Genomic DNA, 288,358 nt, shown 5'->3' on the forward strand with positions numbered 1-288,358 from the left:
ACTCTTTACTATTTCCCTTATATTGAATTAATTGAGTATTTTTATGATTTTATCTCTACTATTGCCTTAAGTGTTATACCTTTAAAAAATTTTTTTTTTAATTTTTTTAAAAAATATATTTTATTTATTTTTTACAGAGAGGAAGGGAGAGAGATAGAGAATTAGAAACATTGGTGAGAGAGAAACATCGATCAGCTGCCTCCTGCACATCTCCTACTGGGGATGTGCCCGCAACCAAGGTACATGCCCTTGACTGGAATCGAACCTGGGACCTTTCAGTCCGCAGGCCGACGCTCTATCCACTGAGCCAAACCGGTTTTGGCCCTTTTAAAATTTTTAATGGTTGCCATAGGGCTTAAAAATGCAACTTTAGCTCCTTAAAGTTTATCTATAAGCAACAGTATACCACTTCACATAGAGTGTGTAAATTTACAACAGCATCGATTTCCTCCTTTCCATCCTTACTTCCACATGTTATAAACTCCAAAATATGTTGTTACCATTTTTGCTGCAGATAGGCTATCTTCTCATTTATGTTTTTGAGGTCTTTATTGAGATGTAGTTCAATGTAAAGTGCACAGTTCTATGGATCAGGGGTTCTCAAACTGTGTCAGAATTGCTGGGAGGGCTTAGGAAAAGGCAGTTGGCCAGCCCCCTCCCCGCCCTCTCCCCCCACCAGCGCCTCAGATTCAACAGGCCTGGGGCAGGGCCTGAGAGTATGCGTTTCTAACAAGTTCCTGGGTGGTGCTGAGCTCCAGGGACCCACTATGAGAATCACTGCTATAAACAGAATTACAAACACAGAGTGTCAACCTAGCCCAGATGATGCTATACCACATCAGGAGGATGGGGAGAGGGGGCTGGGGGCTGAAGGGAAAGTCCTGGTGGCCAATTGAGTGTCTGAGCCGGCGGGTCTGTGGGAAAACAGGAAACCTGCCAGAGAGAAAGGGCATCTTCCAGTGGAGGGTGGTCAGCACATGTGGCCAAGGCCCGGCTGCAGTTGTGACCCAATGATTCTACTGTCCCCTTCCTCTAGGCAGCATGTCTCCCGGAAAGCACACCTACATTCAGAAACACCCAATCTACACAAATACGTTAGGGAATAAATATTCTTTTATAAAATATTACTACTTTTTTTTTTCTTTTCTGACATAGCAAGTTCTAGCAGGCTCCTGGGTAACTGAAAATGGGCAGGATGCTGACAAGAGTTCTCGTGCTCTCCCTTTGGTTGGCAAATGACCGTGTCCTCTTGAGGGCAAGAAGCAGGTGATGACCCTTCTCCACATCGGCACCCTCAGGTCCCCACTGGGCACTGTCCCTTTTACCCCAGGACAGCAGAGGGCTCTACTAGTACATCCGCTCTACTAGTAGCCTCCCTCCCTTGCCCTCCCCTCAATTCTCACAGCCCTTTCACCACATTGAGGAGCCAGTTCTCCTCTCCCATCTCCAGTTCAGAGGGAGGTGGGCGGGGGGGGGGGGGGGCGGGGGGGGCTCTGTGGTTTGTCCAATGAAATAGGATAAAAAAGTCACAAAACTTTTACAAGAGCAAATTAACCGTCAAATTCGCCTGTTGAGAGAGCCAAATCTGGCCCCGGTGAGGTTGAGACAGCCCCGATGAGGTTGAGACGGCCCTGATGAGCTTGCAATGACCCCGGTGAGCTTGTAATGGCCCCAGTGAGGTTGAAACAGCCCCTGTGCGGTTGAGGCGGCCCCTGTGAGGCTGAGATGGCCCTTGTGAGGCTGGGACGGCCCCTGTGAGGCTGAGATGGCCCCTGGGAAGCTGAGAAAAATACCACATGAACTCACTCATTTATGGATAATAAGGACCATTACAGACTGATGAACAAAAATGGATACAGAGGCAGAGCAGCATTGAGCAGACTGTCAAACTACAGTGGGGACCCTGGGGAGGGTTGGGGGGGTAGGAGATCAACCGAAGGACTTGTATGCATGCATATGAGAATGACCAATGTACACAAGACACTGGGGGGTAGGGAAAGCCAGGGGAATATCAAGGGGGGGGGGAGGAGACATATGTAATACTCTTTGTAATACTTTAAGAAATTTAAAAAAATGAAAAAAAATCGCCTGTTGCCTAGGTTACAGCCAGAGGAGCTTTCAGAATCTCTGGATCATAGGAGCCAATGCCACCTCCGTGAGGGCTGTGCCAGGTGGTGGTTTCACTGTGGAAGAAATTTGATGAGCGAGCCTCACTTCGCTCCATGAAAAGACTGGCAAAGCTGTGACCGTGACTGCCCACGGCAGGAGGAGCACCAAGTGGGGTGTCATGGCAAGTCCCAGGGCTGTGTTTGGGAGACAGAGTGCCAGGACCGGGAACTGACACACTTCCCTCCTTCAGAGGCGCTGCAGAAATGTTGCTTCCAATAGAACGAGCATTCTGATTTTGATGAACTCACATGGCAAGAAAAACCAGTTCCCTTGCCAGAGGGGAGCGAGGACTGGGGAGAGGAAGAGGAGGGACAGAGGAAATTCCACAAGTTACAAAAAGTTGGACCCTCCATCCCTCAATAAATAGTGTTTTAATTTGTTGTGACTAATTCAACATTTCATTTCAGTTATGGAAGTTGGGCACAGGGTATGTGTAGTTTGGCAAGCAAGTTCAACTTAGCCCCCTAATCTGCTTCTATTTTCTCATTCTCTCCCCTGCAACCCCCCTCTTTATCCACATGAGTGAAGGAATAAATTAGTTGGGAAATGTTTCTGCTCCAATAAAACATTATCACCTGTCAATCACAGGATGCGGACATGGAAGCCCTCTCCTTTGCTTCAAGATTTCTGTGACCTCGGAGAGGCTCGCACGGTTCTGAAACGGGCGCTTCTCTGCCACATGCCATGTACGAAGGAGCTGCGCCCTGTCCTGCCCAAGCTCTCATGGCTGGGCACGAGAACCGTCTGTTTACCATGTACGGTTTACATACGTGTTTCATGTAACATCTGCTTGGATTTCATGGTCTCTTTTTTTCAAAGTCGCTTTTACCCAAACTTACTACAAAAGCAGATGAGTAAGAAAGATGATGAGATGGTCGTTTGTGAGTTTTGATAGATGATCGGACTGTCAGGTCCCAGAACTACCTACCACAGGCAGCTCAGAAACTTGCCAAGGGACAAAGACAGTGATAACAACAGAAAACTTCCCCACCTTAACGCTTCCCTCAGTTATTGTTTCAAGTTCCAAGTTCAAGATATTTGGAGCAGGACCTGCTCTGTTATTTCATAGGGGACAGGGTGGTGTGGGAAGCTGTCCGTGCTGGCTCAGGGCACCACCACCCCTACTGTCCCATGTTCTGTTGGAGAGGATGCCGGCAGTGTCTGGAGGATACTGGATGATCCTGGCCAACCTCCTTGGCGTTGCAGAACCAATCTCCTTTTCCTAGGCCTTTGAACTCTGACCGAAAGGACACAGGCTCCCCGGCCAGCTCCCCATTGGGCCCTGGCTAATCATCATGTTCTCTTCACTGCATCTCTGGGTCCTCCAGGGAGGACCGCCCAGTGTCAGTTCTCACTGCAGTCTCTGAAGACAAAAGCACCCCAAGGGTGAGGCCCTTTGTGATGATGGACATGAGGCTGAAATTCATGAGTGTTTGTGCAGTCTGGTACTAATAACACAGGATCATAGCAAGTTTAAGCATTTTAAAAGATGCAATTGGTGCAGGATGCCAGACGTCTCCAGTCCCCCAGACGCAGGCCCACCCCCTCTCCAGCAGTCCATTCACAGCCTGGGTAGCAGGAAGTGGGTGCGGCTTTAAAAAGCCAGAAAGGCATGTGTTCAAATCCGAGCTCCAGCACTTTCCTCGCTGCCTGGTCTTGGAGAACTCTCCTGACCTCTTTGAAATGAATCCCCTTGTGTTCAGAGAACATACTTTGTATGGCTTTAATCTTCTTAATTTATTGGGACCTACTTTATGGTCAAGAATATAGTCCACCTGGGTGAATGTTCATGTTCTCTCTACCCTTATTGGGTGGAATGTTCTGCAAATGCCAATTACGTAAAGTTAATTGACAACATTTCCAAGTCTTCCATATGGTCACTGATTTTCGTCTACTTGTTCTATGTTGGGAGATGGTTGTGATGGCTTCTGATGTATATGCTTCTCCATCCAAACACTAGACTAGGTGCTGCTGTGAAGGGATTTGGCAGATGTGATGAAAGTCCCTAATCAGTTGACTTTCAGTGAGGGGGATGATGTGGAGTGGGCTGAGGCTTCCCCAGGGAAAGAAGGACTCGCTCCTCTGAACAACAATTGGCGTTGCCTACACTCACATTGGCCTGCCGTCAGACTTGCGTGGCCAGCCCACAATTACATGAGCCAATAATTTATTGTATTTCTTGATACAGACAAAGCTCCCACTGGTTCTGCTCCTCTGGTTGAACCCTGACTGATACAGGAATATTGTTGCCTCCAGCTATGATTGTTATTTATTTACCCTTTCAGTTCTGTCAGTTTTTGCTTTATATATCTGGAAGCTGTTATTAGAAATATATCCATTTAGCATTTGTATCTTCTTGCGGAATTGACTTCCTTATCCCTGGAAACCTTCCTTTGGTATGAAACCTACTTTGTCTGGTTAATACAGTCACTACAGCTTTCTATTGATTCATATTATCATGGTAAATCTTTTTTCCCATCCTCTTATATTGATCCTACTTTGTGCTTTTCTATTTAAATTGCACTTCTTTAGGCAGTATTTCCTTGGGTCTTGCTTCTTTATCCTATCTCTTGGTTTCTGCCTTAATTTTGAATGTTAGACAATTTACATTTGTTGTAATTATTTGTAATTGTAATAAACAAGGTTGGATTTAAATCTATTTCTATGGTATTGCCATGCCTTTTTTCAGATTAATTGAAAATTTTATTTTAATGATACTCTTTTATCTCCACTTACAGGCTTATTTGCTATACCTTAAAAGTTATTTTTACTGAATGTTCCAGAAGTTATAATATACATCTATAACATCACAGTCTACCTTCAAATAATATTATTCCACATCACATACAATGTACGAATCACTCAAAAATATACTCCTATGTCCCCTTCCCATCCTTTGTGCAATTATTGTCATATATTTTACTTCCATGTATACCAAAAACCCCCAAAATACATGGTTAATTGTTTTTGCTTTAAACAGAGAATTGTCATTTCAAGAGATCTAGAATTGAGAAAATATCATTTATATTTACCTATATAATTACTATTTCTGGTACTCTTCACTGCTTTGTGTTGATCTAAATCTCTATCTGAAATTATTTTCTTCTCCTGGAAGAACCTCCTTTAACATATCTTGTACAACAGGACTGCTGACAATGTAACAAATAATGAATTCTATCACTTTTTATTTGTCTGAAATAGTCTTCATTTTATCTCCAATTTTGAAGCATATCTTTTACTGGGTAATATAATCATTGTTGACGGGTTCCCCATTTGAGCACTCTAAACATGCTTACCCATTATTTTCCGGCTTGCATGGTTTCTGGCCAGAGGTCTACTGTCCCTCTGTCCATGGCGTGTCATTTTATCCTTCTATTTCTAAGATTTCTCTTTAGCACTGGTTTTTAGCAATTTGTTTATAATGTGCCTCAATATGGCTTTCTTCATGTTTATTTTACATGGGGTTTATTCAGCATCTTGTATCTGTGGGTTTATAGTTTCTGTCGAATTCAGAAAAATTTGGCTATTATTTCTTCAAACTCTATTGTCCCTGCCTCTCTTCTCTCTAGAGCTCCATTTATACAGAGGCTACACAACTGGGGATCACCCCACAGGTGAGGGTATTGTCATGTTATATTTTTAGTCTTTTTAATCTCTGTTCTGATTTGAATATCAGTACCTTCAAACTCATTGATCTTTTCTTCTACAGCATTTACTAGTAGTCTGCTGTGAATCCCAGCCAGTGTTTTTCATTTCAGATATTATTAAAATTTCATCTCTTGAAGTTCCATTTGTGACTTTTTATATCTCTTATCTCACTCCTTATCTTGATTATGATGTATTCCTCTTCCTTCTTGAACACATGGAACATATTTTAATAGCTATTTTAACATCCTTATCTGTGAATTCCATCATTTCTGCCACTTGTGGGTAGCTTCCTATTGATTTCTTTTTCCTCCTGATTATTGGTCTTAATTTTCTGCCTTTTTCATGCATAATCTTTTAAATTGAATGTCTGCTATTAGGATGGGTGCAGTACAGACTTAGGCTAATTTACCACCATTACTCAGAAAAGACTCTTCTGCGGCTCCACCAGCTCGCAGTGTGTGGTGAGGTCAGTCTGCCCTGACGGGTGTGAATACAACCATCCCAGCCCAGGGGTGGTTCTGCCTGCTCCTTTGGGCAATGCCTTCCCCGGCCTTCTGCAGCTCAACACCCACACGCACAGCAGCTCTCAGCCACGATCTGCAGGCCTCTCAGCAGGTCCCTGGAGCTCTTGCCTGGCAACATCTTCCTCTTCAGCACCCTGTCCTCGGATTCCTGTTAATTTGGCCTCCCTGAACTCCAACCTCTGTCTCTCCCACTCAGTGAGACCACCCCCTCTATTTCATCCCCTCGCTGCAGTGAGCAGTCATGGGGCCTTGTTTGTTTCCCCGTTGTACTGTCTTTTGTGCAATGTGGTGAAAACAGTGCTTTGAACATTTCACCCAGTTTTCTGGTTTTTCACAGCGAAGGGTAGATCCCTGTTTCTCCATATTGGCCAGAGTCAGATGTCAAAAACTCAGTAAAATTTCCAGAAGAGTTTTTTGGTCTAATGTAGGGATGGTCATTTTTTATTTCCACATTTTAAATAACAACCCTAGCCTGACTGGCATGGCTAAGTGGGTGAGCATCAACCTGTGAACCAGGAGGTCACGGTTCCATCCCCAGTCAGGGAACGTGCTCAGGTTGCAGGCTCATTCTCCAGTTGGGGGCATAAAAGAGGCAGCCGATCATGATTGATGTTTCTCTCTGAAATCAATAAAAAAATATATTTTTAAAAACCCTGCCGAAACTGGTTTGGCTCAGTGGATAGAGCATCAGCCTATGGACTGAAGGGTCCCGGGTTCGATTCCGGTCAAGGGCATGTGCCTTGGTTGTGGGCACATCCCCAGTGGGAGATGTGCAGGAGGCAGCTGATCGATGTTTCTCTCTCATCCATGTTTCTAACTCTCTATCACTCTCCCCTCCTCTCTGTAGAAAATCAATAAAATATATTTTAAAAAAACCCTAAAAGTCATTACCCTCTAATATCATTTTATCAAATAACTAGTGGCCTGGTGCACGAAATTTGTGCACAGGGGGGTGGGAGGTGTTCCTCAGCCCGGCCTGCACCCTCTCCAATCTGGAACCCCTCGAGGGATGTCTGACTGCCAGTGTAGGCCAGATTGGGCCTACACTGGCAGTCAGACATCCCTCTCACAATCCGGGACTACTGGCTCCTAACCTCTCGCCTGTCTGCCTGCCTGATTGCCCCTTACTGCTTCTGCCTGCCAGCCTGATTGCCCACTAACTGCTCCCCTGCCAGCCTGATTGATGCCTAACTGTTCCCCTGCCGGCCCAATAACCCCCAACTGCCCTCCCCTGCCGCGACCCGCCTCCTCTGCCGGGACCCACTTCCTCCGCGCCGCATGGAGCCATGGGACCCCAGGCCTCAGTGTGAGGAGCAGCCGCCAGGCCCCACCTCTGCTGTATATGTGGTCAAGTTGTGGTGGCCATCTTTTGTGATGGCCATCTTGTGGCAGCCATCTTGTGATGACATCGCGTGCAAGGGTCACCTAGGCTTTTATTAGTATAGATAAGAAGTACATAATATCAGGACAAATGGCATTTCTCCTAAGGTAGGACAGCTCTGGATCTTACATCAATTTATAAACTCTCTGCAAGTTCCTTATTTAAACACAAACTATAAAAATTTTTCATAGGTTGACATTCAAGGACAATATTGATTAGAGATGATGGAGATACAATGCCTGGCAATAAGAGGTTTAAAACATTGTTGTTATTGTTAGATGTGTGTATTTGAAGCTGACGTGAGCCTGACCCTCCCATGTGTGGCCCTGGCAGAATTAAAGGCAGGTCTTCTGCTTCAGGAGCAGTTGGATGTACGGAGGGAGGGGGTGGCACTGTCAGAGACAGACACTCAATCTCCGAGGCAGCAGGCAGCGACCTCCACACACCTCTGGATGTGCCTAGGCAAGCACTTTATATCATTACCACATCAAAGTCTCAAAAAGACCCTGTAACCGGTAGGAGGCCCCCACCTTGAGAAGGGAGTTATCTTGTTAACATAACTGCCTCCAGACATTGCCAGATGTCTCCTGGGGCAGGGCTGGCAGCTTTAGCAAACAAAACTATAGGAGGAGGCTCCGTTAAATTTGAATTTCAGATAAACAGCAAATAAATTTAGTATAAGTGTGTCCCAAGCAATATGTGGGATACACTTATGCCTCCCCAACCTTTGTATATGTTATCTGATAGCCCTAAAAATTGCCCCCGTTAAGAAACCCTGCTCTCGAACAAGTCTCTCAGCCTTGCTAATTGCACATCTCCAACTGTAAACAATTGTGGCTCCTTTATAAATGATACACACATGCTAGTCCGTGGTGACACTGTAGGCCAGTATGTGTATGTGGTTAAAAGAATGATATTCAAAGTCCATAGAAGTTTTCATCTTTTCTTCGCACATCCTAGTGGGGCATCTGTTCACCCCATGGGACACCTCCGTTCAGTAACAACCCCAGCACCTGGACGATGCAACCTCCAGGGGCACCTTCTGACTCCTTGGTGGTTTCAGAAAAGAATTGTTCTCCTGACACTGATTTCCCCCTGGAACCACTGCAGCTCTTGGCTGTTACCAATTCTGGGTTGACTCAAGTCATTCTTGTGTCTGTTCTTTCGGCAAGTATTCCTGGGCCCCACGTGTGCCAAGGCTGGGTCCTGGGATCGAGCGGTGAACAGAAGACCCCTGCAGCCCAGGCCTGATATCCCAGAGGCAGGACAGACCCTAAATACTAAATAGGTAAATGAAGTGCTGGCTGGGGTTGCGTGCCCCAAGGAAAACAGCCAGGTAAGCGGTAGCGGGGGACAGAAGACATGAGGCGGGGGGGCCGGGGGGGGCCTGTGAGCAGAGCCTGAATGGAGTCCAGGAGCGAGCGGACAATGATGGGTTTGGGCAGAAGGTCCCCACCCAGAGTGCTAGGATGCCCACCTGGGCAGAAGGGAAGGGCAGGCAGGCAGGAGGGGTGGGGACCTCTCTGGCCACAATTTGGAGAACTGACTGCGGGGCCAGGGGGATTGGGAGACCTGTCAGCAAGCCAGGGCAATGATCCAGGTGAGAGGAGGGGCTTGGACCGGGGTACAAATGAGGGAAGCAATGACCAGATTTTGCATCTATCTTTAAAATGCTGCCAGAGGCCCTACTGAAGGACTGGATGTGGGCACGAAAGAGAGGGGGATGGAGTCCAGTCTGATCCCAAGGCTCTTGGCTCAAGAGAGTGGGAGCATGGGATTGCTCAGGAGGGGAGCTCGTGGGAGGAGCGGGAGTGGGCAGGCGGTTGGAGGCGGGATTGGGGATGAAGAGGGCAAACAGTTTCCGGGGAGAACGGGTTCCTCTGTATCAGCGTTCCTCCCCTTCCTCAGAAATAGAATAGGCGGGCATGTGAGAGGGAGCTGCTGACTTAAAGTACTGCACTAGGTTACCCACGGCGTCTTGATTATTGATCCCATCATGATTACTGTGCAGAGCTGAGGAAGGAAGCAAAGCAGGAGGAGATGGCACGACAAGGAAGTATAGCAATGACCACGGAATGAGCAGGAAACTGTAGCGCTTTCCCGTCTCTTACCTTGGCCTCCAGCCTCACAACAGCTCCGTTACCACCCCCACGACAGTTACAGGAAATGAGGCGGAGAGAGGGGACTTGCCCTGCATCACACGGCAGGTTAGCAGCTGAACTAAAACCAGGACTCAGACCTCTCTCTCCCGCTGGGGCTCCATACCCCACACCCAACACAATTCCTTTTAAAGGCAACAATGGAAGCCCAAGGAAAGATGCTCAATATAACAGTCATGAGGGAAACACGAATACAAAATTACTTCTCTGCATCCCATTCTTTGGCAAAAGTCCCAGGGAGGAGCCCCTGCACGGGATGGCCAAGAACAGAGACACTGAAGAGACTGGGCTCTCGAGGCTGTGCACGTCACCAGTGGACATGCCACACGGTGCAACCTCTTTCAAAAATGGCTCAGCAGTTTCTTATGACATTAACTATACTCTTACTGTACAACCCAAAGCCGCCTGCAAATATGAATGGAGCATTGGCAAGGAGTGGGAGAGAGGAGCAGTAACATCGGTCTGAGCACAAAGCTCAGAGCAGCTCTAGTCACGGCTGCCAAGAACTGGAACCTGCCCAGGCAGCCTTCAGCAGGTGGCTGGATAAACCAATGTTCGTGCGTCTGAATCGCGGACTACCACTCAGCGATCAAAGGAGCAAACCACTGATGCCTGCAACAGCCTGGCCGTCGGATGCATTGTGACAAGTGAAGGAAGACAGACTCAAAGGGTTGCATTCCGGATCATTCCATTTTGATGACGTTCTGGAAAAGGCGAAACTAATCTCTGTGACAGAAATCAGATGGGGGCTGCTAGGGGCTGGCGGATGGAAAGCGGTTGACTACAAAGGCCGCGAGGGAGTTAGCGGTGGGGGTGATGCAACCTTTCTGGATCCTGATTGTGATGCTGGATACACAACTGCATGCATTTGTCGAAACTCCGAACAGCATGGCAAAAGGGTGCGTTTTACTGATGTAGATTATATCTCAACACACCTGACTTAAACAACAACAAAAAGGGGACCAAATCCCTCTGCAGACGTGTCAATATCTTCTCATTACTCTTTGGGTAAAATGCAAACTCCTTTCTGTTGCCTGTGAGCCGAGCATGACCTGGCCTGCCTCCTCCTTTTTGTCAGTTTCCTGGTCCTTGAACATACCCAGTCCTTCAGAGACTCGGGGATCGTGCATACTTTGTTCCCCACCCAGAATGCTCTTCCTTCCTCCCCTCCCCACACCTTCCTTCTCAAGCTTCAGACTTCAGTCTTCCCACCACCTGCCAGAGGAGCCTCCTGTCTTATCAGACTTCGGTCTTTCCCTTCATCACAAGTTGCCATCACAGTTTCATTTAGCTGTTTCCCTGTTAGTCACCTGTCTCTCCCACGCGTGTGTCAGCTCTAGGGGGACACACAAAACGCCTTAAGCTCATCATTGATACCCGGCCCTTATCATGGTGCTTGTCACATGATAGGTGTTCAATAAAATTAATGAATAAGTGAATGAAGAATGAATGAAATGAATGAAGTTCTAGAGCAGGGTCCTCGAACTACGGCCCGCGGGCCACATGCAAATACAAATATTGTATTTGTTCCCGTTTTGTTTTTTTACTTCAAAATAAGATATGTGCAGTGTGCATAAGAATCTGTTCATAGTTTTTTTTTAAACTATAGTCCAGCCCTCCAACGGTCTGAGGGACAGTGAACTGGCCCCCTGTTTAAAAAGTTTGAGGACCCCTGTTCTAGAGAAAAGTAACAGACAAAATTGCTGCTCTAGATCCCATTCTTTGGCAGAAGAAACAAGGCTATAAAAAAAGAAGTTACCTAGATTTCTCAAGACCCCATGCAAGGCAACGTAGCCACACACTGGGCCATCCCGGCCAACAGAGGAGTGAGTGACACTGAATCCTACCTGTCACAGCAGTGGGCCCTGGATTTCTGCTCAAAGCCTGTTGTCAGCCTGAAAAATACAAAGGGGAAAAAAACCAGTTAATAACTGCCTAGAGTCTAGGCTTTCCCAACCGCCTCGCCTGGCTTTGCTCAGCCTAAAATCACTCGAAATGTGCGGCCAAGTTCAGTGCCCGCTCAAACACCAGAGCTGCCGAGTTTCTGCCCAAACGTCAGTCTTTTGAAGTCGAGGTTCTGTTAACATTTGGCTCAAAACAACAGGCTCAGTAAGAGGCTTATAAAAAAGATTTAAAATGCTACCCAGGCACCAGTGAGTTCTCACAAAAGTCTATATTTTGATGAGCAACGTGTCAATGAATTAGCTACACATGGCTTCCATTCCCTGGAAACACTTAAAGGGTGGCTGGGAGAGGTGGGGCCCAGGGAGAGGGATCTTTGGGGCCGAACGTCAGTGCAGGTTTTGCCAGAACCCCAGTGCTGGGAGGGGGAAAATAGTTGAAGACATCTGGCTGACATAAAAACGTGGCTGCGTTCATCCTTCCTCCAAGCAAATATTATTCTCATTAAAACATAATCAGACCATCTATTGGGAGGAGCAAGTCATCCTGGAGAGCCGCGCAAAGAATCCCTTTTGTTACACAACAGCTGCGCTCTCCTTGGGCTGAGGAAGGAAGCGCAGACCCCACCACCACCACCACCTCCACGTGGCCTGGCTCTGGCCCAGCACGGCTCCCTCCAATGACTGCTGAGACTCCCATCCAGGGCCATGGCTCTTCCCTTCCAGTTAGGTCTTGGGGTGGACCTTCCTCCTGCTGGGAACCACCTTCCCACATTCTCAGCCAGAGCCGGGCCGGAGGTTTCAACGCAGGAGGAGCATTACACCGTGTGAGTGCTAATTCATGCGCCAACTTGGCGAGGCTCTGGTGCCCAGTTTGGTCGAACACCAGTCTTGATGTCGCTGCGAAGGTATTCAGTGGATGTAGTCAGCATCCACTCCGCTGGCTCTGAGGAAGGGAGGTTATAGGTGGGTGGGCCTCATTTAACCAGTTGAAGTTCTTGAGAGAAAAAAAACAAGATTTTCCAAAGAAGAAGTTCTGTCTCAGGACTCTGAATCCTGCCAGTTGTCAGCTGTTGGCCTGCCCTGCAGATTTCAGACGTGCTAGCCCCACAATCCTTCAAATGAAAATATCTCTCAGATGATAGAAAGATAGATAGATAGAAAGATGATAGATGTTAGATGGGAGATGAGATGAGATGAGATGAGCTAGATGATAGATATCCTATTGGTTCTGTTTCTCTGGAGAACCCTGGCTGATACACAGAGAAAGCAAAATTCTACCAGCCCCACAAAGCTAGCCCTTGAAACACCCCTCAATCAAGTGGTAGTATACACTAGTGATTAGAAATGCAGACTCTGATTTACATGAGGTTCTGGAACAGGCAAAACTAACCTATGATGAAAGAAACCAGGACAGTGGTTGTCTCAGTGGGGGCGGCGAAGCAGGGGTTGACTGTAAATGAGGGACTTTCCTGGGTGACGGGAAAGTTCCAGGTCACACACGGAAGGCGTTTCACGGATGTTTGCTTCTGTCAAAATTCGGAGAATAGTACACCCAAAGTTTGTGCATTTCATTGCATGGGAATTTTATTTAAAACCATAAACAAATATTGAACTGTAGTTGATGAAATGTTGGCTCAAGTGTTTAGGGGTGAAGGCAATTGTTTTTTTGAAATGCATACAAAAATAAGATGGATTTGCTGATGAATAGAAAGATGGAAAGATGGCTAGACATGATAAAGTGATTGCAGTTCTATGTTAATGATGGAATCCGGTGGTGGGTAAGTAAGTGGCTATTTGCTGTAAATTTATTTTAACTTTCCTGTGTGTTTGAAGTTTTTCATAATAAAATTCAGGAAGAAAGAACAAATGCAGGCTATGAGGCCAGCCCATCTGTTATGATCCTGCCTGTGCCCCTACACCAGCTGTGGGACCTTGGTCAGCTTCCTCACCTCTCTGTGCCTCAGTTCCCCCAACTAAAAATGGTGAGTGCTGGCAGCGCCCCCTCTGGGCTCTGTGTGGGTTACAGAGCTAATGTGCACAGAGCACTGGGCCTAGTGCCGGCACAGCAAGCGCTCAATCATCAGCGTTCTGACAGTCCTTTCCTCCTAAAACTCTAGGGACTGAGAAGTTGGGATTTGACTTGGTTACACAGCTCAAAAGCCTGGATTTCCAAAGCTTCTGAATGTGGGACTCCTGAGTGAGCGCCTCACTGAAATGGTAAATAGGAGAAAAAGTCAATCTTGCAGCAACACCCTCATTCAATTACCTTCGCTAAGCACCAGGGGACACCAAGCTCATAGGGACCTGGATGAATACTAGTAAGACCAGTCATGGTCACCTGGGGCAGCGTGAGCCAAGGGCTGGGGGAACCCATGGCAGCCGGAGGTGTATTCTATATGCACAGGCGATGGGCGGCCTCCTGGGGGAGGTATTCAGTTGATGGGCATGGGTCCTAGATTGGAAAAAAGGTCTGTGTGAGGCAAGGTTCTTGTCCACAGGTGTGGTGGGTCTCAGCTGCCTTCAACCTGCTCAGTCAATCTGGAAGCTGCATTTGGTATAGAACATGATCCTGTCTCACTGAAAGGGTCCCTGGCCAGCCCTGGCTTCCACGGGTAAAGTGCCCTGTCCATTCACAAAGGATCCCACAGACCACCATTCAGAACCCCAACGTCCATCTGTTTCCTAGCAAGGGTTTGGGAGGTTTATATTGACACACTCTTGGTTTCTCATCCACTTTCTCTGATGAACAGGAGCTCACAGAGCCACAAAACAGTGTGGAATGAGCTAGCCAACCATGAGATTGTATTGTAATGAGCCAGGAGAACATGCTTCAGACTTAGAAAAGGAGAAAACTAGCCTTTAAAGCATCAGTGATGCCCTCATTAATCACTACATTTAATCCACTCTCATCCATCCACCGTGCACTCACCCGTTGATGCACGCACCCAGGATCAGCCATCCATCCATTCGCCCATCCATCCACCCATCCTTCCATGCACCCCTCCATCCATCCAACTTTAAAGAACCTTACATTGCTAAGACCTTGCTACTTGCTGGGTTTACAGAGTTACAATATCTGGCATAGAGTAGGCACTAAGTATTTGTTGGATATTTGGATGAGGTAAATAATGAACAAACATGAGTAAGATATCTGTGTATCCTTAAGAAGCAAGGAAAACAAAGGGAACAAAAGAATAATGCCACAGATGGGATGTTATGCAACCAGAGGGACAATATAACTTATCAAGCAAACCAAGACACGAGGGAGAATAAAAGGCAGCACTTAAAATAAGTTTAAGCCCTGCCGGTGTGGCTCAGTGGTTGAGTGTTGACCCATGAACTGTTGATTCTCTGTCAGGGCATATGCCCAGGTTGCAGGCTCAATCCCCAGTAGAGGGTATGCAGGAGGCAGTTGATCAATAATTCTCTCTCATCGTTGAAGTTTCTATCTCTCTCTCCCTCTCCTTTCCTCTCACTGAAATCACTAAAAAAATATTTTTAAAAATAAAAATAAGTTTTAATATATACACTTTTGGAAATATCTATTTATTGTCTGACATTTTTTTTTAATATATATTTTATTGATTTTTTACAGAGAGGAAGGGAGAGAGAGAGTTAGAAACATCGATGAGAGAGAAACATCGACCAGCTGCCTCCCGCACATCTCCCACTGGAGATGTGCCCGCAACCCAGGTACATGCCCTTGACCGGAATCGAACCCGGGACCCTTCAGTCCCCAGGCCGACGCTCTATCCACTGAGCCAAACCGGTTTTGGCAATTGTCTGACATTTTTATTTTCTTTATTGGTGGACCTATAAAATAGGTCTATTTAAACCATTATCAAAAATAAATTATGCAAGCATATCTGCCTCTAACACTATGTCACTGGTATTTTTTAAAGAATTTGTTTTCATTAATTATCAGTTTTCTTTTTCTTAAATTGTTCTCAGTCTTCTTCAGTGTTGAACTTTGTCATTGATAAATTGAAAAATGTTGAAACCTTTGACTGATTGTGTAAAGTGTAATATTTTATTGAGAAAATACTCTTTTTTTAAGTTCTGGACACGTATAAGTAGTCTTGTATACTTTCCTTTTTATTAATTTTTTAAAGAATAGTTTATTGATTCTTAGAGAGAAAGGAAGGGAGAGGAAGAGAGAGAGAAACATCAATGTGAAAATGAAACACCAACCCATCGCAGCCTTCCCCATGGCCCTTACCACCCACAACCCAGGCATGGACCCCGGGCGGGAATCGAACTGGCCACCCGGCCAGCATGAGAAACTGCTCTTCTTATCAGCGGTGTGCAGTACGATAAGACCTGGTAAGCTCAGAGGATATTTGACTAAAGTGGAGGGTTTTCTCCATTCTGATTTCCCATGTGGACTCCTGTGGCTATTGCAGCCTGGATATCTGAGCAGGTGCTGTCTGTCTCCATTCAGAGAACGTCTCATCAACAAATATTCCATAAGCCAAAACTCATCAACTTGGGATTCTTTTGAAATGTTTCGAAATCTTGGGCTGTCTCAACTACATTCTATTTGAGTAGAGAATATACTAGTAAATGTACCCAATTAAAAAATGTGAACTTCATCAGAAGATTCTTTAAGCCCAGGACATTCCAGAGCAAGACTGTGGCACTGCCCGGGAAGCCGACCCCAGGTGCCAGCCTCTGCCCCTCCCCGGCTCTGGTAGGGCAGCGTTTCAGCATCTTCCCATGAAGCACTTCATCAAAAGGTTCAGGGACTGAATTTTTCTAGTACAACATTCACTGAAAAACTTGAAGTTTCCAGTAAATTTTGAACAAAATGCAAACAAAATGCAAGGACCCGTTCGCAAAGCAATTCAAAGCCATTGTGGGCCACAGGCTCTGACCATTCTGCACCCACAGAGGGCAGACAGCCCAGGAGAGAGCAGGGGCTGCCGGCTTAGGCTGCTTCTGCTCCTTACCGCCATGTGGGCTTCATCACACAGATTTGTGGTCTCGTTTCTCTACTTAATAGTTCTACGTTTGGACAACCTCGGCTTCTATTGTGATTGGGAGAATATTCTGATGCAATTATTGCTTGTGGGCAGCATTGATTCCAAGCATATTTCTGCCTCATAGATGTCCCAACTCAGCAAAAATACTGTTTTTACTATGCCACCAAAATTTGAATTTATGTTAACTCTGCAAAAACAAATCATTGTACCTTCAGCATTGAACTTTTAACTGAATCAAAAAAAGTTTTTATATTTCCTAGGCTCCCTACTGCCCCTGTCAGCCGGGGGTTCCCTGTGTCCCGCAGGCCACTGGTGGGGATGGCACAGGGCCCAGGACCCGGAGGCTGGCAAGGCAGCGGGCTCCACACCCTAAGAAAATTTCATTTTTAAATCCTTAAATTCTAGTTGGATCCTCTTGTCCACCATAGTCTCTGGGCCTGAGATTTGCTGCTTCTTTGCTTAAAAGGGAGATCAGTGAGTGTTAGAGGCAACTAGCTAACGCCTGGCCGTTCTCCCCTGGTCACAACCACGGTACTAGAAAGACTAGGAAGCCGGTTCCTTTCTGTGGTTTCCAAGGCACGTGGATGCTGCGCACGTAAAGTCAGCACGTGGAGGGGATGTGGGCAACCCCAGGAGTGGGCACTTGAAGAAAATGACCTGCCAGGGGGAAAGCAGGGCCCTGGCTGGTGTGGCTCAGCTGGTTGGAGTGTCGTCCTGTGCACCAAAGGGTTGTGGGTTCAGTCCCCAGTTGGGGTGCATACAAGAGGCAGCTGTCTCACATGGATGTTTCTCTCTCTCTAATAAAATTTTTTGAAAATTTTTTTTTTTTTAAAAAGGCAAAGCAGCTTACCCCAGGCCACCTGGCCATGGTAGAACCAGAACCTACTTGTCCTCCCGCCACAGGCTGCCCGGGGCGACCAGAGGCGGCCTCGCCTCTGCCATCCAGTCGTGAGCCTTGGAGCTCCTGCGTGCAAAGGGGACACCCCAGCTTTGGGAGATGACAGCTTTGCCCCCCACTGCTCATGACAAGGTATGGAGACTGCTGGCTGCTCGGTAGAGATAAAAAGCGATTGCCCAACAGGAAACATGAAACATCCCTTAGAATACAGCAAATAATTTTAAATTATAGGAAGAATGTTAAAATAAATATTTAGAGGTTTTGATGAAATGCAGCTCTGTTTTGAAGGAAAATGAGAAGCTGAAAAAAACAGGCTCAACTGCTATTTTTGCTTCATGAAGCCGAGTTGGATGCAAGAACATGTGGGGAGAAGCCATCCTTTCTGCCCCACCTACCCCCCAAACCACGATTCCATATTCATTGATTCAGTCCTTTCTTTGCCTGTAGCTCCCACAGTGAGCACACCTGTCCCCCCGCAACTCTGGGGACAGTGGGCAGACAGCCATGCCCCTCACAGGTGCCAGGACGACATGATGGCCAGCCCCCATGGGCTCTCCTAAAAGGCCAGGCACTGCTGGGCACAAACAGGCATCCGCTCTCCCTCCTGTCCACAGTATCCACTGTATACAGCGCCCATGCCCACACCCTGAGGAAACAGGCCAGTGGGGGTGAGAGCCCAGCCCAGCGTCAGCCCTTGCTGCCTCTGCACAGCCCCCTCCCCTCAGGTACAGCCCAAGCCACCAGGGCCGTCCAGGGACCAAGGCCCAGGCTGTTTGCTCCGGAGCCTCCTCCTGACAGGGCAGGGCAGGGCAGGGCAGCGGGCAGGTACGGCTCCCGCAGAGGAGCGGGGACAGGCCAAGTGGACGGGTGGCAGGACCAGCTCCCTGGGATGGAGTCAGGCCAGTGGGAGGCAACGGAGGGCTTGCATATTATACTGGAGGAAAGGAGTCAGGTGAGGAAGGTGCTACAAAAGTCCCTCACTAGCAGACGGAGGGAGGGACAGAGTGCACAGGAAGAGCCAGGCCCCAGGGGCCACACCTGACACTGACTAGTGGCCATTCAGCAAGGCCCCAGGGTCCTCACCAGCTGCCAGCACTCAGCAGTGACCAGGACAGCCAGTCCCCGCCCTCACAGGGATGTACGAGCCCGAAATGACAACAGAGAGCCAAGAGGCACTGACATAGGGACTGCAGGGCTGGGGCTGCCTGACCCAGAGTGGCAGGGGCTGCAGGGGACTGTATCTTGGAAGAAGATGTGACAGGCCAGACTGACACACCGTCCTGGTCAGCTGACACACCTCGCCGGCTTTGTGGGGACCCTGGTCAAGGAGGGCTGCCCAGGGGGAGGACCTGGACTCTTCCTCATCAGCCCCGCGTTGGACTAACTCAGGCTTTCCCAGCAGTGCACACACTGTGCTATCTGGTCCCTGAGAGGGTCTGCATGTGTGGTCACGAAGAGAGCCGGAATTGAGGGCCTCGGATGGGGAGCAGATGGGGAGCCTCTGAGAGAAGGACACTGCCCATCCTCGAGGGACGAGAACCTGCACCTGATGGGGCAGCAGAGGCTGTAGCAGCAGCTCAGGTGGAAGGATAATTCACCAGGACGCTATCTAATTAATTTTGCGTGTGACTTTACACAGGAAGTAGAATTCGGTGCAAGCAGGGTTCCCAGAGTATGAGAAGCAGCTTAGAATTCAGGTCTTCCCTGCGGCCAGAGGCATGGTGTCACCATGTGAAAAGCAGTGGCACCCACTCTGCCCCAGGAGGTGGGACAGGGAGGACATGGGTTCCCATTCACGGAGGCTCCATCGAGTCCAGCTGCACAGGGCGTTCTGGTAGAGAGAATGTGGGAAGGCCAGGCCTCTGGAAATTGCTGAGAAAGCCCTCGGGGGAGGGTGGGGGTTTCAGCCTCAGCCCCAGCCCACAGCAGAGCAACACAAGTGCGGTCCTGAGCCGGCACTGGCAGGTGGACGCCACCCATAGGCGCTGGCTGCCTGGGTGCCCTCACACACTTCACCAAGGATTCCAGAAGCCTGAGGACGAGCCAGGCTCTGGAGGGAAGAAATGCCTCCTGCAGCTGCTCCGCAGGCCACAGGGCCCAGTGAGAAGATCTGGGCAAAGGGGCCTCCCTGGAAACCACGGTTTGGGGCCATGTTTTCTCCAAGCCTTTGTTACCAAGGACATTTTGTTCCAAGCCCCTACCCCTCACCTGAGATCATCGTCCATCTTCGTGAAAAGACGAGTCATTCTTTCCATGCCTGCTGGCCAGGTTGGGTGTGATGGGCCAGGTCCTGCTGGCATGGCAAGGGCTGGGAGGAGTGAAGCCCCCCACTCCCACCCCCACCACAGCCCCTGCCTCCAGCCTGTGGCTCCGTAGCACTGCACTCCTTCCAGGAGAGAACAGCCCGCCCTCTGCACCCACACTGTCTTCCTCATCACCACATCCTTGCACAATGCCTGCGTGCCTTCTAGGTGCCAGGCCATGTATAGGAAGCTCTTCACGTGAGTTATTCCACTTAACCCTCGGAATAGCAATAGGACGCTCGCATTAATTTTTATCCTGAGTTCAAAGATAAAAGTCTGATGCTCTGAATCCTCATATGTATGGTCCATTGATTTTCAACAAGATTCCAAGACAATGCAGTGGGGAAAGGACAGTCTTTTCAACAACTGGTGCTGACAGCTGGACACCCACATGCAAATGAATAAGGTTTGAGCCCTACAAAGCAGCACATACAAATATTAACTCGAAGAGACCTTAATGTAAGAGCTAAAACCATAACTCTTAGCAGAAAGCAAATCTTCATGACTTTGGACTGGGCAGTGGTTTCTCTTTTTATGGCAATGGTTTCTTAGATACGACACCAAAAGCCCAACAAGAAAATAAAAAATGGATGTACTACACTTAGTCAACATTTAAATTTTTTATGCAAATGACATCATTAACAGTAAAAAGACAGAGGGCAGTGACTCGGCAATCCAGAAACACATTTCTTGTGGGGCAGTGCACCAACCAAAAGGAACAACTTTTCATGGACAAGCTAAATTGGCATCCAAGAGCAAGGCTCCTGGCTTCGAGCTCAAGATGGCAGAGTTAAGAAGTTCCTGAGAAGATGGCGGCGATATAGGCAGACGCGTCCCAGGTCTTGTCCCGGAGCAAACGGAGTAAGCAGCTGAAACTAATAACACCCACCCCGAATTGGCAAATTTACTCAGCTGGTGAGACGGCTTGCAGCCTGGAAGGGCAGACCTCCCCTGGAAAGGTTAAAAACCAGGGATCTGGGCAGGAAAGTTTGCCAGACCTGAGCCCAGAGGGTCGGAGGGAGACCGCATGGCAGACAGCCGCGTCTCTTGGGACAGACACAGACCCTGACCAGGGTAAGGAGTTCCGCGGGTTTGCTGGCGCCAGGAGATTTGAGATTTGGATTTTGTGATTGCGGAGAACTGAGACTAAAGGGGGCATCCTGAGGAACTGATCAGACCATGCAGTGCCCATAAGAGAGGAGCGTTTCCCAGACCATGCAGTGCTGGTAAGAGGAGCGTTTCCCAGACCGGTAAGAGGAGCATTTCCGCGGCCGGCCGGCGTTTGTCTGTTTCTTTGTTTTCACTGAACCCTGCTCATAGGACAGTTCGGATACAGACACTCACCTGTGCTGAAGAGAGGGTGAAGGTGCAGACGAGGGGAATCTGGGGAGAGGCTGAGGAAAGAGGGGGAGCCGGAGGAGGTGGCAGCGAATTGAGTGCTGAGACCCCCCTGGGCCCAGGACTGGGGCAGCCATTCCTCCAGAGGGTGGAATTCCTCCCCCCAGCCCCCCAGGCAAGGAGCACAGCCACACCCAGATTCCACCCTGTATGAGATAAAGGACTAAAACAAGCTGATTAGTCCCTGGGAGTTACCAGGGTCTGGCCTATAGAGGGATTTTCAGTCCCACCAACAACACAGAGCAGGGTAAGGATTAAAAAAGGATAGAGAAGCTGTATAGCCTCAGAGGCCAACCCAAAAACACTGCCACCCAGAGGTTGAGCCACAAACTGACTCTTAGGGTAATACAAATTAAGGCAGACTGGATCACAAATACGGCCTGCTTTAAAATCAGGACTGTGATTTACAACACGGAGGAACAGTGTAATGCAGGCAAATTCAACACTCTCCTAAATACCTGGCAGGACTAAGGCGAACCAGGCTGAAGAGTAGAAGAACCGAAAGACCATCACTACTGCAAATTTTTTCTTTTTCTTTTTCTTTTTAATTTTTTCACCTTTTTACTAAGAAACCAATTTTTTTTTCTCTCTTTTTCTTCTTTTTCCATCACCTGATTTTACCCTTTCAATTACCACATTTTTATTTTTAACCAGTATTATTACTCCTACCATTTTACCTTTTTTTAAAGTGCCATTTTATTTTCTCTTTATTTTCTTTTGGGATTAGTGTTCTCCATTCTATTTTCATCGTTCCTTTAGCATTAATTTTCCCTATCTCAATTCCACCTCTTTGCTAAAACCCTCTTCCTTACTTTTCCCCTTTTGGTGTCCTGTTTCTCTTACCCTATTCCTGCTCCAGACTTTCCCAATTCCCTCTTTTTACCCCCTGTCTAATTCCACCCTACTTATATATCCTATTTCCAATCTACTGCTCTAAATCCTTATACACCTATTCTTTATCCTTCTTCACTTTCCAACCATTTTTTTTCTCTCTTATCTTTCTATTGTTTTCTTGATTGTTGAATATATTGGGCTTTTTTTTTTTTTTTTTTTTTTTTTAATTTGTTTGTTTGTTTTGTTTTGTGTTTTTTCTTCTTTTTTAGGACTGGTTGTGAGGTTGTTTTTCTTTTTCTTTTTCTTTTTCTTTTTTTTTTCTGCTGGTTTTTCCCTTCCCTCCCCCACCCCACCCCAGTTATTTTTGTGCTTCTGTTTTCCCTTACCCCTCTGGATATTATTGGTGGTTTGTAGTTTGCATTCATCTCCAGGGATCTGTTGCTGGAATTTGTTGAGATTAGTGGCAGTTCTATTGGAGTTTGCTCCTCATACGGGGAGTCTCTTCCCCACTTCTACTTCATTCTCTTTTTTCGCTCTCTTTTTTTCCCCCCTCTTTTTTCCCAATTCTATTTTTGCACTCCTTTTTTGTTTGTTTTTTTCTTATTTTTCTTTTCTGTTCTCTCTTTTATCTTCTTCTCTTCTTTCTCCCTTATCCCCTAATTCTCTTAATTCGGGTGGTCACCTTTATTTGGAGTTATTAATATTGTGAATATACTTGTGTTCAGTGCCTGGTACGTTGTGCCTTGCTATGTTGTATTTTGTGCCTTTAAATCAACGCAGCAGATCCAAGCAACAGCAGCCCCCTGATCACCGCAGCCTCCTGATCACCACAGCCTCCTGATCACCACACCCTCTGTCTGTGGAACAGCAACTGTACGTGAAGCCTCCCCCCACCAGCCAGAAGAGCCAACACAGCTGTGAACAACACCCACCAGAGGAGCTGCTGCCAACTGGAAAGCAGCTGCTACCGCAACCGTCTGAGCAGCAACCACAACCCAAGGAGCCCCTGCCACCCAGGGAGCAGCCACTGAACACCTCAACATCTACATATGTCAGCGAGATCAAACATGGGTAGGCAAAGAAACCCCCAAAGGAAAGAAAAGGAGGACTCGCCAGAAAAGCAGCTAAGTGAGACAGAGATATGCAACATGACGGAAAAAGAATTCAGAATAAGGTTCCTAGAGTACATGCACCACATGTTCAAGAAGCAAGAAGAAACAGATGAAAAACTCAACTACTTATGCAAGAAGCTAGAAGAAACAGATGAAAAAATCAACAACTTAAGTAAGTCCCAAGAAGAAATGAAGAGTGACATAGCTTCAATAAAAAACTCCATTGAAAGTATCAACAGTAGACTGGGAGAAGCAGAGGACCGAATTAGTGAATTAGAAGACAAGGAAGCAAAACACACTCAAACTGTACGGCAAATGGAGAAAAAAATTAAAAGACAGGACGAGAGCCTAAGGGAGCTTTGGGACAACATGAAACGAAACAACATACGAATAATAGGGGTGCCAGAACAACAGAAAGATGAACATGGATTAGAAAACCTATTCGAAGAAATAATATCAGAAAACTTCCCTGAGGTGGGGAAGAAAAAAGTCACACAAGCCCAGAGAGTCCCAAACAAGGTGAACCCGAAAAGACCCACACCAAGACACATCATAATTACCATGGCAAATGTTCAGGATAAAGAGAGAATCTTACAGGCTGCAAGAGAGAGACGGAAAGTAACATACAAGGGATCTCCCATTAGATTATCAAATGATTTCTCAACAGAAACACATCAGGCCAGAAAAGAATGGACGGAAATCTACAAAGTGATGCAAAGCAAAGGACTGAATCCAAGAATACTCTATCCAGCAAGGCTATCATTCAAAATTGAAGGGGAAATAAGAAGCTTCACAGACAAAAAAAGTCTAAGGGAGTTTATCACCACCAAGCCAGCCATGCAAGAAATGCTAAAGGGACTGGTGTAAAAAGAAGAAATATCAAGCTCAGAAAGAAAACAGCCACACACACACACACACAAAAAGAAATGGCTACAAACAAATACCTTTCAATAATAACTTTAAATGTAAATGGACTAAATGCTCCAACCAAAAGACATCGAGTGGCTGAATGGATAAAAAAACATGACCCATACATCTGCTGTCTACAAGAGACCCACCTCATTAGAAGGGACTCACACAGACTGAAAGTGAAGGGATGGAAAAATATCTTTCACGCAAATGGAAAGGAAAAGAAAGCTGGGGTAGCAATACTTATATCTGACAAAGTACATCTCAAAGTGAAGGCCATAACCAGAGATAAGGAAGGCCACTTCATAATACTAAAGGGATCAATACAACAAGAAGATATAACCCTGGTAAACATATATGCACCCAATGCAGGAGCACCCACATACATAAGAAAACTTCTGGAAGATATCAGGGGAGAGATCGACAACAATACAATCATAGTAGGGGACTTTAATACACCACTGACATCACTGGATAAATCCGCTAGACAAAAACTCAGCAAAGAAACAGCAATCCTAAATGACTCACTAGATCAGATGGACTTAATTGACATCTTCAGAACACTTCACCCCACAGCTGCGGAATATACATTCCTCTCAGGTGCTCATGGGACATATTCAAAAATAGACCACATATTGGGTCACAAGCAAAGTCTCCACAAATTCAAGAAGATTGAAATCATAAAAAGCTTCTTCACAGACCACGATGGCATAATGTTAGAAATAAACTACAATAAAAACAACCCAAAATACTCAAACACTTGGAAGCTGAATAGCATGTTATTAAATATTGATTGGGTTACCGATGACATCAAAGAAGAAATTAAAAACATCCTGGACACTAATGACAATGAAAACACAACAATCCAAAACCTCTGGGACACAATGAAAGCAGTCCTGAGAGGGAAGTTTATAGCTCTACAGGCCTATCTCAAAAAACAAGAAAAAATGGTAGTCAATCATCTAACTCTACAACTCAAAGAATTAGAAAGAGAGCAACAAGAAAACCCCAGAGTGAGCAGAAGGAAGGAGATAATAAAGATTAGAGCAGAAATCAATGAAATAGAGACCAAAAAAACAATACAGAAAATCAATGAAACCAAGAGCTGGTTCTTTGAAAGGATAAACAAGATTGACAAACCCCTAGCCAGGCTCACCAAGAAGCAAAGAGAGAGGTCCCAAATAAACCAAATCAGAAATGATAGAGGCGAAATAACAACAGACCCCACAGAAATACAAATGATTGTTAAACAATACTACGAGCAACTCTACTCCAACAAACTGGACAACCTGGAGGAAATGGACAAATTCCTAGAAAAATACAACATTCCAAAACTCAATCAGGAAGAATCTAAAAACCTCAATAGGCCAATAACTATGGAAGAAATTGAAGCAGTCATCAGAAAGCTTCCAGCAAACAAAAGCCCAGGGCCAGACGGCTTCACAGGGGAGTTCTACCAAACATTCAAGGAAGAACTAAAACCTACCCTCCTCAGACTACTACAAAAAATTCAAGAGGAAGGAACGCTTCCAAGCTCATTCTATGAAGCCAGCATCACCCTAATACCAAAACCAGGTAAAGACATCACAATGAAAGAGAATTACAGGCCAATATCCCTCATGAACATAGATGCCAAAATCCTCAACAAAATCTTAGCAAATCGGATCCAGCAGTACATCAGAAGGATCATACACCATGACCAAGTAGGATTCATCCCAGAGATGCAAGGATGGTACAACATCCGTAAATCAATAAATGTGATACATCACATAAACAAATTGAAAGAAAAAAACCACATGGTCATATCAATTGATGCAGAAAAAGCATTCGACAAAATCCAACACCCATTTTTGATAAAAACTCTCAGAAAGGTGGGAATAGAAGGATCATACCTCAACATAATAAAAGCCATATATGACAGGCCCACAGCCAACATCATACTCAATGGACAAAAACTAACACCATTTCCCCTAAGAACAGGAACAAGACAGGGATGCCCACTCTCACCACTCCTGTTCAACATAGTACTGGAAGTATTAGCCATTGCAATTAGGCAAGAAGAAGGAATAAAAGGCATCCAAATTGGAAAAGAGGAAGTAAAACTGTCCTTATTTGCAGATGACATGATATTATACATACAAAACCCTAGAGACTCCATCAAAAAACTACTAGACTTAATACATGAATTTGGCAATGTAGCAGGATACAAAATTAACCCCAAGAAATCTGAGGCATTTCTATACACCAACAGTGAACTTTCAGAAAGGGAGATCAGAAAAACAATCCCATTTACCATCGCACCAAAAAAATTAAGATACCTAGGAATAAACTTAACTAAAGAGGTTAAAGACCTCTACTCAGAAAACTACAGGACGTTGAAAAAAGAGATAGAGGAAGACATAAACAGATGGAAGAACATACCATGTTCTTGGATTGGTAGAATCAACATCATTAAAATGTCCATACTACCCAAAGCAATCTATACATTCAACGCACTTCCCATTAAAATACCAATGGCCTTCTTCAAAGATCTAGAACGAACTCTCCAAAAATTCATCTGGAATAAAAAAAGACCCCGAATAGCTGCAACGATCCTGAGAAAGAACAAAGTAGGTGGGATCTCAATGCCAGATATCAAGCTGTATTACAAAGCCACTGTTCTCAAAACTGCCTGGTACTGGCACAAGAACAGACATATAGATCAGTGGAATAGAATAGAGAGTCCAGAAATTAGCCCGAACCAATATGCTCAATTAATTTTTGACAAAGGAGGCATGAACATACAATGGAGCCAAGATAGTCTCTTCAATAAATGGTGTTGGGAAAATTGGACAGACATATGCAAGAAAATGAAACTAGAGCACCAACTTACACCATACACAAGAATAAACTCAAAATGGATAAAGGACTTAAATGTACGACAGGAAACCATAAAAATTCTAGAAGAATACAAAGGCAACAAAATCTCAGACATATGCCAAAACAATTTCTTCACTGATACAGCTCCTAGGGCAGTTGAAACTAAAGAGAAACTGAACAAATGGGACTACATCAAAATAAAAAGCTTCTGCACAGCAAAAGAAACCATCAACAAAACAACAAGAAAACCCACCTCGTGGGAAAACATATTTGCCAACGTCATATCTGATAAGGGCTTAATCTCCAAAATTTATAGGGAACTCATACAACTTAACAAAAAGAAGATAAACAATCCAATCAAAAAATGGGCAAAGGATCTAAATAGACACCTTTCAAAAGAGGACATTCAGAAAGCCAAGAGACATATGAAAACATGCTCAAAGTCACTAATCATCCGAGAGATGCAAATCAAAACAACAATGAGGTACCATCTCACACCTGTCAGAATGGCCATCATCAACAAATCAACAAACGACAAGTGCTGGAGAGGATGTGGAGAAAAAGGAACACTTGTGCACTGCTGGTGGGAATGCAGACTGGTGCAGCCACTATGGAAGGCAGTATGGAGGTTCCTCAAAAAATTGGAAATGGAACTCCCATTTGACCCTGTGATCCCACTACTAGGAATATATCCCAAGAAACCAGAAACACCTATCAGAAAGGATATATGCACCCAGATGTTCATAGCAGCACAATTCACCATAGCTAAGATCTGGAAACAGCCTAAGTGCCCATCAGTAGATGAATGGATTAGAAAACTGTGGTACATCTACACGATGGAATACTATGCTGCTGTAAAAAAGAAGGAACTCTTACCATTTGCTACAGCATGGATGGAACTGGAGAGCATTATGCTAAGTGAAACAAGCCAGTCAATGAAGGAAAAATACCACATGATCTCACTCATTCATGGATAATAAAGACCATTACAAACTTTTGAACAATAATAGATACAGAGGCAGAGCTGCCTCAAACTGATTGTCAAACTGCAGTGGGAAGGCCAGAGAGAGTCGGGGGGCAGGAGGGAGGGGAGTAAGAGATCAACCGAAGGACTTGTATGCATGCATATAAGCATAACTAATGGACATAAGACACTGGGGGGTAAGGGAGGGTAGTGGTTTGTCAAGGGCGGGGGGGAGGGGGAAAGGATACTTATGTAATACCCTTTGTAATACTTTAAGAGGAAAATAAAAAAAAAAAAATAAATAAAAAAATAAAAAATAAAAAAAAAATAATAATAAAAAAAAAAAAAAAAAAAAAAAAAAAAGAAGTTCCTGAGCTCACCCCCCTCATTGACACCAAAACTACTTCATACAGAGCAGCTGTCTCTGAGAATGACCTGAAGACTCACTGGACAGATTTTCCACAACTACGGATATGAAGAAAAAGCCACCCTGCGATGGGTAGAGACTAAGCCCAGTCAGGATCCACCCTGTCCCCACTCCCAGGAGGTGACTCACAAGTGGGAGGGATATCACAACTGCAGAGGTTGTCCCCGAAGAGGGAGGGGTCCAAGCCCAGCCTGGGGCACCACCACTAGGAAGAGGAGCCCCCATAATATCTGGCTTTGAAAACCAGTGGGACTTACACTAGGGACAGCCAAAGAGCTGTAAGAAACCCAGGCTGCAGTCTTTCTCAATCTCAGCACAGAGACAGCAGTTTGAAAAGCACCTGGGTCAGCCCTGGCCAGGTAGCTCAGTTGGTTAGAGTGCCTTTCCAGTACGCCAAGGTTGAAGGTTTGACACCCAGTCAGGCCACATATAAGAATCAACCAATGAGCCGGAACTGGTTTGGCTCAGTGGATAGAGCGTCGGCCTGCGGACTGAAAGGTCCCGGGTTCGATTCCGGTCAAGGGCATGTACCTGGGTTGCGGGCACATCCCCAGTGGGGGATGTGCAGGAGGCAGCTGATCGATGTTTCTCTCTCATCGATGTTTCTAACTCTCTATCTCTCTCCCTTCCTCTCTGTAAAAAATCAATAAAATATATTTAAAAAAAAAAAAAGAATCAACCAATGAATGCATAGGTAAGTGGAACAACAATAGATTATTCTCATCCCCCCCTTTCTCTCCCTCCCTATCCTCCCTCCCTCTTCCTTCCCCTCTCCCGCTCTCTCAAATCAATATAAAAATAAAGAAAATCACCTGGGTCATTGGTGAAGGTGATGCACTGACTAATTTTAGGGTGTGTGCTAGAGGAACAAGGATCCATTGAAACTTTCTGCTCAGTCAAAAGTGCTGTTGGGCACCCTTATTTCCCCCATCTTGACTTTCCTCCACCTAGTTGGTCTGACCCAGGCAGGCACCTTAACCTTGCTGACACTGTTCACCCCATCCTGGCATTTCCTTGAGGACCCACCCAGGCTGTCACCACTCCAAGCAGCTCCTGCCCTGACACATCCGGTGGACATCTCAGTTGGCACCAACACTCAGCAGTGTGTCTGCAATAGTGTGTCTAGGCTCACAGCCAGCTATACCACAGGCCTGCCCTGTGCACCGATGAGCCCACAGCAGTTATGGCCAGGCCTCACAGCCATTGGGCCAGGGACCATCCTTGCCTGCCAGTGTGTCCACAATAGGAGGCCACACAAGTCCAGGGAACACCTGGCTCTGGTGACAAAGGGGATTCCACAACTGGGCCACACAGGACACCTTCTAAATAAGGCCACTGTTTCAAGACCAGGAGATGTAGTTGACCCACCTAATACCTAGAAACAAAGAGGCAAAATTAAGAGACAAAAGACTATGTTCAAACAAAGAAACAAGACAAAATCCCAGAAAAAGAACTAAATGAAATGGAGGTAAGCTGTCTTCTAGATAAAGAGTTCAAAGTCATAGTTATAAAGATGCTTATCAAACTCTGCAGACAAGTGGATAAACTCAATGAGGACTTCAACAAAGAGACTGAAATTACAAAAAGGACTGGTCAGAACTGAAGAATATAACTTAAGTGAAAAATATACTGGAGGGAATCAACAGCAGGTCAGATAATGCAGAAGAATGGACCAGCAACCAGGAACAGACGATAGTGGAAATCACCCAATTGAAGATCAAAAAGAAGAAAAAATTTTAAAAATGAGGATAGCGTAAGGGACCTCTGGGACAATATCAAGCATACTAACATTCGTATCACAGGGGTCCCAGCAGGAGAAGAGAGAAAGGGACAGAAAACCTATTTGAATAAATAATGGTGAAAACTTCCCTACCCTGGCGAGGGAGAAAAATGCCTAAAGTCAAAAGAAGCTAAAAAGCTCCCCCAGTGGGCTGGGAGTTGACCAAGCCAATGCTGGATGAATTAGATCAAAAGATGACAGAAGCTGAAACACAACCTCATGAGCAGAAGAAAGTGAATCTCTGGGGCCCATCTTCAGGATCCACCACTTGAAAACCTGGTGATTTTTTGCCTGTTCTACAAGCAGAAAGCCATAAGCAGAGAACCATATGAATACAGGGTGGGCAAAAGTAGATTTACAGTTGTGAGTATGTGAAACAGAGTTTACCCTTATATCATTATTTATTAATTATTGTATTATTTTTCCATACGAACAACTACAAACCTACTTGTGCCCTACCCTGTATTGTATTAAAGAAGGCTAGGCAGACAAAAATCTGGTCTCAAAATGGAAAAGGCAGGGGAATGAGAACTTACGCTGCTTGCATGCACTCAGACATGGGACACCAACGTGGGGACAAGCTGCATTTGCCAGTCCCCCAAAAGCAAGCTGGAAGTGGGCCGGATGATTAAATGCACACAGTGCAGCTGCTGGGCTGCTCTGGCTGAGGCCCCCGGGCCCTGACCCCTCTCCACCCAGTACTTTGCACTTTGCAGGTTTCTACCTGTCCTGCCACCCCCATCCCTGAAAGCAGCTCTCCTCACAGACTGGTGCCCCACGCCTGAGTTGGAGCATGGTCTTCGAGTGTGAAGGTGCTGGTGTTCATCAGCTGTGATTTGTAGAAATAAAACCTTGGTAAAGAAAAGGAATGAGCCTTGAAAACATTGTGCTAAGGGAAATAAGCCTGTCACAGAAGGCCACATGTTGTGTGATTTCTTTTATATGAAATGTCCAAAAAGGGCAAATCCTTAGAGACAAAAAGTGGATTCATGGTTGCAGGGTCTGGAGGGAGGGAGATATGGGGAATGACTGTTAATGGGTTTCCTTTCCAAGTAATGAAAAGTTCTAAAATTAATTGTGGTGATGGTTGCACAACTCTGCGAATATACTAAAAACTATTGCATTGTATACTTTAAATAGGTGAATGATATAGTATGTAAATGATATTTAAATAAGGCTGTTTAAACACAACTGTGGCTCAGGGCAGTAATCAATGGGCCACATTCCACACAAAGGGCAGAGGCAGGACTTGGACTCAAGCTCTCAGGTCAAAGCTCTTTATCACCTCTTCTCGACTTACATCTCCCATGTGAGATGCCTAACCCCTGGGTTTCCTCATCACTGATGACCTAGCCTCATGATATTCACAGCATGGTCCACGAGTCAGCAGCATGGAAAGCCCCTGCCAGCTGGTTGGTAGTGCAGAACCTCAGGCCCCATCCAGACCAGCTTATCAGAATCTGCATCTTAACTGGAGCCACAGGGAATTTATGTCCACATTAAGGGGCTAATTACATCCCTCACTTCCTCATAAAAGTGCCTCAGAAGGAGTCGCCAACTATTCCTTGTTTGTGGTATGGGTCACCATGGTAGTGAGAAACACACCGATATGGAATGAAAAGAGCTGGTTTCAAGTTCCAGCTGTGCCACTTCATTAACTAAATAACTAATTCATTCATTCATTCATTCAACAAGCATTGATTATGACACAGCAGACGAACATAGACATGGACAAACAGACAAAGTACCTGCCAGCCCTTACGTAGCTTACACAGTAAATGAAGCTAACTAGCTCTTGCAAACTGAGAAAAGTCAGCAAGTTGGCTCCTCTCTCTGAACCTGTCTCCAGGCCAGTGGAATGGGGATGATGATAATACTGGCTTTGGACAGCTCTGAGGACTACGTGAGAAAATACAGAAAATACAATTACATATCAGATTTTCCCCAAATATTTTTTAACAGAAGCAAAAAGGAAGTTTATGGCTAAAATATCTGAATTATTGCTTTGGTTCTAGCTGCTGGGTTTTCATTGCTTTCTCAGGGTGCTGAGGGCAGCTACTTCATGCCATCATGTGAGTGGGAAACACCTGTTTGAGGAGAGCCAATGAGGCAGAGGGAAGCAGTCCATCAGTGAGGCCCAGGAGCCCTATAGGTGAGCCATAGGAGATTACAGCTACGATTAGACTCACTGGGAGGCATGGCGTTGGAATTGTGGAGGCATTGTGTTCCATAGTCACTGAGCCACCTGCCTACTTTCTATGAGCGATGCCCCCTAGTATTTCCGATGGGGTCATCTAGCCTCCCACAAGACAAGCTCTCTGCCTCACCTATCACCTTGTTGCATTGTTAAGCAGGACCAAGCGTTTTTGAAGAAAGGGGGCAAATACCCATTAGAATCTGATTTTTCCACATTTAAGCTCCTGAGGAATCACTGTAGCTCACAGGCACTATCTGCCTTCTAAGTCGGTAGCTCTCCTGGGTCAGCATGCTGTCCTAGAGACTTCTGGTCTTGGTGGAGTAGATCATTTGGACTGGCCCACCTACTAGAAAACTTGGACAAAGTGCAAAAAATTTTTTTAAAAGTTTGATGGCAAGTTAACAGCAGTGAAGAATTGTAGGGTCCAGATTCAGGTGAGAAAGGACGTCCAAGGAGGGAAGGTTGACTTGCAGTCTCCTCTCCACTTAATTCATCTGCTACCTGCCATGCTGAAGAGGCAGAGACACTTGAACAGGTAATTCAACGGACTCAAAGTGTAAGCCACAGACGAGGAGAAGGATCTAAAAATCTCCAAGGGCTTAGATTGAGACTCTGAAGGACTGCACTTTAAGGGCAAAGGAAGACTGAAAATTGACCATCTCTTGCAGATACTGAAGCCTCGCTTCAAAATAATGAATCCCTGATTAGCCTGCGGTGATAATGGCATTCCTTATCCCCCAGAAATTCACATAAATCCTCTTGTGGAGGAAGATAACATTGTCCTAAGATTCAAATTCCCTACTTTTATTTTTCATGCAAAATATCCAGCACAGAATAAAAAATAGCACGGAATATAAGGAGATGGGGCAACATAACCCCCAAAACAAAAGAAACAGACACTAGAAACAGAGCCATGGAAGGTGGTAGTGAAGTTATCAGAATTCAACAATTTCTTAAAATATTCAATAATTTCTTAAAATACTCAAGGAAATAAAAGACAAGATTGAGAAGTTTGTCACAGTGGAAACTATAATAAGGAGTCATAGAGCCCTAGCCAGTTGCTCAGTGGTTAGAGTGTTGGCCTGTGGACTGAAGGGTTATGGGTTTGATTCCTGCCAAGGGCGTGTATCTCAGTTGCAGGCTGGATCCTGGCCCTGATCGGGGCACATTCAGGAAACAGCCAATTGATGTGGCTCTTTCACATCGACGTTTCTTTCTCTCTGCCTCTTCCCCTCCCTTCCACTCTCTCTAAAAAAAAAAATCAATGGAAAAAATATCCCCCGGGTGAGGATTAACAAACAACAACAATAACAAAAAGTGAGTCATAGAGAAGTTCTAGAACTCAGAAATACAATAACTGGAATTTAGAACTTAGTAAATTAGACCTGACCAAAGAGAGAATTAGTAAACTGGAAGATAAATCAAATGAAATTTTCCAGATTGAAATGATAGTTATTCTGGTGAGTGTATATCGCTATTTATTGTGGTTACATTTGCATTTCCCTAATGACTGGTGACTCTGAACTCTTTTTCATATGTTTATTGGCCATCTGGAGATTTTCCATGAAGTGCCTATTCAAACCTTTTTCCCATTCAAAACATTGGGTTGTATGTCTTTTTTAGAAATACTAGTTTTTATTGAAGTTTAACAAGTCATGGATACATGTTTTAATTTCTATGGCAATCTAAAAAACAACACAGTTATTTATAACTATGAAGCTAATAAAGGGAGGTTTGAAATAATAAAAACAACCATTTATAAAGTCAAGAAAGAAGAGAAAAGGCAACATGCCATGGGTAAGATGAATAGAAAGCACACAGTAACTAGATAGATGGGAATGTTAGATGAAATCACTAATATGTCAGTCATCACGTTAAATATAAACTAGCTCTCCGGGTGAAGATGGCAGAGCGCAGTTACTGCTTTTCAGCCCATCTGGTAAACTTGTTCAGATTGGATATGCTTTGGCTGCTGTAGCTGGAGGAGCCCCTTCAGTGGGAATTAAAGCTGCAAATGGTGTGGTATTAGCAACAGAGAAGAAACAGAAATCCATTCTGTATGATGAGCGAAGTGTACACAAAGTGGAGCCAATTGCCAAACATACAGGCTTGGTATATAGTGGCATGGGCCCAGGTTACAGAGTGCTTGTGCACAGAGGTCGAAAACTAGCTCAGCAATATTACCTTGTTTACCAAGAACCCATTCCCACAGCTCAGCTGGTACAGAGAGTAGCTTCTGTGATGCAAGCATATACCCAATCAGGCGGTGTTCGTCCATTTGGAGTTTCTTTACTAATTTGTGGTTGGAATGAGGGGCGACCATATTTATTTCAGTCAGATCCATCGGGAGCTTACTTTGCCTGGAAAGCCACAGCGATGGGAAAGAACTATGTGAATGGAAAAACTTTTCTTGAGAAAAGATATAATGAAGATCTAGAACTTGAAGATGCCATTCATACAGCCATATTAACCCTGAAGGAAAGCTTTGAAGGGCAGATGACAGTAGATAACATAGAAGTTGGAATCTGCAGTGAAGCTGGACTTAGGAGGCTTACTCCAACTGAAGTTAAGGATTACTTGGCTGCCATCGCATAATGAAGTGACTGAAAATCTGGAATTGCAGATAATCTCTATACTTAAACATGTTTAAAGTATGTTTGTTTTGCAAACTTTTTGCATACTTATTTCTACATGATTTAATGGATCAGTGTTTTTAAAATGATACTTATAACTCATAATAAACTGTTAAATCCAAATATATATATACTAACTAAATGCTTGAGTCAAAAGACAACGATGGTATCTGTTTTGGAGATGGGAAAATGTGACTTTTTACTCAAATAAATTACTTTCTTGGCAGCATCCCCTATTTTTGTCTTTGTCCATCCCCCATTGTCCTTCCTATTGCTGATAGACTGCTATGGTTTGTTACTGAAAGCTAGTTCATCTGCTAGACACATGCCCTTTCTGAAAGAAAGGTTATCAGTCCTATGTATCAAGAGCCTTTTAAAAAATGTGTGTTTTTAAAATCAGAGTTACCATTATTGCAGTTCTCTTTAAATTCTCACAACTTAGTGCATCCTTGCTTCTAGAAATTGGTTAACACCACAAGCTCTGGAGTTGCTTACATATCAATCCTGACACTTACTAGTTGTGCTTCAATATTTGCTTCACCTCCCTGGACCTCAGTTTCCTCATGTATATCCTATATAATAAAAGGCTAATATACAAATTGTCCCCTCGGGAGTTTGACCAACTGGGAGTTTGACTACTCGCTATGACCTACACTGACCAACAGGGGGTGGTGTGGAATGAAGGGGGCAGCCAGAATGAAGGAAGGCCTCCTCCAGCAGCCGGCAGCAGGGGAAGGAAGGCCCCAGCCCACAGCCCTGATCTCCGGACAGGCCTAGGGACCCAACCCATGTACAAATTTCATGCACCGGGCCTCTAGTAATAGTATAATGGGCTTTACCTCAAAGCTTTGTTTGTGGATTAAATAAGTAAATGTATAAATTGGTGCATAATGAATACACAGTAAACAATAGCTGTTTTTATTACTATAACATTAGAACCATTTTATTAGTACAACTCTCCCATCCCCTTTTTGTTCTGGTCCATTCCTCCTGATCCCTATCAAGACTAAATTCAAAAGCTACTCTATTCTGTGACTCCAGTCCTGACCATTCCTACCATGCCTCAGCTACACACACCAATGTGCAACTCTAGCCCCCAGAGCCATGTGCTGTAGGCAGAGGTTTATATGAATTTAGCTTACCACATATTGGAAACAAATGACCCACAAGGATAGGAAAAGAATGATTTCTTTCCTTCCTCTTTTGACTCAATTCCATGGAGTCACATCTTACATGTGAGATTCTAAAGTCAGCAAGTTAAGTCACAGTTATGCAGTCAAAGTGTCCCCTGACAACCCTTTCTATTTTCCTTGCAGAGCACAGTGGTTTGGTGTATACATCCTTGATTCTAGGTCTAGCACGCTGAAGGCGGAGACCCACAGGGCCAGGCAAAGAACGGGCCCAGAGGAAAGTCTACAAGCTGAGGTCGGGGCATTTGAGCCGTTCTTGGCAGAGGACTGGCCAAACCTAAGAAGAAATGACAGGAGTGATGGGAATGGAGATGCAGGGATGAGAGTCCCAGCATCCTGCTCACCAGGAAGACTCACTCCTGTCCCTGTCACGGTTCACATCCTATAACACAGGAGCAGGCTTAGCATTCATCCAGAGGGTGAAACTAAATGGAGCAGTGTCCTATGATGCAGGTAAATTCTCAACCCAGGGAGTTAACTGAATGTGTGCCTGATGGAGGCTCCAGTGCAAATGGCTTTGAAGTCCTACTCTGTATCGGTCATTGAACAATCATTTAAAAAGTGCGGAAATGAATACGACAGTCTGCTTCTTCAAGCAGATTCTACTCTCTTTTGTGAAAAGCAGTGGGGCGTGAGCAGGCACATAGGTGGCTGTTTCAGTAGAGACTCGCCTCCATTCCTAATACAGAGTAGGGCTCGGTCAATGTTGTGACTCAAATGAATGAATAAGAAAAGTGGAAGAACGATACCGCCATCAGGGAAGTCCAAAGTGCACATGTTAACAGCTTCTGATTGAAGAGGCACATGGGGACAACAAGGAGCTGTTTCCTCCATATTTTGTGTCCGAACTCCACTTCGGGAACATCAGGATCAGAAATTATGGCTCCCGGTGGCCTCTCCCATTTCCAGGCAGGCAGCACAGCGCTCTGCACCATCCGCACGCTGTGAGCCTCCATAAATCTCCGCGCTCCTGTTCACACTCCAGAGGCTGCGGCCCGATGCCCTGCTTTCCTCACTTTGAAGGAGGAGCCACATCTCTACTGGGCCTCGTGGTGCTCTCTGCAGCTCCACTCTTTTTTAAAAATATGTTTTTATTGATTTCAGAGAGAGATAGAAACAACAATGATGAGAGAGAATCATTGATCGGCTGCCTCCTCCACGCCCCCTACCGGGGAATGAGCCTGGAACCCGGGCATGTGCCCTTGACCGTAATTGAACCCAGGATCCTTCAGTCTGTAGGCTGACACTCTATCCACTTGGCCAAACCGGCTAGGGCTGCATCCCCACTCTGATTCTGTGACAGGTCTGGGAAGGAACTCCCCACTGAAAATGCACACACGGTTTACATGTCCTTCTGGGAGTAGACACTGTGAGCAACCCCTCCACACATGCGCACGCGTGCACGCACATACACACACACACACACACAGACACACACACACACACACATACACACCAGTGCAGAGCCTCTGCTGACGGCCGGACACAATGGCACAAATGATGCCCCTGGAGGTCCTCTTTCAAGCCCCCAATTCTTCCGGAATGGGCCAGCCCACTGCTCCAACAGGGGACAAACTCACCTTCCTGGAGATAAACCAAGCCCAGTGTGTGTGTGCGTGGGTGTGTGCGTGCGTGTGTGTGTGTGTGTGAGTGTGACTGCAGCCACACAGACACCTGCACCGTGAAAGACACACTCCCCCTAGGCTGGAACAGATGGCCTTCACGTTGTCCTCCTGGCATCAGAACTGCCATTAGACCAACCCAAACCAGGAGAGGCCACATGTGCCCGTCAGACTAACAAAGATCAGAAGGAACGTTAGAGCACAGCTTCGGCCGAAGTGAGACAACCTTGCCATTGAGTATCTAAACTCATGCACCAACATCTAAAAGGCACGTGGGCACAGCAATCGCATTCCTAGGTTTGTGTGGTACAGAGATGTGGGCGCAGCAAGGACCTGGTGAAATCAGCATGGGTCACCTTCACGGTGGAACACGACGCAGCCGTGCTAAGGTGTGAAGTCAGTCGTGCTAATGAGAGCGGATGGCTGGGGATAAGCTAAGGGAAAGCAGCAGGTGTGGCAAGGGGTGTGAGCACAGAGGAAACCTACGTGCCCATGGGTTTTTACGGGTATGCATGATCTCTGAACGAAGGAAACGGGAGAGAAGTGAGGGGTTTTTAAGGAGACAGACTCCCTCCCTCTGAATTTCTATCTGGTGACAGATGACTTATTCAAAACAACAAATATTGTCAACTGCACTTCACTATAACATTAGAATAGAGAAACCAGCAACCCTTCCAATACCTCTTCTCACCCTGGGCTCAGTGTCTGTCAGTAAGGCCCCTGGGGCCTTCAAGATGCCAGACTTGTGGGTTAGAGAATTTAGCTCTTGCCCAGATCTGCCTCTCCTGAGACCAACGGGAAAGACACCCGATTTCAGTTTGCCCACGCATGCTGGCTTGGGGGCCTGTGCTGAGATGGTGGCATGTTGTAAAGATACTTAGAAACGTAGAGAGCTCTGTGCTGTTGTGGCCACAGACTGAAAATAGAAATTCCCGCGTGCTAGGGACTGAATTGTGTCCCCTGTCATCTGTACGTTGAAGCCCCGACTCCCAACATGACTGCATTTGGAGATACAGCCTTAGGGGAGTGTTCAAAGTTAAATGAGGTCATAAAGATGGGCCCTGGTTGGCCAGGACTAGTGTCCCTATACGAAGAGGAAAAGACACCAGAGCGTTCATACTTGGAGAGGAAAGGCCATGTGAAGCCACACAGAGAAGGCAGAGAGAGGCCTCTGGAAAAACCAGCCCTGCCAATACATTGATGTTGGACTTCCAGTCTCCACAACTGTGAGAAGTCTATGTCTTTGGTTTAAGTCCCCGTAGGTGGCATTCTGTGGTGGCAGCCACCGCTGAGCCGATGTGTCCCTAAATCTTTGATCTGGGACCTTGCTGATGGTGGTAATCACCTTCCAGGCCCCCACAGCTCACTCCTCCCAAAATACAAACACGAAGATCGACCTCGCCTGCAATGGGAGGGCACATCTGTCTGCCCAACAAGAGAAAACTCTTCAGGGCAACCAGCAAATACTTCTTCTTTCCCCACTTGTCTTTCTCCTTCCCAGACACCAGGTAGCCTCGCCCACTCCAAGGTGCTAGCATTGAGAGAGACAGAGGAGGACCCCCTAAACCAGCCTTGGCCAGGGGCAGTGTGGAGCCCGGGACCCTGCCAGGACAGTGAGAGAGACCCCACTGTTGGCACGCCTGCTCTGTTCTCTCACCCTGGGCTCAAGGGTAGTGTCACAGGAACTTGACTGTGTGGAAACGGGTCACCTCCTCCATGCTCACTGTCTGGCGGGGCAGCAGACACCAGCCAGGGCCAGCGGTGCTGGGGGCACCCACAGTGCAGGGACGCCTCCGCAGCAGGCGAATGGAGGGAACAGCATTTGGAGCAGATCCCCTTGACAGAAACTTGCCCCAGGTCCAAAAGCATCACTGAAAACCCAAATGGTTTAAGTCTGGCAACTCATCAGACGGCCGTTTGTGTAAGAAACGTGTGATGAGTGGTCACAGCAAAGGCAGCCATCCCAACGCTGCGTGCGGGGCTTCAGGATCAGAGTTCCCCGAGTGACGGCGTCTCTGGAACTGAAGTTGTTTTGAATGGAGTGAAGGGATTTACCATTTGCTAAGTGATTCACATGAACAAAAAAACACACTAAAACCCCCCAATTCACCCAGAGACCCAGGAAGATGTTAATGTTTTTTTCCAATCAGCACAGACTCTGGATGAAGTGTTTCAGAGGGTGGCCCTCTCCCGGTGACTCGGTGGCAAGCATCAGTCACAGGCCCGGAGAAGGCCCGGCGCGTGGTGTTCAGCGGGCCAGGCAGACACCAGCCGCACGGATCCTGGGCCTCTGGGGCAGCCAAAATCCACAGCTGCTGCGGCCGGGCTCCGGCCAGCACCTCGGCGTGCGGAGTGCTATGCGCCCCAACCCCACAGAAGTAAATACCCTACAGGAATGTGGGAAACCCTACCGAGACCAACCGGCCTGTGGTCTGCTCACCGCCGAAGCCCCTCCGAAGGTTCTAATCAGCTTTAGAGCAAAGCAGTGCCTGGTGCAGAATTGTAGCCAAATGGTAATTTTTTTCCAACATATTTAAAGATGAAATCTTCCTTTTGATGCAGTTCTTAGAATTGTTTTTCCATCAACAGTCTAAGACGCCTGCCCCCTCCTCCCACTGCCTCACCCCTTCAGCCAGCTTTCTCTCAAGTTAGCTCTCAGCGGGGCTCACCCACTCCCGGCCCCCAAGAGCCAGGGGAGCAGGAATTTTAATTTTTAAAATGCTCACTGTCTGAGGGAACTTAGAAAATCTACGGCTGCTCTAGGACAGTTCTCTCCTCTGCAGAAACACATCCTTTGTAAACGTGTTGGCCAATCAAGAAAGAGTTTTCTGAGTTTCCAGGGTCCCACAACTTTGTCACTCGTAGCAACGTCTGTGCTTTAGTCACACTGAACTCCGAGCACCCATACTGAGGCGTTTTAAAAATTATCTGCTGCCTCCTTCCCAAGTCCGAGCTCCTTTTCCTGTGAACGGAGGTTTCCAGTTCGAGGGTGGCGGGACGAGGGTTTTCTTGCACCGCAGGTCAGCTTGCTGAGAACCGGCACCAGAACGCAATGGGTGCAGAGGGCATTGGTAGCTGTTTGTTTGTTTTACTTTCCGCGTGTGCGCCCACGCTTGTGTGTGTGTGTGTGTGTGTGTGTGTGTGTGTGTGTGTTTAATTGTTCCTCTCCACAGAAATCTTTGGTAAAAGGTGGAAGATTTATGTGATCTGAAGAGAAACCAGAGTATGTTAGCTGTTTTTAATGAATGAGCACAAGGTGTAGAGTCAGCACCCGTGGCCCACGTGGAAGATACTAGGCGAGGTGGTGTGATCACCGTGACGATGACAATGACTTGAGCAGAAGCAAGTTTAACACGTCACCTGGAGCGGGCCTTCTCCAGAGGGCGGGGTCTCCGCCCACATTTCAGCGACCCTTCCATGTGCCGCGCCCCCTGTATGGTTGTGGGGGGGGGGGTGGTCTGTGGCCAGTCTGCTGCATGATTCCCCCAGGGACACACACTCTCTGACTCCCAGTGTACTCTAGTTGCCGTGTTTTAAGTTGTTGCTAAGTAACTGAATAACCCGGGCTGAGTGACCAAGACTCTATGCCAATTCTCAGAACTACTAACCTAGAGGGGTGGGCGCGTTCTTGGTGTCAAATAACTGGTTGAAGTTACTTGGGGCAAAATAGATCTCTTTCCTTCTTTGTTTTGTTGTTGGATAACAAGAAACGTCCAGGCTAATATCCATCACTTGAATAAACATCATGACAATTAGTTGACTTTCTTACTCCATGAGTCTCCTTTGTTATATTTAACAAAAGAAAAAGCTGGCAGTGGGGCCTGGGCGATGTCCTCGCTCAGCTGAGCAGTCAGTGTCAGCCAGGGGATCCGGGGCGTTCGGGTCACCAGGGCGCCGCGTCCAGGGAAGACGGCGTTCCTTGCAGGGTCTGCCCTCAGCCTGGGCCGGCTGAGCAGCGCTCCGGTTCCGGAGGCTTCGTCCCACAGGGTTGCACTCTGAAGGACTCCGGTTCCAGGTCCAAACAGCATGTCTGTGCCTTTAAATTAGTGCGTCCCAAGCACTTTGGAACGCATTTTCCTCCTGGACATTTCAAGAGTATAGTTCTTAACCGATGGCCATAGTCGCCTCCAGGGGCCTAAGGCATCCAGACCCTCTGCCTGTGCCCTCTGTTCCCCACTACGTCAGCTCAGACCCTGGAGAGATGACTCCATGGAGCAGAATTCTAGTGCTTTAGTGCTCATCCAGGAAGCCCATGGCACTTCTAGGGCTGGGCCAGTTCCCGTTCTTGCTGAAATGTTGCTTCCTCACAATTAACACCCTCCCCCCCACACCTCTGCCCCAACAACAGCCCCTGTCCTCTCTTCATCCTCACTCTGCACCGTGACAGCCTGTAGCTGCAGGCCCTAAACACCTTCTGCTGAGACTCGAGGGGACTATGCCTCTGACAGGTGACAGGGGAGGTTTTCCCCAATGTCGCAGAGTATGCCAAGTGTGAAATAAACCATGAATCCAGCTCCCGAAAAAAAATCCTATATAATAAAGGGCTAATATGCAAATCGACTGAACGGCAGAATGACCAGTCACTATGATGTGCACTGACCACCAGGGGGCAGACGCTCAACGTAGGAGCTGCCTCCTGGTGGTCAGTGTGCTCCCACAGGGGGAGCGCTGCTCAGCCAGAAGCTGGGCTCATGGCTGGCGAGTGCAGTGGCAGTGGCTCCCACCTCTGCAGCAGCGCTAAGGATGTCCAACTGACATCAGTCGGACATCCCTCAAGGGCTCCCAGACTGCAAGAGGGCGCAGGCGGGGCTGAGGGACCCCCCAAGTGCATGAATTTCATGCATCAGGCCTCTAGTTAAAGTAGAATTTAACATACAATCCAGCAATTCTATTTCTGGGTAAATATCGAAAAGAATTGAAAGCAGGGTCTCAAAGAGAAATTCGTACATCTGTGTTCATAGCAGCATTATTCGCAATACCAAGACGGATGAATGAGAAAACACAATGTGGCATATTATTCAGCCTTAAAAAGCAAGGAAATCCTGACAGCCTACAGCATGGGTGAACCTTGAGGACATTATGCTGAGACAAGCCAGTCACAAAACAGCAAATAGTGCCTGATTCCGCTCATATGAGGCCCCTAGAGGCGTCAGAGTCATAGGGACAGGAAGTACAATGGGGGTCTCCAGGGGCTGGGAGGGGTAGGGAGTTAGTGTTAAATGGGGACAGGGCTTCGGGTTGGGCAGACGAGTAAGTCCTGGAGATGGACGGTGGTGATGTTTGCACAACAGCATGAATGTGCTGAACTGTCCACTTAAACATGCCTAACATGCTACATTTATGTTGTGTGTATTTCACCACAATACAAATGCATAAATAGATAAACTAAAGAGTCCAGATGAAGTCCTTCCCCCTAAGCCTGGATTTATGCAGCGTCTCTCAGGAACCGTGGGTTCCCAGCTTGGAAGCCCAAGGCTCCCTCCCGCCTGGCACCCCATTGGCAATGATCCTGCTCACGTGGCCCCTTTAAGGTCTGAGCAGAGATCCTGGCTGTGTGGTCAGAGACCACCTACCGCAGAGTCCTCTGGGGCCGGTTTACAATGCAGGTTCCTGGGCACCAGGAACAGATCTTGGAGTGGAGGGGCTCAATCGCTTGCATTTTAGCAAGCCCCTCGCATAGCTCTTACGCCCACACAAACAGAGGGCAGGTCCTTTGCCCAGACTGCCCTTCAAAATATTGACTCACAAACCCAAACCCAGCTCTGGTCCAATCCAGGCAGGAAGGCCACTCGAAAGTGCTTTTCACAGGCACACTTTGTAATATTTTCAGTCCCCAGGTCTCCATACTGTCATAACCTTTTTCAAAGGGTGTTAATCTAGAGGTGACCCTTAAACGGTTACTGATCGTGAAAATTTATAGAATCACTGAATGTCTCAGGCGAGGCCAATAAAACCCAGCCCTCTCACCTGCCGTGAGGCCACCGGGCCAACCAGTGCAAAGCTGGAGCCCGACAGAGTCCTGCTCACATGGCACTTCGGCTACCAGGGCCACCTGCTGTTCTCGGGTCTCCACGGAGGCCCGAAGTCACAGCTCCTCTGCGGCAGGGGGCCGGGGGGCCGGGGGGCTGCTGCACTGCGAAGTGTGAACTTCCCCTTTGATTCAGGGGGTCAGTCTTACCTGGTATCCTGCCTACAGGGGGTGGGGTGGGGGGGAGTAGTGGTCTGGCAGTTGAGAGGGTGCCAGCCACACCCCGTCAACCTCTCAGGGATGCTGGCCAAGCAAGCAGCCCCCCAAGGACATCCTCCTCCTCTCCCTTGAGGAGTGACCCTCACCCGGAAACCCAGTTCCAGTTAGCAGCAAGCAAGCCCTCTCGGTCCAACCCGCAGGCTGGTGGGCGAGGAGGTCAGACGAAGACCAGACAGAAGCATCCGGAGGAAGCTAAGTGTACGAGGGCACGTCTGGACCTACGGAAAGCAGGCCAGTGGGAAAGAGCCCCTCCGGGTGGGCCGGGGACATGCTGCTGCAGCCACACAGCGCCGGCTCCTCCCAGAAAGCCGTCTTTGCAGGTGCTATTTTGCACATAAAGGAAAGAACGAGAGCTCGATAAAAACGGGCCCCTTCAACGAGGACCACGGAGAAGACCACCCGCCTTGAGGTAGTTTGTTCTCTCTGCTTTTGTTCAGTCATTAAATGATTTTTGAACCTGCAGGTGTGCGGAGGGGCTATCTACCTGCCTGCCCATGGGAAGCAACAGACACAAAGGTAATGACACACGGCAGATTCTATGTTGGGGCACAACAAACACCCGGAGGACAGCAAACCTACCTGGAGAGAAGGGGCATGTGAGCTGGGCTTTGAAGGATATGTAGGAGTTTGCTGGGTATGAGGCTTTGAAGGCCAGCTCTGACTCCTGTTTTACCAGTAGGAATCTGGGACCTACAGAGAGAAAAGAATCTTCCCACCATGTATTAGCGCTGGGACTGGGACTGGGCGCTGAGGCCAACACCCAGCATTACCTGGGTCCTGGGGAGCTGTGGGGAGGAGGGGCAGCTCTTCAAGGAGAGACCACCTGACCAGTCCTCTTGCTTCTTGGTGAAAGATGTTCTCTTAGCTTGAGTCTCACACCCGCCAGCTTTTACCAAACTCCTCTGCACCTGGGCCCAGCCCTGCCAAGGCAGCCCTCAGCTGATGGAGAGCAAGGTGAGTGGTTCTCTCGTCTCTGCTCAGATGCTGCAGTTACAGGGCCGGGGAGGGCAGGGACTGGGCAACTGGTATCGGCCAGGCATGGACATACCAGCTTAACAGGTAAGAGGGACGCTTAGACAGCTGCGGCCTTTTCTGTGAGACGACCCAGTGAAAGCTCCGCATGCCCCATCAGACGCCGGGCAGAAGGACTGGACGAGGAAGAGACTGGAGAGCCCATGGGCAGGTGCCCTGTGTGGCCTTCGCACATCTCTGTCCAGGAGCAGCTCAGAGGAACGGCCCGGGTGCCGCCTTGCCAGGGGGATGTCTGGCTCTCACCCCCTGGCAGCAAGGGGCAGTGGGCAGTGTGACCTTGGAGAACACTCCCCTTTACATTGGGCTCAGTTTTCTCCTCCCAAAAAATGACAACAGAATCAGCTCCAGCCTCTCCTGACCCCCAGGGAAGGCAGAGAACTTGAGTTAATAAATTGAGCAAGTTCATGGGAATCCAGAAGGGGTGTGACTCACTCTGAAGCGACAGGCCTGCCAGTGAGTGTCCCTTTCTCACCCGCCACAGCCAGAGCCATCTCGAGCACCTAGCATGCTGCCCACGCAATCCTCCCACACAGGCACGCTCACAGGGCACACGTCCACTGCTAACCTGTCGGCCGCTGGGCCCCATGGGTGCCAGTCCCACCTCAGCCTCCCCGGCTTCTCCCAGCCTAGCCGTCACCTGGCTCTGGAGGTGCTCTGGGACGCAGAGGCCCAGCTCAGGCCTGGCCCTGGGGATGTGGGGTGGAGCTCCCTTCAGACTTCTGGAAGATGAGACTGGGCAGCAGGTGCCTCTGTGAGGACAGCAGCAAACCCTCGAGGACAGCTGGTCGCCAGCACAGAGTGGCCATTCGAGGCGGAGGGAAGGCGGCAAAGCTGGTACCACACAGAGAAGCCAGGGTGTCCGTGTGCTATTTGGGAAGGGTGTCTGGGATTTCCCCCCCACGTAGCCCAGCGGGAGGGGAGGTGGGGGGAGCAGGGAGCGTGGGATGATCACCCTGTGTCTGAGTGATGGGTGCACATGTATTCATTGTGTGTACACATGTTTGAAATTTCCCAAATAATTGTCTCCTTAATCCTGACCGATTCAACTACAGAGCCACACTGTCCCCTACAGTGTGATCCATCCCTCCTCCCTGGGACTTCAGCCCACTTAAAGTTTAAAAAAATTTTTTTAATCTTTAAAAAGGCAGCAATGGCATTTAACTGATGCCTGAGGTGAGGGAATCTCATCCAAAATCTAGGGACACATGCAGAAATTAACATGAAAACTGTTCCAAAGTCCAATAGGTTGGACTTCTCTTTTCATTATTTTAGGTTGAAAAAACAAGGACATACTTCTGCCTTCTCGTCAGAACGAATGGATTTTGCTAGGCCACAGAGGTGAGCTCAGAAAACGTGTATCTTAAACAGCCTTTGGGATCAAAGGCAAAAATTAGCCTAAAACATTTCAAATGCAGCACGTGTTGCATCTCTTATCTCATCTGCCCTTGAAAACTGAGATAGAAAAATGAGCCTCGAATAGCAAGAAAGAACTTAAACGTAACGCATGGACGGTGGAGGTTGTTGGAGGGACAAGACAGATCTCAGCCCCTCGAGAGAGCAGCGGCAGCCGGCATCCATCACGTGTGCTCCTTTATCTCCTTGCTGCCTCCCAACAGGACTTCACAGAGCGAGGCTGACGCCAAGCAAATATTTAGTAATATTTTATTCTATTTACAGCATCTCATGGCAACACTGTGCATGGTTATTGAAGTTAGACACAACCCAATCAACAAACAGACACAGCTGCAGCTGGTAACACAGTTCAGCTCCCAGGGGGAGACCCTGTCCTGGACCACCCCAGAGAGCGCCTGGCTGTACACTCAGCTGTCCGGCCTCCCCTGCCCAAAAGGTACCTGGGCCTAGATGCACAACCTCAGCCTCAGGGCCCAAACCATCCTGGTACCTTAGGACCATTGATCATCTCTTCCTCTCTTCCTTCCCAACACCACCCCCTCCGGACCCAGGTTGTTGAAATGCTTTGGGAGCACAGAGCTTTCGTTCCACAATCAGAACCAAATGGGACATGAAAATCAGCCTACGGAAAGCAACATCCTGGCTTAAATTCATACTAAAGTGTAAATGGCTGACAGCAGCCTCCTCTGAGCCCAACAAACAGAGTCTGGGCTTCTTCCCAGTAAAGCCTTCAAGGGCCTGCACAGTTTGGGCCCTGCTGCCCCCTCTAACCTGCCCCCTCTATTCTTTGCTTGACACTTTGTGCTGAACTCTCCCACCTCCTGTCCTCCCCACGCTGCCTTTGCTCCCACTGACCGCCCCCCCCCCCCCACACCCTCTCTGCTGCTCCTCACTCCCACAGGCCAGACCTGGCGCTCCCCTGCTCCCATATCTTCCGTTACTGTCCGGGCGCATCTCTACTATCTCGCCCCTCCTGGGTGTGACCGCTCCTCTGTCTCCCCAGATAGACTGGTTCTGCTTCTGAGCCTTTGCTGGTTTCTAGCACCTGGCACAGGGCCGGCTCCTGGTAAATATTTGGGGTGGAAAGAACAAAGGCAGGGAGGATGGGCAGCCCAGGGCCAGATGCTATCGGGGGCCTTGGGGAGAGTGAGGCAGCTAACACACACACAGAAATAGCAGCAGGTCCTGGCTCTGGCTAAGGCAGTGATGGCGAACCTTTTGAGCTCGGCGTGTCAGCATTTTGAAAAACCCTAACTTAACTCTGGTGCCGTGTCACATATAGAAATTTTTTGATATTTGCAACCATAGTAAAACAAAGACTTATATTTTTGATATTTATTTTTTATATTTAAATGCCATTTAACAAAGAAAAATCAACCAAAAAAATGAGTTCGTGTGTCACTGGGCTAAGGACCCAGACGGTGCCAGTGACCCTCCCCTGTGCATAAGGAGGGCCCGGGATCATGAGCTAGTGCAGCTCAGGGACGAGGCCTGGGCCGTCGGTGTGAGCAGTGCCGGTGGACCTGGGCTGCGGGTGAGAGGCCTCGTTCCCAGGCCAGCTCAGCATCCCCTTCCCCTCCCACTCTTGGCAGCTCGGCAGCAGGCGTATCCGCTGGGTTTATTTGCATCCAGTTTGGAACTAATGGATTTCTTCCATATTTATATCATAGAATAAACAGAGATTTTCCTGATCAAAGGCCGCCCCGAGGCCTGGAGACAATTACCGGAGTATTTCCCCAACTGAGGTCACGCTGCCCATTCACGAGACGGGCCCTGGCTGTGCCCAGCACATGTTATAGGACCAAAACTTCACACTCTCCGAGTGGCTCCCTGCTTGAAGAATTCATCAAGAGCCCAGCTGGTGGGAGTGTGACCGCCACTGCCACGCAGGCTACACATTTCCTCGGCAGGCAGGTCAACCCTCCACACAGCCCTCTGAGCTGGGGGGCGGGGTGGAGGCCTGTTCTGACCACATGTGCCCGAGGTCACACGGCATCAAGTGGAGGGGCCCAGACTGGAACCCACGCCAGAGGCTGCAGATCCTGCTCCAGGCACAGGGCGCCCTAGTGAGGCTGGTTTCCGGAGAAACGGTCCAGGGACGCATTTCCACCGTAAGGAGGGAGCGTGCCGAGGACAGCCGGCTAACTGGCTCTTTAATCCACACGGAATTTATTTTGTGTGTGAGGTACGGCTCTAACTTTATGTTTTTCCAAAAGGTGGATTAATTGTACCAACAATATTTCTGAATCATCCTTCCTCTACTTGAAATGTGACCAGGTTCCTACATGAAATCCTGGACTCTAGGCATTTTTAAAAATCCACGTACCTGTTTCTGCGCCCGCTTCTGGACTTGCATGCCTTAGCATGGCGTGACGACTCGGAGAGCCAGGCACCCGCCTCCCCCGGCGTCTCCCAACGTTGCCTCTCTCAGGCTCTATCTCTCCTGGGCTCCGGCCGCCGTCACGGACTCTCCACTCTGTCCTCCTCTTTCTAAAAGTCTGTCCTCTTTCCCGTGTGTCTGTTTCTCTCTTCTGTATTGTAATATCCGCGGATCTAACTTCCAAGTCGGCTGCTTTTCTCGTCAGCTTTGTTAATTTTAATGACTACATTTTTCACTTAAATAAATTCTGCCGGATCAATTCCAAAACCATGTCTCCTGTTCTGGTCTTTCATTCTGACTCCTTTTATGTGTCATAATTTTAAATAAACACATCTACTTCATACGGTGCTGCTATTTCTGTGTTGACAGAGAATCGGCCCTGTGTTGGTTAGTTATTCCTCATGAGAGTTTATTCCTTAATGTGGTTTTCTCCTGTGCTTCTCTCTGGAAGAAGCTCTTCTCTGGGCGTGTCCCGGGGACGTAGAATGGAGGGAATGTATATGTGTTTACCGGCTCCCTGGTTCTGGCCTCGGTTTTATGTGAATTCCTGTCTTCGTGATTCCGTGCCACGCAGACAGTATAAATGCAGTCCCCAGACCCACACACAGTACAGGTTTGAGTTTATTTTTCATGGCAAACTGCCTGCTTCTGTTCAATCCCTGGATGACAACAGCTTTCCTCATCACTTCCCCGGGCCGAGGGGCAAAGGTTTGCAGCCCACTTTTTACAGTATCTATCCTGGTCCCTACAATACCCAGAGTTGTGGGCACTTGTAGTTATAGGCATTCAGAGTTGTAGGTACCCATAGTTGCAGGCACCGTAGTTGTAGGGCCATAGTTGTAGGTGCCATAGTTGTAGGCACCTGAAATTGTCGGCATGTGTGGTGGTAGGCACTGGTAATTATATACACACAAGTCTGTCCATGGATGCTGAGGTCTTAGAGCTCAGAAGGCAGATTTCATCTATACGTCCTCCTCTCCAGTGGCCAGGCTCAGGATAAAGCTTACGCACAGTCATCACTCAAGATGCACTTATCTTAATTCAACACCAAAAGTCTGAGCACTCATCAATGTCACGCTCTGCACCGGCCTTTTTATACATTAATACCATTTAATCCTCTCAAGAAGGGAAACAGATCAGATTAAGGGGTGGGCTGGCTGGCGGCTGCCCAGGGGACCCACTTATCGTGGGCAGGAAAAGACGGCTGGATTAACGGTGTCAGGGCGGTCACTCAGGTCTCCACCCCCCTCAGTCATTAGCAGATGTAAATTGGTCTTCAGCGGAAGTGCCCACACTGCATCTGCCCGGCTTATTTTTATTGACTCTTGCAGTGGGGTGCTGCTTGCCAGGAACACAGAATTTATCTGTATTTTCAACCCTTTAATAAGAAACTCAAGAAGCTGTGTGGCTGAGAAAATTGCAAAATAAGCCCTAGCCAGTTTGGCTCAGCGGATAGAGCGTTGGCCTGCGGACCGAAGAGTCCCGGGTTCGATTCTGGTCAAGGGCACACACCTTGGTTGCAGGCTCCTCCCCAGACCGGGCCCTGGGAGGGGTGCATGCAGGAGGCAACCAGTCAACGTGTTTCTCTCACATTGATATTTCTCTCTGTCTTTCCCTCTCTCTTCTACTCTCTCTGGAAATCAATGGGAAAAAAATCCTTGGGTGAGGATTTTTTAAAAAATTGCAAAATAAGACTGCCAAGAAACTAAGGATTAGTACTTCTGATTTTTTTTTCCAGAATAATCAATTCAGCCAGAGGAAGTACATGAGAAAGTGGTCTATTTCTGTGTGGGTAGGAAACCGGTCTCTCCAGCGCTACTCAAGGGCCACTGGGTAGACCCTCCGAAGCTGCACCAAACAGCGAGCCCTCTGCATTCAGCCGGGGCCCAGGCATCGCGGTGAAGAATGTGAGGCCAGTAGAGAACAGTCACTGGCCCAAGAGGCCACATAGCTGATGGAGGCCCTCAGGAGTCTTTGAGGGACCATAATCCAGGACCTCCACGCTCCCTGGACCTCCACGCTCCCTGAGAGCAACCTGTCTGCTGAGGCTGCGGGGACGCAGGCCCACCTGAGGGGTCCAAAAGCATTCTTCTCGTTCTCCATCCGCAGGTACACGTCTGGTTACCTGCTTTTCTGCAAACCAAGCCTCCTATCAGCCTGCCACCAACTGGCTTCCACTCAAATTCCAGAAGTGTTTTGGTATTGCACACCGCACCCAGACATGCGGCTCTCTTCCAAACTGGGAACAACTGAGGCCCTCCTGGAACCCCGAGAGATGGCAGGAGGGGAGGAAGTGACACAGCCCCGCAGAGATACAGCCCCAAGCCATGGGCTTCCAACCCACCTTCTGCCCAGACCAGAAGCCCAGAACGAACCCCACATGGACCCAGCCTCGTGGCCAAGCTGGAGCAGACTCTGCCCCCGTCATTGGAGGCCCCAGGCAGGTGTGCACCTGGGAATGCCCTGGCTCTATTGCAGCGATTTGTGTTTGAAGTAACAGAAATTAGAGCGGCGAGAGGGAGGGTGCCCATGTCTGTAGAAAGAAGCCGGAGGAGAGGTGGAGAGGCAAGGCCAGACTGGGAAGGTGACCAGATGCGACTGCTCATGGGCCTCCCCTGAGCGACCGGGAAGCCTGTTTCATACAGGGACTTGCATCTCATCACAGACGGGCGCTGCTGCCAGTCGCACTGTCTGCGATCCTGGCCATCGTGTGGGGCCATTCGTCGCTGACCACGTGTAATAAAACGACACATCATTGCCCCTTTGACCTGTGCCCTTTTGGTCAAGGGGTCCCAGCGCTCACCCAGCGTTTGCTGAGCAACCAAATCATCAGGAATAAGCAGCACCGATTGTCGGGAATACGTGGGCCTGCCGTGGGTGTTCCTCACCCGGCCCGGCTCCCGGGATTGCGGGCGCCCTGCAGGAAGCGCGGTGGAGTGCTCCTTCCACCATCAGGCCCCTTCCACCTCCACGCACCTGAGGGAACTCGCTCAGTGGTGTCACTGACAAAAGTCAACGAGCCTCAAATTCTTCCCAACAGATGACACCTGAGTGAGCTGAAACCCAAACTTGGCGCAATAGAACAAAGTGGCTGACCAGCGGCTTGGGCCAGAGACAACTCCAGCAGATATGATTCAGGACAAGGAGCCTTTAGGAGAGGAAGGAGGGAGAGACGAGGGCACTTCTGAGAGGTTCTTCCAGAGCCCGGTGCCAAGGAATGCTCACCAGCCTGGCCATCAGCCTTCCCTCCGGGCGCCGGGGGAGCGCCCCTCCTCCCGTGGTCATGCCAGGAAGCACAGAGGAAACGCAGCAGTCACCGCTCCTGACTAACCGTGGACGACATGATATGAGACATGTCCTGAGGGAGACAGCAGAGTCACGCGGTGCCGATGCCCTGTGACAGGGTGGGGACACACCAGGTTGGCAAGATGGAAGCTGGTGCAGGCTTTCTAGGAGTTACTTGGATATGAGTCCAAATTGTAAATGGGCTCACTCCTGGTTCTGTAACCCCGCTGCTGGGAGCTTATCCTAAGGCAGCGATGGGACATTTAAACAAGACGGATAAGTAACGATGCTCATGGCAGCAGGGTGTGCAGCGGGAAAAACGGGATTACCCAAACCCACCGATTGGGGTTCATTAAGTAAATGTGCACCCGTGCAGGTCTGATCTCTCTTCTTCATTTCTGTATCCTCAGGCCCAGAAAGTGCCTGGCACATTTTAGGATGTTTGCTGAAAGCATGGATACCAGAGGTTACCAGGTGACCACTGAAAAGATCGCCGAGACACAGTTCTGTCCTGTCGGGAAGGATGGCCCCGGTGCCCAGCAACTGCGAGGTGCATGGGCAGTGGGCATAGTAACCCATTGGCACAAATAGATGTACAGAAAGGATGCATTCAAAACTCAACCACTGGGACCAGTGTGCTGCTTCCATTTTTTATCAGTAGTATTCTATCAGAAGGCCAGATAGACATTTCCAATATGGGGCACCCATTATTGTATCACCTTAATATCCCAGAAGCACAGGGCGTTTACTTCCGACTTGGATCCCGAGGCCGGCCTGCATTTCCCACCAGCAAGTGACTCCTGGGCCACAGGTCCCTGGACTCTGACCCCACGGAGCTCGGGGGTGGCTGGTAGGGAGGGGTGAGAAGGAAAAGCAAAGACTGTGTGAAAGTGCTCCCAAGGGGAGGAGCTGCTGAAATGTGGGGCTACTGGCAACATGATTTGACGGCAGATACATTGGAAAGAATTCTTCATTCTGAGGCATCGAAATAATGACAAGGAAGAGAGCCCGTGCGTCTCCTACGTGGCTGTGGAGAGGCCACATGGCTTGGCCAGCCATGCCTGGGAGAGGGGGAGTGACACTTCATTGTGGAGCTGCATTTATTAATGGAACTGCACACACCTTGAAGGTGAACTGGACTGCAGGGCCTGCCACGTCTCCCCCGGGCACCCACCGCACCCGCTGCCATAGGAAACCTCAACCTGCTCCAGGTGCTCCGCCGGGATCCGCTGTGTGTGAGCACCTGCTGACCTGATGGCGAGTCTCGATGCACGTGACCCCCTTCAGGGCCACCAGGTGGCGGCCAGAGGAACGGGCTTACGGACTGCACCGTCCTTGACAAGGGCCCTCAGTGAGTTTCCACTCCAGACATTTCCATGTTGTCCTGAAATTTGAATCCACCCTTGTGAGATCAAAGTTTGTCACAGACCGTCAAACCTCAGAGGGAAGGCGGGGTGAGGGGGGGGGGGAGGGTAAGAGATCAACCAAAGGACTTGTATGCATGCATATAAGCATAACCAATGGACACAGACACTAGAGGGGTGAGGGCATGTGCTGGGGGGTGGGGGTGGCCGGGGAGAGGTCAATGGGGGAAAAGGAGACATATGTCAATAAGGAATTAAAAAGAAAAAAGTTTGTCACCATTGAGAACATCCAAAAGAATGAAATATGGATGCTTTAAACGATTCCAAAATACCCTGGTAAGTGGCGGTAGAGCTGGGGCGAGCGGGCGACATCGGAGCTGCCCTGCGAGTCCTGGCCGGTCTGACACTAGACAGGCACACCAGGCACTGAAGCACCACACAGCCCAACAGCCTACAAAACTTCAGTCGGCCAGAGCAAAGCTGAGGGCAGTAGGTTTTAGCCGATGCTATCTGATCGGAGAACAGAGCTGTGACAGAGTCAGCATTCCACAGTCCTGCTCCCGGGCTTGTATTTACAGTCAAGGAAAGGAGAGAGAACAGAGGAGGGAGGTGGCTCAGTGTCCTGTGCCTATTGGAACAAATGACCACAGCGTGGCTTGAAGCAACACAGTGGATTCTCCCTCAGTCTGGAGGGCAGAAGTCCGACAGGGTCTCCCTGGGCTGAAGCCCGACAGTGTCGAAGGGCTGGTTCCTCTGGAGGCTCCGGGGAGAATTCATTTCCTTGCCTTTTCCAGCTTCCAGAGGTGCTGCATTCTTGGCTCCTGGCCCCTTGCTCCATCTTCACAGTCAGAAGTGTCGTAGCGTCTCTTGTCTCTTTAACCCTCAACTCTTCTGCTCTGATCATATCTCCTCTCCTCTCTGACCCCCCTGCCTCCCTTTTATAGGATCAGGATCACCTCCGCATCTCCAGACCCTTAACCACACCTGCAAGGTCCCTTTCCATGTGAAATCACATGTCCACAAGCTCTGGGGTCAGGGTGCAGATGCCCTCGGGGCCATTATTCTGCCAGCCACAGGCAGCCCCGCCGGGCGGGGCTCTGAGAGAGGCCAGTGCACACACCGGCTCTGCCAGGCAGGCGCCGCCCACCACCCACAGGTGAGGAGCCTGAAATCAGGGCATCACAGTGCTTAGGGCACACACACATCCAGGAAGCCCGGGGCCAGGCTCTTCATCAGGCCGCTGTCCCAGTGGAGCACCTGGCAGTGGGGCCCAGCCGTCTGGCCAGACGCTAACAGTCATCAGCGTGGCTTTTGAGGATTTTCAGGCCCAGCCAGGAAGACAAGACACACACATGGAGACACCAACTGCAATGCTAACGTTTGCAAAGGACCCGAGCATTTGTGGCTTTGAATCCAGCTCTCACGCGAGAAACCCTGGGCCGGGAAGGGCCGAGTCATGACTCCGTCACCGGGATGGAGGGATGGAAGCGGTAAGCCAGCCTGTCCATGACACCGTGTGGAGTGCGCCTCTTGGCTGAGTCCAGTGAATGGATGACCGAGGACGTGGGAGCAGCGCACTCTCTTCGGGAGTTGGTTGTGGGCAGGGGAGCCAGAGGTCAGGGCGGTGGGAGGAGAGACTGGGGCCTGAGCACCCTCCCAGTTCTAAGCTAGAACGGGTGGCAGGCGGTGGGTCCTGTGCCATTGCCACGCGGGAGCGCGGCCAGCTGAAGTCATCACAGGGCCAGCCCAGGGAGGGTAATTTCCAAAACATGTGGCCGAGAGGGATGATGAAGCATCAGCACTCCAGGCCGCAATGCAAAGCAGATGGAGAGGCTGGGAGTGTCCTCCAACAGCTGATAGGCCTCTGAGGGGCCAAGAGTGAGCACCACTGTCCTCAGCTCCCCTGAAGGTGGGCGGACAGACGGGCAGCAGCAGGGTCCTGCCCAGGCAGGTCATGTCCGGGCAGCCGGCAGCTCCAAGCCACCCACCCGGAGGGCACAGAGGTGGATCCTGACCACAGGCGTGTCTGAGGGAATGCATGTGCTCCTGCCCATCAGCAGTGGACAAGGCTGACCCCTGTCTGTGTCCCTCCTGGAGGAGTGCCCCCCAAGAGGCCCCATGGACACCACTTTGCCTCTCTCATCTGCTTTCCCACACCCCACCAAACACGCCCCATCTGCACGAACCTCACTGAGCCCGCCTCGCTCATCAGCGTGAATTCCCCACAAGTCTGCAGAACCCTCAGAGGAGGGGCACTTGGTGTGCTTTTCAGAACTGAGGAAACGCGACACCACACTGCCTTCCTGGCCCAGGAGTCAGCTGACCTGGGGAGGGAAGGAGCGGTTAGGGAACACCCCTCCCCCCAGGAGGGGACAGAGGAGAGGCACCGACTGGCCTCTGGCTGCATGCGGCCGGGTCACAGACTGCGACCACGCTCCAAGTCTGTGTTTTATTTGCCTTCTTTTGTTTTGCTTTTCACTTTTTCAACAGTCTCTGGCTGAGAAAAGTGGCCATTCTTAAATCTACTCAACAGGGCGTGATTGGGTAGGTTAACTTTTCACTCTACAAAGAGACTGCACAGGACAGCAGGCCCCAGCACAGCGGCCCTGCTGCAACGCTTGTGAAAACGAGAATTTGCTCCAACACGATTGCTCTGTTCGGGAGCAGTTCAAACATAGCACAGATGGCACGTTCCCTTATGCACGATTTCACCTGCCAGAAACACCGCGCACACAGACAGCGGCGCCCGCGGAACTGAGCCTTGGACAAGACCACGACACCCACTCACCTCAAAGCCCATGGTGACCCCAGGGCTCCCGAGTGGAAGGGCCATACCCTCCGCTTCGGGACCACTGGGCATCTGACCTCACAGTGGGACCCTCCCAGGCCCGCGCGACCCAGCAAACTCTGCTGGCGCCCTGTTTATTGTACTGGTTATGTAGTTAATCATCTAACGCGTGAAGCTGGCTGCCATTTTTATTAGGTTCCCATGTTTACATGTCACTGATGAAGTTTTGAGGGCTGTGCCCCCAAGCCCATTTTTCCCACAAACCCTGTGGCTTTTAATTTAAACCCTGAGGTTTTGCACAGCTGGGTGATTTTTAGGAACGCGTTCATCACGTTATAGCAGGACCATCCACGTTACGTGTGATGTGTGGTTTGTCCGAGAACACCCTTGTGTTCATCCTCCCTAAGGACCCAGAGAGCTCCCTGGCGCCTGCCTTGGTGGGGGGGCGGGGGAAAACTGCTCCCTTTCCCCGATTCACCGCTGAGGACGCAGGTTGCGGTCTGGCATTTATATTACGTATAACAGTAGGTAAAGGCCTGCTCACCTACACTGTATAGTAGTTCATTTAATCAGACAAGCCAGCCTTTTTCACTAAAAACTACAAAACTTTCTTTCTGCCACAGGACAGGGTTTTGATTAAAAGTAAGAAGAACTCGGCCCCAAGTTGGCAACTTCAAAGACCAAAGAAACGTAAGGATTAACTCGGAGAAGCTTCAACAGCTGGTCAAGTAATTACCGCGGTTGAACAAGCATTTATTTATCGCCTATTGAATCCTAAGCACTGGCCATCAAGCCAGATCCAGAGTCTAGACAGAGAAACAGGAGCTCGCATAAATTAATATAACACAACCTAGCACTTGCAGCAATAAATAATAGGTGTGCAAAGTTGAGCAGCAGAGAGCGGTGAGTCTGCCTCCACTGAATCACCAGCTCCTGCCGCTGCCAGCCACCGCCCACACCACCCCTCGAGCCACTGACGTTCTGTGACAGCCCTGAGGTGACTCCAGCACAAGGTGAGGGATCGGGGCTCAGGGAGGCTCAGTGACTTGCACGCATTTACACAGAGCGAGCGGCAGAGCTCTCGGCAAATCAGTGCGTCAGGCCCACTCCGTTGGGGGATTTTATACTGTGTCACTGTATTACAGTTGTTTTTAGTAACTCGTTTTGCTTACTCTTAACCACTTATACTATATTTATAAGCAAAAATGTGTGCCTTGCATGTTCACCTTTGGTTGGAGTCTTCCCTAAGTGAAGGGTTCTCTCCTTGACCTCATCGCCTTGAACGATGCACGTGCGTTCAGAGGGAAGCGAAGCTGCCTAAAGCAGAGCCCCCTCACTCTGCCCCTCAGAGGTGCCCTGCAGCCCCCGGTAGCGAGCGCCCAGCCCGCCTCCGCACAGGAAGGGGCACAGATCCTGGGAAAGGCTGCCAGGGTCCCATCTCCCCTCGCAGGGCAGCCTTGGGGACACATGGCCTAGAGGAATTTGCACAACCTTCTCAGGTGGCGAGAGAGTGCCAAAGCAAATGTTTGCACTCACAGGCAGAGGGAGACTGGGCGGGCGGCAGAAGTCCCTGAGTCCCCCTGGAAGGGGTCTCCTGTCTGGGCTGAGGTATCACACCACAGAGGGTGCCCAGTCCTTGGCTTAGAAGCTCAGGGTCCTATGGGTGTAGAGAACTTCCAGAATGTTCCAAGCCAGCATGGTGACATGGGACAAATGCATCATGAACAACAGTGATGCATCTTCCCAGAGCATCAATTGTATTGGAGGGTCGGAGAGTAAGAACATTGTGAACACTATTTTTGTATGTTAAAAAATCATTGCTGTCTGGTGGGATTAAATGTAAAACTTCAGAGAAATGCCATCCTTGCAGAGGGCCGCACCAGCCAGTGCCCCCAAATCGCCATCAGGGTCATTGCACAGATGCTGACCTCTGTCCTTCCTGGGCCTGGGTGGTAACAACCTCACTCCCATGTGTGGGAGGGGGTGCCGGCCCCTCCTTCCCAGGACACGCATGTCTCACACGAACTGCAGCCTTTACACAGATGAGCTTCATGCTTGTATGTGTTGGGGAGGCGTGTGGGAACCAGCTTCGACGTGCAGTGCTAGGACAGCCCCTTTAAGACCCTTTATTCTGAGATGAGGAGATAGATCCCCTGGTAATCCGGGGGAAGCATTGCTTCAAGTGACAAAGTGTTCCTCCTAAACACAGTTCTGGTTGTCACCAAATCTAAACTTCTTCATCTCAAATATAGAATCCAATCAGAAGGAGGCCCTCTCCCACCAACAGCCGGGCCTGGCTGGTGCTTCAACCTGGGAGGCGGGGTATCCCTAAGTCCCCCCTTACCCCCCACAAGGCCCAGCGTGCTCAGTGTTTTCACCCTTCATTTTTCCATCTCTATGCACAACTTGTATCACATCTGAACATCCCATACTATTGTTCACTTACCTTACGTTAAACAGATGTATGTGTAAGCCCAAAACTGTTTACACGCTTTAACAGCTGATGGCTCAATTTTTAAAATGAAATGTTTTTATATAAACATTGCCTTTATAATTATTCAAAGAGTGTGCTTACATTTTTGGAACATCCTATGTGTACAGAAACCAACCACGACATTGCCACTGCAAATGAAACATCAGAATCAGTGACTAAACAGTAAGTACCCATAAAGGGAAAAACAGGGTGATGCTATTAAATTCTATCCAGATCCTGAGATCCAGTGCTTTCATCACTGAAGTCTACCAGACATTTGAGGAAAAAAATAACCAGACTTATACAAACTTATTCAGAAAATAAAGAAAGGATGTTTTCTTATTCATGTTATGTGGCCTATTACTCTGATACCAAAACCAGATGAAGATATTACATGAAATTAATAGACCAAAACCCCTTATGACCATAGGCATAGAATGCCCTCAACTATGAGCAAATCTGTTGCAGAAACTTTTAAAAATGACAGCACATTATTACCAGATGGGGCTTGTCCCAGGAATGCAAGGTCAGTTTAATATCTGAAAATCAATCAGCCTAGTTCACTATACAAATGGGGGGAAAGGAGAAGAACAATAAGATCCTTTTAAAAAATGCAGTAAAAACTTTTGATAAAACTCAGCATGCAGTTATGATAAAACTCCAAGCAAATTAGGGATAGAAGAGAACTTTCTCAATCAGATAAAGGACTTATATATAAAATCTGATGCTCGGATCACCCTTAATGGTAAAATATTGGGCTTCCCCCCTCAGAAGCGGACGAGGCAGGGATGTCCCCTCTCCTAACTTCTGTTTAACGTTATGTGGAGGTCCTGGACAGCCAGAAGGACAGAGAGGGACAAGAAAAGGCATGCAGGTTGGAAAGAAGGAAGTTAAACTTTATTCACAGGCAGTGTGAACACCTACCTAGGTAACCCCAAGGAATTAAAAAGAAAGATGCTACTAGAACCAGAACTAGAACTAAGTAGGGTCTCAGGATAAAAGTCAATATCAGATATCAGCACAAGCAATTAGAAATTGAAAAACATTGGATATTGAGTCATAAAATGCTTAGGGATAAATTTAACAAAATATGTGTAGTTTTCGATGACGAAAACTACAAAACATTGCTGAGAGAAACTGTAGACGACCTAAATAAAAGAAGAACCTGAGTAAAGGAGAGGCCAACGATATTCAATGATGATGGAAGAGTCAATATAGTAAGTTGACAACTCTTTGCAAATGGGGATTCGAGTCAATCCCAGTCAAGGACAAGCAGGCTGTTTTTGTAGAAGTGCACAGGCCAATTCTGAAGTTTCTATGGAGATAAAAAGGATGTGTAATAGCCAAAGAATTTTGAAAAAAGAACAAATATAGAAGACATACTATTTAACATGTGCTATAAACTACAATAATAAAGACTGTGATATTAGTGTAAAGACAGGTATATAGGAAGAGAATCAGAAATAGACCCACAAGTAAATGATCAATATTCTCAACCAGTTACAAAAGTAATTCTATGCGGGAAAGAATGGTTTTTTCTTTTTTTTCTTTTTTCTTTTTTGTTAATCCTCACCCAAGGATATTTTTCCATTGATTTTTTTAGAGAGAGTGGAAAGGAGGGGGAGAAATATCGACCAGTTGCCTCCCGCACGCCCCCTGACCCCCTGGCCAAGGAAGGAGTGAGCCTGCAACCCAGGTACATGCTCTTGACTGGAATCAAACCCAGGACCTTTCAGTCCATGGGCCAACACTCTATCCACTGAGCCAAACTGGCCAGGGCAAGAATGGTCTTTTCTTTTTTTAAAAAATATATTTTATTGATTTTTTTACAGAGAAGAAGGGAGAGGGATAGAGAGTTAGAAACATCGATGAGAGAGATCGATCAGCTGCCTCCTGCACGCCCCCCCCCCCCCCCCCCCCACTGGGGATGTGCCTGCAACCAAGGTACATGGCCTTGACCGGAATTGAACCCAGGACCCCTCAGTCCGCAGGCCGATGCTCTATCCACTGAGCCAAACCAGTTCGAAAGAATGGTCTTTTCAACAAACAGTTTTGACACAATTGCATATCAATGTGGGAGAAAACCATGAATCTCAACTCTTACTTCACCATACACAAAATTATCTTGAAATGAATCATAGAAATGGAAAAGCTAAATTTATAAAACTCCTGGAAGAAAACATAAGAAAAATTATTAATGACCTTGGGAAAGGCAAATCATTCTTGGAGAGGACACAAAAAGCATAAGTCATTTAAAAAAGTGATAAATTGAACATCATAAATTTCTGTTCTTCAAAAGATATTATTAAGAAAATTAAAAAAGCAAGCCACAGATGGGGAGAAAATATTCACAAAACACATATTTCATGAAAGACCAGTGTTCAGACTACATTTAAATGCTCTTGAAATTTAGTAATAAGGATACAAATACCCCAATTAAAATGAGTAAAAGATTTAAGTAGTCATTTCATCAAAAATTGCAAATGGGCACATGAAAAGATGCTCAAAATCATTAGTCACTAGGAAAATGAAAATTAAAACCATCACATGATACCACTGCACACCTATTACAATGGCTAAAACATTTTAAAACAACTGGTAATACCTCGTGCTGGCAAGAATGTGGGTCACCTGGCAGCACCAGGACTGGGGTGGGGCAAGGAGGCATCTCGGGTGAACATTTAAAGAGGCATGCCCTCTCAGGCCGACGTGGGGGACCCTGAGCCTGCACCCTCCTTCAATGCTGCCTCAAGGTGCCGCCTAGTTTCACCCTAGCCTGAGCCCTGATGTGGGTGCACTGTTGTTGGAACACACAATGGAGCAGCCACTTTGGAAAAGCTTGGCAGTTGCTTATAATTAAGCACACACTTATCATAAGACCCAGCAGTTCCATTCCTAGAGTGGAGAAACGAAAACACATGTCCACAATAAGACTTGTCCATGAATGCTCATAGTAACTATTCCTAACAGCCCCAAACTGGAACTAGCCCAATGTCCATCAGCAGGTGAACACATAAGTTGTCAAACATCCAAACAATGGAATCCTACTGACAATAAAAAGGAACAAACCTCTGATAGACAATACTACAAGATTAATCTCAATGTTATGCAGTAAAAGAAGCCAGACACACAAAAAGTGCCTACTGTCTGATTCCATTGATATGACATTCTAGAAAAGATATTAATCTATGTGAGAGAATGCAGGTATGTGGCCATAGGCTGGGATGATGAAAATAATTTATCTCAATTGTGGTGTTGGCTACATGCATGTATAAATTTGTCCAAATGCATCCTATATAATAAAAGCCTAATATGCTAAGTGTCCGGTCAGCCATTCCACCAATCAAAGCATAATATGCTAATGATATGCTAAGGCTGCTCAACCGCTTTCTATGACATGCACTGACCACCAGAAGACATACAGTTGACCAGTAGGTGAGCTTGCTGCTGGGGTTGGGCTGATCAGGACTGAGCAAGACTGGCCAGACATACCCTGGAACCCTCCCGCGGTCTATCCTCCACTGGCCAACCACCCGCATCCCTGACCTGGCCCCAATCATTCACCGGTGGGGTCCCTTGGCCTGGCCTGTGCCCTCTTACAATCTGGGACCCCTCGAGGGATGTCGGAATGTCGTTTCAGGCCAGGCTGAGGGACCCCACTGGTGCACGAACTTGTGCACCGGGCCTCTAGTCAATATGTATAATTCAAATGATTAAAAGTATTTCAGATAAAAAATAAGAAAATCAGGATTTAAAAGGACCCAGTAGCATCTTGAAGGGTTTCCCACTGGCCAGCAATGGAGCCACTTGAGTATCAAAGGTGTAATGATGGCAATAGATGAAAGCAGACACATGTATACAAACCCTCATGTCATAATCATACTAAAATGTGCTTGGCCTTTTGGAGGTTCATCAGGATAAATGCCTGGTTACCCCCTCCCAACTTTGCCAATTGCTAGAACCAAGCATGATCCTGTGTGAACTGGGCAGCCTCATGGTCAGTGGAGGAAAGTCCTTCTCTTTAAAGAACCATAGCTGAGAGTCATGGAAGGAATGATAGTCAGACCGCCACCGTCATGCAGCCCTGCGCACAGCCATGGGTCCAGGCACGCTCACCTGCTGCTGAATATCCAGAAGGGCTGGAGGGGATGTTGTAATGGACAGAGCAGGCCAACATCCCAACTGGGATTTGCTGTAAATACTCAGGTAGAGGAGTGGGGTGTGCGTGGGAGGGAGGGGTGGAATTGGTGAAACGAATTTCCGACCTGTTGATCATTGCTGCAGCTGGTGATGGAGTTACTCATTTATATTCTTTGTTTTACTTCTATGTAGGTTTGAAAAAAGGGAGAGAAATAGCTTTGATGGGGAGGGTATTGGTAATGGTGGGGTAAGAAAGAAAAGACATATTTTGACAAAATAAAGCCAGAATTATAAAGGGTGAATTTGACCAGAGCAGGGACCTAGCTTGTTAATATTTACGTAGTTACATCAGAACTATGTAATTTGGTCTGGCAACTGCTTTGCCAATTAGGGATTAGGAAGGCAAGACTTAAAGGTTACTGAACAACAGGCAAAATGATTTATTATTCTTAGGTCATTGGAATAAAACATAGATATGCTTAACTATTTATGGAATTTCACCTACTCTCACTCAGGCCCAGGGCCAGATTTAAATATACGAGCCAGCATCATGCTCTTACAGCCAGACTACAAGGGCCGTGCAGCCAAAGTAGAATTCTTTTCAAGGACGGTTTTGTTTCTCTGCTGATAATGTCATTCTGATTGTTGAGCCCATTAGTCCACCCCATGGCCATCACCAATAGTTTTGAAATTTACAGCCCATGATACGCATTGCTTAGTTTCTATTTTCTGACTTTGAACAAATCTCTTAAACTCTGAGCCTGTGTTTTAAAAAAAATGTATACTAGAGTTAACCTCTTAGAGGTTTGATTGTTGTTTTTCTGTTGGTGGTGGGGGTTTTTTAATGTGCCTCAGGCATGAAACAGCTCTGGCCACCGACACAGGCATCAAGCTAGGATGAACTAAGGACTGTACATCTGCTTTGCCCCAGACTGATATAAAAGCAACACCACCAATTGGGTGTCTCCTGGCCCACTGCCAGGGGTTCTAAGAGGGTTTTTTAATTCTCACCCGAGGCCATGTTTGTTGATTTCAGAGAGAGAGGAATGGAGAGAGAGAGAGAGAGAGAGAGAGAGAGAGAGAGAGAGAAAGAGAGAAAGACACCGATGTGAGAGAAAACATCTACAGGTTGCCTCCGGCACGCGCCCTGGCCAGGGCTCTAGTAGGGTGCTGACAAGGCTCGGGCCAGAGGAAGGAAGACCTCGGCGCTGGCTCTGCCTGGTACTCGGTGGAGAAGAGACAGACATCGCACACCTTATAATGAGGCTCTTCCAGAACCTCAAAGACAAACTCCCTGGCAGAGATCCAAGAAAGACCATACCAATTCCCGCCGAGGCCCAGGGCAAGCGGCTGCAGGGGGAGTGACTTGGCGGCGAGGCCTGGCTTTCTGACTGCCTCACAGCCCGTCTCCTCCAGAACCAATACCAGACCCTAGTGACAGCGACCGTCCTCCAAATCGCTTTCTTCAGCACTTTCCAGCCAGCAATCAGTGCCTTCCGCAGCCAGGGGCCAACCCGAGGGAGCACGGGGGGTGGGAGCATGGGAACTGTGTGTCCTCACCTGGGAGGAGGTGACTCTGGCTTTCTGGGGGGTGAGGACTGAGCACCGTAAGCCCAGCTGAGCGGCCAGGCCGAGGGTGGCGCCTTCCCCGGGGTTGACATGCACCTCCACTCGGCCACCAACTTCAGGGTCAGGTCACGGTTGCAGCAGCCAGCAGCCTGGGGACACCCAGCCTCCAGCCCCTGCTGCCTGCCATTAATGCGTTTTCAGGTGACCATAATATCCGGCCACTTCCACAGCTGCCCGTGGTCTGGGGAGAGTCACCTCAGCCTCCTTTCCAGCTCTGTAGCTAAAAGTACCTCCCAAAAGGGCCCGATGACATCATCGCATGGAATGAAAACAAAGCTTCCAGGCACAAATTGCTTCGAGGCACAAATTGCTTTATCGTCTGCCACTGCTGTGATGTGCACACAGAAAGAGGCTGCGGCCTCGTTCGCGAGCCCCGGGGAGAGTAAGCGTTCAGAGGCACCGCCAAGGAAGGGACACACTCCCTGGCCGGCTCTGGCTTCCTTTGAAGATTGTTCCCGTCCTCAGAAACCAATCTGGCCATCCGCATTCTCTGGAAACGCAGGGCTGGAGAAAGGGTTGGGACAAGCGCTTCCCCACCTTCCACGGGCCACGTCCACCACCGTGGAACCCGCTGACATTAGCTTCGTTCTCCAGACCCCCATGTGGGGGGCATCTGGGTTCTGTTAGTGACAGACCCAGGAGAAAGCCTGGCCCGTTCTTCCCAGAAGAGGAGCTTTCCACACGGGGGGCAGCTTGGGCAGGACACCGGCGCCCAGGCTCTCCAAGCCGACTCCCACTGTGGCAAGTCCTGGTCTGAGCGAACCCTCAAGTCTCTGCACAGTGGTGGTCAGAGCAGGATCCATGGATCCATATTTTTTCACTCCATCTTCCCAATTAACAAAGAACAGGGTTCAGGGAGTGGAGCCAAAACTCCTTTTGGAACTACTCCCCACTTCCCAGACAAGCGGAGAGGCCAGGAGAGGAGACCAGTAGGGACAGAACATCCTCAGGACCTCCAGACAGGCTGGCGGTCGCATCTCCCCCACGGTGGACAGCCACCTCTCACGGGATAGCTTCCGGCACCTGTATCTCCAGTGCCTCAGCCTCACCCTCCGTGGAAATCACATCCCAGGTGCTGGCCCCTGAGCCAGGTAGCAGGGTTGCTCATCTCTGCACCTGGAGTGAGGGACTGCTGAAAGTCTGGTCTTGGTCACTTAGAGCAATTCGCAGTGGTTCTCAACCTTCCTAATGCCGCGACCCTTTAATACGCTGGATACTCATATGTGGGCGTATCTGCATGTGGGCAGACCCGCCTGGAGACGGATAGAGGAGCGGTGTCTTGGTTCCTAAGACCATCGAAAATAGGTGTTTTCCGATGGTCTTAGGTGACCCCTGTGAAAGGGTCGTTCGACCCCCAAAGGGGTCGCGACCCACAGGTTGAGAACCGCTGCTAAAGGAAGGGTGTGAGAGGAGAGGAGGGGAGGGAGAAACACTGGAGAGGGAGTGAGGAGTCTTAGCCTAGAGCTGACCCTGGGCCCAGAGCCTGAACTGCATTCACCACCACCGCAGCCTGTAGGAAGCTTACACAAAGGCGCCCTGCAAAGCCCGTCCTCCCTGGGTGCCTTTCCTTCATCTCACAATTTCAGGATTGGAGAAACGCTAGTACTAGTCAGCAGTTACAAGTGTTGGGACACCTTTTAAAAGACTTAAGAATGGGCTAACAGGGATGATTGAGTGTCCTGTCTTGTCTCTGCCTTTGATGGGCTCAGAGTTATTTGACAAGACTAAATGGTGGAAAAGTGGTGATAATGCAAGTGATTCTTGTCCATAGAAATGCAAACGAATTGTGTGGGTGGCACGTGGATCCTGGCCCTGGGTGGGCCAGCTTTTCACACCAGCACTCCTCCCTGCCTCCTTTGAAAAGCTAGCAACATCTTACTGGACTCCTCGATAGCTCATGAGTTAAATAAAATCTCTCACTTGTGTGCGTTTCGTATTGGTTTGAGTCAGAATTTTATCTTCTTTTAAAAATGATCCTTTCCCACCAGGTCCCACTGCTAGTAAACGCAGAGCGGGATCTGAGCCAGCGCAGCCCACTCTGTCCCGAGGAAAGAGGAGAGGAGCCTGTCTGGCATGTCGATGATGTGCCTGCCACCTGTGCTTTCCTCAGTCCTCGCTCTGCAGATGAGGTCATAGAAGTGAAGCAGAGAATCCACCGAAGCAGCAGATTCTGCTCCTAAATCCATGATCAGCCCCCAAAGCCAGCTCTTCCACGTGGAATGGACGGGACACTCCTGTCCTTGCTGTTGTCTGTCTCTGAGTGGCTGACCCGAGGCCGCCGCCCACAGCCTTCACTCCTCAGGGACGTGTGTGACCAAAGTCAAAGTACCGCCAGACTTCCAGAGAAGCCGCACTTGGAGGGAACCCAGCACCTCTGGGAGCTCAGGGGCAACTTTTCAATCCAGCCACAGGGAGATTGCGAAAGAGAAAGGGAGAGAGAGTAATACAACTGACAGCTTCCTGGGTTCCTCATCAGTTACTAAGGCTCAGGGAGGGTCACGACCTTCCAGGGAAAGTCCCACCTCTCCCCATCGCTGTCTGGGAAAAGCCTGACTCCCAGCAGCCCAGCCTCCCAGAGGCCTCTGGTGATTCAGACACTAATTATTTAAAGATCTCAGTCAGTTCTCCAAGTTTAAAAAGATTAAAGGGACAAAAGAATTTGTGGTGCGTTTTCTTTGGTCCCCTCCCCCCCCCTTTTTTACTTTCAATTTTGAAATAATTCACAGGAGATTGAAAAGAAATGTACAGCAGGTCCCACACACCCTTTCCCTACTCCTGTCTCCCCGTGTTACCATCTGACACAAATGCAATATCACTGCAGCAGCACAACCAGGAGGTTGGTGCAGCCCCCAGAGGGGCTCAGATTCTACCAGTCCTGTGTGCATGCATGTGTGTGCATGCATGTTGTACGTGCATATATGTGTGTGTGTGCATGTGCGTGTGCGCATGTTTCACTCTCTACTGAGAGTTTGTTCCTCTTTATTGTCCAGTAGGATTCCATGGTGATCAAAGACTTCCGAGTTGTTTCCAGGTTTTGACTGTTAGGAATACAGCTGCTACGAAGATTCATGTACAGTTCTTGTGTGACAATAGGTCTTCATTTCTCTGTAATAAATGCCCAAGAGTGTAATTGCTGGGTGGCCTGTTCAGTTTTAGAAGGAACCGCCTGTCTTTTAGAGTGGGGTACATTCTGCACTCCCAGAATGCATCCTGGCAGCATTTGGTGTTAACTGTTCTCACTGCAGCCATTCTGACTGGTATGTGCTGGGATCCACTGTGGCTTTAGTTTGCGTGTCCCTGACAGCCAGAGACACGGAGCACCTTTTCATGGCCTTATTTGCCATTCATATCTCCTCTTTGGATGTTCGTGTCTTTTGCCCATTTTTTAAGTGGTTTGTTTTTTCACCATTTGTTTAGAGTGTTCTCTATATATTGGAGACCGGGCCCTCTGTTGGACATGTGGTTTGCAAATATTTTCTCCACTAGTTAGCTTGTCTTCTGATCCTCTTAACAGAGTTTGTCAATAAGCAAAGTTTTTCCTTTTGATCAAGTCCAGTTTATGGACTTCAGCACATGCTTTGAGCATCTAAGAACTCCTAGCTTGCCCCTAGATTCTAAAGCTTTTCTCCTGTTTCTTTTTTCTGAAGTTTTATAATTCACCATTTTCCACTTTGCATTGGTCTTGGGAGAAGACGCAGGTTACCTGGCAGCTCGTTCTCTGCCCCGGACGTGGCTGCTCCAGCACCAGCTGTGGAAAGGCTGTCCCCCGTGGAGGAGCCTCTGACCTTTACAGAGAATCATCTGGGCACGTCTGTGTGGGTCTATTTCTGGGCCTTCCAGTCTGTCCCATCCATCTGTGTGTCTGTCCCTCTACCAACACCACATAGCCTCGAAGGCGGTCCCTCTTAGGTGCTGGCATATCAGGTACAGTGATCCTTCCCTCTTGAGTCTTTTCCAAAATCCTGTTAGTTCTTCTAGGTCCTTCGCCTTTCTGTATAAATTTGTTTGTGTTGACAGGATTCTTGCTGGGCCTTACTTTCTCCTTTTAAAATAAGCATTTGAAACGATCTGCATTCTCTCGGGCATTTCTGCGAACCCCTGTCCGGTGGTGCCTCAAAGGTTCCCAGAGCTCTGGGTGGATATAAACTGGACTTCCTTGGACACCAATGTTTCACATTAGTACATGACCTTCTGGGTGGCCCTCCCTGCTGGCTTCCTCAAGTTGTCCCCTCCCCCAGCACATTCACAAAACCATCCCAGAAAGTCTCTCCCAGCTGCTTCCTCCGCTTCTTCTACTCCTTCGGGCTGCGCCTACGGGGCGTGGCGTGGGAGGAAGCTTTCCTTAGAAGCGTGGCTTGAACTCCTGCACTGATAGGCACCCGAGGGGCCACAAAACGCAGATGCCAGCCTCACCCAGAGCTTCTGATTCAGGTGGCCCGGGGCCTGAGCATCTGCATTTTGAACAAGTTCCCCGGTGCTGCTGCTGGCTAGAGACACCCCTTGAGGACCCCTCCATTGTATGAGAGACTACTGTTGCATTTTTAGGTAAAAATTGTTTTCCCAATACTATTTAAAGGAAGGTGGAGAAGTGAGGAAAAGGCTTCTTTTCAGAGTAAGTCTAATTTAAATGGTTTGCTGGTGGTTCATAGAACCTTTACTGAAGGAAAATACAGATAGCATGGTGCAGGAAACATAACGGGAAAACGGGCTGCTGCGTGTCGCACTCTCTGCTCCAGACCCCGTGCAGAGGGCTTTTCAGGGTCATCTTGTTCATTCTCCCGCCATTCTTGCCCGAGCTGACCGGGTGGTGCCGGGGACAGCCAGGCCCGCAGATCTCCAGAGCACCAGGCAGGCTCTTCTTAGAGAAACAACTCACAGGACATTAACAGCCCCAGAGATATCAGGTCCTCATCCCTGGAGCCTGTGAATGTGATCTTATAAGGAAGAAGGGACTTTGCAGGTATGACTGAGTTAAGGGGAGACTACCTGGATTATCCTGGGGAACCCTAACTGCAATCACAAGTGTCCTTATAAGAGGAGGAAGAGGGAAATTTGGCTTAGATAGAAGAGGAGAGGAACATGGAGAAGGAGGCAGAGACCCGAGTGATGTGGCCACAAGCCAAGGAATGCCTGGAGCCCCCAGGAGCTGGGAAAGCAGGAAGGACCCTCCCCTAGGACAATGGTTGAGGGGCAGCACAAGCGTGTCTTTCTTAGCTCCCCTGGGCCCCTCGTGAATAATGCATTCAGGGCGAGCTCACCAGGGTGGTCAACCACACAGCCTCCTTTCCAGGCTGCGAGGCAGCAGACGGCCCCCTCTTCAATATCCAGCTGCTCTGATTCCCACCTCGGGTGGAAAAGCTGTTTCTTCTGGAGAAGTTTCCTTGACGTGAGTGTGCTTTATGATTCTTAGCTGAGAGCTGCAGCTCACAAGCTAGGAGAACTTTTCCATGCTGGGTCACACTGCGGCAAAGGGATGTGGCATGAAAACCACCAGGTCCCAGTAGCAGCGGGCCGGGTTCCGGGGCTGCGCGACCTCAAGCAGGTCACTCTCCGGCCTGCGAAACTGTTCATTTGTGACCTGGCCCACAGGTCTTAAATGCGGACCCCACATCATAATCAGCTGGGTACACCCAGTGACACTCCTAGCGCCGGCCCTGGCCCTGAACCGGGGGGTGAGAATCCCAGAGGGGTAGCAGCTGAACCAGGAGCTAGAGGGGGGTCTTGAAGTGGGGCCCCGGCCAGCAGCAGCACCACCACCAGGTACGTGTTGAAATGCAGATTCCCAGGTCCGCCCGAGACCTGCCCAGTGGAAACCCCTCCGCTCCTGATTATAACTGTGTAACTGCCACCGTTTACCTCAGTCTCCAGGGAACTCTGAGGCTCTGGCTGAGAGGCACTGGGCAGGTGGTTTCAGAAGGGCTGGTCGGACTTGCACCTAAAGCCGATGTTAATCATTTCATCTGGTTTCTTCTTTGTAGTGTTCGTATAGATGATTAATGAGGGCAAAAGATGGATTATTAACGGTGAAATTCCAGGCATGTGGGTGGGGTTCAGGAACACTGTTTTCTCAAACCGCCCTGTGGACGGCCACCTCTGTGCCACCTGTTCACTCTACTCAGCAAACATGTGTTAGAATCCACCGTGTGTCTGGGGGTAAAGTGTGATGAGCTGACGAAGCCCCTGTCCTTGGGGAGGGAGGAAAGACAAGGAACATGACACAAAAGCCCAATCTGATCACTGCGAGCGACATCAGAGGGGCCAGGAGCAGCCGCCGGGTCCAGGTCCCAGGCGGGTCCCAGGACATGAACAGGGGCAGGGATGAGGCTGGAAACGTTCCACAGAGGGTGCTCATAGGAGCCACGTGCACAGCGAGTGAAGGAGGCCGGCCTGGGCAGAGCACAGGCGGGCTGGCTTGTGGTTGGGCCCGAGGCCTCAGCTGAGGGCTCTGAAGCTGGGACACAGCACAGAGGCAAGAAGGCCGGGCACTTACCTTGTCATGCACCAGCCGCTTCTCCAGGCTGCCCCGGGGAAGGCGTAATTGTGGGAACACAGCAGTTTCCAAAGGGGGCTCAGCTGTAGCCATCAGCCCCTCCCTCCACCTGGGTGTACCGGCAGATTAGTTCTCTGTTGCTGTGTAACTGCGTCTGAAAACGACAATGGTCATTAACTCTCTCAGCCTCGGTGGGTCGGGAATTTGGGTGTGGCTTGACTGGCTGGCTCTGGCACGGGGTCTCTCACGCTGGGGTCATCAGAAGGCTGGACTGGGGCTGCAGGCCCCACTTCGGAGGCGGCCCCCTCACGGGGCTGTTGGCTGGGCCTCAGTGCCTCTCCCTGTGGGACATCACACAGGAGCGCGGCCACGGGAGGCAAGGCTCACCGAGAGCAGTTTGGGGCCACCTCCCTGAGAGGAGGCCTCTCCCAGCCCTGGGGGCGTCTGCATACCACAGGGCAGCACCACATCATCCACTCTCCAGAAAGCCTTCCGCGGATGAGACCCTTGAACGGAGGTTGTCCAGGCTGGCGGAGGACGGGAGGAGCCCAGGATGTCTCCACATCAGTAACTTGGCCCTGAAGCTTCCTCGTCCTAAGCACTCCCTTGCCCGCAGTCTTGTACGACAGTCTTCACAGTAAAAGAGCGCCGGCTCCTCGTCACACAGGAGGATTTGGCATGACCAGGAAGCTCACTCCCCAGCACTGCCTCCCTCGCCCCCCTTCTCTACTCCCCCCACCCGAGGTTCCACACTGATAGCAGAGCCAGCCGGACGGTGTGAACTCTAACCTGGAAGCGTCCTTGCCTTGTCGCTGCTCGTCTCCCATCCTGCCGTTGGCGGCCGTTTCCATAAGCACACGTGGAATGATAAACAGTCGGTGCCACTGCGGACCCCAGCCCCGGGGCTGCACTGTACCTCCCAACTGCGGCAGCCCAGCCTTTCCAGGCAGAGCGCCCTCCTCGGGGCCGGGCCAGGAAGGGCGAGCCAGATGTGCTGACAGTTGGACATGTTGGTGAGCCCTCCATCCCGGGGGGTAGTATTATTCTAATGACAAAGGTGCTGAATTTGGAAACTATGCACTATCACTGCCCTTGTTTTACGGATGAGAAGAGTGAGTCTCGGGGCCTAAGACGCTCGTCCACAGCCTTGCAGCACTAGGCCGGGCCCTGGGTCCATCTGTGTTCACAGAACCCCCCTTCCCCTTGAGCCACTTCAGGTTGGAACTCGCAACACACAAGCTCAGTTCCAAGGGGAAATGCAGACCACAGGCCAGAATAAGCTGAGTACTGACTTGGTTCTAAATCTAGACAGTCAGCTTTCCGGATGCCCAGAGCGGAGAAAAGAGCGTCTGGGAGCCTGGGGGACCTTCAGGATGCGCTGTCCCCCAAACAGGCTGTACAACAGGCCCACTTGGATGGGAGCCACCGTGACTGATCCGGTCTCTCACTCCACTTTCTGCCTGTGAGCCAGGTAAACGGCTCTGCTACCGCTCCTCGCTCCCAGCCCCGTCCTATCCTGTCCTGTCCTGTCCTGACTACTGGGGAGGCCTCCTCACCAGGCCGTGCGCCCTGCAGTCTGTTCCCTGTGCCTCACGCTTCACTCTGCTTGGGGACTGGAGGAGCTGAATTAAAACCCCCAAAGATGCACACATGTCCCAGCCCCCAGAGCCTGCGACTCTGGCCTTCTTTAGGAAAAGGGTCTTTGCAGGTGTGATTAGTTAAGGATCACAAGACGAGATCATTCTGGATTTAGGATGGGCCCCAAATGTAATGACTGGTGTCCTTGTAAGAGAAGGACAGAGGGAGGACAAAGACACAGGGAGAGGCCATGTGAGGACAGGGGCAGGGACTGGAGGGATGCAGCAGCAAACCAAGAACACCTGGGGCCCCAGGAGCTGGAGGCAGGAGGCAGGATCCTCCCCGGAGCCTTCGGAGGGAGCGGGACCCTGCCCACACCTTGATTTCAGACATCTGGCCTCCAGAACCGGGAGGGACTACTTTTCTGTTGCCAGCCCCTGGATTGTGGTAACTTGTGGCAGCCCCGGGAGCTTAGACAGCGTCCAGCCTCCTTGGGCAGGAGGGGTCAGCTGAAATGCCTGCTGGGCATTCTGGGTTCAGCCTCTTAAAGAGCAGCAAGCAGGAGACGCCGGGGAAGGGGCATCAGACGTTGTGGGGCCCCGTCAGCGCTTGGCAGGATTTGGCTGAAACAGGCACATCCTGGTAATGTTGATTTCTTGGCACATTTTCGTGGATAAACAATGATTTGAGCCAATAAGACTGGAGCTTGGTATGGTGGGAGGTGCTCACCAGTGCCCTCTCCCTCCTCAGCTCATCATCCACACAGACCCTGCACACACACACACACACACACACACACACACACACACACACTGCTCTTTATTTCTAGGAACCCGTGCAGTGACATCTTGTGCAGGTCGTGTTCTAAAAAGGAAGAAATGGAATCATTTTCCTATCTTAACAGCAAAACTCACTGAAGCTGTTCACACAGTAACTGGGCCCTGCTAACTTTCCAGACCTTCTCTGTCCTTGTCCTCTCATTTTAGCCTTATCATGGCCTCCCAACCCAAATGGTGCAGGAGGCACCCTACCCATCTCTACGGCAGCATGGATGCTGGGGAAGGGAGGGCTGGCCTAAGGCCACAGTTCCTCCATAACAGGGCCTGCTCTGCCCAAACCGCGCTGGCACTCACCAGTGGGACAGGCAGCCGGACAGGAGAGCCCAGTGCTGGGTCTCTCTGTCCCCTTCACACCGGCCCAGCTGACTCGGAGTGGCTGGGTCTCCCCATCAGAAATGACTTCATAAGCTGAGGGACTCAGGCCTCATTTCTTCTTACAGAAAGGGGAGCAAAAATGCCAGGAAAAGAAGTCCTCTCTCCTCCACTCTCATTCGTCTCCAAATGATACCAAAAGGTGGTGCGGAGGAACCCTGGGGTCAGTGAGCCTGCACTAGGGTCCTGGCTCTTAGCTGATGACCTCCTGAGTCACTGCATGGGTTTCCTATGGCTGCTGTAACAAATTTATTTTCTCACAGTGGGCCCTGTGAGGCTAAAATCAAGGAGGCAGCAGGGTTGTGCTCCCGCCAAAGTCTCCAGGGGACTCTGCTCCTGCCCATGTGGCTTCTGGTGGCTGCCCTGACCCGTGGCTTGTGTGTGGCTACACTGCTCTAGCCTCTGCCTCTGACGCCGTGTGGCCTCCTTCTCTTCTGTCTGTGCCAAATCTCCCTCCACCTCCCTTTTATGATGACCCTGTGATTACTTTGGGCCCACCTGGACAGTCCAGAAAGATCTCCCCATCTCAAGTCCCTTAACTGAATTGTACCTGCAAAGTCCATTTGCCATGTAAGGTCACATATCCCCAGGTTCTCAGGATTAGGATGTGGACAACTTTGGGGGCCATTTTCCAGCTTACCACAGTCACTTACCTTAAACGGGAGTGATAAACCTGGCCTCGTGGGCCTGAGAGGGCAGAGACCCTACAGCCATGTGCCCCCTGAGGGCCTGGTAAAGGTCAACAAGGGCAGTGGGAGTGGTGACTGACCTGAGCCCAAGCACTGCCACATCAAGAGCTGGTGGCCATCAAGTGTCCACTCTCAGGGCTGGTAGAGCCACCCCACCCCCTGGCCTGCTCAGGTTAAATACCCACCTCTCGGGACCAGGAGAAGCCTTGGGCCAGTTCAGCCCGCCTGCCCACAGAGCAATGAGATGGTGGATGACATTCCAACTCAACACTCATGAAGAGGAACTTCTGGTCAACCCAGATATGGAGAGACTGACCATACTTTCTTCTCTCTGGTCATGTTTGCTCTCAAAAAATGGATCTTTCGCAAGAAACGAGTTAAATAGGAGGTTGCAAACAAAGGAGATAAGTAAGGTTGCCGGGGTCCAACCCCAGCATGTCCAGGGGTCCCCAAAGGTGTGGACGGAGTCGGTGAAGAAGGAATGACATGGAAACAGCCTTCAGTTGATCAGCAGCCTAGCCAGGATCTCTAGCCAAGTTCTGTGTCCATGTTCTCTCGCTAGGTTCTGTAGTCAGGTTCTGTTGCAAGGTTCTCTAGCCAGGTTCTCCAGCCAGGTTCGGTCACCAGGTTCTTTAGCCAGGTTCTATCCAGGTTCTTTTGCCATGTTCTGTCTAGGTTCTCCAGTGAAGTTCTGTAGCCAGGTTCTGTCCAGGATCTTTTGCCATGTTCTCTGGCTAGGTTCTGGTTAGGATCTGATGTTTATTGTCTTGTTACATCCGTATTTATACCAGCCGATTTTAATCCTGTCAATTTCTATTACAAAGGTTAGGGCGTTTCTCATCTCCATTCCAGGGAGTAAAGATTATGTAGCTTAACTACCCGCCTGGCACTTAGTTAAGGGGTTGTATCCCCTCCCTAACCTCAGGGAAAGATCCCCACCTGGGGAAACAACCTTTCTCGGAGAGGTGACCTTGGTTAAAACACATGGCGCTAAAGGGAGCAAACATATTAAGAACAGTATGCTATATATGCCAGGTCCATTGAAACATATGCTGTGCAGATGTTTCTTCTCTGCAGCGACTGTGTCAAGCAGCAAGGATGGACCGGCTCCCGACATAAGGTGACAATGAAGAAAGTTCTAGAATTTTGGCAGCAGAGTCCAGACACCCTACTCCCTTGGGAAAGTACACAGGGTTCTTCCCATTAGGCAACCAATCTCATTGTGAGAGTTTATTGTATTCAACTCATTCTCTGTTGGAAGAAAATTCCTCCGGGAGCCCCTATCAGCCAAGGACTGTTTGTTAATTATGAGCAGGGGAGGTGCAGGGGGCAGGGCAGTGCAGGGGAGGAGGATGGGCTTGCAATTCCTGTGAATGCACTGACTTCAGAGGTGTGGGCCATGTGGTGGGAGGCTGGAGCCCAGCCCTCAGTGCTGGCACCCATCCATACTGACTCCCACTGCGAGACCCACTGGCCAAGAAGGAAATGCATTGTGCTGGCCCAAATATTGCCAGATGTGACGAGGCAGTGGATTCTGGTTTTTAAATCCTCGATTACACAGAGGTGGCTGACCTGGGGCATGACTTCTTCCTAGACTTCCTGAAACCAGCTTGCTGGGCCTCTGCACAGACCCCACCTCACTGAAATGTGGCCTGGTACTGCACAGCTGGGTCTAAAGATGTGTCCTTCAGTCCACACACACACACACACACACACACACACACAGGAGTTGGTGTAAGTACTTGTCCTCTCAGTGTGCCTCAGTCCTGACTTCTGGGCTCCAGTAACTTTTTCCTTCTTAGCAAATTTGCACCAGACACCACCACATAGCTCACTTCCTATTACCCCATTCCCCAGTCCATGGCAGACATCACTAATCAATCACCCAAATCCCAAACTCTTGTGGAGAGTGTCCAGCCAGGAGCCCCTTCATGAGAGGGTCTCAAGGGAAGCGCTCCACAGAAGAACAGCACCCACCCAGTGAGCGGTGACTGCCTCCTTCTAGAGCAGCAGTTCTCAACCTGTGGGTCGGGACCCCTTTGGCAGTCGAATGGCCCTTTCACAGGGGTCGCCTAAGACCATCCTGCATATCAGATATTTACATTACGATTCATAACAGTAGCAACATTACAGTTATGAAGTAGCAACGAAAATAATTTTATGGTTGGGTCACAACATGAGGAACTGTATTTAAAGGGCCAGAAGGTTGAGAACCACTGTTCTAGAGTCATGTAAGGGAAGGTGGGAGTGGGGAAAATGAGGCTCCCCTGGAAACTGCCAACCCCAGGCTGCCTGAGGGCACTCTGAGCACCCGAAGGCCTCTCCATGCTCAGGACTCTAGAGTTGGAGGCAAGCCACACCTTCTTCTGCAGAGCCTTTGGACACTCGCAAATCTGGAGACCATTTCAAGAAAAAACAAAACCATGAATAGGTGCCTTTGCCCCAAGCCAGGCAGCTTCCCTCCTTCTGGAGTCACAGCCACAAGGCACAGGCCCTGGGACACAAAACCCAGGGGACAGGATCCCAGCAACAAATGTGGGAACAAATACACGGTCCCGGCAGCTCCTCGTTTCTGTCTTTTTAGCCAAAACCAAGCTCCAGGTCTGGAAGGACTGTCCTCCGTGTCCAATGGGAATGACAGACAGCATTTTCCAATCTGGAAGCCTGACCATAGCGGGGACAGACGGGACCAACGCCATAGGGCGGTCAGGGAGCCTGGGTTCTTAGCGGTCCACACTGGAGCGGGTAATCCTGCCAATGTTTTCAACAACCAAAAAGCCACTTCCGCCCTCTCTCCCATTACAGCTCAGGCCGCGGAAGGCATGAGGAATCGCCAACACATGGCAATAACTCACCACAATTTCGCATCAAGCCAGATTTTTACACAAAGCATAATGACACTGGGGAGAACTGGAACTTCTGAATCGGCCCTGGCGAACCCCATCCATTTCCCTTGCTGTCCCGTCTTTCAAGTCCCCTCCAAGCATCCCTGTTAACAATGCGGCCACCATCCTTCCCAGCTATGAAGCTCAAGGCCCAGGGCTGACGGCCAATCCTCCGCCCCCACCGGGTGAGAGCTTTGGGTTGAGCTAGCATGTTATGGAAGAACCTTCCCAGAGAGTTTCAGGAAGTTTATGTGCGGAAACCCCGATTGTCACTTTCGTTCATTGCCCAACTGTATAATGGAAAACAGACATGTCAATAAGCACCAGGAAGAGACCTGCTTTGAAAACTTGCTCAGATGAAGCTGCTGTGAGGCTCACACACACTGTAAAAGCGCTTATTATCGGTACGGCATGCTTAAGGCAGCTTGTGTACAACTGCAAGCTGCTGATCCCCAATTCTGCTCCTGGTCAGTTGAGGGGACCCAGCCCTGCCTCCATGCTCGGTCGGAAAAGCCATAATGAGATGCACATTTAGCAAAAAAGTATAGCTAATCGGGTTTGTTCGTGGCATATCCTAACCCGGGTGCTGAGAAACAAGCCTGTCACCAGGGACATGTCACAAAAAGGAAAGAATAAATCAGTAATTGATAGAAAACCTTAATGAGGAGGAAGCACTGATTGCGTCAGATCAAAGACAGCAGACAGATCGCTATTCCTACCAAATGAATCTGCTTCTGAGCTCCTGCATTTGGTCTAACACTCGGACTTTTCAACGGGAAAACAGAATGCTTTGTTTTGCTTACAGATATTCCCAGACTGCATTTGTCACATAATTTCATGGCAAGTCTGAATGCATTAATAATAATTTAAAAATACACATTGCCCAATAACATCACATCCAAACTCCTAAAGAAAGCACTTAATTTCCGATGTCCCGGCTGGTGCCGGAGCCGGCTCCCAAGCTAGGGAGCCTGCACTTACCCTGGAGGCAGCGGTGGGTGTCTGCCGTGTGTCCTGCTGTGTGGCGTGTGGCGGGTCTGCTATGTATGCGTCCTCCCTGACTGCATTGGCCCAGGTGCCCGCAGTAGCCGCAGGGCGCTGACTCTGCTCTCCTGGACTGGCTCGTGCTCAGCGGGGAAGTTTCAAGTTCCAGGCAGTCTGGGATTCCCTCTCCCCTCGCACACACTTAACCCTGCTTTTGCCTGGTTAAGAGGGATCTGAGTGAAATCAGCCTGGCGCGCTTGGGGACCCTGACTGGCTGTGCTTGGGAGCAAAGAACCAACTCTTGGTCTCCATCTGGCTTCCTTCCTGCTTTCTCCTTAATAAACTGGAGCATGTGGGGAAGATGCTAGAAGATGCTTCTCTGCAAGGCTTTCTGGTTTTCTTAACCCACTGGACTCTTGCTCCCCTGAAGGAGTCCTCCCTAGGGATGACCAGCCTGCTGGTCTCAGGATGACAAGTGCCCTTTGCGGGGCTCCTTTTCAGGGCCACCTTGGGGGAGTTTAGGGCTCAGCTCTCACCCTTGGGCTCAGGGAGGGTGGGGGCACTGGGGAGAAGCCAGCTGGTAAATTCCAGCCCACTCCCAACTGTCTGCAGATGCTCAGCCTGTCTCCTTCCTTCCGGAGTCCCAGTGTCTATAACATGTAAATAGCACCACTGATCAATAAACTCTGAGAAGTGATTTGCGTGCCCAGTGGAGGCCCAGTGGATTGCCAAACATCTGAGCCCACCTCTCCTCTGAGCCCTCACACACCCCTTTGCCCCTGAGTTACCCATTCTGTCCGCTTACCAAGGCGTCCTCGGCTCTCATGAGCTACAGGGAAACTGAGCCATGAGAGCTTGGCATGCTGTCATTCACCCCAGAAGTAGGCACTGAGCTCCTACCATGCACTAGCTGGGGGTTCCATGGTGGATGTAGGAAGAGATGACAGCAATGACACACACTCTCTCACACATGCTCACTCACATGTGCACGCACTTACACACCCTCACTCACACACTCACACATACACTCACACATGCTCACTCACATAGGTGCACACACCCATGCATGCACACCCATGCATGCACACACACAATCTCATTCTTGCTCCTCTCTAACTGCGTTGACCGCTTGAGGCCAGCATTAGTATGTTTTCCGGTCACACGAGAGTCACACAACCCTCCCAAAGAGTCCCTGGGGTCTCAGATATTCTCTCTTCTTAACCAAGACACCTTCAAGAAATAGGTGTCAGTAGCCATTCGCTTGGGAGACTGAAAAGACATGTCCCCAATCTCAGTTCTGATTCCTAGTTCCAGAAATGACACCCCAAAATTCCAGCCCTTGGAGACAAATCTTTGGGTCCTCTTTCAGTGGGCTGATGGAGGAAAAGAGAGACCCCCTCAGCTCCCACACCACGTGGTCCAGACTGACTGCAGCCAGCTGCCTGGAATCAGATGGGACTTCACCACTTACTTGGCTGTGCCATTAAGGCAAGTGGCTTAACCTCTCTGAGCTTCAGTGTATGCATTGCTAAAATTCAGATAACAGTACCCCTCTCACGGGGATGATGTTCAGGATTAAATACTTTAAAACATGTAGTTTTCTTGGAAGTGTTATTACTGAAACTCATATCAGAGATGCCATCATCCCCTGGTCCCATCACAGGGCTTCCTGGGAAGGTCTGGGGGCTGGGGCTGGAGCCCAGAGAGGCAGGCGCAGGCACTCACGCCTGTGACTGCAGCCAATTTGATGTGTATCTGTGGCCCTGAAAATGCTGTTAACCTTTGCCACGGTCATTCTCTGGAATCTCAAGAAGAAATCCAAGACGACAAATTAGGAGACATTGTGAAATGGGTCAGCAGCAGCCCACTCCACAGGGTTTAAATATAAATGCATATTTAGATATGAGCACTTTATATTTTATAATTGATAAAATAAAATATTCAAAATGGAGGACCAGTGCATTAAAATATAATCATTAGAAGTTTTAAATCATCTTAATTGATGTCTGAGGAGCAAAGCCTTGTGTCTGGGGTGGGAGTGTGGAGTAAAGACTGAATTGGCTACAGCACCCCACACGTTCAACTTGGGGACGTCTGCATGGTAGGATTATGGGTGGTCTTTATCTTGTTTTTCTGCTTTTCTGTCTTATTGACGTTTTCTACAATGAGCATGGATTTCTCTTATTACCAAAACCCAGACATTTTATAAAATAAAAAAGCCAATTCTGACCTGTTCCTCATTTTCAGTCATCGATTCTTCCTTTGCAATGTCTTTCTCATTATTTCCAATTTCCTGTCTCAGTTCTTCTCTGCCAGGCAGAATATGTCCCACCAGCCACCTCTGGCTTCCCAGACAAACCCCCTTGCCCACTGCCTGGGGCCACCTGCCCACAGTGACCCAGCCCACGATCACATTCTCCCTCCCAACAATCTGGGGTTACCAGTATCACTGTGCCCAATTCACAGATAGGAACAGTGAGGCTCAGAGAGGATAAGTGACTTGCCCAAGTCATTCAGCTAGCAGGTGGTAGGGCTGGGACTTGAACCATTTCACACCAAAGCCCTTAGCCATCCTGGAAGGCGAGACATTCCAGACCATGAGGCGTAGTTGGAAAGATGCCAAATTTGACCTGCTGTTTCCGTTTCAGGGTTTGTCTGGGTGCTGCTCTTCAGTGTCCTGGCCTCACGACTCACATCCCAGTCGTCTCAAGTGTCACCATCACAGTTAGCATCTGGTGGGCAATGATGGTGTGCAAAGCCCCAGAGGGAATGAATTCATAATCCACTTACTCACTGCGAGCAATGGGGACCCGGCCATGAATGAGCGACAAGTTCCCTGCTCTCCGGAGCTCACACTGTACCGAGAGCAGATGAATCAAAAGGCACACAGATGAGGAGCAGGGAAACATCGGATGTGCTGAGTGCTGTGCGTCCAGGCAGAATTCCAACAGGGCCTCTATTTCAGGGGGTGACCAGAAAGGCCCCTCTGAGGAAGGGACGGGAGGGTCCCATGCCAAGTTTGGGACCTGGGATGGTCAGGTTTACGTGTTGGCTCAGCCAGGCTGTCGTCTCGGTGATTCAATCAAACGCTTACCTGGGTGTTGCTGTGAAGGTATTTGTGGACACGGTTAACCTCTGTGTCAGACTTCCGGTAACGAAGACCACCACCTTCCGTAATGTGTGGGCCGCACCACTCAGCTGAAAGACTTTGGGAGAAAAACTGAGGTTTCCACGAGGAAGGAGGAAGTCTGCCTCTGGACAGCAGTGTGGGCTCCTGGTGCTTCCAGCCCTACCCCATGAACAGGCTCGCCAGGCCCACAATCGTGGGAGTCAATTCCCTAAAACAAGTTCCTTAGATATGTAAAGCCTCCTATTGGCTCTGTCTCTCCATACAAGATGGAAACTTTGTCTGAGTCCTGGGACTCCATTGTCCGAAGGAGCCGCAGGAGATACTAACACATGGACTTCTCTAGTGTGCTTCCTTCTTAATGAGGTTTTGTACAGCTGGGAAACTGCAAGGCAGGTAACAAGCGGTTAACTACGGTGCTTGTGGCCATTTCTCTTTAAAAGCCAGGCTGGGCATCCTGCCCTCCACAGCACCATGGCACTTTTTCCTGTGGCAAAATGTGATTAAATATAAACCATTTCAGGTTAGACCACCATTTCCAGAAACATAATTTCCTAAGTTGTGGACTGCCAGTACTTGTTGGATTCTACTTTTTAACCAAGAGCTATTTTGTAAACAAGGTCTGAAAAAACTTTATAAGCGTGACGCTGTAGATTTAAACCAGTGGTTCCACTGTAGCTGCACATTCGCCGGGGGAGGTTGGTGTGAGAGGACCCGATCCAATCCAGACAACTGAGCCCGTCACATGACAGCCTCACCAGAAAGTTGGAGATGAAGACAGTGCTGACCTCCCTTCTACATCCATTTGTTGAAAGAGCAAAGGAGCGACAGAAAGCATATTCAAGTACCAAGAGTTATGCTGTTTTCATTAATTTATTATAATTAGAATAAGGCCCTTTACAAATCACAGCTTCATTGTGATGTAACTCACATACCATACGTTCCACTGACATAAGTGTGCGGTTCACAGCTTTTGGTCTTGCACCACTGCTATAGGATGCGAAGGCCCCTCTGACACCTGAGAGGGTATTGTCAGACCTCGATGGGGCAGGAGTTAACTGGGGACTAGCACCACGAACTTCCAGCTGAGAAAGGGCTGGTGGCAGCAGCTGACAGACGGGGGCTGGGCCACCTGGGCAGGGGATTCGGGAGAATCGTTTCACTCCCTTAGGATGGAGTGAAGGCTGGCAGCCTGTCCTGAGAGGCCTCGGCACCAGTCAGAACCCGCTTCCTGACTCCCGAGCAAGCTGGCCCACGTTCCTTCCCATGTTCTCTTACTCGGGCACCAGGAGGGCCCTTTACTTTCAAGGCAAGATGTTGGAGATGGGGGGCCCTGGGGCCTAGGGCACCCATCCAGCCCTGTGGGGTGGGGAGAAAGGTCAGAGCTTGGGGATCTGATCCTGCCTCGTGGAAACCTGCCCTCAGTGCTATGGCTCCAGCCAGGCCGTTCTGCTGCCCAACGAGAAAGGAGGGTGGGATCCTACAGGCCAGAGCACAGTAGTCGGTTGAGCAAATAGTGATCTCTCAGGATGGGAGACAGACTCGGCCCTGCCCAGGCGCCTCAACAAAGGAAATGGGCCAGAGTCAGGAGTGTTTTCCCTTCTGGTTGACACATCCAGGTGGAGACAGGCACACCTGCAGCAGCAGAGGGAAGGCAGGGCCGGCGAACACTGACTCACTGGACGTGTCGATTGGGACTTGAATCTCTCTGCCCCTCCCTTGCTCCCCAGCAGGGGTGGGGAACTTGTTTAATGCCAAGGGCCATCTGGATATCTATAACATCATTTTTGGGCCATACAAAATTATCAAAAACTAGCCTGCTATACTTGGTTAAACATTTACTTAACTCACCCCTAATGCCCTGGCAGGGCCAGAGCCAGTGGTCGCCAAACTGCGGCTCGTGAGCCACATGCAGCTCTTTGGCCCCTTCAGTGTGGCTCTTCCACAAAATACCAACTTCTGCGCATGGGCCACGAAGTTTCAATTGCACTGTACGTGCGCACCTGCACGTGGTATTTTGTGGAAGAGCCACACTCAAGGGGCCAAAGAGCCGCATGTGGCTCACGAGCCGCGGTTTGCCAACCATGGGGCCAGACCAAATGATTTCTCGGGACTTCTACGGCCTGGGGGCCAGATGTTCCCCACCCCTGCTCTACAGCAAGTCCAATGAGCAGAAGGCACTGCCAGGCCACAAGCAAGGGGGTAGGGGTGTCTTCTGGAGTGAAGCTGGGGGCTCTAACATGACCCCAGCAAACAAGGAGTCTGGCCCCCCAGGGACACAGGGTGGAGCGTTCTCTCTTTCTGCACTGTCCTGGAGCCAAGTCCAAGCTGTTCTGCCAAAACATTCTCTCCTCTCACCTCCACAGGCTTCCCTGGAGAACTAACCACCCTGCCCTCCAACCCGGCCCTCAGTCAGGAGTCAAGAATTCGGTGGCTGACGCCCAAGCCACGGGTCAAGGAACCATTCTCTCATTGATGCACAGGAAGGGTTTTCAACTTTTGCTCTTATAAAGAGCACAGCAAAGGCTAGAAATCTGTTCAGAGAGCCTCAATGGCAAATTGAGTTCTGCCGCTCATCTAGGTTTCCCGGTGAGCCAGTGCTCCCTCCATCAAATTTCACGCTTGAGGGAGATGCTTCTTCCGGGCCTGGAATCCTGCTCTGGATCGAGTGAAGAATGCTGTACATCAATGAAGTGAAAACACAGATCGCTTGACAAGGGAAGGAAGCCAGCCAGTGGCTGATTGGGGAAAACTCACTGGCAGATAAAGATGGATAAAGTGTGTGAGCGAGTGAATGCATTTGTGCGGGTGTACATTTGTGTGAGTGTGGACTCACATACACACATTTATCTGTACACACACGCACATACACTCACGCTCACACTCACGCCCTGTTCTGGTCACTGGGAGGGCTGGATCTGGACACCAGGAGCAGGAGCACCCGCAGCACCCAGATCGTGGTTTCTAAATACCATCTTCCTCTAACAGTGACCAGGATTCCTTGGAGAGACAGCCGATTCCAGTCTGAGCAGGAAAAATACCAGATGCTTCTGGAACATCTTGACACATCAGATGGCTGGGAAGCCATCAGGAGCCTGGGCACCGTCAATGCCCGGAGAGCCAGCTGGACGGGGCGTACTGAGAGCAACAGATTACACCCTGTTGAAAAAAATTGTAAATCATGAGTTCATACTCAGACAAAGACAAACAAGTGAAAGTTTGGGGAAGCATGAGATGTTTATGTGATTTTCAAGGACTTTTCTACAAAATACTTATCTATATATATAAAAGGTTAAGTGACCGACTGACCGGCTGGTACATAAAACCTGCACTGGCAATTTAAAAATAAACGTTGACTTGCACACTTCTATTATAGAGAAAGAGCGAAAATGATATTAAAATAATATATTATATATACTACCAGAGACCTGAAGCATGAAAATTCATGCAAGTGTAGGCCTTCCTTCCCACAGCTGTGGGCACCAGTTTCTCTCCGGCAACCTGGGACCCGGGCTTCCCTCCAGCTGCAGGAAGGCACCGGGGACCCAGGCAATTCCGCTCTGGCCCCGGCTTTGTCCAGAAAGACATCCGGTCTAATTAGCATACTACCCGTTTATTATTATAGATTTTGAAATGTAATTTTTTGCAGTAACGTAATTACCACACGAATCTTTCTTCTACTTAATTTTGTTTCAATGTGTATGAATCCATGCACCTGGCCACTAGTTTATAATAAAGAGGGAAAGTCACTTTACAGGGGAGAGGCCTAGCAGACATCATGTTAATTAAACAATCAATGTTCACATGGCCAGTAATGAGACAAATTAAAAATTTACCCCATCCCCCATGGACGCACAGAGAGGCACAGCTCCACTTCCTGCCATTCCTACCCAACTGGAATCTCATCTCCAGGAGACACCAGACCTGGTGTGAAACCAAGTGCCAAGGTGGAGCACGTGGGAACAGATGAGAAAGTTGCAGAGACTAAAGGAGGTGGGATCGAAGCTGTGTGTGACAATCCTGTGCCAAGCACAGATGGACCCTCTGCTCCCCAGCCAGGCTGGGACGGGCTCAGATGGACTGTGTCTCTTTCTGATTCTGACTCACACAGGTTTGTGGAAGGCCTGTGTCTGAAGGGGACACAAACCAACATGCTGGGCTGTGGAGATGGTGGCTGGCTCCCACCCTACGCCGCATTTCCTGCACACTGGTAGTGCTCTCTGTGGGCACTCCCTCGCCTTTGCGTGGAGCTGCTGTCTCATCCATGTGTCCCTGGGTGTGAAGGCTGGTCCTTCCACTCCTCACCTCTGCTCATTTCTCCGCTGCCTCTCCTGATCTGAGCAACCCCCCTCCCTCCTTCCTCTCCCCCCCCCCCCCCCCATACCGTATGTGGCACATTCTGCTGCCTGGAGTTTCACCCCAGAGGGGTCCCAGGGCTGGGGGAACGATCAGGACTTCCCAGGGAGAGGGTCACTGAAGAGGAACCCCTAGGGCCATGGGTCTCAGCAAGGCCCCAAGAGACAGGCATGTCCCTTGTACCCTGAGCATCCACAGGAGGTCCCTGACCCAGTCCATCCACTGCCCACGCCTCCAGTAAATGCTGCATTACAGATGCCAGGGTGAGAACACCCCTTGGGCCAGGGCGTCCCTCCACACACTTCTCCCCTCTGCCCTTTTATGTTACTCTACTGTCACCCCCACATAAGGATAGGAAGCCAGCTGGGCCCTGAGGGTGCCTGGCCTTGCTGGGGAAATGGAGGCCTTTATTTTATTTTATTAAATATATTTTTATTGATTTCAGAGAGGGAGGAGGAGAGATAGAAACATCAATGATGAGAGAGCATCATTGATCGGCTGCCTCCTGCATGCCCCCCTACTGGGGATCAAGCCTGCAACTCGGGCATGTGCCCTTGACCGGAATCGAACCAGGGACCCTTCAGACCGCAGGCCAATGCTCTATCCACTGAACCAAACCAGCTAGGGCGAAATGGGAGCCTTTAGTGCACCCCCCTCCCTCCCTTTTCCTCACACCAACTCCTGCACCAGCAGGCCCTACCTCCACCCAGTAGGTGCCAGTTGCACCCCCTCTCCAATGTGACAAACAAAAATATCTTCAGACATTGACCAATGTCCTATGGGAGGAAGAGAGCCCACCCTTGTCCACAGTTACCCGCAAAGCTCCAGCTCTGTGGCTTATTGGCAAAAAGACTCCACCAGCTGAGTGGGGAGGCGGTGGGGGCTGGGGCCTGGGAGCTCCAGGCATCCAGGCAAGTCCCCTGGGCCTGTGGGGGCCTGGTCCCAGCTGGCTGGTGAGAGAAGCATGAGAAGAAAGCAAACTTCATTGGGGACACAAGAGGTCTATCTGCAGAGTTTGTGATAAACTCCAGCAGAGCCCAAATACAGGCTTTCCTTGTCATCAGTAGCCCACAGCCTGAGTCAGCTACGCCCACAGCACTGAGATCGTTCTTGAAAACCCCAATCACAGACGAGGTAAAAGCTGGAGGAAGTGAGTGAGAGGGAGCTGGTTGGCTGTGATAAGCAAGGGGGCTCAGGGGGTTCTGGGGCTGCCCCAGGCCTATGGCCAGCATGAGGTCCTCCCTTAGGTATGCTGCCCTGGGCCCAGCAAAGGGAGCCTGGGAGTCCATGGAGAAGCCTTGACTCACACCCACTCAACCTGGCTGGGAGCCAGGGGCCCCTGTGTGATCACACCCGGAGGGCCTCACAGGGAGCAGTCAGCAGCCGGGGCAGCGAGGGAGCAAGGCCTCATGGCTCACCTCCTCCTGACAGCCTGGTGGCCCGAGCAAGGCTGGAAGGACATGGTCAAATAGAGCTATCTGAAGTCCATGTTTAAGCCAGACCAGCCCATGGGCAGGCAAGTGCTGGGCAAGGATCTCCAGGAGGCCTTCTGGGTCCATTTCCCATGGCAGGCAGGGCCAAGAGGGCAGCACAGGCCTGTCCAGGGGAGAGGCTGCTGCTTGTCCCCCCCAAAAAGGGGCCCCAGCTCTGGGGTTCAGATCCGCTCAGGGTTCAGGCAGTGGTGACGCGTGGCTTGTGAGCAGAGGGGTCAGAGGGATGGCGCACAGGAACCAAGCTGGCAATCAGACCTCTGCCCACACTCCAGTCCACATCAGTGGCCCTTCTCCTTGGGCCCTTCCGCCACCCAGCTCTCCCAATCTTTCTCTCTGAGAAAACAGGGAGTTGGTGACAAGATGGAGAACAAATTCAGGTTTTGTGGGGACTACGGCTTATGTAATTTGGGAGGATATTTTCAAGAAAAGCAATACAAAATCACAGATACCAGACTCGGCACAATGGTGAATGCTCAGCTACTGCTCTCTGGGTGCCCTGAGGATGATTTGATGATCACATGATAACTGACTTGGGAAACTGGAATTATTCTGCCCAGAGGCTGCGATACCAGCCACAGACCTCTCCCACTGTCTTGGGCCAAATCGGCAATAGTCTACCTTTCCTTGAAAGTTTTGCTCACTCCTTTCATCATATGCTAATCCTATTTTTTAAGCCCCATAAGACATTATTTTCCTTATAGTTTCAGTTTTTAGACTACGCACACATTTACCACTTTCTCTGCTCTCCTTTCCTTCCGCATCTCAGGTCTTCCATCTGGGATCACTTTCCCTTTGACAAAAGTATAGTCTTTAAAACTTCTTTTAGTGCTTGTCTGCTGGTGGCAAACTTTTCTCTTTTGTGTGTTTTATTAAAAAAAAAAGTGTAAATTGAAGAATGACAGAGATAAGCTGCAACCATAGCACTCCTCTTACAACGTGAGTGCCCTCAAAAACACAAGGACGCCAGGCTCTTCCTCCCAGGAGGCCCACACTACGCACATGCTACTCATCCGTGTGACTGCGGGAGCGACAATGTGTTTGCTCACTTCCATGGCTGTTCCGTATCCCGTGGGATGAGTCGACTGTGAAGAGTTGTCCTTTCTGCCCTGGCGGGTGTACTCAATGGTTAGAACACCAGCCCACGCACTGAAGGGTCACAGGTTTGATCCCCAGTCAAGGGCACACACCTGGAATGCAGGTTTGTCCCCAGCCCCCTTCAGGCGCGTGAGGGAGGCAATCAATCGATGTGTCTCTCTCGCATTGGTGCTTCTCTCTCTCTCTCCTCCCTCCTTCCACTCTAAAAAATCAACAGAAAAAACATCCAAATATCTGGTGAGGCTTAACAACAACAACAAAAAAGAATTGCTCATTCTGCTAGTGATGGGCATCTGAGGATTTCCCGTTGGGGCTCACAATCCGCTGCTGGGGCCGTCCTGGCGTGTCTTCAGAAGCACACGTGCCGTGTTCTTTTGGACAGAGCCCGGGAGGCTGTTGGACGATCATGTGCATGTGCTCACTTCGGCAGGAGGCGCCTCACTGTTTCCTCAGTGGTTTTATTAATTCCCCCTCCCTTTAAGGCAGCGGTTCTCAACCTGTGGGTCGTGACCCCTTTAAATACATCCTGCATATCAGATATTTACATTACGATTCATAACAGTAGCAAAATTACAGTTATGAAGTAGCAACGAAAATAATTTTATGGTTGGGGGTCACCACAACATGAGGAACTGTATTAAAGGGTCGCGGCATTAGGAAGGTTGAGAACCACTGCAAGGCATAGGAGGCCCCCGAGTTCACCTACCTCAGTATCGTTAGTCTTTTAAATCTTAGCCATTCAGAAAGTGTCTCGTGGTGGTTTTGATTTGATCAGTGAGGTTGAGCCACCTTTTCAGATATTTATTGACCATTTTGAGATCTTTTCGTGTTACATGTTTGTTCATGTGTTCATGCCTTTTGCCTTTTGGGGGGTGAAGTGGAGGACAAAAATTAATTAACCATTAAATAATTCAGCAGTAACAAATGAATGAGAGTTACAATCCTCATTTCTGAAAATGACCAGGACGGCTTTCCCTCCTCCATCTCCATTCCTTCTTTTGCGGGCTTCCTGGCAGCACACCTGTGCTTGGTCCATCTACACATGGAGTTGTGTATCTGTATTACCTTACAGGTAATAAAAACCTGATTACCTCTCATAAATAAGTCCTTTATTGGCTAAAAGGATAGCAAATACCCATCCCACTCTGGCTTGATTTTCTGTCCTCATTTACTAATGCTGTCTCTGATGAACCAAAGTTCTCAATCAGAATGAACGCCAATTTGCCAGTCTTTTCCTTTATAGTCAGTACTTTTTTTTTTAAATCCTCATCTGAGGAGTGAGGATCTTTTTTCCATTGATTTTTTAAGAGAGAGTGGAAGGGAGGGGGGAGGGGGAAAAGAGAGAGAAACACCTACGTGAGAGAGATACATCAATTGGTTGCCTCCTGCTCATGCCCCGACTGGGACTAGGAATCGAACCTGCAACCCTTTAGTCTGTGGGCCGATACTCCAGCCACTGAGCAAAACTGGCTTGGTCTATAGTCAGTCCTTCTGCATGCAGTTTAAAACACCTTTGCTAACTCCAAGGCCATGAAGAAATCTTAGTTTCTCCTAAAAAATTTGTTTCCTTTCACAGTTTGCTCTGTAACTGATTTTGTGTAACTTATGAGATGGGGATTCATAATTGTTTCCTTTACAAATATCTAGTTGACCTGGAACCACTTATTAGCAACAGTGCCCTTCCTCACTGAGCTGCAGTGTCTCCTGCATCGCCCACCAGAAAGCTGCATGAGGGGGTCTGTTTTCAGGCTCCAAATCCTGCCCATTGCCCTCTGGACAGAATGATTCTCACACTAACACTGCTTTGCTTTCTAGGAGCACGTCAGTCCTCCAAAGTCGTCCATAGTCTTCAGCACCATCTTCACTATTCTTGGTCTTTTGCATTTTTCAAATACATTACAGAATAAGTATGTCAATTTCTAGAAAAATCGGTGCTTGAATTTCGGTTGGAATAGCACTGAATCCACCATTTAGAGAAGAATTGACCTTTTTACAATATTAAGGCTTGCAATCCACAAACATGCCCTACACTTACATTTCTTAGGTTTTCTTCACTTTTCTTCAATAAAATTTCACAGCTTTCTGTCTCAGCTATCTTTTGTTAGATTATTTCTATGTGGAAGTGTCTGGAAGGTTATCATAAATAAAATTTATACGTGATCATTATTGTTTGTTTCTGATATTTAGAAATACAACTGATTGGCCAATGTTGAGCATGAGTCCAGCAATCTTGCAAAAATCACTCATTGCTTTTAATATTTTGCTTTTGGATTTCTTTGGCTTTTCTTTATAAATAACCATATCATCTGCAAAAAAAATGAGTTTCATTTCTGGCTTTTCAAATCTTATACCTTTAAATCTTTTATGGCTAGGTTCTGTGGTGCAGTGCCAAGCAGAAGTGGCGTTGGGCAACCATCCTTGGCTCAGTCCCAGCTCAGGGAAAAGCTTTTGCTATTTCACAGTTATGTGGGATGTTTGTCAAAGATTCTTTATTTGATCAGATTAGGGAAGTTCCTTTCCATTCCTGGTTTGCTAACAGCTCTATTAATCATGAATGGGTGTGGAGTTGTACAAATGATTTTTCTGCATTTATTGAAATGATCATGTAGTTTATTTCTTTGTTGATGAGATGAACACATTTGTTACTTTTTAAAAATATTACACAAAACTTGAATTCCTGAGGCCGACCCAACTTGTCCATGACATATTATCACTCAATATCACTGAATCCGCTTGCTCATACTTTGCTTAGGATTGTCTGGGATTTTCAAAAGAAACACTGTCCTATAACTTTCTTTCTCTCTCCTTTTTTTTTGTAACATACTTCTCAGGTTTAGATGTCAAGGTTATGTTGCTTCATAAAACAAGATGGGACATGAACCTCTTTTTTTGTTGTTGTTCTGTGGAAGAGTTTATAACAGGTTGCTGTTCTTTCTTAAACATTTCAAACATTTAACTTCAGTGAAGTCATCTGAGCCTGGAGTTTCTCTTGTGACAAGATTTTAAATTATAGGTTAAGATTACTTGAAGACAGACACTATGAAGAGTGACCTCAGCAAAATGGCAGAATAGGAGTTTCTGGTGCTCAGCCGCTCCCAGAAACATTAATTTGAACAGCTATCCATGCATGGAAATGCCTACAGAAGAGCTAAAGATTCCATGTGAGAGGTTACAGCTCCTGGGTTAAGCCCAGATAAGAAAAGACACACTGAAGAGGGTAGAAAAAACAGTTTCATGTTGTCACCCCTCCCCCCAGGCCCAGGCAGCCCAGCACAGACAGACACCCTCCACAAAGGGAGTATCCAACTTTACCATGGACTCCAGGGTGAGCTCATAGGTGCCAGGTTTGTCTCAGTGAACCTAGATTCCAGGCCCAACCCTGTGGACCCAAGCACCAGACCTGCTCACCTGCTGACCCAGGCACCAGGGTGGCTACCCAAGAACTCCACTCAGGTTCCTGGATGGGCAAAGTGGTGTAGGACTTTCCCTGCCACAGTCAGTCTGTGAAGACTGGAAGAGGTGCCTACTTCTTCAAATGTGCAACATTTGAAGAATCATGAATAATCAAAGAAAACTGATACCACAAAAGGAAGCTAATAAGAACTCCAATGACTGACTCTAAGAAATACAGCTCTATGAAGTATCTGAAAAGAATTCAGAATAACCTATTAAAGGAATTCAGTGAACTAAATACACACACAGATAGCTAATTAAACAAAATTAGGAAAATGAACAAAATGACAAGTTCAATAAAGAAACAACAAAAAAACACATGTTTTTATAAAAAACATAACTTACAGAAATCCTAGAGTTAAATAAGATGTCTGAAATGAAGAATCTGAGAGAGAGCACTTCAATAGCAGACTGGATAAGCAGAAGAATTAGTGAACTAGAAGACAGGCCATTTGAATTATCCAGAAAGAGGAGCAAGAAGAAAAGGAATAAAGGAAACCTAAATGAATTATGGGATATCATTAAAAGAAAAAAATACTAGATATTATGGAAGTGCCAGAAGGAGGAGGGAGAAAGGGGCAGAGAGCTTATTTAAAAAAAATAGTGGCTGAGAACTTCTCATATCTGGGGAGAGATTTAGATCTCCAAGTTCATAAAGCTCATTGATTCTTCTCGCTCTGCCAAATTTCAACCCAAAATGATTTTCAGCAGGACACATTATAATAAAACTGTTTAAAATCAAAGATAGAGTTTTAAAAGGAACAAGAGGAAAAAAATTCTCACAGACAGGGGAGCCCCAGAAGGCTATAAGTACATTTCTCAGCAGAAACTATGGAGGCCAGGAGAGAGTCAGGTGATGTATTATTCAAAGTGCTGAAAGGAAGAAGCTGCTAGAAGAATACCTGGCAAAGTTGTCCTTCAGACATGGAAGAGAGACAAAGGCTTTCCTAAACAAATAAAAACGGAGGGAGTTCATCACCACTAGACCTGTCTTATAAAAATGCTAAAGCAGTTCTTCAAGCTGAAATAAAAGGACACTAAATAGTAACATAAAAACAGATGAAAATAAAAATTTTACACTGGTAAAGGTAAGCATATAGTCAAATTCAGAATACTCTAATACAATGGTGTGTTAATCACTTAACTCTGGTGTAAAAATTAAAAGACAAAATTATTAAAAATAAGTACAGTTACAATAATTTGTTAATGGATACAGAATACAAAATGATATAAACAGCAACATTGAAAACAAAAAAAATTGAGAGCAAGGAAATAAAAGTGTAGTAAGGTTTTTGTATGAGATCAAAGTGGTTATCAGCTTTGAAAAGACTGTTATATTTATAAGGTGTTTTATGTAAGTCTCATGGTAACCACAAAGCAAAAACCTACAGAAGATACACAAAAGATCAAAAGAAGAGAATCAAAACATACCACTACAGAAAATCATCAACTCACAAAAGAAGATAGTGAAAGAGGAAGAAAAATAAACAATGAAATAGCCAAAAACAATAATATGGCATTATTAAGTCATTACCTATCAATAACTACTTTAAATGTAAAGAAGTAAAATCTCCAATACAAAAAGGCATCAAGTGGCTGAATGGATTAAAAAAAACCACACCTTAATTGTATGCTGTCTACAAAGCGACTCATTTCAGCTTTAAGGATACATAGGCTCAAAAGGAAAGGATGGAAAATATATGGAATGAAAATGGAAAAGAAAAGGCAGCAGGGGTGGCATGGACTTTAAGTCAAAAACTGTAACAAGAGACAAAGGTCATTATATAATGACTAGAGGCCCAATGCACGAAATTCATGCAAGAGTAGGCCTTCTTTCTCCTTGCTGCCTGCACCTACTTTCCTCTGGCACCCAGGACCCGGGCTTCCCTCGCAGGCCCGGCTTCATCAGGAAGGTTGTCCGGAAGGATGTCCGATTTAATTAGCATATTACGCTTTTATTATTATAGACTACAGGTCCGGTGCACGAAATTCTTGCACTGGGGCGGGGGGGGGGGGGGGGAGGGGAGGTTCCCTCAGCCTGGCCTGCACCCTCTCACAGTCCAGAAGCCCTCAGGGGATGTCCGACTGATGGCTTAGGCCCGCTCCCCATGGGAGGCGGACATCCTTAGCGCTGCCACAGAGGCAGGAGAAGCTCCCGCCACCGCCGCTGCGCTCACCAGCCATGAGCCCGGCTTCTGGCTGAGCAGCACTCCCCCTGTGGGAGGGCACTGACCACCAGGGGACAGCTCCTGCATTGAGTGGGATTGGGCCGAAACGGGCTCTCCGACATCCCCCAAGGGGTTCCAGAATGCGAGAGGATGCAGGCCAGGCCAAGGGTCCCCACCAGTGCATGATTAGAGCCAGGGAGGGATGCAGGAGGTTGGCCAGCCGGGGAGGAACCGCGGGAGGGCTCCAGGGCGTGTATGGCCCATATCACTCAGTCCCTATTGGCTGGACCCCAGCCGCAGGCTAACCCCCCGGTCAGAGCGTCTGCCCCCTGGTAGTCAGTGCATGTCATAGCGAGTGGTTGAGCGGCCTTAGCATATCATTAGCATATTATGCTTTGATTGGTTGAACGGCCGACCAGACAACCGGACACTTAGCGTATTAGGTTTTTATTATATAGGATAAAGGGGTTAATTCAGCAAGAGGATATAACAAATGTAAATGTACACTGAGTGGCCAGATTATTATGACCAGTCCATCAGTACTTCATTGACACTTCCAAAAATACTGAATATTGAAAACTTCCTAAGCAAATACTCTCAAGATTTTATTATTATTGTTATTTGCATAACTAATTCAATTCATTGTACTGATGGGGTGGTCATAATAATCTGGCCAGTCATAATAATCTGGCCACTCAGTATATATATTGCTCATAGTGCTGGTTTCTGAAAAGAAAGACACAACTAGCAAACCTTTAGCTAGACTAAGAAAAAGAGAGAGAAGACACAAATACATATAATCATAAATGAGAGAAAACATTACAACTGATTCAATAGAAATACAAAGGATCATAAGGGATGACTATGAACAATCATACACCAACAAACTAAACAAGAAGAAATGGCTGGAAAATTCCTAGAAACAAGACTGAATCAAGAAGAAATAGTCCAGCCAGTGTGGCTCAGTAGTTGAGCATCAACCCATGAACCAGGAGGTCACAGTTCAATTCCTGGTCAGGGCACATGCCCAGGTTGCAGGCTCAATCCCCAATAGAAGGAGTGCAGAAGGCAGCCAATCAATGATTCTCTCTCACCATTGATTTTTCTATTTCTCTCTCTCCCTCTCTCAGAAATCAATAAAACCTTTTTTTTAAAAGAAGAACTAGAAAATTTGAAGGTACCATTAATGAGTAAGGAGAGTAAACATTAATCAGAAACCCCCCAACACAGAGAAGCCCAAGACCAGAGGGCTTCACTGGTGAATTCTACCAAACATTTAAAGAACAGTTAAGGCCAATCCTTCTCAAACTCTTCCAACAAATTAAAGAGGAGGAAATACTCCCAAACTCATTTTACAAAGCCATCATTACTCTGATATCAAAGCCAGATGAGGATACTACAAGAAAACTACAAGTCACTTATATGCACATATGTATAACCCATGGACACAGACAATGGGGTGGTGAGGGCCTGTGGGGAGGAAGGGATGGGAAAGGACTGGAAGAGGTTAATGGGGGCAAAAGGAGGACCTATGTAATACTTTCAACAATAAGAAAAAAAGAAAATTACAAGTCAATATTCCTGATGAAAAAAGATGAAAAAATTCTCAATAAAATACAAGCAAACCAAATTCAACAGCACATTAACCCCTAGAGTGCTGGGGAGCGAGATCGTGCGCCTCCTGTCTTTCGCCAAAAGTGCTGGGAGCGCTATCAAAGCTTCGAAATGGCATCCAGTTCTAAGTCTGCTTTTATTAGTGATGATGATATTGCTAAATATGTCAATGTAGTAAAGGTTTCCTTAAGTTTTTGAGTATGTAACTTCATTTACTTGTGATTCATTATTTTTTTCCTAAACTGCTGTAAAATCAGCAAAAATGCCTTGGCAATTTTAGCATAGCTCCTAGGATATTGGTTGGCACTCAAAGGGTTAATATGATGATACACCATGATCAAGTGGGATTTGTCCCTAGGATGCAAAGATGATTCAACATATGCAAATCAATAAATGTGACATACCATATTAATAGAATGAAAAATATCATATCATCATCTCAATAGATGCAGAAGTATTTGACAAAATACAATATCCTTCATGATAAAAACTCTCAACAAATACAATATAGAAGGAACATACTTCAATATAATAAAGGCATATATGACAAACTCAAAGCTAACATCATATTCAACAGTGAAAAGTTGAAAGCATTTCCTCTAAGACCAGGAATAAGACAAGAGTGCCCACTCTTGCCACTTCTATTCAACATGATACTTGACACCCTTGTCAGAGTAATCAAGCAAGAAAAAGAAAAGGCATCCAAATCAGAAAGGAAGAAGTTAAACTGTCTGTTTATATATGATATGATCCATAGAGAAAATCCTAAAGATCCCCCCCAAAAAACTGTAACATAAACAAATTCAGTACATTTGCAGGATACAAAACCAACATACAAAAATCCGTTGCATTTCTATACACTAAGAACAAACTATCTGAAAAAGAAATAAATAAAAATTTCATTTATAATAGCATAAAAATAATAAAATTCTTAGGAATAAATTTAACCAAATCTTTCAAGGAGGTGAAAGATTTCTACACTGAAAATTTTAAGACATTTATGAAAAAAAATTAAAGGGAAATAAATGGAAAGATATGCCATGTCTATGAAACAAATATTGTTTAAAATGTCCATACTAACCAAAGCCATCTACAGATTCACTGCAATCCCTATCAAAATTATAATGATGGAAATAGAAACAAAATCCTAAAATTCTCAATGGAACCACAATAGACTCAAAATAGCCAAAGCAATCTTGAAAAAGAAAACAAAGCTGGAGATATCACAATTCCTGGTAGCAAACTATACTACAAAGTTATAGTAATCAAAAGAGTATGGTATTGGCATAAAAATAGACTCATAGAACAATGAAACAAAACCAAGAGCCCAGAAATAAACACAACATATATAAACTAATATTTCACAAGGGAACCAAGAATATACTATGGGGAAAAGACAGTTTCTTCAATACAGTGGGGCCTTGACTTACGAGTTTAATTCATTCCGAGACCGAGCTCGTTAAGGAGCTTGTTAAGGAGCTCATTAACTCAAATTACTCTGTCAACTCAATGCAGCTGAGAGACAGCTGGTATCTCAAAAAACTCTTTAGTTGGGACACTCGTAAGTCAAGGCCCCACTGTATATGGTACTGAAGAAACTGGATATTCACATGCAAAAGAATGAAATTGGACCCCTATCATAAAACCACTCACAAAATGCTGACTCAGTCAGGTGTTGTAGGGCTCTGAGGAGCGGTGGTGAGGGCATCAAGTGCACCTTGGATGGCTTGGGTCCAACATGGCCATGGTGGGCACACTGGTGAGGAAGGTGGAGGACTATGTCCAGAGCAAGGATTTCCAAGACTACCTCATGAATATAAAATATATTTAGGGAATACTGTGGCCCTGCGTTAGAAAGCTAAACCAGCTAGGCGGCACCTAGAAGAGTCTGCAAGTTGCCTCTGAGCTTCCATTGCTTAGGTGCAGCCATCAGAAAAGAAATCATAGAAGAGCTATTGCCTGAACAGTCCTCTTAATCATTTGTGACCTGGGATATTGAGCTCTTAGGTTGTCAGAATTCCAGTTCATGAGGCAATCTGTATCATTCTGGTTTAGCCAGATAGCAGGAAAATCTTGGGAAAGGACAACAGTGCAGGGCCAAAAACTTCCCCCAAACACATGTCTGCACCAGCTAGAGTACCTGTAGCATAGTTTGCATGACCTGGTTGGGGTTGAGCCTCACAGTCTGCCAGCCTGAGAGCAGACCCCACCCACAAATGGGGCAACAATAATCAAGACCCAATTATAACAGAAGAGCCCAAATAACCCACAAATGGGACACTCCTAGAACATCCAGCTCAGTAGTTTAAGGAGATTGCACCACTGGGTCCCACAGTACATTTACCATAAAAGGCCACCACATGAAGACTGGGAGTCATAGCAATTCTATCTAATACATAGAAACAAACACAAAAAGACAACTAAAACAGGGTGACCAAAAAAACCATCCCCAAATGAAAGAAAAGAAGGAATCTGCAGAAAAAATAACTAAATGAAATGTAGATAAACAATATATTGAGACTGGAAGATGGCTGCCAACAGGAAGGCAGACTGCAAGATAGTGCGTGAGTGAGAGAACAAAGGGAGAGTGTGTGGTCGCATTGGGAGTGTTTGTTTGTGAGTTGAGGGACAGCTATACTCCAGGGGACTGCGGGGGATTGCCAGACAGGGCTCCCCTGACCAGAGAGCTTCCACTGATGCTGGGATCCTTCCCGGAGCAACCGGGTCTAACGAGGAGACCGCGCCATCTTGAAGGGGAGAGTGGATGTTGTTGGAAGTCTGAAGGGCCCAGGATTCTACAACAACAGCACCCAGCATACAGCTGTAAACCCGGGAGCATCAGTCCCCAAGCGGAGCGGGCACACGGATTCGGAGGAGCTCTGCACCCCCTCACGGAAAGGGCAAATTTTGCCTGGGATAAGGAGAGAGAGAACTACATAACCAGACACCCGGAGAAGAGAGATCATGGGGAGACAAAGAAACAGCCCGCATATGAAAGAAAAACAGGCATCACCAGAAAAGTAAGTAAACAAAATGGAGGCAAGCAACCTGTCAGAGAAAGAATTCAGAGAAATGGTCATAAGGTGGATGAAAAGAATGGAAGACAAATTCAACAATATGTGTAAGGACCAAGAGGAAATGAAGAAGAACCAAGAAGAAATGAAAAATGACATCACTGCTATAAAGAACTCAATAGAAAGCATCAACAGTAGACTAGAAGTAGAGGACCACATCAGTGAGCTAGAAGACAAGGTAGGAAAAAATACCGAAGCAGAGCAGCTTCTAGAAAAAAAAATTAAAAAGCAGGAGGAGAGCCTAAGAGAACTTTGGGACAACACGAAATGAAACAACATCTGCATAATAGGGGTACCAGAAGGAGAGGAAATTGAGCAAGGAATAGAAAACCTGTTTAACGAAATGACAGAAAACTTCCCTGACATAGGGAAGAAAAAACTCACACAAATCTAAGAAGCTCACAGAGTCCCAAACAAAATGAAGCCCAAAAGACCGACGCCAAGGCACATTATAATTAAATTGGCAAACACCAATGACAAAGTAAGAATCTTAAAAGCAGCCAGAGAGAGACAGAAAGTTACCTACAAAGGATCCCCCATCAGACTAGAGACTGATTTCTCAACAGAAACACATCAGGCAAGAAGGGAATGGAATGAAATATACAAAGTCATGCAAAGCAAGGGTCTGAATCCAAGAATACTGTACCCATTGTGACTTTCTCAGATCACAATGGCATAAAACTGGAAATCAACTACAATAAAAACAATGCAAAAAAATCAAACACCTGGAGGCTAAATAGCATGCTATTAAACAATGACTGGGTTACCAGAGAGATCAAAGAAGAAATAAAAAACATCATGGCAACAAACGACAATGAAAACACAACAATCCAAAACCTATGGGACACAACAAAAGCAGTCTTGAGAGGGAAGTTCATAGCTCTACAAGCCTACTGCAAAAAACAAACAAACAAGAAACAATGGTAATAAATTGCCTAACCCTACAACTCAAAAAGTTAGAAAGAGAGCAACAAGAAAAGCCCAGTGTAAGCACAAGGAAGGAAATAATAAAGATCAGAGCAGAGATAAACGACATAGAGACCAAAAGAAAAACAATACAAAAGATCAACAAAAACCAAGAGCTGGTTCTTTGAAAGGATAAACAATATTGATGAACCTCTAGCCAGGCTCACCAAGAAGCAAAGAGAGAGGACCCAAATAAACAAAATCAGAAATGAAAGAAGAGAAATAACAACAGACCCCACAGAAATACAAAGGATGTTAAAAAAAATACTATGAACAACTGTATTCCAACAAACTGGACAACCTGGAGAAAATGGGCATATTCCTAGAAAAATACAACCTTCCAAAATTCAATCAGGAAGAATCTAAAAATCTCAATAGGCCAATAACTATAGAAGAAATTGAAGCAGTCATCAAAAAGCTTCCAGCAAATAAAAGCCCAGGGCCAGATGGCTTCACAGGGGAGTTTTACCAAACATTCAAGGAAGAACTAAAACCTATCCTCCTCAGACTATTCCAAAAAATTCAAGAAGAAGGAACACTTCCAAGCTCATTCTATGAAGCCAGCATCACCTTAATACCAAAACCAGGTAAAGATAACACAATGAAAGAGAATTACAGGCCAATATCCCTCATGAACATAGATGCCAAAATCCTCAACAAAATCCTAGCAAATGGGATCCAGCAGTGCCTCAGAAAGATCTTACACCATGACCAAGTAGGATTTATCCCAGGGATGCAAGGATGGTACAATATCCGCAAATCAATAAACGTGATACATCACATAAACAAATTGAGAGAAAAAAACCACATAGTCATATCAATTGATGCAGAAAAAGCATTTGACAAGATCCAACACCCATTTTTGATAAAAACTCTCAGCAAGGTGGGAATAGAAGGATCATACTTCAACATAATAAAAGCCATATATGACAAACCCACAGCCAACATCATACTCAATGGGCAAAAACTAAAACCATTTCCCCTAAGAACAGAAACAAGACAGGGATGCCACTCTCACCACTCCTATTCGACATAGTACTGGAAGTATTAGCCATTGCGATTGGACAAGAAGAAATAAAAGGCATCCAAATTGGAAAAGAAGTAAAACTGTCCTTATTCGCAGATGACATATTGTACATTAAAAACCCTAAAGACTCCATCAAAAAACTATTAGACTTAATAAATGAATTCGACAATGTAGCAGGATACAAAATTAATGCCAAGAAATCTATGGCATTTCTATACACCAATAGTTAACTCACAGAAAGAGAGACTAAAAAAGCAATCCTATTTACCATCACACCAAAAACATTAAGATACCTAGGAATAAACTTAACTAAAGAGGTAAAAGACTTCTACTCAGAAAACTACAGGACGTTGAAAAAAGAGATAGAGGAAGACATAAACAGATGGAAGAACATACCATGTTCTTGGATTGGCAAAATCAACATCATTAAAATGCCCATACTACCCAAAGCAATCTATAAATTCAAAGCACTCCCCATTAAAGTACCAATGGCATATTTCACAGACCTAGAACAAACTCTCCAAAAACTCATCTGGAATAAAAAAAGACCTCAAATAGCTGCAGCGATCTTGAGAAAGAAGAACAAAGTAGGTGGGATCTCAATACCAGATATCAAGCTGTATTACAAAGCCACTGTTCTCAAAACTGCCTGGTACTGGCACAAGAATAGACATATAGATCAATGGAATAGAATAGAGAACCCAGAAATCAACCTGAACCAATATGCTCAATTAATATTTGACAAAGGAGGCAAGCAAGAACATACAATGGAGTCAAGATAGTCTCTTCAATAAATGGTGTTGGGAAAATTGGACAGATACATGCAGAAAAATGAAACTAGACCACCAACTTACACCATACACAAAAATAAACTCAAAATCGATAAAGGACTTAAATGTAAGACGGGAAACCACAAAAATACTAGAGGAATCCAAAGGCAACAAAATCTCACACATATGCTGAAGCAATTTCTTCACTGATACAGCTCCTAGGGCATTGGTAACTAAAGAGAAAATAAATGGGACTACATCAAAATAAAAAGCTTCTGCACAGCAAAAGAAACCATCAACAAAACAACAAGAAAGCCCAGTGCATGGGAGAACATATTTGCCAATGTTATCACCGATAAGGGCTTAATCTCCAACATTTATAGGGAACTCATACAACTTAACAAAAGGAAGATAAACACTCCAATAAAAAAAATGGGCAAAGGACCTAAATAGACACTTTTCAAAAGAGGACATTCAGAAAGCCAAGAGACACATGAAAACATGCTCCAAGTCACTAATCATCCAAGAGATGCAAATCAAAACAACAATGAGGTACCATCTCACACCTGTCAGAATAGCTATCATCAACAAATCAACAAACGACAAGTGCGGGAGAGGATGCGGAGAAAAAGGAACCTTCGTGCACTGCTGGTGGAAATGCAGACTGGTGCAGCCACTATGGAAGACAGTATGGAGTTTCCTCAAAAAGTTAAAAATGGAACTCCCATTTGAACCAGTGATCCCACTTCTAGGAATGTATCCCAAGAAACCAGAAACAACAATCAGAAAGGATATATGCATCCCTATGTTCATAGCAACACAATTCACCATAGCTAAGATTTGGAAACAGCCTAAGTGCCCATCAGCAGATGAGTGGATTAAAAAACTATGGTACATCTACACAAGGGAATACTATGCTGCTGTAAAAAAGAAGGAATTCTTACCATTTGCAACGGCATGGATGGAACTGGAGAGCATTATACTAAGTGAAATAAGCCAGTCAATGAAAGAAAAATACCACATGATCTCACTCATTTATGGATAATAAAGACCATTATAAACTGACGAACAAAAATAGATAAGAGGCAGAGCAGCATCGAACAGACTGTCAAACTACAGCGGAAAGGCCAGGGAGGGTTGGGGGGGAGGGGACAAGATATCAACCGAAGGACTTGTATGCATGCATATAAGCATAACCAATGGACACAAGACACTGGGGGGAAGGGGAGGCCGGGGGAAGGTCAAGGGGGGGGGGGGGAATAAAAGGAGACATATGTAATACTCTTTTTCAAAAAATATATATTTTATTGATTTTTTACAGAGAGGAAGGGAGAGGGATAGAGAGTGAGAAACATCGATCAGCTGCCTCCTGCACACCGCCTACTGGGGATGTGCCCGCAACCAAGGTACATGCCCTTGACCAGAATCGAACCTGGGACCCTTCAGTCCGCAGGCCGACACTCTATCCACTGAGCCAAAACGGTTAGGGCATATGTAATACTCTTTGTAATACTTTATGCAATAAAACAAAATTTAAAATTTTTTTTTAAAAAAACCAATATCAGAGTAATGATTATAAGGATGTCCAAAGAACTAAGTGAGAACTATAAGGAACTTAGTGGGAAATACATCAGCATAAAAAGGGACATAGAAACCATGAATAAGAACCAGTCAGAAATGAAGAATACTATATCTGACATCAAGAATACACTGGAAGGAATTAAAAGTAGGCTGGATGAAGCACAGGATGGAACCAGTGATTTGGAAGACAATGTAGAAAAAAATTAGAGCAACAAAGAGAAAAAGCACTTAAAAAAAACATGAGGATAGCTTAAGGGAACACAGAGACAACATGAAACAGAACAATGTCCACATCATAGGGATACCAGAGGGAGAAGAAAGTGAGCAAGGGATAGAGAACCTGTTTAAAAGAAATATTAACAGAAAACTTCCCTAATCTAGTAAAGAAAAAAAGTCACACAAGTTCAGGAAGTACAGAGAATCCCAATCAAGATGAACACAAAGGATCCACACCAAGAAACATCATAATTAAAATGATAAAACTTTAAAGACAAAGAGAGAATCTTAAGGGCAGAAAGAAAGAGTAACCTACCAGGGATTTCCCATAAGGCTATCAGCTGATTTCTCAACAGAAACACTATAGGTCAGAAGGGAATGGCATGAAATATTCAAAGTAATGATAAGCAAGACTACTGAAACCAAGACTACTCTGTTCATCAAGAGTATCATTCAAGCCGAAACCGGTTTGGCTCAGTGGATAGAGCGTCGGCCTGCGGACTCAAGGGTCCCAGGTTCGATTCCGGTCGAGGGCATGTACCTGGGTTGCGGGCACATCCCCAGTGGGAGATGTGCAGGAGGCAGCTGATCGATGTTTCTCTCTCATCGATGTTTCTAACTCTCTATCCCTCTCTCTTCCTCTCTGTAAAAAATCAATAAAATATATTTAAAAAAAAAAAAAAAAAAAAAGAGTATCATTCAAAATTGAAGGTGAAATAACAAGCTTCCCAGACCAAAAACTAAAAAATATAAAAGGCTAAAGTAGTTTGTTACCACCAAAACAGCATTGCAAGAAATGCTAAAGGGACTGTTGCAAGAAGAAATATTTGTAGAGAGAAAGGAAAATAGGCATAAAAAATATATTAGCAATAAATAAGTACTTATCAATAATATAAATGGATTAAATGCTTCAATGAAATGACATAGGATAGTGAATAGATAAGAAAACACGACCTTTATATATGATGTCTATAAGAGACCTACCCTATGCACTGGCCGGTGTGCTCAGTGGGTTGAGCATCAGCCCATGCACTGGAGGTCACAGACTAGATTTCACATGTCTCAGTTGTGGGTTTGATCCCCAGCCCCAGTAGGGGCAAGTGTGGAAGGCAACCAATAGATGTGTCTCTCCACATCAATGTTTATCTCTTTCTCTCTCTCTTTCTCTCTCTCTCTTCCCCCTTCCTCCCTCTATTCCACTTTGAAAATCAATGGAAAGCTCTGACCAGTTTGGCTCAGTGGATGGAGTGTCGGCCTGCGGACTGAAGGGTCCCGGGTTCGATTCCAGTCAAGGGTGTGTACCTTGGTTGCGGGCACATCCCCAGTGGGATTGTGCAGGAGGCAGCTGATCGATGTTTCTCTCTCATTGATGTTTCTAACTCTCTGTCCCTCTCCCTTCCTCTCTGTAAAAAATGAATAAAATATATTAAAAAAAAAAAATAAAAAAAGAAAATCAATGGAAAAAATATCCTCAGGCAAGGATTAAAATAAATAAATAAATATATATATATATATATACATATATACATATACACACACACACACACACACACACACACACATCCTCAGGTGAGGAAAAAAACATTTTTTAATCACATGATCATATCCATAGATGCAGAAAAATCATTCGACAAGATCCAGGAATAAACTTAACCAAGGAGGTAAAATCATGTACTTGGAAAAAAGTGTAGAACATTAAGAAAGAAATAAAGAAAGACAGAAACAAGTGGAAGCATAAACTGTGTCCACAGATTGGAAGAATTAATATCATTAAAATGTCCATACTACCCAAAGCAATCTATAGATGCAATGCAATTCTTACTAACATACCATCTGCATATTTCACAGCTCTAGAACAAATATTACAAAAGTTTATATAGAACCAAAAAAGACGCCAGATAGTCTCAGCAATCTTGAGAAAGAAGAATAAAGTTGGAGGGATCACAATACCGAATATCAAATTATACTACAAAGCCATTGTAATCAAAACAGGCTGGTACTGGCACAAGAACAGGCATATAGATCAATGGAACAGAACAGAGACCCCAGAAATCGACTTACTCCTTTATGGTCAATTAATATTTGACAAAGGAGGCAGAGCAAACAATGGAGTAAAGATAATCTCTTCAATAAATGGTGCTGGGAAAATTGGACAGGTATATGCAAAAAAGAAAAGAAAATTAAGAAAGAAACTAGATTACCAACTTAAACCATACACAATAAGCTCAAAATTGACAAAAGACTTAATTGTAATCGTGAAACCATAAAAATCCTAGAAGAAACATCGGCAGTAAAATCTCAGACACCTCACATACCAAATTTTCACCAATACATCGCCCAAGGCAAGAGAAACAAAGGAAAAAATAAACAAATGGGACTATATCAAACTAAAAAGCTTCTGCACAGCAAAAGAAACCATCCTCAAAATGAAAAGGTAACCTACTGTATGGGAGGACTATTTGCCAATGATACATTTGATAAGGGGTTAATTCCCAAAATACATAAAGAACTCATACAACTCAACAAAAGGAAGACAAACAAACCAACTAAAAATTGGGCAAAGCATCTGTACAAAGCAAAACACTTATCCAAAGAGGACACACAAATGGCCAAGAGACATATGAAAAAAATGCTCAATGTCACTAATCATCAGAGAGATGCAAATTAAAACTATACTGAGGTATCACCTCACACCTGCCAGAATGGCTACCATCAGTAAATCAACAAACAAGTCCAGGAAGGATGCAGAGAAAAGGAAACCCTAGTACACTGCTCGTGGGAATGCAGCCTGGTGCAGCCCTGTGGAACACAGTATGGGATTTCCTAAAAAAATTAAAAATGGAACTGTTGTTTGACCCAGTGATCCCACTTCTGGAAATATATCCTAACAATCCTGAAACACTAATCAGAAAGAATCTATGCACCCCTATGTTCATAGCAGTGTTATTTATAATAGCTAATATCTGGAAACAGCCCAAGTACCCATCAGTAGATGAGTGGATAAAAAAAAGCTGTGGAACATTCACACAATGGAATACTATGCAGCTGTAAAAATGAAGGAGCTCTTACCCTTTTCAACAGTATGGATGGATCATGATATCATTATGCTAAGTGAAATAAGCCAGCCAGAAAAAGACAAATATCACATGATCTCACTCACATGTGGAATCTAAAGAACAAAATAAACTGATGAACAAAATAGGTCCAGAGACAAAATAGGTCCAGGACGCATAGAATAGCCTGACAGATCTCAGAGGAAATGGTGTTGGGAGGGGCAGGAAGAGATTAACTAAAGAATTTATAAGCATAGCTCATAGACACAGGCAATAGTGTGTTGAAGTGGGTTGGGGGCTGGGTAGAAGGGAGATGGGGGACATCTGTATAATACTGTCAACAATAAAAATAAATTTTAAATAAATACAAGGGAAAAGGTTAAAAAAAAACACCCAACACTCACAAACCTTAAGTACATTAAAGACTTAAACATGAGACCTGAAACATAAAACTCCTAGAAGAAAAAAAAAAGAAAAAAGTCTTTGACACTGGTCTTGGCAACAATTTTTTGGATGTCACACCTAATGCACAAGCAACAAAAGCAAAAACAACCAAGTGAGAGACTACATCAAAAAAGATTGTGTAAAGCAAAAGAAATAATCAACTAAGTGAAAATGAACCTACAGAATGGGAAAAAATATTCATAAGCCAGCCATCTGACAACGGGTTAATATCCAAAATAAGGAAGTCATACAACTCTATAGCCAAAAACATAAAAAATATCCAACTAAAAAGTAAACAAAAGAACTGAATAAACACTTTCCCAAAGACAAACATGGCTGACAGATATATGAAAAGATGCTCAATGTCACTATTCATCAGAGAAATCAAAAGCATAATGAGGTATCACCTTACACCTGCTAGAATGGCTATTATAAAAAATACAAGAGCTAATAAGGACTGGTGGGGATGTGGAGTTAAGAAAACCCTTGAGCAATGTTGGTGGGACTATAAATTGGTCTGGCCACAATGGAAAATAGTCTGGATGTTCAAAATAGAACTGCCATATGATCCAGGAGTCCCACTCTGGAAATACAACCAAAGGATTCCATAAGTTTTGATATGTCAACTTGTCATATTTAATTATCAGTTGAAAATACCTTCCCACCCTGGCCGGGTGACTCAGTTGATTGGAACATCATCCCATACACCAAAAGGTTGTAGGTTTGATTCCTGATCAGGGCACATACCTAGGTTTCGGGTTTGATTCCCAGTTGGGGATATATAGGAGACAACCAGTCAATGTTTCTCTCTCTCTCTCTGTCTCTCTCCCCACCCCTTTCCTTCTCTCTCTTAAAAAAATAAAAAAATTAATAAACATATCCTCAGGTAAGAATTTAAAAAATAATTTATAGAGTTGTGGCAACATACCACTAATTCCCATTTTGATTTATCTGACCTTCTCTCTGGTCTGGACTGTGGCCAACTTCGATCAAGTTCCGAAAAAAAAAACATGGAAGAATGTGTGCTCTACACGTCAAGTAGGTCAAGTTCCTTTATCCCACGGTGGAAATACCCCACTGTTTATATACTGTTTCTTAAACGTTTGTCGTAGATATTGAGTTTCATGTCTTAAGATTGTACAGTATCTTGATCCTTTTTTTCCAGGGCAATAAAAGGGAGCTTTAAAACAATTTAACTCCTTTCCAGGCCATCTCAACTTACATTGTAATGTTTTCCAATATTTTATTGTTTTGACAACTTCATTGTGAGACAGTTTGTACAGAGCACTTAGACATATCTGTGTGTTTACTATTCTAGTTGTTCACCACCACTTCTTGCTCAGAACCTCCTCCTGGAATTCGTTCCTCCTCTTGAAAAAAATTCCTTACTACTTCCTTTCTTGAGGAATTATCTGTAAGTAACACCCTCATTTTTGTTTATTAATGGTTTTTTAAATGTCGTCCAATTCTTAGTAGCTTTGAGATATAATTTGTCTACCAAAAATTCACCCTTCTTAGTGTGCAATTGAATGGCTTTTAGTAAATTTATATAGTTGTGGCAACATTACCACTAATTCCCAAACATTTTCATCGCCTCAAAAATAAACCCTATATCCCCATTTCTTCCTCCCCCCCGCCTCTGGCAACCACTGAACAGCTTTCTGTCTATGCATTTGCCTGTTCCAAACATTTCATATAATATGAAGCCTATTATAACTGGCTTCTTTCACTCAGAATGATGTTTTTGTGGTTCATCCATGTTGTAGTGTCAGCTTTATTTCTGTTTATGGCTGAATAACATTCCATTGTGGTGATGGACCACATTTTATTTATCCATTCATCCTTTGATGGACACCTGATTCTCTCCAGGTTCTGGCCACTGTGAATAGTGCTGCTATGAATATTCATATGCAAATTTACATGTGGACATACGGTTTCAATTCTCCTGCATGTACACCTCAGAGTGGAACTGCTGGATCAAATGATGATCGTCACCGGCGTTTTTGAACAGTTTTACTACAGACCCAATTCTGTGTAGATAATATTTTTCTCTCAATGCTCATTGGTACTACCCTCTGCTTCGGACGTCCAGTGGTGGTTGAGAAGTTTGCTATGGTTCCTTCATTCCACTGTAGGTGGTCTCACCTTTCTCTCTGGCTGCTTTCAGAATTATTTTTGTCTTTAATGTTCTGTGTGTGTCCAGGCATGGATTTATTTTTATTTCTACTTGGAATCTATTCTGCTTCCTGAATCCTTTAAATGTTTTATTTCTACTGTTCTCTCCATTCTCTCCATCTGGGAGTCCAGATACATGTTAAATTAGACCTTCTCCTTCCAGCATTATGACTGGTGTTTTTCTCATGTCCATCTCCTCTCTCAGGTGACTATCCACGGAAGTTGTGAGTCCTCATCTCACCATGCCCATTCCTGGAGGATGCATAGAGGCATGAAATGTAGACATGCTGTCCCCACCCCCACCTTCACCCCCTAGCATGCCCTGATGTAAACTACCCAGCCCACGAGCCCCCATGGGGTGGAGGGGGAAGAGGCATGACTATTTGGAATGGCAACTTTGAATGCTTCCCAGAAAAAGCATTGAGCATAGTCCAAAACAGTGAATACGATTTTGTTGTGAATTTCACAAACCCCACTAATGTAACTGCCAAAATCATGTGAGAGAAGCAGGCCCCACACGCTGATCACGAGTAGTGCAAACCACCTCTGTGCTTCGAACTGTTTTCTCTGCCTTTGTTTTTTGTGTTGTTTTTTGTTATGTGTACACTTTTAATGGGTTTAAACATTTAGTGAATCAACAATCTAAGGCATGATTATAATGAACTCCTTAGACATTTAAAATCTGCCTTTGGCCCTGACCGGTTTGGCTCAGTGGATAGAGCGTCAGCTTGCGGATTCAAGGGTCCCAGGTTCGATTCCAGCAAGGGCATGTACCTTAGTTGCGGGCACATCCCCACTGGGGGTGTTCAGGAGGCAGCTGATCAATGTTTCTCATTGATGTTTCTCTCTCTCTATCCCTCTCCCTTCCTCTCTGTAAGAAATCAATAAAATATATATTTTTTAAAAATCTGCTTTTGTTTTTTAACTTTAGATGATGAGGCAGGCTCCTCTTGACATGACTTGCTCTAAGAAGCCCTGGAGCTATAACTTTCTGGAGCTGGCAATGGTCGTGTCATGCGACAGGCCGGGTTACCTGCAGTACTGAAGCAGGCTCCCACTGTCTCAGGAACGCCTGTGTCTGAGAGGGAGCACTCCACCGGGCAGTGCTCTGTGTATTGGGGAACTGATCTGACAGAATAAGCCACCCCCCTCCCTTTGCAAGAACCCCACAAGTACTGTCAGCACAGCGGAAAGGGCTTGTGGGTGATCCTTGAGCACCCACCAGGAGAGAGGCTGGCCTCGGCAAACCACCTCTTCAAAGGAAATAACATTAAGCTGCTGTGGTCATAAATACATTTATTTCATTAAAAATGCTTAATTACAGTGCTGAGAGCATTCCCCCCTAGAAAAGTAGGTAAGCAATATTTCCATCAAAATGTTAGTCGTCTCTGCAAATACCTATTTTCATTTCACTGAACAGAGCACACAGCAAAAGGCTTCTGCTACTCCTTTTTTTTTTCCATTTTCTTTTTTGTTATAAACACCATAGCAAATTAAAAAAGCTGTTTAAACAGAGAAAAATATTGTAGTTCTTGATTTTCTGCGTGAACTTAACGCAATCCACACTGTGCTTCCCACTCTTTCTCTAGGTACCAACAGTGGGACTCAAACGAAGGGGTCTTCTGGAGGGTTGGCGGCTGTTGTCATCTGTTATTTACTGGGACACTTCCCCCTGTGGATGAGGCTCCAGATGCATTTTAACAGAACACGTGCAGTCACCTCCATTCAAAGCCATGGGGCCAGACGCGTGTAGAACTGGGTGGTTGGCTGGAGCCGGCGCTGAGAGCGGCAACGGCTCCACCTTGGGTCCTGTCATGGTCGGGCAGCCAGTCCTGCATCACTGGATCTGGATGGCTCCGTGCTCAAGCTGCATTTCAGGCTGCAATGTGGGCTGCAGGGTCTCGGCCGTCTGCAAGAGGGGAGAGAGGAGGGCTTTTCTATAAAAGTGCCCACCAACTCAAGTCCAGGACACTCACTGGTCACAAAATACCAATGGTTTTCATGCACAGAGCAAACACACAGCAGAGCTGGAAGGTCCGGGTCCTAAGTACACCCCGGCTTTGAGTGATGACTCCCAAAACCTGAGCTGCTTCGCAGCAGCTCTGATGAATCTGGGATGTGGCCCCTCCTTGCGGGACCGCCTGCTTGCTCAGGTCCTGAACAACCCTCCCACACAGCTGCAGAGATCCCTAAAGTCTATGGTGCTGATTTCCTATTCCCACCCCCTGCTTATCACTGGGGATACTCTTGAACTGGTTAACACATCCTTAACCTAATATATTTGCCTAGAATTTCAGTTACCATTTTGCCTTTTCTTATAAAAACTGTTCCAATGTTCCAAAAAAGCATTTTAGGGGCAGTTAGCTTTCTCCCCTTAAAGACATAAGTTCTAAACAATAAGTTATAGATAATAAGATATTTTTAATAGCATATTTACAATGTTAAGATACATTGAAGGGAAAAATATAATCTTGGAATAAGTCACCAGTTATCCACCTAAACCATGCAGAACTGGCTCCCAGATGGAGATTTGGGGATTTTTAGGGTCCTCTAAGCTGTCTGTCAAAGGCAATGTCACAAACACTAGACCCTCAGAGGTAGTCCAGCTTCCCTGGCAGGAAATTTAGCTGGAGAGGCCTGGCATGGCAACTGAAAAGAGACAAAGAAAGCCACAGAGACTCGAAGGCGGAAGTCCCTGGGCATGGGGGCTAGTGCTACAACCCCCACTGCAGTTCAAGGCTGAGATTTTGAAATACTATACAAATGGCATTTAACAGTGTTTCCTTGAAGCAGAGGCCTTCCAGTCTCAGACGAAGGACTCAGCACAGGCATTGCCCGTGCTGTCTGTCTAAGAGCCCACTGAGTGGCTGGGCAAGAGCAACAAAAAAGGGACCAGCTGACACAGACGAGGTGGGGGCTTCCCCACACATTTCTGGACGAGGGAAAGTGGACTAGACAGTGCTGGTGTCTGCAGACAGGAGAGAAGCTACAGGCTGGGGCAGTATGCATGCACCTCATTCTCTGCTCTTCTATCTGTCCTAATTGAATGGATCTTGAGACCTGCCAGGTGTGAATCGAGACAAAAAAATAATGCCAGGAAGCCAAGGTGGCAAGGGGCTAACATAAACACAGTTTTCCTCAACTCTGAAGTCTGTAATGACGACAAACCTACAACATGGAAGATGACCCACCACAGAGCCCCCCAGACCTGAAGAACACACACCGTGCCAACCTCTGCGCTGCCCAGCAGCAGGAGTGAACTGCTTTTACACACGACCCTTTTACAACAGCGTGGGTATCAGACACCATCACCCAGCATGAGACGAGGTGGGTACACATGGGAGGTTTCTTCTAGGACAGGTTTGTTCTTAAATCACAACAGAAAACTGGTCGGGGAGAATTCCTCTCCCCACACGCACACACCCTTCACTGGCTCCAGGCCATGCCTCATCCCTCTCCACAATGGAAGGGCCTCTATGGTCACTGCTCTGAGGAAGCCCAACACTACTCAGGGTGGGAAGTGCCTGGGCTGTAGGAGCGGCTGGAGGGGTCTGGTGGTGGGTGAGGCGCACACCTTCTTTAGGACACACCTTCCCAAACTCTGGGCCAACTGGGGCCTCATTGTGAGTCAGGAGAATAAGAATTTAAGTCCTCAGAGGACTGAGTTCACTGAGCTGGCACCTGGTCAGCAGGGTCACCATGGGCAACCTACTTGGTTCCATTCCTCAGCAACCACCTCACGAGGCTGCAAGAAAACCAAATGAGAACTTCCTTTCCTCCCAGGGCAATGGAGAGCACACGACACCTAGCACAGTGCAGAGCAGAGTGCAGGAGGGAAGAGGGACCGCCTGGAAATGCGGGGCTTTAATTCTAAATGTCAAAGGCTGACGGCATCGAGACACAAGAGGCTCAGCAAAAAGGAGAGGAGCAGACCCAGAGAGGACAGCAGGCCATGCAGAAGGCGGGGCAGGAGCCAATACCTAGCAGGCTGGAACAGAACATCCACAGGTCCTGTGGGCAGGGAGCTGAGGCCTCCCCAGGCCAAGGCTGCCCAGACACATGCCCCCTGCCTCCCCATGGCCAAGCACCTACATCACAATGGCATTTGTCTTATCTCAGCAGTAAAGTTAGTGATTTAACCCCATGGCCTGTGAGGTCTGAGAATGCAGGCCACCGGCTTCTCTGTGCCCTTCACAGCAGCCTTGGCCTTGTTCCCACGACTCACTGCCCTCTCAGGACCAATCCTATGGTCACTCTCAAGAAATAGGAATATGCACTGACTTTAGAACTGGTTGTTCTAAACACAACCAACCAACCACACAGAATCACTCACACTGTCCCCTAAAGGGGATCAGGCTGTCAGGGTTATGCGAGCTCTCCCCACTAGATTAGGGGGTGAGAGGCAGGCCTGGGTCCCCTGCAACCTGGGTGACTCTAGAGAAGCCACAATGCTTGCTCCACTGAGCACACTCACCGAGGGGCAGCTCCAAGAACACTTCAAATATCTAAAGAAGCGACTCACTCATCTGACATTTCAGAAAGTGTCCAAACGGAGCATGAAAGCCAGTTTCCAGTGCTCCCAGGAAGCATGGATAAGGGCAGCTTAAGCGGAGATCCAGCAAAGCCAGATGCCGAGAGGCTTCCGTGGAAGCTCGTCGGTGCTCAAGCAGACATGCCGAACAAGCACATAGCAAACACAGGTGGGCCTTACAAATGCAGAGTTTCCGCCAAGGTCGTCAGACTGCTATGCTAGAAGTATGGTGTGGGAAGCTGGAAACCTGGCCATATGGCGCTCCCAGGACCAAGTGCAGGCACCACAGCTAGCCGGGCCATCCTACATTTCCACCCTAAAGCAGCGGGCTGCTCAGAGGGAAGTGCCCCAAAAACCTGCCCCTGGGAAAAAGGTGAAGGCTGAGGGCTGCGCCAGCAGGAGTGCCGACCCCTAGGCCCTGGGCCCTGGGCCGGGTGCCGCCCACACAGAGGAGCAGCGAGGTCTCAGGTCAACGGGAACCTCTCACTTTCGAAGGAGAATTGACCAGAATTTATTTTTTGCTTCTGAGTTTATAGACAAACATTTGCACAAGACAAAATAGCTCAAGAATCAGTTTAAGACTGGCACCTGGGTTGAGATCTAACTTCTCACCTTCCTCCCGGAAGAATGTCAGAAGTAGAAATAACCAAGCTGTGTTCATACCTACAGAAGACCCAGGACTTGTCCACAGAGACCCACCTGAGCTGCCGTAGTGTGGTCAGTCACTGGCGCCAGCTGGACGTACTGGACCTGGATGTCACTGCCCTGGAGAGGTGACCCATCCATGCCTGTGGCAGTGGGGTCTGAGGAGGCCACGGCTATCAGCTGGGCCCCCTGAAGCACCTGGAGGGACAAAGCAGAGACCGTTAGCACCATCACGGGTACAAGGGCAGAGTGAAAGCCATGCATGCAGACTCCACGTGACGGCATGGACCAAGGAAGATGACCCAGCACTGCACGCCACACTGTGGGGTCCGCCTGCCCGCAAATCATCTGGAGTAACGTATGTGTGTGTAGAGAGCATGTGTGAATGTATGTGTGTGTGATCAGGCTGTTCCACATCTGCAAGGGACCTCCCTCAAACATCCACATTTCAGAGAGAACGATGGCTCTTTTTAAGCCTTAGAAGAAAAAAGCAACCAGCTCAGGTTTCTGAAGAGTGTGGGATGTGGCCAAAGGCATGCCTGAGAGCACTGGGATGGAGAGAAAGTGGGACATGGAGCAGGAGATAAAGCACATGAATACCTTGGGAAATCACTGTTGTTCTAGGTTTACGGGAGGGAGACATGGAGGGCAGCCAGGAGGGACAGGAAAGGCAGCAGGTTCTCCACCCGCAGGGAGGACACATTCCTTGGCTCTTCCCGGAGCCCCTGGAGCATTTGCAAGTCAGGGGGAATGAAGAAGTGCTCCCCTCCCCCCGCCCCAAGAGTTGACCATGAGTTTAAGAAATAGCAGAAACATGGGTGTGAGTTATAACACCCAATGCTCCAGATGGAGCCAAGAAGACCTCTGTGTGAGGAGCGGCGGTTGGGAGAGAAGACACTGATGAAGGATAGCGGTAGAACTCCCGGCGGGGGCGGGGGGCGGTGTTCAGGGGTGGGGGAGACCAAGTTCCAGAGACAAATCACCAACGCACATGCCCCCATGACAACCAGGGACAGCACCTGGACTGTGCCTGGAGGTGGGGGCCAGGTGAGGGCCCAGAGACAGGGTCTGGGTAACCATACCACTCATGAGCACCCCCACATCCAGGCCCACCTCCAGCCCAGCCCACCTGGTGCTCTAGCAGCCGGAAGATAAGCTGGTGCCTTGATTTCCCGAAGGCCAGGATGGGGAGGTGGTAAAGGAGGTCTCTGAAGCTTTATATTCATGACAGTGAAATGCCATAGCTGTGAGGGTTTTTACTTGGGCGGTGCACCCCACCCCTCCTTCAAATTATATGCCTATGGCACCACCTTCCAGGGTCACTTGTGGGCCATCCATAGTGGGGCAACAATGACCACAATTCCCAGCCAGCCCATTACCTCCTGCAACAGCATAAGAGCTAAGGAAGAAGGTATGGATCCGCAGAGAAAAGAGGGATTGCCCACTCTGGGAAAGGTGGACTCGGAGTCCTTATGAAAATAGAGTCTGTGGTTTTAAAATATCATTCTAGTTTTTGATAAACAGGAGTTCTATTTCTTTAACAAGGAACTCATAAAGGAAAAACAGGTAAACTCCATTTTTAGAATAAAAGATGACAGAAGGTTGTTAACTACTTTTCGTTTCTTCAGAAACCACAGTTTCACATTCTAACACCAGCTGGCTATGTTGGGAGGATACTGCCCCCAAGATGCACACCTCCTTCTCCCCGGACCCGCAGGTGTGTGCCCTGATACTCGCAGAGGTACTCTACAGACGGATTGAGCTGGTCATTTCAAGATGGGGAGAATGTCCTTGAGTATCAGGTGGGCCCAATGTCACACGGGTGTCTTGAAAGCAGAGACTTTCCCAGCTGCAGAGAGGCAGAGGGATGCCACATGCGAAGAGTCACTGGCCATGGTTGGCTTGGAAGATGAGGAAGGGGCCACGAGCCAAGGACTGCGGAGCCCTCTGGAAGCTGGAAAAGAAGCCTCCAGAGGAATCAGCCCTGCGACACCTGGCTTTAGCCCAAGGAGACCATGTTGGACTTCTGCCTTCCAGTCTACACAGCAGCCACAGGATATTCACAACCGCACTCGCCATTTCCGAAACTGCCTTCTTCGAGCACAGGAACTTGCTTCTGGATCCCCAAAGGACTGAGCTGACAACAATGGCTCTTAATTAAAACACTACTCATTTCCATTATAAACTGTTTGCACTAATGAGTTTTTGAAAGGTTAAAAAATAGAACTGGAGAAAACTGAAGTCTCCTCTAAGAATTCACATTTTCTTTTCCCCAGCACTTACTCTCCTTCAGACCTTTCATGATCAGAAAACAGGGCACAGTTCTGTCCAGTTCCATAGCTTTCCTTCCCCATCACCAGGAGGCTGCCACCCTTCCCCCTCCCCCCATGATCCATAGAGTTGAGTAGTCAAAGGCAGCAGTTGGTGTGGCCGCAGCTGGCGTGGCCACAGTCCACCTGAGGAGCCAGCTCTGCCTGGGAGCAGTCAGGAGACAGCAGAGCTTGGGGTCATCCCCTCAGCACACCCACAGCCCTCGGTTCTCAAAGCTGAGAACCCAAGTCCCCTCTGCATGGCCCAGAGGGCCTCCGCTGGGCATCAGTCTCCTTGTGGCTTAGGAAAGCATCATTGTTTTTTAAGAAGGAGCCGCAAGATCTAGGCGGGCTCCCTAGGTCCCTCCAGCAAGCATCCCTATATGCTCTTTACTCCACAGACTCCCAACACGAACAGGTCAAAGGATTCTAATCAAGAAACACTAGCTGGGACCTGAAGAAAGGGAGACACAAAGCTGTGTTTAGTCATGGAAGTGTTTTAGGAGCCTCTGTTCCTCAGAGGGTTCGGCAGTGGCTAGCTTGTGTTTCATCCCTTTGCCTCTTTTTGGAGGTGGACCACCAGTTCCTTCTCTCCACAGGTTGCTTCACCCTGGTCTGTAAGTCTGAAGTTAATGACTGAACCACTCTGTTTCATCTTTCCTCGTTGCCCACCTTCACAACATTTCTCAAATTGTCAATTCTTTGTGCTACTTAATGTATAGCTACGTTCTTAGGAATCTGGAGATTCAAAACCTCTAGCTCAGCAGAGGAGCCCCTGCAGAAACACTGACTAGACCAGGGGTGGGCAAACTTTTTGACTCGAGGGCCACAATGGGTTCTTAAACTGGACCGGAGGGCCGGAACAAAAGCATGGATGGAGTGTTTGTGTGAACTAATATAAATTCAAAGTAAACATCATTACATAAAAGGGTACGGTCTTCTTTTTTTTAGTTTTATTCGGGCCGTAGTTTGCCCACGGCTGAACTAGACAATGTGTCATTAGTTGACCTCGTGTCCCACAAGACCTTATTTCAAGTCTAAGACAACACAGCTGCGAGTGGGAGACCTGCTGGTTTGGAGCCTGGCACAGTACTCGTGGCATCTGCACCTACATCTCTTAGTGAGCAGACTCACTCCTGACTTACAGGCATCTGTGAATTTTTTATGAAGTAGTCCCATGCAGGAATGTCCACGCAATGTTCTTGCTTACCAGCCCTCATGTCCCCCCAGTGCGGCACCTCATGTCTAATTGGCACAATCAAGTGTGGTTTATTCCCAGTGGCAAAGCTGAGGAAAAAGTAATGTGGGCAACGACATCCCACCAAGTAGAGGTTTATGTTTCAGGTCAGAGGTTGTGCCAGGCAATAATGCTGTTCCACAACAGCTAGGAAAATCAAAATGGGGAAAAGATGAAAGGTAAGAGACCTGGTAGGGAATCCTCCAAACCACACAGCCACCTGCCCTTTTGGTGAGTGAAAGCGAGAGAGGGTACAGACTGCGACGCCATGGCTGCCCTAACTCAGCACTGATTTCTAGATCCTGGACTGAACTTTAAAAAATCTAAGCAATGTTTTCAAATACTAAGCTAAAACGTTAGGTATTTTAATGTAGTTACAGTTTATAATTGATGTATATTTTAAAGATCCCTTAACAAGTGAATTTAAGGTCAAATCATATAACAATTTTTAAAGGAAACTTATGAAATCATGGAACTTATTTCCGAGAAGGTTCTGCCTGTACTCTGGTTTTGGCAATGAGCCACAACCCTCTACAAACGGAAGGCATTTTACGGTATCCTAAGATAGATTTTCCCCTGTCAGCATTGCCAATCAAGGGACTTCTCACATGATCTACACAGCTGATTAAATCTTAAGAATTATGTCAGAAATCTCAGAATCTAAGTGTGCAGAATTATAATAGTGAAGATAGGCACATTACCAGCCTGGCTGGTAAATGAAAATAAAAATAGGAAAATGTTCTCCATTGGGAATTCATTAAAAATGCTATGCCTTTTAAACATTTCCACATTGGTTTGGTTTTGCTCAGTGATCAGAAATGAGTTAAACATTTAAAGTGCAAACTACTGGAGGAAAAGAACTTCAGCCACTTAGTTATCATTCTTCCCCTGCTCGTACTCCAGACCCTGCAGAGAAACTTGCCCAGGGGACTTCCACCACGTGAGGCCTCAGCCGAAGCCCTGCTGCTCAGCTCCAACACCTTGACTCCAGCATTGGGAGAGGGTGGGTGGCCCAGCACCTAAGCCTGCCTCCTGCTCCTCTCACCACAGCCCCATCAGCGGCACAAAGCTGGCCTGGATGAATTCCCACTCATTTCCCAAAAATGAGCTTTCAGCTCCTTCTTCATTCTTCCTGCTCATTTTCTGTTCGGTACCTTTTCCAAACAGGCTCTGGAATGTAGAAAGATCTAACTGGAATGCAGTGAGCTTCCAGGCCAGTAGCCAGAGGCAGCACCTCCCGGCTGCAAGCCACTGTGAGCCTGCGGCTGCACTTACTGTGGGGCTCCCCGAAGGGCAGCACATCGTCCGAGAGGCACTCATGGGTGGGGTGCAGGCATGATCCGTACCCCAGCTTCATTTAGAGGGTTCCTCTACATTTCTGAAGCACAGCCAATTATTTTCCAAAAGAAAATAGCCCAGGGCACGGATATAAAGCAGCCTACTAAGGGGATCCTGGACCTAAGAGCACTGTTTTGTGGAGCACACACATCTGGTTTTCCTCTCTATATTGCCAATTCTGAAACTATTTAATATCCAAATGAGATAATGCAAAACTGGTGCAGAACCAAAAATAAATGCAAGAAGCCCAAGGACTTTTCAGTAATATTCAGATATAGAATTCCCAATCGAATCAAGAATCCACCCAGATTAAAAAAGAAAAGAAAGCCTAACACTCCTCCCCACCCCCAAAGAAACCAACAAAAAACCCTTAATGCACTTACAAGATCTGCTTGTAACAGTTTAATTAAGTTTGTGGCCAGGAACAAGACCACTAATCCTAAGGCCTCCTAGAAACAAATCCCTTACTTGTTTTGTGTTTATGTTTAAACTAGAGGCCCAGTGCACGAAATTCGTGCGGGGGGGGGGGGGGGGGGGGGGGCGCGTCCCCTCAGCTCAGCCTGCACGCTCTCGAAACCCGGGACCCCTCGGGTGATGTCTGACCTCTTGCAATCCGGGACCGCTGGCTCCTAACCGCTGGCCTACCTGCCTGCCTGATCACCCCTAACCACTCTGTCTGCCTACTTGATCACCCCTAAACCCTCTGCCTGTCTGCCTGATTGTCCCTAACCACTTGCCTGCCTGCCTGATCGCCCCTAACCACTCGCCTGCCTGCCTGCCTGATGATCACCCCTAACCACCTCTGCCTGCCGCCTAATCACCCCTAACTGCTCGCCTGCCTGCCTGATCACCCCTAACCGCCTCTGCCTCAGCCCCCGCGGCTTCATCAGGAAGGATGTCCAGAAGTTCGTTCGGCTGTCCAGTCTAACTAGCATATTACGCTTTAATTATTATAGATTGAACTTGTTGCCCTGGCCAGTATGGCTCAGTTGGTTGGGCATCATCCTGTGCACCAAAAAGGTTGCTGGTTTGATTCCGGGTCAGGGCACATGTCCAGGTTGCAGGCTCGATCCGCAGGAGAGGGCGTGCAGGAGGCAGCCGATGAATGTTTCCCTCTCACATCCATCTCTCCCCGCCCCCCACTTTCTTTCTCACTAAAAATCAATTTTATAAAATATCTTTAAATTGAACTTATAAAGGTAACACAATCAACTAACCAGGCTGACTTTCTCAGATCTGGATATTAATTCAAGGAGTAGCTTCCTTGTTATAGAAAAGTGAGGAGCTGAGAGAAAGATGCCTGTCCCAGGGACGCTCCCAAACCAACTGGTCAGGAGATCTACCAGCCTGAAATCTTTTTTGTACATTTGTACAGCAAATGCCAAAAACAAATGACCATTCTTAAGCCTTTAAACTCTCTAACGGACCAGCAGCAAATATTTCCCTAGACTCCATTTTGAGTGCTTTCATAAACCACATCGCCATTAGTAGTTGGTCCAAAAGGAGCTCAAACGGCAAGGCTCCTCTGGGATCGGTCCTCAACAAGACCCAGCACAGAGACTTCTCACAGCCCTCAGGTTCAAGCCAACATTTCAGAAAAGCATTCTATGGCCACCAAGGCTACAGTTGCAACGCTAACAGGCTAACAGCCATAAGCCAGATTTATAGCCTGGAGCCGAGGGAAGATGCCCCAGGGAACCCAGGTCTAGATTATGTGCACACAAAGATGCTGTGTGGCAAGCAGTAATAAAAAGCAGGTTCTGCCATATGCTCTATGGCTTGTGTGTTCCAGCATGGGAGCATGAATCTCAAACACAATCTAAGAGAAAGCAAAACAAAATCTAAAAAATAGAATAAAGCAGAAACAGAAGTCTGGAGATACTTGGTATTCATCCCCACCATTTCAGATAGCTTAGCCTTCCTGGGAACAAATCTTAACCATGTGTCTTAAAACTTTCCAGTTGATTGGGGTTGGGGATGGAGGGAGGTTTAATAACTCAGCCAGAGTCAAGTCCAAGGCCCTTCACTCTTTCCCAGGAGGTCTCTAGCTCCTGGAGTGGGTGAGACAGAGCAAGAACGAAATGAAAGGTTTATTTTAATTATGTGTGTAAGTGATACATTAGATCACTATAGTGCCATTCAGACCTTGGAAAGGGACGGGGTTGCCAGTCTGCCAGCCATCACACTTCCTGGCTGCAATGAGGTGGGATGCCAGCTATTGTCCCAACTGATAATGAGAACAAAGTGGCCACCACCTCACAGACAGAGACAATGCAAGCACTGTGGCTCAGGGCTGCTTCCTCTCACTGTCCCATGACAGTGTTCTCACAGCTCTGACCTTTTGTCAATTCTGAAAACTCACTGCACAGAACAGCAAAAATTATTGTTGTGTTCACTGTGATGTGGCAAAACAAAACAACTAAAAAGACGTGATGCAGCTTTCCTGTTGAGTTTAATTCAGTAAGAAGCATTAACAAAGTACTACTTTATTAATTGGAATGAAAAAAAAAAGTCTTTCAGTCTTCATATTCTCACCTACAACCCAAATTGCAGGAGTGATCTAGGTTGCAGACCCACAGCCTCCCTGGAAAAGACCAAGAGAGATGCCTCCTATGGCAGGTGTACCTACAGAGGAAATATTTAAGAGTTCTTGCATAAATTTAAAAGTTCATCATGTTGCAGAAACACAGCTTCGATATTCATGATGACTAGTGGGACATCTACATATTCCTCATACTGGAGACACAGCCTCCATCAGCCCAGTGTTATTATTCTATTGTGATAAACCACAGTGCCTGCCATCTCTTATAGAGAAGTTAAGATAGTTCAGAAACTGATTTGTACACCAGCTACTAACAGTAAGACTTTTTTTAAAAAGAGTTTTGCTTTTTTTTTTAATTTCTTTACTGGTTAAGGTATTATAAATGTGTCCTCATCCCCCCATTAACCCCTAACCTTCCCCCCCATCCCACTCATGCTCTCATCCCCTGTTGTCCATGTCCATTGGTTTGGCTTATATGCATGCATACAAGTCCTTTGGTTGATCTCTTAACAGTAAGACTATTACACACTGACTACTAATAGTAAGCCTGTCATCACTACTTACTAATAACAAGACTATTATCACTACTTACTAAACAGCAAGACTATTATACACTGAATACTAATAGTAAGTCTATTATCACTACTTTCTAATAGTAAGACTATTACACACCCAGTGGACAAAGTCTCATTAGATGTCGACCTATCTCTGTCTTCACCAGAGGCCCTTTGGTGAGGATGGCACTCTTCCCCTTTCAAGGCAACTGTTCTAGAGGCAACTCCACTCCCATGCCTACTCTCAGTGCAGTGGTTCTCAACCTTGGCTGCACATTAGAATCACCTGGGAATCTTTTTAAAATCCTGATTTCTGGGCCTCATCATTAGTAACAAAGAAACAGAATTTCCGGAGGATGAGGCCCAGAAATCAGGATTTTAAAAAGATTCCCAGGTGATTCTAATGTGCAGCCAAGGGTGAGAACCACTCCCTCAGTGCATCATAACTTCCATGCATTGAGGAGGTGCAGAAAAATCTGCCCACTACTGAGTGTCCTTTCATACAAGTGAAGAAAAGACTGTGCCTGTGTGCGCATCAGACAGTGATTGGGAGTCCCAGGAAGGACGTGAAGGCACAGAGAGCACACAGGTATCTCCCACAGGAAGCCCCACCACACCCAGAACGTCACCAACTCACATCGTTTCACAAATAACTTGTGTCATGGTGCAGAGCCTGGATTTGTCACACATCTCTGTGGGATGTAGGCCCAAGGTGGGGGTGGTCAGCCAATGTTGGGGTCAGGGATATAGTGGGATCAATTATGTCTTCTAAGCTATCTCCTGGTCCTAACCTCTGAAACAGATAGTTGGAACTCTTTTGAAATGGGGTCTTGGAGAATGCAAAAGATGAGATCACATTAGAACAGGATAGATCCTAATTCAATGAAAAATATCCTTATAAGAAGAGGGGAATTGGACATAGATAAAGGAGAACACCATGGAAACACAGAGGCAGAGGTTGGAGTGATGCAGTCACAGCCAAGGACTATCAGGAGGCCCAGGAACTGGGGAGATAAGGAAGGATCTACCCCTAGAGCCTCTGGAGGGAGTGCTGCCCTGCTGCTGATGAATTTGGATTTCTGGCCGCTACAGCTGGAAGAGGATGCATTTCTGGCTGTTTTAAGCCACCCAGTGGAGGTCACTGGTTTAAGAATGACGGCCCAGGAACAGTCTTCACACTTTCAGGCCCTCAGCTAGAATACATGCCCAGGGCCATCTGGTCAACTGTATTTAGTTGAAAAAAGTTCAGGCCTTTTGCTTCCTGACAACATCCTGACAGTTCCTCTCCTCTCCCTAATCTTTGTCAGCTCTTCACAGGTGGGTCTCTCTAGGTGAGCTCAAAGGGTAGCTTGCCCCTCTGCCCTTTCAAAGGAGACGCCAACAGTCTTCCCCCAAATTGCTGGACTATAGGCTTCCTGGACACCCTAACAGGTGCGGGAGCAGGTCTGCGTTGGGTCCAGTACAGGCACGTCTTGAACCAAGAACAGCCAGTACAAGACTGATGCCACCCAGCAAGATACACAGACATGAACTCAGTAGTGCAGGGCTGCAGACAAGAGCAGCCAGACACCAGCTCAAATCTTAAGTTGCTCCTGTTGCTTAAAGACCATAATAAGAAAGCTGCCAAAATTCAGAAGACACAAGCCGATAGTCTATTAAAAAAATAGATCCCAGCCCGGCCAGTGTGGCTCAGTGGTTGAGCATTGATCTTTGAACCAGGAGGTCACAGTTAAATTCCTGGTCAGGGCACATGCCCAGGTTTTGGGCTCAATCCCCAGTGTGGGTGTGCAGGAGGCAGCTGATCAATGATTCTCTTTCACCATTGATGTTTCTATCTCTCTCTTCTTCAAAAGAGACAGATTCCAGCCCTGGCCGGGTGTTCAGTCAGTTGGAGCATCATCCCATACACCAAAAATGTTGCAGATTCAATCCCCAGTCAGGGCACGTATAAGAGGCAGCTGATCAATGTTTCTCTCTCACATCAATGTCAATGTCTCTCTCTCTCTCTCTCTCTCTCTCTCCCCCCCCCCTCATTAATATTAACATATTCTAGGGTGAGGATTAAAAATAAATAAATAAGTAAATACCCAGATTCCGATTTCCCATTGAGAAGAACTGGCCATGGGCAGGAGCTGTTCTCCTGACACTCAGTTCCCTTAACAAGACCCACTGAGCAAATGGCTGCTGGGCTCCAGCTCCACCTGGAGCCAAGAACTCTCCAGGAGTTCTCAGAAAATTCCACGTTGAAGACAGTGAGATTACTGTCTGATCAAGATATCTAGGACCAAGTAGCCACAAATATTTTCAGGCTCAAATCCCTTTCTGCATCCACAGCAGAGCTCAGTCACAACATCCCATATCCTTTCTAAGAACAGACAGGGTGCCCTGGACTAATGCCTGTGGAACCCCCAAAACAAAATTTGTATGTTGAAGCCCTATTCCCCACTGTGATGGTGTATGGAGGAAGGATCTCTGGGAGACAATTAGGATTCAGTGAGGCCATGAGGGTGGGTCCCTACGATGGAATTCGTGCCCTTCTGAGAGAAGTGCTCTCTCCATGCACGCACCAAGGAAAGCCATGGGAGGACATAACCAGAGACAGAGTCCTCACGAGAACCCAACTGTGCCGGCACACTAATCTGACTTCCACCTCCAGAATGGTGAGGAACAAAGGTCTATTGTTTAAGTCCCTACTCTGTGGTGTTCTGTTACAACCACCTGAACTCAACAGAAGGTGTGGTACATAAACATCATCATCTTCCTTCTCGTGAGGTGAAACCAGTTTGGAGATGGCCAGAAGGACAGATAACTGTGAAAGAAAAACCCACAGGCATCTCTAATAAATCAGCCTTAGGTTCAAAATCCACTGTTGTTAATTTTGTGGGACTTTTAAATGAAGGGACAGTCATATACACACACTGTGTTATCTTCAATGATTTGTAAAGACCTAGTTTACATACCTTTCAAGTTCAATTTAAGAAGAATCCCTTCAGCAGGTCCCTGGACTCCTGACACTATGGATCATTTCTCTGGGAGCATTTTGAATTTGGGGACTTCACAGTCTGTTACCTCAGTCCCTTGACACTGAGAGACTATCTTTCTAACCTCTAGGGTTCAGAAAGAGGAAAATGTAAGACAGGCAAGGACAATGGCAGTTTTAGTATGCCCGTTTCTGAAGGGTTCCTAGGCTTGAACCAGACCAGCGTCCTATCCTCTCCCCTGTGCACCCTTCAGATGGGCCCAGGAGTCATTAGCACTGTTAAAGCACACAGCACGCTGCTCACAAACACATTGGGACAACACAGAAAAGCCTGGTTCGAATGTGACAACTGCTTGCTCTGACTGCATAGCGTGCTCGAGGCACCCCACTCCGAGGTCAGATTAAATGACACCAGGAGTCAGAAACAACGCAAATGTTTAACTTCAGGTATAAAAAAAAATTCTTTAAACTTTGTCCAAGTGAAAAACTCAAAAAACACTTCACACTCAGACAATGGTGGGCCACCTCTGGGGAGGAGAGTGAGGGCTGCTCGTGAAGAGGGAGTTCACACTTTACAGCATGCTTCCATATTACCCAGCATGGTCTGTGTTCATGCTATCACTCATACACCGAAATGAGAAACCACCACTCCGGTAACTCCAAATGAGAGAGATGGAAGAAAGGAGGGAGGAAGGACAAACTTCCTCCTGAAGGTGATTCAACCTCAGAAAACCCATCTCGCAGATATGGAGTTAAAGCTACAAGCTAGAGCTGTGCTGGGGTGGGGTGCAGCCAGGCCATGGCCCAGGGCAGATCAGTGGAATGAAGGCCTGGAGCTCGGGGTTCCCTTCCTCCTACGCCCCCCAGTGGCCAAACCAAAGAGGAAAGCCAGTGGGTGAGGGAGCCTAGAGAAGACTGAGCCAGGAGTGCAAGGATTCATATAAGAGAGGCCAATAACAGGGATATCCCTGGGTTCTGCTCCACTGCAGTGTCCGCTCTGAGGGACATCCTGGCTGCTGCTGATGGCTGCTGCCGATGGCTGCAAATGTCCGGGTGACACATCCATTATTTTAGTCATCAGAAGAGCACGTCGGTCATCATTCAGCCCTAAAGTGAGCAGACAAGGACCCAAAGCCCTGTATGGTGGGCAGGACCATGGTGCCAGTGAGTTTACATGGGAGCAGCAGGACTGGCTGGGGTCCCGGGGCCTCGGCTGCACACTGGGCATTCAACACAGATGCCATGTTGTTTGTTATCATTAGTTCTACTTTGCCTAGAGGAAATGGGGCCTCAGAGGCTAACTTATGTGCCCAGGATCACAGGCCAATAAAAATACAATCAAACAGAAGAGGCTTTGAACACAGTTGTGGCAACTCCTCAGGGCTGCTCCCGTCGCACCACAGGCCAGAGCCAATCCCTTGTGGTGACTGAGACATGTTAGAAAAAATCGAAAAGAATGATTACGCAGCAAATCATACCACTAAGAAGTCTTAAGAGCTCATTTGACTTTAATAATCATTTCCCATTAAAACAAAGAGAATTATTTATGCTAAAATCCCCTCTACTTAAGCCTTAGTTAAGAAGAGAAAACAGCTACAAGGCCTTTACTAAGTTTCTTTTTGGCCAACTTGTCTCTTGGCTGAACACCTGCCAATCACAAATTATTAAGCCTTGGTGTATTCTCCAACTCTGGAGGGGCTTTTGGGAATTCAACTCAGGTGCCAACGGAACATCACCCCAAATGGAAGGTAATTCTCTCAAAAAGATTTGCCAACTGTTTACATCATGAGGACCTATTTTTAAGGAGCCACACTTTTCCATCCTATTTCAGCAAGCCTTCCATTAACTGGGGCCCGGTTTACCCGACTGTCTTCAACGCAATGAGATGGACCTACCAGTGGCCTGGGGTTGGTGCCCATATGTGGGTGTGTGGCCTAGGAGAGTTCATGTCTCACTGTTCGGTCACTGCCTGCCCCACTCTGGGTGAGGTACTACCTCCCTTCATGGACAGAAGATCTACAGCTGGATTGTTGGCCCACTCCATCACAATTCTAAAGGCTCCCACTTCAAAATCATCTGTATAAATCAAATCTCATCTTTCACCAGCTGGAATGCCATCCTCAGAGCTTAGACCAGCCTTCATCAGTAGGCACCGGGCTTATTTCTACGAACTATACCATAACAAGTACATGGCATTGGGTGCCATGTATACATCTGATGACATAGGAACATTAAGTGAAAATAGTTATTGAAAGCAAGCAAATAGCTCAAAGGGGCAGGTGAAGAGGCAGAATTAAAAATCTGTCTGTGTCACTTTACAAGTTTTTTTTTTAATATATATTTTATTGATTTTTTACAGAGAGGAAGGGAGAGGAAGAGGGATAGAGAGTTAGAAACATCGATGAGAGAGAAACATCGACCAGCCACCTCCTGCACACCTCCTACCAGGGATGTGCCCGCAACCAAGGTACATGCCCTTGACCGGAATCGAACCTGGGACCTTTCAGTCCACGCTCCATCCACTGAGCCAAACCGGTTTGGCAAGTTTTTTGTTTTTTTACTTTGGGAATCAACATGAAACAATGGACTGAATTCTAACAGTAACTGACCAACTATATTTGTGTGCACATGAAAAACCATTCCTAGATGATCTATCTGCCTAACCTGCATGTATATTATGCACAAAGCAGCTATTAGTTCAATGTGTTCTTAATCTCCCCTCTCCCTGTCTCTAAACACACACACATACACACACACACACACACACACACACACACACACACACACCTGATGGTCTCAAATATTACACTTTTTCTTCAATCCAAACCCAGTGGCATGTCACACATATTTCGTTTTTGGACTGCAAATCCTTAAAGGAAATGTAAAGGAAGATGGTAATGAATTTTACAAAATATGTGCAAATTCATTGTGAGAGGACACATGGAACCTTCCAGCTACTCAGAATAGGGGAACCATCCTGACTCTTTGATATGTTACCTGATCAGAAGTTGACCTCCGCTCTGAAATTATATAAAAAGTCATAATACTAGCATTGGCACTGGTTCTGCTATGGATTATATAGACACAGCTCTGTATGGTCCTCTGTAAACCTGTCAGTGTGAAAACACCCACGGATCGCAGGCTCCTGGTGAGAAAGAGAGGGACTTGGTTCTCATGTCCTTCAGTTTCCCACAGGTTAGCGAGTGAGTTAAACAGCATAGGATTCTCTTTTAGTCATTTCAACACACTGTTAGAGCAGCAGCTTTAACAATTTAAGCAGGGACCCTGACCAGACTGGGTCCATGGTTTCTAGATGAAGATTTCCTCATAAACACACAGTGAATATAACAGTCCCCTAAGTGGTTCACTCTCAAAGTGAGTAAAAAGTGGGAAATCACATTGTGCTTGAAATTTTTTTCCTTCTGCAATAATTCTGCCCTTTAATGGTTCAAGGGCTCATCAAGATTTCAGTCATGTTCATTGGTGTTTTCTTATCTGTCACAACTAGACACCGCAGGCCTCGCTGCTTGTGCCTCTCACCACTGGACTGATCAACAGGTGGTTCCCCAACTCATGTGCCCTGTGATGAAGATGATGTTCTCCCAGAATCTGCAGACCCTGGAGACCAACAGCACCCAGACACACTCAGTGCAAATTACGATGCCACTCCCAGACCACACTCCTCTCGAGATGGAAGAAAGGAACCACCAGAGTCCAAACACAACTACAGTTAAGACATGGGGGACAATCTGCTGGTTTTATAAACACGGACCAGTTAGAGCTCCTAGAGTTTGCACAAGGGAAGACCCAGGGTCTGAATAGGAATGGAATGTCCTAATAGGTGCCTTCCATTTACAATTTTTCTGTCTATAAAGTGAGACACCTGGAGCTAATAGTTCCAAGGGGTGTTCCTGCTTCTGAAATTTCACCTTGCACCCACCTTCACTCTCCACAAACCAGAAGTTCAGAAATTAAGTTCCTGGTGCAGAAGTGGTAATTTTGCTTCCTTTCAACAGATAGCAGCTTCTCTGATGGCTTATAGAATAGAATTCTTGGGTCTAAAGAATCCTTCATATGTTCCTTAGACGCTCTGCACAGGGACTCAAACCAACAAGTACACTGGCCTGGCTCCAGACATGGGCTCGGGCTGCCCACCCAGTCAGGTAATAGTTTCTACTGTGACACAGCAGGCCTACTAGCAGGCAACACATACACAGTTAAAAGACTGTGACAGAAAAGTTTCAGAAAAGCCCAAAAGAAATCACCAAAGCTTCCTCATACTGAAAAAGTTCTGCAACTAAAAAGAAAAATGGAATTGCTCAGGAGTCACAAATTTTCAGGTTATTGAGCTGTAGGTTTTAAATAAGAACTCTTCTAGCCTGGCATGAAAGGCTCAGTGGTTGAGCGTCGACCTATGAACCAGGAGGTCACGGTTCCATTCAAGGTGAGGGCACATGCCCAGGTTGTGGGCTCTATCTTCAGTAGGGGGTGTGTAGGAGGCAGCCAATCAATGATTCTCTCTCATCATTGATGTTTCTATCTCCCTCTCCCTTCCTCTCTGAAATCAATAAGTAACTTTTTTAAAAAAAGAACTCTTCCATACATTTCCAGGCTATTATTCATGATTAAAATTATTGATGAATATATACTACATTTTTAATGGTTTAAAAATGGAAGTGTTTCAAAGTTCTTCAACTAACCTGTGTATCTTACAATTAAATAAGTGCCAATTTGTAATAATAACTATTGTATTCATTCATCAATCATTAAGTATTGATAATTTGGTACTACCCCAGGTACTGTGTGGAATAGAAATGAACAAAATTTAGATCTAACAGTATTAAAACTATTTAACCTTTTAAATACATATTTGACAATAATGAAATTGATAAAAAATGATTCTGTAATTTTAGGGACTGCCACCCCTCCATTGACTGTCTGGTCAGAAGACTGATGTGGAACTCCACCAAAGGGGCTCAGGGCGGTCGTGAGCACAGAGACCAGTGTGCGATATGTCCAAATCTCTGAAAATTATCTTTGGGGTTTTATTATAAAGATACTTCAGCCCATACTAATAAGAGCCCCTTCAAAGACACTGTCATTTCAACTACCCAAATACTGAAAATGTACATTTAAGTAATCATTTCATCCAGCTTCTCTCTAACATTATAATACCCTGCCCAGCCCAAACTGTTGCCCAGCTTTTTCCTGGTCTTTCCTGACCTGAAACAATCTCTGTTACCACTATAGGGACAAAACAAAAGGCCTAATGGGACACGCCAGCGTTCCTAACCAATCGTCACTGGAGCCTCAAACTCCTTCCTCACCGCTCAGGAGAAACCAAAGAGCTTACGAGTTCTCAGGTTTTCTGTGCTCATTGGCATCCGGTCTGTTTTGATTCATATAACAAGCCTCTGTTGGGGACCAGAAGGATTCCTGAAAAATTAGAGCCAGCAGCAGGAAATACCATGGGCCTCTTGTCTGGTCCGAGCCAACCGCCTCAGACAGAGTGACGAACCTGCAGGGTCTCGCTTAGCCCAAGGCTGCCAGTGGGCCATGCTCTTCAACCAGTTGTTTCTGTGACTTTTCTAGGATGTTTTTTACAACCAGTCAACTCCGCTCTGACCTTTAATGGCTTAAATTCTATTTTCCACCATTTCTGGTACAGAGGCTTTTCCATAGGGATGAATTCCCTGAGCTACGTAGGTTCTCCAAGATTTCTGTTTGTGTTTTGGCATGCAATACAGGAACATATTTCCTTGAAGGGAACATTTGTATTAGAAGTGAAATGATCAGTGTATGCCATCTGGGAAGCTGACACTGTTCTCCCCAGTGTGACAAACCAATAAAAGTGGACTAAAGCTTCCCAGAAAGAGAGACATTTTACAGCTACAGATAAAGGCACCCTATACGTGCATGCATGGACACACATATCCTACACACATGCCTTACACACACATATACACACCTACACAAACACATCCCTCTACACACACGTCCTACACACACACATCCTACACAATCATGCACACATCCTACACATATACATATGCACACCCTACACAAACACACACACACACACATTTTTCTCACCTACTCCAAAAAAGTCCTACATATGAAATGTTGGATACTTCTCATCTCTTCAAGTCTTTTTCCCAGCTGGATTTAGAGGCCTCGCTTCATGGGGAAAATTCTGACAGCCCCTGAAATTTACCTTGAAGCAAAGTATAAGGAAGGACACAAATGCCAAAGAAGTCGAGAGGTCTAAAAGTTTAAAGAAGGCCCAAGTTTGTTAGTTGGTTGTTAGTAACGTTATCTCATCAATATGCAATGAGATTAACCTGGATTTATCACTGTGTCATTTATCATTGTTTAATACACATGTGTCATATGTGTGTGTGAGCTGTATCCAGTATTACAAAGATGGGCTTACCAGAACACACAGAATCTCCCTAATTATCAAGTACTCTGACATTGTTTAGCCTATAGACATACAGTATATAAACTTTTTCGCATACATCTTAGATGACATTAGATCCAACTGTAAAGAGAAAACCTATTGGTACCAAAGTACGCATCTAGCTAAACCAGTTCTAAACCATTTCATGATTCATGATCTAAGCAGCATGACTAAAACTCAAGTCTTTCAAGATTTCCTAAGTGGCTGGAAACCTCCCAAATACAGAGAAATAATTGACCCAGAATTCAGTGTTTCAATACATATAATTTTACCTAGCAACAGAGTCTGATACAAAGTGAGTGTTCAAATCTTACTAAACTTCAACCTACTGGGTTCAAATTCCATACCCTGCATGCAGTCTGTATCTGGAAGCAGCCCCGTGCCTCTTCCTGGTTCTGCTCCACACCAAAGTGCCTACTGAACGCACACTGTACCAAGGCAGGAAACAGCTCCCACGATTTGTCCCATTTCTTGTACATTTTCATAGCTTCCGTTACCTTACTCCCAACTAAAATTCCTATGAGCTGGGCAAAGAAAACACCATCATTTCAGTCCCAACTGAAAGAGGTAGAGAAGGCAATAAATAGACAAGACAGATTAGAACACAGTTCAAGATCATCAAAAAACTCACTCGATTCCTTGGTGTGAGTGGTGGTGGTGATGGTGGTGGTGGTGATGGTGGTGATAATGATTATAGTGGTAGTGATAATGATGAATATGATGATGGTGGTGATGGTGATAATGGTGGTGGTGGTGGTGGTGATGATGGTGATGGTGATAAATGGTGATGATGGTGGTGGTGGTAGTGATGATGGTCATAACAACAGTGATGATGATGTCCTAGACAACTGTAGCTACTCTGGAGCTTCAGGAGTCATAAGAGTTGGGTTCTGGACCCACCCCTGATTTCACCTCCCTCTATGATCCTAGAAAAACTACTATCTACTGTCCCCATGTGTAAAGGGGAATTACATTCACCAAGTTCCTGAATTTGTCTCATTTCCTCTATAGACTACTACCAAAGAGGTTATGACATAGGAGAAAGCACATGCCCTGCTCCAGGAAAGGGATACCTGAGTCACTGCAGGCAAATGACTAGCTCCCTGTGATGTTTTGGGAAGAAAGGTATAATTTACCTGAAGGTAATTTAATATGACGGGAAACCTTTATACATTACATAGAAGTTAAAGGGACCCCTGACTTGTTCTTCTTGGTTATGTTTTTTATTAGCAACTTAGTATTAACTAAAACAACACACCCATCAGCACCCTCTCAGGAACTGATGCCTATCCTTGGGTGTTAAAGAGCCCAGTAAGCAGAGGAGCTGCAGACATGGTGCCCAAGAGGAATCTGAGGTCAGCCAGCAGCAGCTGCCAATTATCCAAAAACGGACTCCTTTTGGAGTGTTATTTCAAACATGAATAAATGTTTAGGTCTTTTGTTTTCTTAAACTCTGCAAAGAAATGAAATGAACAAAATGCAAAAAAATCTCAGAAATTGTACAAATCTATATTTTAAAAATCTTATTTTTTTTAAAGCAAAAAAAAATTTTAAGACTTTTAATAATTCAATGATTATTTGGGGTGGTGAACACACAATACAATATACAAACAATGTATTATGGAATTGTACACCTGAAACCTATATAATTTTACTAAACAATGTTACCCCAAAAATTCAATTAAAAACCACAATTCAATAATTAACAATGTATAATTATGAAAATGTAACAGATTATATCATCAGCCAAGCAGTCCCAAAAAAGCACACAGTTCATCAATCAATCATGTAAAGTTTCTCGATGTAGATTTTATGCCACACAGGTGGGCTGGTGTCTGCCTGAGGTCACAACACAGGCATAACCCCCAACCCATCAGCCTGAACAGGGAAGGTCATTTCAGGGGGTTGTAGCATAGGATTCACCCAATAAATGTCTATGTGGAAATATGTCCATTCTCTAACTGCAGTGGTGCCTCGCCTTAGAATCACCAAACTCAAGTGCAGCCCATGTTTCCTGTGTGCCTCCTGTGCACTTAGGCAGGGCATGGCCTGCCTTAAAGAACTGAGTGAAGACGTGTTAAGCACAGCAAGGATGCTGAGAGACGCAGGCAATCCCACACCTCATCCTTCTCAATTCAAGATCCTGGCCTGGGTATCCCACACTGCCTCGCCAAGAAAACAATCACCATGGGGGCTTGCAGGGCCCACAGCCTCAGCTCTTAAATGCTGGTTGCGTCCCCTCTTGGAATTATGCCCCATACTGTGAGGGCCCAGGCCACGCAGGGAGCGTGGATAGAGGAGAACCGAGGGGCTCAGGCAGACAGCCCAGCTGAGCTCCCAGCTGTAGGCTAGCACACTCTAGCCCTGGGAGTGAGCCCCCAGACAGGGCAGCATACTAAGCCTCCAGATGACCCCACGTGATCCCAGAGACACCACTTGGAGCAGAACAATCACCTGATTTGCCAAATAAACCCAGAGAATCATGAAAGATAATAAATGGTCATCGTTTTCAGCCTAAGTTTGTTAATACAGCAAGAGGTAACTGAAACAAGAGTGACAGCTGGTTGTGTAGAGAAGTGTCCTCGTGCCTACAAGTTCTATGATAAAGTTTTTGGTATCTGCAACTTACTATCAAATAGTTTAAAACACAACAAACATCCATACATCCATACTTACTTATACAAATGTATGGATTTCTGGTTGTTTATACTTTTGTATCATTGAATCAGGACTCATTCACGACTGGTTCTAATTCAGGCAGATTTAGAACTAGAATCCTCTGTATTTCAATGCCAATGTCAATTAATGTCTGCAATGTCTATCGACATGGTAACTTCTTGTTCAACCATCATTCCCACTTACATGACTATGTGGAGACAAACCACTTACTCAGTTTCACTGGCAACTCAAGTGCTCAAAGCAATCAAGAGTAGCAATCACAAAGGCAGTGGATATACTAAACGCAAAGTGCCTTGTCCATGTTTAGCTGCTTATCCCAGCTGATCTTGCCAGAAATATCTCAATTAACCCAGAGAGGATTCACATCCTTGTTAATGTGACTGAAATGCTCAGCTGGTCTACATGCCCATTCTCTCCTAAAAAAATGTTCTTAATTTGAGTATTACATGATGCTCTAATTAAAACAACACATTTCCTATGCCTTATGCAATCTAAACCCCAAGAAAACAATTATCTTTAAGAAAAGGAAAAAAGTAAAATATTTTTGTTTCAGCTTACTTAAATGAGTTACAGAAGATGTCTGGTTTTGATATGAAGTCATGTGGCTGGGAGCTTCATGTCACCAAGTGTGACCTCAGAGCACTCCTGCTTCCTCTGTGGTGCCAAAGTCAGGCCCCTGTCCTATGCTGACTCCACAAAGCCTCCCACAGAGCAGGGCACACCTCACAGTTTCAGAACCACCTTCTCCCTCACCTGTCACACAAATGTAAACTTTAATACCTTATACTGAGGATTTTTTTAGAATAAATGTCCTTTCTTTTTGGCCACTTCTTTCTTCCACTACTCAAACTTAACCTAATCTCTCCACTTCCATGTTTAAATTTATAATTGCAATGCAATCTCCTAAACTAAACCAGATTTTTTTGTTGTTTCTCCAAATGATTAGATACTTCCGTAAAATTATTTTGAGCTGGCCAAGTGTTCAATCAGATCAAATTAATCAGAACCAAACCATGAACCTCTTGCTATTTAAACTGAGTATCTGAACATTCCCTATAAGAACTTGGGAATTTTTTAACCAAACTTCACCATTTAAATGGAAAAACTGCTATAACAAGCTCGAAGTCAACTGTTGGAGTTGCACATGATTTCTGAGAGGCTGGCCTGCACTGTTGATTAATCACATCTGAGCTTGCCCCATCATCTTAGCTCTCATGGTTTTAAAGTATCACCTGTCAGCTTCCACTCACCTTCCTGAGGATTAACCTCCTAACCCACAGTTTGCTTCTGCCAACACCTAGGGACACTGCTAATTAGGACCAAATTTGGATAATATTTTTGATATTATTTAATTACAGGACATAGTCCTAGCCATGTAAATAGGAAGTATATTTATATACAACATTTTAGTGTATTACTGCAAGTGCACAACACACACGAGCAACGAGTTTGTGAAGCACTACAAACTCTGGTTACTGGTGCTTTAAAAGGCTCTGAATTAAGCAGAAATGCTCTCAGGATGTAACATAGTTGTGAGAGTGTTTTAGTGATATCTAGGGGAAGGTGGGAGTTTGGGATAGGCTGGAATGCACTGTTCCCATTTAGAACATCAGAGTAGAAATCCCCCACGCACCAAAGCCTTGCTGTCCAGTGCATTTCCGGAAGAGCAGGGATCTGAGGAGTGAAGGTGCCTGGCTGGGGCCAAACTCTGACTCACAGCCACGAGTGCTCATCTCCGAGCCTAAAAAGGGCTCCGAGAACAGAACACACACTATACTTTATTTCACCAGACCCCACCACACGCAGGTTTCGCTGTAGAGGTGGCTTTACCTATCCCACAGGTGAGGTGGGCCGAGTTCAGAGTGTGACTTGAGCGACCTTGGGCTCTGTGTGTCCTCCCACCCTACCTCTGAGGGGAAAGCTGCCTATTCTCCTCTCCTCACCTGAAGAAGCTCCTGGCAAAGTGCAGGTGAGAGCACCAGGCCAACTGTGCACCTCCCTGAGCTCACCTAACGAGTGAAGGAACCCACGCCAGGTCTGAGTGCTGATCTGCTGTACTCTGTGGGGACTGTTTGTAGCAGGCCCCACTTTTGAGGCTCAAATCCAAATCTGAAAAGTTAAACGGGGTTTCAGAGATCCTCTAGGTTTCCCCAGGAAGAGTTCAACTTTGAAGTAACACTATCTATGTCCACCAAGCGCCTCAGGCTCCTGCCCTCCAGGAGGTAGGAGACACGCACAACCATCAGCCCACACCACAGGCCCCTGCTTCCTCAACAGTTACTCATAGGAAAGGCACTCATTTCAGAAAACAAGTGTTTCCTCTCTCCTCCATGAGATTTGCATTTTGCTTGAATCCTCACTTTCCCCTGAAGAACAGCCAGTGCCGTGAAGAACAGAGCCATCAGGCTGGCCCACCATGGCAGGTGATAGGACTCCTGGACAGTGCAATGCACACCGATATGTGACCTACGTCTAGAATTCCTGGGCTATGACCAAAGGAGTTCCCATGAAAGGACAGCAGCATGACTGTTACATGAACACAAGACACAATTAATCAGAATTTAAGGGTTGCTCCCAAAACATATTTTTAACCTCATCATTCTTCATCAGTACTCAAAACTGAGCCAGATTCTACTCATTTAAAAGTGTTTTTTAAATGACTTGCCAAGGTTAAAATGCCCACATAACTTTACAAGTATTTTCTACATACAAAGGAGCAAGGCCGAGAAGACCTGGTCACCAAAGTTAGCCAGAACTGAATGTTGTGCCTTGACCTTCCAAGCAACTGGACTGAGGAGTATTCTAGTCACGTTTGACCAAACTCCACTTCCTGGATCAGGGAAAGGAACTCAGGCACTGAAAAACATGCACAGGCTGCCATGACCAAGATGTCCATTCCACCTAATGAGAGTCATAGGAAGTGTGACTGCAGTTTTCTCCGAGGAATTAGAACAAGCACCCTCAGCCTTTTCCGACCCCAGCAGGACCGAGTTACATGCCAGTCAGGTCCAAACCTTGGCAGTGCTATGAACCATAATCTGGGATTTTCAATAACACAAACATAATGCCTCACGCCATCTGAGATTCCACTTGCTGACTGTTACCTAAGATTACTAAAACATATTATATTATGTTTGGCATTTCTTTAACAAATAATTTTAATTCATTTAAAAAAGCTAAGTTCTATGGCTCTCTCGGAAGATGGCAGCATAGGTAAACACCGGAGACTGCTGCCGCAAACAACCACTTCAAAAATACAACTAAAAGACGGAACGGACATCAACCAGAACCACAGGAAGGCTGGCTGAGGAGAGACTCTTCAACTAGAAGCAAAGACAACAGCATTACGAGGCTCAGAGGAGGCGCAGTATGGAAAATTTAAAGGTGCGGAGGTGCTCGCGAAAAGCGGGCTGGTGGCTGAGGCCGCGGTTGTCGTTTTCAATCAGGAGGGAGTCTCAGACTCTGAGCTCCAGATCCGGGCGAGTCTCTAGGGACCCAGACTCAAACGGGAGAAGCGGGACTGTCTGGCTACGGTCCCTCCGAGGTTTGCAGCGGTTGCTGGGACAGAGAGGCAGAGCCCCTGGGGACGGACTGAGAGCAGCCATAACTGCTCCCTCCGCCCGCCCTGTTGAGCCCATGCGACCCGCCCGGCCCAAGCCCTGCGCAGAGCCATTTGCCGGATAGCCTCAGGCAAAGGCTAGATTAGCACCTCCCCAGAGGACAGAAGTTTTCTACACAGCTGATTCTCACAGCCAGTCGGCCTGATGGTCAAATCCCTCTAGTATTAACTACAACAATTAAGGCTTAACTAGAACAAGACTGCGCACAAAGACCACAAGGGGGTGCACTAAGAAAGCATAAAAGATGCGGAGACAAAAAAACATGACAGAAATGGAGGATATGGAGCTAAAAAATGCAATTTTGAGGGCTTGCAATAAACTTGAGCAGAGCCTCACGAAAACTAATGAGACCCTCGATGCTACGATAAAGAAACTAGAAATTAAGCATACACGGTCTGAAATAAAGAATATTCTACCCAACAGCAGACCAGAGGAGCACAAGAATCAAGCCAAAGAATTGAAATACGAAGAAGCAAAAAACACCCAACTGGAAAAGCAAAATGAAAAAAGAATCCGAAAGTGTGAAGATAGTGTAAGGAGCCTCTGGGACAGCTTCAAGCGCACTAATATCAGAATTATAGGAGTGCCAGAAGATGAGAGACAGCAAGATATTGAAAACCTATTTGAAGAAATAATGGCAGAAAACTTCCCCCACCTGGTGAAAGAAATGGACTTACAGGTCCAAGAAGCGCAGAGAACCCCAAACAAAAGGAATCCAAAGAGGACCACACCAAGACACATCATCATTAAAATGCCAAGAGCAAAAGACAAAGAGAGAATCTTAAAAGCAGCAAGAGAAAGAGACTCAATTACCTACAAGGGAATACCCATACGACTGTCAGCTGATTTCTCATCAGAAACTTTGCAGGCCAGAAGGGAATGGCAAGAAATATTCAAAGTCATGAATACCAAGAACCTACAACCAAGATTACTTTATCCAGCAAAGCTATCATTCAGAATTGAAGGTCAGATAAAGAGCTTCACAGATAAGGAAAAGCTAAAGGAGTTCATCACCACTAAACCAGTATTATACGAAATACTGAAAGGTATCCTTTAAGAAGAGGAAGAAGAAAAAGGTAAAGATACAAATTGTGGACAACAAACATGCATCTATTAACAAGTGAATCTAAGAATCAAGTGAATAAATAATCTGATGTACAGAATGAACTGGTGATTATAATGAATCAGGGACATAGAAAGGGAATGGACTGACTATTCTTGGGGGGGAAAGGGGAATGGGAGATGCGGGAAGAGACTGGACAAAAATCGTGCATCTATGGATGAGGACAGTGGGTGGGGAGTGAGGGCGGAGGGTGGGGCAGAAACTGGAAGGAGGGGAGTTATGGGGGGGGGAAGAGGAACAAATGTAATCTGAACAATAAAGATTTAATTAAAAAAAATATTTAGTATGAATCTAAAAAAGATTCACATTTAAAATTTTGATCACATTGTTCTCTCAAAAAGTAGATCAGCCCGGCCAGCGTGGCTCAGTGGTTGAGCATCAACCTATAAGCCAGGAGGTCATGGTTCGATTCCCAGTTGGGGCATATGCCTGGGTTGTGGGTTTGACCCCCAGTGTGGGGCATGCATGAGACAGCCAATCAATGATTCTCTCTCATCATTGATGTTTCTATCTTTCTCTCCCTCTCCCTTCCTCTCTGACATCAATAAAAATACATTTAAAAAAAGTAAAAAAAATAAAAATAAAAAAATAAAAAAGCTAAGTTCTAATCTAAGTTGCTTCACAGTGATGAGGCTCAGATGACCTGCTTTCTTTGAAAGGTTCATTCATGGCCATAATTTTAACAAGAAAAGGAACATTTCCCAATTAATGCTTTAAATATATAGTTTTCTAAAAAAATGTCTCTAAAATCACACACACACACACACACACACACACAAACACACACAAAAAATAAAAATAAAAAAAAATAAAGGGATGTTCTCTGCCAGACTCAATATGCAGAATTTCGAAGGGTCACAGTCCAGTGACATCATTCAAGAACAAAACCAATCTTACCTATTTTGGGGGGCTTTTTAAAAAAATTCTCACCTAAGTATATTTTTTCCATTGATTTTTTAAAATGTATTTTTTATTTATTTCAGAGAGAAAGGATGAGAAAGAGAGAGATAGAAGCATTAATGGTAAGAGAGAATCGTTGATCGACTGCTTCCTATATGCCCCAAACTGGGGATCAAGCCCAAAATCTGAGCATGTGTCCTGACCAGGAATCGAACCATGACCTCCTGGTTCATAGATCAATGCTCAACCACTGAGCCATGCCGGCTGGGCTCCATTGATTTTTAGAAAGAGTGGAAGGGAGGGGTTAGGGTTAGGGTTAGGAGAGAGGAACATCAATGTGAGAGGCACATCAATTGGTTGCCTCCCGCACGCACCCTGACCTGAGTAGGGAATCGAACCTGCAACCGAAGTACACGCCCTAGACCGGAAGTGAACCTGGGACCCTTCAGTCTGCAGGCTGATGCTCTATCCACTGAGCCAAACCAGCTAGGGCTAAATCTTACTTGTATAAGTGTGTAAAGTAAACTTATCTCTTCAGAGTCTCTTCATCATTCTCACACCCTGCCTGTGTGATCAGTTTCGGGGGGGGGGGGGTCGGATATATGCATCCACTCTCCCAGAGAGGTGGCCATGTAGACAATGAGTGTCTATCAGGAGCCTCTGTTTTTGGGGAAGGCGCACCTTCCTGAAGCAGGTCCCATTTCAGCGTCGAATAAACAAGCAGAACAAAGTAAAGTCTGCCCAAGACGACACACTGACAGAGCGGCAGCACCGAGGACAGACTTGGGCCCCAGTTACAACTCTCCCACCAACTGGCTCTCTTCCAAACAACACCCCACCCCAAACAAGGGTCTCAGGAGGTAGCACCATGGGAGTGCACGGATATGCCAGTAGGCAAGAACCCTGAATAGGTGCTTCACCTCTCACCCCTCACTCCCATCACAGAGCTTACCAGGGGCAAGGGGGGCCTCCTACCCTAACTTTCTCTGACAGAGAGTAAGTGGAAGATGCACATGCATTAGGTCCAACATGGCTGCAGGGCCCCATGGAGAAAGGCCTCTGTTTCTGGCAGAAGCTGGCTCAACGTCCCGGGCTGCTCCCAGCAGGACCTCCCAGTACAGAGCTGCTGCAGCCGACCCTCCAGGACAGGGCTCCTTCTCTCCCCTAACCTTTCCCACAAGGATGACTAAATAAGAAAGGAGACAGTAGCATGCAGTAGTATAAGATGTCACCTACACTCTAATAGTATCTATGATCAGACTGGGGACAAGAGAAATCAGCACAGTTTGAATTCGTTTAATAATATGACTTTTAACAACAACAGCATCTGGAACAAGGCCATAAACATGTGAACATCTGGAGAACCAGCCTCTGGCCCATGCATCTTTCTCCAAGGAGGTGCCTTTGTCCAGAACCCATGACCAGAATTACTAGTAAAGACAGCATCTTAATTTCAACCCTAACGAATTTGGCCATCTGGTTTCCTCGCAAAACAGTAGATGCGATGAAGGACGGGGAATGATCGCTACTAGAAGATATATATATGCATGGCCGAAAACTGAGGGACGAGAACAGGAAACACATGAACACACCCAGGGCCCGATGCTGCCTCGAACCTGCTCACAGACGTGGCCATCCCTTGAAATGCGGCTTCCGACTACACTTCCAGTTCACCCCGGTCTGCAAGTTGGTCATCTTTCCAGATCCTTCTTTCCCATGTTTGGGAAGCAATGGACACTGCTGCCCTAAGCCCCAATGCCTGTAACGTACCAGGCATTCACATGCTCTCATTGGACCCATGGTGGACCTGCCAGGTGCCACACCCCTACATGGGACAAGAGCAGGATCTCTTGATAATTATTTTGAAGAAAATATATGACTCCAAAAAGGATGGTCCACTGTCAGAACCATATTACACAACTATGTAAATGTAGTATAATAAACACCATGCGCCCTAACCAGTTTGGCTCAGTGGATAGAGCATCGGCCTGCGGACTGAAGGGTCCCAGGTTCGATTCCGGTCAAGGGCACGTATCTTGGTTGTGGGCGCATCCCCAGTGGGGGGTGTGCAGGAGGCAGCTGATGGATGTTTCTCTCTCATCGATGTTTCTAACTCTCTATCCCTCTCCCTTCTTCTCTGTAAAAAAAAAAAAAAAAAAAAAAATCAATAAACACCATGCAACATGAAGACATCAGATCTCTCTCCTGGAAATGAAATTCACTGCAGACTTGACCATACAAATCCCACCAGCAGCAGTAGGGATCAGCACAGCACTCCTGCCAGGTAGTGCTTTCACAGAAGCTCTGCCCTCAGCAACACAAACAAGGGCAGCGATACCCATCTTAGAAGCAGAAATGAGAAAGCCTGTGATAAACATGACCATATTATAGAAACAGAAGCGGGCAGGGGTTCGACAGCCCTGGCATCAGGAAGGAAGTATCCCTGCCATCAGCTCCTGAATGATGCTTAACTGTAAGGATTTTGAGTGTTGTTGCTTAACCAGCCTGAAATTAAACAGCAGTTAGACCTACTGAGTAAGAATTTAACTTGAAGCTCATAAAATAGTGGATCTATGAACTCAAAAAGACATGTAATTTTGTGTATATGATGTCATTTTACTTAATTTTTAAATTACATCAATAATACATAAATTTCTTTTTGACCTTCTATAATTCAGGAGGATTTTCTGTTCCCCAGAGTTGAGATAACTATTCAACACCTTTTGCCCCAAAAAACTGGCATGAACTTGGTGTTGTCAGTCTGAGTAAATGAAACGCCAGCACTTACACCAGGACTGGAAACCTGGAGTAGCCCCTGGAGCATGACAGAGGGAAGATTGAGGCTGTGTCAGGCTAACGGGGAAAGAGCCCTTGACACTCAGGGCCTATCCTCCTGTCTGCATGAGAGACCAGGGGGAGGGGAAGGGAAAGTGGAGAGGCAGTCAGACAGAGACTGAGACTGAAGTTATGGGGGAGAAGGTGAGAGATGGGACCACAGGGGCTCCTGCCTTCTGCACTGCTATATGTCAGCCCTATCGGTGGCGTCGAGTTGAGTGGGGTGTTTTGTGTCTTGCAAAACATCATTCTGTTTCACAAGTACTTGGTCAACTTAGAAAACAAAGCTTTTATGAGCAGGATAACTTAACAGGAACAAGAACTGGATAGATGATAAAATAACAAAGAAAGGATTAGCTAAACAGATGTTTAACAGAAATAGGCAGCTTCTTATGAACACATACTGTTTATTTAAATCAGGAAGCAGAGTTTCTTTAGAAAAGAAAAAGGTGTTGGGTTTTCTTAGTCACCATCGGCATCAGTTTTGCCTTTACTTAAGTTCTGTCTTTAACTGGAGGTCCCACAAAAGTGACCAACAATGAGAATCAAGTGGAGATTTTCTAGGCAAAAAAAATACAGGTGACTAATTAAATTATTACTTACTAGTGGCCCGGTGCATAAAATTCATGCATGGAGGAGGGGGAGGTTCCCTCAGCCCAGCCTGCGCCCTCTCCCAATCTGGGACCACTGGCTCTTAACCGCTCACCTGCCTGCCTGCCTGATAGCCCCTAAATGCCTCTGCCTGCCTGCCTTTTTGCCCCTAACCCCTTCTGCCTGCCTGATCGCCCCTAACCTCTCTGCCTGCCTGCCTGATCGCCCCCTAACTGCCTCTGCCTTCCTGCCTGATCACCCCTAACTGCCCTCCCCTGCTGGCCTGATCTCGCCCCCAACTGCCCTCCCTGCCAGCCTGATCGCCCCTAACTGCCTCTGTCTTGGCCCCCACCACCATGGCTTTGTCCGGAAGGAAGTCAGTCGACCCAGTCTAATTACATATTACCCTTTTATTAGTATTATAGATAGTTGATTATATAGGATAGGATTGCTTAAATGGGGGGGGGGGGGGCTTTTTCAGCAGGAGAAGATGCTTTTAGTAGACAAAAATACATAATCCCTATATCTGGACTGATAGCCAGCCATATGCATTATACTGCCAAAGCAGTCATTAAAAAATTGAACTCCTTTCTCACACCTTACACCAAACAGCTGTTGCCCTTAAAACCCCTCCTCAGCCCCCACCTTAGGTTCTGCCTTTGCAGTTCACCCAGATTTGGTTCTGACTGGTTGGTTTCTATGCCAGTCAGCATCAAAAGCTCCACCTCCTAGACAGCCACTGGCTCCTTGCAGTTCACCCAGATTTGGTTCTGAATGGTCGGTTGCTATGCCAGTCAGCGTCAAAAGCTCTGCCTCCTAGACAGCCATTGGCTCCTCACAGTTCACCCAGATTTGGTTCTGAATGGTCTGTTTCTACGCCAGTCAGCGTCTCTGGGCCTATCTCCAGGCTTGATCAGAGAGGTGGGGCTCATCAGCAGCCCCAACAGAGGCCCGGAGAGAAAGAGAGGCGTGGCTGCTGGCGAAGCCCGGGGTGGGGCAGGGGGGGGGGGGGGGGGGGGGCGGGGCGGCGGTGGCAACGGCTGATCAACAGCTGCCACAGAGGCTGTGGATCAGACCCTGCCTCTCTCTCTCTCTGGGCCTGATCCGCAGCCCCCTCAGCAGTCAGTGCTAGGTCGCTACCGCAACCCAGCACTGACTGCAGGACTGACTTCCCGTGTTCAGTCAAGTCTTAGGTCAGTCGTTACAGACCCTGGGTTTTTATATATTAGGATGTGACACAGAAAGTGATCAGTGCAGTAGTTCTACTTATTTTGTAGTAAGGTTGCTAAGAGAAAGAGTCAGTGGGAACTCGGAGGTAGACAGGCTGGAACAGACATAAATCCATAGTAAATCCCTGCTCGTGTGAACAGGCCGATGAGGCTTGGACAGGAACTTAGGAGAGGCAGCAGCACTTGGTGAGTGTGCAGAATGGGAAAGCGCAGAAAACACTCTTGTTTGGGGAAGCTGCAGAAGATGGTTCTTCGGATGTGAACTCTAGGAGCCTTCCTGAGCTAACAATCGTGGATAGAGCTCATGTGCCTGCTATACCTATCCACAAAGCTGGGTTCTCTGCCTTCAAGATGTATTTGGAATGGTGTTGCCTGATTAGACACAATGACAGGATAGTAACATAATATAAAAAACCTGATTATATTTCAAAATCTCTAGTGGAATTTTGCTCAGGAATAGAGACAGAAACAACAGGGAAATCAAGATCAACAGACTTACTTTTCTCATCAATTAAAGTTCAGGCTATATCTTAATTAGGATCAAATTTCCCTCCCAGTACGAATACAAACCTTTAAATTGTCAAGAACCAAGAGAAACTACTGTCCTTTCTTGCCCCAGCCCGACATCTCTGGCCTGACCAAGAGAAACCTCACATTGAAGCTGCTGAGAACCAATTCTACTGTGCCTGGCCCACAATTTTATCACCAAGGCAACTCAGAGAAACTGTGGATTTTAATTTTTCATTTCTTTGGCTTTTTGGCTCTTTTCCATGGAAGCTGTTATATTTATATATTAATACTGCTTCAGGACACTGATTAAAACCTCATGTATATGTTCAAGAAGAAATTTTCAAACCAAGAAACTCCAATTTAAATAAGTGCAATTCTCCCAAGGCCCTCTGAGGGTTCAAGAGAAAATCCAAGGACTATAATTATCCTTTCATTTCCTAGTCTAGCAACACATGCTCTTCACGACCGGCTCATGGCAGACATCAGGCACTCATGGTGACAATGCGAAAACAGGTGTTTCAAAGGGGAGCGTGCACTTGGTTTTGAGAATAACAAGTATTATTATCTGGAAGTAAATGAGTTCTGTGTTTATGGTTCATGTTTTATAAAAAAAGGAAGATCATCCAGAATCTGTCATAATTATTCAAAGGTTACAAACATTACTTTAATAAAAACTCTTCAAAAGGACATGAAAAATTTATAGATATATCTATCTCACTGATTTCAGAGAGGCGGGAAGAGGGAGAGAGAGACAGAAATATCAATGATGAGAGAGAATCATTGATTGGCCACCTCCTGCACACCCCCTACTAGAGATGGAGCCTGCAACCTAAGCATGTGCCCTGACCGGAAATCAAACCATGACTTCCTGGTTCATAGATTGATGCTCAACCACTGAGCCAAGCCAGCTGGGCAAGGACATGAAAATTTTAATCCCCCAAATTCACCAGCAATTTCACTAGATCTCAGAAAGCAAATCACTCCCTAGAAACCCTCACAGTTGGCACACTTGTCTTTGTGAAAACAATTCAATATCAAATGTATTCAATGATGGTCTCCGTTACTTTTGTCCAAGATTAGAAAAATTCCAGCAGTAGGTGGAGTTTGACAGCAATATCCATGAACAAAACCTACCTTGTTTTATTCTACAGCTACTGTACAAACACAGTGATCAACAACATTTATGTCAATTTACAGAAAACAGTTATAAACAGATGTGGAGTTTCATCTACAATTCTAAGAGCTACCTGACACTCCACAAAGAGGCAGATGCAGCCCAGAGTCCTGCAGTCAATGTGTCCCCACAGGATGTCCTTAGCCACCAAGTAAAGCCAGTATTTCCCTGGGCCTAATGCAGCTCCGCCCTCTGGCTCCCCACTCCTCGCTCCCTCCCTGTGGCAATGCAGTGTCTGGGGATCTATTACAGCAAGCAGCATGGAGTGAAGGCAGGTGAGCACTTACCTGCCCATCCTGTCCCACGTGGTGTATCTGTAGATTGCCCTGCAAAATGGATGAAAAGAGAGATCAAGAATAAAAATGACTTCAAGACATAGCGGCAATAACTTCCCCATGCCATTCGTGAGTAACCAGCAAAACTACAAACACCAAGTCTACAAAAACTCAACCCTTGTAGAAATAAGCACTCAAAACAAAATATTTAAGCTGAGTTTACAGGTTACTATTTTTTCTTATAAAAAATAACAAACTAAAAACAAAACATTTTCACCCCTCCCCCGACCGCAAATGCAAATGTAATTTTTTTCTAACTTTTATTTTGAGACAAGTTTAGATTCACAAGAAGAATCAAAAGTGGTATAGTGAGAAGTCCCTGTACCCATCACCCAGGTTCCCCCATGGAGACATCTTACATAAGAATAGTGCAGTATCACAAGCACAAAATTGGCAGGACACAATACAATTAACCAGACCACAGGCCTACTGGGATCTCACCAGTTGGAAATTCATTTTCACTTGTTTTAAAAAAAAAAAAGTAATTGATTTAAGTTTGATAGGTTCTGCTAAATGTCTCTTTGCAGACATCCTTATTTTGACAAAATAATTATTTTTAAGTGAACAAGGTAAAAAGTCATTGTGATAAGACAATTGTATATTGTAACCTATTACAAAGTAATCATTAATATTATCAACAATGTCTTCTAATTCATTGCATTCAATTCCTAATGGAAACAAAAAAAATAGAGGATTATTTAGACAAGAGGGATTCAGCTATGAAAACTGAAAAAGGGGACAAAGTCGGTTTCAAAAGTTTAAATTCAAGAATTATTCTTATGCCCAGCCCCAGTGGCTCAGTGGTTGAGCATGGACCTATGAACCAGGAGGTCTCGATTTGATTCCTGGTCAGGGCATATGCCCAGATTGCGGGCTCAATCCCCAGTGTGGGGCATGCAGGAGGCAGCCGATCCATGATTTTCTCTCATCATTGATGTTTCTATATCTCCCTCTCCCTTCCTCTCTGAAATTAATAAAAATATTTTTTTTAAAAAGAAATACTATGATACTTTTAGCAAAAATAATATTAAAATGTATGTTGATTATTTCCTTTTACTATTATATCAATTTTCCTTCTTTTCAAATGACTACCAGCAAATTAAGCATTCTGACTAAGTGTACCCGCCTTCTAGATTTACGCTTCTTAATTGTCGTTTGGCCATCCCTTGTCTGTATCTTAAAAAATTAAGCCTCCCTGCCCTTCAACAGGACACCCCACTTAGTCTGCAGATTTCCTGCACCACTCTGCACATTTCCCGTGGAACCACATTAGGGTGAGCCAGCAGACTCTCCACTCACCATCCAGCTCCTTAACTCTGATAGTCAGGCCTCTCATGGCCATCTCCAAGTTCACTGCCTGCTGCTCTCCTTCCCCTGCCGCAGCTTCAGCCACACCAACGTGCTTTCTCTCACTCCCTCGTTTGGACACATGACGATTACTGAATTAATTACTCCTATGAATAAATCAATCCCCTCCTTTGACCAGGTATTTAGTGCTCCTCTCATAGGAATTCATTCAGCCACGTATCCCTGTTCTCCCTTCAGAAGCCTTGCTATCTCTTCCCTTTGCAGGCTGGGCCCACGGACAAATCTTCAGGGTCCAAATGAAAGAATTTCCCTAAGAAAGTATCCCAGAGCCCCTCTCCCATGAGTCCTCTGTTCTCTGCACCAGCAAGTGCTCATCACTTCTGGCCCTCCTAGCACACTCATCTCAGTGCACTGTGGGGAGCCACTACCTCACATTTTCACACAGCAGCAATAGCCTGCACAGACTGGGAGCTCAGCAAATGCCTCACACACGAGTCAATAAGCAAATTACCGCCACCTCCCCCTCAGCCCCTGGGTTCTGGAAACTGAAAAGTCAAAGGGGCACAAATGCCTTATCTAGTTAAAGAAAGCAGCCTAGCATGCCGCTAGAATGTGAGCAGAAGTGTCCACAAAGCAGCTCTGAAAAGCCATTAGGCACCATTAATCTAGTCAAATGCTTCCCTGGAAAGGTTCTCCTGAAAGGCTCTTTGACAAGTTAGCACTTGCACAGTCGCTGCTGGATCTGTACCTGCTTTCGCCGTTGGTGTGTGAGGAAACCCGACACCATGTAACAACACACCACAGTGCAGGTCTGCACAAAGCTGGTACTATCTTCCCAGCCTAGAAATAAGTATGTTTTTAGCTCCCAGTCCATGCTGCCAGGGGCACGCCGTTCCACACCATGCTTGGCCAGCAGAGCGAGTGTGCACTGCTTGGCAGCCACAGGCAAAGTCAGAGAAAGACAAGTACACTGAGTCTACTGATGCTCTCTTGTGCTGTAGGAGACGATCGTCAGTGTTCCCCTAACAGGCGGCCAACAACCGCCCATGCCCTGGACAAGAAGGCTAGAAAGACAAGGTCCCCCCTGAGGGGCTCAGAGAATATCAGCGCCATGACCAGCTGGCCTCACCTTCCAATAACACAGATGGTCTACCTGACCTTCACGCACTGACCCCCTATGGCAGCTGATACACATATGCAACAACACTTGTGCAGCTGGGATGGACTCCCTACATTCTGTCTTTATCATGGATTAGAATTAATGAAAAGTAGAACACCACCAGTGATTAGAAGCCTGGATCTCATGAACTTAAGGCAGCTGAGGCAATCCTAGGAGTGGCAGGAATGGGAAGAGCCATGAAAAGATGCACTGAAAGCTCACAGGACGTACACCTGCGGTCTCACCAGTTCCCAATCAACCCACAACGTGGGCACTGGTCTTCCAGAGACAGAGCCCAGGCTCATGAAAGTTAGGAGAACCTGTGAGGTCCTGTCGCAGGAGCAGGGCCCCAACTCCTGCTCTTCCCACTCTCCATGCTGGGGAACTCCCTGGGGCAGGAGAGCAGGGCCACAGCCATGCTGGGAATTAAATCTGCATCTCAGATGGGAAGGCAGGAAAGCAGGATGGGCAGGGAGAAAACGGGTATTTGGAGGTCAGCTCCAGCCAGAAGCAAAAACTGGATATAGCAAGCGTTGACAAAGAAAACTAGACTGCCCATATAAACCCGCAGTGCAGCAAAGGCAGGAAGACAGGCAGGGCCAGTTTGTGCCCAAGGAAATGAGAGTCGGGTGGTCAATGCTGGACGTCATGTTGTCTGGGGATTCCCAGTTGTCTGCCCCATTTGACAAAGATCAGAATGCAGAAAGCCCACAGGCAGTGCTGGTGGCCACGACTCACCTCGCTGTCCTGTGTGATCTGCACCTGCTCCCCTTGAGGCACCTGAGCGATGTGGAGGTGACCCTGTGGGATCCGCAACGAAAGAAGACAACAAGAAGCATCAGAAGAAAATCAAAACCAGAGGAAACAAAAAACACTTTCTGAATTTTTTGTTCTTAACTATCTGCTCACAATTCAAAAAAAGACAACTAAATCCTGAATAGTGTAATATAATATGTACATAGTATTAGCTACTTAATAGCCTCTTGAAATTAAACTGTTAGTATATAACACATACAGAACATTTTGCAGTAATTCTTAAAGAAGCAATGGAGCCTATGAAAATTCTGTTAAGTCTTTAAAGTTGCTTAAACTGAACAAGCAAATTTCAGAATATGAAGAACATATAGGAAAAAAAATGGAAACAGAAATTTCTAGAAAATTAGAATTACTTTTTTTAAAAAAATCATACTATTAACTCAGAGTGATCAGAAACTTTGTGTGCCCTAATCGATTTGGCTCAGTGGATAGAGCATCAGCCTGTGGACTGAAGGGTCTCAGGTTCGATTCCAGCCAAGGGCACATGCCCAGGTTGCAGGCTCAATCCCCAGTGCAGGGACATGCAGGAGGCAGCCAATCAGTGATTCTCTCTCATCACCGATGTTTCTATCTCTCCCTCTCCCTTCCTCTCTGAAATCAATAAAAATATTTTTAAAAAGAGACCCTTTGTGGAACTACCCGGAAGGGTCTCCCAGAGATCTGGGAGTGTGGCATGGCTACAGAGCAGTGTGGGATTGTGGGGAGGGGACTTGTACATGTGCATCTACATCAAAAACAGGTCAGTCAATATTTTTTAAATTAAAGAAACACATGACTAAACAGCTGGAATGGACACTAATAAATACATCAAAACATCCAACTATACAATGCATTTATGTTTGTAGAAACAGGCAGATAAGTAATTCCAATAAATCTTAACTTTGCTCAGTGACACTGCTCAGTGATATGAATACCCATGATTGTATTTAAAAATTCTATCTTGCCCTGGCCAGTTTGGCTCAGGGATAGTGTCGGCCTGTAGAATGAAGGGTCCCAGGTTCCATTCTGGTCAAGAGCACATGCCCAGGTTTCGGGCTCAATCCCCAGTAGGGAGCGTTGATGTTTCTATCTCTCTCCCCCTCTTCTTTCCTTTCTGAATTCAATAAAAATATTTTTTTAAAAATAAAATAAAATTCTATCTTAATAAAAATGAATATTAAAGTAAACTACTGTAGAAATTTCTATTGATTTCATTTTACTATGTCTATGTGAACCCTGTGTCCAACTTATTCTGAAATTCTTTCACAAAACTTTCTTAAAGAGTAACTGCCTTTGTGACTGTCAATTAAACAAAGAATTCACTTCTTTTAACTGCTTCATCTCCTCTGGAAGAAAAACTTCATTAAAAGTCCTCATCAATACTTTCTGGAAGCACACCCCTTTCCAGGCAGTGTAACATCAAACTGAGACAGGTGACATCAAACTGGGGTCACCCTTGAATGGGATAGGGGTTCCAGGAGAAAGCCCTGGTGATGCAGATGTACAAAAAGAGTCTAGCCGAAACCGGTTTGGCTCAGTGGATAGAGCGTCGGCCTGCAGACTGAAAGGTCCCAGGTTCGATTCCGGTCAAGGGCATGTACCTGGGTTGCGGGCACATCCCCAGTAGGAGATGTGCAGGAGGCAGCTGATCGATGTTTCTCTCTCATCGATGTTTCTAACTCTCTATCTCTCTCCCTTACTCTCTGTAAAAAAAATTAATAAAATATATTTAAAAAAAAAAAAGAGTCTAGGCGTGACTCAAACATCAACACAATCTCAGGGGCACACTGAAAACATCCCGTTCTCTAGCAAAGTTCCTGCCCCCCACACCTTGGCTACAGGACCCTCACAGAGCCACAAGGCTAAGTGAACTCACCGCTGAGCTAAGTGCCCACACAAGCTCAACGCATGTCCCACTAGCCAAAGGAAATGCTACACAATAACTAAGGTGACCAGCTTTTTCATTGATACCAGAAGGAAATTACTTTTTCTTCCCCCAGTAAAAGGGCACTTGTGTTTCCAAAGTGAGAAAATAACTATGACACATCTATGACGCCTCCCAGGAGGACAGGCAGCAGCATGCACCCTTAGAGCTGACAGTGACCAGCGGGTGCAGCACAGCCATGAAGGGCCCTCGACAATGTCAGGGTTACCCAGTAATGACCTTCCTTTTGAAATGTAAGAGTTCTCACCCTAATTACTTTTATTTAACATGCATTTTTCCCTCATCCCAAACTATCCATGTGATCCAGAAACACAGGGAGAACTGGTCTTGGTTTTCCCAATCCCTGCCACACCCTCCCTTCCAGTTCATTCATGGAGACAGGCTAGTAGAAAGGTACATACTACTTGGACCTGTCCATCCTCTCCAATCTGGTGGATCTGGACCTGTTGGGCGTTGGCCAGGGCATAGTGCAGGGCCTGCGGCTGGGGCTGTGGTATCTCACTGGCGGGTGGTGGCGTGCTCATCAGGCTCTCTGTGGGAAAACAGACGGCTCAGCATCAACCCAGGAGACAAGCGTAGGTACACACATCCTGGCTGCCTTCTCTTCCCCAACCCCAAACCCAAACCCCCACAGAAGAGGGAAATTCTTCATTCTGAAATCCAAGCCAACATGCCCCAACAGAGAGCATGGCATTTTGTAGAGCTTATCAGTAATTAGGGTTAGATAAGAAAGATTTCTGACCTGTAGATAGAAGGAATCTAAAGAACTGACTATTCACCAACAGACTATTCACATCTACTTATTTAAATGAAGTTTCTCAGGATATATATTGACAAAATGAAAAATGTAAAAAAAGCAGATATTAAACTCTGTTTTCAATCAGCAATAAGTAGTATTTGTCCTTGGACAATTAAACTAATTAAAGAAAAAAGCTCCACTCACCTATTTAAAGATACACCTCTAATAAAATTTTACTTTCTATATTTAATCCCAAATGATTTTTGTTTTGATAATGTGTATTAATTTTAACTGTAAAATCTCAATCAGATAAATTTTCTTAAGTACTTTTACTAAAGAAAAGCTTTTCATGTATTTTTTTAAATAATTTAATGATGAACATCAAATTGACATGGTATATTGAGTCCCTGCATGTATGTTTTTTAAAGTAATATAGCAGCCCAACTGGTGTGGCTCAGTGGTTGAGCATCAACCTATTAACCAAGAGGTCAACACATGCCCAGGGTTGGGGACTCGATCCCCAGTAGTGAGTGTGCAGGAGGCAGCTTATCAATGATTCTCATCACTGATGTTTCCCTCTCTGAAATCAATAAAAATAAATAAATAAATAAGTTAGTAAGTAAGTAATACAGCAGTATGCCAGAAATTACATCCTTTTAAATTATTTCAAAGTATAATTGAAAATTTTAGGTGTCAACATTTTAAAATGTCAACTTAAAAATATGCAAAGAAGAACACTTTTCCAAATTTCTTTAAGAGGGTAATGACCAAAACATTTAAAATCCACTCTGCCAGTTAATAAGAGCTATATAGCTAAATAGGTTCCTAAATAATTTCTGCTCCAATGTTAATAAAAATCAATTGATTTTGCTGGTTTTCAAAAATATAATCAAAAGGAATGACAGTCCGCAGAGTTCCAAAAAACCATAGATAGGATTTGTGTGTATAATTGTTCCCAAACCTAAGATTCAAATTATTGAATTTACCATTTAATCAATAGCTCCCTATAATTATACAACATAAAGACCACTTTAAATTCATGTTTTGTAATTTATATAGATATCAAAGTCTAGTACAAAAACTTGCATTGGTGACTCTGTGATCAAAAACAGACCAAGATCTATGGCAAGTGACAGGAGACAAGCATGGTCGGATAGACCCGAGGCCAAGGGATAGTGCTGGTGCGGCTCTGGAGCACAGTGCCCATTGGAAGAGACTGAAACAGAAAGGACAAGCCACCCAATGGGCCTCCTCTCCTCCCCGGCCTGGCTCTTCTCTATGTCCAGTGGAAAACCAGCTCCAAGAGCTGGTTCCCTGCAACTCTAAAATATTGGGCACTAAATAGATGCCTACCTAAGGTCTTCATCTCACCAATGAGACCTGTGGGGGGGAAATGCTGAATTGTATTTTAAACAATAAAATGTGGCCATCTTAAAAGCAAGCACATATAAAAATGTATACAGTACTGCTAGATAAGAGAGAGCAACTCAAATGTTTTAATAAATTAATTCTTTTTAAATGCTTTGAAACTAGTGGCTTTATGGTTTGTGTTCAAACTGGCAGTACTAACCTTGGCTCAGAATTTTATTTATAGCATTTATTTGGAAGTTCCTTTGATGTCAGCTGATAATTCAAAAGTAAGCAAGACACTCCAGATGGAACTACTACCAATAATAAGATCCTGGTTTAGTTACATTTTACTGAATTATTTCTGTCACCAGAATAGCCTTACATTATCAGATTTGCTTTGTTAGGCTGAGTATGCGAAAAGAACAATGACAAAAATTCCAGAAGTCCCTTTAACCACCTATTTTGCTTTACCTAATTTTAGCCAAGTATGCAGTATATTAAAATAGAGAACAATTAAAACAACACACATTTAAAAAGCAATGTGCTTTTCTTAAAGTTTTATTTTAAAACTTGAATATGCTCTATGCTTCTCTCAAAACTAATTTGATTCCAGCACTCACAAGGAGGAAGCCCCTGGCCTCTCCAAAACTGAGCAGGAAGGCAGCACTTGCCAGGGTTTATTAGTAGGAGCATGAGACTAAATATAATGGCTCAGAAAGACATTGTTCATCCTCTCCAGACAAATAAACACCTGAAGGCAAGGGAATATAATTATGCTCATCTCTCTCCTGGGTTTTTTAAAAGCCCACCTTGAATGCCACCCTCCTCCTTACCCATCTGTGTTACTTCCTACTCCAAACACCTCGCACAGAGCAACATAACTCGGCAGAGGGAGGAAGTAAAGGAGCTGCTCAGCACAGCGCATGGCATGTCCTGATTGAACCATCCTTCTGCCTCAGCCCACACCGCATCAGTGAGTGGTGGTCCTGGTCCACATGCCCTCTTCTATTGCCAGCGAGAGCCTCAAGTGGGTCGGGTTGTGGCTCCCCACCGTCACAGAAGCAGCATTTTCTAAATAACTTAAGCTGACATGTGTGCACAGAGTTAAGGCTTGAATTGCTAGTATCCGAGGGGCAGCTATAGATTCGGCAGGTAAGGGGCCTTATTCAGGACCACCCCCCAAGTCCTGCAATGCAAACTGCTCCAGGCTGCTTCCCTAAGCTTACCTGATGCACTGTAAGAGGAGGAGGATGGCGTTCTCCGAGAGAAGCTCTTGACGGCCAGGCTCTGGCCTCGCTGTTTCCGCCGCCAGGCTGTCCGGCATTTGGAGTCGATGCTCTGTTTGATTCGGTACCAGTCAGATTCCGTGATTCCAAATTTATAAAAGAGGTGACCTGGAAGAAAATGTCCCAAATAAAAACACCATGAGGTGAAGGCCTTCCTTTTGGGTCCTGGCTGTTTGGGAGCAATTTGAACACAAAAATGTGATTGGAGCTGAGAGCCCCTCTGCTCCCCCCGCAGGCATGCTGGTTATATGTTATAAATTCTTTTCATTTATTTAAGTTTTAAATAACTCTGACTGGACCCACCTAAACCAGATGGAAATAAGGTAACAAGGGAGGTGGTGAGGCTCACAGGAGCTTCCCAGATACTCCACAAACTTTTCTCTCTCCTCTAACTTCCTTAATGTCGACAATAAAATCAAAGATTCCAGTAATTTTATCAAAACTGTTTTTCCAGCCTCCATCTGTTTATTTATATCTTCCTGGCTGCTTTCCTCCCTTCTTCCAAGTCTTGGCTTGAAGAGGACCTCAATTATCCCACCCTTAACCAGTCCCTTTGACCCTAAGGTTCCTCCCACCTCTACTCCTGTCCTCAGTCTCTAACATTTTAGAGAATTTATATATTTATTGTGTTTACTCTTTGTTTCTCTCACAGACACAGGGATCTTTGTTTTGTGCACCCATGTATGCCAAGAACCAAGACTATCTGGGCCCATTGTAAATGCTTCAACACTCGATGATTAACTGGTGACTACAACTCTTCTTAAAACATCTCCATTGCAACCTGAGTCTGCGTTTGGCTTGTGGAACTCTCCATGTGTCTCCATCTGCCTCCCCATCAGAATGGAAACTCCCTAAGGGCAGAGGTGATATTTTACTCCCTAGAGCAGTGGTCGCCTACCTTTAGGACCTCACAGACCACCAGTGGTCCACAGATCACCGGTTGGCGACCACTGCCCTAGAGCCCCCACACCCAAATAGAACTGAACTGCTAGTCACAGAGGGTGCATGTAGTCTTGCAGTCCAGTAGTTTAGCCTGCACTTAACAGAGCATATTACTGGCACCCACATTTGTTAACCTCTTACATCACAGATAGCTCTCAATATGTGACTGAATGACATTCAGAGACCCCCTTATCAACAAAGAGGAACCCAGTGACATGGGAGGCCATTGAGGAGTGGGTGGCAGATGGAGACCCTTCATTGCCAGCCCTGCCCACCTCTCACCAGACCATACCACCTCTTCTTTATGCTGAATCAACAGAAAGTAAGGTCATAAACGTGGGAACTACAAGAAATGCTTCAGCAGGGTGACCTCCTCTCTAGCTGGCTCATGCAACTTCACTGATTAATGGGAAAACAAATGGATGAAATTCAAAAATTGAATAATAAAAAGATTAAGCTAAAAAACATCCTGTTTCAACTACTAAGAGCATTTAGTTATGACCATCTACTAAGAATTAACTTGATGCACAATTCCTAAAATCTGTCCCTCTCAAGACTAAAATACTACAAATAATCAAAACAAAGGCAGTATTTGTTCTATTAAGTATCAAAAGTTTCTTTCATCTTGGAAAGACATTTCTGGAGTTTTTCTATGAGCATATGCTTAAGACATCTTTGACTCTAAATGTAATGAAAACCCAAATTTCTATAATCTAGATTAAAAAAATTGAGGGAAGGAGGGGTAGGATTTATAGGATCTGAAAGAACAAAAACGTGAGGTAGTTTTAGCAGCACTGTAATCCTCATGCATAAAAGGAAATACATAAATGAAGCAGCATGAATCTTTGCTTTCTGATATTCAGGTCATCTCTAAAATAATCACAGAATCATTCATCAATACCTACTGAGGGATTGCTACATGCCAGGTATGGCTTTAGGTGCAGGGGATGGCCTCACGAAGTTCCAGGCTAGTGACCAACATTAGTGATAACAAAAGCCAACCACTGCCGTAGTTGCAGAAGAAACAAACTCTAGCTGTAGTTGTATAGTCACTGGAGAACTCAACTCCTGGCTGTAATTACAGGGGAATGCAACTATCAGAACTACAGTTATGTATCTACAGGAGAACCCAACTCCTAACTATAGTTGCATAGTTGCCCAACTACAACTGTGGTCTCCAAGACAAGAAAAGAAACAGCAACCACACACAGTACAAAATATCTTTTCTATATGTATCTATATCTATATCTATCTATCTATCTATCTATCTATCTATCTATATCTACCTATCTATATCTATATTTAAATCTATATCTATATGTAAAAGCCTAAATAACCATTATGGCAGAACGACCAGAATGACCAGTTGACCATTCGCTATGATGCGCACTGACAACCGGGGGCAGATGCTCAATGCAGGACATCCCCCAAGGGGTCCCAGATTGCGAGAGGGCACAGGCAGGGCTGAGGGACACCTCCCCCATCTCCCCCCCATAGTGCACAAATTTCATGTACCGGGCCTCTAATTAGGTTATATGCTTCAAGAGAACATTCTAGCACTAGCCGGTTTGGCTCAGTGGATAGAGCATTGGCCTGCAGACTAAAGGGTCCTGGGTTCAATTCCAGTCAAGGACACATGCTTGGGTTGTGGGTTCAATCCCCAGTAGGGGGTGTGCAGGAGGCAGCCAGTCAATGATTCTCTCTCATCATTGATGTTTCTATTTCTCTCTCCCTCTCTCTTCCTCTCTGAAATCAATAAAAGTATAATTAAAAAAAGAGAGAGAGAAACATTCTACAAACCATCCTCCTGTTCTCACACCTTCACATTCAAGGAAAACCAACTGAATGCCTCAAGGGATAAATGAAATTATACACAATTTTAAAAACTTGTCAGGAACAGAAAATATATACAAGACACACACAGATATATAAATATAAGAAATGAGCATAAGCATGAACATATAAATTCAACTTTGTAAAACCCAATTTGCCAGTGAAAACCTGGCTTACATCCTTTGACAAAAAAAAATATACATTCATGTAGTTATATATTATCCATTTTTTAATTCTCCTAAGACATCATATTACATAATTCCTTCCAAAAGCAACTTAAGACTCAAATGCATGGCAAATGCCACTCTGATGACTGCCAAGAAAAACTAACTAATGAATCAGCAACACAAATGTTCCCCTGCTGAGAGCCCTAGGGGGAGCGACAGGGGATGGATCCAATGGGGCAGTGGAGTCAGCTCTGCCCTCAAGAACCCTTGGCCATCAGCAGGCAGCTCCAGGAAGGAGTCCTGATGGCAGAGGATGCAGCCCCCTGACCTCACGTACTGCTGGGTGCTGCTGTTCTGACTTTTCCTAAAGCATTCTTCATTTGAACTTAACTGGTACTTCACACTTGTAAAGCATTTTATCTCATAAGAAAACCTCATGAAATAAGAATGCCATTACCCTCACTTCAGTTACAAGCTGAATTATCAGTTAGGAGTGAGACCTGGCTTTAAAGTCAGGCCTCCCAGCGCCCACCCATGTGGAGAAGAAATAAGAAATGGTCACAGCATAAACCCGAGGAGTGCTTCATTCTGTCCCTCAACAGCATCCAAGAGACCCCCTGGGGGGACACTCAGGGGACCAGGGAGAAGATGACATCAATCTCACGCCACAGCCTCTGCTTGTATGACTCCCCACCACTAGGCTATCACCCTGGCTGCCCTGTGGAGGAGACACTGCTCAACTCTAAGGCCATTTCTGGTTCGCTGCTGAAGGGTCCTTGCACAGGGTCCCTGGGGAGCTGCAGAGCCATCTCACCCGAGGGTGAGCTAAACAGCTCTCTCAGCATCTTTGTGGGAGAGCTGCTCAGCAGGCAAGCCCCCAGGCCACCCCCAGAAAGACAGCCCCTGAGAGCTGGCCCATCTGCTTTGCTAACAAGCTATCGGGCCACCTCCTGAAGATCTGAGAGTCTGTCACTGTTAACTGCCTTCCCACTTTCCAGAATGCCCATGGTTGACAATGGTGGTTCAAATCACAAAAACAGATTCCCAGCTCTCAAATAATGAGCCCCACAGAGGGGCTGAGACACACTGTGGGAAAGAGGAACAGAGGAAATCAAATGAACAGAGACATAATCTCGCATCCCCGGTGGGTGGCAAGAGGCTTATCAGTCACAAAGGAATGAAAAACACTATCACTGCTAATGTAATCTCAAGTTCAAGGGGGGGAAAAGAAGCAGAAAACTGAGTGCCAGCAATTTATTTCTTAAAATTACAGTCCTGACTTCATAGTGACTGGCCTAGAAAAACAACAGAAATCTTCAGCTCCCTGAGTGAGGGGAAACTGGCCAGCATGCTCCCTCATGCGGATGGGGTCAGCACGCCTCGCTGACACACCATGCACCTCGCATACACAGTGTGTCCTAGCTTCAAGGCCAGGTCCACCCCTTCTCCCCAAGCAGTGGTGATCCACTGACTAAAGATAAGCACGATAAGTGACACCACTCCTCAGTTTATAGCAGGGGAGCCCGATGCCGCTGTCAGGCTCTCCAAGCTCAGAATGTGACCTCTCTTGGAAATACAATCTTTGCAGATGTGATTAATTACATTAAGATGAGGTCATACTGGAGAGCAGTGGGCTCTACATCCAATATGACGGATATCCCTATAAGGAGAGGAGACGAGACACAGGGAGAAGATGAAACATGTGACGACAGAGGCACAAGACAACAGGGCTGTGTGATGATGGAGACAAAGAGAGAAGACGCCAGGTGACAATAAAAATATGGAGAAGACAGCTGTGTGAAAACAGACACAAGGAAAGACGACCACCTGAGAATTACTGAAGGTGTCCATGTCACCCAGACTCTGCAGAAACAGCAGAGAATTGGTTGCGCGTGACCAAGTAGCCAATGCCCACACTCGCCACTATTTAAACTCAGTGCTCAGTATTTAATCCATTTGTTCAGTTTTTTGAGTAACAATCAGCAATACAAACTAAACTGGGCCAAAAGGAAAAAAGGTCAACAAATACTTTTAACCTTTCAAAATTCCATCTGAATTTTAACACTGAGAAGGCAGCAATTTGCAATGGTTCCCAAATAAAGGAGCAATCAGAAGGTGGCCAATTCCCCCACCTGCAGGGAAATAGGACTTGCCTGTTCTGACGATGCAGTGCCTCCCCAACGCCACTCAGACTCCCAGTGGTGACTCCACAGCATGTCCATTCATCCCCACCCCATCCCCATCCCCATCCCCATCCCCATCCCCATCCCTATGTGCTTCTGCTCTGAGTCCCACTGCCCAACTTCCCCACCACTGCTGTGGAACATTCTCCAAGCCTCTGTTTAACAACCTGTGTGTCACAGTCTGCACACACGTTCCCAGGCACCCCTCCAAATCATCAGCACCCCTTGCTAGTAGCCCTATGACTCCCTACGGGAACAGTGGCCCACCACCCAGAGGCCATCACACTGCACAATGCTGAGCCAATCCAGGCCACTCTCGGAGCCTTGGCACAAACACCGTTCTCCCTCAGGGCCTTCGCCATCAACCACTGCAGCATGATCGACCACCCTGTGACTCTTGGGGCTGCAGCTATTCACATATATCTGACTGCATACTGTGCAGTTGGAGCCACTTCTTGTTCATCTTTACATCCCAACAGCACCTCGCACTGTGGGTTACACTGTCACATACCATCACATGGTTTGTCACCATGCAAACCTACATGTTCTAAGGCTGCACACACATGAGTGCCATGCCCACAGATCTGAGTGGTGCCCTCTGCTCTAGGCATCATGCTCTAAAGCATGCATTGGCAGTCGGTTGGCAGACTTCTGTCTGCTTTTGAAAGTTAAGTTTATGGAACACAACCACACCTATTTGTTTACATTTGGTCTGTGGCTGCTTCAGAGCTGAACAGTACACAACACAGACCCTATGCCCGCAGCCTAACACATCAACTACATGTCCCTTAGGAAAAGTCTACTGACTCCTGCAACACTGTTCATCTGAGAACTGATTAATTAATTCCCACCTGCGGGACTGATGTCAGCTGATTTCACATACAGTTTCTCAGTAAGCTACTCAAAATGATTCTCAGAGTCTGAAAGGCCCACTCTCCCTGTCTTTCCCATGGCTGGGTACCAGGCAATACTTACTAAAGAAAATGCTCGACCCAGAAATCCCTCTACTTGCTCTGTGACTAGTTCTGATGTCTTCTCCTACCCAATAATGGAGATCCTGACTCGTCCCAAAGCCCTACTTCACAGGGCCCACCCTCCAGCCAGGTCCTTCTTTAAGAAGGTGAGCAGAAAACAGGAAACCCACACTTACACCGGATCCCATAGATGGTGAGGGGGTCGAGCTGTTTCTTGCCATGCTTCCCCTGGCCCGAGAGGTTGGAGACGGCCTGCACCTCCCGGTGGAAGAGGTAGTCCAGCAGCGTCAGCGCCATCTTCTCTGCCGTGCGGCAGTTGGTGCTGATATGCAGCATGTCGGAGGGGATAATGGCGCAGCGCACCCGCATCTCGGGGTTGTTCTCGTCCCCCAGCCAGGTGCCGTTGGGGTAGTCCTCTGAAAGAGAGAAAGGGAGTCTCAGACAAGCTCACACCCTCCAAAGGGCCCAGTGCTCAGCTCAAATATGCACAAGAAAGATCCATGGGGGCTGTCGGCATATTGCTCCCCCAGCTCCCCCAAGTGTTGGCCAGGAAGACCGGGGCAATTCCTGTGTCACAAAAGAGTGGTATGGGATCTTACAGTTGATCAACAACAGAAATGAGGACATCATTCTCAAAGGATCGGCCTGGGATTCTGTTGATCATCTCAGGACGATCAATGTAATATGTTTTAACATAAAAATGTTCTGCCTTGGAGACTGGCTTCCACAGGGCTAAGCCCACCTGATAACTCACAGAAGGCAGAGCGCTGTATGTTGTCGGCATGCTTGCCACCGACCCGATGGCCTGCCCAGAGCTCTCACAAGTCTGATAACAGGTAACTGTGGAGGCCCCATAGCGCCGATGACAATGCTGCTAAGACCCCACACACAGGCCTGTGTGTCTGGAAGAGGTGGCATCAGACAAGCTCTAGCCTCAAACCCTGGATTCTCTTTACAAGTCCAGCAGGACAACGAGCCTTTTAAAACTTGTGTTTGTTTTCAGCTTCGCCCTGAATCTGGAAGGGCAGCAAATCAGAGTGGCCTGAGAGTTCCAACATCAGGGAAGAGAGAGAGAGGCCGCTCACAGAATACATTCGCTTGGGTTCTGGCTGTGAATCTGGCCATATTAGCGCAGGACAGCCACACGGAGTGTTCCGTCTCTGGGATGAGAATCAACGCGCAATCCTGTGTTTAGAGGACTCTGTGACTCAAGTCTCCACTTGGAACTGTTCCGAGAAGAGGCCGCTTGGAAGCTGAGCACATCCTAAGTGAGACAAACTATTTGCATGATGTAAGCTGTTGTTCTGACCTGCTGAGGAGTTGGGTGGCAGCCAGCTCAGCATGAATAAAGGGCTCAGGGGATGCTAAGCTTCCCACACTCCTCTCCACACTGAGTCCTTCCACTGTTTTTCTGTGTGATACCTCACCCCCTCTCCCTTGGCTTCCCAAGCAGTGAACCTGGAAGTATACAGATCAGAAGCACTTCCCGGCCTCCTGCTCAGAGCACCATGATCCCTCTCCTCTCCTCACAACGAAATTTCCTCTCATTCTTCCCTTAATCCTGTGGAATGCACATTTGTGGCTTTAAGATCTCAAAGGTTACTAATAATGGCATGAATACTACCAAGCCTTGCGTCTACATGCCCCAGCCTTTGTTTTTCTCAAGGGTCATTTAAAATGCAAACACCCAGAACTCGACATTCATGTGTGGGAAGGGCCCTGTTTTCTCTACCTTCAGCAAGGCCACAGTGAAAGAGGGAGGACAGTGAGGGGCCAGCTCTCCCCGCCAGAAGGAGAAGCACTTCACTAAGACCACAACTCAAAAGAACTACCGACTTTGCCTTGAAACTCAGCAGCTTTCCAAACAATCTCTTCTGACCCTAATGTGGAAGCAAGTTAAGGTACAAGATATAGTTACTGCACAAATATGCCTCTGTGGGAAGGAAGGACATCAACAGGGAGAGTTAGAGCCTCCCTCTGGCTGGCCGAGATAGCAGAGGGACACAGCTTTCTGCTGAATGTCTACTAGGCTTGAGCTGCCAAGTACTGTCACAGCCACAGTCACCACTGCTTCAAAATTTCTCATTCACTTTACTCGGAAGTGTCCTGATATTTACATTCCAGCTTCCATACACAGAAGAAGTCCTCAGAAAGGGTGGCCAACCTGCCTTGCTTTGCCAAAGGTCTGGGGCAGAGCAGAAAACCGAGTGGCGAGCTGTCTATGACTCATACACCCTGCCTCCTTCACAGGCGGCCTCTCCCAGCCGTGCTCTTGAACCATGAGATTTCCAGGAACATCAGGCGAGGCGTGGTAACTCTGGCAAGATGACCCTTTGCCACGGGCAGACCGGCAGTTGAAGGACTGTTTAGGGCGGTAGAGGCTAGGCTCCTGGCTCTGGCTAAGGCCAAAAAACAAATCACAAATCTAATTTTTGGAACTCAGAGTAAGAGGTGAGTAAGTAGTATCATTTCTCAGAAGCGTCAATGATTTGAGAGCGGAGATACGGTACCATGACCATATGCTCAGATATATGCACTTTTCTGACCGTCAGTCAGCTACTATTACATTTAGCCATTTACAGAGAAACCAAACACACACGTGACCTAAGTATGGAGGAGATGGGACTCTAGCGCAGAAGAACCACCGTTCATCAGTAGCAGTCAATCCATGAAGCAAAGCAGAGGGAGGAAGGGGGAGCAGAAGGCAGAGGGAGGGAAGTGGGAGGAGAAAAGGCACAGGGAAGGAGGAATAGGAATGGGAGATACAGGAGGGAGAGGAGGGCTGCTATAGAGAAAAGGGCAGGGGCTGAAGCAGGACAGTCTTCTGGGACCAGGAAACAATACTTTGTTTCAAAACATGGTTAAAGATAATTAATGGACTCAGTGGGACTGAATATTCATACCAGAGTCCCCAGGACGGGATGCAAGGGTGTGTCCCAGACACGGTGACCTAAAGGGGCAGTAGGAGGACTCGGAGGACTGGAGGACGGGGGCTGGAAGGCCATCTACGCCTTCCCTGGGAGGCTCCCAGAAACAAACTCTGCCCCTTGTGCCAAACCCTCCAAAACACACCATACTGAGTTCCCATTAAATCAAGCCTGAGAGGGACATTTAGCACCTCATGACAGAGATCTTTGAGGAGTAGAGGCTCTGATTAGTGAGGAAGTTGCTAGAATGCAGGAATCCTGAGATCCTCTAGGTGGCTGGCTGCCTCACCAGCTAAAATGACAACAGGCCAGTTTCCCCACATCTGGTTCAGAATCACCTCCTCACTGCTCTGGGCCAAGCCGGAAGTGAACACACTGAAATTCTCGGCTACATCTCATGGACACCTGAGTCAGCCAGCAGAGCTGCCCATACTGAGCTGATGAGTGGAGAGGAGCGTGGGTACAATGAACAGAGAAGTGGCAGCTGCAAGACAGGAAGCGTCACACAGCATAGGGGCAGAGCTGACCATTTCAGATAGACCAGAGCCAGCCTCAGTAAGGAGAGAATTGCAAGCAGCCACCCATGGGCAGAACCACAGAAAAGGTTCCAAAAGAAGAAGAATTTTACACTGGCCTGGGCTGGGAAGGGCCATGTGCTCTGGGAATGAAATGGAGCTAGTGTGACCAGAGCAGGAAGAACTGGGCAAAGAGGCGAGCACAGAGGACTGGACAGGGAGTGACACAATCTGTGCTGAGAATGAATGAAGGGGAGACGGGGCAACAGAAAGAGTACAGGTGGCCACTTCTGGGTTGTTTAGCAGTTCAGGAAGGACCCATGCACACAGGCATTAAATCTCAAGATAGGACCTGTTGGTGGGTGAACCTTCCCACATTCAAGCACTGATGCTAAGTGACTGTGAATACAGTCAAACCGAAGGTGGTATCTAGTGATACTGCGCATATTTAAGCTTAAGTGTTTGAGCAGGAGAATCCCATGTGAATCTGCAGTAAGGGCGGGCGGCAGCATCCTGAACCACTAGAGGTACTGGGCGATGCCACCCTGCCTCCCTGACAGCCATCAACACTGCACAGTGCAGATGTGAACTGGAGCTCAGCCTAACTACCAACACTGCCACAGACTGAGTAGCCTTTCTCAGGAATAACAAGTGAACTGAACTCTGCTTAGCAAGCTCCTGGTGTTTACATAACATATTTAAAGCAATGTAAACACTGGACGAGAGCTCAGTGTTGTTTTCCAAACAGCAAGTCAACATCCTGTCAAAGTGATACTGAGACTCTGTGTGTGTGTGTGTGTGTGTGTGTGTCTGTCTGTGTGGAATGCCGGCAGGGCAGCCCTCCTCTCAAGAAGGGATGACAACTTGAGGTCTCTGTAAACTCACAGTGAACCTTACTTCTTACTCCCGCCTTCAGAACCAGCTTCCTACCAGGCTGTCCTCCATACTCTATCCTCTCCTTACACCATAGCTGTGCCCTCTGCACTATGAGGTTTCCCACTGGCACCGTGGCACACAGGCCCTGCCCAGCCTCTCGAATCACAGGTTGGGGGGGAAGCAAGAGGGCTTCTGATGCTCAAATACCTGCACTAGGACCACTTCACCTTGTCCAAACCCTGTACTTGGCCCTGGTGCTCAACAGTGATATGCAGGAGAAAAACCCATCCTTCTTCTAAGTGCCACCCACTGAAGAGCCTCATGGTTCCAGGAACAATCAAGAATACAAGCCCACAGCCCTGGCCAGCATTGCTCAGTGGTTATAGCATCAGCCCGCACACAGGTTTGATTCCTGGTCAAGGGCATATACCTGGGATGCAGGTTCGATCCCCAGCCCTAGTTGGGGTGCGTGCAGGAGGCAACCAATCGATGTGTGTCTCTCACATCAATGACTGTCACTCTTCCCCTTTCGCTCCCTTTCCATTCTCTCTCAAAAAAAAAAAAAAATGGAGAAAATATCCATGAGTGAGGATTAACAACAAAAAAGAAAACAATGCCGCAGGACAGTATTGTAACTTTCCATTTACACAGATGCAGGAAACACACGTGTAAAGGCAGGTATTTTCAAACTGATTCTAGAGGAAGAATGAAAAAAAATGACTTCATCTGTTCAACTTAATTCTTTTGAAGGCAAAACATGATGTTAAATTAACAAAAAAATTTACAAATGAAAGTTAAGCCTCTTTTTATGTAAAAATTACTCAGGGTTGCAAAAGGTTATATCGAAGGGTATGATGTGAAAGTGCAGTATACCCTCTCAGCTGATGAAGCGACTGTCCAGTGTGCAGTCTGAGAAACGTGAACTGGGAGGGCTGTTTCCTCACTGGGACCACCACAAGGAAGTCAGCTTCAATGTCCCACGATGACCCTGCTCCCTGCTGGCACCTGCCTATGGACGAAAGCCAGTCTGCAGTGCTATGCAGACAGACTTCTGGAAATGTACCAGAATAGTCAAGAGGATAAACAGTGTCATTTTAAACTCCTACAGTAGTTGTTATTTCAGGGAATATTATTCACTCCCCCCAAAAAAGTAAATTAGTCTAAAAACTAACTTTCCTTATTTTCCCTCTTGTATCACTACAGAAAATAATGGCTTAAATTTCTCTTGTAATGCAGGAAATTATCCAAAAACTTTATTTCAGTCTAATATCTCATGATTTTAGAAGGAATTTTATAACTTACTTATAACCTACTCATTCCTAACTTCACATAAATACCCTGTGAATTGTGGTGGTCATCTCTCAAGCAAGAAGTCTGAGCTAGATAGTCAAGAAATACAGGCTGCAGCAACTCTGACCAACACAGAGGTGAAAAATCATCGCCATGGGAACGGGGGACCCATCCCAGAGGGAAGAGAGGACCAGGACTCCACCATCACCATCGTGGGGCTCACCTCCAAGCTCCCTGGCAAGAAGACAGGCTCACTGGGTGCGCATTTCTCAGCCGAGTCATGCTGGTGCACCTGCTAACTCAGCTCTGCTCCTCTGGAAATACTCACCCCTAACTTACCTCCAACTCAGAGCTGGAGCCCAGTCTGGATCCCCACTTCTCCCCAGTAACAATGAATCATGTCTTTCAAATGGAAAATAAGACAGAGTACCTGCCCACATAAATATTTGAGAAATTTGCCTTTTGACAATTCAGAAAGGATATATTTATTTTACTAAAATTGCTTGGTCCAGTTTTGGCATCTGAAACAATAGAAAGATTTTAGTAGCTTTATTTGAAAACTACCAGTCAGAATGTAAGAAAAATAAACTTGCTTTCTATTCCAATCATTTAAATCTTCAATGAAATGAACTAGCACTTCTGAAAAACCTATTACAATGAAAACCCTTCAGCAGTAACCTGAATTTTCTTACCACTAAAACAGTTCAGAACACACATATTTGTTCTGAGGCCCATTTCAGTGCCAGGAAAATGAAGTGACCAGGAGAAAGCACTGAGGTGAAGAGAAGGACCACGTACATTCTCAAGGTCAGTTTAAAGCCAAGAAGCACAACGAGCTGCTGTTATGCTTCCTTCCCCACCTGTCGACATACACACACATTCCCCTGAGATCATAATGCACATTCCTGCCCACAATGCCAGTCGGCCTTGGGTCCCAGTCACACTGCTATCCCAGGGCCTAAACTTCAATAAACCTCTCTTCCAAGGACAAGAGGATATTACATGGGACAAAAAACAAGACAATATTTACTCAGCATCTACTATGTACCAGGACTTCACATCCATTATTGTAACTTGGGGGCTCTCTGCTAAGATGACTCCATATGATGCATCCTCCCTCCTCCAAAGCAAATAGCAAAATCCAAGTCTGCACACATCCTCTGCGTGAAAGACCTCAGAAAGTACAAGGCTGGGCAGTCTAATTGCCTTCTACCACCAACCAAGCTACCTCAACTCTTTCCAAAGATGACATGGCTTTGCCCGTGGTGTCCTGCCCCCCAGCCACACCAAACATCTCAAGAGTCATGGTGGTGTATGGTGTCAGCAGTTCTGATGCAGAAAGGGCGAGGGAGTAAATTCTGCTTGGACACACCTGTGGATTCCCATTATGCTGCCTCTCCTGGATGACACCTCACCCTTGCTGAGAGCTGCCTGTCACAGCTGATCCATTAGCTATTATTAAGACTATATAGTCAGTTCTTTGAACCGATGAGAGGTAACTAATGACCTATTTTAGTCTCTACCCAAAACAAACCAAAAGAAGTCAATACTTTATGATTCACTAAAGGCTTCAGTTTGGTTCAGAGACCCAGAACAGTGTCAATTCCACAACATGACAAACTTCATGTCAATCTAGTTCCTCAAGGTCAGTTCCCACCATCTCCAGGAAAGTCTTCAGAGAACAGATTCATGGTCATGAACTGGTGTCAGGTTGTATTTTCCATCTATACCCCAAAGTAATTTTCATCTGGCTTGTGTCAAGGCCTGCCCAAACTGTTTGTGAATTTCAAAAACAGCAAACTGCATAAAATAAAAGAAATAGTTCTAAATATGGATGGTAATACAGAATAAACCCCATAGAATTTGCTGAGTAGGAAATCTCAGGCCAGTGTCCTGAAACCTGTCAGGCTGCATTACTGTAAACATACATCAAGTGTTTCCAGAGCCAGTACATGGATTCACTGTAACTGAAAATAATTAATTTCTCTTACAGAGGTGGAGAGTAAGAATCCTGCGTGTAATTCATGAAACACTTTATTGTTGTACCACTTACAACTATCTGTTCCATAAAGAATCATGTGTTGGGGTATTCCAGGATCCTAGGGGCTATTTTTATTTATGTAAAAATAAAGCTACACTTTTCTCATGTCAACTCTGGCCATCTGCTAGCTAAATTTCTATGATGTCATATATAGATGCTTCAAAAAGATCTTCATCTCAACCATAAATCAGTGGAATACTCATGATGGGGAAGGGGCCAGGATTAAAAGAGAATGGGAAGGCATGGTGTGTCCTGAATCACATGAATGGCTACGTGCGGAGAGGGCAACTGAGAAGACAGGTGGCCTTCCAACAGGTTGTCCTTTCTATGAAATCAGGACTTTATAATTACATGAAAGAAAATTTGAGAACTTTAAAAATCTTTAAGATTGGCATTCCCCAAACTACAAATTATAGAGATTTCAATTTAGAAATGGTACATTCTACTGTTTTCTTTTTAAAATGCTTTTCTGGTATGGGCTAATTTTGCTTTGGTTTTTTTTTAGTGGGATGTTTTAGATCAACAATTCTACTATAAAGATTTTATCAGTAAATCTCAAACATTTCTTAAAGTGAAAACACTATTCAACTATCCTTGAAGTAGTCGGCACCCTGAGTTCTCTGTAACTGGACGCCCTGATGGCCTGATGGCTAACAACCACTTGAACAGAGGAAAAAGAAGACCTAAACTACAGCCTTGGCGTATCCTGACCTCATGATTCATGTCCTGCCCCAGCTTCCCTCTGCTTATCCTCTGTGCTTCTGCAGGCCATGGTGGGATGCAGTTTAAATTATTGCACAATTCTTCTGCTCTTACATTTCCTCACTATCAATGATCTCATCAGAATCATAATTATGATTGCTACCTTTTCTGAAACATTTCTGTAAAAGATCTGAGTCTCCGCCATGTCCATGAGGCACAGGGATGGGGAGAGTGGGGCCTTATTCATTCCAAGGCTTCCAGGAGAGCAGTCAATGTCACTGAGCGGGAGTCAGGGTGGGAGTTAAGGGACAGGACATCTAGTACAGCAAGATGACATGTACTATCTGAAAAGACACAGATCACTATGATATATTTCATTATTTCTGACATCTCCAATGTTCAGATCTCTCATGTTTCCCAAAGGAGTCAGGGATTAGAAAATGGAGAAGCCCTAACCGGTTTGGCTCAGTGGATAGAGCGTCGGCCTGCGGACTGAAGGGTCCCAGGTTCGATTCCGGTCAAGGGCATGTACCTTGGTTGTGGGCACATCCCCAGTAGGGGGTGTGCAAGAGGCAGCTGATCGATGTTTCTCTCTCATTGATGTTTCTAACTCTCTATCCCTCTCCCTTCCTCTCTGTAAAAAATCAATACAATATATTTAAAAAAAAAAAAAAAAGAAAGAAAGAAAAGAAAACGGAGAAGCCTGCTCTAGGAGAGTCTTGTCTACACTTGGAATCCAGTATACCAGACAACTACACACACCACAAGGCCAAAACTAAAGCCAGCATGAGCAGGGTCTGGATGGGCAGAATTCTGAGATGGCTCCATGACCTCTGTCTGTGATTATGTCGAGGGACACAAAGGATCCCACAGGTATCATAAAAGCCACTGAGTAGTTAGCCTTAGGATGGAGGAGAGTCTCAGGTGGGCCTGACCTAATCAGATGAGCCCAGTAAAAGCAGATTTTTTTCTGCTGGTGGCAGAAAGGGATGACAGAGATGTTAGGGTCATGGGGACTTAACATGAGAGAAATCTCCATTGTAAAATGAAGGGCCATGAGGTAAGAGCCAGAGCACAGTCTTGGGCCAACAGCTCACAAGAAAACGGGGACATTGGTCGTATAACTATAAGAGCACAATCCTGCCAACACCCTAACTGAGCTTGGAAGCAGATCTTCCCCAGCACCTCCAGATACAGGCCCAGCACGGTCAATGCCTTGACTTAGGCCTTGTGAACAAAGACTTCTGCCTCCTCAGAGCTGTGAGATAATAAAAAGTGCTGTTAGACCCACTATGTTGGTGGTTATGTGTCATGCAGCATAGAAAACACAAGTGCTTCTGTAAATTTAAAAAGAAACAATTAGAAAAGGTTATGAAGGAGGCCTCTCAGCCTTTGCCCTGATGCACCGGGCTCTAAAGCTGTAGGACCACACTGTCCATCGTGTCTCTGGAGGCTGTGGGGCTGGTCAGTCACAGAGGCTACTTTAGGAAACATGTTGGATCAAACATTAATACATGGAATGCGAGGTATTTAAGAGTTATTTCCAAAGTAATATTAAATCTACATTCAAGCCAACTGCTGTACTGCCCTTTCCCAGCTTTAAGTTCACCCACCAGTTTTTAAAACCCTAGTGCTCAATTCATGCCTAAGCTGCTCCTGAAACCCAGTGTTCATATACCTCTCCTCTGACCCACTCTAAGATGCTCAATTCACACTTCAAAAGTTTCAATGCAATATCACCTCCGCCACATCCCTCTCCTACACCAATCTCTGAAGCAAACAACATTACCTCTGGAATGAAAGGACAAGTCCGGGAAGAGGGCTGTGGCTTTTAAAAGTGATAGATAAGGTACCAGGGGTGAGGACCAGGGGAACCTGCAGGCTGGGGAGGAACAGGTCTGGGAATGAACCAAAGTAGCCTTTTCAAAGTATGTCTTGCTAGGCCAGTCCTCCCAACACTGGATCACATGGTACTTAGAATCTGGCACCAATTTCTGAGCCCTTATAAATTAAGGTGTTTACATTCTGACTGTGAACCTCATTCAGTAACACTCTATTTCCTCCAAACAACCCATAAAAACTGATGGCCCTTTTCTGGTTTTAGACAGTTAACTTTAAACCTGTGGCCCAAACACGCACACTTACTGGAGAGTGATGTGACATCTTTAAGCTGTAAACAGACTGATATTTCGGGGGTTTTAAACTGGCAACACAAGACGGTTGAGTTACATATAGGATAATGATATAGGAATAGAGAAAAAACAAATGGCTTTGGAACTGGAGTCCAATCTTTTCCTGTCGCTATGAGCACACTTCATAGAAACAGCACGACCATACCACTGACTGAGGGCCAAGGCCACCTACTCAGGCCCAGACACCCCAGTCCTGGAGGTCAAAGCCTGGACCGCAGCGTAGAACCAGGTGGGCTTCTTCTTTCCCTGTGAACTCCTGGCTGCTCAGCACAGATGTTGTCCTGAGCTCGGCCATAACTAAAACAAGTGCTGAAGGGCATCCCTTGGCATAAAAGAGTGGGAACCCCTGGGCACAGGCAGAAAGTCCCTAATCAGTGTCACATGCTGTGATTCTGAAATGCAACATGAGATGCTGAAATGATGTCACTTTCCCAGCACTGTTCTAGATCACCCTCCGGCCCCCCTTCTCTGATCTAGGACAAGCGCGGCATTCACTGCATGGTCATTCATGCTCACACATCCACCGACATTCTCATACTAGTTTCTCTTGATTACATTATGGTCATTAACTTGTCTGTAATCCTATTCTTGGCAGCCAATTTATGATCACTAGTAAAATGTTTTAATGTTATCACACACAAAAATATGCAAAGAAGTTTTATGTAAAATAAATTATCAAGAAATGTTTTTGGCTAAATTCCCTCTTTATGTATGCATGGCTGATGTTTTGTGAACACAGCAATTCAAAATGCTTCTCCCAGACGACATTGCACCACTCCCAATGAGCACATCACAGATATTTGTCATATAAGTCAGCTTACTGACTGGGCTTTGGAACATTCATGAGGTCAATCTCTGATATTGATTAAATTATACCTAAAGTACAACCCTCTCACTAAAATTAAGTACCTAACATTTTATACACAGGATTAGTCAAGTTTTCTAAGAACTACCAAATGCATGAACAGCAGGAATTTAAACTCCTCATTAAGAATATAACTAAATCCCTTCATTAATCAACAGGTCCCATTTTTGGTCCGTGTTGCTCATTTGTTTCCCTAACTCAATTAGCTTGCTTAATCTTTAAAGGATTATACCCAACACTTTCCCTACTTAACAGAAATAGAAGTACACCAAGACCAAAACCTCCAAGAGAAGGCAGGTCCAAGAAGTAAGAAGTAAGTTTACTGTTCACTGCTCTCAACAGTTAGCACTTCTTTCTCATTCTAATGGAGTTCATGCCATGAGCAATGAAATTGCCTGAGCAAAATACTGGGATAAAATGATATAGTATCTTTGCTATAAATAAAATAACTCTAATTTGATATAAAACAGAATGTCAATTCATGCAAACCATTTGGAATTCTTCAGAAGTAACCATTTTGATACCTGTGGTTCTCTAAAACTTTAGGCACTTAAATATTTTTATCAGGAGATAAGAACAATCTGTCTTGTTGTAGCTCTGGGCTCTTATCAGAAACTAAAATGACTCAATCTACAGACAAGCCGATGGCCCTTTAGCACTATGCATATTAATAATGTTTCTCCAATATAAACTAGCTAACTTGACATTCCAGTTGAGCAAGCTGCTCTAGTCTTAGGGGAGGACACGGCAAGAGACGGCTAATCCGATTCTCAGTGCATTCATAAATCTCAGAGAAATATTTAACAGATGACGCCCTACAGGTCAGTAGTAAATCTGATACAAGAGACATTAATGGATTAGCTCTTCCTCCAACATCACATACACAGCAGTGACTTAAAGACGACTCCACCCACCCCTCTCTGTATCATCTTCCCCAACCCACTGTGCCAACTAAGACTGCTCAGTCCAAGTTCTCGTTATATTGAAACCGCTGGGGGAAGCATTCCCAAGGACAGTGTCAGTGAAACATATGTATTACAAAATGTTTTCTCCTGATAGAATGATACCACAGAATGGTCCTGACTCATAACCTCTAAATCTCATTGGAAGAAACGACACAGCTTGTGGCATGGACCCAACTTGAAAGTGCAACACCTCTGAGAGACTGTGTTGGGCCCTCATCAGAGAGACATGGATAGACTTATTGTCCAAGACAGTGAACCAACTACTAGTTACACCACTAGTTATAAAAGTTACAACTGTCCCATCACTAGAAAGCCTCCAGAACTTGTTTAAATAAATGAAACTGACTGAAAATGATTATGTAAGTCTGTATTATGTGGAAAGATTTCTACTATGCAAAGGAAAAAAGCAAGGTATAAAATCATAAATTAGTGTGTATGTTAATACAGAAAATGCCCAGGAAATTTATAGATCTCTCTGGACGTGGAATTTACCAGGTTATTTACACTTCCTTCATCATTTTTCTATTTTATCTCTTTTCAAAAACAATAAACATATATTAATTTTCTAAAAGGGGGGTGGGGGATACCTAATGCTATTCAGGCAAAGGAAAGGAAGGCTTTGTGGGCGCACCTTCTGAGTTCAGGGTGATGAGGGTGACGTTGTTTCCGATGTTCTGACTTCCCGACTGTCCACAGGTGGAAACGGAGTCACTGGCCTCGGACCCACTCTCCCCATCCTCATTGTGGCTGTCTTCTTGCCCGGGTACCTTCACCACAATGGTGTTCTGCCGACGCCCGGGAACCGCGCTGAGCGGGAAACAAAAACACCACCAGTGTTGTAAGAGCAGCACCACTGACAGGCAGAGACTAGCAATGAGTCGCTGTGTGTTCCTCTTTCCTTCCCTTGTCCGAGGCTAACTTCACACGGAGCAGTGGGCACAAGTCTTCCCATGCACCTCCTCTACTAAGATTAATAGCAATTTGATACCAGTAAATAGTTTGAGATTGGAAGAAACTATGTAACATTTAAAAAAATTTTTAAAGTGTTTATATCATGAAGTAAAATCACAGCTTTCTGTGACTCAAGGCCTAAATGCTGTTTTTGGATCACAGAGGTATTCCTATAAAATATTGACATTCACATAAAGTAACTTTTAAGCAATGTCAAAGGAAAAACTACTAGTAAATTAGGAGGAAGTATGGCTAGAGGCTTCCATTGATCTAATCCACTCCATACTGTTAGACATTCTAGAAATGACTCAGCCTTTGAAAATGCAGTTATCACTCCCAATGATTTCCACTGACAAAAACCACTGAAGTAGATTTAAAAAGCCAGTCAAGTATCTCCGATGAAATATTCTCACCACCATCAGGGGTCCTATACGAAGCAATGAGATATTGTCAGAAAAACAGGACACAGCCCAGCTCGAAAAGTACTCAAAAAATAAAAAATATTATCTGGAGACATGCTACTTGCCTTTTTAAAGACCCTTTCAACAGCCCTCCAACGTGGACTGCTAAGCACTGAGAAGGAAAGAGAAGCACAATTTCCCTGTTTACACATTAAAACATGTTTCAAATCCTAGCTCTACCCAGAGAAGGGAGGTATACTTTCTTGATTCCACAGAGGCTTGTCCAGGCTGACTTGGCTCCTAAAGGCTCAGACTCGGAGGGCTGACCTTCACCCGAGCCATCAAGAGGCACACCTGCCCCTGTCTCTTCTCCACCGGCCAGACCTCCTCCACCTCTGAGCACCTAGACACCCAGACTTCACCTTGTCTCCCTGCACCCCAGCACACAGGCCCTCAGACACCCAGGCTATGACAACAAAGAAAATTGGACACAGCTGATGGAGGAGGAACAATCTGCAGAGGAGACTGAGAGAACAGGCAAAACAGAACATTGTGAAGACACAGGTAAGAAACAAAAAGCAAAGAGCCCTCTTGGAGGAATGTTATCAGGAAAAGCTGAGCCCTGACCACTAGACAAGGCCACCTGGAACTCACTTCATCATCACATAAGGGTGGCGAGAATGCCTTTTATACACTCCCATCTCCGAAAAAGGTTACATTTAAAATGTCTCAAAAGAAAAAGGATGAGAAAAAAAGCCATTACCTCAAAATATCTCCACCACTTAGCAAATTTTCACGTAGCAAATTTACATGAGAATATCTGTTGACTTGACATGCTACTGGACAGAGAGACTGATGTGAGTAAGCCAGGAGCAGGTAAGAGGATAAGGGCTTGACTGACTATTGTGAAAACAGCATCATGTCTCGATACCACCACACACTACACTGAACACAACAGTCCCAAACGCCCAAATGCTGTCTGTCCTTTTTAACCTCTTGCTCTTATCCAGCTCATCTGATGGGACCTTGGTCCGAAGCATGGCACAGCCCCCCCACACCACAAAGAAGTGTGGACAGTGCCTTTTGGGCTCAACCCATGTGAGGACAGAAATGCCCAACTGTGCCCAGTTCAAAATGCTGATTTGTCCTCAAGGGGACTCATCACAGTGGCAGTGGCAGTGGCAGTGAAAGGTGGAGATGGTGTTGTGGCTACTGACTTGCTAATGATATTTTCCAGGGAATCCGGTGCCCTGTTGCTCAAGGGGTCGTCCATCTTGGCTACAATGGCGTTCTGCCGATCACTGTTGAGTATTACTGTAGTCTGGGGGACGACGCTAGGGAACAAAAGAATCACAAAGAAAAAGAAGACCTTAAAACAACAACATTCATTGTAAGAGTGCATAAGAGTAATTCAATACAGTCAGCTCCCAATGATGGGCACTAAGGAAGGGAGGTGGCCCCAAGCAGAAACCACATTTAAAGTAATAAACAATTTACACTGGGCAAAGAATAAATTGAAGATGGGAATTTTTTATGTAGAGAGTGTAACCTTCCTCATTGTTGGTATTCTCAGTTTGCACATGGGGTAATACAGGAAAGGGCTATTTAAACCTTTATACAGAATAGATTGAGATGTCACAAATTATGCACAATTAACAAGGTTTCTAAAGTATCATGTTTCCTGAAAAACATGCTTAATACTTTTACTCATTCCATCCCAATGGATTCCTACATGACAGTTATAAATGCTACACTTATTAAGACCATCCCAAAATGTTAGTGCTGCTCTGGGAAGAAAGGACCAACACAGTAGAGGGACTGCGGGTGGGCCACATGGCATTGACCACCTCTAGGTTCCACTGGGAGAATGCAGGAACTAGGACCAAAGGACCTCAGGGTTTTGTTTTCAAGGAAAATTATCACAGGAAAGAACTGAGCCCTCACTGGGCATCTTCGTAGAGGCAGCACTGTGTGTTCACCAGTAGCCAAGAGCCTATCTCAAAGGGCACACTCATTGAGACTTCAGTCATTAATCTTCTAGCCCTCGGCAGTTATGGCCCCAGGAAATTTTAGAGTCTTCTCCCATTGTAGGGGTCAGAGTGCCACAATGAGCACTTGAAACACACGGCAGTATTACTTGAAAAGCATGTCATTCTTAGACCTCATTCTCCAAAACACAACTCGGGAAGCAGTGCCTTTACATAAGATCCATGTAGCCAACAGCACACGTGAAAACCTAGCCTACTGTCACGGCTACAGGGCTGTTCAGTCCTCTCCCCAAATCAGGGCACAAAAGATTCCGCTTCAAAAAAAGAGCATGATCCACAGCACGTCACTCAAAGGTGTGTTGTTTTTTATTATTATTCTACTTGTTCTTTGGTGACAGCTAGTCACCACCAAACCCTGAGGATGTTGCAAGTAACCTGGGTGACCTGTGACTTGGCCATGTACAGGCTGACGAATTCACGCTTCTCCTATACCAGTGGTCGGCAAACTCATTAGTCAACTGAGCCAAATATCAACAGTACAATGATTGAAATTTCTTTTGAGAGCCAAATTCTTTAAACTTAAACTATATAGGTAGGTACATTGTTATTAACTTAATTAGGGTACTCCTAAGGCTTAGGAAGAGCCACACTCAAGGGGCCAAAGAGCAGCATGTGGCCCTCGAGCCGCAGTTTGCTGACCACTGTACAGACAAAAAGGTTTGCATAGATTTGATATTTCCCAAAGAGTATTCCACGGAACACTAGCATCCCCCAGGGCCCCCCTCACACACTCATTCCTGTTCTCTCTCATTCCATGAGCAACTAAATAAGTTCTACTAAGTAGACAAGTTCCATAATGGGGAGAGGTTCCACATTGATTAAAATTCATTTATGCCCATCATCGGCAAAGTTGTTTTAACTAAATATACCTTTTCCCCCTAAAGACTCTTTTTTTTTTTTAATGGAATTGGTAATTTATTTATTTTTTTTATTGCTTAAAGTATTACAAAGGGTATTACATATGTGTCCTCCCCCCCACCCCCCAAAGACTCTTAAGATCAAGGAAACAATGTTCTGAGGCAACCAGCTTCAAGCTGGAATAAACGTAAACCGGGAGGCACTTGAAGACTTTCAGGAGGTTCCTTGGTGTGAGCCAGTTCCCAGCATCTCAACTGCAAGATCCTTGCCTTCCAGAAAGTACTATTTCCTAAAAATTATTCTCCTTGAGAAAGCATCTCTGGTCAATTTGTTTGTTTTACTTTTTTTAAAAATTACTTCTTATTCCAATTATATTTACTCTAATTATACTCGGGTGCACTGTCCATCTAGGAAATGAACACCTGAGGTACAAACACAGGGCCAGTCTGAAACGTGGCAACACCTCCAATGACCGACTGGAAAACCCTGCGGTGAGCTATTGTTCCATAGCTCTTTGCTTTCAACAAAACTATCAAGACCTAGTTAAAATATCCAGCTCACAGATCATCAAAAATAATTTTTGATGATAGACCACAACGATTTTTGGCATGTAACTTGAAGACCTGAGGAACTCTTTCCTCTCCCACAGATTTATTTATGGGAACAACATTTCTCAGAACTTAAAACTATAAAAACTAAAAAGAGAAATAAAAGTAATGCTGAATGAACCCTGTCTCATTTTAAGCAGTAAGTCATGGATTCAGGAATTAACTAAAACTAAATCCTCACCATCACAAGGATACATTCACAATATTGGGTTATTAAGAATTCATTATAAACAAAAGTAACATATTTATGTTGTTTTGTTCACCTGTGTACTAATAATTTTAATAAATGTCTTTAACCCTGGGGCCTTACAGTTACAGGAAATAAATATTTAGCTTCAATTTCTGTCCATATTTCTGTTACTGAGGAGTGTGACAGCCTGTCAGATAGGACAAAACTTTGGAAAAGAAATGGGAATGAAAGTTCAAAAAGCAAAGAAACAAGGTAAAATTTGGCTGTCAAAAGCCTATTCATAGGATTTTTTTAATGGATGATGGTTTTAGATTAAAGTATTTAAAGAGCAATGAATCAGTTTTGTTTTTAAATATCAGTATTACAATATGCCAGAAATTACCAACTCTTAACTAATGTAACTTATGTCAACCTCAAAATGTACCAAAGAATATTTCATTTTTCAAAAATTATGAAACATCCATATCACATTAAGAAGAATGAAATAGTTATCTAAGGGTAGATACTGAAAAATTGTCACACTATTAAGTTTCTTGACTAGGCTGAACTACAGTCCCAGTCAATCAATCAGACACTAATCTGGGTGCTGCTTGAAAGGAATTTTGCAGATGTGATTAAAGTCCTAATTGGTTGAAGTTAACCCAAAGAAAGATACAGTAAAACCTGGATATAACCGATTAATTTGGATGAGGGGATATCCCTTAAAGCCAAAATCCATTATATAATAAAGTAGGTTTTTCGAATATTTATTAAAAAACTGACAAATTAGCTAGCTTACCCGTTTTTACTTATGTAGACATGTTCGTGTAATTAAAATTAGGTATGTATGAAAAGCTTAATTTCATAGAAGTTGTCCATATATATTACAGTAACTTTAAATTTATACTGAATAGGCCTAATAAATACATGCATTCACCAGTCGCCGTGAGTAAACAAATGCACACGGCTGGGGTGTGGCTCAGCGCAGGTGGGAACATCGGCCAGCACATGTTAAAACTGCTGCAGAAAGTCATGCCAAGTTATAACAGAACCAACTACCGCCCACAATGCAGTGTGATCACATGCTAATCATTTATGGAACATTGTTTACAAGCAGTCTCTTGGACTTAAATATGTAGGCTATACTTGTAGGTATGTAGTATTTATTTATGCTGGTGAAATCCAGTGGCAGTGTTTTTTCCAACATATGGCCCATTTGCTAAAATTTGTTTAAAATAACAGTGAATAACAACAACAAAAATAACCTATTAATTTAATTATAAGCAAATCATGGTTAAAAGCATTTTAAAATTAAGAGGGTGTTAATTTTTTTTTTTAATATATTTTATTGATTTTTTACAGAGAGGAAGGGAGAGAGATAGAGAGTCAGAAACATCGATGAGAGAGAAACATCGATCAGCTGCCTCCTGCACATCTCCCACTGGGGATGTGCCCGCAACCCAGGTACATGCCCTTGACCGGAATCGAACCCGGGACCCCTTAGTCCGCAGGCCGACGCTCTATCCACTGAGCCAAACCAGTTTCGGCAAGAGGGTGTTAATTTTTACATATGACATACAAATTGGGAATTTTTTCTGTTAAATCCAATTAAATTGAGGTCTGAATAACTGAGAGTTTACCATAATGTTGGATGGGCCTGGCCTGATCAGATGAAATTCTTCCCTGGTCTTGGAGACTCCAAACAGCTCCTGCCAGCTGACCATGATGTGCCCTTTCTGTCAACCTGCCCTACAGCCTTCAGCTGCCCCCACAATGAATGTATAAGTCAATCCCTTGTGATAAATTCCTCATGGGAGTGCTGTATTTCTCTCTCTCTCTCACTCTGACTCTGACTCTCGCTCTCTCATATCTCCTAGTGTTTCTGCTTCTCTGGTTGAACCCTGACACGTTTTGAAATAATTATAGACCCACAGGAAATTACAAAGAAAGTATACCAAGTCCTGTGTCCCCAGTGGTGACGTCCTATATAACCTGTAGTACAGTATCAAAACTAGGAAAGTGAATGGAACAATACTGCTAGTGAGACTACAGGCTTCATTCAGATTTCACCAGTTTCTGCATGCAGTAACATGTCACATGTAGTTCGATGCAGCTGACATCATGTGCAGATCCACGTACTGCTCCATCGCCACCGAGGAGAGGCCTAGTGCTGCCCCTTTAGACACACCCACCCTCCCATCCCACCCTATCCCCGGGCAACCACTAACCTCTTTGTTTGTTTTAATATATATTTTATTGATTTTTATAGAGAGGAAGGGAGAGGAATAAAGAGTTAGAAACATCGATGAGAGAGAAACATCGATCAGCTGCCTCCTGCACACCCCCTACTGGGGATGTGCCCGCAACCAAGGTACATGCCCTTGACTGGAATTGAACCTGGGACCCTTCAGTCCACAGGCTGACGCTCTATCCACTGAGCCAAACCAGTTAGGGCTAACCTGTTTTAATGTATAGTTCCGACATTTTGGGAAAGTGATGGACATGGAATCATACAGCACATGACCTTTAGAGACTGGCTTTTTGCACTCAGCACAGTGCTCCCAAGGTCATCCAGTGGCAGCGAGTATCAACAGTTCATTCGGTGTTGGTGCTGCACAGCTTTCCATGGAATGGGTGTTTGTTTACAGGTGGAACAGTTTGTTTAACCTTTCATCTGCAGAAGGGTATTGGGGGTATCTGCAGGTTTTGGTTATTACAAATAAAGCTGCCCTGACATTCATGCAGAGGTTTTAGTGTGGTCATAAATTTTCATTTCTCTGGGACAAATGCCTAAGAATGTGATTACTGGGCCATATGGCAAGTATGTATTTAGCTTTATAAAATACAGCCAAACTTTACGCCAGAGTGGCTGCACCATTCTACATTCCCACCAGCAACGGAGGAGAGATCCAGTTTCTCCACATCCTGGTCACACTTGGTGGTGTCACTATTTTTTATTTAAGCCATTTTGATAGGTGTGGAGTGATATCTCATTGTGGTTTTAATTTGCATTTCCTTGGTGACTATTGATACTGAACATCTAAATAATCATATGCTTATCTGCCCTCCTTTATCTCCTCTTTGGTCAAATATCTGTTTTATTTTTTACCCACTTTCTAATTGGATTGTTTCTTCACTGATGAGTTTTGAGAGTTCTATATTCTAGAAACCAGATCTCTGTCAAATAAATGGTCTGCAAATATTTTATCCTCAGCTGTAGCTTGTCTCTTCATCCTCCTGGCAGGTCTTTCACAGAGCATACGTTTCTTATTTTGATCAAGTCAAATTTATCTCTTTATGCTCTTGGTGTCAAGTCTAAAAAGTCTGCCTAAACACCCAAGGATTTTCTCCTGTGTTTTCCTCTAAAGGTTTTCCAGTTGACATTTAAATCTGTAATCCATTTTAAATTAATTTTTGTTCAAGCTGTGAGGTTGACATCGATGTTAATTTCTTTTATTTTGCCTGTGGATGCCCAACTGCTCCAGTACCATTTGTTAAAAGCCTGTTCTTCCTCCATTGAGCTCTTTTGCACCTTTGTCAAAAACCAGTTGGGCATATTTGTGTGGGTTTATTTCTAGGCTCTCTATTCTGTTCCACTGATCAATTTATCTATTTCTTGATTACTTTGTTTTTAAAAAAACTTTGTGTTTAATTCATTCTTTTGCAATCTATACTTTTACCTATAACTGTATGTTTGTTATTTAAGCTCCTTAATCAAGCCCGACCAGTGTGGCTCAGAGGTTGAGCATTAACCTATGAACCAGGAGGTCATGGTTCGATTCCGGTCAGGGCACATGCCCAGGTTGTGGGTTCAATCCTCAGTCAGGGACCTGTACAAGGCAGCCAATCAATGATTCTTTCTCATCATTGATGTTTCTATCTCTCTCCCTCTCCCTTCCTCTCTGAAATTTAAAAAAAAAAAAAAAAACATCCTATATAATAAAACCCTAATATGCAAATTATCCCCTCAGGCTGTCATTCAACCCAGAGACCGGGAGTTTGACTGCCTATGATGTGCACTGACCACCAGGGGGTGATGTGGAACATGGTGGGCATTAGCAACGTGGCGCTGGCAGTGGGCGGCAGTGGAGATGCTGCCAGACCCTATGGGTCCCGATGAGAGCAGGACCATGGTGGGATGGTGGAGCAGGTGAGCAGGCGGTGCTAGGCCAAGGTGGGTGCAAGTGGGGACCCAATCACCCTGCCAATTGCCCCGCAGACAGCAGCCAGCAGCAGCTGGGGGGGGAGGGGGGGAGCCCCCCCCCCGCCCTGATCAATCGTCCCGCAGGCGGGAAGGTGGAGCAGGTGAGGGGGCGGCGCCAGGCCGCTGTGGGGCTGCAAGGCTGGGGGCACAAGCTGGGGCTGCGAGGCTGGGGGCATGAGCTGGGGCCTGATCTCCGCATGTCACCCTGAGGGACCCCACCTGTGCACGAATTTGTGCACCAGGCCTCGTGCGTGCGTGTGTGTGTGTGTGTGTGTGTGTGTATTAAACTTAATCAAAATTAAGGAAAAGGGAAATAGCTAAACCCCATAGGCTATCCTGGTTGTTTTAATTCTAATATTATGCTAATTACACAAGTTGAACACTCTTGCCTAAATACAGTATCGGAAGTAAAGCAGGCCCTAGAACTTGGCCCAGTGACCTATGATGGGTGAAACAAGGACCATTCACCCATTGTGGACAGTGACTGTGAGTGTGAGTGCAGGACCCCCATGGACCCCAGCAGGACATCCCCAAGGGCTCCATGTAAAAGGAGGCATTCAATCCTGGAAGCCTGTGGGGGCAATGCACAGACAGGTCAATAATCTGCCCAAGCCCACACAGCTGGTAAGTGACACACTTAGATTTGAGTTCAAATCCTCAAGCAGCAGAGCCAACATTCTTAACCAAAATCAATGAAGCAACAGTCTACAGCCCCCAACTTCTGAAATATCAGAATTTCCTGTGGAAGCTATGGCCCACCCCCAGACAGCCTGGGACTTTGAAAAAAAAAAAAAAAATACAATTCCCAAGATGATTCTGATGAATGCCTCTGGTTTAAAACAACAACAAAATTACACACAACCCTATACAAGAGGCACAAATCTGTTCTAGCCACTGTTTCCCCACAACACTCAGCACCTTCTCATCTGTTATTACAGTTTAGTTTGTTATGTGGTTGTCCAGGTACAGGGATCTTTTTGACTGTTTTATTCACTGGTACATCACAACTGCTAAGGTGAATGCCCACTACATGGTCAAGCCTATGGGTTAAGACATGAGTGAATGGAAGAATAAGCTTCATATCTGAGTGCAATTCTCTGGTTAATGCCTCTAGATTTCCTTGGTCTCATGCTGCTAATCTGAAGCTAAAAGAAAAATGGTTAAGGATCACAAGCCAGAACAGAAACCTACAAACACAGTGCAGAGGAAGGCCTAGAATGGATGCTGTCAGTGCAATTTCTGAAGATACTAAACCAAGTGTGACCTAGAATCCTGTGGTTTTACTGGTGTGAGCCCAGCATGTACCACAGAGCCTGGTCAATATTAGACACAGTGAACAACCAACATTAATATTATTAATTTTTTAAACATAAGAGGGTTGAGGAAGATCAAGGAATACTAAACACCTATATGCATGATGGGAACCCTGGGAAGATTCATTTGATGTGAATCCTGAGAAAAAATTTATCTGCTAAAAATGGACTCCCTATGGTCAACTGAGGGCCCAAATTTTATAAACAACTAGAGGCCCAATGCACGAAATTCATGCAAGAGTAGGCCTTCCTTCCCTCGGCTGCCAGTACCAGCTTCTGTCTGGCACCCGGGACCCAGGCTTCCCTCACAGTGCCGGCTTCATCCAGAAGGTTGTCCGGAAGGATGTCCAGTCTGATTAGCATAGTACACTTTTATTATTATAGATAAGAGCCTAGTGGCCACTTCCTGATAGGGGCTTCTCACATTCTCTGTATACCAGGACCCTCTCCTCGCTCTGCCTTGTTTGTTTACACCAGAAGAGTCAGCCACTGTAGGGAAACTCTGGTTTTGACTTTCAGTACTGCACAATTGGATGCCTCATTTACATAAAATGGACCTAATTGAGAGCCTGGGCAGGAAGGTTGCTATCCTGCCCTTTGTCTCAGACACAATTTAGGTTGTTACCTGAATCTGTGTCTCCAGGGTTACAGCTCCTTTTGGTTGAATAAGTGCTTTTTATTTTTTATTGTAATCTGAAATTGATTTTATTGGTTTACAGTGATCTCATCCACAGAAACCCTAGCTTACTACTTTTATTCTCATTTTACTGATGAAAAACTGATGCTTAGAAAAGGTAAGAATTTGCCCAGGTTCTCACCATTTATAGATGATAGAGCCTGGATCTGAAACCAAGTATTTCTCATATTCTTAGCCACTTGCTGGTCAGCAGCAGGAATAATCCTATTTCAATACTGTTACAACTTACCCTTTTCAGTGTTTAAGCATTTTAGTTGCTTTGTTTTTAAATCAATTTTGTGTCCTCAGCTTTCAGAGTTGTCATGGCAAACATTTTCCAAGCTACACTTAGGAAGTAGCCAACTTCTCATCGGTTTCAAGAAATTGCTTTGTGACAGTACCTGTATTATTATTTTAAAACATCAACTTTTCTGCTCCCTTTACCCATCAGTCACAAAAAATGGACTATCATTTGAATGCACACTTAGGAGCTTTATTCAAATCTGTGCAAAAAAAAAAAAAAAGGACTTAAATAAAAGGACTTGGAAAATGTAGGATGTAAACTATTTTCCACAAGTTTGTGTTTGCCACTTTTTATTACAAAAGGAAAACTAAAAACAAATTGGACAAAAGCAGCCCCTTGGCTTGAACCAGAGAATTTGGAGCCCATAACCTGGTCCAGTGCAGGCAAGGACACCAGGGCAGGATCAGCCAACATTTCCAAGGTCAGTATCTGCCATGCAGAGAGCCCAACAAGAAACACATGCAGACCTGGGACAAGGGGTGGACCAGAGATTGCACCCAAACGCTCTACAGAAGAACTGTGTGCTTAGAGTACTTCATAGAAACTCTAACACAGAATCTGCTAAAATCCTATACAGATTTCAATGACTTAAAATTGGATTCCAAATGTAAACACTCACATATACACACACACCTCTTATTGTATACTAACAGAGGAACAGAGAAAACCCTATAGAACCAAAATAGTTTAATATTTAGAGCCAGCTCCATTTACCTGAAAACACCACACTGATTCAGGTTTGAAGCTCACAGGGATGGGTCAACATCAATTAACAAGTCTGCCATGGAAATTGCTAGAGGTATAGGAGTCATGCCTATATTCTCCATCCCTACCCAAGAGTTTCAGTGCACTGGGGTTTAACCAAACAAACACTTCTTAAGTCCCCTTGAAGAATGGAGTTCCCTGGGAGAATCTGGTTTGCATAAGCATCATAGTCATTCCTTATATCCAATTTCCAACGATCAAGGAAAACTTCCACAAGTACCAAAAGCATTTAATCCAAGCAAAAAGCTCATCCAGGAAATAAGAAACCAACTGGCCTGGCTGGTGTGGCTCAGTGGTTGAGCATCAACTTATGAACCAGAAGGTCATGGTTCAATTCCAGGTCAGGGCGCATGCCCGGGTTTCGGGCTCAATCTCCACTGTGGGGCAGGCAGGAGGCAGCCAATCGATGATTTTCTCTCATTATTAATGTTTCTATCTCTCTCTACCTCTCCCATCCTCTCTGAAATGAATAAAAATATTTTTTTTAAAGAAAACAACTGCCACCAAGTCTGTAATATCACCAACAGTGACATGTCTGTAGATGTTCACTGAACAACCATTGAAGGCTGAGGGGACATGAGCATGTCATATCAAATAATCAAGAATGTCCACAATTATGTTCTTTGTCTAAACCTCACCTTACACATATGGGTACTAAGAGCACATCCTATTTTAGGAGAAACTACTCTTCCAAAGACAAGTTTAAATAACTTAAAATGCCCAAAGGCCAAATCCTCTGACCCCTTCCATCACCAACACTGTCCTGAATGGCAGTAAGTGATCAGGCCACTCCGGCACAGCAGAAATGCTTTACCCTCAGGGAGTTCACATTCTGAGTTACTTATATTAACCCAAACTAGGAGCAAACCTTAGGTAAGACTAAAACTGTAGACAGCGCTATATTATTTGCAAATAACTTCCCACTCATTCCCTATATCAGGTGATATTTCTATTCACACAGTGAGCTCCAACTTTGTGTTTTGCAGCTGGGATGGGAGGAATTCCACCAGAATATTTGAAAATTATCTGAGAAAGTTTTTGCCTCCCTCCAACCTGCAATTAAGCCTCACTAGATTATATCCTTCTGAAACTCAAAATAATTACTCACCAAGTTGAGTTTAGGAAATCTGATATACTATTAACTTTCTAATTTTTGTGAATTATCTCAAAGAAAACCTCTCAATTAACAAAAGCAAGCCAGCAATTCTCTCCAAATTAACCTACAGATTCAACTCAATTCCAATCAATGAGATATGAGTTATTCTAACACTGGAAGTACACCAAATTATTACAATATGCATAATCTATTAAAACATTTGACTGTTTATTATCTGCTTATCAGATTGAATTTGAATCATCAGATTATGTTAATGACTCATAAAGTGTATATGTGTAAACTATGTTTTCTTTGGTTAATACTCAGTCGTAACATGTACAGGAAATCACAACAAAGTCACCAAAAGTCAGCAGGTGTGTGAGGGAGTGTAGACCAGTCAGGAATAGAAATCACATGCATACAAAATTAAATGGAAACATCAAAAATTCAGCCCTAGCCAGTTTTGCTCAGTGGATAGAGCGTCAGCCTGCGGACTGAAGGGTCACAGGTTCAATTCCAGTCAAGGGCACATGCCACGGTTGTGGACTAGATCCCCAGTAGGGGAGGCATGCAGGAGGCACCGATCAATGATTCTCTCTCATCACTGATGTTTCTCTCTCTCTCCCTCTCTGAAATCAATAAAAATATTTTTTAAATTCAAAATTTGATAAGGAAAAATTAAAACGTCTGTCATTGCTGAGATCACACCATTCCCTCACAATTCAAACAAACTTACCATGAGTTTGTCACATTCTAAAGCTTATGAAATGCTATACTTTTGAATGAGAAGATCAATGCCCCAAATGGAAACACTCTGGATACTGGTGACCCAGGCCAGTGCTCCAATGCCAGAACAAGATGCACAGAGCGAGCGAGGCCTCTTTCTACCCAGAGCCATGGAGGCTCAAAGACCAGAACAGTCCTTCCACAAATATCCAGCAACATTTAAAACAAAAGGGCACATGCCCGGATTGGAGGCTCGATCCCCGGTATGGGGCGTGCAGGAGGTAGCCAATCATGATTCTCTCATCATTGATGTTTCTATCCCTCTCTACCTTTCCCTTCCTCTCTGAAATCAATCAAAATATGCTTTAAAAAAAAAGAAATCTGCTTTTTACTTTGAGAGGATTTTAAAGAAGCTTCTGATTTATTACAATTGTTTTATAATTATAAAAACACACTAAGCTGTAAAAAAATATCTAAGCTTTTAAAAATAAAAATTTGTTATGTCAATCTCAGCTCAATCAAAATAAACCACTTGTGTGCCCTGACCGGTGTGGCTCATTTGGTTGGAACATCATCCTGTACGACACAGGGTAGTAAGATAGCAGATTCAATTCCTGGTCAGGGCACATACCCAGTTTTCAGGTTGAATTCCCAGTTGGGGCATGTATGGGAGGCAACCTATAAATCGAGAGTTCATGTCTCACGACCCACCACCACCCCCCTGGAATTCCTCATTCCAGCTTGGTCTTCAACTAGGACAGCACCCCCACAAAGCCAACACCAGGCCCAGCTATGTCCTACTAATGCACTTTCTTCAAATGGCTCTATGTCTAATCTCAAGAAAGTGCAAAAGAGGGGTTTTCACACTGATCTACAGTATAAATGTGCCTGTCCATACACGTGATCCCTTCAGTCCACATAATAAAATGAAGGCCCTTCCTGGAATGCTCATAGCTGGGCATTTAAAGGAAGAGCCTACTCTATACGGACTTCCCCAATACCAATGCGAAACAAAACCTCACTACTCCAGGAATTACAATAAGCAAAATCCAAATATGGGCACACTTTCGAGGAAGGAAAAAAGCACCTACCTAAAAGAATTCAAGTCCATTTTTCTATTCCTCAATTAGAAGACCACTGTGGGTGAGACCCCATCCAAGTAACCTCACATTTTTATTACAATAATTAAGTTTTAACATCAAAGAAAAAGATTTTCTTTCTTTCTTTCTTGGATTTATTTAAAGAATCTTATTCAGGTATAGAATCTAAAAATCTGGACCCAAAATACCAGCTGAGGTTGGCAGCAGTCCACTGCCCCTATGCTCCAGGGATTAAAGAGAATAACTCTCAGAGCTGATACCATGGTCAGTCTGGGCCAGTTTTAATCAGAAATAATCAACAGTTGAGTGGATTTCAGTATGCAGAGAGAGATTCAAAAGTGGGACCTGCAGCTGAGAGGCCGCACCAGGCCCTGCAGGTGGGGCTTGCTTTGGGCCCCGTGCAGCCTCCAAAGAGAAGAGAGAGTGGTATTTCAGTGAACATCTTATCACCCAGAGGCCTCGTTACTGAAAAGACCTTTACTGCGTCTGCATTCGGGCTGTGAGATTACACTCAGACTTCCCAACAGATCATTCACAACAAATGCAAATGGGCCTAAGGAATCAATGGAGAAAGTATCCTTGAGTGAGGATTTTAAAAAAACTACAGACATGAATGGAAAAAGTTTGATATACTCAAATAAAATTTATAAATACTAATACGGAGAAAAAATATCTAAAGACTCGCCAGATAGAAAAACAACAACAAAGAAACAAATGCACATCTTCCAAGATGTGATGGGTGAATTTCACAGAAAAGATGCACCAGTCTGGTTCATGTCAGAAAGAAAATGTGAGGATGACTCCAAGCCAGTCCAGCAGGGTATCACGTGTTTAGTTGAGTCTAAGTCAGTGGTCGGCAAACTGCAGCTCGCGAGCCAAATGCGGCTCTTTGGCCCCTTGAGTGTGGCTCTTCCACAAAATACCGACTTCTGCGCATGGGCCACGAAGTTTCAATCGCACTGTACGTGCGTGCCCGCACGTGGTATTTTGTGGAAGAGCCACACTCAAGGGGCCAAAGAGCCCCATGTGGATCGTGAGCCGCAGTTTGCCGACCACTGGTCTAAGTGAAATAGGTGCCGTGAAGCTAGAGGCAGATGCCCTCATGTGTACTACAATTTGGGTAACCGCACAGAGGAGCCTGGGTGAGGAAGTGACCACGGCCCACACGTCTGTTCTTACCATCGCACTTTGTTGCACGTCTGTGTTGCGCCGAGAGGGGAGCCCGCCACCATGGGGACTTGGATGGGACTGTGCTGCTTGTTCGTGACCAGATCCAGCTTTTCTTCTAATGATTTACAAGTAGCCTCAAGAGCTTGCAGCTTGGCTTCAATACTATCCAATCGCAAGCATATTGTCTGGTTAATGGAATACAGGAAGGACTGGAAGTGAAAAAAAGAAAAACTTCAGAAGGGATATCTTGAACTTTAAGGAACCTCAAATGGTTATTTCCTAATTTGAATCACATCTACTCTGATAGGACAATCCTGCACGTTAGCTCTTTAGTTACATGCCAGAAACACTTGAGTAAACAAGTTCAACCTCTTATATTTAAATGTGACTACTTAAATCCTTGTTTTACTTCTATGTGTAGTTGTGATTCTTAGTAACGTTCAAGTCCATATGATAAGAACATAGGATGTTCTTCTATTAATCAGTAAATTTACACATAAAAACTAGTCACATCTTTCTAACTATAAAAACACATTTACCTGTAACATCAAAACAGCATGGAAATTACTAGTCCTGCACATTCACATAATCCCCACTGCCCTGTTAAAATTTGGTTTAAAAAAAAAAAAAAAAGTTACAAATAGCATGCCTGCCACCTAGTGGTTGACATGAAGAGCAGCTTCACACTTGATTATCACTTTTGAGCCAAGTCCCAATTACTAATTCCAATTGATCACAGTAAGCAGTGACATACATGACTCCAGACCCAAGGAACAGATCAAATACACACACCAGACAGGAAAACTCTTCACTTCCCACACTGCCATTCCTGCCGTGAGTTGACAAGAATACAAACAGAAGCATGTTTTCAGGTAAGACTTCCACTTTGCAGCAAACACCCTAAACCGATCTCACCAGCTAGTAGAAGGATTCAGAGTGCTAGTTAGAAGCAAGTTCATAAAGTATCCAATAGCTCAATTTAGTAGAAAGGCTGGCTTGAGAACCAACAGCTGAAAATAATGAAGACTCTGCCTTTCCTTTTTCTCTCTGCTTCTCTGCCCACAGTAAAAGGCCAGCCTCCATTTGACTGACAGGACATGCCATCTAACTGCTGCTGGCCTACAGTATTCCGAGGGCCTGCTGCCCTTCTAATCTGAAGCAAAAACAGCAAAATTAGAGCCATATCACATCATGTAGCTGGCATCGAGGTCTGGGAGAAGAAAAATATGGATATTCTTATTCAGTGCATTTTCAACAGACTGAGGTTATCTTGTGAAGAAGTTAAATGCATTTGTCTAACTGCCTGTAGACAGTAAGGGGCAGCAATGCAGTAAACAAAACCTGCACACTGTCCAAACAACTCACTTTGTCTCAAGCAATCACACCCCCTGATGAGACTCATCATGAGTGCTAACGTATAAAGCAAGGGCTAACCTCCACGTCCCCCAGTGACTGCCTGCCTTCAGGAGAACAGGACGTTGGAGCAAGTGTGTGACCGGGGCCAGAGGCGCACACAGCTGACATTCCATCACCCATGATCTACAAAGAGGTAACTTCCATGGTTCACCCTAATGTATATCACCATCGGAACCATCCATTGGTCACTGAATTCTTGAGATAAAAAATCACTTAAAACTCCATTCTTCTTTATCATTTGAAGACATCAAACACTTGGCTCTGGAATTCTTTTTTTTTTTTTTAATATATTTTATTGATTTTTTACAGAGAGGAAGGGAGAGAGATAGAGAGTTAGAAACATCAATGAGAGAGAAACATCGATCAGCTGCCTCCTGCACATCTCCCACTGGGGATGTGCCCGCAACCCAGGTACATGCCCTTGACGGGAATCGAACCTGGGACGCTTCAGTCCGCAGGCCGACGCTCTATCCACTGAGCCAAACCAGCTTCGGCTGGAATTCTTAAAATACAGTAAAACCTTATTATTTTAACTCTAAATTACAAATGATTCTACCTAGGGTTTGGGCAAAATTCACTGTTATGTACTAACTAGAGGCCCGGTGCACAAAAATTTGTGCACTGGGCGGGGGGGGGGGGGGGGGGGGGGGGCCAGCCCGGCCTGTGCCCTCTCACAGTCTGGGACCCCTCGGGAAATAACGACCTGCTGGCTTAGGCCTGCTCCCAGGTGGCAGAGGGCACGCCCAATCCCTAGGTGCAGCCCCTGGTCAGGCTCAGAGCAGGGCCGATTGGGGAGTTGGGGCGCCGCCCTGTCATGCACAGAGCAGGGAAAATCGGGAGGTTGCAATGCCACCCTCAGTCACGCTCAGGGTAGGGCCGATTGGGGGGTTGGGGCACCGCCCCCTGTCACACTCAAGGCAGGGTCGATAGGGAGGTTGCGGCGCCACCCCGTCATGCACAGAGCAGGGCCGATCAGGGGGTTGGGGTGCTACCCCCTGTCACTCACAGAGCAGGGCCAATCAGGGGGTTGGGGCGCTGCCCCCTGTCACTCACAGAGCAGGGCCCATCAGGGGGTTGAGGAGCTCCCCCCTGTCATGCACAGAGCTGGGCTGATCAGGGGGTTGGGGCGCTGCACCGTCACACTCAGGGCAGGGCCAATGGGGAGGTTATGGCTCTACCCTGTCACACACAGAGCAGGACCCGTGCGGTGGGGGGGAGGGGGGGGGGTGGCACCACACCCTGTCACACACAGAGCCACAGGGCGATCAGGGGATTGGGGAGCTCCCCACTATCAGGCACAGAGCAGGGCTGATCAGGGGGTTGGGGCGCCTTCCCCTGTCACGAACAGAGCAGGGCGGATAGGGAGGTTGTGGCCCCGCCCCCTGTCACTCACAGAGCTCAGGGCGATCAGGGGGTTTGGGCGCTGCCCCCTGTCACGCTGATCCCGGTGCCGGGAGCCTCGCTGCTCCGCTGATCCCGGTGCTGGGAGGCATATTACCCTTTTACTATATAGAATAGAGGACTGGTGCACGGGTGGGGGCCGACTGGTTTACCCTGAAGGGTGTCCTGGATCAGGGTGGGAGTCCTCACTGGGGTGCCTGGCCAATCTGGGTGAGGGGCTGAGGGCCGTTTTCAGGCTGGTGGGTGACTGAAGCTCCCAACTGCTCCTTTTTTTCTTTTTCGTTTTTTCTATTCTGGGCCAGCTTTAGCTCTGAGGCCTCGGCTGCTGAAAGCCAGTTTCTGGCCTTTGTTTACATTCTGTATTTGATACAATGTTGCGGTCAGGCTGGCTGAAGCCCAGCTGACTGAAAGCCGGTTTCTGGGGTTTTGTTTAGCTTCTATATTTGCAACATAGTTGCTTAGAGTAGCAGCTGAGAGGCCGGCAAGTCAGGCGGGGAACATTGGAGTTCGCCATCACTGGAGCAAGCAAGCCTCCCTGTTCACTTCAGTGCATGGCTGCCGGCCGCCATCTTGGCTGACAGTTAATTTGCATAAGGATATGCTGATTAGCCAATGGGAAGGGTAGTGGTCGTACGCTAATTACCATGTTTCTCTTTTATTAGTGTAGATAAAACAATTATCAAACAAATTCATGATACAAAGAGCAGAGAACAGTATTCTTAATGTCTTTTTATATACAAGTGATATTTAATGTCTTTTTATATACAAGTGATACATACACATTCAAATCTATTCATTGGAGAGAAGAGTTCTTGGCAATTTGGTGAGCAAACTTTTCCAAATAGTACACAAATGTGGCAGTCTTCAAACCATAGCCTGAAGTTTAACTTATTGACAATGGAACTAGGACTGAGGCCAGCCCACTTTCATCTTTTACTTATAAATTCCTGTACTATTTATGTTTATAATGAGTATCTCCAGTGGTAAAATTATAACTGCATTTTATTTTAAAATATAATTTGGTGTTACTAATGCAGACACCTTCTAACCACTAGTCAGAAACAGAAATTTACTGTGAATATATATTTTTTAAGTATACTTTTATTGATTTCAGAGAGAAAGGAAGAGGGAGAAGAGATAGAAACATCAATGATGAGAGAGAATCATCAATCGGCTGCGTCCTGCATGCCCCCCACCAAGGATCGAGCCTGAAATCCAGGTATGTGCCCCGCATGGGAATCGAATCATGACCTCCTAGTTCATAGGTTGATGCTCAACCACTGAGCTATGGCGGCCAGGCTGAATATACTTTTAAATCACCTACATGTTTAAGCTTACACTACTTACCCTTTTTAACAAAACTGTTAAGTTTTGGGGGATATGAATGTCTCTAAATAGAGGGGTTACATGAAAAGCCACTATGGTTTACATTTGCATTGCTGGAACTTCTCACATGTGCTGATATTTATCTCCATGACTCCATAAACACTAAACCAAAAAAGTAAATCCAAAGATCCAAAATCACTGACTGATTGACTCAGTGGTTTCTAAGACCACCTCTAGTAAACTGAAATTTAGGTGACTTACATGGTAGGTACAGAAGTACTTCGGCACTAGTGGGAAATATTAGCCACACAAATTGTTCTCTTTCCTTCTGTCCACAACAGGTCTGTGGTTGTAGAGGAAGATGCCTCATGTGGCAGCATCTCAATCTAAACAATGTTGATTCTTTAAGGAGATTGAATGGTGACTCCAAAAACAATACATCTATATCCTAACCCCAAAAATGTATAAATGTGATCTTATTTGGAAAAGGGTCTCTGTAAATGTAATTAAGTCAAGGATCTTGATGTGAGATCTTCCTGGATTAGGGTGACACCTAAATTCAATAATAATTTCCTTATAAGAGAAGAGAAAGTGAAACAGACAGCAACACATAGGGAAGAGGCAGTGTGAGGATGGAGGCAGAGATTGGAGTGATGCTGCCACAAGCCAAGGAACATCTGGAGCCACCAGAAGCCAGAAGAGGCAGGAAAGGTCCTCCCCTAGAGTCTCTGGAGGAAGCACAGCCCTGCCCACACATTGGGTTCAGACTTCTGGTCTCCAAAGCTGTGAGAGGATAAATTCCTGTTGTTTTTGGCTCTGCAGTTTTTGACAATTTGTTATGGCAGTGCTAGGAAACTAAATAATAAAATATATTTATATTTTTACCTTTATAGAGGGGTCCTGGCAATTGATCTCTAATCGTTGGCGTTTCAAAGCTGGTTCATCTTCGTCTGTCACTACATGATTCTCCAGTACAACTGAAAACCAAAGCAGAAACAAAAGACTTAAACTTTAATATGAAAAGTTTTACAGACTGTTTTAATATTAAAATAGTAAACCATTCTGACACCTTAAAGTTAAAATGAGAAATGGTACAACCTGATTCATATTTTACCTTCTCATAGTTCTAAGTTAAAATTCTCAGAGAGAAAATAGGATCTCTCCTTGATCTCAAGAAAAACTGAGATACTGGATAAATAATTTCCCTAACTCCAAAACTACAAGATTCTCATTCAGTGTTCTAATTCAGCTACCCTGTTTGAATTTCGGCATAACAAAACCAAATCAATAATAGTGATATTTTCCCAATTTTAAAGTCGTGTCTGTTGGCTACCTCATTTCAAATTTAAAAACCATCTGGGCTATTACATCTCCTTAGGTATTGGTCATCAAAACAGTCCTTAACTTAACATACCAAGTTACATGGAAAGCTACTCCACAGTGCTGCTGAAATCAATGCCTCCCCATCACAATGCTCAGCTGATATTCATGGCTTCCCCACAAATAAGCAACTCAGTTCACATTCAAGGCCTGCCACAATACGGTCAGGTCCCAACCACCTTCCTTTCGTTGGAAATTAACTACAAAAACAATATTAAAGATAGTCAAAGAATCAAAGACCACAACTATCCATAAATCACATCATTTCTGCAAACCATGTTTCTCTGTTCCTGATAGTTTGCTCTAGACCTAGTCAATCACTAAACATTTACATATTAGCAATTATAGATAGAATATCATAGTCATTTTTTATTGAACATGATACCGTGAGTACTTTTCCATTTTGCTACAGTATTTTTTCCTTCTCCTCTCCTTGCCTTAATTACCAATGATAATTGCCTGATATATTTCTCCTCACCTCTTTCTACAAGTTCACACATGGAGATAAACATATTACATATATACCAGAGGGCCAAGGCCATCTTATATCAGATCTGTCCGCATCTTTCATCTTCACTTAACAATGTAATGTGGACAGCGCTCCAGTTAATGACTTTAACTCACTTTTTAACAGTAATATAAGTTTGTGAATCTATTCTACAGAAATGCATACCAGTATATGAGAATATACATTACATATATTATATATATACATATATATACACACAGAGCATGTATATTATAATATTGTGTATATATACATGTGTACACAGAATTGCATTTATTGTAGCACTTGTGGGAGTATCCACCCATGGAGAATAAACTATGGAGCCGGACCACTTTGGCATATCGTCAGACCTCCTTTCAAATGCACCCCATGCTACAATCAAGCAGGATAAACTCGCTGTGGACAGAAGATGCCTGCCTCACCTGGACAAAGATGTCTGACAGTCCCAGCTCTTCCCCCTCCAATCTTCCCTGTGCTCAACTACCTCCACTCAGGGAAATCTATCCCTCTTCCACCAGGCCCACACGGGTGCTGGAAATAGTACCTGCTCATGCTGTGGCACAGCAACCACCACCAAAGAAAGAACGCCCCCAGCCCCTCACAAAAGGCTGTCCACAGATGTGGACACAGCGCATCTGGCTGGCATTAGATGTCTCATCTGCTTAGGGAGGGTCAGGGCAAGCACAAGGGAAGCCAAGTGCACAGGTCACTATGGCCCAGGCCCCATCTCAATCAAAGCACTGCCACTTCAACAGGCTGTATATCTTGATATTCCAAATAAGATCTCAATTTTTTTTTAAGTGTCAATGCCTTTAAACTTATACATACTCGATAATTCATCTCAAAATTCTTAAGTATAAAGATACTGCATAGACCCATAACTCAAACACAAACCTTTCGTAGTTCCTAGGCAGGAGTAGTAAAGTGATCTCCCGGAGGTGATTACCCAAAGCTCCTCTGCAGGAACCAGCCAAGGACTGACAATAACAAAAGGCATCTTGCCTATCTAAGATCATTGCACAGTGGATCCTGTGTGGCAGGAAATGCCTTGACTACCTCCACAAAAATAAAAATGAATGTTTATTTAATTAAGTAAAAAGGGGGGAAATCCACGTCTACAAGTGTTTGTGGTTACCAAAACACAGGTTCCCTAAACTTTTGTCACCTCTATAGAAAACTGGTAATTATACCAGGACTAGGAAGGCAGAGAGAAACCTTGGCAATCATTTTGATCCTTTTAATTTGCTGAATAGAAAACAAGTTCAGAGAGGTTAAGTGACTTGTCCAGAGCCACACAGCTGGTTCCTGTCACCACAGAAAAGACGACTCCATGCCCCTTGGCAGCGTGAAGCACCTCAGGCTGGAAGCAAAGAGCAATGAAGCAGATGCATAAAAGGAGATGTGTCCGTGGCAGACAGCACAGGCACCGGAACCAGAATTTACCAATAACTTCCGATTGGCTGCAGGACTACAATTTCTTTTCTTCTTTGTCCTTTGTTGCATTGCTTATTATAATTTTGTGTGCATTGCTTTTAGATTTATATTAAAGAACTCAATACTCTTTTTTATTTGTTAATCCTCACTAAGGATATTTTTTCCATTGACTTTTAGAAAGAGCGGAAGGGAGGCGGAGAAACAGAAAGAAACATCAATGTGAGAGATACACGGCCCCGATCCAGGGCTGGGGATGGAGCCTATAATCAAGGTACATATCCTTGAGCAGAATCGAGCCCAAGACCCTTCAGTCCAAAGGCCAATGCTCTATGGAAATTGTAAAGATACTGAGCAAAACCAGCCAGGGCTTAATACTCATTTTAAAGCCATCACAATCACCTGGAATGATAGGTCTGAAGAAAGTTACATGCAGACAAGTGAAGTAAGTGTAGCTGTATGGTGAGTACATGCAAAACCAAAACCTAAACATTTATTTTTAAATGGAAATTAGGACATACATGCCAACATTTTAAAAGCAGTTCTATTACTAGGATTATGAGAAATTTTTGTTTCTTCTACTTGCTTAACTACTTTTAAATTTCACAAAGGTCATATTTTAGAGATGAGGAAAAAATAATCTCAATCTTAAACCCATTCTGACTACAAACATGTGTAATGCACCATGGTATTTGCTGGGTGTGTGCAAGTTCTTTTGAGTCAGAAATTGCAGGCTTTCTGCCCATAAAGGCCTCAGAGAGCCTTGCATACAGGTTCTCATTAAACAGTCAATAAACTATAATTCCCAGTTATTTAAGGAACAGAGATGGAACAAAACAAGATTAGAAATGACTTCTCTATGCCTTCCTGGACTATAATCTACAGAGAGGGGATTTATGTAGGAAGTCAGCTATCAGAATTTGAATAGTTCTAAAAGTGCTTAAATTTTATGTGACTGGAACATTTCTCTTCTATAACATTGCAGTGTGTGCTTTCTAAAGAAACTGTTGTTCACCTATCAAAATATAAACACGGATATTTTTTAAATTGCTATATACAGTGATAGCGCTGCTTCTTTTTAAGTTCAAAGGTTTGTAAGGTGTGGTGCTAATGAGGTCAGGGCTATAAGTATTAGCTCTAAACAAATTGGTTAGTTTTTACAGAGAAAATTGTAGTTGAATAGCTGCACTCATATGCCCAACTTTGTTCAATGATCTGATGAAGCTCTTGATTTTGCCAGTTAATAGGTGATAGTGCTTCTTACTAAAAAAATCAGAAGCAGCCAGCACCGGTTTGGCTCAGTGGATAGAGCGTCGGCCTGCGGACTGAAGGGTCCCGGGTTCGATTCCGGTCAAGGGCATGTATCTTGGTTGCAGGCACATCCCCAGTAGGACATGTGCAGGAGGCAGCTGATCGATGTTTCTCTCTCATCGATGTTTCTAACTCTCTATCCTTCTCCCTTCCTCTCTGTAAAAAATCAATAAAATATATATTAAAAAAAAAAAATCAGAAGCAGCTTTTGGCTCTCTGAGCAGCACCATGGTAGTTGGCAATAATTAAACAAAAGGCGTCAGGGGCAAACACAGGGGAAGCCAGGTGCACAGGTCACTATTCGGCTAAAAGGGAGCCAAGAAAATGGGTGATCTCTTTTCTAAGAAAGATCAGTGTCATGTGAAAGCACCAGCTGTGTTCAATATAAGAAATGTCACGCCCTAACCGGTTTGGCTCAGTGGATAGAGCGTCGGCCTGCGGACTCAAGGGTCCCAGGTTCAATTCTGGTCAAGGGCACATACCTTAGTTGCGGGCACATACCCAGTGGGGAGTGTGAAGGAGGCAGCTGATTGATGTTTCTCTCTCATCGATGTTTCTGACTCTCTATCCCTCTCCCTTCCTCTCTGTAAAAAATCAATAAAATAAATTAAAAAAAAAAAAAAAGAAATGTCACATAAACTAGTCAAGGAACCAAAATCACATCTGATGGTCTCAAGGGTCGTGGTTTTGAAGTGAGCCAAACTGATCTGCAGAATGATGACATTGCAGTTAGAAAATTCAAGCTAATTACTAAATGTGCAGGACAAAACCACTGATTTCCACAGCATGGATCTTACCCGTGACAAAATGAAAGAGCATGACTGAAGCTCATGTTGATGTCATAATACCAATGGTTATTTGCTTCATCTATTCTATGTTGGTTTTACTAAAAAAATCACAACAATCAGATTCGGAAGACCTCCTGTGCTCAGCATCAACAGGTCCACCAAATCCAGAAGATGATGATGGAAATCATGACCTGAGAAGTACAGACAAATGACGTCATAGAAGTGATCGATAAGTTTATTCCAGACAGCATGGGAAAAGATAGAGGAAAGGTTTGCCAACCTATTTACCCACTCCATGATGTCTTTGTTAGAAAAGTAAAAATGCTGAAGCCCAAGTTTGAACTGGGAAAACTCATGGAGCTTCGTGGTGAAGGTCACAGCTCCAATAAAACTACTAGGCATAAGTCAGGTGCTAAATTTGAACAAGCTGATGGATAGGAGCCCCAAATCTAAGAATCTGTTTAAAATTTAGACTTTCAATGGTGAAAAATAAAACAGAACCCTATCTGTGAAAAAAAAAAATCAGAAGCAAAATAATGGGGAAACTGACCAAAGAATAGTATTCCTGAAATGAAACACTTCATTTCTTTATGGCCGCTCATTTAATTCCAAAATTATTTATATTACTCTCCCCTTCTGTATCGTAACTAATTTCCAAATGAAATGTTTCCCAATTAACATATCAAATAGATCATACAGGATAGACATCATGCTTTCTTATGAAATTTCTGAAAATTCTCTTTTATATTGGAAAAACAATTCAGTATTTCAATTTCACTATTCTAAAAGGGAAAAACAGGCAACAGACATTCAGTGACTTAATTATGTGCACTTGTAACTATATATAAAACACTTAAAACTTTAAGGCAAAAAAAAAAGAGGAAACCTACTGAGAAATCCTTTTATAAGTAAAAGTGTAGACAAAGCTTTTTCATAACTGAAGTTCTTGAAATTTAGGGTTTCCTTTATGAGGGGCCTTCTTAAAACAAATATTTAGTTAAGGTTTCAAAGTAGATGTATGCTTTTAACATCAATAAGAAAAATTACCAGCCTTAGCCAAAGTTTAGGAAAATAGTTGTTCTCACTCAGCAGATGGAAGAGTAACACAGTAAAACATTTCTGGGAAATCTGTCAGTGTCTTATCAAAATTGTAAACATACAAAGCAATTCTACTGGGAATTTACCATAAAAAAAGATTTTCCAAGATATACTTACAGGGATCTTTATTGCAGGGGTTTATATGAAATAGAAACAGTGCAAAAAATATAAATGCCATCCACAAGAGGAAAGTTCAATAAATGAGGGAACACCTATAAATGGAATACCATGTAGTTGTCACATAAATGCAGTCAATTTGGACATATCAACATGGTAACATTTCCATGGCCATTACAATAGTAAATTTTAAAAGGAGGAAATTATAAGGAACTAAGCTGTCACAGAGGCCCCTACAGGTGGGGGAAGGAAGAGGGAAGCAGAGACTGTAAGTGCCTGTGCACATCAGAGGAGGGAAGAGCGGACAAGGTGCTAGAAGGCTACCCATTTGAGAATGGACCTTTCACACAGTGCATGCATCACTTTTCCTCTTTCTTTAAAAGACTAAAGAATACTTCTGGAAGCACTTTTGGATTTTTATTTTTATTTTAAATATGGTCTTTTTTATTTGAGAGAGAGAGGGAGGGAGATAGATACAAACATCAATGGGAAAGAATCAACATTGATCATCTGCCTCCTGCACGCTAACCCCACTGGGGACTGACCCCATACGTGGGGCATGTGCCCTGACCAGGAATCAAACCGGTGACCTCTTGGTGCATGGGTAGATGCTCAACCACTGAGCCACACCAGCTGGGCGCACTTTTGGATTTTTAAAAAATAGAACAAAGTCCATCTGCTCTCACATACCTGGGTGATGGTGACTCAGGTCTTCTACTGCAATCTGCACCACATCCGCCAGATCCTGTTCTGACATCATCCAGAAGGAGAGAAGAGGGGCCAGTCAACAAGCAAGAATCAAACTCACACAGGGCTAGGATTCTGTCACCTACAAAACAAACACAAGAGCAGAGAGGGAGATTAATGATTGTGACCTGTGAAATGAAAACTGCTGACCATATATATTCAAGAGCACATCAGGCCCTGGCAAGATGGGTCAGTTGGTTGGAGCGTCATCCTGTGCACCAAAAGGTTGTGGGTTCGATTCCCAGTTAGGGCACATACCTAGGTTGTGGATTCTATCCCTGGAACATGTCAATGTTTTGCTCTCACAGGGATGTTTCTTTCACTTTCTCTTTCTTTCTCTCTCTCTCTCTCCCAACCCCCTTCCTTTTCCTCTCTCTAAAATCAATAAACATATCCTCAGGTGAGAATAATAAAAACAAAAATAGAGAGAGAATATCAGATGTCCACAAATTTTGTTTTTAATATAGGGTTCTTCTTACCCCAAACCACCAAAAGGTTAGCATTTTTGGAAAATTGAGAAACAGCCCCAAAAATGCTCATTGCTTCTGTCTAGCCCCTACCTGAGAGCCTCTCACTTTATCAATCCATTACTCACACTACCTCCAAAGTCACCTTCCTAAAATGGCTTAAACACATCATCCCCAAGCCAAAAGTCTCCAACAGTCCCCTACTGCCCACAGAATACATCCTATCTTCCACCTGCTCCCCGTGGGGTCTCAGCTCACACACCCCAGAAAACCATCGCACTGTTGTTTCCACCAGTAATAAAACTCTCACCTCCCAAAGTTTACCTAATGGACCTTTCAGCCAAGGCTATCCCCATGCCCCATTTCTCCTACTCAAATCCACCCTCTCTGAGCGCCTCTGTTTTGCTTCCCCTTGGCTTCCAGCACAGACCTGAACTGCAACACAGCCCACTGCTATGCCCAAGAGCACTGCCATCCTATTCACAGGGCATCTTCTGGGGCAGGGCCACCTCTGGTGTGAGTTGTCATCCCTGAGCCTAACATTGTGTCTGGAATAGAGTCAGTTATTTTCTCCCTGATCCTGAAACACTTTGATTAGGCCTAGAGAGACCTTATTTTCCAAAACAAAAATGAGGCCATATCATTGTAAATATGATCTCTCGATCAGAGATCCAAATATAGTACTTGAAAAAGAGAAGGTCCTGAAGAACTCAGTAATCAATGTCACTGTAATATTTTTTATCTTATTATACTTTATACTAGAGGCCCAGTGCATGAAATTTGTGCACTGGGGGGGGGGGGGGGGGGGGGGTTGGTGGTGGTGTCCCTCAGCCCAGCCTGCACCCTCTCCAATCTGGGACCCCTCGGGGGATGTCGACTGCCGGTTTAGGAGTTGGGAGCCTGCCTGCCTGATTGCCCCTAACCATTTCTGCCTGCCAGCCTGATCACCCCCTAACCACTTCCCTGCCAGCCTGATTGATGCTTAACTGCTCCCCTGCCTGCTTGGTTGCCCCTAACTGCCCTCCCCTGCTGGCCCGGTCACCCCTAATTGCTCTCCCCTGCCGGCCTGGTCGTCCCTAACTGCCCTCCCCTGCTGGCCTGGTCACCCCTAACTGCCCTCCCCTGCTGGCCTGGTCACCCCTAACTGCCCTCCCCTGCTGGCCTGATCGCCCACAACTGCCCTCCCCTGCCTGCCATCTTGTGACCACATGGGGTGGCCATCTCGTGAGGGTGTTACAGTCAATTTGCATATTACCTCTTTATTATATCGGATTATGTATTTACAAGTAATTATTTACAAAAGAAATTATTTTCCCACCTAGACTATATGTTCCCTGAGGGCCGTAACCATACACTCAACTCTACAGCACAGCTCCTTTCATCAGTAAGTACTTACCATCCCTACATGGCTCCTGTGGAGCAGCAGAGAGATAACTTACAATTTTCAGATCATCTAGTTTCAAGTCGGAATCTCCTGACAGCAACTTTTAATGGTAAGCTCCAACGAAGATTAAATTAATTTGCAGGTTTCACATGTGTTCTTAAATCCTATAAATAACATGATTCCTCTTCTCTTTTGTCCAGACTTAAATTCTACAGCTTAAATGGTAGCTCCAGAATTTCATAGGGAAGACAATTTGTAGGAGGAACAAATCTCCTCTCTTAAGTCTTCCTTTGTAAACATCTAATCAAATGTATGATCACTTCATACAAGACTGAATGAGGTGAGAAAACATCAACTGTCCTTAACAAAAAAGAGATTGATAACCACCAATCTGGATGAGAAACAAAAGATCTCAGAGCAACTTTGACTGAGTCCACTACTAAAACATTTTTAATCTCCTCAAATCCCCCCATAAAAACACATGGAGCAGCTAGGATAACAAAACCAGGCCAATGTCTATAGTAGAACTGAGTGATGATTTCTTCCTGACAAACCCCAAAATGCAAGCAAGTGGGGACACACCACTGACAGTGACAAGATCATCATGGTAGAAGCAGGGAGCAGAGAAGTAATGTGTCAATTTGAGAACAGCAGCTGAAACCAGGAAGTGAGCACAGTCCCAGAGCAGACAAATGCAAGAGGTCTGCAATAAAGTCCAGAGGCCTAGAACATTCTGGGCTCCAGGAACTCTTAAAAATAATCATCCTTGCCCTAACCGGTTTGGCTCAGTGGATAGAGCGTCGGCCTGTGGACTGAAGGGTCCCAGGTTCAATTCCGGTCAAGGGCATGTACCTTGGTTGCGGGCACATCCCCAGTAGAAGGTGTGCAGGAGGCAGCTGATCAATGTTTCTCTCTCATCGATGTTTCTAACTCTCTAACCCTCTCCCTTCCTCTCTGTAAAAAAATCAATAAAATATATATTTTTTAAAAATAATCATCATCCAAAGCTCCCTTTAAGCCAAACACACTGAAACAAAATGACTGAAAACAGAATACAAAATATACAGGACAGGGAAAACAATGACAGAGACAAATCAAAGTCTAATTAAAGGTGGGAGAGAAAAACAGAGCCAGGAGAGTTCAGAAAATGAACTGCTACATTTTTTTAAGACTTCCTAAAAAACATGTAAAATAAGAGCTCTAGAACACTGAATTTAGAAAAACTATTCTAAATCAAGCCTCCCTTCTAAATAGTCAGAAAAATTAATTCCACATCAAAATAAACAAAAAAAAAATTGAGGTCCAATTGATGAAAAGATAATATATATTAAAAGAGAATAAGAAGCAAAATAGCCTGGGCTGTGTGGCTCAGAGGTTGAGCGTTGACCTATGAACCAGGAGGTCACAGTTCGATTTCTGGTCAGGGCACATGCCCGGGTTGTGGGCTCGATCCCCAGTGGGGAGCGTGCAGGAGGCAGCCAATCAATGTTATCAATGTTTCTTCTCTCATCATTGATGTTTCTCTCTCTCCCTCTCCCTGCTTCGAAGAAAGAAGAAGAAGAGGAAGAGGAAGTGGAAGAAGAAGAACAACAACAACAACAGCAGCAGCAACATCACTAAAGTCAGTGAAAACTGGCTAAAAAGACATGTTACCAAAATAAATGAAAAATGCTAATCTAATATTTCAAAACAAGTTAAAGTTCATGAAGGAAATGATATGGTACTATTAACCATAAACCATCATGAGAAAAGCTCAAAAATGAAGTGACAGAACTCAGAAAAGGTTAGAAACAAAGGCAAAACAGTTTTGGAAGTGAAAATTAGAAGGAATCCAAGAGCAAATAATAAATTATGCCTTCAGAAAAACAAGAGGAGGGATTTTTTTTTAATTAAAAAGAAATGAAAAGTTCAAGAAAAAGTAGCATAGTGACAAAGAAGATCCAGCATATGTGTAACAGGAGATGCTAAGAAAGAAAACCAAAGCAACACTCAGTGTGGTACACTGTACTGGAAGAGTATCGGGAAATAGGAAAAATAGCTCTCCTGCACTTCTGGTGGGAGTATAACCCTGGAGAACAACAAGCAAGATAGCTATCAAAATGCACTGGACACAGCCTTGACCGTGTCATTCCTTATTCAGGAATCCTTCCAGCACATAGATTCATATATCTGTACATAGATCTACATACCAAAAAACAAAACAAGACACAACTAAGGCATTGCTTTTAGCAGCAAAAGAACGGATGCAACCTAAATGTACATCAACAACAACAAAATGTATGGCACAGCCAAACAATGGAATTTCAAATAAATGTAAAAGGAGGCAAATATCTCTAAGAACAACTCCCAAGATGCAGTATTACACGAATATAAACGGGGCAGGATGCGCACAACATACTTTAAAAAAAAAAATGCTATAAAAATATGTACAGAATTTCTCCGGAACATAAAGGGTAAAAAGAAAACTATTTTTTACTTTTCACCCTTTTATACTATTTGCATTTTTTATCAAGTGCATTTATCACCTTTTCAAAATTTAAAACAAAACACCACACACTTTTTGAAGATGTCCAGACAACTAAATATTTAGGCATAACACAACTAAATATTTAGGCATAAACTGTGGGGGACATTCTCAATTCCAACCTCAGTTATATCCAGTAATATTCTCTGAACCTGGTGCCTGTGCTGAACACTGGGAGTTTCTTCCACCTTCATCCTCAGCAACTGCTCCAGAGCACCTGTCAGGATAAGGAAATAAGGTGTCGTGCTAAATGTGTGTCCTCTGAAGATGACCTCTAAGTTACGTGGTGGTTAACTGGTGGTGAGTTTAAAGATCAAAGCTACTCATGCCATAATCTCAGTCTTCTTTTTTCCAAATTAAAAACCAAAGCAAAAATTATTAAAGGGATACACTGAACTCTATACTGAAGGTGGTAGTCCTCGGTTAGATACCACCCAACTGATCTTTGACTTGATAGATTTAAAACATTTTAGAGTCAACAGTCTGCTTTAGAATTTAATTAAAAACAAACAAACAAAAAACCATGGACCCTTTCCCTGGATATTTGCACAGACAAAACTCTAGCAAGTTTCACAGGCTTCACCAATACCAATGTAAGAGCCCTAATTTATAGGGCCATGTGGGCACCAAAGGAAAGCTCCCACCTCTCCTACAGCACACTGTGGCTACCTGGCCAAGTTTAAGCCTATGGAAGATGAGCTCAGACACGGTGCATGGCAGCGCCAGCACCTCATCAAAAGAAAGCTGGCAGTGACCATAGCCCTCCTGCTGCTGCTAGACTCTAGGGATGAGGATGGACAGGAGCTAGAACGTTGGAGCAAAGAACAAGAAGGAAATAGCCTGGGTCCTCACATCTATGGAGCTGCCACGCCTCCTGGACTGCCTGTCTCAGACTTTCTCATAAGGAAAATAAACAACCACCTGCTTTAAAACAATGTATATTTTGCAGTCTGTCACATGCAGCCAAGCTTAACCTAAGTGATACACCTGAAGCCCATTCATGATGGCTCTGGATCCATAGCTTCCAGGTTAAATACCTATCTCTCATAAAGGTCTAGTGCAGCAGTTCTCAACCTGTGGGTCGCGACCCCTTTGGCGGTTGAACGACCCTTTCACAGGGGTCGCCTAAGACCATCCTGAATATCAGATATTTACATTACGATTCATAACAGTAGCAACATTACAGTTATGAAGTAGCAACGAAAATAATTTTATGGTTGGGGGTCACAACATGAGGAACTGTTTTAAAGGGCCAGAAGGTTGAGAACCACTGGTCTAGTGGAAAGTTTTCAGGGGCCTTTTTCAAGCCTTTTCTTGATTTCTGAAAGCTCTGCAAGTGGCTCAAGACAATACTCCAAACTCACCATAAAATCCTGAATCTTAACCTCTTCCAAATGAGGACACCATACGTTATCCAAGTTGTTTACTCAAAATGATTCTCTGGCCAGGATAAAGAGTCATTTAAAATTCTGCTAACAGTGAAGGCTTGAATAGAAAAGTAGGGCAACAAGCCCAAGAAAACTGGAACAGAGCAATACATGCCATTGCCATTTTGGCAAATTAAATTTGCCATTTCTCAGAAGTCCTGGAGACAGTCCAGTCTTAATATAATAAAACAACTGGACTGAGATTAATGTTCAATAATGTCTTTAATGGCAATGACTAGTTAGAACCCTGCTTTAAACTAACGTATTTTGGACTCTGTCACATGAGCCACCCTGAAGCCCATTCATGATCCAAGGCTTCCAGGTTAAATAAATGTCTCTCAGAGAAGGCTAGTGGAAAGTTTTCAAGGGCCCAATTCAAGCTTTTTCCTGGTTTCTAAAAGTTCTACAAGTGGCTTAAGAAAATACTCCAAACTCACCATAAAATCCTGAATCCTAACCTCTCAAGTGGCTGAAGAGAGCCTCTTCTAGGGTGCACATGAAAAAAGAGCCCACCAACCGAATCAACAACCTAAGTGCTCAATCTTAGGGGAGTGGTAAATGAAAGTACACCCTATTATAAAATACTGCAGACACTAATGTCAGTGAGAGTGGTTTGATTGCATGAACCATAATGGAAAGGTCTCCAGAATATACTACTAACAGAAAGGAACGTAAAAGGAAAATTGCAAAACAGTATATGATCCCTATTCTGTTTTCTAAAAATGCATGTATGTGTAGTCACATGTCCATGTGTGTCTGAAATGATACATACTGAAGGTTACCCATGAGGGAAGGAATATAGACAATATGAGCTGACTTACATTCTTGATCCTTCAGGATTGTTGAATTTTCTATAAGCCCATATTCATTTATCACCTATGAAATTGTTTTTCTAAAACAAAGTAACAAGTATATAACCTACAACTTGTGTGCATCCATCACACACAGCCATGACCACTAGTGCTGATGTGTCCGAGGCTGCAGACACAAAGCAGCCCTTCCCTGAACACTTCATTCTCCTGGACCACTGTGTCATACTTTCTCCTCTCCCTTCCAAACCCCAGCTCCTCCTTCCTCAGTGCTTTCTCTTCCCCATCAGTTCTTTTGAACTTAGCCACCCCACTCGTGGCTGCTTATGAGCACCACCTGGCCTTGCTCCTGTCCAAAGATACTGGTATGCCCTCCCCCCTTTACCGCCAGGGGCTCCCGTACTTCAGCAGTTCTCTCCGAGTCCCTTACTACCTGCCTCCCAGGTCATTCCCAATACACACTGCACTGCTATTTCCCCACCTCCCCTTCAGAGCAGAATTCCCAAGAGTTGCCTGTACACGTGTCTCCATTTCCTCCCTTCACATTCTCTCTAGAGCCAGTCAATCAGACTCTGGCTTTTCCACTGACCAAACTGCCCCTATCCAGCCTGCCCTGCCCACCACAAGCACCTGCCCAGGGCTCACTCCCACCTCCTCCACAGCCAGCCTCCCTCCCTCGCCTTCTTGGCCTGGCTCCTCTCCTGGCCTTGTCCTGCAGAGGTTCTCTGAAGGTGTGCATGATCTCCCTGATGTGGAAGGACCAGGGCCAGGTGCTGGACCTCTTCTCAATCATTCTGAAATACCATCTATGTGCTGATGGCTCAGATTCACCCTTCAACTCAGACCTCAGACGTAAACTACAGATAGCCTGCTGGACAGTTCCTCTGGGTATCTAGTCCCAACTGCAAGGTACCAAACTGAACCTGATACCCCAAAACCAACTGCTCCTCCCAGACTTTCCATCTCAATTTATGGTAACACCAGTTGCTTAGACCAAAAACCTTCAGTCCTTGGTTTTTTTTCTCTCTCTCATGTCCCATCTATGGGCAAATTCTCTCAATAAGCATGGGCTCATCTGGAGTCGTGCACTAGACTTCACAAGGGCCTTCCTGCTCTGCCTTTACACCATTAATTATTCCCAATGCCTGGTTAAAAGGCTTTCAGGATCACATCAAACACATGTCAGACTGTCCCTCATTTGTTTAGAGCCCTCTGAAGGCATTCTGCTTACTCAGGATGGCTTTCCCAGAACGCTGAAGCCACCAGCCAGCACCTCACAATGCCCCTCAGGTTCTCCTTGCTGCTCCTCACTCACCCCCATCCAAAGAGGCCTCTCGAGTGCAGGTACACCCAGCTCAGGGCCCTTACATGGACACCCGCCTACCCCTCCACCACCTATTGCCAATTCCATAATTGAATTACGCCCATTCAATTACACCCACCACCAGCACCCACCTCCCTGTTCCCTTCCTGCTTCTTCGAAAAGCACTTACTGTTCAACTTACTACATGTGCTAAATGTTCATTTCGCTTAAATCTGTCTTCCCTACTAGAAGATCAGCTCCATCAGGGCAAGAATTTTCATTCTGCTTCCTGTCTAGCACAGGGTTGGCACATGCTGGCCCTCAATGAACACACATGTGATGAATCTAGTGGAAGACCCATTATAGAGTTACACAGCAATGCAGAGCTATGAAGGTCAGCATTTCTACTTAAAAACCATGGATTAGGTCTTCAAAGTTCTTTCAATTTATGTTTTGATTTCAATAGGAATGTACCATAATTAAGTCACGAAGCTATTTAGTTTATGACTGTGAACTTCATGTGAATTACACTTTCCGCTAATAGTGAAAATACAAGCTGCTTGTCAGCCATCAGCAAAAGACATTGCAGCTATTCATCAGCTGAAATACAGAACTGCAAATTTATTTTTAATTTTTAAATAAACTTTAAATTTGGACACCCATACAATAAACTCACAAGGTCATTAAAACAGGAAAAAAAGAAAGGCTCCTGTGATTGAGCAATAAACTTAGCTTCAGCAGTAAAGGTTAAAAAAGAAAACACTATAAACTATCAGCTCTCAATATGTGAAAATGGCAGCAAGAAAAAAATAACCAAACAAAGCCTCGCTGTATGGACACAGGGATATTCTCAGTTACTGTGAAAATGACATCACTTGGATCATCTCATTAGGGATGTCACAACATATGGGACAATTGTCCCATCAGTTTTTTAGGGCGGTCTTCATAGAGCAGTTTCTTATACCAACCCTGCTGAGTCTGACTTAGATCAGATGATTTCCACAGGAGGTAGAACAATGCAGCCAGGTGTATAACCTCCCAGGGCAGTGACCTGCTCTACTAGACTTATTTACCCGCTATCAGATACATGCAGAGTGACTAAAGAGACGCAGTCCACAAGTCATGGGTAAAACGCTTGGTATACCCTTTTCATATCTTGGAGGCGCCTTGGAAGTCATCTAGTGCTAACCTAACTTCACTTTACAGATGACAAAAATATAATCTCAATATATTACTCTGAGGGTTAGAACTGTCCATGAACAAGTACAAGAGGGAGATGGGCATAAATACAAGTCTTTGAGTACAATTCTACAGAAAAGACGCTTGGTACAAGAGTGATGAGGAAGGACCATCACCAAGGTCCTATAGCAGACTCCACCTCCCTGGAGCCTTAAAATTAATGAGGCCCCAAAACCTTGTACTTGTATAGGTATATGGTTGTATTCTTGACATTACATCACCCACCACACCCCACCCAAATGTCAAGTCCACAATGCCATAAAAATCGTAACAGTAATTTCCAATCCCATGTGAGGAAGTAGCTAAGTGGTGCCTAGTTAAAAAGCTAAATCTCCAGGAACAGGGAAACCTCCAAGAAACTAAAGAGCATTCCATCTAGTCAAATCTTTTTTATATAAGTATAGTAATAAAATAATTAATTAAAAGCCAGTATGAAGTAAGCAAAGAAACAAATTTTTATTAAACTGAGATATAGGGGAAAGACTCAGTTTACTTATTTTTCTCCCAAAATCAGTGTGGGGTGGGAGGGGAAATATGCAAAGGATGAAATAGGGAACAAAGAGCAATTTGACTAAATGACTGGTAATAGATAAACTAGGAAATTAGGAAGCAAGAAATACTTCTTCCTATGGTTTCCAATTAGGGAAATTCAGGCCATATTGTTTCTTCTTTAAGACAGTGCATAAGATTAAAATTAGGAAAATTAGTTTAAAATTAGGAAAAGATCAAACTAGCCTGAGAGAGCTAATTTAATGTTTGATTAAATTAGTCACTTTTATTCATGTTTTCCAAAATATGTAAACCTCCTCAAATATGAGCCACAAATGCAGAAAAGAGAAGAAAATGGATTTAAGTTGATCTCACAGCACTCACTGTCACAATCCACAGACTCACTGGTCTAAAGACCCCCTTTATCATCTTAAAATTAGTAAGGCCCAAAACCTGTGCTTGTATAGGTATATCTATCAATAGTTATCACATTTGAAATTAGAACAGAAAATGTTTGAATATTTCTTTATTCATTTAAAATTATAAAAACCAACACATTACATATTTACAAACATTTTTATGAAAATAGACTATACTTTCCAAAACAACAAAAGCAGCAAAATCTAAAGAAGAGGAACACAGTTTGGCATTTTTACAAATCTCTTTAATGTCAGACTTAATGGAAAACAACTGGATTCTCATATCTGCTTCAGCTTTCAATCTGTTGTAATAGATTGTTCTGGTTGATGCATATGAAGAAAATCCAGCCTCACAAAGAGGTGCTGCTGGGAAAGGGAAGAGTACGTATTTTATTTTATTTTTTAAGAGTATATATTTTAATAACCTTCAGATAATTGTAGATATTCTTCTTTAATACAATACCAAAACTCAACAAGTGTTTTATTTTTCCTAAAGGCTTGCTGCAATGTGAAATCTAAAACCATATCAGTGAACTTTTTGTACACTATTACTTTAAAATCCATTGGTCTGTACTGCCCTCTAAATGGACCTTTACACAAGTGTGATTTTGAAACACCATGCACTTGTCATCTGGAAAATACTGATTCACTGAGTTCTGAATGTTGTTTATAATATACTATCAAAAGCATTACATTCATTGATATGAGCACTGATCTCATCAGAAAGTCTTTAAGTATTAGGAAGCTATCAGGCTCATAGCAGCAGATACAAGCTTTCTGAAATTCCAATTTCACTTGAAAGTTCAATTTGTATCACTGGCAATTGTGTTAGTTGCTTTCCTTGAAGTGGCAAGCTGAATTTGTTCATTAAGTAGGAAAATTATAGTTTGTCAATTATTCTTTTCTAGTGATCCATGAAAAAAAGTGGCTAGTTCAGCTAGCAACTCAAATAATTGCAGGACTTGTCTTTGAGGGAATCCTCTAACTCCAAAATGCAGCACAACTGCTTTCCACATACATCCTGTCTTAAAAAGAGGTGTACTGGGTTGAGATTTACCCTGCTTCATCAAGTACATTCTTAGGTGAATACAATTTTTTTAAAATTGCATGGCAGTAAAGAATAAAATGGTACAACTGCAGCTTGGGGCCTCAGCCTCAACTGTGCTGAAGCAGCATCAGTTTTACCACCAATGACCCTGCACCATCAGTGCAAACATCAACATGCAAAAAAGGCAATGACCACTTACGATCATTATGAAAACTGCTTTGATCTCACAGAACCCCTGGGAAGGTCTCAAGGACACCCTGGGGTTCTGTAGACCACACTTTGACAACCACTGCTTTCAGGTACATTTTTAGAAAGAAAACCTAAGAACCACATATGAATTAATGTGAATTCCAGATTAATCCTACTATAAAATATAAACTATAAATGCATTTAAAAGCAACTTTTACTTGGTTTACCAACTGCCAACGGTAAATATAACTAATATTGCAGAAGCCTGAATATATCTTGCAACAAAAATTTTGATTTTTACATATATAACACCCATATTTTAATTCTTCCCTGACAGCTACTAAATTACTTACATTGTGAAGTATCATCTGTTCTGATCAAATAAAATACTACAACTGCCAAAGATGCAGAAGTCTAATAATGTACAATTGATTGTAGACTAAAACACCTTAACCTTATTTCATAGTTCCAAGACAAACTTTAAAAAGTCTCTATGAACTCTTTTACACAATTAGTATTGTGATCTTACTGCATTCATTCATAGATTATTTAACAAATAATCATTGGGCACACACTGCACATACATACAACTAAACATACGCTACAAGGGAGGAGAATGTAACCCTACCCTTAAGATGCATACTAAGAAGTAACACTTGGGATCTACTGCTTAGCCATAGCTAAAACAGCATTAGGGGAACACAGACTGAGGCAGCTACCCTGGCCTTGGAAGATCAAGGAAGGCTGCCCAGAACTGGGGGAGATCTGAGAGAGTCAGGAGGGGACAGAGCAAGAACGAAGGGGTCAGAGGTGCAGGTCTACTGGTTGGGAGTCTTAAAAAGTCCATGGCACAGAACAAACTAGCAGAGGTCTGCTCTCAATTAACTAAGGAGACCTGCCAGATGAAGTAAGGTCCTGGGGATGGGGTGGGGTTCAGCCATAAAAGGATTTCAAGGGAAATTTAAATATGGACGGAATCTTTAGTAACACTGAATTATTGTTCATTTTTTTATGTGTAGTTTTGTAAAATAATGTCATTGCTCTCAGACATGAGTGCTCAAGCATTTAGGGATAAAATAAGGTGATCTCTCCAACTTACTTTCAAATGCAGGAAAAAACCCACACAAATGTTAACCCTTTGTGAATCTAGATCAGCGGTTCTCAACCTGTGGGTCGCGACCCCTGTGGGGGTCGAACGATCCTTTCACAGGGGTTGCCTAAGACCATCAGAAAACACATATATAATTACATATTGTTTTTGTGATTAATCACTATGCTTTAATTATGTTCAATTTGTAACAATGAAATTGGGGGTCATCACAACATGAGGAACTGTATTAAAGGGTCCTGGCATTAGGAAGGTTGAGGACCACTGATCTAGATGAAGGCTATACACCTGTATATTCGTTGTGCTCTTCTAGCAACTTTTCTCTAGATTAAAGTTAGGAGGAAGTAGCACAAAATCACTGATTTAGTAAAACATGCTCACGCTCCATCAAGCAGAGCTTGGAGAGCTTCATGTTGGCAAACACTGTCCCACATCATGGTGGTGCATGTTGTTAACGGGGAGAAACTGGGTGTGGGGTACACAAGAACAAGCTGTACTATCTCTGCTATTATCTGCAAATCTCAAATTATTACAAAATAAAAGATTTTAAAATAAGTCAGTCTTTAGAAAAAAACAAAAATAAAACTCTCCAATCCACTCTGCCTGCCACCAGCCACCATCATCACATCTCTCCTGTGCCAAACTCCTAGAACATGTTCTAGAGCCCAAGCCCATCACAAACATTGCCTCTTCCCACTCCATTCTGAATCCCCCCAAAAAATCTGTTTTCCAAACTCGCTGTTGGACTGGACCTTTTCTCCAAGAGACCAGACAAGAGCCCTGTAAACAATTTCTGACTGCCTTTTAGCATCAGCATTTCTTTTTCTTCTTCACTCAGGCCACTCATCCATGTCTTCCTCCCTTTCCTGGGGCCTTGCTCCAGGGTCCACCTGAGACCTCTGTCCTCCTCTGAAAGCTGTCCCTTGCAGAGCATGTCCACCCCCCTGGCTCCATGTCACATGGGCCACTCCAATTGCAGTGCAGTGACTAACCAACAGGCTGCAGGTGCCTGTGCGGCCCCTTCCGGGCTTTCAGGAAACAGAGCAGCACAATGGAAGGCACTGTCTCCCAGAGGGTGCTGGCAGGCACTCACTTTGATTACCGAACTGACAACCATCTCTCCCAAAATTTTGCCACCTTAAACTCTCACCAACGACTTTCCCGAGTCCATTATTTCAAACCACCCTATGCCCATAAGACAACAGACAATGAAATCTATTCCAATATTTTCAAAGATGAACTCTTCTCATGTCCCTGTTAGCTTCTTTTCCCCAAGAATATTGATCAAGGAGATAACAACCCCTCTGAGAAAGAACCCTGCACCTTTTTTTTAACTCTCTCTGCTCTGTTACCCATAAGTATCCAACCATCACCAGACCCTATCCTATAGTTTCTTCACGCTTATTGATTCCAACCTCTCTCCCACTGCACCTGGTTTGCTAAGTACCTCATTATCCATGAACTGGCCTCCTGCCCAGTCCCTGCCTCCAGTCTGATGTGTAGGCATCATCTTTCTGGGACACACTCTAAAGCTGAGTCCACTGATTTGACAGAATGAGTGTCCCTTTGTCTCCCAAAGTTACACATGGCTGAGGCAAGAAGCCAATCCTCTCTCATCCATCCTGTAAGTTCCAGAGTGATTTTTCTGGAGGGCTCATCCTCTCAGAGCCCACCTCAGCACCTTCCATGGTCCTCCTCTGCTGACGGCATCACATCTAAACTCCTCCATCCAGGTTTCAAGCCTTTCCTAGTCTGGCTACCTCCTGCCTGCCTGTATATAATCTCATTTTATTCACTCACCCAACAAATGCATTCTAAGCCAATGGTTGGCAAACAATGACCCTATGGGCCAAATCTGGCCCTCTACCTGTTTTTGTACAACCCATGAGCCAAATCAAAAGAAAAGCAATATTTTGAAATGTCAAATTATATGAAACTCAAATTTCTGTGTCCACAAGTAAAGTTTTATTGGAATACAGCCATGCCCAGCTGTCTGCATACTGTCTACAGCTGCTTTGGGGCTGTAATGGCTCCTCTAGTGGCTGAAAGTCTCACTTTAATGTAAAAACAATTGCTCTATGCCATGGATCATCACTAACACAAGCACCACGCTGGGCACACAGGAGTCATCCACAAATGCGTTAGTGAAGAAAGTAATGATATTCAGGTTCAAATGATCCTGCAAACACAGATAATCCTGAAACTCATGCCTTGATGCCCTGACAGCTCTTTCAAACCTTCTGCTGCAAGGACAATAGGAATCTTGGTTTAATTATCTTCTAATTTAAAAAAGTCAAGAGAAGCCTAACTGGTGTGGCTCAATGGTTGAGCGTCGACCTCTGAACCAGGTTCAGGGCACATGCCCAGGTTGCGGGCTCCATCCCCAGTGTGGGGCATGCAGGAGGCAGCTGAACAATGATTCTCTCATCACTGATGTTCCTATCTCTCTCTCTCTCTCTCTCTCTCTCTCTCTCTCTCCCTCTATGAAATAAATTTTTTTGTAAAAAAAATTTTTAAGTGAAAACATTAAATACCAGTGGTGGGCATGATAGGAATGTAGGTTTACAGTTGTGAGTACATGAAACAGTTTATTCTTGTATTGTTATTTATTCATTATTGTATTATATATTTGAATTACAACTGTAAGCTACTTTTGCCCACCCCTGTATTTGGAGACCACAGTTGATGCCCTCTCCTACACTTTCACTGCATTTATACCTCTATATTTTACCGTTAAAATGAAAAACATTTAGAGATGTGAAAATGAATTAGATGACATAAGTCAATGTTTGTACCTCTACTGAAAAAAGTTATGTTTCAGAGAGATATTATATTGATTTTGATATTTATATACTTAAATTCAACTATAGCTCACTTTATAATCAGATATTAAATTAGAGGTAAAATTTTAAAGTCATTTTTCCACTGACATATGTTCTTTTTTTTTTTTAAGCCTCACCCAAAGACATGTTGAGAAAGAGAAAGAGAAACATTGATTGGTTGCCTTCCGTACATGCCCTGGACCAGGGATCAAACAGGCAACTTTTTGGTGCACAGGATAAATGCTCAACCAACTGAACCACTCAGCTGTTCTTATAAGAAATATTGGCCCTAACACAGTACGAATTCATACTCAACATTGTGAATTGTCTAAAATCATCTAATAGAATTTAAAATTATCACTGAATATCAAATAATACGCCAAAATTACAACACCATATAGTAATCACAATTTACAATAAAGTACAACAGAAAAGTCACTTCCCTGGAGAGAACAGGAGGGTGTCTTAACCCTAAAGACTATTAAGGACTTCTGCTGGGCCAGGGGGCTGTGATTCCACGCCCTCAGAGTGTGGGCCTACATGTGGTACTGGCAGGTTCCTCACAGAAGTGCAATTATTGTAGGTTCTTGCACTTGTTAACAAGTGTATACTTTACAATCACAGCCAAGCTTTTAATTAGCAACTTGTACTAATTTACAATACCTCTAAGCTCCTGTCCAATTCTAACTATCTAAAATTATATGATGTAAGTTTATCACAGACAAAATTCAGACTATATGCAAACCTCTACCAATTAAATCAGCACCATTTGAGGTTGGCAAGCATAAAAAGATATATAACCTGACAGGTAAAGTTGATGATAACAATAATTATAGGAGCTACCATTTATTGAATCCTAAACACTATATTAAACATTATCTCATTTCATCTTCCCAACCTTTGATGTAGGCCCATCCCTAAATGCTCCCCTTATCTGAAACATACACCATGAATGTCAGGGGAACATGAGACCAGAGAGCAGTGAAGTGGGGTGGGGGGAAACAGAGCACACTCCCACAGTAACACATTTTGTGTCCTTAACTAAGCCCACATGTTAGCCATCAATCACCATGTGTTCTCGTTTCCTTTCCCTGGAGTTTGGGCCTGTGCATCTATCCATCTCTCAGCTCCCTTTAAAAACTGAAATCCTTTTATCACCCATCTGTTCCTCCTGTTTATTGCCTCATACTGCAAAGCTTGGAGAGGGAGGTGGTCAGCAGTTCAGGGCTAAATGTCCTAATTTTCTTTGTCCACCTCACAATTTTACAGAATCCAAACCAAACAACTAGATTATGCCAAAATGTTAAGGGAATTTATAATCCTAACCAGCAACATAAAAACAAGAGAAAATTAGCTCCCGACCTGAGCAGTCATTAGAACAAATAACAAAGTTAACAATGGCAGGTGGCAGATGCAGATGCAGGGACCATTCCAGACATTTCTGACCCACACAACAGATGTCAGACAAGTGCAATCCCTCAGAGGCAGAGTGGATAACCAAGGAGAACTAGTTAACATGATCTAAAGCAGCAAATGGACAAAAGCATGGGGAGGCCTGCTAAGGTCATGTGGCAGACACTGGCTGACCACACACAGCCCTGGCAGACACATCCACCACAGTATCATCATGGGGGCCAAATATTCTTGGGGGGAAATATATTCACCTAAGTTCATAAAGGAGTCCCCTTTTCTTTCAGTATAAAGGACATTATTGAGATAATTAGTAAAATCTGAATTAGATCTGTTGCTTAGATAATAGAGCTGCATCAATGATAAATTCTTAATTTGAATAATTGGACTGTGGTTATATAAGAATGTCCTCCTTTTTAAGAAACAGACACTTGCCCTAGCCAGTTTGCTTCAGTTGGCCTGTGGACTGAAGGGTCCCAGGTACAATTCCAGTCAAGGGCACATGCCCAGGTTACTGGCTCGGTCCCCAATATGGGGCATGCAGGAGGCAGCCAATCGATGATTCTCTCATCATTGATGTTTCTATCTCTCTCTCCCTCTCTTTTCCTCTCTGAAATAAATAAAAATATAATTTTTAAAAATGTAGTTAAAAGAGAGTATGTCAAACTTCAGGAAAAAAATATGTATACACACACACACACACAGACACACAGTTATAGAAATAAAGCAAATATAGAATATTAACATCTGAGAATTTAGGAAACTATATAATTCTTTGTACAATTCTTACAACTTCTAAGCCTGAAAAAAAAAAAAAAATCCTATAGAGATTTTGAGGCTTTTTCTCCAAAAAAGGTGGTCGTGAGGATGGATAGAAGCATTTTCATTTGAAGGTGACTTTGCCAATGCTAATTATACTTCTAAGAGGCTGCCACTGACAATTTCTTTCCAAGTAGATTTTCTCAAAATAAACTAAAAGATTCTGACCTTCACTCTCAGATGGTTCAGTGCATCCCTCCAGATTGCCCCCAAACTCTCCAAGTCAGCAGTGAAGAGCATGGATGCTAGAGGAGACTAAGAGAGTAATGCCTAAATGACACTTTGCACAGTGCTTGGCACCAGCTGAAGTATGCTTTGCTATCATCATACTGTTATTGAACTTCCAACCATGATTTCTTTCTCCAACTTGCAGTAGAACTTTTAGTCTAGAGCTTGGGAATTCACACACTACAGCCCAAGGGCCAAATCTAGACTGGTGTCAGTTTTTGTAGGTAGGTTTCATTGAAAAATAACCATCCCCATTCAGGCTTCCACCCTCCAAGGGCAAACAGAGTTGAGCAGCTGTGACAGAGATCCCAAAACCAAAAATATTTTCTGGCCCTCTAACAGAAAATGTTTGTTGGCCTCTGCTCTCGTGTTTAATGATGTCCGCAGCATCTACAGAATCTTGAAACTGCCTCTTGAGACTGAAGGATAAAGAAATTAAAGACAATTATTGAAGAATAGTAATCTTGACCTCCTTAGAGGTGCCTCCGCTATTATAGGATTGTTCAGTTACCTAGAGGCCTGAATTGGTTCTTGCTGATCCACCTCCTGTTAGCTATAAAGAGCAATTTATGATTCAGATTATAGTGGATTCATAGACATCCCAATAAGGCAAAGCAGCCTTACTAACTCTTGAATGATCCTGGGAGAATCCATGAAGCAAGCTGAACTGAATTTTTTATTAACAGCTCTGTGTGGAGGGAACCCCTAGCAGTATGTGTTTGCTTTCAGCTTATTGTATGTCCTTGAGCTTCCTTTCTCCTCCCTAACATAGTATGACTGCATTTTATACAAATACAAATTATACAAATTTAAATTACACAAATTTAAAATAACAATAGTAAGTCCTCATTTTGCAAAAATAAAAAGTGAAATTAGTTAAATCCTGTAAATATTAAAATGTGTAATTTCAATTAATTGAAAACTGTGCTTGCCCCCTGACAGCTGCAACTTTTAAATGGTTAACAGAACATCAGCCTTTTTTTGTCAGTCAGTCTAAACACGTGGGTTGTGAACTACTTGACATCTTCAGAGAAGTGTTCTGGGCATAAAAGCCTAACACAGTACTTTGCCCCCAAGGCCCATGCCTGACTCCCACTGATGAGAGTATCCATAAGGCGGGCTTGACAACAGAAGTCCCAACCTGGCCACCCACCTACCAACGGAATTGCAGGGCTGCACTGCATGGTGACAGCAGGAACTGCAGCTTGAGTTCTTCCCTGCTCCATATAGTAAGATTAAGATGCCTGTGTCCCTGGCCATATTCAGGGGACATGTAGTTCACACCAATCAGGAAATGCCAGCAGCACACATACCATGTTTTCACTGCCAGTTTATCCAAACCCACTTCTAATTCAGAAAGGTTAACCTTTGCTTCAAGTTATTTGATGATTTTCCACCTTAAGGAAAAAGGAAAAATCACTGGAGACTACAAGCAGCAGCTTTTGAAGCACACAATGTAAATCTATTACTAAAAGGTTTGTCAGTACAATCGCAAAGTCCACAGGCTGACTGGTTCGACGCAGGCCCAGGTTTCCTGACAGTGCTCTGGTAAGAATGAAGGGGAAAATAAGACATGCGGGTGGGGTGGTGGCTAGCAATCTGAATCTGTGCCAGTAACCTGCCTTCTAACACACACTCTTACTAGCCGATAACTAACTCCACTGATGCTTGTCCTGTCTTGCAAAACCAGTTTCCCAGAACAGTCCCATTTTACACAGGCCATAAACCATGAACCATACACAACCCCCAAAGGGGGTTACCAGCACTGTGCCAGGCCAGGCCTTTGGGTGTGGTCTCACATCCCCCATCCCAACTCAGGGGGCTTTTCGCAAAGCCCACGCAAGATCCGGAAGCCTGCCATATTCGGGGGACAAAGAAACCAAAGGGTATGAAGGGAAAGCATCCTCCGTATTCACTCACTCAGAAATAAATGGGTTTTCCTGAATCTCCGAGTACTCCCTGTGTATTTTTTGGTCACCTGGTAAATTCTGTAACAAGAATAGCCAGGCCTCCACCCCAACCTGGGCCCTCTGCCCTACTTTCACTTTTGATGCCTTATTTGTGCTCAACTATTTAAAATGCTAATATAAAAATAACTTAGGACAAGGTGATGGTAGTCAATTTCCCCACATTCAATTCCACTTATCAACTTTTTCAGGGATTTACCTAAAAAAAACTATTATCTCTTCACTTTCTCAGGCCTTTTAGACAGATTTTATTCTTCCATGCTCATACCTTGTAAGAAATCCCACCATGTGTTATCTGTCTGGGGCATCTCATCATGCACACCACCACCATCCCACCCTACCCAATGTGAGGCTTCTTAAAGAGACAAAGTGAACTTTACTGTCACCCCATCATGGAGGTAGATAATCCAAAACATTTTAATCATATCATACAGTTCCTAACTATGGGTAAATGTGGAAAATGCAGAGATGTCAATTCAAAATAGGAACCGATTTCATGATTTTACAGCATTTGGGGCAAACTATCTGCTTGTGGCTTAAGAAGTAAATGGTTCTATCATATTTTAATTCAAAAATATCCACAGGTTTCAAGCAATGGGAGGCCCTGGGTGCTGATGCCAAGCTCCACTTCCACTTAAGAGACTTACTTTGGAGCACTATGATGTGGATGCCCAACCTCGCCACTGCAATGGGGAGTGGGAAGGGGTCAAGGGCATTCCTTCTGCTCCTTGACTTTAGGACTGACAGGCACCCTCTCGTCCATGGAGACATCCTGAGCACAGCCCTGGACAGTGGACAGAGCCAAAGGCAAGGCAGAGGGCATAAATGAGATGAGTAGCTGAGGCTCTCATTTTTAAGTGGTTTCACATCCTGCACAAAAGTGGGAAACCTAGAAGTTATTTTTAAAACTATTTGCGAAGGCAGAGATGACTGCTAAGATTCTTGTTCTGTGATGTGCTAAATGAGCTCCAAAACTGTCCATGAACAAGACAAGAGCAAATTGCAACCATGTAATCCCACTCAATATTTGCTTTCAAAATCCTAAAACTCCTCATATCCGCAAAAATGAATATTTCAGAATGGTTCAGAGCACTTCTGACAAACAATTCATTATGTGATTTTGTTTTTATGTGAAATAAGAGAACACGATAACAATCTTTATTTAATTCTGGTTTTGGGAGGGTTTTTAAAACTTTTATCGGAGACATTCTCATTGAGACCCTTAATGTGTATTTCCCCCCAGAAATCTTTTCTTCAAAATGAGAAAATGTTTATTGTACATGGGCATTTTAAAGTCAGTCTTGCACCGTCATGTAACATATTTAATTGTATAGCTAATGTTTTCAGGATACATGTAGTACAGATGAAGATCATAAGGAAAAACTAAAGCTAATAAGCTATAACAGATGTTATCAATAAATCATTAATGAAAAATCATCTAGAACTTGTGCCTAGCACACCTAAATAACCAACACACAAAACAAGATTTGTGGTTCATTATTTCTTATTTCCTTGACGACCATCTAACACAGAAGCATTTCTTCAACATCAAAGTGAATATGCAACCCTGACAACTTTTTAAATGCAAAGAGAGTCTTTTCCCTATCTTTCAAGACTGGCACTTCTATTAATGGCCACATTCCATCTATAGATTAACTAGAAACAACCTAAATGACCAACAATAAAAAAACTGGTAAGCAAGTTATGGTACATCCACTCAAAGAAATGGATTAGATTATCATGAGAAGTAAGGAATAGGGAAAATAACTGTCATGTTTTTAAGTAAAAGTCACTGAAAATGTTATGTACATATGTAGACAAATTATGTTAAAAATTATCTTTTGCAGATAAAAACTGGAAAAATATTCTCAGATTTATAACATTAATGTGGTAGGATTAGAGGGGTTTTTTCAGAATCTTCTTTTACATTGATGTAAAAGGAAAATGTTTGTGAAAAGTCTAAGTTTTAAGATAAACAACTGTGTGCTTTATCCTGAAAATCAACCTAGAAAAAAGCAGATGCATTTAACTCAAAACAGTGGATCAGACAAAGATCCCCAGACTACTGTGTGGTGAGGGGGAATACGGAAAAAAACAAACAAAAAACAGGAAAAGCTTATTAAACTTATAATTTTTGCCCAGCCAGTGTTGCTCAGTGGTTGAGTGTCGACCTATGAACCAGAGATCACAGTTGAATTTCTGGTCAGGACACATGCCCAGGTTTCAAGCTCAGTCCCCAGTAAGGTGCATGCAGGAGGCAGCTGATTGACGATTCTCTCATCATTGATGTTTTTTTTCTTTCTCTCCCTTCTCTCTCCCTCTCTCTGAAATCAATAAAACATATTATTTTAAAAAGAAAAGTTTATAATTTTTTCCAATTATATCAAAACCTTAAGTTTATTTCCTGAAGTATTATTCGTAATCAACTTTAAGCCACAACAGAAGAGTATGGATATGCTAGAAACCATACCTATTTGCCTTTTATGCATTTTCTGACAGCCTTTGTAAGATTTTACTTCAGCTGATACTAACAATTACACCAAGTAGGTGATGCCCCAAGAATTCAGGGCATAAAAATTAGTTTTCTCAAAAATCTCTGGAACTGCCTTCTCTTAATAAAATAAAACAAACAAACAAAATAAAAATAAAGCCTTTTATTGGATTTGTCACAATATTGCTTCTGTTTTAGGAGAGAAATATCAGTTCACAAAATTGGGGCTACTATTAGCCCAATTGAGTTGTTTTACAATAACTTCTGGGGAAAACCAGTATGTCACTTCTCCACAATATAGCTCATTAGATAAGTAACTCAGAACCTCACAATATTCAGTAAGTGGATGACTGCTAACTTAAATCGATTTAGAAAATATATTCACAGCATTTCTTTGGTACTCTACATTTTCATTGTGGCAATAACTTTGATTGTTTGACATTATTTTGTACATGTAATAAAGTATATACATATAAGCTGTCTGCTTCCCAGGAGAGATTTGAGCCTTAGTTTCCAAATCTGTAGCAATCTCATTTTTTCTGTGCCGATCACATGCCATAATATTTGTAAAGTGCTTAATTCAGGTGCGTTTACCTCACAGGGTTATTGCAAATAAATGAATTTTTGCATATGTAGAGAACTAGGACAGTGCCTGGCATAAATTCAGGGTTCACTACCCGTTTGCTATTATTGTATTTTCTCCTGAGCATCAAGACTGTAATTTGGATAAACTGCAGCAAAAGAGGCTTCATTGTCTTTAGACAACTTTAGCTATCATGAAACTGCCAGTATTGAGACACAACCTTCCCACTGGCACAGCCAAAGGTAATTAGCATGATTTCTTGCTCTGTTAAAGGGGTGAGAAAACATTTGCAAATATTAGTACAAAATTATACTTTAAAGTGGTGATGATCAATGGAGTTTTTTTAAACCATGGGAGATATTTTTTGGTTGCTCAAGTGATGGAGAAGAGGTGCCACTGGCAACTGTAAGGGGAGGGGGCGCTGTACATCCTGTAATGCTTGGGTTAATCCTTCACAATAATTGTCCGGCATCCCTTGACTTTCAAATGCCCAGAAGACATTTCATGTAAATGACAAATCTATAATTATCACACATAGAATCTACCTGTATTTTAAATGTAAACACAAATATTTTTGTTCTAATATTGTTGCTTTTCCAAATTATAAAATAACTAGAGGCCCAGTGCATGAAATTCATGCACAGGTAGGGTCCCTAGGCCTGGCCAGCAATCAGAACCTATCAGGTTCCCCGCCTCCCTGCCTCCTCCTTCCCTCGCTCCCTCAGCACCCCGCAGCCATTGGTCACCTGCCATGTTCTGCGTCGCCCCCTGGTGGTCAGCACACATCATAGCAAGCGATCGAACTCTCAGTCTCCTGGTCAAACTCCCAAGGGGACACTTTGCATATTAGCCATATATGTATATATGTATATGTGTATGTATACACACACATCCTAAAGGCCTGGTGCTCAAATTCGTGCACTGGTGGATTCCAGCCGGCCCGCCCCAATGGTGGCCATCAGGGGTGGGCTGGCTGGCTGGCGTGAGGGGCCACAGGTGGTTTGCCAGTGGGTCCCGCCCCCGACCGGGGTAGGGGCAACCACTCAGAGGCTGGGCCAGCCAGGGCGAGGGGCCACAAGCATTCCGGTTGTTCCACTGTTGGGTCAATTTGTGTATTACCCCTTTTTATACAGGACTAGAGACCTGGTGCATGAATTTGTGCACCAGTGGGTCCCTCAGCCTAGCCTGCGGGATCAGGCCAAAACCGACCCTCCAACATCCCCGGAGGGGTCCCGGATTGCGAGAGGACGAAGGTCAGGCCAAGGGACCCCACCGAGGAGGGATGCGGGAGGTTGGCCAGCCAGGGAGGGACTGCAGGAGGACTCCAGGGCGTGTCCGGCACGTCTCACTCAGTCCCAATTGCCTGGACCCCAGCAGCAAGCTAACCTACCAGTCAGAGCATCTGCCCCCTGGTGGTCAGTGCACGTCATAGTGACCCGTTGACCGGTTGACTGCCTGCCCCTGGTGGTCAGTGCACGTCATAGCAAGCGGCTGAGCACCTTAGCGTATCATTACCATATTACACTTTGATTGGCTGGACAGAGGACCAGACACTTAGCATATTTGGCTTTTATTATAGAGGAAGAATATTAGGCTCCTTGTAAAATAATGAAACATTATAGAAACTGTAAAAAATATTATTTAGGAAAAGTAAATCTGCCATATTGTCACCTGTTATGGACTGAATTGTGTCATCCCACCCAAAAATAATTCATGTTGAAACCTTAGTCCCAGTACCTCAGAATGTAACTGTATTTGGACACAGGGCCTTTAAAGATGGGGTTAAGTTAAAATGAGCCATTAAGGTGGACCCTAATCCAACCTGAATGGTATTCTTATAAGAAAATTTTGACAAACGAAGAGATATCAGACAAATATGTACAAAGGAAAGACCATGGGAGGATACAAGGTGGCCATCTATTTGCAAACCAGAGAGAAAGGCTGGAGAAGGAACCAAACCTGCTGACATCTTGATATCAGATTTCTAGCCTCCAAAACTATGAGAAAATAAATGTTTAAGAAAAACAAAAACAAAAAAAACCTGGACATTTCTGAAAAGCACTCGGCAGTATTTTGGCAAATGTCCCTCTGAGTTTTCTCATGATTAGACTGAGGGTATGCATTTCGTCTCAGTGGATCATACCTGATATTATTATGTATTATTAGTGGTGATGTTAAGGCGGTATCTGCTGGGTTTTTTCACTGTGATGCTACTAATTTTTCCTTTGCAATTTACAAATATCTTGGGAAAGATACTTTTGGGCTATGCAATACCACAGATTGGAGATTTAAGAAGACGTAACAAATGAATAAATTGTGGGATCCTGGATTAGATCCTGAAACAGAAAAAGGATATTAGTGGAAAATTGATGAAGTTCAATAAGGACTACAATTTAGTTAATATACTGTGCCGATATGTTAATTTTCTGGTTTTCCTAAGAATATTTGATTAGTAAGGTGTCAGCATTAGGTGAAGGGAGCAGGGAAGCTCTCTAAACAATTTTTGCAACTCTTTTGTAAAATTACTTCAAAATTAAGTTTACAAAACTGCAGATTCTAATTCCAAATGTCTGGGCAGGGCCTGGGAACATGCATTTCCCTAAAATGCCTAGTGTGATGTTGCTGGCCTGTGGACCACTTCACTAGCAAGGCCTTGGCAAACACAGCTGATGCATTTCACTGTGTGCAACTTTCAAAGGGCAATAGACTAAAATGCACCACAATTACACTTTGAGTTCAGTAATCACTGCTTAACTAGAAGCATTCCTTAAACTTTGGCATGCTGACAGCCTCTCCTAGAACACTGATGGTGAAAGCCGACTAAAGAATCTGAAATCACAATCTTTGCTACAAGGCCCATCTATGATTGACCTTCCCCAGCTGAGCCTGGCACCCACTCGAAGGCTGCAGAGCCAGAAGAACCTCCACAAGGAACAAACACCATGCACCCACACTTGCAATATGGAAACAGCCATGGGGATCATGACTGGCCCCATGTCCCACTGACGGTGGGCATCATCACCTAGACCACTGGGAGGCAGGAGAGAGGAGGAGCACAGTGATGAGGAGAACAGGTTCTGGAATTCTTGCTCATAGTAAGGAACTGGCTGTTCACATGTGATCACTGCTCATCCCATTAAAATGAATTTAACAGCATATAGTAAACCCACAAGAAAGAAAATAAGAAGGCAGACAAGAGACTTTGCAAATTTCTGGCAAACTAAGAGAATCTAACGATGACATAGGAAACAGCAAGGTAGAGCATACAAGAGTGGGTACAACCAAAGGAGGGCTCTAAGCCCACATGCAGCATGCTAGGACCCAAAACCCAGGACTCTCAGCAGAACTCGAAGTCTGCACCTGCACACAGAAGACAGTCCTGGTACAGAAGAGCTGTACAACAGGCCCTCTAGACCAGTGGTCACCAACAGGTGGTCCACTGGTGGTCCGTGAGGTCTGATAGGTTGGCGACTGCTGATTTAAGGAAACCTTTGGAGCAGCGGTTGCCAACCAGTGGTCCGTGGAACAAGTGGTGGTCTGTGAGGTCTGAAAGGTTGGCGACCACTGCTCTAGACCAAGTGGGACACCCCCAACCAGAGGGGTCTTCCTTTTGCTGAAAGGCCCAGATAAAATCTCTCAAGCCATCTGGCATTCCAGGTCCAAGCACAAGTTCCCAATCACCCAAAGGGAAACCCACACATTTTCAAAACCAGCCCCACAGACTCAGATCTGCCAGTTTCCTCTTGCTTTAGACAACAATTGCCAATAATGGAGGAGTACTTGCCATACGAAGCAAGAAGCCAGTATTTTTTAAAAGACAACAGCGACATTAAATGAAACAAGAAATTAGAAAACAAAAAAAAGAAACAATCCTTATTTGTATCCTCAGTGTCAAGAAGATAATGTATTAAAAAACAATAAGCTAGTATGAAAAAGGAATAAAACAAATATACTCTTGGAAATTAACATTTCAATTATGGAAATAAAAAATCTATATACATAAAAGCCTAAGCGACTGTTCCACTGGTAGCTATGACATGCACTGACCACCAGGGGGCAGACGCTCGATGCACAGGCATGCAAACATGGAACAGACTGATGAATCTCAGAGGGAAGGGGGGAGGGAGAGGGCGGGAAGAGATTAACCAAAGATCTTATATGCATACCAGAGGCCCAGTGCACGGATTCGTGCACCACTAGGATCCCTCGGCCTGGCCTGTGGGGATCGGGCCAAAACCAGAAGTCCAATATCCCCCAAGGGGTCCTGGATTGTGAGAGGGTGCAGTCCAAGCCAAGGGACCCCACCGGTGCACAAATCTGTGCACTGAACCTCTAATTTAAAATAGGATTAGAAGATAAATTGAGCCTTCTCTCAGATATAAGAATAAAATGACACAGGAAGAAGATAAAGATAGATTTGGGAGGTCAAGATGTCCATTATCAAACTAACAGGAACTTGTAAAAGAGAAAAGAGCAGAAGAAATTCTCAAATAAATGAAAGAAGAGACTTTCCCAGAGCTGAAGGACAAGACCCCAGGATCAAAGAGCACATCCTCTGGCATGCTGGAAATGTCCTAAAACGAAAGAGGATCCTAAAAAGTTAGCCAAAAGGAATAAGGCTACTTGGCCAAAGGTTCTCATTGAAATGAAAAAAGCCAAGATTAAAATATGGAGTCCTGAACAAGTCCAGATGTATAACAAAGGAAAATATCAGGTTGATACCTGTGCTGGCGGAGTAGTTAATCCAGGTTAGAAAAAGGACAGAGGGTTGGAGGGGACCGGGAAGGTTGAAGAGATTTGACACTATATTGAGAATTTAACCCCTAGAGTAGGACCGCGCCGGAGCGCTATCTCGCTCCCCCTGCAGTGTCACCGTTAGATGCTAGTAGTTCACTCTTTATTGACAGATAGCACTTAAGTGCAGAAAACAAATGTAGTAAAGGTTTCCTTAGGTTTTTGAATATGTAACTTCATTTACCTGCGATTCATAATTTTTTTCCTAAACTGCTGTAAAATCAGCAAAAATGCCTTGGCAATTTTAGCATAGTTCCTAGGATATTGGTTGGCACTCAAAGGGTTAAAACAATGTAAGGAGTCAATGGAAGCAGGAAAGGCAAAGAGTAAGGCCATTACAAACAATAGAAAAAGCAAACAGCTGTATTAGAAGGAAAATCCATTACTTAGCCGTGAAACAAAGAGTATTTACATAGTTAAAATTTGAGTTAACTGAAACATAGTGAATTCAGCAGATAGAAAAAATATATTAACAGCTAAATCATACTATCATAACGTCAAAAATGTGTAAAATTAGTATCAGCTTATCATTTAGAGCTATTAAGAACTTCTCGAAGAAACAACAAAAAGATATAAGGAGGGGGACTGGAAGGTGGGACAGGGGACTGTTGCTTTTCATTGTAAGTTTTTCATTGTGTACATTTCTTTAAAATATTAAATACACGTATGTTTAATTTTTTAAGAACATTCAAACCTTGGCTCTGTGTGTCCTAGGCAAGTCACTTAACCTCTGGTTCTGTCACCTCATCCATAAAACAGGACAGTAGTTCACTGGGTCGCTGTGATGAGAAACACTGGAGACGATTAGCAGTCCCTGCCACAGCACATTAATGGCAGCTGTGTGTGTGTGTGTGTGTGTGTGTGTGTGTTTTAAAGCCAATGATAGAACACATGACAACAACATATTATTTTAACTGCAAGACAAAGGGGAAACGGAGCTGAATAGATAGAACTTTACAGGCAGTTCTCAAGTTTCCTTTTACCACTGGATATCTGTACCCAGGGTTGTCCTAAAAGCTGGACGTTAAGTTATCCAATCATCTATTTTCTAATGTACCGTTTCCCTCACTGAAGACCACTCAACTATCCCGTTATTTTTCTGTTTCCCAAACTTCCAGTTACAACTCTACCCTCTCATCAACTGGTGTAGTTTAGTGCTCGTTCTACCAGCGCAGTGGGTGTCAGCGCACACTCCTTGGCGGACATCTGGGAAGAGCAGGTCACACCAACTAGCGAGCAACCACCTGTTCCACTTCCAGACGGGAGAGGCAAGCTCTCCATCCTCGGAAGTCACTCTTGTTGACAGTTCTTCGGGGAATATTTATTTCTCCAATATCAAGACAATCCCTGCCATCTCATCAGACAAATCAGTCCTCTATTACGGCAATGTATCCAATCCGCTCACAGTGGACGTGGAAGGCACAGGCACGGGAGGGGGGGGGGAGGGGGGAGGCGGGGGAAGTCTTCAAAGCAAAAAGCTAAGGTCACATTTTAAAAGGATTAAACCACAGAAATAGCAAAAAAAAAAAAAAAAAAAAAAGTATAGGGAGGGGGGGGAAAACACACTCTGAAACCCTCATTCATCCAGGTGGGGAGCCCTGGGTCGGGTCCTCCCCGGAGCTAACGCTGCCTGCTCCCCAGAAGGCACCGTACGCCCCCCTCTGCCTCCGGGAAGCCGCGGGCGAATCCAGCGAACGCTGCTCGCGGCCTGGCTCTCAGGGCTCCATTCCCGCCGGTTAACTCGGGACGCCCACCGAGCGGCAAGGGGGCTGACAGGAGCGGCCACCGAAGGGTCTTGGGCGTCTGCAGTTTCCCATTCCCCACAAGTGAGGCCAGCCTGCCCCTCCCGCAGCTGCGAGCCGGCCGTCTGTGGGGAGCCCCTCTCGCAGGGCTGTTCCCCAAGTTTCAATGCAGCTGGCGCGGCCCCCGGTCCGGGCCAGTCACCCGGACCGTCCTACCCAGACGCCGCGGGGCAGGGGGCAGGGGGCAGGGGGCGGGGGCGGGGGCGGGGCGGGGTGGGAGGAGTGCAAGTGCGAAAGAAAACTGATGGAGAAAGGAGCCGTCTTCTCCGGGAAGAAAACCAGCCTGCGCTCGGCCCTTTGACCCGGCTCCCCGGTGTCGGAATGCTGCGGGGAGAGCGCCAGGCGCCCGAGGACGCGGGGGTCGGGGGCCTCAGAAACCGGGGGACTGACAGGGTGGAGGGGCGCCCGGGGGGAGGGAGCGGCGGGGCTAAGGGGGTGCCCGCAGGCCTGCAGGGGGCAGAGGTGCCCTGGGACGCTAAGGCTGCGGGGCGTCCGGAGGTGCCGACTAGGCTGAGGGCAACGCGGGGGTAGGAGGGGTGCCCGCCGGGCTCACGGGGGAGGCGGGGCCCGAGGGCGCTGAAGGGGCTACCGGACGGAGGCAGCGGGCCGTTGGCGGGCCGAGCAGGGCGTCCGGGTGGGGGCGGAGGGCGCGGGCGCCGCGGCCGGAGGAGGGCGAAGGGAGGAGGGAGGAGGGGAGATCTCGCTCTCGTCTCGCCCCGCGGGAAGGGGGAGGTGGAGACGCGACCGGCTGCGGGAGCTGCAATTACCGTGTGGGCTGCGGAATTCTCGTGGTGTTTGTCGGGGAGATGCGATAATGGCGCCCGTCCTCGCGAGAGAAGCCGCTGATCTGCGCAGGCGCTGGGAGTCGCTCCCCGCGGCCCTCCACCCTGCATCATCTGCGCAGACTCCCCGGACGGGCGCGCTGGGAGCGGGGGCGGGGTTTGTCGCTCTAGGCCTGCAGGGCGCGCCATCTCCCGCGCCCATAGCCGCCGAGCATGCGCACGCGTCCTGCTCCCGCGCCGCAGTTGGGATCCCGAAGAGTTTTTACTTCCCTATGGTGCGCCCGGGCTTCTCGCTTGCCGGTTAGAAGTCGCGTTGGTGGGCCGTTGTAGGAATTTGCATTTTCTTTGATATTGAAGGAATAGAAATTAGCTCTCCCCCAACGACTACATATCCCGGAGGGCCCTGCGCGATCCGGGAGCAGTGCATTCTAGGACTTGTAGTCCTGGCGTCTGCTCCATGCTTGCCGGTACTAGTAGTTTCTACATACTCTGGTCGCCCGGCCCGCGCCTTGGGCTACTGGGACTTGTAGTTCATATGCTCGGGCTCACCGCTCCCGAGTGTTCTGGCTCCCGCTCTGGCGGGGTTCCCTCCCCACCCCAAATAGGTGTAATCAGGAGTTCCCAGTGTCATTAATACAGTCTTGAGTGCACGCGAGTGGAAAAAATATATTGTGATATTTTTTATATATAATTAATGTTATGTTATATATCATATCTGTGCCAATGTAAATATAAGCTGTATGAATGCAAATATAGCATGAATGTGGATATAATATATGTATGTAGTATAACTGCGCGTTTGTGGGTACTCGTAGGAAAAAAATCCCAAATTATGGAGAATTCCCAGGAATGTTATTCCTGTGGTATCACCATTGCTTTTCATGTGTGCTGGAATTACCATTACTTTTCGTTTTTCTTCTTTATACTCTCCCCTATTTTCTGAGTTGTTTACACTGAGCAAGAATTCCTTTGGTCATTCAAATACAAGACTGTCGAACTATTTTCATTTGATAAAGAAAATGCTTTACCATGATCATTTCCTTTTTTCCAACAATAAAACCCTGATTCGGGGTGGCAAGCAGTTGTGCAATGTTGGGCAACCTTGTTGAGATGAATTTGCATTTTCTTTGATATAATTCTTCCAGAATTAACACTCAGGGGTTCTGCTAAGGCTGGTCACTGGATTCCTTTCCAGGAAATGTGCCTTAAAGAAATTCCGAAGAAGAACCACGGAAGGTCCTCTGGAAAAGGTATTGTTATGGAAATTAGATATGTCCTATGTAGAGATGAAAAGTCCAAAGAGATTGGAAAATTTTTCTCAACAAGGCCTCATGGCTGGAAAGAGACCAAAGCAGGATTTGCAATCCCAAACACCTGAGTCTGCTCACCTGGGAGATTCTAAAAACTAACCACAAAAAATCCCGAGGCGAGGGGCGGGGGGTGTCCTCTTGAGAGCTCTGCCTTCTATCCTTCTGCCTCAATCACAGCCAAATCTATACACTTAACTATGTAAGAATTCTTAACATTTTGCATCTGACAGGAAAGCAGGTAAATGTAGGGTAATATTTTTCATATTATTTCAAAGTATCACAAAGTCCTTGCTTGTAGCTCCCTTCCAGGTATAGGTTTGCCTGCTCCTTCCTGCCCAGCCTTGCACACTGTTTGGCTTCAAGCCACTGATGACAAAGTCATGATCAGAAATTAAACCAATCAGGGAGGAACCAAGATCGTGGTGTAAGTAAACGCCTGTACTCACTACCTCCCACAACCACATCAAAATTACAACTAAAATACAGAACAACCATCATTCAGAACCACCTGAAAGCTGGCTGAATGGAAGTTCTACAACTAGAAAAGTAAAGAAAGCATATTGAGACTGGTAGGAGGGATGGAGGCACAGAACGGGCTGGTCTGGCACTCATGTATGCCACTTTCATATATATAAAGTTATTGATTTCAGAGAGGAAAAGAGAGGGAGAGAGATAGGAACATCAGTAATGAGAGAGAATAATCGATTGGCTGCCTCCTGCATGCCCCACACTGGAGATCGAGCCTGCGACCCAGGCATGTGCCCTGACCGGGAATCGAACCATGACCTCCTGGTTCATAGGTTGATGCTCAACCATTGAGCCACGCCTGCCGGGCACGTTTGCCACTTTTTTAATCAGAAGGGAGATCATCTCTTCGGAGGTTGCCTGTGAAGAACAAGGGGTCCCAACCCCACACCAGACCCTCAGCCCAGGGTTCCAGAGCTGGGAAGAGAAGCCCCTGTTACTATGGGCTATGAAAACCAGGACTTTTGAAAACATGTAGACAGATGTATGAGCTTCCATTCTTTACAGTTCAGCCTTGCTGCTGAGCTCTCAGTGATCCCTGAGAAGGGACGGGCCAGCAGCTCCAGAAGCACAGTCTGCCCTGGCTTCAGCTTCGCAGCAGCTGCTAATGTCTCAGGAGCTCATGGTTTGATTCCTGGTCAGGGCACATGCCAGGGTTGTGAGCTCTATCCCCGGTAGGGGACGTGCAGGAGGCAGCCAATCAATGATTCTCTCTCATCACTGATATTTCTATTTTTCCCTCCCTTCCTCTCTGAAATTAATAAGAATATATTTAAAACAAGACAAAAATGCCTGTTCCTATTTAAAATAGTACTGGAGCCCTAGCCATTTTGGCTCAGTGGATAGAGTGTTGGCTGCAGACTAAAGGGTCCCGGGTTCGATTCCGGTCAAGGGCACATACCTCAGTTTCAGGTGGCAACCAATTGATGTGTCTCTCTCACATCAATGTTTCTTTCTCTCTGTCTCTCCCCTTCCCTTCCATTTGCTTTAAAAATCAATGGAGCCCTGGCTGGTTTGGTTCAGTGGATGGAGAGTCAGCCTGCGGACTGAGGGTCCCAGGTTCCATTCCGGTCAAGGGCATGTACCTTGGTTGTGGGCACATCCCCAATGGGGGGTGTGCAAGAGGCAGCTGATCGATGTCTCTCATCGATGTTTCTAACTTTCTATCCCTCTCCCTTCCTCTCTGTAATAAATCAATAAAAATATTTTTTTAAAAACAATGGAAAAAAATTCTTGGGTGAGGATTAACAAAATAATAATAATAATATTAATAATAAATAGAATAGTAGTAGAAATCTTAGCCAGAGCAATTAGACAAGAATAGAAATGAAATGCATCCAAACCTGAAAGGAAGAAGTTAAATTGTCTTTGTTTACAGATAACATAATCTTATACATAGAAAACCCTAAAGAATCTATCAATAAACTGTTATAACTAATAAACAAAGTCAGTAAAGTGGCAGGATATGGAAGCAATATACAAAAATCACTTGCATTTCTATGTACCAACAACAAACTATCTGAAAAAGAAATGAAGAAAATAATCCCATCTACACTAATAAAAGAGAAACATGGTAATTAGCGTACGACCGCTACCCTTTTCATTGGCTAATCAGTGAGTATATGCAAATTAACTGTCAGCCAAGATGGTGGTTAATTTGCATATACCGGCTCTGAGCAAAGACTGAAGACAACATGGAAGCCAAGGGCTATAGAAGGGAGCAAAGTAGAGGCCTCGGACACAGTAAAGGAGCCAAGGCTGCAGAGGCAGGAGGCGGGAGGGGAAACCCAGCCACAGCGGCTGGGAGTGGGAGGGGAAACAGGCAGCAGCGGCTCGAGGCGGGTTGGGCAAACCCACCAAGATGGAGCGGCTGGGGCGGGTTGGGAAAACCCACCAAGACGGAGCGGCTGGGGGCGGGTTGGGCAAACCCAGCAGGAGCGGCTGGGGGCAGGTTGCGCAAACCCACCAAGCTGGAGCGGCTGAGGGCGGGAGCGAAGCCCGCATCAGCAGGTTTTGCTCCCTTCTCTGCTTTCCTCCAGCCACAGTAAGCCCTATTCTTGCAGGAATCTTCCTGCAACGGGCCTCTAGTTTACAATAACACCAAAAAAGTAAAATACTTAGAGTACATTTAATCAATGAGGTGAAAAGTCAATACACTGAAAAGTGTAAGACATGAATGAAAGAAATGAAAAAGACACAAATCAACAGAAAGATATCATGTTTATGTATCAGAAGAATTAATATTGTTAAAATGTTCATACTACCCAAAGCCATCTACAGATTCATTGCAATTCCTAGCAGAATTACAATGGTGTTTTCCACAGAAATATAAAAGACAATCCTAAAATTTGTATGAAACCACAGAGGATCCTGAAAAGCTAAAGCAATCCTGAGAAAGAAGAACAAAGCTGGAGGTATCACACTTTCTGATTTCAAACTACATCACAAAGCTATAGTGATTAAAACAGTATGATGCTGGCATAAAAATAGACATAGACCAATAGAACTATGTACAGAAAGTCCAGAAATAAACCCAGATGTATTCAGTCAACTAATTTTTGACAAGGGCTCTAAGAATACACAAAGAGGAAACATCAATGTGAGAGAGAAACCATTGATTGGCTGCCTCCTGCATGTCCCCTACTGGGAATTAAGCCTGCAACCTAGGCATGTGTCCTTCCTGGAAATTGAATTGGTGACCTTAGGTGCACAGGACAACACTCAAACAACTGAGCCACACCAGCCAGGACAGAAATAATAGTCTTTTCCATAAATGCTACTAGGAAAACAATATCAGCATGCAAAAGCATGAAATGTGCCCCCTATCTCACACCATACATAAAATTAACACTAGAAGTGTATTAAAGACCTGAAACCGTAAAACTCCTCAAAGAAAACATAGGAGAAACTCCTTCATACAGGCTTTGGCAGTGATTCTTTTGGCTATGACACCAAAAGCACAAGCAGCAAAAGCAAAAACTAAAAGTTTCTGTGCAGCAAAATGAAAAGACAACATACAAAATGGGAGAAAATATTTGTTAACCATATATCTGAAAATCAGTTAATATCAAAATATATAAAGAACTTATACAACTAAACAGCAAAGAAAAAAAACACACCCAACAGCCTGATTTTGAAATTGGCAGTGGAACTGAATGGACATTTTTCCACAGAAGTTATTATAGCTACATGAAAAAGTGCTCACTACCACGAATCATCAGGGAAATGCAAATCAAAACCACAACGAGATACCTTCTCACACCTGTTAGAATGGCTATAATCAGGAAGACCAGAGATAACAAGTTTTAGTGAGAATGTAGAGAAAAAGGCCCCTGAGCACTGCTGGTGGAAAAGCCATTATGGAAAACTATGACGTTTCCTTAAAAAATTAAAAATAGAATTACTGTATGATTCAGCAATTCCACTTCTGGGTACTTACCCAAAGGAAAGAACTCAGTACATTGAAGAGATATCTGCTCCCCCATGTTTATTGCAGCATTGTTCACATTCACCAGGACAGGGAAACAACCTAAGTGTCTACCAATGAATGAATGCACAAGAAGATGTGAGATATCACACACACACACACACACACACCACCACCACCACCACCACCATCACCACCAATAACAACAACATGGATGGGCCTAGCCCTAGAGGACAAATGCTGAATGATCTCATATGTGGAATCTAAAATAATCAAACTTACAGATACAGAGAGTATTTGCCAGGGACTGCGAGGTGGGGAAAATAAGAGAGATTGGTCCATGGATACAAACTTTTAGTTATATGATGAATAAGTTTTGCAGATCTAATGTACAGCATAGTGACTATCTATAATAATTAAAGGGTAATATGCTAATTAGACCAGACGTCTTCCAGACATCCTTCCTGATGAAGCCGGGCTGGAGGAAAGCCAGCCCGGGTCCCGGATGCCTGAGGGAAGCCGGTGCCAGCAGCTGGGAGAAGGAAGGCCTACTCTTGCATGAATTTTCATGCATCGGGCCTCTAGTAATTAATAATACTGTATAGCAGCATTTTCAACTGGTGTGCCACAAGAATTTTTAAAACATGCTACTTAGGGGCACTGACCTCTTTTCCCTTAGATTGTCAAATAAAAAAATGGCGACAGCCAACATAATAGTCATCTGGTGTGAATGCCTTGTCTTGAACCATAAATATATAGGTCAGATAATAGAGATGCATATTATTGGTCAATTCACATAATACCTATTTTTGTCAGTGTTGGGGTCCAACCCCAGCAGGTCCAGGGGTTCCCAAAGGTGTGGACGGAGTCGGCAAAGAAGAAATGACACGGAGACAGCAGCGTTCAGTTGATCAGCAGCCTAGCCAGGTTCTCTAGTCAGGTTCTCCAGCCAGGTTCTGTGTTTATTTTCCTGTTACATCTGTATTTATACCAGTTGATTTTAATCCTATCCATTCTATTCCAAAGGTTAGGGCGTTTGTTATCTCCATTCCAAGGTCACTACTCTATTGTTCTGTTAAACTACAAGGAAGTTAACTGAAGGAGATTATCCTAAGTAAAGATTATGTAGCTTAAGCGTGATTGTTCGTAGTTAAAGTGATTACCCGCCTGGCACTTAGTTAAGGGGTTTTACTGATTTATTCCCTTCCTTAGTCCTGTTAATCCCTAACTCCAGGGAAAAAATCCCAACCTGGGGAAACAATCTTTCTCGGAGAGATGACCTTGGTTAAAACACATAGTGTTAAGTAGGGGAGCAAACATATTAAGAACAGTATGCCATATACACCAGGTCCCTTGAAACATATGCTGTGCAGATGTTTCTTCCCTGCAGCGACTGTGTCAAGCAGCAAGGATGGACTGGCTTCCGGCATGTCCGGTGGACAAGAAATATATTTTCTTGTGTGTTGCAGAATTTTAGTAATTACTTTATGTGTGCCATGAGAAGAAATAGGCTGAAAATTGCTGTTGTGTGGCATACCAGAATTGACTAAGATCTCAAGTATTCTCATCACAGGTGATGGAGGTGTTAGTTAATCTGATTGTGGTTATCCTTTCAGAATGTACACATTTATTAAATCATCATTTTATTTGTCAATTATACCTCTAGAAAGCTAGAAAATAAACACTTTCAGAAAACGTAAAAGCAATAAGGACCTGACCCAAACACTGTTGCAGGAATATGATGTCCTGCAGAACTGGGAAAGCTTCCTAAACTCCCTGGGCCTTTGTTTCCTGGAAATAGGGTAGGAAGACCTCCTGAAAGTTAGCTGTGAGTGGCGTGCCTCTGAGTACAGATTCAGTGGGTTCCACTGGGCCAGTAACATAGCATCCCTGGTCTCAATGTCATTTGTAAAATGAGACAATACAGTCTACCTCACAGAGTTGTTTCTAAGTTTTGAAATTGACTATGGAAAGTGCTTGCTCACAGCATTTGACACAAAGGAGACACCCTGATACTTTTTGTAAAAAAAAAAAAAATGTATCTATACAAATGACTTAGACAATAAAATTACTACCAATCTACTACCAATGAAAAGAAATATCATTAACCACCATGATTGATTGCTCTCTAGATCCCAATTTCTGTGCTTTTGCCTAAATCATATGATAGCCCGCTGGTCCATCTGTACTTTGCCAAACCTGCTTGACTGCTTTTTTTCTCTGTTTTTCTCTTATTGTATTTATAAAATTTTACCATTTTAAAGTGCACAGGCATTAAGTACATTCACAATGTTGTGCAAGAATCTCCATTAACTCGTTCCAGAACTTTTTTATTACTCCAAAAGGAAACCTCATACCCTTTATCAGTCATTCCCCCTTCCTTTCTTGCCCCCTTCTCCCAGCCCCTGGAAACCACTGATCTCCTTTCTATCTCTACATGCTATTTCATAGTATTTGCCTATGCTGAGTATTTCATGTAAGTGGCATCATACAATATGCGACCTTTTGTGACTGGCTTCTTTCACTCAACATAATGTTTTCAAGGTTCGTTCATGTTGTAGCATGTGTCAGCATTTCACTTTTCTACACTAATAGACTTTGTTTTTTAGAACAGTGTTCAGTCCACAGTAAAGTTGAGCAGAAAGGTACAGAGATTTCCCATATGCCCCTGGCCTCCCCCATTATCAGCATCCCTCACCAGAGTGATGCATTTGTTGCAGGTAAACTTACATTGACACATCATCACTCAGGGCCCGTCAGTTCACTCTTCCTGTTGCACACTCTTTGTATCTTTTGCTACTATTTTCTCCCAGTCTATGACTTGTCTTGACAGCGTCTTTCACAGAGCAGTTTTTAATTTTATTGAAGTCCAGCATATCTATGATTTTTTTTCATGCATTATGCCTTTGGTGTTATATCTGAAAAGTCATTGCCAAATCCAAGATCATGTAGGACTTCTCCTGTGTTATCTTCTAGGAGTTTCATAGTTTCATATTTTACATTGAGCTCTGTGATCCATTGTGTGTGTGTGTGTGTGTGAGTGTGTGTGTGTGTGTGTGTGTGTGTGTGTGTTTCTGTGTGTGTGTAGGGTGTAAGGTCTATATCTGCTTGCATTTATTTTGCATGTGCATGTCCAGATGTCCAGCACCATTAGTTGATTCTTTTCTCCATCACACTACCTTTATTTCTCTGTCGTAGATCACTTGACTATATTTATGTGGGTCTATTCTGTCCTATTGATCTGTTTGTCTGTTCTCTCACCAATACCACACGGTCTTGATTACTGTAGCTTCATTCTTTTTTATGGCTGAATAATTGCGTTTAGGTGATATACCACTTTAATCTGTCCATGGATAGACATGTGGGTTATTCCTGCCTTTTGGTCATTGTGAATGAAGCTGCTATGAACATTTGTGTACACGTGTTTGTGTGGATGTATGTTTTCATTTCTCTTGCGTATAAGCCTTGGAATAGAATTGCTGGGTCACATGTTAACTCTGAGTTTAACTTATTGAAGAAACTGCTCGACTTCCTAAATGTTTTGGGTGAGTAAAAGCTGACTTCCTGGCTCAGAGGCCCACATGGAGAGGAGCCGCCAGCCAGCCGGCACGGCCTCGCCAGCCATGTGAGCGCGCCATCCTGGCGGTGGATCCTCCAGCCCCAGATGAGCCACTTCAGCCGGTGCCTCCTGGACCAGAGATGGGCTGTTTCCAGTGAGGCCTGCCCACATTACATATTTTTTTAATATATTTTATTGATTTTTTACAGAGAGGAAGGGAGAGGGAGAGAGAGTTAGAAACATCGATGAGAGAGAAACATCGATCAGCTGCCTCCTGCACACTCCCTACTGGGGAGGTGCCCGCAACCAAGGTACATGCCCTTGACCGGAATCGAACCTGGGACCCTTCAGTCCTCAGGCCGACACTCTATCCACTGAGCCAAACCTTTTAGGGCTACATATGTTGTTTTTAGCCACTAAGTTTCGGGGTGGTTTGTGAAGCAGCAATAGATAATTGGGGCATAGGCTTTCACACACACTTTATAGTCCAACTAAAACTCTAGCACCAGGTGATAGGTTAGGATAGATGATTAGCCATTGCCTACAAAACAACGTGCACTGATTGTGCACCTTACGTGTATGCCCGTGGAAGTAACAACAGCCATGTGGTCGGGCTCAAAGAGGTAATGAGCTCAAGGCCACGAACTTGAGTCCTGCCTGGGCCACTTTCTAGCCAGGGAGGACTTAGCCCAGTGATGGCGAACCTTTTGAGCTCAGCGTGTCAGCATTTTGAAAAACCCTAACTTAACTCTGGTGCTGTGTCACATGTAGAAATTTTTTGATATTTGCAACCGTAGTAAAACAAAGATTTATATTTTTGATATTTATTTTATATATTTAAATGCCATTTAACAAAGAAAAATCAACCAAAAAAATGAGTTCGCGTGTCACCTCTGACACGCGTGTCACAGGTTCGCCATCACTGACTTAGACCGTGCATGTCAGCTTTGGTTCCTTCATCTGTAAGATAAAAACTAAACTATCTACTAAGTTAGGACCCTTTGGAACATAGAGAAAAAATTAACAAGCTTAATAAAAGGAACTTCAGGATTCACATAAATGAAAAGTTTGGAAGTGGAGTTCAGGATATAGGAATAGGAATTGTTTGGCTGAACAATATCATAGTCTCTCTGTGTCACTTTCTCTCAGATATCTCCTCTTTCTAAACTAATGTATCGACTGGTCAACCCTGGTGGTTCTTATTATGATAGCAAGATGCCCTTCAGTGATAACCATTAGGCTTCTTGGAGGGAAAAGTTTATTACTCACACCAGGGGGCACCCAGCAAGGCCCCTGGTGGAGAGAGAGTCTGGAGTTCTCCTTTGTTGGGGTCGAGCGTGGAGGCCTGGGGTTTCATGGGCTCACTTTTTATTGGTGAATTTAAAATAGAAGAGCAAGAAGGTGAAGTGCGGGAAGAGAAGAAAACAAGTGGCCCAAAGGGCCAGTTATTAAATCAACCAAGATCTCTAAACAAGGTGCCTCAGTGCGGGTGCCAGGCTCCTCAGCCAGTGTGTGGCTGGTGTCCTAGTTACTGGAGGCAGCCGTCTTTGAAGTGGACGCCTCTTTGAAATGAATGCCAGGGCAGTCAAAGCTTCACTCCGACACTTGCATTACAAAAAGGAAAAGCCACTGTCAGGGCGCACACTGCAGCTCCTCAGTGTTTGTGGCGCTGCTGGTGCAAACAGACTCCCTGTGGTGTAGACGCACAGCACATACAGCCGCGGCAGGCCTGCCACCTGGGTGTGTGTCAGTGCCCTCCGCGATGCTTGCACAACGATGAAAGCACCCAACGACCCATTTCTCAGAAGACATCTCTGTCGTTAAGCGGCACATGACTGTGTAAGCTTAAATATCATGGAAATTTCCAGAAAGAGCCACAAGACCCTGCAATCAGCAGTTCAATCTGGGAAAGAGAAATTTTTACTTTTGACCTTTGAACTGCTGGTACAATAGATGGCTTTTACGTATTTTTAGTGGCAGAGATTTCGGTTTCTAGCGCTAACAGTTGAAGTGATGTAGGAGTCAGCTGTGAGGGATGTGCAGGTTGAGATGGGCTGATAATATTTTCTAAGCAAAGCAGAGCCCTGCCATGTGGCTCCGAGGAAAACAGGTAGACACAGACCTGCAGGGCTAGCCAGGGATGCGATCTACCTAAAATAGGCGGCTGAAGGTGGCAGGGCAGCCTGGATGGCCGAGGACATGCCCTTAAGAGCAAAGAGGACCTGTGAGTGTCAGCTGACCGCTTGCTCATGCCGGGAAGCCGGCACTCATCCAGGGCCTGCATGGCGCTCGGCATTGGTACTGGCAGCAGGACCATTCTAAGCACTTTACGCATATAATCCATTAAACCCTCACAGCAACCCAACAGAGTTTTATTTCCTCACTTTACAGATGATGAAACAGAGGCAGAGGTGAGTGAATGAATGAATGGATGAATGAAGCTACCTGGGGTAGCTACATTTCTAAAATGACCATGTAGGAGGATAAGCATAGACAGGGTGTCCCCCAAAAAATGTATACACACTTCAACAGCTGATAGCTCAATTTTGAAAACGAAATGTATTTTAATGAACACTGCCTTTATAATTATTTAAAGTACGCGTAGACATTTTTGAGGGACACCCTATATTCCAGAGTTGTTTTTTGTTGATTGCAACAAAGGCAATGAACCCACAGGTCTCTCGGAGAATTGGGTGAAAGCTGTAGACCAGCCACGCGTGTGGTCACGGGATCCTTGGGTCCCCGGAGCCCAAAGTGGACGCAAGGTTCAGAACTCGTTCTGCGGGGTCTTTCGGACCTGAGACCCTGGGATAAGTTGTGATATTCCTTGTCCCCTTGAAGTTTCTAAGTTTAACACCCACACACACCAAAAAGGTACAAACTTCTCCAGCCCTGTAGTCATCATTTCACGGGTAAAAGTGGGAAATAAATGCCATGTAGTCCAAAGTGAGTTTGCTTGTTGTCTGGCGCGTGCAATTACTACGTTTAATAATGAGGGGACATGCCGAAACCGGTTTGGCTCAGTGGATAGAGCGTTGGCCTGCGGACTGAAAGGTCCCAGGTTTGATTCCGGTCAAGGGCATGTACCTGGGTTGCGGGCACATCCCCAGTGGGAGATGTGCAGGAGGCAGCTGATCGATGTTTCTCTCTCATCGATGTTTCTAACTCTCTCTCCCTTCTTCTCTGTAAAAAAATCAATAAAATATATTTTTAAAAAGTAAATAAATAATAATAAAAAAAATAATGAGGGGACCATCTAGTACTTTGTCCAAATGTGGACAGTTTGTGCATGAAAGGGGCACCGCAGCCCGGGAGTCCCGGGCTAACCAGGGCGGCTTACTTGGGCAGAACACATTTGTATCGAATCATGTCTGTTTTATGGAGAAGGGGGACTGCCCCACCCACCCGCAGCTTTGAGTCCCATCCCTGCACTTTTGAACCTATTGTTCCCTGTACATACACACAGCATGGCTTTGTGCCTGGTCAGGAGCGGCCCGAGGCCGGAGAGCTGCTCACTCCAGATTAGAGGTCAATGCCAAGAGCAGGGACTTCGCCCTCCCCATGTGCCCTCACCTGCTCCCCCGGCTCACAGCAGGCCTGCCTCCCTGTCCCGCTCACCTCACTGTTTACCAGATCAAAGCACAGTGACCCCAGGGGCCTGGCCGCAGTGAAGGCCACTTGTCCCGGTGCACCCACCCCTAAGTCAAACCAAGTGTCATCCCAGGAGCCAGGGCAGGCCTGGGTTGAAATTTAACTACCAGGGCTCATGGTTTGGGTGAGTTTTTACAATAAGAAGTGGGTCCAATCCACTCCACCAGTTTCCCAGTCAAAGCGAGGATAGCAGGAAAGACCCTCTCTTTATTGGGCTCCGCGGGGACAGACCCAAGATGCTCAGGACCCCGATGCTGGGCAGGAACCATGCGAAGTCCTCAGGCTTCTCCGTCTTGGCCAAGCAGGCGTGGGGGGCTCTACAAAGCCATCGGCTGAGGCCTGAGCGATCGTGCTCCCAGGTGCCCTGTGCGCAGAGAAGTAGGAATAACGCTTGTAAGTAGAGTTTCTTAGAATCCTCCAGTTTCCCCAAATGCAATTAGACGTTTAGCTAATTTTAGGGTGTCTTTCAGAATGAAGGCAGCCTGGAGCCAGAAGGCTTGGGTTCAGATTTCCGCTCCGTCTCTTTTCCTGTGGGCGACCTTAAACGAGTTCTTTAACCTGATTCACCCCGGGGCGGCGGCGGGGGGGGTGCGGGGGGGGGGCGCGCGGGGGGGGGGGGGTTGGGAGGGCCAGAGGCTTGGAACAAGACAGGCACCCCTTCCCCAAGACAAGCTGTTATTATAAAACATCCAGCCCCGAAGGATCAAATGAGCCAGTATCAGAGCTTCAAACCTCCCCAGCAGAGAACATTCTCGGCAAACAGGCAGTAAGTACACCCACCCACTCTGTCCAGGGACTGCCGGCTCTGTCCTCCTCACTCCAGCATTTGCGTGCTTAATGCTCTGCGAACTTGGACGCATCCTTTCCACTTTCTGAGTCTCAGATTCTCCCTCTCTCAGAAAAGGGGCCTGCATTGAGGGCTGATCAGGTGGCTTCTGACGTAAATAGTCCACACTTCCCAGGACTGGGTAGTTCACAGAGCCCGGGCCTCAGAGCCAGCCGCTCCTGGGGCCAGGCAGTGGTGACACCTGTCTGCAGGGGGAGCTGGGCGGTGGCCTCATCTATACAATGGGATGGCTCGGTGTCGCACGGGGCTGCATCGAGATGAAACGGTGCGTGGAAAGCCCGGCACACCCAGGCTCTCAGTGAGCACTGTTAGTTCTTTCCCATGAGTCTGTGCGTCCACCCCTGAGGACGATGCTGAACCCTGTCTCGAAACCACAGGGCATTTTAGAGGAGCACTCCAGGCTCCACTGGGGTTCTGCCAGGCCAGAGCTCAGGCCGTGAAGCGAGGGCAGGCAGCCTGGGCCGAGCCGGACCACACGCCCTGGGCAAGCCCGGGCTCAAGCTTTGAGAGGACTGTGGTGCTCAGGAGCTGCTATAAGCCTCCGAGAGCGGGAACCCACGGAGTCCTCCAGGACGAGGGTGGCACAGAGATGCAAACCAAAGTCACCAGGATGCACTTCAAGCCCCCAACCAGCAGGGGCTGGGATGGAAGCCTGGTCCCACCCCCAGCCCCAGTCCTTTCAGTTACCCCCACTCAGAGTGGGGTACCCAGACCAGCCGCCGCAGCACCACCGGGGAGCTTGCGAGAAATGAGGAACCTCAGGCCCCACCCCAGACTTACCTGAAATTTCAAACCATAAGAAGCATATTCACTCACAGAGAAGACCCTCCCGCAGGTCCCCCTCCAGCCCCAATTCCCAGAGTGCTTTGCAGTGCAGCAGCCTGACGCTTTTCCCATGCACAGAGAAACCTATCCACGCATCACAAAACTTTCCAAAAAGCAAAAAGTACTGCACTGTGCATGCTTATCCGCATTTGGTTTTCTTTCTTAGCTGTACACATCTCCACACTGTCTCTCAGTAACTGTCCTCTCTGAGTGCTTAGTTCAATCATTAGGAGCATCAGACCACGTGGATGGAATCTTGGCCTCACCACTTTGGCTGCCTCTGTGGCACTTAGCTGCTCCCATCTGTCCATGCTAAGGGTCGTGCAGCCGTGTAAATCCCCGTTTTCCCTTAGGGAGGATGGGTGTGCACATGACAGTGCATGGCAGTGTGTGTTAAATGTCGCTTTCCATCAGACACAATCATGGTTTATGCAGCTCAGAGGGGTTTGGGAGAGAACAGACAATGGAAGACCAGGCACTCCAGGTACAGATCTGGGTTAGAGCAGAAGGAGGCTGAACAAAGGACACCAGACAAAGGCGAGGCCGATTATCCGGCTCTGAGTCTGCTGTCATCCTTTCATCATCAGGAACCGGAGAGGCAGAGCGCTGGACAGATGCAGGGTGCCCGGGCCGCTCTTTCTCTCAGCCCAGCCAGTCATTGCTTTAGGACACTGGGCAGAGTGGGAGCTAACATGGATTCCACAGCCTGCTATTATTATATACTACTAGAGGCCCGGTGCACGAAATTTGTGCACTCGGCGGGGGGCGTGGTCCCTCAGCCTGGATTGCAAGAGGGTGCAGGCCAGGCTGAGGGACCCCACCAGTGCACGATTGGGGCTAGGGAGGGACACGGGAGGTTGGCCAGCCGGGAGGGACCGCTGGAGGGCTCCAGGGCATGTCTGGCCCATCTCACTCAGTCCTGATCTATCAGACCCCAGCAGCGAGCTAACCTAACAGTCAAAGCATCTGCCCCCTGGTGGTCAGTGCAAGTCATAGCGAGCAGTTGAGCGGCCTTAACATATCATTAGCATACTAGAGGCCCGGTGCACAAAAATTTGTGCACACGGGTGGGTCCCTCCGCCCGGCCTGTGCCCTCTCGCAGTCTGGGGCCCCTTAGGGGCCCCTTCCCCTGGCTGCTGGCACCAGTTTTCCTCCGGCACCCGGAACCCAGGCCTTCGCTCTTTGCCAGGAGGGGCCCGGGCCCTGGGGGCATGGTGGAGGCCGGCATGGCAGGCGAGCGGCTTAGCTCCTCGCCCGCCGCGCACGGGCCCCCTGTCACTCACAGAGCAGGGCCAATCAGGGGGTTGGGGCACTGCCCCCTGTCACTCACAGAGCAGGGCCCATCAGGGGGGTTGGGGCTCCGTACCCTGTCACACACAGAGCAGAGTCGATCAGGGGGTTGGGGAGCTCCCCCCTGTCATGCACAGAGCAGGGCCGATAGGGGAATTGGGGCACCGCCCCCTGTCACGCACAGAGCAGGGCGGATCAGGAGGTTGGGGCGCTGCACCCTGTCACACTCAGGGCAGGGCCAATGGGGAGGTTATGGCTCTACCCTGTCACACACAGAGCAGGGCCCGTGGGGGGGGAGGGTTGGGGCGCCGCACCCTGTCACACACAGAGCTGCAGGGCCATCAGGGGATTGGGGAGCTCCCCACTATCAGGCACAGAGCAGGGCTGATCAGGGGGTTGGGGCGCCTTCCCCTGTCACGAACAGAGCAGGGCGGATAGGGAGGTTGTGGCCCCGCCCCCTGTCACTCACAGAGCCGCAGGGCGATCAGGGGGTTTGGGCGCTTCCCCCTGTCATGCTGATCCCGGTGCCGGGAGCCTCACTGCTCCGCTGATCCCGGTGCTGGGAGGCATATTACCCTTTTACTATATAGAATAGAGGCCTGGTGCACGGGTGGGGGCCAGCTGGTTTACCCTGAAGGGTGTCCTGGATCAGGGTGGGGGTCCCCACTGGGGTGCCTGGCCAGTCTGGGTGAGGGGCTAAGCCGTTTTCCTGCTGACGGGTGACTGAAGCTCCCAACTGCTCCTTTTTTTCTTTTTCTTTTTTTCTATTTTGGGCCAGCTTTAGCTCTGAGGCCTCAGCTGCTGAAAGCCGGTTTCTGCCCTTTGTTTTTCCTTCTGTATTTGATACAATGTTGCGGTCAGGCTGGCTGAAGGCTGGCTGACTGAAAGCTGGTTTCTGGGGTTTTGTTTAGCTTCTATATTGGCAACATAGTTGCTTAGAGTTGCAGCTGAGAGGCTGGCAAGTCAGGTGGGGAACATTGGAGTTCACCATCACTGGAGCAAGCAAGCCTCCCTGTTCGCTTCAGTGCATGGCTGCCGGCTGCCATCTTGGCTGACAGTTAATTTGCGTAAGGATATGCTGATTAGCCAATGGGAAGGGTAGCGGTTGTACGCTAATTACCATGTTTCTTTTTTATTAGTGTAGACTAGAGGCCCGGTGCACAAAAATTTGTGCACTCGGGGGGGTGGGGGTCCCCTAGCCCGGCCTGTGCCCTCTCACAGTCTGGGACCCCTCGGGAGGTAACAACCTGCTGGCTTAGGCCTGCTCCCGGGTGGCAGGGGGCAGGCCCAATTCCTAAGTGCAGCCACTGGTCAGGCTCAGAGCAGGGCCGATTGGGGAGTTGGGGCGCGCACCCCGTCATGCACAGAGCAGGGCGGATCGGGAGGTTGCAATGCCACCCTCAGTCACTTTCAGGGTAGACTGATTGGGGGGTTGGGGCACTGCCCCCTGTTATACTCAAGGCAGGGTCGATGGGGAGGTTGTGGCGCCACCCCCTGTCACGCACAGAGCAGGGCCGATCAGGGGGTTGGGGCACCGCCACTGTCACACTCAGGGCAGGGCCGATGGAGAGGTTATGGCTCTACCCTGTCACACACAGAGCAGGGCCAATCAGGGGGTTGGTGCGCCACACCCTGTCAAACACAGAGCCGCAGGGCAATCGGGGGATTGGGGAGCTCCCCCCTATCAGGCACAGAGCAGGGCTGATCAGGGGGTTTGGGCGCTGCCCCCTGTCACGCTGATCCCGGTGCCGGGAGGCCTCGCTGCTCCGCTGATCCCGGTGCCGGGAGGCATATTACCCTTTTACTATATAGGATAGAGGCCTGGTGCATGGGTGGGGGCCGGCTGGTTTGCCCTGAAGGGTGTCCTGGATCAGGGTGGGGGTCCCCACTGGGGTGCCTGGCCAGTCTGGCTGAGGGGCTGAGGGCTGTTTTCCAGCTGGCAGTTGACTAAAAGCTCCCAACCACTCCTTGTTTTCTTTCTTTTTTTTTTATTCTGGGCCAGCTTTAGCTCTGAGGCCTCACTGCTGAAAACATGGATACAATGTTGCGGTCCGGGGCTGACTGACAGCCGGTTTTGTTTAGCTTCTTATTTGCAACATAGTAATAGTTGCTTAGAGTTGCAGTTGAGAGGCCGGCAAGTGAGGCGGGGAATGTTGGAGTCTGCAGTCCCTGGAGGAAGCAAGCCTCCCTGCTCGCTTCAGTGCATGGCTGCCGGCCGCCATCTTGGCTGACAGTTAATTTGCATAAGGATACGCTGATTAGCCAATGGGAAGGGTAGCGGTTGTACGCTAATTACCATGTTTCTCTTTTATTAGTGTAGATTACACTTTGACTGGTTGAACGGCCAACCGGTTGACTGGACACAGCATATTAGGCTTTTACTATATAGGATTATTCTTATTCTTACAGATGAGGCTGTGTGTGGGGGGTGGGGGGTAGAGGGGTGTCAACAGGGAGAAGATAAATAACATACCCAATAACTCAAGTGGCTCATTTGGTCACAAATGTGTCTTTCCCCCTACATAATGGAAAAAACTTTAACACAAAATTAATTATCAACACAAACAGGCTCAGTGAGGCCAGTGCAGCATCAGGATCTCCTTCTCTCCCTCTCTGTCCCCAGTGCACCCCCTTTGGAAGGGCCCAGCCTCCAAGCCCGGGGGCTCCCGGCAGTCCCCCATCAACATCCGCTGGAGGGACAGTGTTTATGACCCTGGGCTGCACCCTCTCCGGGTCTCCTATGACGCCGCCGCCTGCCGCTACGCCTGGAACACCGGCTACCTCTTCCAGGTGGAATTTGACGACGCCATCGAGGGCACAGGTGAGCCTGGAGTGGGATTTGAGGCTTTTCTCTTCTCCTGTCACATCCTAAGAGCAGGGTCAGGGACTTAGCAGAGAAGGGCCGGAGAGCCTTAAGTATGAAGTCTGGGGACAAGGAACAGCACGGTGGCGGCAGAAGTAGGATGAATTCTCGATGTCTCTCTGCGGGGACAGGGATGCTTATGTTACAGATTATAATGCCAATCACATGGTTCTGCTGGGGACAAAACTATGAACGAAGTTAAGAGGAAACCAGAGAAGGGCCGAGGAGGGGGCTTGGAAGGAGAGGAGGAGGGAATGGTGTCTGGAGCCTGGTCACCTCGCTGGTTCTTACTCAGGGGAGACGGGTGGCCAGCAGACACTGAGCTGGCTGAGGTTTTAAACGAACACCCAGCTGCCAGGAGGAAGGGAGCGGAGGGGGACGGGTGGAGGTTGTCTGGGATGATGCAGGGCTGAGGGGCAGGTGGGCAGGGTGGCGGGAGAGAAGCCCCCAAAGCCACCATCCCTTTCTGGGGCCCCGCGCTCCATGAACCAGCTCATTAAATCCTCGCCAGGATGCTCGGGAGTTAGGGATGGCTACTCCGTCAGGCTGGGGCTGCTCCTTCTACCTCCGAACTCATCAGGATTGTTAGCTTGTTTATGCCGCACATCCGTGTTCTTTCTGGGAGTGGAGAGTATTTGTACATGCCAGGTGGAGGGTGCCCCTGTGACCAGCCTCCAGTGAAAACCTTGGGCACCAAGTCTCCCGTGGGCATCCCTGGTAGACAACACTTCGCCCGTGTTGTCACAGCTCATTGCTGGGGGGTCAGCACGTCCCTGTGACTCCACCAGAGAGGACACTGGAAGCTGGCGCCTGGTCTCCAGTCATCGCCGGGGGCACCTTTTCCCTTTGCAGATTTTGCTTGGATCCTCTCTCTGTAATAAATCCAACCCTCAGGGGCACTTCTCAGGTGCGATTCCCCAAATGCAAGGAATGAGAACCCTAACTCTGGCCACCATAAGCAAAGAGGAACTGCTCGGAAGGCTAGGCCTAGCTGGAAGAAGAGGAGGGAAGGTGGATACGCAGATCTTGGAAAGCACAGGCACCAGGCCAGCTCCGGGCGCCGGGAGCAGGGGTTCTGCATTTATTTACTTAGCACACCAACTGTTTTTCTGCCCTTGTTGGTCTGTTCCAAGTTCAAATTCCCAAGGAGCAACTAAAGTGGGCTTTTCAGGAATATGGTTTGTATTAATTTTAAACATTTTATGCAGCCACTTGAAAAGATTAAATAAAGAATAATAGTTCCTGAACTTTTGCTTGGTTAATAGTTGTGTGATACATATTCTAATAAGACTGAGAAACACAGAAATGGATGTAGATGAGCTCATAATCCTCCTATATAATTTTTATGTGTAGCTATGGTCTGGCTGATATCTATAAACAGATTTCTTTTCCTTTAAGTTTTAAAATATAAAAAAACTTTGAAGGTTACTTTGGACTTTTGTATGAATAGAGTTAAGATACATTTGAAAAAATAATTCAGATTCCCAGAGGGAAAGGTCTGGTGGCTGAGCTTGGCACTTACCCAGTTCTCGGTCAGTGGGGAACCCAGCACCCTGACCCATGTCCTCACCAAGACCACATGCTCAGGTGCTATTTCTAGAAGGGGAAGCTATGCTGTACAGACAAGCAAACACCCTCTTTAAAAAGCACCACTCTGACAGCACACAAACAGGCTCCACTGTGGGAGTGCTGGGGTCCTCATTCTATGCAAGAAGAAATGGAGGCTCAGAGGGAAGTGACTCATCAAGATCTAGTGGCAGGGAAGGAGGAGGGTCCTGGTTCAAGGCCAAGTCCTGCCGGTTCTAACGCCCCCGCCAGTCGTTGACTGGCTCCTTCTCCTTGTCAGGGGCTTCACAAACTTAAACATTCCTTGTAATAGCCGAGTGAGACGAATATTATTCCCCATTTGACAGATGAGAAACACGAGGTTCAGATCCACGGCAGGAGGTCACAGAGCCCGCACAGCGAGAGTCTCTGCTCTCCGCAGAAGGGAATTTCAGGAGCACGAATCCTCTGTGGAAGGAACCTGCAGCCGATGTCCACAGGGTTCAGGCATGAGGTCAGAGGTGCTAACCGCACGCAGGGGAGGAAAGGGCTAGCACACGGGAGGAATGTGGTCCTGTCAGTCCCCAGGAGAGCCAGCAGCCAGCTCAGGGCCCAGGTGGGCTCCTGGCTCAAGCCCAGCCAAGCCATGTCCAGTGTGCTCACCCCAGCAGGAGGGCCAGGGGCAGTGAGGTCAGCCTGGGCTCCTGTCTCTCACCTACCAGCAAGAAGACGCCCACACACAGACCCTCCTGACAGGTGGAACAGGGAATCTCCTCGGTGCTCCAAGGGCCCGATGGCTTATATTATATTTCTATTTGGGTGTCTCACAGCATGGGTGCCTTGGAGCCTAGTTGCTCCTGTGTCCCAGGGGAGTTCAGGGTCAGAGTTTAGGATGGGAAACTAGACTATTACAGGTGACAATCATCCCCAGAATCACAAGTCAAGGCCTCTTTTTGGTCAAGAATTTCAGTGTGTCTTGAATTTTTACCCAAAGCTTGAATCATAGGAGTGGGTGTGGCCAGTCCCAGCTACCATTTCTCTAACTTCAGTGATTGGTTCAGGGGTGGGCATGTGACTCAAGCCAAGCCAATGAGAGCCAAAGAGTTTTTCTTGGAAATGTTAAAAAAAGAACCTCTCTTTCTGCTAAGGTTGTGCTGAGGCCAGCTGTAAGGCTGCATCTGTGAGTCTTCATGGCAGAGCAAAGCCAAGAGATGGGTAAAAATTGAGGCTGGAGGCCATTGTCAGAGCCTCTAACTGCAGATCTGCCTGGAGCCAAACCAGCTGCTGGACTATTCAATCTCTTTTTTTGCCTCAGTCAGTTTGATTTATCTTTCGGTCACTTATTTTCAAGAGTCCTAATACAAGTAAACAAACAAAAAGTGACTAGATTAAGAGAGAAGAAATAGAAGGGAGGCAGCTGGAGAATCACTAGTTTCAGTCCTTTTAATCTTTGCTCAAATGTAATTCAGCTGTAGGCTGGGTCTGTGCCATCCAGGGTGGAGGGGAACGTTGGCAATGATCTGTTTAACTTGACCCAGAGAGATTATTGGTAAGAGCATCGTGCTTTAAGACTCTCAGACCTGTCTGGGAAGCCAGGCCCATGTAAACCTGGCCCTTCTGAGTATATGGAGTCCTGGTAAATGTTTAGCAACTGGCCTGCTGGGGTGTTGGTTGTGGGGACAAGAAGCCATAATTTGTAGTGTTTGCCACTTCCCATGGTGTAAATACTCCTGCACTGCCTGCCTATTTCAAGCTCCAGTGCAAAGTCATTGACATGATTTAGGAAGAGACGCACACAGTTCCCAGGAGCCGGTATGAGCTTGTCCCACATGTCACTCTCTTGTTCTTTCTTCTCTTCAGTCCCTGCTGCCTCAGATCTTATTTTTGCTCTCATTTTTGCACGGCATTCATTGTATTGGTTAAGACTTCCTTTGTGTTGCATGTGGCAGAAACTCAACTCAAACTGGCTTAAGCAAAGAAGAGGAAAACTTATTGGATTAAATTCCCCTCTCGGCTCTGCTTTCCCCTAGTGGGTTGGTTCCATTTCCCCTGGAATGGGGCAAGGATGGTGGCCCTGTAGACCCTCCCAAAAGAGCAGGATAAAGGGACAAGCCCATGTCTCTGTCCCAGCAACAGCAGGATCGGCCCCAGGGCTGGTTGCCATGGCCGCGCTTCAGTCACGCATTTTGGGTAAACCAATCACAGTGACTCTGTGATTCTCTGTGATTGGCTGCCTTGGAGCGAGGTGAGGTCAGAGTGGAGGACCACAGGGGTGCTTTCCCAGAAGTGAGGTGAGGCTGGAGAGGCGCAGTGCTGTCTCCACTGGGCCTGACATCCTTGCTCTTGACCCTGAGCTGACCTTGGCTCACCCCTTTTCCTCATTGCTCTCAAAGCCCAAGGCTTTTGCACCCATTATTGCAGCCAGGCCTCTACCTTGACCTGGCCGTGACCCCCACATTTTGGCTCCTCCACCACCTTCTCAATCTGGTTCAAAGGGACCCCACCCTGCCACAGACCGAAAGAATTATCTGGGTCTCTCTCCCCGGCCACATAAATTAGTTGGATAATTCCCCCTGTGGCTCATGTCCACACAGGCCAATCTGGTTTTACTTTACTTGTTATTTTCTCCAAAACCCAGTTTCCCTCTTCTTTCTTTCCTACTCAATTTCCCAGGCTCCCACACCCATCTCTATAGCTCCCTTTCCAGCCTCTAGCCCCCACCTTTTCAGATGATCTGTCTTCTCCGTCCACCTCTATTGGATATCGGGAGCCGTGGGAGGAAAGGAAATGGAAAACACAGCTGAAAGACGGGAAGTACTAAAAAAAAAATGTTTTGTAGCAAGAAATGGAGATTAATGAGATTCTCCCACAATTAAAAGAGAACAGACCCTGGATGTACTAAAAGGAAGTGCTCCACGAGCAAGGGAGGAAGTGAGTGGAGAAGGCGCGTGGGGTAGAGTAATTCTGCATAAAATGTGATCCTTTAGGTTGGGTAACACCAACAGGCGGGAGCCAAAAACTCAAAGCGAAACACAACTGGGAGGCCAAGGACATTTTCCGTCAGCGTGGAAGGTTCCAGCAGTGCTTCCAGCGGGTGAGGGACACAAGTGCTCGGAGAGGAACGCCAGCCAGCGAGGGTGAATAACAGAGGTGGAGGCAGGGGCTCCTTCCAAGGAATGTGAGTGGTGCTGAGGCCCAGGACAAAGGGGCTGGTGGAGCCATGAAGGACTTTACAGGAAGGGGAAGAGACCCCTGCCGTCAAACCCATTAAGCGCCTCACACATGAAAGAAGACCCCTTGAGCCAGTGCCGCGATCCTTCCCGAGATGAATGACAGCGCCGGTTCCACCTGATGGGCATGTTTAGTGCAGAAAATGTATCCGAGGTCCAGGTTCCAAGGCGGGGGGTAGACCCCTGCTGAGCAGACCCTGTTCTGTGAACCAGATCCTCGCTCACTGCTGCTTGGTGGTGACCACTCAACGTGCTAATCGGGGAACAGTTGTCAAGGCATTCAATTCTCACAAATCCCAAGAGAGGTAAATATTTCCACTTATTGGAAGAGGATACCCGTATCCAATAGTCAAACCCAGGGCTGTTTCCAAAACCTCCTTCCTCCCTCCCTCTCTCCCTCCCTTTTATGAAAAAGCCGGTGCATCTGTTCTTGCTGACAGTGCGGGGCCTGACTCCAGGGCGTTAGAGGCCCTGCTGTCCCCCATCCCACCCTTAGCTGAGGGGAGCGAGTAGAGCAGCAGATGGCTTCCATGCCTCTGTCTTCCTTGCCAGGTCCGTCTCCTTTGGGGGGACAGGGTCCTGGGCTGCCCCTCCAGCACCCAAGTGGCACCTCATCCTACTCTTCAAGGGTGGGGTGACAGCATGGGGTTGACGGGCTAACTCTCAAGTTGAAGAAATACAGGGTGTGAGGCCGAGTTCCTCCGCTTACCATCTGGGTGGCGTGAACATGTCACCTACCCTCTCTGACCCTCGGTCTCCTCTGTGAACTGAAGCTCTGACTCCAGTTGGCTGTGGGAAGAGTAGAAGAGGACCCGTGTGACCCGCTTAGCTCCATGGCCGAGAATCAAGCACTTGATCAGGGATAGCTTTGCCTACTGTGGTGCCTTTCAAATGAGATGGTCAAGCAAGGCCTGGCTGTGTGCTCGTTTACTGTCTGCCACTAGAGGGAGCACGGAGAAGGCAGAGGAGCTGCCCCAGGCGGAGTCTGGCTCTCTGACCACCGAGGCCTCTGTGTTTGCATCACCAGTGGGCAGATGGAGGGCAAACGGAAACCTCGAGCCTGGAGGCTCCACCGGGACTTGCGAGCAGCCTTCCTGAAAGGTCACTCACGCGCAAGGACAGTAATTGGCAGGAAGGCACCAGGCACTGAAGCCACAGCCTAACATCCTTTTGACATGGAAGTGAATTTTAAGTCATTTCTAAAGTGGGGCCAATCACAGCCTTTGTCCTCTAGACAATTGATACCTGTCCCACTGCCAAGCGATCCCGGCTGGCCCTCGTTCACCATTGCAGAATCAGCCGCTGGCGCACACGCAGGAGGTGAGCGTGTGCTTGCTCCTGGAGTGAACACGTGACCTGCATACCTGTGTGATTTCCACGTTTGCAGACTTCACTTCCATCAGGTGGGAATCTTCAGGTGTAGCCAAAAGGGGGCTGCCGGGGAGCATCTGGGGCTCCCCCGGACTGGCAGGTGGGGCCTGGAGAGGGGTCTGGCACTCAGCAGCAAGAACTGCTTTGCCATCTCTCCATGCAGGACCCAAGTCCCAGGGACCCAAGTCCCAGGGGACCCCTCCGCTGGCTGGGCACCTGCTTGTGAGGCATGAGCTAGTGGTCCCAAGATTATGCAGAGGGGGAGGGGAGGGAGTCCCGGGGGGGGGGGGGGGGGAGGGGGGAGCCCTGCACATCGGAAGACGACACCTTGCCTGGGATGAATGAAAGACTGTGATTATCACACTCATCCTGGGGCAGTTATTTTTCCCTGCAAATGTGTAAATTGGCAGTCTGGTTCCTAAAACCATATACTTTCTATCTTCATTCAAAAATTAAGATGTATTTTATCTGCTACCTTACTTATCTACTGGTCCTGGATATGGGTCCTTTTGGAGGTTGGGGGGAAGTGTGATTCTCCATCCACGGGAATAATAATTCCCACCTAGGAAAACGCTCTGCCCTCTGGGACCCACGAGTCCGCGGCACTCCCAACCCCCTGCAGCCAGTCCCTGTGATGGTCGCTTCCTCCTCCCGCTCTCCCACCCTCTCGCCTCCCCTCCCCCACTGCTCCCTGCACTCGTCATTTCCTCTTTCCTGGCATTCTTCCACACTCTGATCACACCGTCCTCCCAGCTCCCCCTCATCTGGAGCTCGGCGAGGCTGAAGAGGGATGTGGCCAGTCTGCGCCCCGGCTGGTGCCATCAGTGCTCCACTGAGCAGGAATCGCCTGGGAAATGGGCGATCCTCTGAGGACCCCCTGAAACCCTGTCATGTTGTTAACACCCACATGGCCCACGTGGTCCTGAGCCCGCTCTCCGTCTCCATCACTAGGCACGCAGCTGAAGCACCCAGGAATCAAACGTACTTGTTCCGTATCAGAGGCTACAGCTTTAAACCTGCATTACAGCAGCGCAGGCCACTTTCTCTTGGCAAGTCCTTACTAAGCACTCACTGTGGGTGGAAATGCGCTAAGTCACAGAACCCTCCAGGAGGCTGTCCTTGCTCACAAGCTCTCAAGTGAGGAAATATGTGGAAAGGTAAAGTGAAAGATAAACCAAGTCCTGGATGGAGAGGGGAGAATGTGAGTGCTGCTATTCCCCACCCCCCACTCCCCTCGAGGAAGGCATATCTGTGGGTCCGGAATCCTCCCAAGTCCCTGCTCAGGCCGCAGGCATGGCACCTGCTGCCCTCAGGGAGAGCCGCAGCCGGAGGGCCTAGCAACCACGCCTGCAAGGCTGGTGCAGAGCTGAGTGGGCCGCTGCGCTTCCCAGGGCTCTGAAAGGCAGAGAATCCGTGGTTGTGTGTGGCATGTTGAAAGGACGAGGGAGAGGAGGAGGAGGAGGAGAAGGAGGAGGAGGGGGGGGGAGGAGGAGGGGGAGGAGTGGGGGAGAAGGAGGATGGAGGAGGGCTGTGTGTGGCTGGGGAGAGGAGGGGAAGGAGATAGTGGGCAAGAATGGAAAGGGGGCAAGAAAGAGCTTTGAAAGGAGCCCCGGTGGGGGCCTTGGAAGGTGAATTCAAGGCCTTTCTGAAGGAGATGCTGAGTAGATTCCTGTGACACTCAGGAGAGCCAACCGCAGAGACTGTCGGTCTTCAGGGCTCATAATGTGATCAAAAACAAGGTCAATGGCAAGGGCATGAGCCTCCAGGCACCCAGCTGTGCTCAGGTTCCTCTGCTCCAGCGTGGTGGACGCCCAGCCCACACGCAAGGTGGTTTCTCCCGCACGCCTACCTACGTGCTGAGGTTAGAGTCAGGCCGGGAGCTGAGGAATCAAACAGTTGATGGCTTGGGCAAATCTTGCATGATGCGTCCATTTTTAAAGACCAGAACATTCAAAGTCTGTTGGTGAAGGCTCCCCTACTTAGCCACTGCCAGCGCCTACCCCTTTGCCCCCCACCCCATTTGCACTGCTCCCTCCTCCCCGGACACTCCAACCATCCATCCGTGCCGTCCTGGTGGCTTACTCCCTCTCCCTCCAGTTTAGGTCCCCCCAAAGCACTGAATCTGTGCCTATCACAACATGCAGACCTGCTCATCCTCGTTCGCTGTCTGCCTGCCTCTCTTGATTCCCAGCTCCCGGGGGTCAGGATGGCATCTGTATAATCCTCTGGAGATTCCCCAGTACTCAGCATAGGCTGTGGCACACTGTAGGAGCTCAGTGAATATTTGTTGAATGAATGAATGAATGATTTTTCCTCTTTTATGCATCTGTGGCTGGCTGAGCCCCTTCTATTTTTAAAAAATATATTTTATTGATTTTTAACAGAGAGAAAGGGAGAGGGATAGAGTGTTAGAAACATCAATGAGAGAGAAACACCAATCAACTGCCTCCTGCACACTCCCTACTGGGGATGTGCCCGCAACCAAGGTACAAGCCCTTGACCGGAATCGAACCTGGGACCCTTGAGTCCGCAGGCTGACGCTCTATCCACAGAGCCAAACCGGTTAGGGCTGAGCCCCTTCTAAAAGACAATCTCTTAAGATAATGTTTATTCTTCAGTGTCTTTATGGGAAGGTCCTATCTTGGGAGAAATAGTGGCTATTTCAGGTGACTGAAAATCTCTGCTTTGATGATGATGGTGATGAGCATTTTAATAAGAACAATAATACCAGTAATAATAACAGGAAGTGCTGCTGCCAGTTGAGACCTGCTGGTGTTGGGGGCTGTGCTGGGGAGTGTTTTGTCAGCATCACTGTATTAGTTCCTCCGATGTTCTGATGAACTAGTGTCATTATCTTTTTTCTTTCTTTTTTTAAATATATTTTTTATTGATTTCAGAGAGGGAGAGGAAGAGAGAGATAGAAACATCAATGATGAGAGGGAATCATTGATCAGCTGCCTCCTGCACTCCCCCTACTGGGGACTGAGCCCGCAACCTGGGCATGTGCCCCTGACTGGAATCGAACCTGGGACCCTTGAGTCCACAGGCCGACACTCTATCCACTGAGCCAAACCGGCTAGGGCTAGTGTCATTATCTTTTAAAAGTGCCAAATCTGAGACACAGAAAGAGAAAACAACCCACGCAGAGCTGCACTGTGTGAAACCGGCTGTGAGCTCAAGTTTGTATGACTTTAAAACCGGAGCCGATAGGTGGTGATCTCTGAGTTTAACTCCCAGGGAGTGATCTGGATTCCCTCATTCCGGGGTTCTGGGGTCGGGTTGTGACCCCCACACTGACAGTGTGCTGGTGCCTGCTGTGGCTCCCACTTGCCTGGGGGGGGGGGGGGGTTGGGGGGGCGTTACAGAGAGCTTCCTGGTCTGGAGAACACACGGAAAACCTTTGACCTTGAACTTTACAGCTTCAGAATATTGGTTAAACCCCAGCGTGGCACCAAGGACCGGCTGCTCCTCGGTGATGTCGTGTTAGTTGCCGTTTTGACCAATTTGAATATCTCAAACGTCTCTTACATTTATTTTAAGCCTTAAAACAGCCGTGCCCAGCAAAAGCCTGCTCATCCTAGGAAAACCACCGAACTACAAATAGGTGGCTACTAACTGCCGCTGTTGTAAGCACAGAGACAGTCGTGTCTGGGACCAGCCACGGGCAGCAGGGATCACCCTCCAACGTCATCTGTCCTCGGGGGGTTTGAAGGGTCTGGCAGTCACGGATACAGCACCTGCTCGTGGAGAAGTCTGTGGTGATGCACAGCCTCCTCTCTGTGGACAGAACCTGTCGATGGCAGAGCCTGGGGGCTGGGGGCTGGGAAGCTAAAGGCCCCTTTCTGTCCTGGGCTTGCCTTTTTTTAAAAAAAAATTTTTTTATTGACTTTTTACAGAGAGGAAGGGAGAGGGATAGAGAGTTAGAAACATGGATGAGAGAGAAACATCAATCAGCTGCCTCCTGCACACTCCCCACTGGGTATGTGCCCGCAACCAAGGTACATGCCCTTGACTGGAATCGAACCCGGGACCCTTGAGTCTGCAGGCTGACGCTCTATCCACTGAGCCAAACCGGTCAGGGCTGGGCTTGCCTTTTTAAAATGTTTTATTGAAGGGATATTTTTTGACACAGTGTTGTCACTATGAAAAGTCACGCTGAGATTTTTTAAATCCAGGGCTGCAATCTGAAATCGGGCTCCTCACTTTCTGGCCAGAAAAACCGCAGAGTTTGGCTTGAACCCTGCTACGCGAGCTGATGGTCTGAACCTTCAAGCAGGCCTGGGGTGAGGCCACTGGGTGACCTGGGGCAGGTGCCTTAACTCCTGAGTCAGTTTCCTCATCTCAAAAATGAGCTACTAGTACCTGCTGCGAGGAGGCCCCACATTCCCTGGGGGAAGCTGAAGCGCTTTGCACAATGCCCAGCAGGAGCAGGTGCTCGATAAATGCCGGCTTGTTAGGTGGTAGCTTCCAGCATGCACTCACTGCCCCTCAGGTGCTGACGGTACACAAGCTGCGGACGCTGCCCGCACAGCACCCAGGACACAGGAGACCCTGAGCAATGAGAGCCTTTCCTCTTTAATCGGCTATTTCATCCCAGACAGAGATATGTCGATGGCTGCTGGGTTTTGTCTTTGAGCGCTTCCAAATTGCCAGGCATCGTGCTAAGACCTTTGTATTTACTGCATCACTTAATTCTTGCAGTGTCCCTCCGAGTAAGTACTAGGGTCATCCCCATATTACAGATGGGGAAACTGAGGTCGGGAGCAATTCAGTAACTGGACCAAGATCACTCAGCTTGGAAGAGATGGTGCGGGCATCTGACTCCAGATCCTGCTCCCACAGAAAGGGAGACAAAATACGATTTCCCAGTGTGTTTTTTGTTGTTGTTGTTGTTGTTTTTATATTTTATTGATTTCTTACAGAGAAGAAGGGAGAGGGATAGAGAGTTAGAAACATCGATGAGAGAGAAACATCGATCAGCTGCCTCCTGCACATCTCCCACTGGGGATGTGTCCGCAACCCAGGTACATGCCCTTGACCGGAATCGAACCTGGGACCTTTCAGTCCGCAGGCCTACGCTCTATCCACTGAGCCAAACCGGTTTCGGCCGATTTCCCAGTTTTTAAATAAATACACAAGCACTTTGCTAGTGGGCTGTCTTTGCGGGTCGGGTCTAAGTTAAGAGACATTATTACAGTGAGATTCTTCTCTGTGGTCCATGTCTGCTGACCGTCCTGATAACGCGCTTTCTGACGCCCTCTTTTTCTCTTCGAAAATGCATTTGAAAGAGTGAGGCTGCAACCCTCAAAATGGCAGATCCCGGTGTGTCTCCACCCATCGGCCACATGGGGGCGCTCCAGCCCAGCCCATGTTACAGCCTAGCCCCGCCTGCCCGCCCCAGACCTCTTCCTCCTCGCCACCCTCCTAGAAAAGCTTATCTCCTTATTTACATTTGCACATGACAGGCTAGCGAGGGGCAGCAGGCTTTTGGGGTGTCGGTTCTGGGTTTGCTGGGTCCCAGCCCAGGTTTCCAGCAAGTCCCTGGTTCATATACAAATGACCAGAATCAGCTTGAACGGGAGGAGACCTATACTCTGGAGGCCCCACTGAAAAGGGACATTCTTCCCTGCAGTGGGAGAGCCCCGGGATTTCAAAGAACAGACTTCCATTTATGTTCGGGCTACCCGCAGCAATAAAGCAAAGAAGAGCAGGGGCAGACAGGCGGGAGTCTGACTGGTGGGAGGCTGCTTCGGTCAAGGGTCCTGGGGCAGTTTGATGTGGGAGTGGAGTGTGGTCATGGGCTCCAGTCCTGCTCAGGGTGTGAACTTGGGAAAGTCTCCTGACCCCTGCACCTCCTCACCTTACAGAGGAAGGAGCCACGCTCTGTGCTCACGGTCCCCGCCCATCCCAGCGGTCTCTGGTTCTGGCTCTCTGTGGCCGGCAGCAGTGGGGAGTGACTTTGCTAAAGGTTATTTTTGGCGGGGATCTGGCAGACTTCCAGCTAGCGGTGAATGTATGCCTCATGCAGTTGGTATCTTTCTTTTTGGAGACCTCACCTATGGACCTACGTAGCAGTCTAAGATGCTTGAGCTGGAAGGGACCACAGGAACCATGTAGGTAGTACTTCTTTTTTAATAGATGAAGGAGCTGCGTCCCTGAAAGGTTACATGACATTTAGTCACCGGCATCATCATCATCGTCATCTGACAACACTTTACAAAGTGATCTCCCTGCCATTATCTCCATTTATCCTGCCAACACTCCTCATTTCACAGGTGGGGAGGCTGGGCTCAGAAAGGCTGAGCAACTTGCTCAAGGTCACACAGCAAGTTAGAGCTAAGCTGCAAATCCAGCTCTTGAAATAATTATAGTGTTTGGTGGAATTCCCTAGGAATCTTAGGCAGTTCCCGAGCTACCGTGGGAAAGGCTGAATTCTGCTGTAATACACAGATCTGCTTACTGAGTGACTGACTGAACCAATCAATGAGCTGAGTAATTCTACTCATTCACCCACCAGGTGCCTCCAATGGATGTATCCTGGACTAAGTGCTGAGAATACAATGATGAGCAAGACAGAAATGGCCCCAGTCCTGGGAATCAAGTGGATGGTACTTAGCTCACAGCCTTCTAACTCTTCACCAGTTTGTGTCCCATTCAATTTGTCCCCTTAGCTGAAACACCCATCATTCCTGCCTTCTGCACTTATGTTCTGGAAAAGATGATACAGATGTGCGTTGTATCCCCGTGGTTACCTTCTGAGTGCATGAGCACATGACCAGTCTCGGTCTCTCAGTCCCAGGGTACCTCCTGGAGGATGTTTCGTCAGGTGACAGGCTCACCTCTCGGTCACTAGCGATGTACTTTGGTTGCATGTGGTCTCCGGCTGCCCAATGCTACAAACTCCCTTTACACCACAGATACAAGGCGCCAGGCAGAAGTGCACAAAGATGACCTCTGCGTGCCTTCATGGTTCTGTAACTCCTTAGATTACATTTTGTACTTTGAAGGTTAAAGGGCAAAGGCGCACATTTTGGCATCAGGCCTGGGTTCGAATCCTAGCTCCAATTGCTGCACCTCAGGGATTTCTCACAACCTATTTAACTACTCACCATAAATTAAAATGCAACATAAAACTACAAAGGCCAGTCTGCGCGAGCATCCTCACCCCCTCAAAGGAAAACAATCACCCCTCTTATATTTCTAACCGCGAACATCTCCATTAAAGCCTTGCAGTTTGAATCACCTCAGAGGCTCTCCTCCTTCACATCACAGTTCTCTTGGCCACCGATGGATTCAGACTTTATGATTTGAAATGTGGGGTCTTGCTTTTCTTTATCTCACCCAAGGATATGTTTTATTGATTTGAGGGAGAAAAGGGGGGAGGGGAGAGAGAGAAAGAGAGATCAGTTGCCTCCTGGAAACACCCCAGCTGGAGATCTAATTCACAACCTAGGTATGCGCCCTGACCGGGAATTGAACCCACAACCTTTTGATGAACAGGAAGATACTCCAGGCAACTGAGCCACCTGGCCAGGGATAAAATGTTCTTATATACTTGGTAGAGAAAGAGATATTTCTGCCTGTTTTTAAAAACAGGGGTGTAATTCGTGTGTGTGTGTGTGTGTGTTAAGGAGAGTAGAAGATTACCTCATGAACCATAGAACTTTATGATTGGACGAGACCCTAATGACCTTGACCAACACCCTCATCTGGAGTTAAGAAAGATGGCGGGAAGCTTTACAACTCGATTGGGAGCAGAATCATGAGCTGAACGTGTTTTCTTGTTTATAGTTCAGTGTTTCCTGCTACAAATACTTTTTATGGTAAAGACCAAACAGAAAACGCCACTAGCCAGTAGTATTTGACATGTACAGGGGTTGATGCAAGCAAGGCCCCTGGAATTCACTCCACCGCTCTGCCATGTCTTCCAGACTTGTCCCACCCACCCCAGTAGCACAAGCTCACTTCAACCAAAAGTGAGATGCCCAACAGTTACCATTGCATTTGTTCCTGGAAATCTATTAGCAAAGTGCAGCGAGGGGCAGGCCAAGCCATGTACATCGGAGCCACCCAGGAGACAGTTAAAATGCGGAGTCCCTGCCCTAACCCTGAGCCCCTGGATGGCACCCACAATTCCACAGTTGAGAGCCAGACTCCTCCTTGGCAGATGCTCAGGTCTGAGCCCGAGTGCATCAGGCTAACAGCTCTTGGGAGGCTCCGCCAAGTATTTAGAGTGACTTAGAAAGGAGTGTTCCTATAAAACCTGGTCATGTAGTGGGACTAGACTGAGCTAGAGCTGCATCAAGACCAGAGCTGGTGGAAAAGGTAGCATGTTGTAGCTCAGAATTTGTTTAAAATATTGCTCTTAACGTATTAGTTTATGAAATTATTTGGTGATAGGATTTAAGCCTTTTTTCATTCAAGAGACATATATTTTTTTCTTAGTTAAGGAAGCCTGGAAATCTTATAGGACAGGCATACATCTCAAATGGTTTTTCTTTGCTTCATTGCTGAGGGGAGGGATTGAGGCCCTACCGCCACCTGGTGGCAGCACTGGAATCTGCACCATTACTGTGAGCATGATGTGGGCCCGCCTGGGGCCGGGTAACTGGGACATGGGGCCCACCTTCCAGTTTGTCATTTCAGCAAGACATCAGTCATAAGTGAGATCAGGCGGCTTCAATCCAAAGAACAGACAAACTAACACACACGGGTTTCATTTTTCAGGAATCAGCGGTGGCCCCTTGGAAAACCACTACCGCCTGAAGCAGTTCCATTTCCACTGGGGAGCAGTGAACGAGTGGGGCTCCGAGCACACGGTGGAGGACCACGTGTACCCGGCAGAGGTGTGTAGATGTCCGAGCGGCCCATATGTGGACCCTTTCTAATGCCGGGCTCCGTTGTAGGGTGGCCAACCATCCCAGTGGCCCAGAAACGGAGGGTTTCCTGGGATGTGGGCCTCTCCGTGCTCCAACCAGAACAGTCGGCCACCCCACCCGTTCAATCACACAACCATCCTGAAGGGAGGGTGTTTTTAGCACCTTCATTTAACAGAAGACGCTTGCTGGTCCACTTCCGACTCCCACCTTCCTGTCCTTCAGGGTGTGAGGCCACCTATCGAGAATCTGAAAATCTTTACAATAGAGATCATCCTAAAACAAAGTGACCTCTGAAACATTAAAATAAAATGGGAGTCAGGGAAAAAATGAGCAGAGATTAATGCTAGGAACTGGGTTTTGTAGTTATGGTGTGGTGATAAGTGGTAATGTATAGATTTCCCCCAATATTTTATTATGAAATTTTTCCAACAAACCAAAAAATGGAAAGAACTGTACACTGAGAACCCGTGAGTCTGCCACTAAGATTCTAAGATTAATGTTTTGCCATATTCACTTTGTCACACGTCTGTCCACCCACCCATCCCTTTATCCACCCACCAACCACCTGCCTTTCGGATGCATTTCAAGTTACGAGCTGTTTTTGTTTCAACTTTCTGTTGCCATTGTTATGGGAGTAATACTATAGTTAAAACTAGAGTCCAGCCAGCCCCCAAAATAAAAATGACCAGTAACCACACACCCAGGCGTGATCTCTGGGGACAGTTTATAAAGAGGCGATTACATCTATTGATATAATTACACACGTTTACAAACGTGACAAAAATGAAAGAGCAGCGGCTTGCAACATGCTCCCTTTCATTTGACAACACAAACTGTGTATCCGCACCACGGTTTTTAATGTTTACAGATATTTTAACAGAGGAGCTTTTTGTAATTTATTAGCATGGAGGCGAGATCAGTGATGGGACCCACGCATGCTGTAAAGTGCCGTTTCCGGTGGGGGGTGGAGGGCAAAGCCAGCTCCAAAGGTGGCGTCTCTGAAGGCAGGCGGCTGCAGTCAGGGCTGTGGGCCAGCTGTCTCTGTTTCTGGCAGATTGCAATAGGACAGCAGGTGGGGGTTCCAGGTAAGCTACAGAGAAGCAGGGGAGGCCTCGCCACCCCCATGGTCCCCAGTGCACATGGCTGGGAACACTGGGACCTGGGAGTGAGGTGCCACCTGGAGCACACGTGGACCCGGGCAGAGGACCCAGGGCCTTGGAATCCAGCAGTGCCTGGGGAGGGCTTGCTGCCTCGGGGTTCGGGTCTCCATTCAGAAAGACCTCACCACAGCTCATTCCTGTAGAAGGAAATCTGTAAGGACACCCAGGCCCCATCCACGTTCTGAGCCAGACCCGGCGTGGGCAGCACCGTGCGCTCTCATCACAGAGAACCCCGAGCCAGCCCAGGGGTTCCTCCTGCTGGCCAGTGACCCAGGAAAGCCTATTTCCCAAGCCGGTCCCCTGCCCCTGATTTAAACCCTTGTCATCTGGCCAGTCCTGAGGCCAGAAGGAAGGGTGTGAAATAAGGACACAAGAAGTTCAAGCGAGAGCGACAAACGGAGAGAAAAATGCAATATTGGGGGCATTAAAATTGTTTGTTGTTTACGTGAAATTCAAAGTTTGGGAGTCCTGCATTTGATCTGGCAAACACTTTCAAGGATATCTGAAAAAATATGAAAAATAGCAAATAATCCACTCTCTCCAACCCCCATTTCTATTTTATAAAGTTAAAACGAGCTTCTTTCTCTCCCACCAAAAACTCAAAGGCCCTTACGGTCTGTGATTCTATCAGCCACGTGGGGCTCCAAGCATGCTGGTGGCGCCCGCGTTCCTTACCCCGGCTGCTCAGGCTGAATTCATTAAAATCATTGAATGGACACATAGGTCTGCCACACAGCAGGGGGGCAACGGTGTCATTTCTTCATCGTGATGGGTACAAGGTCTCTCCCTCCTGTGTTTCAGCTGCATTTAGTTCACTGGAATGCTGTGAAATACCCAAACTACAAAGAAGCTGTAATGGGAGAGAACGGCTTGGCTGTCATAGGCGTGTTTTTAAAGGTAACCTCTCGCTGGGCTGGGGCGCCGCCCTCCTGGTGAAGAAGTGGTGTGCGGCCATGGGGCTGCTTTTTGAACAGTCCCCGTAGGATGAGGTGCGCTTGCCACCCTGCCCGCTGCCTTTTCGAATGAACATGTTGTGTCTGTGCCACGCAGCTGGGGTCCCACCACGAGGCACTGCAGACGCTGGTGGACGTCTTGCCAGAAATAAAGCATAAGGTAAGCCGCACATATCAGAGTCAGCGTCCTCGGAGAAGCACGGCTGGGCAGAGCACTGGCTCTTTTGCAAGGGGAAGACGGCCAGCTGGTGCGCGTGCCGAGGGGGTCTGAGTCCCATCCTGAAAAGGAGCTCGCTGGGGCTGACTCCAGGTGTGTCGCGCGCTGGCCCACGCTCTGCTGTCACTGTGTCACTGCTGTTCCGGGGCCCCTGTCATCTCAGTATAAATGGGGTGTGGGACTCGATTTGAGTTTCCCCCCAAATTCAGTCATTCAGGCAGCATCTTGAAGATTTTTGCCATGTCGCCCTGCACTGGTCCTGTCCCGAGCAATGACATCCATTAATGCTATCGTCTGTTTTAAAGCTGATGGAAATAAATACTATTAACCTTTAAGAGTACCTACCCAAGTGCCACCTGGCACTCTTCTGGGGAGACACAGGACCACCCATCCCTGAGAGCATGGAGACCATGGGAAGAGGGAAAACCCCACAACCCACCAAGCGTGGGAGGCAGAGCGCATCTTGGCTCAGCTCCCCTTGGACACCTTGTCGCGTTAAGCACGACTCTGAAAGATAACAGGGCCAACAATGTCGCTTTTCTCCAACATCGGCTAAGACAGGACTTTGATGGAGAAGTGGACATTCCAAAGAAATGCAGTTTATTTTTTCGGGACCAAACAAAAGCATTCTGAGAGGGAAGGAGTCGTTGTGGTCCTTGAACGTGGTCCTTGGACGGATGGGGCTCCCACCTGCCTTAACAATGGTGAGCACGGCCCACAGGAAGGCTGGGGTCAGCCCTTCCTTGGCTGGCTCACGGGGGCCCTTTGATCTGTGTGGTGCCTTCCCCTTGATGTGGGCCTCTGCGTGGGGCCCCTGGGACCGAGCCCAGATCACCCTCCCCACCCCCCGCCGCCATGGCTGCCAGCTCAGGAACTCCACAAGGACAAGGTGCTCAGAGCATCCTCTTCCTCGCTGGTCTCTGGCCAGAGTAAACCTGGGATGTTTTCCCCACCAGCATCCACCGCCTACATGGGGTGGCCTCCGCCTCCCGGAGGGAAAGAAAGGAGCTGGCTGTGAGGTCCTGTTTGCTCAGGGGGTGTTTCCCTCTGGAGAGTTCTCCCCCTCCCCCCCCCCCCCCCCCACACACACACACTCACATGAGCTAACTCAGGGTCTCCTGGGCCAACCACCAGGGAGGAATGGTGTCTGATGTGCGGTGACAGGAGACGCTGCCTGGGCTCATTCTGGTCCTGAGGATCATCTCTGGGCCTCAGCTTCCTCACCTGAAGCACAAGAGAATCTTAGAGGTGAAAGGCCCAGCCCCGGTGAGCAGGAGCCGTGCGCCATGGGTGGGAGGTGTCGTCCATCAGTCATTTGTCACAGCCTGCACTCCCTCCTGGGTTCTGGCCGATTTTAAATTTTGCGGTGTTAAGAGTCATCTTTGTGGTGTACATTCTACCGGTCTTGAGATATTAGTGGAGTCACCCAGCCAGGCCCACACAAAACCGTTCCCGCCCGGCACATCCCATCCTGTGGCCCTAGCACAGTCATGCCCCTGCCCCCAAGCCTGGGCGACCACTGATTTGTTCCAAACCCTATGGTTTTGCCTTTCCTCCCATTTTATTCTCCCACGTTGTACCGAATGGAGCCTCCTTTGTCCACTACCTTCCCTCTTTCCCAAGTGGGATGTGCATGTTAGAAGAGAGAACGGGAAGACTTTTGAGTGGGCGCCCACCACCAGGAGCCGGTTTGTCCGTATTCATGCTGCACGCTGGTGCAAACCCGCGTGTGTTCCCAGCTAATCCTCTAGCCAGCGGGGCTGACAGACACAGAGGGAAGGGGCCTTAGCTCGCTTTAGGGGCTCTGAGGGGGAACAGTTTTCTGAACCCTAATGTGCTTGAGAGGCAGGACACAGAGCTCCTGAGGACATCACTAGAAATACATAGATGTCCTCTCAAAATTGTAATGGGCAAGTGCCTGGCAGTGGGTGGTAGCAGCCCACCAGCTGCTCCTCCGTGTGACCCGCTGCCTCACACCCACCCTGCAGTCCCGAGGGGGTTAGGGAAGACCTCCCAGCATCTGGATCCGGCCACTGTCTAACTGTGTGGTTCTGGGAGAGTCACTTATATCTGTTTACTTTCTTCATCAATAACACAAACATACCCCTTAAAGGGTGATTCTAAAAATTCAAGGTAATGGTCTCAGAAGGTGCCTGGCAGCCTTTGGGGCTGGACAAGGGGAGCAGGAGGGGATGTATCTGTCGCCACAAACCCACTGGTACGTTTTGCCTTTTGTCCCACGACCTCTGTGACCTGTTTCCTTCAAGAGTTACGCAGACCAAACAATGGAATGTCATTTGGCATGAAAAGGAGAGAAGCACCAACCAACACACAGCAGCCGGGAGGGGCCTTGATGGTATTAAGCTGAGAGAAGCTGGACACACAAGTCCGCATGTTGTGTGATTCCATTTGTAGGAAATGTCCATGTAGGCAAGTGCATGTGGACTGAAAGCAGATGGGGCCTGTGGCAGGGGGCGGCAGGGTGGAGCGGTGAGGGAGGTGACAGCCACAGGGTTCACTGGGGTTCTTTCTTTTGAGGTGAAAATGTTCTAACTTGACTGTGATGATGGTTGCACATCTCTGTCTGTGAATATCCTAAAAGCCATAGATCTGGGCACTTTACAGCAGTGAGTTCTACACTATGTGAATTACATTTCAATCATGCTGTCCTGAAGACATTCCTAGGTAATTAATCACACAGGGGAACAACACCTGCTCACGCAAGGCGCCTCATAATTGCCCATTGGTGTGAACCAACTTCCTTTTTTTTTTTTAAATCCTCACCCAAGGATATTTTTCCATTGATATTTAGAGAGGGTGGAAGGGAGAGGGAGAAACAGAGAGAGAAACATCGATGTGAGAGAGACACATCAATTGGTTGCCTCCCGCACACGCACTGACCAGGGATGCTGGTGATGGAGCCTGCAACCGAGGTACGTGCCCTTGACTGGAATCGACCCTTTGGTCTGCAGGCCGAGGCCCTATCCACTGAGACAAACTGGCCAGGGCCCAATTTCCTTCTTGTGGGCAGCTTAACCAACCTCTCTTCACTTCTGATGAATGAATGCCAGCAACCAGGGTACAAGCCAGGTTGTCTGGGCCCCGTGCCTGTGCCTTTGATGGCTGGGTGGAAGGATTCGATGCTCAGGGAGGCCTTCTTCTTTGGGAATGAGAGGGTGTCTGCTTCGTGCGTAAATCCTCCCTAGTGCCCAGCCCGGTGTTGAGGCCGGATGTGCTACGTTGCGTGCGGGCCTATCCCTACCTCTCAGTCTCACTCGATTCATAAAGGGTGGAGCCCACCATCCTGGGCCGTTAACCTGAGGGACCCGAGGGATCACTTCCTCTCTGAGTAAAAGCCTGTCGGATGCCTCTGCCTTACAAGGAGGCAGACACTGGCAGAGGCCCTCCTTCCTCTTTCCACCCCAGGCGCCATGCTGAGCAGCGTCCAGGTAGCGCCCCTTCTCCTGCCTGTGCTGGTCGATTTTCTCCATGGGCTCAGCTGGACAGAAGCAGGGGTGTCCCCCTCTGTAGGACCCCCACCCTGTCTCTTTTTACTGCCTTTGTGTGTCATTTACTCATTCCAGCAACGTGGTCTTGCTGTTCCTCTAGCCCAGTGGTTCTCCACCTTGGCTGCACATTAGAATCACCTGGGAGTCTTTTTAAATCCTGATTTCTGGGCCTCATCCTCCAGAAATTCTGTTTCTTTGTTACTAATGTTGTGGCCCCACCTCATAACAAAGAAACAGAATTTCCAGAGGATGAGGCCCAGAAATCAGGATTTTAAAAAGATTCCCTGGTGACTCTAATGTGCAGCCAAGGTTGAGAACCACTGCTCTAGCCCATCAGGCCGCACCCTACCTCAGGGCCTTGGCACTGCCTGTGTCCACCCCCGGAACCTGCATGTCTTTGCCCAAATGTCACCTTCCCAGAGACCATCCTTCTTACCCACCCCCCACCCCGACTCCCTACTTTATTTTCCTCCATCACTGTGCAAATGCTAGAAATCTACTTATTATTTGAGGTACTGTCTGCTTTCCTCTGGTAAAGGGTGAGCTCCATGAAGGTGGGTGGTTTTGTACCCCAGAGCCTAAGATAGCATTGGGTTTACCGTGAGTGCTGAATGCAAAGCTGTGAATGAGTGAATGAACGAATGAATGAATAGATCAACTGTGACATCCCATCGGTGTCCCCTGGAATGCAGAGAGGCAGGTTTCTCCTTATCCTTTTATAAAGCACAGGAAGCGAGCAAACTGTGAGTTTTGAACACGGGGCTCCCAAGCAGGACATGCTGATGGGAGTTCCTTGTGGGAGCAACGCAGAAATCTGGGGACACCATGGTCAAGAACAGCTGTCCATGTCCACCAATCCCGCCTGTTCCCGGTGAGAAGGAAAATTCTGGCATATGCTCCCCGCAGGGTGCCCTCCTGAGTGTATGTCATCACCGCGGCCCTGACACTCAGGGACGGCTGCTTTAGAAAGAAGTTCAGCTGTCTTAAGGGGCAGCCACTGTGGAAACAGTGTGATAGTTCCTCAAAAAACTAAACTCAGAATTCCCATAGGATCTGGCATTTCCATTTCTGGGTAATATGCAACATAATTGAAAGCCGAGTCTTAAAGGGATAGTGGTATGTTCATGTTCACGGCGACATTACTCACAGTAGCCAAGGAGTGGCAGCTCTCCAAGTGTCCACTGTCGAATGAATGGATAAACGCAGTGTGGTGTACTAGTCGGTCTTAAGAAGGGGTGAATCCTGACACATGCTACAACATGCATGTACCTTGAGGACCTTTTGCTGAGTGAGATAAGCCAATAACAAAAGGACAAATAGTGCAGGATTATTCCCCTCATACAAGATCCCTAGAGGAGTCAGATTCCTAGGGACAGAACGTGGGATGGTGGGTGCCAGGGACTGGGAGGGGGGAACGGGGAGTTAGTGTTTAATGGGGAAGGTGTTCCAGTTTGGGAAGATGAGAAAGTCCAGGAGATGGATGGGGGTGATGGTTGCACAGCAGTGTGGATGCACTTACTGCCACAGGACTTAAAAACGGTGAAAATGGTAAATTTTATGTTATGCATGTTATTTTACCACATTTTTTAAAGTATAATATTTTCACAACCTGGGCATGGGAAAATAGATAACTTTAAAAGGAAATATATAAGCATTGGGTGAGGATTCATGCTCTGCGACAAGGGTCATATGTTCTTGTCACTGCTTCCAAATGTGACAACCGCGGCCTCACAGCCTTTATCTCGGGGAACACACTTCCCTCCTAGCCATGCGAAGCCACATCTCTGAGAGGAAGATAGAGCCGCTGCCTTCCTCCCTGAGCCTCTGCCCCTCCCATCTCCGCCTGATGCAGCCTGTGGCCTCTGTCTCTCAGGACGCACGGGTGGCCATGGGCCCCTTCGAGCCCTCCTGCCTGCTGCCCACCTGCCGGGATTACTGGACCTACCCGGGCTCCCTTACCACTCCCCCACTGACCGAGTCTGTCACCTGGATCATCCAGAAGAAGCCCATTGAAGTGGCCGCGGACCAGGTGAGCTGCGCCTGCCGCTGGTGTAGTGGGACTGTGTTGACGAAATTGTGTGGCAGTGTCACTAAGATATTGTAAGTGAGCACCGTGGAGTTTTACCTTTTGGTGTGTTTTGGATGTCCCTGCACCAGAAGAAAGTTCCAATTGAAGTACAAGCTTGTTGAGACTAAACAGAGGTTCCTGAAATCACAATTCTTTGACCTTGAGATATTAGTGTGTGAGGGAGACAGAGATGGGGTGGGGAGAGGAAAGGGTAGAGGAAGAGAACATTTTAGTTTGTTCCACTGTTTGGGTGATAGAACAGTAAGCTACATAACTATATATGCTGAGATAAAACTCCAGAAGGATTGTATTAGTCAGCTATTGCTACAATAATGCTATGTAACAAACCTCCCCAAAACTCAGTAGCTTATAACAAACATTTGTTTGTTTTTTCTGCTTGTGGGTTTATTGATTGTCTTGGGAGGCTCTATTTTCTTTTCTTTTTAAATATATTTTTATTGATTTCAGAGAAGAAGGGAGAGGGAGAGAGAGAGAGAGAAACATCAATGATGAGAGAGAATCACTGGTCAGCTAGGGAGGCTCTATTTTAGGTTGTAGATGTCTGGGCTTCACCGAAGGTGGTCAGTGGTTGGGTTGGACCCAGTGCCTCTCATGCTCCTTGGACCAGTGACTACCAAGGGCTGGTTCTCATGGTAAATGACAAAATAAGCCAAACGACACATGCACATTTAAGGCTTTTGCTGGCATCACACCCATTCCCATCCTGTTGGCCAAAGCAAGTCACAATGGCAAGGCCAAAGTCAGTGGGGCAGAGAGGAAGGGAGTGAATATTTACTGAACAATAACCCGGTTTATCACATAGACACACACCAAAAAGTTACTACTCATTATCCCAGGGTCATAGATCTGCAGTGGTTTTTATTTTCTTCCTTTTCCTTATTTAAAGATTCCATGGTTCTAAAATAAGTAGATATTACATATATATTTTTTAAGTTGCAGTATCTTTTTCTTTGGAAATCTAGAATCAGGAGAAAGTCCGTCTGCTGAGGGCAGTTTAGATTTAGGGATGATAACTACACAGCAGGCACGGTGTCACTGTCCCACCCCTGCCTCAGGCAGACACCTCTGATCAATCTCAGCAGTATTTATCAGCTCTGGTTCAACTGTCCTTTTTCTGAGGGCTCTAGATGCGCTCTTAGAGGTACTTCCAGCCTCACGCGTCTGAAAATATTCTCTTATTTAAAAGTCACGGAATGATGCCCTTTGCCTTGCGAGTTTGAACTTTGAGATGCAGGCTGCAGATCACCCATCCTACCCCCAAACCAGAACTATTGCAGACATCAGGACGGCCTTGGTGGAAGAATGACCGCTATCACCAAGACCCCTCTGTCACTCAACAAACATGTAATAAGCACCCATTCTGGGTCAGGTTTGTAGCAGGAGAGGGTGGGAGAGGGGTAGGAAGGGAGAGGGTGGTGCAAAAACAATGATATCAGTCTCTGCAAACTGCTGTCTGCAGGGAAATGAAAACAGGGTTGGGTGTTATTCAAAAATACAGATCAGAAGCCCCTTACCCTGACCAGGGGAAGTGGGAGGTGTGTGTGCACCCCCGGGGCAGTGGGAAGGAGATGGCCAAGTGGAGGAGAGGAGAGAGGCTGCATTTCTGAGAAAGTAAAAAAAACCGTGCAGTGAGCTTGAATGCCTGGGAGACTGTGTGCACCATGCTCCACAGAACTCCACAGGGCGCTTCATCAACCACACAGATCTGTCTTGCTCAGTAAGTGCTCACTGTATAGATAAAATGTCACTCCTGCATTAATTAAACATGTGAGTTATTTTCACAGAGCTCATCAGTATATTCTGAGGACAAATGAGATGATACATAAAAAATAATCTTTTAGTTCCTTGAGTGAAAAGTAAATCAAAGGTTATGCATTAGATCTCTATTGCTGTGTAACAAATAGCTTGAAAACTTAGTGATTTTTTAAAAATCATTTATTATCTCTCAGAGTTACTGTGGGCCAGAATTTGGGGTGGTTCTGCCCGGGATCTCTGATGGAGTTGCAGCCAGGTGTCAGCTGGGGCAGCAGTCTTCTGGAAGCTCGCCTGGGGCTGGAGGATTCATGCCCAAAGTGGCTCACACGAGTAGCCTGCAAGAATACACGCCACATGGGCCTCTCCACGGGCTGTGTCAGTGTCCTCACAACATGGCAGCTGGCGTCCCCAGAGACCCCGGTGGAAGCTGCAATGCCTTTCCTGACATCGCTCAGGAGTCACCTCTGCCATGTAGTATTGGCCACACAGGCCATCCCTGATTCACGGTGGGAGGGGACTACACAGGCCCTGGGAGCTGTTCACTGTCCCTGCACCCAGGTGACTGGTGGCTCTCTGTTCCAGCTGGCCGCGTTTCGCACGCTCCTGTTCACGGCACTTGGTGAAGAAGAGAAGACGATGGTAAACAACTACCGCCCACTTCAACCCCTGATGAACCGGAAGGTCCGTGCATCCTTCCAGGCCACTGAAGGGGGCACCAGATCCTAAATTCATTACGTCCAAGTCAATGGGCTGAACTGACTGTAAAGAGAGGAAGTATTGTTTCCCAAGTCTCATGGTCTGATCGTATGCAAGCCCTGACATTAAAAAGAAAGACAGATCATTGTTTTGGTCAATGTACTTTTCAGCTGCAATGAAAATCACTTCAAAGAAAGGGAATGGATACCCGGGACCCGGAGGATCTCATGGGACTCGCAGCAGGTCACGGCAGCCTCACGGGCCGAGCAAGCCCCCAACTGACGTCATCCGCCCAGCCCCCTCTCAGCTCCATGCTGCCCTCTCCCCAGGTGGTGTCCTCTGCTTCTCCACACTCATGGCCACCCCGTAGTTGCCAGGCAACAGAGTCTCGATGTGTCAGTGTCCCGGGGCTCCTATAACAAATGACCCCAAACTGAGGGGTTAAACATCAGAAATATATTTTCCCACAGTTCTGAGACTGCAAGTCCGAGGTCGAGGTGCCGACACTGCCGGGGCCTGGTGAGACCTCTCTCCGTGGCTTGCAGGAGGCACCATCTCACAGGGCCTTTCCTCCGCACACACACACAGAGTGCGCTCTCTCTCTTATAAAGCCACCAATCCTATCGAATTATGACCCCACCTTTATGACCCCGTTCAACCTTAATTATCTTCTAAAAGTCCCATCTCCAATACAGACATACTGGAAGCTAAGGCTTCAACATATGAATCGGGGCGGGTGACACAATTCAGCCCATAGCAACCATAAACTGTGGGCCTAACCCGACAGAAGTGCACTGTCTCACAGTTCTGCAGGCTGGAAGTCCAAATTTAAGGTGCGGGCTGGGCGGTTCCTCTGGAAGCTCCAGGGGAGAACCCATTTCCTTGCCTTTTGCAGCTTCTCGAGGCGCCTGCGTTCCTTGGCTTGAGGCCCCTTCCTCCATCTTCAAAGCCAAAGATTTCTCCAAAGTGTTTGTTTGTTCAGGACATGCCACCATTCTGGGTGTGATGGTTTCTCTATGTTTTTAATTATGGTGAAATACACATGAAATTGTCATCTTAACCATTTTTAAGTGTACAGTTCAGTGGCATTAAATGCATTCATAATGTTGTGCAGCTATCACCGCCAACCATCACCATAGCTCTGCTCGCCGTGTAAAGCTGAAACCCTGTCCCCACGATGCTGAATGCTCTAGGCATCCATGTGACAGGAATGACGCAGTGTTTGTCCTTCTGTGACTGCTTATTTTACTCAGCATAATGTCTACAAGTTCATCCACGTCGTAGTGTGTGTCAGGATGTCCTTACTTTTTCTTTTTAAGTCTGAATAACATCCTAATTGGTAAAAAGTATTTTTATTTTTGGAACATTTAAAACATTCCCCTCTGGTAGGGATGCAGCTCTGCAAACACCTAATCAGGTTCTCTTGGAACATTACCTTACAGTCGGATAAACAGTGAGAAACAGCACAGGAAGACAAGCAAAGGCTGTTCTGTCTACTATGGGCCAGGGATACACTCCATCTCAGTCAGGGGAGGTAAAGAATAAATACACTCATTACAGTCCACAGATAACATCTGAAATCAGAGAGGACCTATGTTATGAGTGTGGTTTATCGTGGCAGAGATTTACATTCCATTGCCCGCCACCCGCACCCCGAATCACAGAACTTCTTATGGTTCCAACAACTTAGAGTCTGGCTTTGAGCTACTCAGTGTTCCGGCACCCACTACACAGATGGCAGTCCTCAACTTCCTTACGTTCGTGCTTCGCTGGAGGAGTGCAGTGCTCGCGAGCACCCGTCCTATTCCAGTGCGTTGTGCAGATGCAGCACCACGGGCGTTCATGTCGGTTTACAAAGGCCCTGAGTCATTTTTGTTTCACCACAAAACAAGACAGTTTGGGAGCATTGGTGGTGGGTCGAGGCACGGGTGTTGAGTTGGGTGCAGGCTCTGGATGGGTGGGTTGCTTCAACGCCAGAGACGTATGGTGTCCGGGAGGGAAGGAGATATTTTTTAGTTTGGTTTGGACCCCAGAATAGTTCTTGACTTTTGAGAAGATGTAGCCATTCTTGAGTCGCTAGTGAAGTGGGCTTTAGCCTATAAGGAGTTTCCTCTGGCTGTTGTAACAGATGACCTCACGTGATGACCTCCCTCCCTCTTACCAGGACGCTGTGATGACATTGGACCGGCCAGACACCCAGGACACTCTGTCATCTCAAAGTCACTCACGGAATCACACCTGCAAAGCCCCTCTGCCAGGTCAGGTCGCACAGGTCCCAGGGCTCAGGGTGTGAACATCTTGGGCCTCGACTCAGTGGGCTGGACATGCAAGACCAGCCTGCGGCCATGTCAGCCAAGCAGCAGGCAGCAGCACTGAGGCCAGTGTCTTCCGCAGCACGGGGAGGGGACGGGTTGGGAAAGGTGCAAGAAACCTGGCACAGTGGGTAGGCATTGAGTGTTCCCGAGCTCCGCTGCCCCACAGCACCTTCTGTGAGGCTGGCATGATCCAGAGCTGCACTGTCCGGTGTACACAGGTGGCCACTGAGCACCTGAAATGTGGTCAGTGTGATTGAGGAGCTGACGTTTGATTGTACATAATTTTAATTAGTTCAAATTTATTTATTTTTTATGTATTTTTAAATTGATTTCAGAGAAGAAGGGAGAGGGAGAAAGAGATAGAAACGTCAATGATGAGAGAGAATCATTCATCAGTTGCTTACTGTATGCTCCACACTGGGGATTAAGCCCTCACCTCAGGCGTGTGCCCTGACGGGGAATCGAACCGTGACCTACCAGTTCATAGGTCAACGCTCAACCACTGAGCCACGCCGGCCGGGCGTAATTAGTTCAGATTTAAATAACACAGCTCTCTTTCTAAGCCTGGGCATTTGTTACATGGGTTTGTATGTATGTAAAGCACCACAGAGGTGAACACTCGATATTCATGCACTTTTCACACTTCACAGGGTGTATATTATACCTCAATTGAAAGAAGTACTTTGCTTACCCACTTGAGAGCTCGGGTTTCTGACTTCTGCAGACAGGATACCAGGTCATCTGGGATGTTGGCTCAAGCACTTCTGGGAGTAAAGCAGGCAGGACACTGTAAGCACCAGGGCACACTGACAGGGGTGCCAGGGCTGAGAATCAGGGATGTCACCAGAGCCACCTGCCTTGTTCCTGAGCTACCTACGAAGCACATGATGAAACACACTGCCGCCAGGGAACTGGCCCCACCAAGAGAAGTCAACTCTCTACTGAGGCAGACACAGACAATTCACTCTCAACAAAAATGGTTTAAAATAAAACCTGTTTGGCTTTTAAACGGATTGAGTCCGGTGGTTATGCTGGGTGAAAGAGGACTGGGCTTGCAGGAGTCAAAATTGATGTTGAAAAAGGAATGCAATCAAAACAGACACATTTTTGTTCAACTCTAAGCTGATGTCCCTGCTCACTTATAATCGATAATTAAGTTTACCGAGCAGCAGGGTGTGCCACCACCAATAACAGTTCACAGAGCTCCGTCTGTGTTCTGCCAAACAAGGGCAGAGTGTTCCCAGGCATATTTGGCAACCCTCAATCCCACTGTGTGTCTGAACCACGGGGGCCCAGCCCTGTTCCCCAAAACTTGTGCTGCCCTGGGTCTGGGGAATGGTTCTTACCAAGCTCCCCAAGTGACTGGATCGTGTGGCCAAGGATGAGACCACAGCGTTCCCACTCAGTCGTTATAACAAGTTCGACGAAAATTCTATGAAATTGTCCTCAGGGGAAACTGAGGCTCGCGTGAGGGGTTGAGACTCTTGAGGTCTCTGGATTATGGGGCCTGTGTAGCATTTTGCTTTTGCCCTCTCTGATGTGTGCGATTCAATGAAAGAAGAAATACAGCCTTAAAGCAAAAACACAAAACCTGAACTTTACAATACGAGAAATCGTATTCTACCATAACCTGGACATGTATTTCCAAACTCCATCCCAAAGCGGCACCTGCTCACCCTCCTGGGGCGTGTGAGAGCATCCTTCTCGCGTCTGGAAGGGATTGCAGTCATTGGGGGAGGGGTCTGTGAGTTGGAGGGTGCAGAGCAGCCACATGTCAGTTCTCTGGGGGCCGTTTCCCAGGGGCATTGGGAAGAGCAAAGCCCCGCTGAGCAGAGGAGCTGTGGGAGGGAGAAAGGACCACGGCCTCTTGAACTCGGTTCCACTTGCCAAACGATGATAACATGTGCCAACAAGAATGCCAAGAACAGGCGGAGTACTTTCCCCCCATTTTTCGTGTGGCTATAGGTCTGTCCTCCGAATGCACAAACACCTTTGTCTCCTGGTGGATGTTCTCTGTTATCAGTTGTTTTTTAAAAACCGGCCCGAACCCAGACACAGATGTTCCTGGGGAGCACACCGAGCCTGACGCATTGCGATGAAACCACAAACACGCCGGGAGGAAAGACGTTGGTCTCAGCCCTCAAAGCAGCAGCGATGAAACAAACAGGTGCTTCCACTGTCCCGGGCGGCCGCGCGGAAGTCAGGTCCTCGCTGGACAGGATGGCTCTCGCTGGGACACCATTGTGGTTTAGAACTGTATTGTACAATTTCTGGCCCAACTTTTAAAGTTCAAGGCTTCCTCCCTTTGCTTTTATGTTATTTTCTCATTTTGTGAAAATACAAATGTGTGAGAGTTTGCAGGTTCATGGCAAACTGCTGTCTCCCTCCCCCAACCCCCGCCCCACTTGTTCTTGGGTGATTGAGTGGGAGTGGGCTGCAGGCCTGACTAAATCCCCATTGCCCCCTTGGGACAAAACCCACAGTTCTTATGCGGTGGCCCCTGCCCCATTCCCCCATCCCTCGCCCGCCCCCCCCCCCCCCCAGTTGCCCATTCTGTGACAACCAGGAATCCAGCCGCTCCCTACGGCTGGTCCTGGTCAGCCTGGACATCCCCTCTCCCACCTGCTCCACAGCTGCTCCTTCTTCTGCTCTCAGCTGAAACACCCACTCCTCACAGGCCTCCCTGGAGCCCACAGACTGCACCTGGTGCACAGCTGTACCCCAGCAATGAAGGGGTATCTTGTTCCTCCTGCTGAAAGGCACCCACTGACCCCCATCTCAGTAAACGGAACCTCCATCCACCCAGCACTCAGGACAGCCTAGGGCAGTGGTTCTCAACCTTGGCTGCACATTAGAATCACCTGGGAGTCTTTTTAAAATCCTGATTTCTGGGCCTCATCCTCCAGAAATTCTGTTTCTTTGTCATGGGGGGGGGGGGTGGGGGGGCTCAACATTAGTAACAAAGAAACAGAATTTCCAGAGGATGAGGCCCAGAAATCAGGATTTTAAAAAGATTCCCAGGTGATTCTACTGTGCAGCCAAGGTTGAGAACCACTGGCCTAGGGGAACCCCTCATGGCTCCCTGCACCCTAGTCGAGCATCCCAGGCAGCAGTGGGTCCTGTGGGCGGATCCCCTCCCCTATGGCATGCTCCAGATTCGCTCGCTGTTCTCCATTTTCTCTGCTACTGCCATGAGGCAGCCCTACCTCCAGCCGGAATTATATCGCTAGCCTTCTGCTCTTGCCACTTCTTCCCAGCATCTCCCCATCCCCACCCAATCCATTCTTCTCTTAACAGTGCAGAGATTTGGGAGGGGGGATGTCAACTTGACTATCTGCTTCCCTGTTCAAAAGCGAGACCCCCTGTTACACTTGGAATTGAGCACAAGCTCCTCCCGTCCATGTCGACCTCTGTGCACGGGGCTCCCTGCTTGCCTTGCTGTCCCCACAGCTATTGGCATGAGTCACCGGCTCCCTCAATCTCCTCCTCAGCCTCTGTGCCGGCCACAGGCCGCCCTGCCATTCTCTACCCTCACTGCTTGGATCCAGACTCATCTCTGTCCGCAGTTAGCTTGTTTTCATGCTTGTTAGCTGTTCACTGCTTGTTTCTCATGCTGGGAGGTAAGCCCTCTGAGGGTGGTGCCCTCACTTCTCACATGCTCACAGCACCAAGTAAACATTCATTGGTAGAAAGTGAAGGGGGCGCTCCAGCCTGTAGAGCTCGGTGCTCCTTGCCAAGTCCAACCGGCAGTGTGCACTCCTGCCTCAGCACCTGAGGTCATGCTGTTCTCTCTGCTGGGAATGCCCTTCCCCTTCAGGCTCTGCTTGTAAACTTTTTTCTATCATTCAGGCTCAACTCAAGTGCCTTCTCTTTTGTGATATTTTCTTTGGTGCCACCCTAGGAGAAGTCACCCTCTCCTCTGTGCTGCTGCCCATTCTACTGATGTGTGTGAAAGTGAGTGAGGGGGAGCTAGTATGGATCAGTGTGGATCAGCATGGAGCAGGCATGGAGCAGCATGGAGCGGCATGGAGCAGCATGGAACAGGCATGGAGCAGCATGGAGCAGCATGGAGCAGCATGGAGCAACATGGAGCAGCATGGAGAAGGCATGGAGCGGCATGGAGCAGGCACGAAGCGGCATGGAGCAGCATGGAGAAGGCATGGAGCGGCATGGAGCAGGCATGGAGCGGCATGGAGCAGCATGGAGCAGGCATGGAGCAGCATGGAGCAGGCATGGAGCAGGCATGGAGCAGCATGGAGCAGGCATGGAGCAGGCATGGAGCAGCATGGAGCAGGCATGGAGCAGCATGGAGCAGGCATGGAGCAGCATGGAACAGGCATGGAGCAGGCATGGAGCAGCATGGAGCAGGCATGGGGCAGCATGGAGCAGGCATGGAGCAGCATGGAGCAGGCATGGGGCAGCATGGAGCAGGCATGGAGCAGCATGGAGCAGGCATGGAGCAGCATGGGGCAGCATGGAGCAGGCATGGAGCAGCCCGGGTTTACGGGCCTCAGTAGAGGGCATTGTGTAGGGCAGTGGTCGGCAAACTCATTAGTCAACAGAGCCAAATATCAACAGTACAACGATTGAAATTTCTTTTGAGAGCCAAATTTTTTAAACTTAAACTATATAGGTAGATACATTGTTGTTAACTTAATTAGGGTACTCCTAAGGCTTAGGAAGAGCCACACTCAAGGGGCCAAAGAGCCGCATGTGGCTCGCGAGCCGCAGTTTGCCGACCGCGGGTGTAGGGTGGTGAACATTACTGAAATACAGAATTGAACTCTTAGCTCCAAATCTCCCTTCGAAAATCTGACTTCCTGGCCCTGACCTGGTGTGTGTAGCATGCGGCCTTGTGTCCAAAACTGAGGAAGGTCAAGTAGCCTGAGTGAGCAACTCTGAAAACCGTGCCTGCAGAGCGAAGGTCTCTCCAAACTCTACAGTGTGACAAGAGCGGCTTCCCAGTGCACGCACATCTACCCTCGCTCTGCCCGGTGCCGGAATGGGGCACGCAGTTCAGGGCACAGTGAGAGCAAGTTCAATGGGAAAGTCACCTTGTCCTCACATCTACTAATACCCGGACGCAGTTGCCCTTGAGGCTGAGCAGTGGGAATGCCTGGCTCAGATGTCTATGGAAATCTTCAAATGGATGTCAACAGGAAAAAAAATTCTTCTGTTTCCGCCATACTTAAAATATATTCAGCAACTGTTGCATTGAAGATTAAGGCTGTGTATTTTTTCAATGTCAAGAGTATTCTCTGTATCAGAATTTCCTGTGTCAGTTTGGGATATTTTATTTTTTTTAGTAACAATGAAATAGGGGAATTGTTTTTAAGCAAAGTGAAATCTTCTGATCCTTTTTATGAATTCTGGAAATTCAGAGGGGCCCACCCTATAGGGGCTCTAGGTCCCTGAACACATAAACATAAATCAAAGGTGGAGATGTCCAACAATAGGCTTTCCATATATATCCACCTTACAGATTCCTTGATGTTTTTCAGTATTTCCTAATGAAGCACACAGCATCACTCCAATTTAATGTCCCACCAGTGTGCACCAGTTAGTGCGCAAGACAAGTGGGAAACGTCAGTGGACAAAACTACAAAGCACGCAGGGCCTGGTGAAGCCTGCACCCACAGGTGGACAGTACCGAGAAGATGGGTGGAATAAGCAAGTGTGGAATAAGCTAGAGGTGACCAGGGCTCCCAAAAAGGCAGATTGGAGGCAGGGAGCAAAGTACCAGGTCAGGGCGGCCTCCCCGAGAGGTTGAGCAAAGACTTACAGAAAGTGAGGGGGGAGCTGTGCAGAAACCAGGCATGGTTTCTGGAAAGTCTGGAGCAGCAGAGAGACCAGAGTAGCCGAGATGAAGTGAGGGAGGTGCAGTGTCAAGAGAGGAGGAATCACAGGGGACAGGTCCAGAGGGGCCTTGGGGACCACTCAAAGGTGGGGCTCCACTCGAGGGCAGTGTGGACGCTTCAGAGCAGGCGCGGCTCACTCGTGCTCTTACAGAAGGGAGACGGGAGACCCGGGTGAGCTGCCAACTGCCCAGCCACACCGTGCAGCAGTGGTGGGGAGAGGATCGGATGCTGGAGACATCTGCACTGCGGTCCAGCCATGCTGGCTGTAGGATACACGAGAAAGTGAGGTGTTGAGGATAAAGCCACGGTGTCTGGTGGAAGGAGATCAGAGGGAGGACTTGCCCTCAGGGGACCTGGAAGGCTGGGGGTAGGGTTTTGGGGGGAAATCCGATCAAGGCTAGAGACCTTCCATCCCTGTAACTCTGACTTCATCTTGTCATTTTAAGTTGTGAGAGCTACACTTTTGATAAGCGTAGCTTGGTTTTTCCATCTCCATCCATCTCACTTCCAGAACCTAAAAAGGGCAAAAGGCTGTTAAATTTTTTTTTTTAAGGGCAAATGCTTTGCTGAGTGGAGGAAGATGGAAATGGTTGGGTCGGACCCTCAGCAGGTAGGCGTAGCCCAGTGGATCTCGGGGAGCCAGAGTGCCAGGGGGTGACCTGTGCAGCACCCCCAGAATGGGGTGCTCAGAGCTATCAGGCACAGTGAGCAGGAGCCCCTCTGGAGTCCCTCTGGTTTCTCCTACGGAAGTCTCCAGGCCCACGGGGTTGAGAACAGAGGCAGCCAAGAACTTTCCACCAATGGCCATGTCCAGGTGGGATGGAATTGTCAATGGGGACAAGACAGGTGATGCTGGGGGCCCTCACCAGCCCTTGCCACTTCCTTTCTTCTGGCCTGAGCTGGCCACCAGGAGCTGACTGGCTGCTTGGAGCTCCCTCATCACCCTCGCCCCTGCCCTTCACTCCACGATTGAGGAAAAGACGAGGTAGCAAATGCCCTGGAGATGGCCAGCGTGAGGAGGGAGGAAACCCTGGGTCCTGACGATGTGCACGCTTAGATCGGCGTCTGCAGGACCCCTTCTGGAGGCTCCCTGTGGGCCCTCTGCAGAGCAACATCACGTCTGCTCTGACCTTCCAGCCTCAAGCTGACTCTGCACGGACTCGCTTTGCCCAGCCTCTGTCGGCTTTGCGTCCCACTCACTTCAGAGGCATCTGCGCATCCACAGTATCGTGCAACCATCACCACTATCTAGTTCATCACCTAAAATAAGTCATCACCCCAAAGAGAAACCCAGTCACTCCCCATCTTCCTCCCACAGTCCCTGCAACCACGAATGTACTTTCTGTCTCTCTAGACTTACCATTTCTGCACATTTAATATAAACAGAACCACCCAATGTCGTGTGTGTGGCTTCTTCCACTCAATGCAATGCTTTCATAGCCCATCCGTGCTGTAGCATGTGTCAGTGCTTCCTTCCTTCTCATGGTTGAATGGCCCACTGTATGGTGAGAGTACATTTTATTTGTCCATCTATCTGCTGATGGGTAGGCCTGAATGCTTAACCCGTTTCCTACTATTGCTTCCCCGTGATCTTCAGGAAGCAGAGCACCCTTTTGGAGCACATTGATGGGGCCAAGCCTGGGGACAGAGCTGAGAAGCAGGGCATAACCCTCACAGGGGCCAGTCATAAGCCCAGTGACAAACACAGGCAAACTCCCCTAAATTTTTTATAATGTAGCAGGACCCTAAGTGAAAAATCTAGCTCTATAACCTCCAACTTTGCTTCCCACCATTACTCAGAAGTGCCCAGGGCTCTGGGTTCCGCCTGGATTACAGACACTATGACTACCCTCTGAAGTGCAGACAGTTGGGAGACTTGGCTGAGCATCTGAATGCAGCTGAGAAGGTTCTATGAAGGAAGGTCACAGAGTCCTTTTCTCACAAGATGGGGGCTTAGTCCAATGAAGGGTAATGAACCTGTGAGAAGCCACCAGGAACAGCTGAAATAAAGCTCTCATTTAACCAAAAGAACCCAGGTACTCATAGGTCTGCTCCCGGAGGGCAGTGGCCTGGTTGCCTGTTTAAGAGGCATAGTCATGGGGCCATGAAACCGGACAACCACTGGGTCCGGGGTGCCTGTCACTACTTGAGCCAATAAAACAGAGACGGGATTGACTCATATATGAGCATTTATTCCAATAATGCCAGCAGTATGGGAGAGCAGCAGGCCATCCACTTTACTACCCCTCCCCATAAGCCAGCTGCTTATATGGGGCACAAAGACAAAGATTACATGGGGAAGTAGGCAAAAGGCATAAAAATAGGTATAATGGTTCCAGATTACAGGCCATGTGGGCTGGGGGTTTGCAAAGGGCAGGGGACTCCATTGCGTCCTTTCCCCAATAAGGTTGCTAGTCTTTCTCCGATAATAGGCTGCTCCTAGATGGGGAGGGTAGACAGCATGTCTAGGTGAGCTCCCAGGTCCCACCGTGCAATTCCCAGCCAGGTTAGAATGTGCTTTCTTTAATCAGAACAAAACAACCTCGGTTGATAGCATGATTAATATTTCTTATAATTATTTATTACAATTAATAGCTTGTCCTCAATATTCTATTTTTGTCCCCAATGGCCACAGCATTGCAACTATGATTTAAGGCCCACCCTGAGTCTGAAGCTGGACTAGGCCACTTACTAAACTTACTAACTGCCTTAGTTCTCCAGCACAAGTAGGCACTATTAATAAGATCTAAATATGGTTGATGGGAGAATAAAGACATAAAATATATGTAAGTTCTTGCTCAGTTAAACACTCAGTATGTGGTTGCCTTGTTGGTTGCCTTTAGTTCTTCTGGCTGGTCGAATAATTCAAACAGCATACAGCAGACTAACAGGAGAAAAACAAAAATGTTTAAAAATATTTTTTTATTGATTTTAAAGAGGAAGGGAGGGAGAGAGAGAGAGAGAGAGAGAGAGAGAGAAACATCAATGATGAGAGAAAATCATTGATTGGCTGCCTCCTGCACACCCCCTACCGGTGATCAAGCCCGCACCTGCACCTGGGCATGTGCCCTTGACTGGAATCGAACCTGAGACCCTTCAGTCTGTAGGCTGATGGTCTATCCACTGAGCCAAACCAGCCAGGGAAAGAAAAACAAAATTTTAATACCTGCACACAGGGAATTCACATAAGCATGAAAATTCCAAAAACAGTGAGGTGGCATTGGGTATGCATGACTTTTTTTTTTTTTTTTTTTTTTTTTTGCATTTTTCCCAGTTTTCTTTCTTTCTTTTTTTAAAAATATTTTTTTTTGTTGTTGATTTCAGAGAGGAAAGGAGAGGGAGAGAGAGATAGAAGCATCAATGATGGAGAGAATCATTGATCGGCTGCCTCCTGCATGCTCCACACGGGGGATGAAGCCCCTAACCCAGGCATGTACCTTGACCGGGAATCGAATAATGACCTCCTGGTTCATAGGTCAACACTCAACCACTGGCCGGGCCATGACATTTTGGACAACAAAGAAAAGGGGCACTGGGGTCTTAAATTTCAGAAGGAAGAATGGGCGACTTATGGCTATTTGAGGAAGAGCTGAGCACACCTGGCAGGTAAATTGTTGCTGGGCAAGTCAGGAACAATGGGACAGAGCTGGGAAGTAATCAAGTCGACATTCCTGGAGTCTTCCCCATGCTAAGGTGAAAATGTTAAAGGTGATGATGCCGAAGTTCCTATCTGAAACTCTTTAAGAAAAAGGGAAGTAGAGGGTTGAGGAGGCCTAATATATGGCCACGGAAGATGGTTTGACTATGGGTGGTGGGCACACTACAATATTCAAATCTTGTATCATAGAAATGTACACTTGAAACCTCTATGATCCTATTAATCAATGTCACCCGAATACATTTGCTTTTAAAATAAATAAATAAAATAAAATAAAAAAAGAAAAAGTGGAAGTGAAAAACTCTTCCTGAGTTTATTGGGCTTTAATTGATTTCAGTGAGACATCATCTGCCGGCCAGGGTGGCACATTCTGGGGACACTCCCTCCGGACACCCACAGTTCCCTCCTCTGAAACTCCCTAGGAGTATTGCATGTCCAAACCAGCTGGTGGCTGTGCAGACAAGTGAGTTAGTAGTTGAATGGTGAGGGAGCTGCAGAGGGAGAAAAGAACATAGGGGCACATGAGGAGAAACAAGCAGAAAAGAACCAACTGGAGCACGTTTTCCACACCCCATTAAACCAGTCCCCCGTTCCTGGGGATGTCAGCCCAATAACATGTCTGTGGTTCATTTATCTGATGGGAAGTATCAATCCTTTCTTTTCACAGATTTCAGTTGCACACCACCTGCCTCATTTGGTTTACATGAAAGCAAGTCTTCACCGATGGCTGGACAAGCTCCCCCTTGTTGCGCAGTCAGCATATCTAGGGCGTGACGATTTTGGAGAACCACAGAGGTTAAGCTGTTGACGTTGCAGAGTGGCACTGACTCTTGTTTCATTACCATGCTGAGACTGAAGATTGCTTTTTCCAATCCGTAATCTCCAAAGCTTGGGAACAAGACCTGAATGCCGGAAAGAACTCAGAGCTGTGAGGGTGTCTCTGAAAGGCTTTTGCAAAATGTCCAACAGGTGCCTTTGGATGGTCTCCTGACTCACCTTGTACCAACTCACTTTAGGAGGAAAGCCCTCCGTCATCACTCCTAGAACCCTTGAATGTCAGTTTCTCGTGGA

At 46.3% G+C, this 288,358-nt stretch overlaps 3 protein-coding genes and 4 pseudogenes across 8 annotated transcripts; 3 read left to right on the forward strand and 4 right to left on the reverse strand.

Annotated features, from left to right (window-relative positions):
* The first annotated feature begins 30,361 nt into the window (after positions 1–30,361).
* On the forward strand, positions 30,362–30,935 carry LOC138997339 (protein BUD31 homolog pseudogene; annotated as a pseudogene).
* A 109-nt stretch (positions 30,936–31,044) lies between these two features.
* LOC138997340 (proteasome subunit alpha type-2 pseudogene) lies at positions 31,045–35,083 on the forward strand (annotated as a pseudogene).
* Positions 35,084–41,046: 5,963 nt separating this feature from the next.
* Positions 41,047–41,114, reverse strand: LOC138997477 (U5 spliceosomal RNA; annotated as a pseudogene).
* A 22,743-nt stretch (positions 41,115–63,857) lies between these two features.
* LOC138997463 (small nucleolar RNA SNORA48) lies at positions 63,858–64,002 on the reverse strand (annotated as a pseudogene).
* Positions 64,003–84,690: 20,688 nt separating this feature from the next.
* BANP (BTG3 associated nuclear protein) lies at positions 84,691–231,807 on the reverse strand. Of its 6 annotated transcripts, none has more exons than XM_070399005.1 (14): positions 231,741–231,798; positions 206,149–206,243; positions 201,595–201,733; positions 195,157–195,248; positions 190,138–190,337; positions 176,309–176,425; positions 174,371–174,546; positions 161,543–161,782; positions 155,208–155,375; positions 152,294–152,424; positions 149,891–149,953; positions 146,638–146,676; positions 114,324–114,467; positions 110,373–111,002 (listed from the first exon to the last, which is right to left on the reverse strand). In XM_070399005.1, the coding sequence occupies exons 3-14, from the start codon at positions 201,662–201,664 to the stop codon at positions 110,931–110,933; spliced, it is 1,512 nt and encodes a 503-aa protein (XP_070255106.1). In that variant the 5' UTR covers positions 201,665–201,733; positions 206,149–206,243; positions 231,741–231,798; the 3' UTR covers positions 110,373–110,930. The 6 variants fall into 6 exon arrangements, with proteins under 6 accessions (XP_070255108.1, XP_070255106.1, XP_070255107.1 ...); XM_070399006.1 differs by lacking the exon at positions 231,741–231,798 and adding an exon at positions 230,339–230,383; XM_070399007.1 differs by lacking the exons at positions 110,373–111,002; positions 206,149–206,243 and adding an exon at positions 84,691–84,767 and having other exon boundaries at positions 231,741–231,807.
* Positions 231,808–244,402: 12,595 nt separating this feature from the next.
* CA5A (carbonic anhydrase 5A) lies at positions 244,403–275,603 on the forward strand. The gene is made up of 7 exons (XM_070397768.1): positions 244,403–244,620; positions 249,813–250,010; positions 264,926–265,044; positions 267,039–267,134; positions 267,288–267,350; positions 272,790–272,945; positions 275,343–275,603. The coding sequence occupies exons 1-7, from the start codon at positions 244,464–244,466 to the stop codon at positions 275,484–275,486; spliced, it is 933 nt and encodes a 310-aa protein (XP_070253869.1). The 5' UTR covers positions 244,403–244,463; the 3' UTR covers positions 275,487–275,603.
* Positions 275,604–281,740: 6,137 nt separating this feature from the next.
* LOC138997341 (cuticle protein 16.5-like) lies at positions 281,741–282,295 on the reverse strand. Its single transcript, XM_070398928.1, has one exon. The coding sequence runs from the start codon at positions 282,293–282,295 to the stop codon at positions 281,741–281,743; it is 555 nt and encodes a 184-aa protein (XP_070255029.1).
* Between the last annotated feature and the right edge of the window lie 6,063 nt (positions 282,296–288,358).

The sequence above is a fragment of the Myotis yumanensis genome, unplaced genomic scaffold (genome assembly GCF_028538775.1).
Source record: "Myotis yumanensis isolate MYYU_CA2020_CCGP unplaced genomic scaffold, mMyoYum1.0.hap1 SCAF_18, whole genome shotgun sequence".
NCBI classification, from domain to species: Eukaryota; Metazoa; Chordata; class Mammalia; order Chiroptera; family Vespertilionidae; genus Myotis; species Myotis yumanensis.

Excerpts from the sequence above, each read along its gene's own strand:
- BANP (XM_070399004.1), bottom strand. The coding sequence starts at position 201,664 with ATGATGTCAGAACAGGATCTGGCGGATGTGGTGCAGATTGCAGTAGAA. Across the intron at positions 174,547-176,308 it reads CTGGAAAATATCATTAGCAA|CGCGGTTCCCGGGCGTCGGC; the intron begins GTCAGTAGCCAC and ends TTTCCCGCTCAG. Across the intron at positions 149,954-152,293 it reads AGGATGGACAGGTCCAAGTA|GGTCACCTCCACATCGCTCA; the intron begins GTATGTACCTTT and ends CGGATCCCACAG.
- CA5A (XM_070397768.1), top strand. The coding sequence starts at position 244,464 with ATGCTCAGGACCCCGATGCTGGGCAGGAACCATGCGAAGTCCTCAGGC. Across the intron at positions 250,011-264,925 it reads CGACGCCATCGAGGGCACAG|GAATCAGCGGTGGCCCCTTG; the intron begins GTGAGCCTGGAG and ends TTCATTTTTCAG. Across the intron at positions 267,135-267,287 it reads TCATAGGCGTGTTTTTAAAG|CTGGGGTCCCACCACGAGGC; the intron begins GTAACCTCTCGC and ends TGTGCCACGCAG.
- LOC138997341 (XM_070398928.1), bottom strand. The coding sequence starts at position 282,295 with ATGCCCTCTACTGAGGCCCGTAAACCCGGGCTGCTCCATGCCTGCTCC.